The sequence below is a fragment of the Myxocyprinus asiaticus genome, chromosome 47 (genome assembly GCF_019703515.2).
Source record: "Myxocyprinus asiaticus isolate MX2 ecotype Aquarium Trade chromosome 47, UBuf_Myxa_2, whole genome shotgun sequence".
Taxonomy (NCBI): Eukaryota; Metazoa; Chordata; class Actinopteri; order Cypriniformes; family Catostomidae; genus Myxocyprinus; species Myxocyprinus asiaticus.
In genome coordinates, this window is record NC_059390.1 from 4870401 (window position 1) to 5131708 (window position 261308).

Here is a 261308-nt window from a genome sequence, read left to right on the forward strand (position 1 = left end):
GCAAAAAATGATCAACACCAATTTCGCATTCCGCGTAAACACCTTTACTAGCGTTCTTACCGGCTTATGCAATGTGCGCAAGTGTTGTGTGCATGCCTGTTTGTGTTTTGACGTCAAAAGCAGAGAATAATCAGATGATTTCAAATGTCATGCAAACATGATCTTCTTGCTTTGTCAGATTTTTTGAATAAGCACATTTTGGTAGCTGTCAGTCATGTGGCTATGCTTTTGAAATGGTGAGTATTTTAATGTTTACGGATTGGTCCCTTTCACTGTCATTGTAAGTGCCTCACTGGAACCCAGATTTTTGCTTTTTTTAAATAAAAGCAAGGACAATTCAAAATAAATTTTTGTGGTAATCAACATTATGCCACAAATGCTGTCAATTGAGCTTAACTTGTATTGAACCCAGAATATTCTGTTAATTAAATTATTGAGAATTCTGTTCTGTCACTGGAACAAAAAAAAAACTGAAGTTGATCTGTTTTGCCACTGTATGCTCTTACAAAAGTGTGTCTCCGCTTTCTCCACAGATCTTACAGGTGAATCTAGTGATGTCCATCTTGCTGTACGTGATGTTCCTCGCGTACCTCTATGGTATCTCAGCTTCTACGATGGACAAGCAGCGGCCAACGCAGGATCCCATCAACATGCTTATCATAAAGCTTCTACAGGCCGACATCAGCCGCAGCCGACAGAAACAGGATGAGGGAACCCTGGACGCACTTCCATCCATCACTTTAAACACACCTGCAGTGACCGACTACAAGGGGAAACTTAGCTCACCTGCCTACCAGCCTGTGACAGACATCTCCTCGGAACTGCTACGTCAACACAAACGTTACAACTCACCACGTGTTCTACTAAGCGACCGACCACCTCTGCAACCCCCGCCGCACTACCTCATGGACGACTTTGTAAGCAGCCAGGATGCTAGCGGCAGCAACAAAACACGGCAAAAACGCTACGCTGAGCACAAGAGCTACAGAGCAGAGTACTCGGTGTGTGACAGTATAAGCGAATGGGTGGTGGACCGAACCACGGCTGTGGATATTCGCGGACAGCAGGTCACCGTTTTGGGGAACATCAATGCGGGACGCACTGACCTCAAACAGTACTTTTTCGAGACAAAGTGTCGGACGGCCAAGCCCTTCAAGGGAGGCTGCCGGGGTATTGATGAAAAGCACTGGAATTCACAGTGCAAAACTTCGCAGACTTACGTGCGCGCCCTCACTCAGGATAAATCGTCGGTGGGTTGGCGCTGGATACGGATAGACACCTCGTGCGTCTGCGCGCTCTCACGTAAACACCGCAGGACGTGAAAAACGTGCAACCACTCCACTGTCATTTTATTATTTCCTGGGGGGCTGTAAATATATAAATTATTATTTAAATTATATGGAATGCATATCGTTTATTCATGTCTATGTATAATGTATAAATATTCTTGTTATTTATTTAAAACGTCTGCAAATTAAAATCTTAAAAAAGAGAGAGACTTACTGTATCATGCAATGCCACTAAGCTACAGGAGCATTACATGGTGAATCTATGTGCCTTGCTCAAGTATCAGAGTCAGAGGACAGTGGGAACAGTTGTAATTGCAAATGGTCAATATCATATTAACTTCAGTATTGTTCACGAAAACCAGTTTTTCTACTGATACAGGCTGCCAGTATACAGTGTCCTCTTCATTTCTGGGGAAACCAATTACAGTCAAGATGTTGTCATATTTTGTATGGAAATAATATGTAAACATACAGTATATGCATATGAAAACTGCATGAAATACCTAAGAAATATAAATTTTTCTATCACTCATATTGTACACCATGATGTTAGTGGTTCATACAGGATACAAAGACTAATGGACAAAACCGTAATACCAAAAGCAACACAAACAACTTTGTATCACTGGAATATTAGTCACAAGTCACAATCCCAGCAGAAAAATTAGCTCAGCATCTTAAAAAAAAAGAAAAGAAAGAAAAATGGACCAAAAGGTGATATGAAAGATCTTTTAGAGTTCTACTAATTCTTGTGAGACTGGATAGTATTTGTTTCTAGTGTTGATGGTCGACTAAGACATGGCCTTTTGAAAGTGTTAGAGTTAGGGTTAGGGTTAGGTTCACCCAAAAATTAGCATTCTGTCATAATTTACTCACCTCATATTGTTCTAAACCTGTATGACTTCTTCCAACATGAGGGTGAGTAAATGATGACAGAGTTTTAAGTTTTGGTGAACTATCCATTTAAGCAAGCACAGTGTTGGTCGGATCATTCACAATGCACCAATTATAAGCTTTTTTTACAGCTCAAAGCATGTCCATAATTTTTTTAAATGTTACCACCTTTAATAAGTATGGCACTTGCTTACATAGCTTAGCAGCAATGATGTGAACTACTCCCCAGTAATGCAGAGAAGGGAAAAGTGGAGTCGAAAGCAGCCCTCATGACCACTAGTTTACCATTGAGCAGCTTAGTATTTTTGAAGAAAGATCCTTAACAGATGGAGGAAAGACTCCTCCCACTAGTCGTGCCCCTCTCAAAAGCTCCACCCAGGGTTAGAAAGCCTACCAGAGACCAATCTGACCACCACGCCCACATTCTAGCAGGTCAGACACGTCTCTTTTCAAGTGTCCACCACAAACGACTGTAAATTTATTGTTATTAAGAGTAAACCACCCTAAGGATTTATAAGAGAAGCAGGTAAACAAAAAGACAACAAAATGGGCCATTGCTAATGACACTGTAGTCTTACACAGAGGTAAAGCTGCCTTAAGACGATGTACATATGTGCAGAGCTGGGATTTTAACATGTAATCTCCCCCTTAAGAGGGTTTCTCTCTTGTCAGACTCATCTTAGGAGATAAGCATTTCGCCGGTGCATTGAGGCTATAAAAAGGCCTGCCATCTTTTCCCACTGTAAGTTTATATAAGGAGACCCACTCAAGCGTTAGCACGCTAGCAAGTCATGAGACGAAGGATTTCTGTGCATTAGATTTTAAGTACTGGGAGGATCCATCTGGAGTAAGCCAAGAGACATGACCAAGGATACAAAATGTTAAATCTTAAACCAGGGAATCAACTTAAGATATGTCAGAGGACATGAGTATAAAAGAACGTGTGTTTTTTTTGTACTGGTGCTCAATAAATATTATATACCCAAGAAAACACGTTTGTGAGATGCATAGAGAAAAAGAGTTCCCTATCTGTCACTCACTCGACATTGTGTCGATGTAGTGACACTAAGGGTTTGCTATTATTAGCCCCAGTCACCTCTGAATTATTCAGAAAAGGCCAATGAGAATTGGCGAGTGGAATTTGCATGCTGGATTTAAGGCGCAGATCACTGATGTCAGATGTCTCGTTCGGGGCTCGCGATGGGGATGAGTTATCAGTTGCAGCATCGGAGGATGGGCTGCTGCTTTCGGAAGCGGAAGAGTCTACTGAGCTCCCGCTTTCCTCCTGTGGCATCGGCCCTGGCTCCACCACCATCGGAGCCCGTATGCCAGCCTCAGAGAAGAAGATCCTCCCGCAGGAGGGCGGCACCGCCTGCTTGTCAGCCGGCCGCTAAGAACCCCAGACGGGCTTCGAAGCGGCCCCGAGACAGGCGACCCAGGGATGAGGTTGCTAGCACCGACCGGCCTGACCCAGGTGAGCGCACAAGCTCCACTCCCGCCACTGGGCCAGCACCTCGCGTTCCCTCATTCTCCGTCAGAGGGAAGCCGGCAAAGAGGTAAGTTCGGCGGTTCTCGGGGCTGCTTGCCCGCCCCAACCGCTGCCCACCATTGCGGGCCGGTGGGGTGTCGGCTCTGCCTCGCCATGAACCACCCACCCCGGGCATGAAAAAAACCGGTCGTCCCTCTGGTGCCATTAGCACGGAGGCTGGGAGCATGGTTAGCGCTCTCCAGCCCGTCACGATGGCTTATCAGAACGATCCATCTCGGCTACATGATCCAGTTCGCCAGATGCCCGGCCAGGTTCAGTGGCATCCTCTTCACCTCGGTACGAAGCGAGGATGCCTCGGTCCTTCGGGCAGAGTTTGCTACCCTTCTGGTGAAGGTAGCGATAGAGCCCGTCCCTCTAGCCAAGATGCACAAGGGCTTCTACAGCCCTTATTTTATCGTGCACAAGAGAGGGGGTGGGCTGCGCCCAATTCTGGATCTGCGTACCTTGAACAGGGCCTTACACAGGCTTCCGTTCAAGATGCTAACGCAGAAGCACATCCTGTAATCAGTGCGACATCAGGATTGGTTCGCGGCCATCGACCTGAAGGATGCGTACTTCCATGTTTGATCCTTCCTCGACACAGACCGTTTCTTCGGTTTGCTTTCGGGGGGCAAGCATACCAGTACAAGGTCCTCCCCTTTGTTCTGTCCCTGTCCCCTTGCGTCTTTACCAAAGTCGCAGAGGCTGCCCTGGCCCCGCAAAGGGTGAAGGGCATTCCCATCCTCAATTATCTCGACGACTAGCTAATCCTAGCCTACTCGCGAGATCTATTGTGTACGCACAGGGACCTTGTGCTTCAGCACCTCGACCGACTGGGGCTTCAGGTCAACTGGGAAAAGAGCAAGCTCTCCCTAGTACAGAGCATTCCTTTTCTCAGCATGGAGCTGGACTTGGTCACCATGATGGCACGCCTCATGAATGAGCATGCACAGTCAGTGCTGGCCTGCCTGAAAATCTTCAGTCGGAGGACAATGGTGCCACTGAAACATATTCAGAGGCTCCTGGGGCATATGGCATCCTCAGCGGCGTTACTTCCCCTCATGTTGATGCATATGAGACCGCTCCAGCACTGGCTACAGAATTGAGTCCCAAGGTGGGCATGGCGCCACGGCACCCAGCATGTGATAATCATGCCAGGGTGCTGCCACACCTAAAGCCCTTGGTCAAACCTAGCATTTCTACGGGCAGGGGTTCCTTTAGAGCGGGCCTCGAGGCGTGTCATTGTCATGACAGATGCCTCGAATTCAGGCTGGGGCACTGTGTGCAACAGGCAGGCAATGTCGGGGCTCTGGACGGGGCCCCGCATGCAAAGGCATATCAACAGCCTAGAGTTGCTGGCAGTATCGGCCGTTGATTCTGGGCAAGCATGTGTTGGTCTGGACGGACAACACAGCAACTGTGGCATACATAAACCGCCAGGACAGCGTACGCTCACGTCGCATGTTGCAACTTGCCTGCTGCCTCCTCCTTTGGAGTCAGCAGATGTTGAAGTCTCTGCGAACCACTCACGTCCCGGGCGACCTCAATCACACAGCGGATGTGGTCTTGCAACAGGTAACGCTCCGTGGAGAGTGGAGACTCTACCCCCACATAGTCCAGCTGATTTGGGAGAGATTCGGGGACGGGCAGGTGGACCTGTTCGCATCCCGAGAGTCCTCTCATTGCCCCCTTTGGTACTCCCAGTCCGAGGCTCCCCTCGGCACAGATGCCTTGGCACACAGCTGGCCTCGGGGTCTGTGCAAGTACGCATTTCCCCCAGTGAGCCTCGTTGCACAGACATTGTGCAAAGTCAGGGAGGATGTGAGCAAGTCCTGATGGTTGCGCCGTACTGGCCCAACTAGACTTGGTTCTCAGACCTGAATTTTGACAAATGTGTAGTTACTGTGTTTTGCTATTGGACAGCAATCTGGTTCAAACCCTTTACTACATTAAGTGAAGTGCCATGACAGAACGCTTCATTCTATAGAATTCCAAATGAAACATTAAGAGTTATTAGCATCTAATTGTCAATTGTAATGTGGCAATGAAAAATTAATCATTGTTTTGTTTGTTTTAATGTTTTACAAGAGACATAATGGTGCATTTGAAAGTAAAAGTGGTGTTGGACTAACATAAGGCACTAACTAAAGCACATCTGTGACTGACAGATTCAGTTTGAGACCAAATGTTGGGTGTGAAGTTTTGAGACAATCAAGGTGTCGGGTACGATTTGAAACAGAACCACAGACCACCAAGGAAACAACACACCTTCTTTGTATTCAGTCCTCTGGCTGCTTCTCACTTCTTTAATTTAGCCCTCCATGGAGAAATTGGATAAAAGCTTGGATAAAACACATGAACTCAACATATCCCACATCTCCCAATTGGATTCTGCTGGGAATGGCCCACACAGTTGTTCAAATGTATTGCCTTTCCTGAAAAACACATTCATACACTGGATCCCTACATGATTTTGACTTGGCTCATTCCTGAATGATGTTCACTGAAACATTCCCATGTATTTTATGCTGTCTGGTGATGTATTTATGACCTGCTGGTGTCATGCATACTTGCTGCTTTAAACCATTGCAACCAAACTTTATGATGACCAACGGCCAATGACATGTTCTCTGTTTATACTGAAAACAGTGCCAAAAACACATAAAATTCTATTTAAGGACTAAACACCTCTTAACATTCTGACACGAAAGTTCCTCTTCTTCGATATGTCAAAACTGACAAAAATGCGAGAAAAGACGAATTCTAATTTAGGAAAAAAGAAAGAAAGACTTGATTGTTTGATGGTCATTGTTTAGTGAAGTAGTTTATTTTGGCTGTACCATAACCCATTGTTTGTACTTTTTATTTGTTTGTTTGCTTGTTTTAGAGAGAGAGAGAGAGAGAGAGAGAGTGAATTGCTTATCCCATAATGGTAATGTCTCTTGAAATTTCTGTTTTCTCATGCTAATACTTGAAGGAAGGAAGGCCTTGCTTGCAGTCTGTGTGAGATTTGTCTAAATAAAGTGTTTTTTTGTTTTTTGTTTTTTTTTTGTTTTTTTGTTTTTTAATCTTCTTGCTGATTACGTCCTTTTGGGAATGCATGGGAATATATCCCTCTTTTTATTTTAAACATTTCAATCAATCACAAATTGAAAGAAATTAGCCACAATCTTGACCTAGAACATTTCTTTAGTTCTCATGAGATAATCTGTGTATTTCTAATAAAACCCAAATAAGTATAGATGGGTGCTTTTCAAAGACCAAGGAACCTTGGGAAGGCACATATACAACCAGCCTATAAATACAGCGAGTCATTTGCCAGCGGGAAGAAAATAGCTCTGGCTGATGGTTAATTTGCATTTAATCCTCTTGCGATGTGTTCTTAAGATCAAAGGCTCTCTCCTGAGACAGGGTGATCTTGAACAATTGTTGGTGAAAAAGAGTTAAATGAGGTGAAGTGAAAGCTAAACCAGGATAACAAATCCAAACAGACGTTCTGTTTACGACAATATGAGAGCAATGACCACGAGTCAATGTTGTGACAGTAACTGTAATTGTAAAAGATATAAATAGAACCCCAACTAAATACTATATTTTGTACTGAATAACTGCTACTATTTTATTAGCATGCTCAGGTAAATAATGCAATTTTCAATCAATACCTTAAACTGATAAAACAAACAATAATTACCAAATGACCCTCATAACAATAACAATATCATTTAAGAAAGTGAAATATATGGTAACACTTTACAGTTAGATTCCATTAGTTAACATAAGTTAACTACATTAGTTAACATTGAACAATGCTTTTACATTACTTATTAATTTCAACACTGGGTACAACAGGGCAAAAGGCTCCTTTGATTTTATTTTCACCCAAAACACTAAATAGCATCAAAAACTACCACAATACTTTCCAAAATAACTGTGTGTCAGTATGAACTGCAACTTTTTCTTAAAGGTTGTCTAAAGGTTAATTTTGAGGCAATTTGGTCTAATATTTAAAAAAAACAAATTAATGTTGTAAATTTATGTAGCTAATGAATATCCTGGAAATTATCACATTTATTTTGAAACAAAATACTTATATATATATATATATATATATATATATATATATATATATATATATATATATATATATAAAATAACTGTCCAATAATTGGAAGGATAGCATTTGGGGTAAAAAGCCCCCTGTTGCTAAAGGCCCCTATGAAACACACTGTTTTTCTTAAGAGGGGGGAATAGATTTGTTATGAACATTTTTCAAAGTAGGCTCACATTGACTGCTCCAGTCACAATGGAGATTAATTTGTTTATAGAATACTTAATATGTAATGAGATAAGTGTGAATGAAATGAACAAGTAATTATGCACCGTTTTCTGAAATGATTATTTTGAGTAAGCATTATCTTAATTTGTTTCTATAAAAAAAAAGCATCATCTTGTCTCAAAAGTATGTGCATAAGTTGACAAATTGTGCCCTATAACTATTGTGCCTATATAACTATAGTATGTACACTATTACTATATTTTTAAAATTAAAAGTAGTATATGTTATCATTAGTTATAATTATGAACAATTTTCAGACATTAACAGTAGCCAAGGTAAATAAATGCTCTAAAAATATATTGTCTATTGTTAGTTCATGATACCTACTGCTTTTACCAATGTTAAAAAATACAATCTTATTGTAAAGTGTAAACAAAACTCTCAGGTATTTATTTTGAGAATCAACTTTGTCTCAGATGTTCCTCATAAAATTTGTTAAAAAAAAAAATATAGAAACAAGAGAGACAATTACTGATGTACAGTTAGAGATAATTGGGTAATATGGTAATTCAGATAATTTGTTTGAGTTCATAAAAATCTCTTGCATTTGATTGGAAACTATGGTATCTTCTTAAATCTGCGCACAGTTTGAGACATTAATTTATGGGGTCTGTTTCTGAGGAGAAATATCTGAAAAGCAGGAAACTCAAGCAAAAGTCTCCAGTTCTCGAGTCCAGGCTGTCATTAAAACAAAAAGGGATATATTGTAAAAGGGATATTTTTTCATCTTTCATACATTTTATTATTAAATAGAAATAGAAACATTTTTACAAGTGGTCTTAGACCATGTCCACATGTTTTCACTGAAAAAGCATTAATTTTACTATGTTTACGCCTCTCATCCAAACTAAAACAGCATTTTCCTCCAAAGCAAATGGAGTGTTTCAGTAACGCTCTCCATAACTGCATACTATGGAAAACGATAAGGTTAAGAAGCTGAAAACGAAAACGGATTATTGTGGATGTGGCCTGTATGTCAAATCCATGTTTTGAACCCTATATGTGTAACGGTGGCCAGCTGGTACGTGCTGCCTCCCATGCAGGTCAAGCAGGAATGGTTACAGTGGTCCCATGACCCAGATGGGAGTGAGGTTTAGGGGGGTGAGTGTAACAGGTGGCCAGCTGGTACCTGCTGTGCAGAGCGTGTAAACCTCACTTCCCTGGCCTCAAGTGTCGCACTAGTGACTGACACTAGAGGCTTTAGCCTCTTCTTTAGCATGCCCGCCCATGCCAGAGACCTGGGTTCAAATCCCGCTTGGAGCGACCAGTTACATATGCATTCCAAAGATTCTAAGACATCACTGATAACAACTATGACCTCTGTGTTTTGCTGCAGATATCACAGCATGATTGAACTTGTGAAAGGGAGATGTTAAGTACTCAACCCGATCTCATGAAAATTTGTACATATTTTACGAATTGGCTATTTCGTATGATTTCGTACGATCTCATCATGTGCAAATATCCGGAAGTGTAATGCAGAAGTAAACGCGAGTTCTGCGTGTGAGGTGTTAAGGACATGCTTATTAATATTATGCCCTTTCCTAAACCCTTTATCTAAACCTAACTGATCAGTTGAGTGTGTAAACATGACAGGAAGCTGTTGTGTGTGACAGAAGCAAGTAACTGTCACGTATTAGATGAAAACGATGTCCAGCGACATCATTGGCTGTACTGAAGTACTGTACGAGTGCAGTCATAACATATCATATGAATTAGCCAAATTTAGAAAAGTCTATTATCAGTCTTATGTTTTTCACATTAAAGTTTGAGTCAGGGAAGCTGACCATCGATCACTATAAAAAGAAGACCTCTTTCAGAAGTGTCAAGGAAACATACTGACAGTGGATGATTTAATTAATCAAAGGTGAAGGGACAATGGTTTTTATTAGCACCACAGTGGTTGTTTTAGCAGCCCTGTGTAGAAATAGCTATGATGCCTTTTGTACTTCATCAGGGTATATTACTATATATGCAAGGTTTACCACCCCAGAATATTAGAGCAGAAACCAAATGAGAGGAGAACACAAAGACATTGGAAGCTTCTAGGACAGGGGTGTCAAACTCGGTTCCTGGAGGGCCACAGTCCAGCAGAATTTAGCTCCAACCCTAATTAAACACACCTGAAGCAGCTAATCAAGGTCTTCAGGATTACAAGGAGGCATTTTGGAGCAGGGCTGGAACTAAACTCTGCAGGGCTGTGGCCCTCCAGGAACTGAGTTTGACACGCCTGTTCTAGGACACCTTCAGTCTAGGTGAGCTAGCCGAATTATTCTCTATAGAAACACAAACATACTCAAACATGAGACGGCATTTAGCATTAAATTATGCAACTTATGTTTTTGCAGCAATGCTGATTTAGATGGAGCAGATTAAGACTGATGCTCTAATCACTTAAAGTCTGTGATGAATCACCCAAATCAACACTTATTTTCTGTGAAAATGAGTTGTTATTTTTGTATCTTTTCTACATCTTTAAGATGGCCAAAGTTTTGCTTATATTCCCATGTCTAAGGTAAACTTGGAGGTGGGGTGTATTTTATTATATCTTTATCTTATATCTTTTCCATGCATGTTTTGTCAGGGAGGATACAATTGACCTAACCATTATTTGAAAGAGAATAATAGCTGTCACCTGTAACAAAACTCAAGAAGGCTTTAACTGCAAAATTAGCTTTAAAAAATAGTTGTCTATGACACTGGATGTAATATCTATCATGTAAACAGTTAGAAAAGGCTTCATTACTGTAGTATTGCATCTTGTACTTTTTCATACTATCCATTGTGCAGTGCATGCAAGACCTTTGTAAAGAGGAATACTATCCTTTCTTAAATAGCCTGAGGAAACAGGACAAGAGTCCAGAGGAGAACACGGTCCAGGAGAGTGAATGGCAGGACAAGAAATAGAAAGGCTAAATTTCCCTCTCACTTCCTACCTTTTTCTATACATTCTTCTGTCCCGGCTTAATATGCAGAAGCAAGTAAGCCATTTGTAAGCTGATTCTCCTAAAAAGTGTAAAAATTGTGGATGTGTTGCATCAAAACAATACATGGCAGTCAGATGGGGGGATTGTTCGGGAAACCAGTTTAAAAATAGTCATTGTTTTTTGCAATTCCGTTTGCTGCCATTAGTGGCACAGAATTACACACATCACCTCTACATCAAGTTTGTATGCCGACTGAATTTTATTCCACCATTTAGTTGTTCTGTGTGTTCCAACAATCAGTTAGGTTTGCCGTCGGCAGGAGCGAGAGCAGCTGGAACAAGAGTGGCAATGTGAGATAGAGGAACAGCGGAAGCTATGCTGACTTTACAAAGTCAAAACGTCACTGCGGGCTGTCTGTTGTGATAACATGAATCATATCTGTCTCCACCAAAAGCAGCCTGAATCTGTCCAGGGAAGACAGAGCCACCTCATCAGACTTACACTGTCACGCTAATTTTGCTTGATTGTATTACGTCTGCATTGTTCCAAACTTTGGTTGAACATGCAATAACATCTGCTTTGCAAGGCCAGGTTATGCAGGTAGCCCACCTTTTCACTGTTCGAAATTATAGCTACAGTTCAAATTAGAGCTCTAACTGGAAAGTGTGTGCAGACTTTGTGATCAGAATTTCTGTCCTTTCAAAACTAAAAAGCACTGATTATTTCTGTTCACAGACACAAAAAAGCGAAATATTCAGTTAGATATCAAATATACTGCTTGTGGATATCTTCTGTTGCTTGCTTGCTTGCTTCTGTAAGGACTCGTTCAGACAGGCAGCAAAAATCTGATTTTAAAATATCTGTTTTTGTAGTCTGAACAGGAAAAAAACACATGAAATCCTATCTTCACAAGCCCGATCTAAACCACCATTGAAGGTGGTTTGAAATACGATTAAAAACAGATTTTTTGTTAATGCCTCTTAAGTCTGAACAGTCAGAACGGATTTCATGTGCTTTTTCCGATTGGATTTGAGAAGAAAATAAAAAAACATCTTTGAAAAAAAGATTTTCCAAAGATGTGGAGCCACAAACTTAGCAAACTTTGGCAAATTAATTTATTAGTTCTTACTCCAGGCTAAACTCATGTGGCAGTCGCAAGGTGAAATGCCCACTGTGTGGTGCTAAATGTGAGTTAAACGTTCTCCCAAATAGATGAGGTTATAAAGGTTCATGTGTAAATCGCCAAAACCGACCATCCTACCCTAAACCTAAACTTAACCGATAGTGTCATAAAAAGCAATTTTGAAATGAAAAACACAACTGCTGAAGCCTCCACATCAATTTGTGTTGCTTCTATGACACTTTCGGCTCACAAGTCGACTCGCATGCTCTTTAGGACTCGTACCCCATCCTTAGCAAATGCAACACTATCAGCTGAGCTACCACACAATTTGACTGTACAAACAAGCTTGTATATGCAGTTGTTTATGCAATGCTTTAACATTAAATGTATCACTTTATAAATCATATACTATGTTAAAAGTGTTTAGATATCATAAGATAGCTTTGGGTGAGGTACAGGGCAAAAAGTAAGTGTTTATGAACAAATAATTTGCCATTTTATTCATGATTTTTTGAAGTGAATAAAAGTAGTTGTTGTAGTGTCTCTAGTGTTCATTTCACCAGGAAACTGGCACGATATGTACAACGAGTCACGTAAATGTTTTTATAGTAACATGAGACCAGGATGTTTTCCTCAAGAGCTCATAATATTAACTAAGCACTGTGACGAGGAGGAGGGCGTGGCTGGGCCGTGAGGATGCAAGCCCGGCGCTGAATCATCCTAATCAGCTGGGAGGAGGATAAGGATGAGCCGGAGACGCCAGTGAGAGAGAGAGAGAGAGAGAGAGAGAGAGAGAGAGAGAGAGAGAGAGAGAGAGAGAAAAAGTGTTTCGCTGGTCCCCGGACATGCTGTCGCCTGGTCCTCAGCCAAACCTCCACCCCCTGGCAGACGACAGCCGGTCCTCCCCTGGCAGATGGCAGCGGGTCCTCTGTCCCCTGGTGGACGGCAACAGCTCCCCTGCTTCGTCACAAGCACCTTTAAACATTTATTTGTTTTGCAGCGGACTGATAAAAACCTGCGCACCCTGACTCCTGTAAGTTAAGTTACTGTCATACAATATATTTGGTGCTGTGTTTGTGTGTAAACATGATGAAGCTCCCAGCTGCACATGGTCTACTGCCAGCAAAGCATGAACCGAACAGCCTATTGTGAGGTCACGGAAGGACAGTCATGATGTTGTTGTCCACTTGGCAATTTTCATAAATTCAACAGCCTGAGGAATTCCTGCAATGCCTTTTTTAACTCTTGCTCACTATGAGGAAACCCCAGTGGGATTGGGCTGAAAAAACCAAACATCTAATTGCTCTTCCACTCTCGAGCAAGTCAGTCGAATAACCTTGGATTCTGCCCTGCTAATTCCTTAAAGCTACAATCAGACAGTTCACCACTCTCTCTTCCTTCCTCTCCAGCTGTTCGGAGTCTCCCAGCGAGTTTCCAAGTTTGCGGCGTGTCTGTCCACTGATTAATGTACGTCAAGGTCAGGGGAGAGGTGCTTACCCTTGTTTCCCATGTGCATCCTATTGGATCCTGTTATCATTCATAACCTACATCCCCCAAATCACATACATAAGGCAAATCTCAGCAGACATCCCCTCCCTATGTGTGTCTGTGAGTGTGTGTAACCGGGAGAGAACAGTCTGTGACTGTTTTAATCCTCAAAGGGTCGAGGTGTTGAAGTTCAATGTTTTCCATATGCTACAGCTAGGTTTAGTGCCTAGCCAATAGGATCAATTATTGCATTAGATACAGGAAGTAGCACCCTCTGAAGATCTGGCTGAAGCCTGGAATATTGAAAAGTTCAGCGGTCAAGCCAAGCCTCATTCCTTCACCATTACTTAAAGCACTGCCTCACTGAATCAGCCTGACAAGGATAGACAGGCATATCTCTAGGCAATACAAGAAGAACTTAAAAAAAAAAAAAAAACATCAGATTGGAGGGGAGAGGCCTCTGGTCTTTGCTATGGAAGCTTCTCTTGGGGGAAGAGACTAAAATGAATAACCGTGTGATTTCAGCTGAATACATCTAACCTTTCCTTCACTTTCTGAAATCACTAGCTTAACTTTGCAGATCTGTTGTTATGTAATATGAAAGGGTTTTATAGAGTGCAACAGTTTGATTCCAGAAGTAAAAATCCCATTCATTTTTTCCAAAGGGAAAATTGATAATTAACAATAAATTCTAAACCTTTAAAGACAGACCCACCGTAAGCTCTTATGTCATTAGTCAATGACATATGCTTCTATTGAAGCTACCAGACCTTGTTGTTTCAACTTAATTTTTAAAAAATCTTGTTTTATAGCAGAATTTCTACCCATGAATCCTGAAGAGAAAGATACACCAACCAGAGAACTGCAGCAAACAAACCACAGTAAAAGAGCTCTGCAGCGACCGCCCACTTCCAAGACGAACTGCAAATGATGTAATCAATGGGGCTCCCTTCATGCTCAAACTACTTATATTTATATATATAAAAATACTGAATATTTAAGGGATAGTTGTTCCCAGTGGTTCAATCTATATCTTTAAAAGATTTCACATTCTGGAAATTGGAAATTTATAGTAAAAAAGGACTTAATTATTGTTCATTTTCTCAACCACACCTATCATATCGCATTTGAAGATATAGATTTAACACCTGGAGTCCTACGGATTACTTTTATGTGGCCTTAATGTGATTTTTGTAGCTTCAAAAGGTCTAGTCATCATTCACTTGCACTGTAAGGACCAACAGAGCTGAGAAATCTTCATTTGTGTTCAGCAGAAGAAAGAAATTCATACACATCTAGTATGGTATGAGGGTAAATGATGAGAGAGTTTTTTATTTTAGGTGAACCCTTTAAATATATTGATTATATACTTATAAAAAACACCTTTAAATCAATAGTTTTATATTATTCCATTGTTCTTATTTCAGTTATGTCATTCACAATGCTTTATGGGATTGTACTTAATTCCCTTTTCATGAAAAACACAGTCTTGTATCTTTGCATTTTTGTCCAATTGTTTTAAAACTTTTTATCTTCAAATCAGTTTGGTAATGTTGTGATCACAGCTGGTTGGTTTGGTTCATGGCTTAGAACTCTTTTATAATTTGATGAAATCCCTATAGAAGAAAATGAATGGGAAAAAGTGGGCGGGCGCTGTACAATTAAATTATCCATTAAAGGACTCATATTATGAAAAGCATATCATGATTCTGAAAAACAAGAGTTAGATTATAGATATTATTTTACGTTTTACTGGCATATTCACAATGCAAACTCCACCTAGACATTTCATGAAAACTGCAAAAGAAGCTGCAAAAACAGGTAATTTAGAAATTGTCATGGTATTGATGTCACGAGCACATGAACAAATGACCACCCAAGGTAAACATATCAATGCCTATTCAGTCTTTAGCAAGTTAACATCTTAGCAGTAATTTGCACATGCGACGAGCTTAGCTAATCAAAACCCACTTGTGTGTTGTATCTTTAACAGAAGGAAGAGAATTGTAAAAGTCATGTAGCCAGCGGTGCAATGCGAGGCCATCCATGCAAAACTGCACCGACTACGAGAATTCAGGGTGAGCTAGTTCGACTAGACACACACATACACAAAAATCCTACCATTGTTCCCAGGAACAGATGTGAGGCCCAAAAGTATGACTGAATGTGACCAGATGTCAAATGTATCTAATGCGAGTATGCTAACCAATACCATACCTACTTGACTTGCAGCAAATGACATGCACAGATTACATCTACAGACACCAAAAATGCGTTGTTTTCATATTAGCTATAGTAGTTATTCAAATTGTTGGTAAAAAGAAAAAACAGTAGAAAAAAAGTGTCAAGTAGGGCTTTGGTGCAGGACAAAAAAATGTAACGCCCGTCAAAAAAGAGGTAGATGTCCGCACACTGAAATTTAAGCTCCAAATTTTATTACAAAAAGGCTGGGTTGATTGAACTGTCATGAATTGTATAAATGTCAAAATAAATAAATAAATGAAATGAAATAAATGAAAGGAAAAGGCAACGTTTTTTCAGGCACGAAAAAAACAAAAGACACCAATAAAAAGAAAAAACACCAATACTGATATATTGATTAAAGGATAAACTAGGTTATGTCCACTTGAAGTAGAGTAAGGTCTATGATATTCAGCTGTTTTTGCTTTAGCACAGACCTGAAAATATGCCTGAAGATATCTTGATATATCATCTCGGACATTAATGCACCACTCTCACCCTTTTCAGGACTTTCAGAAGAAAGTTCTGCTGCAGGATTGGGGTCTGGATCCTGGTTCAACAAACGAAACAATCAACCACCTCCTAATGAGACTGTAACTGTGTTAATTACTAAAGGTGCTGTAAGCTATTTTATTTCTTTTAAATAACATATTGTCCCAACTACCTGACAGATATCACTAAAATAGGTGTCCTCATTTTGCATGTTTGGGATTCCTCACATCGGATTGACTAATTTATTTTGGAGGGCGGGTTTTGGAGAAAGGTTGTGTGGTTGAAGCATAATTGCAAAAGTTACAAAAACTGCTTAAATTAATTACAGCACCTTTAAATAATAATAATAATAAAAAAACTATCAAACTGTCCCCACTCACTTTATACAAATATTTATAATGCTAACAGAGCAGCTTTAAATGATATAATGCAGGTATGGACTGGGTCAAATATCTTCTAAAGTTGACTTAGTATAAGCTAGACTGTTTAAATAGTGGTGAAAAGAACGTTTGAGAATAACTTGAGTGAAATCTGGTCTCTACCTCTTCAAAGATGCTAACTGGAGTGAAACCCTTTATCAAACTACAATAGAGTGAGTTATGGCTCATTAAATGTGCAAAATAATTAAATAACAAACTCACTGACCATGTGGCAATAAATCACAGCTATTAATATAATCTGTGTCACATGTCTGATATTATACTGCAATACTGTAGCATGTATCAATGGACTATTAATCACATTGGTAGTGGGGCACCATATGTAAAGAATGTGAGTGCAAGGAGAAAAGATAAAAAAAAAAAAATCTATACTTATTGTGTCTTTGATGATTTCCAGCACAAAAGGTGGTGATGGAGACTGATATATGAAAAAAAGAGAACCTACAGAAAGGAAGATTATAAAAGAATGGAAGGAATAGAAAGAAACAGGTGGTTCCGGTGGTACAGGTCTAGCATTAAAGGAGAACACTGGAGAATCAAGTTACAGCGCGTCTAACCCTTGAGGGCAGGAAAATGCCATAGTCTCCAGTGTCATACATCACCTCTATCTACTCTGCTCTATTTCATGACAAAAACACTACATGGACTATGTGTACCTGAGCAATACATGATTTATCCCATACTCTAAATGCACACTGCAAAACATATTTAAATGAAATGCTACTTGTTGAAATGCTATGTTAAGGTTGGTTTGTGCTAGAGTATTTTCCAAAACAAGTATTCCCAGCAGTTCGTCCCTCAAAACTACTGCATTCCATTTGAAATGAAACATGCATTCAAGAACAATTTTCCATTTTGCATTCCCTGCCAGCTTTACCACACATAAATGTAATGCTTCTAAGCAGTTCTTGCTCATTAAACTCTCATTTTGCACACATTGTGGCATGATGGATAAGTGTTTCTTGGTCGTGACCCTACAAAACATTATTTAAAGGGAAAGTTCACCCAAAAATGAAAAATCTTTCCCTATTTACTCACCCTCATACCATCCCAGATGTGTATGACTTTCTTTCTTCTACTGAACTCAAATTGTGATTTTTAGAAGAATATTTCAGCTCTGTAGGTCCAGACAATGCAAGTGAATGGGTACCAAAAGTTTGACGCTCCAAAAATCACATAAGTCAGCATAAAAGTAATCCATAAGACTCCAGTGGTTAAATGAATGCCTTCAGAAGCGATATGATAGGTGTGGGTGAGAAAAAGATCAATATTTAAGTCCTTTTCTTACTATAAATCTCCACCTTTGACCATTCCCGACCAGTAGGTGGTGATATGCACAAAGAATGTGAATCGGCAAAAAAAAAAAAAAAAAAAAAAAAAAAAGATAGTGGAAGTGAAAGTGAACGTTTATAGTAAAAAAGGACTTAAATATTTATCTGTTTCTCACCCACATCTATCATATCACTTCAGAAGACATGGATTTAACCACTGGAGTCGGATGGATTACTTTTATGCAGCCTTCAGGGGTGGACTGGCCATAGGGAGAACCAGGCCTAACGGGCCGCAAAATGGTGCCACGATTTTCCGAAGGGGGCCGCGATATGCAGAAGTGGATAGGGATATCCATGCACCCCCTGTTCATCTTCATGTGCAGATGTTTAGAAACCAGAATTTCTGACTTCACACTCCCAGCATGCTTCAGTGCAGCATTGCATGTCTTCAATATCCCTGATGAAACTTATACTAGCTTGTATCACACACTAGCCAAAGCTTCTGCGTAGGCGTGATGGATGTTAGGCATAACAAAGATGAAGAACGCTGGTTTAACAATCTGTAATACAACGGCTTTGTTATTAAAATCAGAGAGAAAGAGAACAAATCTTAATTACTGAGTAAATCTGTATCACTGCTCTGTGATGAAGAGAGGCTTTGGGGAAGATTACGCATGTCATCAACAAGACACTTCCGTCTGTGGCAGGTGGGATTGCTATTGTGCAAGAGAAAGAGTTTTTGAGGACACTTTGAAGACAAGATAACGCTTCTTAAACATTACACAAGCACTTCCTGTCTGAAACTGCCATCAGGAGCTTAATTTAATTTGTTTTGTGTGTGCGTGTGTAATGAAGCCATGTCAGTTGCATCACTTTTGATTTGAGTTTTACAGATATATGGTAGTTATAACACATACTTTTATATTGGTTCACAGAGTGCACAGAGTGGTTAAAAGGCTGATTAAACAAATACCCTTGTTCTTTTAAAATATCTCAAAACTATAATTGGCTATTGTTACTGCATTTTAGGTGGTTTACTTACAGTAAATACAGTGGGGTCCAAAAGCCTGAAGCCACATTGTTAATCTGGGATTAAAAATCGACATTTAAAACTGCAAATAAAAGTTTTAGGATTTTGACAAATTTAAAACAAACGTTACTGAGTAAAATGAAAAAGAAATATATGATTCTGCACTATTTCTAGGTCAATGATCAAATAAGCAAATTTATGACCTTGAAATTCATGTTAATTTTTTTATTTAAAATTTTTATTTGTAATGAGAAATCTTTATTAAATTAGACAAATGCAAAATAGAAGCATTTCACTTGTGGTCTCAGACTTGACCTCACTGTATATAGTGCTAAGGAATTATGAAATATCTGATGTTGCAAAATTGCTAAATGTTTTGAGCGCTTAAAATGATGGTTCACCCAAAAAAATGAAAACGCTCTCATTTACTCATCTTCATGCCATTCCAGATGTGTATGACTTTCTTTCTTTTGCAGAACACAAATATTTAACAAGAACATTTCAGCTCTGTAGGTCATCACAATGCAAGTTAATGGTCCCAAATGTTGAAGCTACAAAAATCACATGAAGGCAGCTTAAAAGTAATCCATACGACTCCAGTGGTTGAATCTACAGTATATCTTCTGAAGTTAAATGGCAGGTGTGGGTGAGAAACAGATCAATATTTAAGTCCTTTTTTACTATAAATTCTCCTCCCTGCCCAGTAGGGGGCGATATGCAGGAAGAATGCAAATCACCAAAAAAGAATGTGAAAGTGAAAGTGGAGATTGATAGTAAAAAATGACTTGTATATTGATCTGTTTCAAGGGTTGGGGAGTAACGGAATACATGTAATGGGATTATGTATTTAAAATACAAAATATAAGTAACTGTATTCCACTACAGTTACAGTTTAAATCATTAGTAATTAGAATACAGTTACATTCAAAAAGTATTTTTATTACTTAAGAGATTACTTTGCATTTTATTGTCATTTGTTTCATTTAATATTTAGTCCTTTCAGATGGAAAACATTTATACATATAAATGATGCGATCCAAAGTGCATTTGAACAGCAGTGAAACACTTTCTTATGATGTGTTACATTCATACGAGCAGACAGAGAAGTAAGTTTGAAGTAAGTTTGGAGCAGAAGAAATAGAAATAAACCTTGTGTAAATTGTCAGCTTTACACTAAGCTAAAATGCTATTTCTTGCCATTTTACATGCACATGTTACCAAGCACGATCATATTTTTTTATCAAGAAAATTCACACTGGATTTCTTTTTTTCTAGTAAGACCTTTGATATTAGGGCAAAAATCGTACTCTTGATAATAATTTTTGAATTGTTTTCCTGTAAAAATGTCTAAAAATCCTTAAAACAAGATCAATTTGATTTATCTTGTTTTAGAAACAACACTGCATAAGATATTCAGGTTTTTCAGAGAATGTATTTTTAACGTGTATTTTGTCTTACTGTACTGGCAGAGTTTTTATAGTCAAAACAAGTGAAAAAATCTACCAGTGCTGAAGAAGTAATCCAAAGTATTTAGAATACGTTACTGACCTTGAGTAATCTAACGGAATACGTTATAAATTACATTTTACAGCATGTATTCTGTAATCTGTAGTGGAATACATTTCAACAGTAACCCTCCCAACCCTGTCTGTTTCTCACACACATCTATCATATCGCTTCTAAAGATATAGATTTAACCACTGGAGTTGTATGGATTACTTTTATGCTGTTTGGCTTTATGTGCTTTTAGAGCTTTAAAAATTGATACACTTTCACTTGAAATATTCTTCTAAAAATATTTGTGTTAAGCTAAAAAAAGACAGTCATACACATCTGGGATGGCATGAGGGGGAGTAAATGATCAGAGAATTTTCATTTTTTGGTTAACTATTCTTTTAAGCAAGAGATCTACAGAGCTGCTTACATAACCTCAGTAGTAAAGGTCTGCTACCTGACTTGTAGCATATCGGACAATGTTTCGGGCTGGGTTCAGGTTTGTAAATACGTGGAAAGATTTTATAATTTATATAATTTTAAATATTTATATATATTTATATATATATATATATATATATATATATATATATATATATATATATATATATATATATATATATATATAATACATTATAATACATGATATAGCCTATATTTTGTATTTTAACTTCACTTGTTTCGCACACGTGCTTTCACTCACAGACAGGTGCGAACAGATGATTTCACATCGAATGTGTTTTTTCCTGAGTCTGCACTGTTTTTCTATGTAAACAGGCACTGGACGGATGTCTCTGTCCGTTGCACCACTTCTCACTGTTTTTTCAGCATCTCGCGTAGGAGCGGCGCATAACCGTGTTAAGTTAAAAAGAAATTCAGTTTTTAAAAAAGCATCTGGAGACATCTGCATTCTCGTTCATTTGTTGCACTGAAGAAGTTCAGGCTTCTAATAGAACTTCATGAGATTGTTACACAGAATTCCAGATTCTGTTTCTCTGCTTGATAAACTGTAAGCCAGTGTTTTTTCCTCTGTTTATGCTCTGGTGTGCTGAGGGGCTGCCGTGCCTTGTTTAAACTGTGTTTACTGTTAAATCATAAAGAGAGTGAGCGACTTCAAGCTTAAAATTGGACGGTTACACTCGGGTCAAATGGTCTCAGGTACAGGCTGTGTTTGGCCTTCTAATGCCCGTGCTGACCTCCAGTGCTCAAGATCTGCAAAGTTACATACATCACCTCATAGGGGCCAAAGGGGGTAACAAAATACTCTGAAACCTTACAGAACCTGCTCGCACAGGGGGCAAAATGACATTCTAGCTTGCCAGTTAAGTTGCATGCCAGCAATTATCTGGATTTGAGCTGCTTAACTTTTGCCCACATCTGATGCTGTTTAAGCTGCTGAAAAATACAAATATTTATGTGATTTGTTTTAACCCCCATTCATTCTGGTTGCGTAATGAAACTAAACATACAGGATAGAATTCATGGTATTTGCCCATATCTTAATCCCCTTGAACTGTACAGTCCAGAGCCCAGGGATAAATCAAATGTGGCTCATGGGTAAAAACACAAAAAGATCAAAGTGGAGCAATCCATACTGGGTAAAAGCAACCTTTGTAAGCATGTATGCCAATCTGCTGGGCATTACAGGTTTGCCGTTGGGGGCGTTCACACTGGCAGCGATAAGCAGCAACAAAGCGACCTGAAATCTTTCAGTTTCAACAAGAGTTGGCAATTTCCAGCAACACAAGTAACTGTTAGCGATGCAACAAACTTGTGTAGAGCAAATAAAAGCGAAAACGAACACAATTGAAAAAACTAAACTAAATAAAATACATTATCATGACACCAATACTAACTTGAAATAGAAATGACCAAGAATCAATGTTTTAGTTTTTAATTCACAGTATAATATAACATTTGAAAATTTAACCTGCCTTCTTTAAAGGAATATTCTGTGTTCGATATAAATTGAGCTCAACTGATAGAATTTGTGGCATAATGTTGATTACCACAAAAATTTATTTCCACCCATTCCTCCTTTTCTTTAAAAGAAAAAAGCAAAAAAAAAAATCGAGATTACAGTGAGGCACTTACAATGGAAGAGAATGGGGCCATTTTTGGGAGGGTTTAAAGTAGAGGTCGACCGATTGTGGATTGTGCCGATACGATAACTAAGGTGGTAGAAAAGGCTGATAAAAAAATATACAATATCTATCTATCGGCATATATTTTTTACAGATAACTGATAGTTCCAAAAAGCAACTATCGGCACAAATTAACTGGTAAAACCGATATATCGGTCTACCTCTAGTTTAAAGGCAGAAATGTGAAGCAAATAATTTTTTAAAAGCACTTACATGAATTCTTATGTTAAAATGCATGTATTATTTGAGAGGTTGTTTAAATAGTTGTTTTTACGGTCGTTTTAGGGTTTTATATCATCATGACTATGAAGCTGTAAAATTAGATGTAGATATAGAGATTATATCACACTAAAATCATGTTAACATGCCTATTTTAAACGTCTTGTAGCTATTGTATACTTTTGAAATGGTGAGTATTTTGACATTTACAAACTGGCCCCATTCACATCCATTGAAAGTGCCTTACTGTAACCCAGATTTTTTTTGTTTTGTTTGTTTGTTTTTTTTAAAAGAAAAAGGAGGCCAAGTCGAATGTTTTATTTTTATTTTATTTTTTTATTTTTTTTGTGGTAATCAGCATTATGCCACAAATGCTGTCGACTGAGCTGAACTTGTCTTGAACTCTGAATATTCATTTTAAATATGTAAATATCACTTGATGGTGATCACATACATTTTTTTTTTTTTAATTTAGAAATGTAACATTACACATATTTTAATTATTTCAGTTAAAATTTTTACTGAATAAAAACTAAATGAAACTAGAAAACACTGAAAAAACAAACTAACAATCATATAGTGAAAACTAGGGATGGGCATTTAGAGAAATTTTGTAACACTTAAAAAAGAAATAAATAAATAAAAATAAAAATAATCCATTATTAATACATTACTGGAAATTTAGAATTTAATTTCAGCCCTAAACCTTTGAACTGGTTTTTCTTAGGAAAAAACTGAGCACTGTGCATAAACAACAACATGTAGTTTTGCACTCACACACAGAAACATACATTCCAAGTCTTCAGAAGCAATTCAATCATTTTAAATAATGACACAATGTTCTTACTGAGTGAACTATTCCTTTAACAATGTTATGCATCCACAGCACCAATCAGTGCATTAAGTTGTAAAGGCTTCATTCAGAAGCATTCATTCAGCATAGGCGAAAGCACAAAATAAAATAAAATTGCAATATTCAACTAGTTTTTCCTAGTAGATACTTGAATATTCAAAGCTGAACGAGTACTCGATTACCCATGCACATCCCTAGAGAAAACTAAAACAAATGATACAAAATTGAAATGGACAAATTCAATTTAAAATGGAAAAAGAACAACATTAAAAATAAAAATAAAAGATAATAACACTAGCAACCAATGATTGAATTGCTGATGGTGTGAATGCCCATTTAGTCTAACATACAAGTCAGGAACACACATGAATTGACCCCAAGGGACTCCTAGACCAAAACCTTGAGGACAAGAAAGAAAATCCACTTGCGCATAATTGGGATTAAATATTTATTCTTCTGCATGAGAATTACATCCTATGAGGCATTGAAAATGATGACTTGATGGCCAGATGTTGGCACACAACATCCATCCCTGCTTCCCCGTTTCCTCCATGGATGACAGTTACCCCACACCCTCCCACACTGGTGATGGCAAACTCACGAGAGGATTACAGTTGACCTGGCACAAAAAGACCAGCTGCTCCACAATCAAATACAGCTAATGCTGTGTGATCTAAATCTACAGTAGCAGCCCTGTATATCATCAGAAGGAGGCATAGCATAAATATATGGATTGACAAAACATGAGTTTAATTACATATTGCCTTAATTGTTTGTGCTTGTACATTGAAATTCAGTTCATGTGTTACATTACGAGAGGGCTGGATCTTTCAAAAGACAAAACAGTACATTTCCACCACACGTTTGATATCACAGAATACATTGAAGTATCATTGCACGTTAAGTTTGTGTTCTTTGAACCTTAGTTAAATTAACATATATCATACTCTTTAGTAAACCAAGAACGGTCATATTAATGAGAACAAATACAGCCTACAGTGATGCTTACCTGAGAAAATGAAAGGTTATTATTTGCCGTTATATGCTACATCTCATGAACAATGTGCAAAGCAGTTTGTTTTTTGGACAGCATGAACAGATTATGCATTGTCTGTATGTAACTGACATACAGTTTTGGTGACAAACACCCTCATTTAAGACCGTTCAAGAATAAATCAGTGAAAAAATAACATTCCAAGGACTTCAAGAGGCCCCTTGGAAGTGGGACCATCAGCTTCCAGCATCCGTTCGCATTTCAGTGCTCGTCAAATGGGAATGCGTATGGAGTGATTGCATCTGCAAGCGGTCCTATTGAAGCTCAGCTCTGTGGCAATGTTAATGTCAGATGTCCCTCAAAACGGACATCTGAGGGTTTGAAACCAGACATGGAGCCTGCAGACAGACATTAAAACACAGTTCTGTAACCAAAACATGAGCGACCTCTCTTATTCCACGGAAAAGAGGTCACCGTATTCCCAAAACTCCAAACTCAGAGCTTTAAACTTCCCTTCCACTTTGAATCCTCAAAATCCAGTGCTCAGGCACTCTTAAAGATATTCCACTGGTACACTCGCATCCGTCCTCTCACCCTGACCTCCGTCACACAGCTGTATGCTGGGTGATGTCACTGCGGGGAGACATGGACGTTTGAGGGGTGAATTGGCTGAAGCTTGCCGCTCGGGGGCGGGTGCGAGGGGCCGTAGAGGACAGGGGTGGGGCCGGGGCCAGGGCAGGTGTGGGCAGGGACGGGCCGGGGTGGGTTTGCTGGAGGAGCCGAGAGGTTTGATCTGAGACCTGCAGCTCCTCCTGTTGTTCTTGGGTCAGGTCTTTGGAGAACAAGCTCTGGATGAGCTGAAGCTTCTCCTTTTCCTCATTCAAGAAGACATCCACTAGAAGGGTCTTCTCCTTCTTCAGCTGCTCGCTGATGTTCTTGGGCACGTCTGGGATCACCCAGGCCACCAGCATGCTCATGGTTATCACAAGGTTCTGGAAGTGTGGAAACACATCAACTACAGATGTGCATAGATAAATATACTGGATATACACCTACATAAACACACATACATTCGTTCAGGGTGTGACACAGGAAATCATACAGATCAGTGGCCATGAAGCTTCCCTGGTGTGAATCTATATATTTCCATTTATTAATTGGAAAGAACTTTTACTCACCAGATGTATAAAAAAACAAGTATACAACCTCAAGCTAACTAATTAGCACTAAAGGATGCTCTTGAAAAAAAGTCTTGCAGACTTTAACTATATAATCACAATGACCAGTATATTTGGTTTAGTTTAATTGCCTTCTCATAGAATTAATTTCCACCAACAGCTGCTGACAGCAACATTTCTACTGAATTACAGCATTTATTTTGACCAGGATATATGCAGTTCCCAACGTGCAAAAGCTTAAAGCATGCAGCACCATTTATGTGTGGTTGAACCGCTTGCAGTATATTGCTGAGGAAGCTATTCCAATGGCTTTGCCATTTCTCATTGTTTTTTTTAAAGTAATGCTCCAGGTTGAATACAAGTTAATCTTGTGGTTTAGCATTCGTGGCATAATATTGATTACCACAGAAATATTTTGACTCTTACATCCTGTGGTTATACATTAAAAACAATGTGAATTTGTACTGTACTACACATTTTTTTTACGTTTACTGTGCCTTCCTTAACTGAGTTTTTTACTTATTCTTTAAATAAAGGAGGACGAGTCAAAATTATTTTTGTGTAAATTAACATTATGTCCCAAATGCTGTCGATTGAGCTTAACTTAAACTCAGAATGCTTAAATTGAAAAAGGAGGAACATTTTTGTTCCTCCATTTACCCTGAAAAGTTTCTATTGTAGATTTCTCACATTCATTATAAGGGGTAAAACTATTTTGCATGGATCTTTCAGGAGGTTTAGATTTAGGGGTTGTAAAATAAGTTTTTCTACCTGAAACAAGATGACGAAGCCTAACCGAGCCGCTAGAACCGACCAGTACTGTTTGGAGAACTGGTAAGGCTCGGACGACCATGGAGGTTCTCTGTAGTCCTTGTACCTAAAATGAACAATATGAAAAGACTCTAAACATCCCAGAGTCATTCATGGCAACTTGGTTTCCAGCGAGGATCCATGTGCTGGTTGGCAATAAAAAGAAAAAGAAAATGTAAAACACATGCTCAACACATTCTTGTAGAGGGCTACAAAGGGCGAGACAACAAAACAGCATTATTAATCATGACATTTTTAAAGTGTAAAAGAGGAAAAGTATCTTTGTCTTGTCACTCAACAATCACTTTGTCTTCGAAAAAGGAACGTTTTCCTGTTTGGGATGCACTGATTGGGTGCAAGTAATAAAGGCTTTCAAATTGTTTCAAACCATCACCAAAAATGTTAAAGTACAGTGGCCCCAAAAAATATTTGGACATTTTTGGACACAAGTTAAAAGTATCTAAATCTGATGGCTAATTAGAGGTCCGATTCGTTCAGTTGTTTCAAGTATAATTTTGGATTCCGGTTTGTAATTAATGGAAAATAGAGTTAGCCGTTAGTCACACCGAGTGCATTTTTACATGCACCTGCGCTGTTTTTCTGCGCTGTCATGCACTGGATGAATGACTGAAGCAGCGTCTCTCGCTGTTTTTTCAGTGTCCCGCGCAGGACAGCCGCATTTTTTAGATACTGTGTCAAGTTCACAACATCTGCGTTTTGTTTCATTCATTGCACTGCATCTAAATTGTTTTTTCTTTTAGTGTAGATGTCAATTCGATGTTCTGAGAAAGTTTGGGTTGCAACTTGTGACTGTTGCACATGATTTCAAGTTTCAGTGCTTGATAAATGGTGATCCAATGTTTTTATCCCTTTTACTTAGTGTGCTGAGGGGCCTTCATGCCTTATTAAAATATATACTGATACTGATATACTAATAATCAAAACTGTAGTGCATATTTAGACTATTCATGCAAGGTCAAACTGCATTAGCCTCAGTTAGACCTGAAAGTTTCCCCAAGTTTTAATTTCCTCTATTAAATTATGAAAGGTAAACATGAAGTCTTCAATAATGGCCAAAGGACTTTGATTTCATGGCCATATACAGTATAGGTGGAATGTGTTTGGCTGGTTTTGATTTCTGTAGACAGTCAGCTATCTTCATCTGAAGACTTGGGCTGAAGTCCTTGTTTGGTTAAAGTTGTACAGAAAGGGCAAATATGGTGCAGTAAAATATGGGCTTGATTAGTTTCTTCAACCCTATTTTAGAACGCAGACAAGCTCGCTTTCTTGCACTCTCTCTCTCTCTCCACGAAAAGGACAGCGTTCTGAGTTCTGAAGGCCGCTCAAGATAATCATAGCAGTGGTGAGATATCACATTTGAGGGTGATGGATTCCCACATAGAGCAGTGATTCTTAACCGGGGATACGCAAAAAGAATTGGATGTTGATTTTAAGACTTAAAAATGATAGGGGTAAAAATATAGATTTTCTGATTTAACACAATCTTAATGAACAGTCTCGATATCCATTCTTAAAATCCCAAGATCAATCTTTTATGAAGTTCAGCAGTGAAGTCCTTTCACTGCATGTTGAGAGTAAAAGATTTGATTTGACTCATTCTATTTTTTGAATGTCAAAAGACGAGATCCACACAATCAGTTTTTCTTGTACAATGTCTCTTTTAATATCCTTTCAGTTCTCTACAGTCAGTTGTTGATCAAAAACAACAAAAATAAACATTTATCCATAATAAAGAAGCTGTGCCACTCCAATCTCATTTATATTCGCCAACTAAAACAAAACACAGAAATGCCGGTTTTCTTAAAGACACAGAACCGTTTTAGCACTTGTTATTTATGTAATATAAATAACAAGTGCTTGTAATATAAATAACAAATATTGCTCCTGTCTACCAAAATGATGAAAAACTAATGATAGAATAGAATGTTTTTAATTAATATGTCCCAGTTTAAGTTAATATCCACAGCCCTGTTTAATTAACAGCATTAGTCTGTTCTAATTGAATATTTCATGCTTACTTGGCCTGATTTTGTTTTTGTTGCGGCTGATCAATAAATGCCATAAATTATACTTATATATGATATTATTAAGCCTTTGGCACACATCTTTTGTTTATCTCTCTGTTTCTGAGATTTGGATGTTCTCAGTCCTACTACAGCTGTCTACATGATTCGGATGTGCTTAAGTGCAGTTTGCTTTCGTGCAAATTAACAAAAGAGTATTCTTTCCGGAGAAATGATAAACACAATTACTATCACCGTCATCAACAACAGGAACAACAGTGCTGCTTCACTGGAAAGCATTTTTAAAAAGAACACACAAGTGCATTTACAAAACAAACTAGGCCCACACAGAATCTGTGCACGTTTTTCACTTTTTCTGTGCTGATTGTGGAGAAAAATCTGGTGAATTCTGTGGAATGGATTACAATATCATAAAATTTGTTAGAAAAAAATCAAAACATTGCGAGTGCTACAACCTTATAGGTAGCTGAAAGCATTATGAAATTGGACAATACATCAATTAAAAACACTTAATGGGGATGTGAAACCATTAAAATTCTGCAGAAGCGTAGTCATTATTACCAGGCCGATACACAATTTATAAAATTCTTCATCTGCATGGTTGTTTATTAGGCCTAAATATTTGAGCTAATTTTATTAAACTTTCAGTTACCAATAAAACTGCAGTACTCTAAACCCTACTGAATTCATTTAACCATGTTTAAGGCCACATTCACACATTCATTTTTGTTTGACAGCTCCACTCTCAGTTTCCTACTCATTTACCAAAGTACGCAGTAATGCAGAGTGTTTTCAGATCACTCTGTTTTCGGTGTAGGAAACGCTGCAGCAAAATCAAAACTGAGGCTGTCATTCTGCCTAACATCTCCTTTTGTGTTCCATGGAAGGAAGAAAAACATATGGTTTTAGAAAAATGATTAAATGATGTCAGATTACTCATTCTTGGTCCTTTAGTCCAGTTCAACTGTACTAAAGGCATGTAGCTGAACTGGACAGCATGACTGGTTGATTGTTTCTATGGTTTCAGACTGCAAATGCTTTGCCCTCTTATCTGAGTTCACATGGCAGTGTGGAAAAAGCTGATGTGGAATACATGATCTCTCTCCAGGCACCGTCCAAGAGGATCAGTATGTTGAGGCCATTATAGCTTCGACACATGTTTATTTCAGATAGGATTTAAGAGGAGCAAATGAGGGGCTGGCTTATGAACCCTACAGCTGTTTACTGCCTGTGTGCTTTACTACAAAACTCCACATCAGTGTGAAAAAACAGTTCTTGTTTAGTTTGCTTACAATTTTGCAATTAATATTTTGATTTGCTCGGATGTGTTTGTGGTCGTCTTTAATTAAAGCAAAAAGCTATGAGAGGGTGGGCATTACAGTGATTTTACCATGGGTAAGAGGTGCAATGTGGTCAAATACACAAATAATCAATAAACAGTTAAATTTACTACAATAATAATCAGAATAAAACACTCTTTTGACAAGTATTACAGTTCATTAGCATAACTAGGCTGTTTAAAGAAACATAATAACCGGGTGCAATAGTATAGAATGTGCGGTAATAGGTGTGCATTTAAGATTACAATTATTACAAGGATCTTACCTGCAGACTGTGATGTCTTTGCCGAGACTGGAGATGGTTGGCACAGTTCCTGCTTTAAAGTTGCTGACATTGAAGTAAGAGAGTGTGTGGTTGATGAAGCCATGCATGGTGCCCGTCTCACTGTACATGTACTGGTAGACCAGGCGAGGGATAAAATCTGACGTGAAGGAGATGACAAAGGCCTGAAACAATAACACAAGTTTCAAAGAGAGTGTAATGGAAAAACTACCATTAACTGTATCAAAATAATAAGGTCATTGATGGAGTCCAGACCACTGAGAAACACACAAAACTCAAGGTAAGCCTCACAGTGTGTGGTGCCATTGATAATGGGTAGCATTTAATTGGATTAGAATGGCAATTTGGAGCTCCCACATTAAACAAATTCTTGACTTGCGAAGAAAAACAACTGGAGTCAATCAGATTTCAGGCTGCTGAGTAAATGTGGCTTCCTTAATGAAAGTGAGGCAAAATCTAAATACTCTTCTCATATTGGGAACATCACGTCTATTAAAGTAAACCTACAGGGGCTTTATCGTTCAATTTAGAGTATGAGAGCCAAGCACGAATCATGTCTGCAGAGGAACTACCTGAAATAATCTTACAAAACACATTTTGCCCTGTAAAGAGCAGTCAAACGTGCAGGTAAAACAGAAAATTGTTAAATGAAGTGATTTACTATAGTTTAATTATGTAAAAAAAAAAAAAAAAAAAAAAATCATGAAAACACAGGCTACGCCACACTAGAAGTTTAGCCTAAGTTAGTAGAAATCGTATGCACCCTACAGGCGTATGAAAATAAAAACATCTCCTCTTGAACACTGACACACCATGGGGTCTTCTTTTTTTTTTTCTCTTTTTTAAAGGACTTATATGACTAGTGCATCTGAATTAGGAGAGTTATCTAGCAGAGACTTACATTGATGATGACTGAGAATTTGCCCATACCACTCAGGATGTTGTACCAGATACCTATGCAATGAAACATGATTTCAGGGGTTACAATAAAAGATATAGGGGTGAATCTTATATAACTGACAGTAATACTGAATTGCTATTGTGTAATTATCATTAGAATTGAAGATGTTCACCAATATCTTTGGCCCTCACGGCATCCGGCCTGCGAAGCTCTGTGACAAACTTCTTGGCGTCAAGACGGATCTCAATGACGTTGTTTAGGAGGGCAAAAAGTGGAGCCAGCGGGAATGAGGCCACAAATAGTGAAACGAAACCAAACTGAATGACTGCAGAACCAAAAACAAACAAGATTAAGTTTATTTTATGTTTATTTGGTCAAAAAACAAGAAAGCAGCAGCACATGAACATACTTTCTGAGACAAAACCTGAAGGGACATACCTCTATACTCATACATTGACAGGGCAGTTGCAATCCTGATTTGGACTCTTACAAATGTTTATGTTCACGTTGCACTACTACTGTTGTTCTGGCAAGCTTTAAGTTGATTTGCTGCCAAAACGTGTTGTTGCAATTAGGGCAGGGAATTGCCACATACCTCCCTATTCGATATTACAATGATATTTCCTAGCAGATTCGATAGGTATTGTGATATTGCAATTCTGTAAGTATTGCGATTTGGTGTTTTGATATAAAAACTTTAAGTCCTTTTTCTCAGAAAGAAATGTCTATTGAAGAACAGTTGTCTGAAATGTTTTCACTCTGTAATAAATAATTTGCAGGTGAAAAGGTAGAGATGTGCAAAACTACCAATTTAAAACTACCAATTGACCAGTCAGTGTGTTGTCTGAGCTAGGCGACTAGTTAGTGCAAAGGAACCCATGTATAAGGCTGCATTATGTCCATTTGTATTCAGCAAATAAATATCTACAATGTATCATTTTAATTTAAAGTAATTTAGTTATTTCAGAATATAAAATATAAAACATATATTAGGCTACCATTGGCTATTACTGTTATCATAATGATAATTTTGCAACATACAAATGGAGGCTAAAGAGTAAACTTGTTCAAGAAACATTTATGGGGCTGAATTATGACACACATGACAATTCAACTGTAGTCCCAATGGTTGCATGTTATTTGCATATGCATCCTGAGATAGTCTGAGATTCTATGCAGCGTTCTCATAGACAAAACTATTTGTGCCAAAGCGCAAATGAACTTCTGAACAAAAAAGCAAATCAGACACCTGTATCGCCGGCATTTCTTTCGTCTGTTCTTCAAAATATAATCAGGTGTGTTTCCTCAAGCACACATCTTTGTGTCCAGTGGCATTTCTTGTCGACAGTGGCAGGGAAAATTTGCGAAATGACCTGCCACTGAGCATGCATACCCTGAATGTCAGATTATTGCGTGGTCACGACATGTAGTTTATTCCATCCAACAGTTTGATAAGCCTTTTTACAGGTAAACTTTTTATTAAAGCAGAGTCAGACAGAATCTGCAGAATGACTCCTGACAAATACTCTCCACAACACCTCTCAAATTAACATTTAGATGATGCATAATAACAGGAACATTGATCACAAGAGGATTTTGAGGTCCGACAGTGAACTGAACTGCGGTGCATTAAAGGACTAAATGTAAAGAATTAAAGAGACAAAATTTCTCAGAGAGAAAACCTGTTAGTGTGGAACTCTGCACAGTTACAGCTTCCCATATTTATCTATTACTCATTGTATCATTAAGATAAACATGTTTTTTGTATTATTATTAAATAAAAATCGATTTTACATCAGGGAGACCATTTTAAAATAATTTGCCTCAAGAATCGCGATTTGTAACAGAATCTATTTTTTTCCCCAACCCTAGTTGCAATATGTGATGGAGTTGGAAAGACATGTCACAAGTAGTAATTTAATCTGCCAAAGTGTGGCAGGCCTTTGACACAAAAAGGTTGAGACAGTCTGCCATTATTGAGTTGTTTTGAGTCACTTAGTGAGACGGCAGCTTTAGAGACCTATATACTTTGATTAAATATGGACTTTGTCTTTTGTTGAAATGGGAAGCAGTTTGTGCTTGTATGCAGACAATATAGCATCTCCAGAAGTTTCACAAAGCATCAGTATAATGGGAAAGCCACTACTAATTTGATGCAGTGATTGTGTCACTTGTGCCTTTCTTTCTAGTCATTACCCAGAATGGGTGTCAAGCACAAAGACGATTATTTGTCAATCATCAACACATGGAATATAATCCTTGTGGGAAACAACATTTCCTTATTTGGCTTGATTGAAACATTGTTTTTTTTTTCTTTGCAACAGTCCAACAATGTCTTAGAGAGATCATGCTGGAGGGTAACCTACAAAAACATCCAACGCAGAGTATAATTGACCGGGTGGACTCATTTTCTCATTTCTTTAACAGTATGTAGGTGGTGGTCTCCCTCCAGAGCTCTCACTGTGGGTCTTCAGTTCTTCTGCAATTCCTCCCAAATAATTTCTTTGTTTCTGAAGAGTTTTGTGACTGCATCTTCAATGGGGGAAAATAATTTACAAGCTATTTTATTGGCAGTAGATCAAAGCATCCATATATTTTCCAGAAAAGACTCACAGGCACAGGTTTTCTCACACTCAGGTTTCTGAAAGACAATTACGCAACTCGCTGACACTCTAGAAACTCAACTGTAAACAAGAGTCCCACATCAAACCAATCTCAACCTCAAGATAGCGCGAACCACAATCAACTTGTCAGATCGTTGAATGAAAGAAAAGCCCTTACATAAAACATTTTGCACTATCCAAACGGTCTACAAAAGAAAAACTAAAGAACTTGAAAATTGTCATCATTTACTTACCCTGATGTCATTCCAACCCCATGTTATTTCCTTTTTGGTGAAACATAGATGTTAGCCAGAATATCCACAGAGGGAAATTGGGTGGTGATTTAAACAGCCAAGCTCCAAAAAGGACAATTGCGCATCAAAAAAGTAGTCCACACAACCTGTGCACTATATCCCAAGAACTTGTGTGCTATATTCCAAGTCTTCTGATTAGGGCTGGGTATTGATATAGATTTCCCAATTCAATTAGATTCTGATTTTTAAGAATCACCTAGGCCCACCTGGGGCTATGCCAGTGTATGGAAGAGGGAAAGAAAATCAGTGAAAAACAGCTTAAATTTCACTTTATTCCACTACACATTGTTATCATATTCAGAAGACTTGGTATAAAACATGGAGTCATATAGACTACTTTTGTGATACTTTTTATGGAAAACAGAATCTTGGACATTCTGCCCAACATTTCATTTAGTGTTTTATGGAAGAAGGAAGAGAAAATGATAAGGGGTCAGAACTTTTGTTTTGCAAAAGTTTCAGAAAGCATTTTGAGAAATCCATATGGTCTCCATTTGGGCTTTTAATGTTCTCAACATACTTAGGATGAATAATAGTAATTTAAGTTTGCATTGGTGTTCAGATGTTTAACAGATGCCTTCACGTCAACTTACATAAACACTGAGTCAGTTGTGTATCACTGTATGCCACATGCTAGTGAATGAAGCCCCTTTCCCGATTGTAAACACAGCTGGACAACAAATGGCGGACTATTGGTCTCATTCATAGACTCATTCATAAGTTTTACCTCAAATATTTGTGAACTCTAATAACTGTGCTTTAGCATCTTTCGTAAAACAACAACACTGGGATGTGTCAAATGTAGAGACGTATGCATTCCTACAAGCCGCCGCAAGGGATGCGTTAGATTAACCAGATGTGTTCACCCTGGGGAGGCTCTACTTTAACACAGATTCAAGTGTCACTCACTCATCTCCATGTATTCAGGTGTAAGACCGTCAAATGGCTCTAGGTCGTAGTCTAGGTGCCACTGTTGGCAGCGACCTGGCTGCTCCACAATCTCTTTGGGGGCACGTTCCTTGTCCTTCAGCATGCGGCACAGCTTCTTCAGCTTTCTAAAGCAAGGTGTTGAGAAAAAAGACAGGGAAACAGACTGTAAACAAAACAAATTGTTGCGGTAAACTGGATATTGTGTCCAAAATGGCCCAGATTTTATTGTGAGTCAAGTGTCATACTTATTTCTGAAAACTGGATGTGAATCTTACACAAACGCACAGTTCATCTACATGATGTGTGCTTTGTTTATATTTACTGGTGCTTGCTTAGGCAAGCATGACTATTATGATTCCTCATACTTACGATTGGCAGTTTTTCAAAACCCCACCCCAAGAATTAAACTTCAGTGTGTAAATCATCCTGCACTTGTCTTCTCCTGTTTGTGTTATGGACATCAATGACCCTGCAACTGCATAGCAAAGTGCTAACAATTGCTCAGAAACATAGATACGTTTGCATACATAAATGCTGCATTAGCACTTGTTCCTATGGACCATGATATGTCGGCAAGTCCTCATAAATTGCATTAAGTTAGCATTTCTGATAAGTACAACCATTGAAAGTGTTTTCAAATCTGAGTTTTAAAATAATTAGTACTGTAAATAAATCCTACTTAATGATAGGGCTGCCCCCGACCAAAGATTTTCCTAGTCGACTAGTAGTCGTTAGTTTAAGCCATTAGTCGACTAGTTGTCGCACATTTATGATATTAATTGAATTACTTAAATATATATTTTTTGGGGGGCATCAGAAAATGGTTTGAGTTCCAGGGCTGAGAAGGAATGTTATAAGTAACATTGCAAACACTGTTCTACATTACAGAGAAATACTAAACCATAATAATGAGCCTTTTAAATATACATTTTACAAGCGCACACAAGAAGCGAGCTGCAGCAACACCAGCAAAAGCGGTAATGATCAACCCGATCTCAAAGTCGTAAATAATTTACAAGGTGGCTATTTCATGTGATGTCGCATGATTTTGTTCGCATAAACTCATACGACTTTATCACATGCAAATTCCCGGATGTCTAACGCAGAAGAAAGTGCAAATTTCCCGCACGAGGCGTTAAGGACATGCTTATTAATATTATGCCCTTACCCAAACCCCTTATCTAAACTTAACCAATCAGTAGAGTGCCACGACGTCATTGGCTGTAGTGAAAGTCGTAGGAATTCAAATGAATGCAGTCACATGAACAGAACAGTATTGTCTATGAGTGCTGCAAATGACCTCAGACATCTCAGCTCAGGAGCTGCTTTATTTCCACAGAGCAGTTCATTGTGACCACAACTGTGCAGCCTGTGATTAAAACATAAAATAATACAAAAACACATTCATATTTTATTGATTATTATCATCATTATTATTTTACATTTATAATTGTTTTTATGTCTTCATTTGTGTAAGTAGTTTTCTGCCTGCATGTTTAGACGGATACATGCCTGACGGTAAATGGAAAGGTGGTTACTTATATATATTTTGATCACTTCGTTATTTTAATTGCTTTTTCATTTTGTATCGAGTACAATTTGAATTTAGAATTGTATTTGATTTAAGTTTTTAGTTTTTTAAATAAATTAATTTAATTTTCAATGCAAAATCACTAAAGCAAGAATATTCACCAATCCCTCAGCCCGGGGGTTGCCGATGCAATTACATATTGCGATATATACACTGCATGCCCAATTATTAGGCAAGTGAGTATTCTGATCTTATCATTATTTCCATGCACATTTTCCAACTCCAAACCATATAAACTTAAGCATGGACCAGCTGTTTAAATGATCATGCCTGTCCATCACTGACTGCGTGACTTCACCACTTCCTGTGGAGTTTTTTTTTCTTTCTGCGACCAACCGACTCTTCTCATTGACTAACGTTTGGTCGACTATTAGGGGGCAGCCCTACTTTACGCAAAACTCTGATGACTTCTCTTCTATAACAGCAATATTTTTCATAGTAAACTCCCAAATATACTTCTCTACAAATGAATGTATCATGGAAAACATTGAAGATTAGCACCTAAGCAGTCAATTTATTATATAATGGTTTTCACACTAAAAAGCTTTTGCAGTGCTTTGAGGCATCTCCTCCATTGACTTACATTCAAACAGGTCTGCTTATTAATTGTACCAAGATGGCAGCACAGTTGACATATCCTGACTAGCCAAATGCGGGATGTACTTTTATATACACTACTGTTCAAAAGTTTGGGGTCACTTGCCTGAAAAGTTTCTCATGATCTTAAAAATTTTTTGATCTGAAGGCATTTGCTTAAATGTTTGAAATTAGTTTTGTAGACAAAAATATAATTGTGCCAACATAATATATTTAATTACAAAACTTTTTTTAAATGGACTTGGACCGAATAATTAAGAAAAGCAGGCACTAAGTGCCCAGCATATAGATGGGAACTCCTTCAATACTGTTTAAAAAGCATACCAGGGTGATACCTCCAGAAGTTGGTTGAGAAAATGTCAAGAGTACATTTCTGCAAAATCGCAGCGAAGTGTGGCCACTTTGAAGATGCTAAAATATAACACAGTATTGATTTATTTTGGATATTTTTAGTCACAACATAATTCCCATAGTTCCATTTATGTTATTCCATAGTTGTGATGACTTTACTATTATTCTAAAATGTGAAAAAAATAAAAAAATAAAGAATGAGTAAGTGACCCTAAACTTTTGAACGGTAGTGTATCTGTGTCAGCAACTGCAGAGCAATGCGCTAACAACCACTCAGATCACCTTAACATTGTGATGACGAGTTTTGCATGGTCAAACACCACTCACATTATCTTCAGAAAATGCAAAAATCTAGTTTGCGCATTGTTCTAATGTCACAAAAACAAACAAACAAACAAACAAACAAAAAACTTGTTTCTGGCTTCTGAGCTTCAGCTTAATTGACATTTCTTTGTGTGGTTCAATTCAGTCATGTGAACTGGCATGTGAATGAACTTGAAATGGCAAGAATCTTGGGCAGACATTTCATTATTTTGAATTGGCATATCCACATACAACAGCGTGGAGGAGCCTGATACTAAACAACTTGCTGGAAATCTCATTATTGTATGACACATCTGACTACACGCAATGTTTATGGTGGCAAATCAATGGCAATAATCTGCACGTTATTGACAATGTGTTGCTGCGCGTTGTTTACGTGTGAAAAATCACAGTGTAAACACATGATCTCAGACGTCAGTTTCACATACTTCTGAGCCATTTGGCCACTTGTCCAGTTTGAACAGATGAGTGTCGTAAGTTCCCATTGGCTGCTGAGAACTAGGGTTAAACCATTTCTGTAAGCCTAGGGGGGGTTGCCTTCCCACTCATAGACTCTATGCTACCACTATTTAACATGCTAGGGATCCTCTTATTTCTTTGTCCTTTTCTTCCTTTTTTGTGTAACCTATAAAAATTTAATATTTGGATTGCAGTTTTATGACTTAATTATTTTGAGTTCCAGAACAGGCTTTTTACATTTTTGTTTTCTTGCTATGTTCTGTATTACAAAGGAGAAAAGGAAAAGTCCTCCATAAATAAAGTGAAAAACAATCTGCCTGGCATCTCAACCAGTTAGACACACCTGCTTCAATTACTAGACAGCAGACGCAAAGTGGCTTACATATCATCTCAACGCTCATAACTAGGCTTTGTAGTTGTTTTATAAAACATTTACAAAAAAACATTCCTGCAGCTATTCTTGACTTATTTTAATTTTAATCATAGATGTTTGAAATATATAATGGCAGTGGTTATTTAGAGAAACTTAACAAACTTAAAGTTAGTTAATAAGTTAAACTGAAGTTAACAGATTGATAGCCAGACCCATGATTTTACTGTAAAATAATGAGAGAAGTCTACTGCTATTAAGGAGCCATCAGACCGTGTTGTAGCCATTATTATTATTATTATTATAAAAATAAAAAAAACATAGGCCTACAGTTCAGTGGTGTAATATTGTAATATTCAGTTTAATTGAACGTGTTATGTTTATTTTATTATTTTTATTGTTATATGGAAGTAGACCGTGGGTGGGATTTCCTGCGCAAGGTAGATCCATCGTAAGAATAAGAGGCCAGCAATTTGAGTAGAGTATGGCAAATGTCGGGAGACGTGGAGTGGGTCAGACACGATTTTTGACCACTTCATTTGACGTTATTTTGTTGAAAAAAAAAATTATTATGTAGATTTCGTTTTGTATTATTTTGAGTTTAATTTCAATCTATGTTTCATTCATCATTTTCACTGGAGTTAGCATTTGAAAACTAACCCACCACAGCCATGCTTCCATGCACGGCCTTTTGGAAGGCCGATACAGACCATTGCATGATCTTGGGCAAGGGTGCAATTACAACTGTTGAACCATTTACATTTATGCATTTGGCAGACGCTTTTAACCAAAGCAAATTACATGGGACTTATTACAGGGACAATCCCCCTGGAGCAACCTGGAGTTAAGTCCTTGTTCAAGGACACAGTGGTGATGGCTGTGGAGATTGAACCAGCAACCTTCTGATTACCAGTAATGTGCTTTAGCCCACTACGCCACCACCACTCTATATAACTGTGAACCACATTAATACATTTTAATACAACGTGCTGTATCCTATATGTGCATAAAATACAAAATAGGCCTAATGAATGAATATGTCTGTCCTGCATAATCTGCATATAGCCTTTTTCAAGTCTATAGCTAAACATCCAGAACCAGCACCTCAACTAAGCCTTTAAACAGATATATTATTATTATTGTAATGTATAATAATAGTCACTCATTCATTCATTTATAAAATTCAGCTGTCTGTGATTTGTTTTCAGTCATGGAGGCTTGAGCTAGGAGTGGTTAATATGGCCAAAATCTCATGATACGAGTAATTTTATATCGCGATAACGATATCACAATATAGTTATTTTTGCGGGAAATAAGGTTTTTACGATTCCAAAATTTTAGATACCACTGAAATTTAACAATGCTTGATACCAATTTTGATACCACAGCAAAAACGAATATTAGCCTAACTAATGTAAGAAGTTCTCAAGGAATTATTAAATTAAAACAGTAAGTAATAAAACTGAACAAAGAAACAAATGACAAGCAATAGGACAAATAACACAATATAACAAAGATACAAATGACATAAACAGTGCTGGAAGTGTTTCAAACTTCAAGCAAGCATTGAGAAAATGAATAACACCTCATAGTCTTCACTGTATTCATTAAATATACATTGATCCATATTAAAGCTACAAAAGTCAAGTGTAGTGAGTGATTTTCTCTTTTTCTTCTGTTGTTAATGACACAGCAGGTACAGTATTAGGCTGCATTCACACTTTAAGCACAGATCCAATATACTGACACACATCTGATTTTTCTCCAACTGTTTACATTCACTTAAGACATAACCGATTGTGTTTGCTTGAATACTTGCCAAGATCTGCGATCTACAGCGGTGCGAGTACCAAATTAAGTTATCTTTCGCAGCTTATTGCGCTTATAATAACTCTTTTATTATATCAAGTGCTTTCTGCTTTGTATTTTCTCATTCATCCATGTTTCTTCATCGCTCTAACACGTCAATAACAGTCCTGCCCACTGAAAGCCGCATGGATATTTTTACATAACACGACAACAATAGTAAAATCTCTATCGGTTGACACTTTATATATCGTCACCACGATATATATCGTCATATCGCCCAGCCCTAGCTTGAACAATTTGCAGTGGAATCACATCAGTCCCATCTTCAGTCCTAGCCTTTTCATACTGTCAGTAAGCCATTTCAAGCCTGTCACATTGCTAAACCAGTAGGCTATATAAACTGTCACAAAAGCAGTCATAAAATTCATTCGGAATGTTATGAAGTGTACAATAGGCTACTCAATAACAATCTATATTACTTGTTGCTGTGATCATTGTGGAGCATCTGTAATGCACAGTTGAGTGTTCTTGTTCCTTATTTTCTGCATGACTATTTCCAGGTATTGTAGATATAGACTACTGTATGTGTGTGGTTCTAGAAAGAAACAGTAAGCCACTTTTCTTTGTATCTTTGTGTTTACTTCAGTGTTATAAAGTGTTTTAACTAATTTGATAAACACTTCTCCGGTAAATGGTTTTAATAAGAACTTTCAGGGTGGCCTAGGACTTTGGCACAGTATCGTACATCTGCTGTCAAGAAAGCCAAATCGAATTATTACCCGACCTAATTACAAACTCTCATTGTAATCGAAAAGGAGGCAATTTTATCTAGATGAAAATAATTTAAGTCATAAAACTACATTCCAAATATTTTATTTTTATAGGCTACACAAAAAAGGAAGAAAAGAACAAAGAAATAAGAGGATCCCTAGCATGTTAAATAGTGGTAGCATAGACTATGAGTGGGTAGGCAATCCCCCCTAGGCTTACAGAAATGGTTTAACCCTAGTGCTCAGCAGCCAGTGGGAATTTACGACACTCATCCGTTCAAACTGGACAAGTGGCCAAATGGCAAGAAGTATGTGAAATTGATGTCTGAGATCACGCAATGTGTTGTTTGTGCGTCGTCTACGCGTTGTTTACACAGTGATTTTTCATACATAAACAACATGTAGACAACGCGCAGACAACGTGCAGAAAACACATTGTTTACGTATTAAAATTTGCGCATTTTTGAACTGCCTGGCATTCCATATTAAACCCTTGCATGCATTATTGTCACTCGTGTGTGGTAGTTCACTGCTGCACGAGGAAACGGGAAGAAACCACGCGCTCGTTTTAAATCTCCTGCGTATGCAATACAAGCTCTTGCGCGTGAAGAAACCTCTGCCGCGTGAGCAAAATAATTCTCCAAATGCGAACACTTTTTAATTTTGTCAATTGTGGGGCGGGCTCTTGCTGTTTTGTGTGTAACCTCAAATATCATTGGTTAGTCCCTTTTCCAGGAAGTTGTGATTGGCTCCCTTTTATTACGAAGAACCATAGCAAACTCACCTGTTCTTTGTGAGAGACAAGGCTTAATCAAGGGAGTCATTATTACTTCAATTTATGCTAATTCTTCATATAATAACAGGGCTGATTTAATGTTATATAATGTATGTACGGTGTATCTTTGCCAGACACTTTAAAAACAGGAAGTTGACTAGCTAATTGTTGCATTTTTGTGATGTTACTATAGAACTTTAAGAATTTATTTAAATATAATATAATATAATATACAATCTGAATTTTGTCACTGCAGTTGTAAGACACTTTATAATTAACTGAATGGTTGTAAGCCCAGGGAAATAAATCATAGAAGTAACAGAAGGCTGCAAATAATGCGTCTACATTAGTGACTTTAAACCATTGATTTCAAAGTTGCTATAAGGTGACTATCTTTAGTTTGCATACTGTGTGTCACTTTAGATAAAGTAAATTCGTGTACATATAAATAAGCATGCAATATAAACATTTTAGAGAAAGCATTTTTTGTTATCAGCCTAGATATTGCTGTCTTGTCAATATGAGTGGTTGATTGTGTTTTATTATGCTTTCCATCCCTTGTACAAGGGTTCCTACCTACACGTCACCCATAGCTATGCTTTTAGGCCTAAATTGTGCCTAATATGTGATTAATAGCTGTATTTTATTGCACCAGGGGCATAGACTTCTTCACAGGATACTTTTCAGAGATGACTCTTTTTAGATCATTGCTGTCATACAAATGTAGATAGATGATTTAACTCTAAATATGAGAGAACATAAACCACCTCAGAAGATGACCTAGCAGGATCTTGCAACTCGGCCAAATATGCATATAAAGAGAAACCATTATTAGGCCCAACATAGAAAACTAAGTGGCAAATACACAGCATGTACAGTGATGTGAAGAATTATTTTCCCCATCCTGATTTCTTCTGTTTTTGTGTATCTCATACTGAATTGTTTCAAAAATTCAAACAGAATCTAACATAAAACAAAGGCAATCTGAGTAAACACAAAATACAGTTTTTAAATGATAATGTTATTTATTGAAGCAAAAAAGTTATACAATACCATCTGGGCCTGTGTGAAAAAGTATTTGCCCCTTAGTTATTAAATCCCCAAATCAATGAAACTGCATTCATAATGGGGTTCAGCTGAACTAGACACACCCTGATTACTGCCAGCCCTGTTCAATCAAATAAACACATAATTAGAACTTTTTCAGCAGCATGAAGTTGGCAAAAAGGTGAATTCCAGAAATGATGAGGAAAAAGGTGATTGAAATACATCAGTCTGGGAAGGGTTACAAAGCTATTTCAAAGGCTCTGGGACTCCATAGAACCACAATGAGAGCCATTATCTCAAACGTGGCACAGAATTGAACCTTCCCAGAAGTGGCTAACCTTCCAAAATTCCTCCAAGAGCACAGCAATGACTCATTCAGGAAGTCACAAAAAAGCAAAGGACAACATCCAAGGAACTGCAGGCCTCTCTCGCATCAATAAAGGTCACTATTCATGACTCCACTATCAGAAAGACACTGGACAAAAATGCCATCCATGGAAGAGTGGTGAGGCAAAAACCACTGCTAACCCAGAAGAACATTAAGGCTCATCTGAATTTTGCCCAAATACACCTTGATGATCCACAAACCTTTTGGGAGAATGTTCTGTGGACTGATGAGTCGAAAGTGGAACTGTTTGGAAGACAGGGGTCCAGTTACATCTGGTGTAAATCAAACACCAAATTCCACAAAAAGGACATCATACCTATAGTCAAGCATGGTGGTGGTAGTGTCATGGTGTGGGGATGCTTTGCTGCTTCAGGGCAAGGGCGACTTGCAATAATTGAGGGAAACTCAATTATTTTAAGGAAAATCCTAAAGGAGAACGTCTGGTCATGAGTCCGTGAGTTGAAGCTCAAGTGCAACTGGATTATGCAGCAAGACAATGATCCAAAGCATAGGAGTAAGTCCACCTCTGAATGGCTCAAAAGGAGCAAAATTAAAGTTTTGGAGTGGCCTAGTCAAGTCAAGTCATTTTTATTTATATAGCGCATTTCACAACACACATCGTTTCAAAGTAGCTTTACAGGAAATCATGCATTAAAAAAAAAAATGAAACTGTAATATCTATAATGTCTTACAGTGATCGTTATGTAGTTTGATTAAATATGATTGTAAAATTTGTATAGAAATTAAATAAATAAATAATAATTGTATTTAGAACCCCTTTGACCAAGCTGACGTCAACTGTGGCAAGGAACACAAAACTCCATAAGATGTTGGTTAATGGAGAAAAATAACCTTGGGAGAAACCAGGCTCACTGTGGGGGAAGTCATGGTTCTAAATTTGTAAATTAAGCGTTACGGTCCAACTATTTTTTTATGAAATTTAAGATTAATGACTAATGTCTTTGATGTCCATCCTGGATTAATTTACATAGATGATTTGTCCTTTGTTAGTTAGCTGATGAAGGATTTTGTTGGCAATTAAATGATAGTCTATGTATTCCATTTCAAGAGTGTAGTCCATCAATAGACAAAGGTGATGCAGGCAGAGATCAATGAGGTGCATCGCAGTTTAACCTGCAGGTCATTTCGTTGAGGTTCGGTGGGGTCCATCCTAAATCCAAGGTTCAGGCAGTGGCATATGAAGTATCCGATGTCTTACAGTTGGAGTTGGCATCAGTTCATCCTCTGAAGTCAAAAAACTGAAGTGATGTCTGGCTAGCACAGGCTGTAGTTTGTCGTCATTTCTCAGCAACACGTAGTAGTGGAGTCCGACACCAAGCTGGAATGGAGCTGGATCTGGCAGGCTCTGGTAACCTCAGGATATGAAAAAAATAGAATAATATTAGCGTTGATGCCATTAAATTTTATGCAGAGTTATAGATCATGGTGGATGTTTCTGGTTTTGGCAGACCTAACTAAAGCAGCCTAATTGTGAGTTGAAGGATAAATTAGGTGTATGCCTGGTTAAATAGATGAGTCTTTAGTCTAGACTTAAACTGAGTGAGTGTGTCTGCATCCCGAACAGTGTTAGGGAGACTATTCCATAGTTTAGGTGCCAAGTATGAAAAGGATCTACCTCCTTTTGTGGATTTTGATATTCTTGGGATTATTAACAAGCAAAATATGATTTTGTGATCATAATGAACATGACAGAATATAGCATGTCAGAAGGTCACTTAAGTACTGTGGAGCTAGATCATTCAACACTTTGTATGCAGTTAACAGAATTTTAAAATGAATATGATATTTAACAGGTAGCAAATGTAACAACGATAAAATGGGGCTAATATGATCATATTTCTTGATTCTAGTCAGCACTCTGGCAGCTGCATTTTGAACCAATTTAAGTTTATTTATTGAACTTGCTGGACATCCTCCCAGTAATGCATTACAATAATCTAGTCTTGAGGTCATGAACACATTAATACATTTTTTGGCATCAGCAACAGAGAGCACGTGTTGTAATTTAGCAGTATTTTTCAGGTGGGAGAATGCTGTTCTACAAACATTGGAAATTTGATTTTCAAAGGACAGATTGGTATTAATATAACACCTAATTTCTTTGCAGAAGACGATGTCGTAACAGTACATCCATCAAGAGTCAAATTATATTTTAGCGGCTTATATTTAGAGGTTTTTGGTCCAATCATTAGTACCTCTATTTTGTTCAATTGTGTAGAAGGACATTTCTGGCCATTCAGTCTTTGATTTCACTGATACATTATGCTAATTTGGAGAATTGTGAATTTTTGTTGGGTTTAGAAGAAATATAAAGTTGGGTATCATTGGCATAACAGTGGAAACTTATTTCATGATTCCTGGTAATATCATACATGTTGTGGCTTTTGATTTTTTGCCAAGTTTTGTTAGCTTTTCATGACCTATGTCAGTGAAGGGTTGAAGTTGCTCATGAGCAAAATTATGAGACACTGTTTTCTGAAGTGCTGTGACAGTTAATTGCATAGTTAAAATTTTATTTCTGATTATTTCAATTTTATCAGTAAAGAAATTAATGAAGTAATTACTATTCTGCTGCGACGGAATATCTAGTTCAGTTAAGGCTTTATTCCTAACCAATTTAGCCACAGTACTGAATAAACACCTAGGATTGATGTATATTGATTGTATAATATGCTGACCTGGCAGCTTTTAGTGCATGTCTGTAGCTATCATTCCATGCACCGTGAAATACCTCTAATTTTGTATTCTTCCACTTAAACTCCATTTTCCTAGCTGCTCTCTTGAAAGCATGAGTGCGATCATTGTACCAGGGCTTTTTTCTTACATTTTCTTTACTCAAAAGGGGGTGACAATATCAAGAGTGCTAGAGAAGACTGTATTTATATTTTCTGTTATTTCATCAAGTTCTTCTAGACTTTTTGGCTTACTGAATATGTGAGACAATTCTGGAAGATTATTAGTGAATCTATCTTTAGCGGTTGAAGGAATAGTTCTACCTGAATGATAGCGTGGTGTAGATTGAGTGACATTAGCTGACTGCAACAAACAAGAGTCAAGGTAATGATCTGAGATGTCACCGCTCTACGGTAGAATTTCTTTTGTATCAACATCAACTCCATATGACTATACCCCTGGTGCAATAAAATACAGCTATTAATTACATATTAGGCACAATTTAGGCCTAAAATCTAGCGTATGATTATGGCGATGAGTTGGTCCTGTCACACTCCAAGAGAGTTGAGAATATCAATAAATGCTAATCCAAATGTGTCATTTTCATTATCTATGTGAATGTTGAAGTCACCAACAATTAAAGATCTATCTACATTAACTACTAGATCAGATAGAAAATTTGCAAATTCACCAAGGAAACCAGAGTAAGGCCCAGGTGATCTATATACTGTAGCAAGGGCAAAAGAAGACAGAGATTTTTTATTAAATCTGACGGTGTCATATTAAGCATTATTAGTTAAAAAAAAAACCATACATTTATATCGTGTCCTCTGAGTAACACCAAAAACGTCACTGTAAATTGTAGCAACACTTCCTCCTCGACCCTTCAGACGAGGCTCTTGTTTATAACAATAACCTGAGGGAGTAGATTCATTTAACCTAATATATTCATCTGGTTTAAGCCGGGTTTCAGTCAAACAGAGCGCATACAAAATATGATCTGTAATACATTCATTTACAATTAGTGCCTTGGTAGAAAGAGATCTAATGTTCAGTAGCCCTACCTTTATATGATGTTTATCTTCAAAAAACATTTTTTACATTTTCTAAATGATTTAGTGAGAGTTTTGTGTTTGGTAGTTCGGGGAATAGACACAGTATCTATATGATATCTAGGTGATACAGTCTCTATGTTTTGTAGTTTATGTGACCTGTGTGACATCTCAAGGCATCTAGCAGACGTTAGGATTAACCAGTTTGTCTGCTTCCTGACCTGGGCCCCAGTTAGTCAAATACCATCATTATTAAGACTATGAGCCAAATTACTAGAGAGGAGAGCGGCACCTTCCCTGGAGGGATGGAGTCCGTCTCTCTTTAGCAGGTCAGGTCTACTCCAAAACTCTTCCAATTGTCTATAAATCCTATGCTATTCTCCAGACACCACTCAGACATCCAGCCGGTCAGTGACACTAATCTACTATAAATCTCGTCACCATGACGAGTAGGGAGGGGGCCCAAGCATATTACAGTGTCTCAAATCGTTTTTGCAAGATCACACACCTCTTTAACATTATCTCTTGTGATCTCTGACTGGCGAAGCCGGACATCATTAGTGCCGACATGAACAACAATTTTAGAAAATCTACGTTTAGCATTAGCCAGCACTTGTAAATTTGATCTGATGTCAGACATCCGAGCCCCCGAAATGCATTTAACAATGTTGGCTGGAGTCTCTATTTCCACATTCCTTACAATAGAATCACCAATTATTTGGGCTCTTTCAACATGATTCTCAGTGGGTGCATCACTGAGTGGGGAGAATCGATTGGAAACCCTAACAGGAACGGGAGAGTGGTGTCACTTTGCTGAGTATGCCGCCGAGACGTCACCCAATCGCCCTGCTGCAGGGGCTCTAGAGCCGGAACCAAAGTGTGTGTGTTGCTCGCTGTTCTACCCGCATCCAAAACAGTATCTACTGGCTTCTCTTTCTCACTGACCTCCACTAGTGTTTGGATGCATGCCTCTAACTCATTAATCTTCTCCGTCAGCCTGACTAATTCCTTATATTTATCACATGTGAATCCCTCACTGCTGACGGAAGAAGCTATAGTAAACATGTGGCATGCAATGCAGGAAGAAATAACATGAGCAGATGCCATGACTTACCGCAATTGTTTGTTGTTGTTGTTATGGTTGTTCTTGAGCGATGAGGCTTTGAGATCGATGTGGTTCCTAATCAGCAGATGTCTGAGATTGATGCAATAATCCATATAAAACACAGTGGAGAAAACAAATGCACGCAGTCGAGACGCGAGATGTAGACAAGTGGAAAAAAGCGGGAAAAAGAAAAAACAAGAGAAACGGGTGCGCGCGGTATAATACACAGTAGAAAAGCAGAAAAACCCAAAGCACATTATAATATGGCAAAGGATAAAACGATGAACGTATAAGAATAAGCAATGCTAAGCAGGCTAGCAAGCTACAAACTCTCGTGCAGTGTGCCGTCAGCAACAGGAACAAGAAGTGACATCACACCTAATCAAAGTCCTGACTTGAACCCGATCCTCAAAAACCATCCAATGTGGCTGAACTAAAGCAGTTCTGCAAAGAGTGGGCCAAAATTCCACCACAGCATTGTGAAAGACTAATCTCCAGTTATCGGAAGCGGAATACTTTTTCACAGCACTGTACAGTATATGGTATAAAATGCACTAACCACAAAATATTTTTTCTCCCCAATTTGGAATGCCCAATTCCCAGTGCGCTTAAATCCTCGTGGTGGCGTAGTGACTCGCTTCAATCCGGGTGGCAGAGGACAAATCTCAGTTGCCTCCGCATCTGAGACAGTCAATCAACGCATCTTCTCACGTGGCTTGTTGAGCGCGTTACCGCGGAGACATATCATGTTTGGAGGCTTCACGCTATTCTCCGCGGCATCCACGCACAACTCACCATACGCCCCACCGAGAGCGAACCACATTATAGTGACCACGAGGAGGTTACCCCATGAGACTCTACCCTCACTAGCAACTGGGCCAATTTGGTTGCTTAGGAGACCTGGCTACATCACTCAGCACGCCCTGGATTTGAACTCGTGACTACAAGGATGGTAGTCAGCGTCTTTACTCGCTGAGCTACCCAGGCCCCGGTGATGCAATGTATTAAAGAAGAGGTAGGATATGTTAAAAAATATAAATGAAATATAAAATGGTAAGATAAATTAATAGTAAATATTGGCTTATTGAAATACAGTATATGCCTAAGACAAACATGAGCCAAGATACTACAGTGCATGTAACAATGTGTTTTAGGATCAAAGGACAGGATCAAGCAGATGACCATACAAAACAAATAATGGTAAACAAAAATGTTGAATAACCAGAAGCCTACTGTATGTTCTCTGCACGTACCTCCCCTGTTGATCAGCCATCTTGCTGAATCAACTGTCTCGATTTGCCAGTTATTACTGGAGTCTTATTACTCGAGTAATACAATTTATAAAAGATAAATTGTTCTATATAGTTCTACCTAATATCACAAGAATGCAACAGCTAGCTAATAAACTTACTGTTTTTAAAGTGTCTGGCAAAGATAAACATTATATAGTATGAAATCAGACCTGTGAAATGAAAAATAAATAAATAAATAGCAACAAATAAAGTAATAATGACTCGCATGCAGAGGGTCCCTTGATGAAGTCATGTCTCACGAAGAACAGGTGAGTTTGTTATGGTTCTTCGTAATAAAAGGGAGCCAATCACAAATGATTTCCGGGAAAAGGGAATAACCAATGATATTCGATCAAGATCAAGAGGTGGTCACCATAATAACTCCCAGAGTGTTTGGAGCTATTCCACATTTAAAAGACAAACCTCTCATTAAAGAGTCTGATATTTCAAAGACACAAAGGAAAGGCTTACATATGCAGCCAAATGCCTGGGTTTAGAAAAAACAAGGAAATTAGAAATAATGACTCAAGTCGTAAAACTCGATACCTTGATGTACAGTAACAGGATCTATTTGACCATAGATGCATGCCAGCGAACATGTTCGTAATTTTGCTAATTAGTGCCATGCTATCCGGACCACAGAATACAATTTGACCCAATTTAATGGGTTTAATTCCACTTTACTAAAACAGGATGGAATGTGCACAAGCTTTGCTATGGGTTAAAGCTTTCAAAGTCCTTAAAAAAATAGTTCACCCAAAAATTAAAATTCTTTCATAATTTACTCACCCTCATACTATTCCAAAACTGCATGACATTGAGCATCAGCATCATTTAAAAGTTCACCTCTTGTGTTCCTTAAAAGTCATACAAATCTGGAATGATATGAGGGTGAGTAAACAATAACAGAATATTCATTTTACTGTGACCTACAGTAACTCTTTAAACAAAAGAAGCAGAAAGTGTGATTTTGAGTGTATGACGGCTCATGTTAGTTTGGGAATCCTTTGAAGACCAAATAAAGTGGAGAAAATGGTCCATACCTTTATAGCCTATTAACATTCTCAATAAAAACCCCCAAATGCATCTGCTGCATTATTTAGTCTCCAAAACTACAGCTCTTTCCAGCACATTACTTTTTAATGCATGCCTTTGTACCATAAGTGCTTTCCTCCATCTATGATAAAGCTCTCGTTTAGCAGCAGTTGAAACGAATTTGCATTCGGGAATGCGCGTTAAGACACAAGCAGACCCCCACTGACGGACAAGGACTGATCAATGACAACTCAAACAGACATTAAAATGGACACAGCCCCCTTTTAAACATCTACGGCTCTATTTTTTGCATGCACATTATTATAATGTGGAAGGATGGCATGATACGGCGGTCTGTGGGGAGATTAGATCAGTAATGTAGGTCAGGTCTCTGTGTGGAGGGATAGCAAGAGCTCCTCTCCCCTCTGGCCTCAATCATGGTATATTTGCATCAAGCTCAAAGTGCTTTCCCCCGAAAAAAAAATCAAGGTGAGTATTTATAGAACTGGACAGAAGAATAGGTTTGACTTTGTTCTCTTTTCATTGGCTGTACAGTTTTTTTTAATTTGCATTCTTAAAATGAACTAATTTTTGGCTGGCACTTATTGCTCCTGGACTTTATAAAGACACTCAGAACCACCCAGAGCAGGACAAAGACTTCAGAGAGGTCAAACAAGAAAGAAGAAGAGGTAGGATATGTTTAAAAATATAAATGAAATATAGATACAAGTAGGAATTGATGGACTGAATATTGCACATAGTTGTATTGACAAAAAGGAAAGTTTTATTTTTTTTATTTATTTTTTCTCCCCTTTTCTCCCCAATTTGGAATGCCCAATTCCCAATGCGCTCTTAAGTCCTGATGGTGGCGTAGTAACTCGCCTCAATCTAGGTGGCGGAGGACGAATCTCAGTTGCCTCCGCATCTGAGACCGACAATTCGTGCATCTTATCACGTGGCTTGTTGAGCGTTACCGCGGAGACATAGCGCGTGTGGAGGCTTCATGCTATTCTCTGCGGCATCCACGTACAACTCACCACGCACCCCACTGAGAGTGAGAACCACATTATAGCAACCACGAGGAGGTTACCCCATGTGACTCTACCCTCCCTAGCATCCGGGCCAATTTGGTTGCTTAGGGGACCTGGCTGGAGTCACTCAGCACACCCTGGATTCAAACTTGCGACTCCAGGGGTGGTAGTCTGGGTCTTTACTCGCTGAGCTACCCAGGCCCCTTGGGGGCAGTTTTAACTGTTAATGAGGTGGATGACCTGAGGGAAAAAACTGTTCTTGTGCCTGGCTGCTCTGGTGTTCAGTGCACCAGAACGGTGCCAGTGCTGATTGTACATGTGCTGGAGGTGAATTTCCCCATTCTCACCAGCTGCTGCCTGTCTGTCAGAAAGCTGGTGATCCACTGACAGGTTGAGGCAGGAACAGAGAGCTGGGTTAATTTAGTCCATTGGAGAGTGGGGTTGATGGTGTTAAAAGCCAAACTGAAGTCAACAAACAGTATCCTCGCATATGTCCTGGTCTGTCTAGATGTTGAAGTATGTGATGCAGTCCCATATTGACTGCATCATCCACAGACCTGTTAGCTCGATAAGCAAACTGCAGGGGATCCAGAAAAGATCCAGTGATGTCCTTCAGGTGTGCCAACACCAGTCTCTCAAATGACTTCATGACCACAAATGTCAGAGCAACAGGTCTGTAGTCTTTAAGTCCTGTGATTTTGGGTTTCTTTGGGATGGGGATGATGATGGAGTTGTTGTTGGTAATGTCATTTAGGTCTCTCCACACTGATGCAGGGTCGTTAGCTGAGAACTTGTTTTTCAGCTTTTCGTGATTTTATTTTCATGATTCATGATTTTATACTTTTTGTAACATTTAATTACTTATTTAAATTATTTAACTTCTGTACAATAATTTAAAAGAAACAACAATACAAAAATAAAATAAAAAAAATCCCAAGTTTTTGTGTGTGTGTGTGTGTGTGTGTGTGTTTCTATACAAAATTGTTTTACAATAATTTATAGAAAATAATGTAATATTTAGCCAAAAGCTGCTGTTCATCATTATATTTTCGACTCAATTCATAAATTATGCTGTTTTCTAGGTGGTATTTAGTATAAATTCATCCGCTCAAATGCTATTTAATGCAGTCAATGCAGTTAAGATCCTCATTGTTTTTGTGGCAGATAAACACAGCTCTGATTGCACAAAATAAATACATAACTAAAAAGATATCGCCCCCTTAATAAGCTCCAATTATTGCCCCACCCAGCTGACCCATAAATAGCTTCAATGTAGTAAGCTATGCAAGCTACTTTTTGTTTGTAGCTTGTGGTGTTGCTGAACATCTTAAAATAATAAGTAGTATGTAGCTTGGCAAACCACAGTCTGAGTAACAGTATCTGTTAGTAATTGACTGAAGTCAGTTACTCTTGCAGCTCGCAATCGAAAAGAGGTGTTTTGGGGCTACACACTATAGGATGTTATTTGAGCCACAGGGAACAAAAGACAGGTGCCCAGAGCGATTCCACACACCCATCCCAAGGGGGGTGAGCTCAGTTTACTGTGGTCACAGAATTTTGTGTTAGTTAATTAATTTGAGCAAACCGTATGACAAAGATGTGAAGATAAACCAAGCTGTAGCTTTCTAAGCCAAATTATGAATCATAAATGAAAGCGTTCTGCTGTTATCAGATAACAGATCTGTCACTTAGTATTCACGCATCAACGAGATTTGTGAATTCTTGCTAAGAATAGAGTCAGGTTATGATTTTTAAGAAAATACAGTAGATAAGTTGAAAGAACCAGGAAGGTTGTTCCTGGTGTTCTTCTGAAGGACGAGAGGAAATAGGTTAAAAAGGGATTTCCAGAGAACAGGAGTCCACGACTCAGAGGTCCATTCAGCAACTCGAGGGAAATCACGTCCTAGATTCTTTTTTTTTCATCATTTAGTATAGCATACTCAAGCATTAGTGTGGGCGTACCGAACACACAACGCAATATATATAGGCATATGACACAACACCCAACCTTCTCTCACTCTCTTATGATATAGATTTGTCTGTATGTGTTTATATGCAATACAGGTACAGCCGGTATTCCATAAACAGCATAAACTTCAGTAACCCTGATTTGCATTTTATCATATTTAGTGCTGACGTGATGCAGCACTTGTGCAAACATGTGAAATGTTATCCGGCCTATTAGACAACAAGAGGAGGCATGGAGAGAAAGTCTGTGTGCAGATAAAAAGAGTACAAGTGCAAGGAAGTGGAGAAAGGCAGGAATGGGGAGAAAAAGCAGACAAAGTGATGCAAATCTAAGGATTTCTTGTCACTATTAACCTTCATTAGCTGGAGTAGGATGTAAAATATCTACCGTTTATCTGAAGTACTGATCTTTCTAAGGTTTCCTGGTAGAAAAGCTTTTGGATTCATGTAATGGAGCAAGAATTTGCGGGACTTACGGAATGCCGATCTCGAAAATGTTATTCTGAATAAGCTGCTTCCCCAGCATGATGATACTGAGCTGAATGCAGAGTTCAATCAGGCAGCCACCAGGAGCACACTGTAAGAGATGTTTTCACAGTTTCATACTACCGAAATCTATGTCACAACATTTTCACTGGAGTAAATGTAATAAGAATGAAATGGGATGTAGCTGGCATTTAAAAGGGACACAGGCAAACCCAAACTCACCTCTTCCATACGGTAGTCATTGAAGACATAAACATAGTCACCAGGGCGGCCTGCAAACCTGTAAATAACCCAAAAGTAAGGTTCAACGATCACAAAGGATTTCCCCAAGAAGTCTTTTTTGAGGCCAGATGTGTATGCTGCAGTCAAAGACTTGCAAGAGGCCAAATGTGTGTGTGCTTTCAACCATTATAGGAAAGCTCCAGCTCTATTTCGGTCATTTCTGACCGCATACACTTAATGCACCTGCCTTTATAGTACAGCATTTGTCCCTCACAATTAACCACAAAGTTGTTGAACCAATCATATTGTGAGGGGGTGTGTATTTGTAACATTTGATGTAGCCCTTAATATTCTATTCTAGGCCTAGTTATACATACAGTATTAAGGCATAAAGATATGAGTTGATGTTGACTTAATTTCATGGGTTAGAAGTTATAAACTCTCAATCTAATTATTCAGATAGCGATGCCCCTGAAAATCAATTCTGTGGGGTAATTACTGCCCCTTAATGGAAAAGTTAAATTCTGACTCTGCTCTCCACCTACCTTCCTTTGAAGAAGGCCACATAGAAGATGGGTGCATAAGCATTCATGAACTTCAGGAGGAAAGCCTTCAGAATCAGACGCTCCTCAAAGTTTGTCTCTGTTTTCGGGATCTCTGAAGGTACATGAATGCAAATGCATTTGGGGTTAAGACATTTCAAACTGAGACAGATTAAATATTCATAAGCCTCCTTTGATGTTCAGAAATATAATAAAAAGGGACTGCTTGGATATTTCTTTCCGACACTTCACAACATCTGTTTCTATAGCTATTTCACTTTGGTGCGATTGAAGGTTGTGAAATGGAGCTCTTCAGAAGTGGTTTGTTTAATTTTGGGCTGCAAGGCATAAACTGAGCTGGGATTACATAGTTTTTCATGCTAAACCTTCATCTGCCAGGGTAGATTACTGGCTGTGCCACAATAACGTTGGCAATAAATTCACCATATTTCCATGAAACTGTACATTCATTCATTCATAGGGCTAACTAGGGAAAGCAATATATTCAGCTCTGAATTAGGGGTTTGGAAGTAGGTTAAAGTACCAGGGTGAGCCATACTCAGACTGACTGTATGTGGTCAGACTTTAAGAGTGAAAATCTATGTCTTATTCAGAAGGTGAAAACACATGCTTCCTTCTTTTCCTTCCTTCCCTACACATCCACAGAGACTCTCATTTATTAAAACATCTCAGTGATGGTTAACTGACAAGCAGAGTTTTCTCCAGTGCCCCTGCAGTAGCAGAGATGAGATCAATCAAACATTCATGTCATGTTAGTGTGGACAGGGTAAGAAGGGACATTGACAGTTGACAGTTTAAAAAGTTGACCAAAAGTGGCCTTTGAGATCTAGCTTTTTCACTGAATGTATGGCATTGAATGAGGCGGCGTATATTGCCATAAAAAGCAACAATGCAGTAACTATGCCAGAATTGAAATTGAGAAAAATGGCTTCAAATATGTATGATAGTCCAGCAAAATGTAAATTATAAAATAGTCTCACTTCGCATTCTCTGAATCAGGGTTGAGCCAAACCAGACTGTCACAGGATAGATCGTAGTCTAAAGTAGGGCTGGGTATTGATACAGATTTCCCAATTCCATTACCATTCACAAGCTCTCGATTATGATTTTGATTCAATTGTAATTGATCTGGCTATATTTTAGATATAATGTCCATTTTGCTTACATATGAAAGAAATTCTCTCTCTGCTGTTAATTATACAGGAGACTTTCTAACTAGGTACATTAAGAAAATATTAATTTTACAAATTATATTTTACCATATTTTTTTTATAATGTTGGTCATATTTTAGCTTTTTAAAAATGTACAAATTCATGTATTCCCATCAATAAATATGATGTGTTAAATTTCAAGTATTTACAAGTATATACATTGATTTGTAGAACACGTGCCAAAAATGGTACTTTCTCTTAAAGAGGCCCTATTATGCTTTTTGAGATTTTACCTTTCCTTTAGTGTGTAACATAGCTTTTACATGTGCATGTAAAAGGTCTGCAAAGTTACAAAGCACAAAGTCCATGCAAAAGGGAGTTATTCTCTCCCACAGACAGCACTGCTCAAGAACTACAAGAAATGGCTGGTTTGTAGTCCAGCCATTTCTTCCGTAAAGTATCTACGTCACTATGTAACACATTTGCATAATGCCCGCCTAAGGGCTGCTTTGGCCCACCCTCAAACAAACGTAGTTACAGCAGTGGCCAGGATGAGTTGGGTTCGTTTTGTTGCCATGTCGAGAAGACGCTGTTTTCTTCACTGCAAAAGCAAAACCTCTTTGTTTGGACTTTCAAAGGCAGTCAAATTGAAGTATCAGTGGTTAAAATTTATTTTATTATTTAGCAGTACAACCACAACCAATGCCGGATTTTCAAGTCAGTTACTCCTGAAAGATGGTGCAGTTCCCACTTTGTTGGGACAATCTGGCGCTTCAGGATCACAACCTGATTATTTGTGGATTTATCTGCTACCAAGAGTTCAAATGCGGAGTTTTGTGTTGTAGCTACGGTGTACACCCAGTGCACAGCTGTAGGCCTCTGCTAGCTAGTGTTATTGTGTTGAAATAGTTTTGCTAATCAGCTGCGGGCCCACTTTTACCTATAATTGTGTAGAATTATGCAGATTGTTTGTCATTCTTACTATCATGAACAGTGATCAAGTGTGGAGATGGATTTATTTTTACAAATGGTAATTTTACATCTGCAATCCACGATAGTACTCGGCTTACTTGCTATGTAATGTTATTGTTTTGGTAAGGGTTACCTATTCAGTGTAGGCCAGCTTTTACCTAAAACTGTGTAACAAAATGGTCGATCTCAAGAGTCTTTATCAGTGGTAAAGTGTGAAGGTTTACTCGTAATTATAAGCTGTAATGTTATGGCCACTATCCACGGTAGTCCACGGCTATCTTGCTCACTAACTCTCTAATACCCCCAGTAATGTCCAACCGGGAGTAAGCCTCTGTTCTCCTTTCATATCTCGGGTGAAAAAAGTTCGGCTACACCCATTCCAGAAAAAGATGACTAACTTAGATGCACTACGTGTCTTTTACTTGAAGCTTTGCTAGGTTCACAATAATCAACAGTGTACTTGTAAGAAAGCTACAAAATTAAAACGTATCATTGTGAAACGTCCTGCTCAAGTCGTGCTTGCGAAGGTGGTTTGGGTCGATCAGCTTGTTCTTCCAAACTTTCATTATTGGACTCATACTGGTACGGCAAAACCCGATGCCACTGTTACCATAGTTACAATAGTGTTTACAGAGCTGCTCACAAAGCCTCGGGAGCTGAAACTCCGTTATGGTAAGGGGCGTTACATTTCCAACACACACTCTACGTAGTTGACCAATCACAACAGACTAGGCCAGCTGACCAAACAGAGCAGACTGGGCTTTTCGAGGGGGGCTTTAAAGAGACAGGAGGTAAATCAGAGCGTTTGAGCCAGAGGAAGAAGAGCGGGAAAAGAAATGTACAGTATGAGAAAAATAATGCTAATTAAAGCATGTAAACCTGTTCCAGCAGACCCCCAAAATAAAATTATGAACCTGTAAATTAGCATAATATGGACTCTTTAAGATTACTGACTGAGTGTCTCTGTTTAGGTTGAGCGCATTTTAACGAGTAGTCGAATGGCTTATTTTCATATCCGTGCTATGCGTGATTAAATAGCATGTTTATTTTTATGTTGTTTTTGCTCAACAAGTTACTGTAAAGAACAGAAAGGATTTGAAGAGAGACATTATTCTATGACAAATGGATTGCTTAGATCGGTGGACACACATTACACGGAATGCTGCAAACCAAACTTTTACTCTCAATGTGCAGTGAAAGGATCTCAGTGCTGAACTTCTTCGCCAATATGCTACACAATAACTGGTAAGTGAAATCTGAAAACGTACCAGTTAGTGGCTAATCACAGACATATGCAAGTGATTTTATGCTCATTGTAGAGAGTTGCGCATAAAGGACAAGATCGATCTTGCAGTTTGAGAATCGATCTCAACATAGCGAAAGTGTTGTTTCTTTATCAGAAAATAAATATTTGTTCCTAGTCTAAAGCCTAGAAAATGCTTTGTTTAAATAATCTATAGATGATCCATATATTTATTTCGATGATGGTGGAAAAAAATACTCACCCAGTTCGGTGAGCCAGACAGCCACCATGCCGTAGATCTCATCTAGAATGAGAATGGCCACCAGATTAATGATGACAGCAGTGGCTGTGACAGTCACCCGCACGTTAGACTTGACCTCTGGATCTGGGCTCATTGCCATGAGAGCGGAGATAGTGATGCGGTAAATGATGACACTGAACACGGCAGAGCATGTCACACCAAACTAATGTGAGAGAGAGACCAGTAGCAGTGGAGGGGAAGTGAAAGAAAAGATTTTGGTGAAGCATAAACTTGAGCAAATGGTCTGATTTGTTAATAATTGTCCTTGTAAGCATGAATCCATTCCATCAAACAGGCGATCCACTGCTCACCATGAAGAGAATGGAGGAAATGTTGATTAGATACCCAGGCAGCCTGTCCCTCCATGTTAGCGTCTCATGTCCATGCTGTGAAGAGAAACAACAATTATACATTTGGTGAACTGGTTAGATGAGTGCTGTGTTAATATATTCCCTGTTGAAACAGGAAGTTTGGGTGGAACATATCGAAGGGCTCAACCCTTTTTCTAGGCTTTAGTTGCATCAGTATTTTTAATCTATTTTTCAGGAATAAAAAGACTTTACATTTTAAATCCATAGATCTGCTAAAAAAAAAAAGTTGTCAACTTTTAGATGTACACTAGCATATAGATGGTCTCAAAGCTAACACACGTGGACTAAAAGCCACAAAATATGTGTTGTTTTTGTTTTTATGGAAGCTTCTCTGCTCTAGTTTACTTTAGGTACTTTTCCAGTTACTTTTTTAGAATTAGCATGCGAGGAGGAGAAATTCGGCTGTCCTCTTGTAAAAACAAGTCAAGTCATTTTTATTTGTATAGCGCCTTTCACAACACACATCAAAGCAGCTTTACAGCGAATCATGCATTAAGAGAAAATGAAACCGTAATATCTATAAAGTCTTTGAGTCATCATTGTGTAGTTTGGTTAAATACAATTATGAAGTGTGTATAAAAATAAGTAATTAAATAATTAAGTAATTAAATGTATTTAGAAACCCAGTGAGCAAGCCGAAGGCGACTGTGGCAAGGAACACAAAACTCCATAAGGAATTTTGTGTTCCTTATTGGTTAATGGAGAAAAATAACCTTGGGAGAAACCAAGCTCACTGTGGGGGCCAACTACCCTCTGGCTAACAGCATGAATATAATGGCAATATTACTTATGTATAGTGCAAGTCATGGTTTAAAATTATTAAACTAAGAAAGTGTTAAGGGCCAGTGTTTAAACAAAGATTTTGTAAGAACTGTAAGATTAATGACTAATGTCTTTGAAGTTCATCCTGGATTAACTGCAGAAGTTCATATAGAAAAACACAACAACAATAAGGCCATTAACCCTGGCCTTCCACTAGTGTGAGTCCATTCCATACATTCACGTGATCATACCTTCAAAACATCCAGCCAACACTGAGAACCTGTCTGAGTGACCAAAATAACACGAATATTGCTCTTAATCCTTTCTCCCTCCTTTGCATTAGTATCAAACCACATCAAGCCAAAAACAACAACAATGGCCTGTACAACAGCAGCAGTGGAGTGAGGGTGGTCAGTTCCCATAGGGGAGAATCTTTCTTCATTGTGATGCTTAGGACAACTGACCAAGACATATGCTCCTCTGAAGAATACACCTTACATTACTGTCATGACAAACAAAAGAGGTTCAAATTCTTTTCTCAGGAAATTGCAAGGAAACGAATTAGCAGGCCACAGGAATGTTAAGATCTAGTGTGTATGCCTGTCAGGTTGTAAAAATATAATTACAAAAATATCATTACAAATCAAAAGTGTGTCCGAAATGCTGTGTGAGAACTTTTTTCTCAGAAGCAAGTACAAATAGTTTTAAATTCCATGGCTGCCTCTAAGGCAGCATCCTAACCGAAAAGGAACCGCATAACAAGTGACTGTTTTGAACCCTTTATAAGGAGCAACTCTGTTAACAGTCATTCATGTAACACACAAAAAAAGTCCTGGCAATATGATACATTCATTGCAATATAGAAGACTTGTTGAAAGTCTCGGTGTGCTTGGGATGCTCGGAAACAAGAAGGTAAAATGTCATGAATAAAAAGAAATTGAGATATTTAATATCTCTAAATAGTGTTTTAAATATTTCTTGTTTCTTTGTACTATAAAAGACATCATTACTGAGGCAAAAAAGCATGTGTGAAAAATCACAAACTTGGAGCAAATTTGGACCTGTCATTACAAAGACAGACTTTGCAGGCATCATGCAAATTGTCTGTTAATCATTGGCTAATGCTTCGAAAGGTCATCAGCAACAAAGTTTAAATAATTTTGAACTTTTAACACCGCTTTCAACTCTAGATGGAAGCATAACACTGACACTTCACTCCACAGACTTTAATGTATTTGGAAACGCTGATGCAAGTCATGTGGAAGCCCCTCAAAACAGTTGATTCTAGAAGAGTCTGAGGTTAGCATATTAAATATGCCAATATTGCTTGAAATACTTTGTGCTTAACTGACATTAAATATGGCATCTTCCTTTATGCTGTCTTCCATTAAAAACTTTATTGCAATGCGTTCTGAGGTTTATCTGCTTAATTAGAGTTTGGCCATTATTTGGCAGTTTGGAACAGCCTTTGCGTTGGGAGCACTGCATACTGTCTAGTTAGACTGCTCAGAGTTTAGAACAGAGCCCGTCTCTTAAATGTTTGATGAATAAAGATTTTGATGGTTTTGCAAGGCCCTGGTATGAAATGCTGTCAGTATATCAACACAAAAGTTCGAAAATATCCTACTTATGTAATTGGACTCAATAGGAGGCAAACACCACGACCTAGCACTCAGTAATACAGTGCATGACTAAACATATGCACCCACAAACTTGGAATGGCACAACACCCAGACTGTAACTAGGCACAGCCCTCAAGATGCTACAGCTTTAGGCTCTCCAGAATAACGAATGTCGGTCACGCAATGGTGTGCTAATCATGATCCACAGGCTTCGTTCACAAGCCCTCACCATATAATGAGAGCAGTTACTATGGGCCTGTGGTCTCACCAGTCGCCTACTCTTCATTTATATACATGACGTTATTTGGTGACAGGTTGTGTTACCCACTTAAATTGCAAACTGAGAGCAATCATGCTATGTGTGACAGTAACGCTGCAGCACAAATGTCAAAAGAGGCCAAGTTCACTGAAAGTCTCGCAGTACTTGGCACAGGGACAAGCTGTGACACCTGTACAAACAAATGGCACAGATATGCACACATGTAGTAAGTAGGCCAAAACGTAATGTGCATAATTTTTCACATTTTGTGTGCCGAATGTGGTGGAAAAATCTGTGATATTCTGTGAAATAAGTGTAGCTGAGAGTACTACACTCTTATTGGTAGCTTCAAGTGTTATTCAATATTCTGGCTAATTTCATAAACATGCAAGGGGTGGGAGGATATGTAAAATTTTATGAATGATGGGGGGGTTGAATTCTGCAGAAATCTGCAAAGCTTTCTGTGTATTTCTGTTCTGCACTGTAAACCCTAAAGTTGTCATTACTTTAAAAAATCAAGTTGTCTTAATTATTACTTGAAATGTCAGGTTTTGGACTCATAACTCAAATATTTAAGTTCATTGAACTTATTTTTCTTAAAAATCCATAGACTTAAGATTTGAAGTGTTAATATCTCAAACTACTGAGTACAAAATTGAGGCTATGGGGAATACCCACAATCCCTTGCTGCTTGAATTATGTTGCCTTTGTCAGAGGGAACAGATTGGGGAATTTAAATAATTGTTATTAAGGATTCATAGATGTTTTAGCTCTTTTATTGTATTATTTATGCTTTGTTGCAAATAGTTGTTTGGTGTAATGTCACCAGTAGGGTGATCTGTGTCTCTTTGGTCAAGTTGGACCCTGGTCACACTATCTCAGTTCTCTTTGTGCATGTGCAGCTAAAGTGCATACAAGCATTTCTGTAAAGAATTATTTAATAACTGACCTAGAATCAGTTTCATCTTTATTTTAGCTGCACTGTTGTTTGATCTAAAATTGAATCAATTCAATTAAAATGTACAACAGTAGAAACAATAATATTTAAATTCAAATCTGAGTTAAGTCTACTTGCATGTAGTTATCTCAACTTAAATAGTTAAGTTCCCTCTACTTGAAAACCAAGTTAATTGAACTTAAATACTCAAGTTTTGGGAGACCCCATTACTCAATGGAATTGAAGGAACGAGTTTACTCAATCAAATGAGTGCAATGAACTTATTAGGGTTTTCAGTGTGTGCATGCCTAGTAAGAAATAACTATAACAAAAGATGCCTGACAAAAGAATGCAGAGGAATGGCATTAACTATTTATGTAATCAACCACTAAATGAAAACTGTAAAACAGAAAGAGAGAGAGATAGAGAGCACAGTCGATTTTAAGTTTTAAATTATTTACCCTTTTTTAAATTGCAGACTCACTGTCAAAAATGCACATTAGTTCTGGTCAAACAAACACAAAAAGAAATAAGTGATCAAATTGGAGCATATAAAATATGCAAATTCATCTTATTCTTATAAGATACAAATAGGCCCAAGAGTAGTTTCTGCTAATAAATTTCTTTTTTCTCTCCTTGTATCATATCACTTAATTTATCTCACTTTAACAAAGTTGTAAGCGCCACACCTCAAAGTCCCTAAAGAGAAACTGCAATAGAGCGCAACCGTGCCCACCCACTTTTTTGGAAATTGTGAAATGTTGGCCCTGATTTTGAAAATATGACTGATCATGCAAAAAAACTGTCTTTTATTTAAGGTTAGTGATCATATGAAGCCATTTATTATCACATAGTTGTTTGGCTCCTTTTTAAATCATAATGACAACAGAAATCACCCAAATGGCACTGATCAAAAGTTTACATACCCTTGAATGTTTGGCCTTGTTACAGACACACAAGGTGATGCACACAGGTTTAAATGGCAATTAAAGGTTAATTTCCCACACCTGTGGCTTTTTAAATTGCAATTAATGTCTGTGTATAAATAGTCAATGAGTTTGTTAGCTCTCACGTGGATGCACTGAGCAGGCTAGATACTGAGCCATGGGGAGCAGAAAAGAACTGTCAAAAGACCTGCATAACAAGGTAATGGAACTTTATAAAGATGGAAAAGGGTATAAAAAGATATCCAAAGCCTTGAAAATGCCAGTCAGTACTGTTCAATCACTTATTAAGAAGTGGAAAATTCAGGGAGCTCTTGATACCAAGCCAAGGTCAGGTAGACCAAGAAAGATTTCAGCCACAACTGCCAGAAGAATTGTTCGGGATACAAAGAAAAACCCACAGGTAAACTCAGGAGAAATACAGGCTGCTCTGGAAAAAGATGGTGTGGTTGTTTCAAGGACCACAATATGACAATACTTGAACAAAAATTAGCTGCATGGTCAAGTTGCCAGAAAGAAGCCTTTACTGTGGCATTGCCACAAAAAAGCCCGGTTACAATATGCCCGACAACATCTTAACATGCCTCACAGCTTCTGGCACACTGTAATTTGGAGTGACAAGACCAAAATAGAGCTTTATGGTCACAACCATAAGCGCTATGTTTGGAGAGGGGTCAACAAGGCCTATAGTGAAAAGAATACCATCCCCACTGTGAAGCATGGTGGTGGCTCACTGATGTTTTGGGGGTGTGTGAGCTCTAAAGGCATGGGGAATCTTGTGAAAATTGATGGCAAGATGAATGCAGCATGTTATCAGAAAATACTGGCAGACAATTTGCATTCTTCTGCACGAAAGCTGCGCATGGGACGCTCTTGGACTTTCCAGCACGACAATGACCCTAAGCACAAGGCCAAGTTGACCTTCCAGTGGTTAAGGCAGAAAAAGGTGAAGGTTCTGGAGTGGCCATCACAGTCTCCTGACCTTAATATCATCGAGCCACTCTGGGGAGATCTCAAACGTGCGGTTCATGCAAGACGACCAAAGACTTTGCATGACCTGGAGGCATTTCGCCAAGACGAATGGGCAGCTATACCACCTGCAAGAATTTGGGGCCTCATAGACAACTATTACAAAAGACTGCACGCTGTCATTGATGCTAAAGGGGGCAATGTACAGTATTAAGAACTAAGGGTATGCAGACTTTTGAACAGGGGTCATTTAATTTTTTCATTGTTGCCATGTTTTGATTTATGATTGTGCCATTCTGTTATAACCTACAGTTGAATATGAATCCCATAAGAAATAAAATAAATGTGTTTTGCCTGCTCACTCATGTTTTCTTTAAAAATGGTACATATATTACCAATCCTCCAAGGGTATGCAAACTTTTGCACACAACTGTGTATATACATACACTATATTGCCAAAAGTATTCGCTCACCCATCCAAATAATTGAATTCAGGTGTTCCAATCACTTCCATGGCCACAGGTGTATAAAATGAAGCACCTAGGCATGCAGACTGCTTCTACAAACATTTGTGAAAGAATGGGCCACTCTCAGGAGCTCAGTGAATTCCAGCATGGTACTGTGATAGGATGCCACCTGTGCAACAAGTCCAGTCGTGAAATTTCCTCGCTACTAAATATTCCACAGTCAACTGTCAGTGGTATTATAACAAAGTGGAAGTGATTGGGAATGACAGCAACTCAGCCACGAAGCGGTAGGCCACGTAAAATGACAGAGCGGGGTCAGCGGATGCTGAGGCGCATAGTGCGCAGAGGTCGCCAACTTTCTGCAGAGTCAATCGCTACAGACCTCCAAAGTTCATGTGGCCTTCAGATTAGCTCAAGAACAGTGCGTAGAGAGCTTCATGGAATGGGTTTCCATGGCCGAGCAGCTGCATCCAAGCCATAAATCACCAAGTGCAATGCAAAGCGTTGGATGCAGTGGTGTAAAGCACGCCGCCACTGGACTCTAGAGCAGTGGAGACGTGTTCTCTGGAACGAATCACGCTTCTCCATCTGGCAATCTGATGGACGAGTCTGGGTTTGGCAGTTGCCAGGAGAACGGTACTTGTCTGACTGCATTGTGCCAACTGTGAAATTTGGTGGAGGGGGGATTATGGTGTGGGGTTGTTTTTCAGGAGCTGGGCTTGTCCCCTTAGTTCCAGTGAAAGGAACTCTGAATGCTTCAGCATACCAAGAGATTTTGGACAATTCCATGCTCCCAACTTTGTGGGAACAGTTTGGGGATGGCCCCTTCCTGTTCCAACATGACTGCACACCAGTGCACAAAGCAAGGTCCATAAAGACATGGATGAGCGAGTTTGGTGTGGAAGAACTTGACTGGCCTGCACAGAGTCCTGACCTCAACCCGACAGAGCACCTTTGTGATGAATTAGAGCGAAGACTGCGAGCCAGACCTTCTCGTCCAACATCAGTGTCTGACCTCACAAATGCGCTTCTGGAAGAATGGTCAAAAATTCCCAAAAACACACTCCTAAACCTTGTGGAAAGCCTTCCCAGAAGAGTTGAAGCTGTTATAGCTGCAAAGGGTGGGCCGACGTCATATTAAACCCTATGGATTAAGAATGGGATGTCACTTAAGTTCATATGCATCTAAAGGCAGATGAGCGAATACTTTTGCCAATATAGTGTATATGTGTGTGTGTGTATATATATATATATATATATACATATATACACACACATATACACACACACACACAGTGTATACACACACACACACACACACACACTATATATATAAATACAGGGCTGGCCCGTGGGGTTTTGGGGCCCTACGAGAGATCATGCATATGGGCCCCACTCCCCACTGGTGTAAAAACGTCATAGCACTGTAATTTGACGAGTGAAGAGAAAACTCACAAAAAATGACATTTTCCATAACTATAGTGTATAAATATTTATTAAGTGCAACATATTCAAATGTAATAACACATTTGTAGCTGAACTATATGTACAAATATTTAAACAGATTTAAACAAAGAAGAGTGCAAGTGAATGTCAATACAGTAATATGATAAACATTTTTTAAATATAACTAAACTAAAACTGAATAGATTAACATAAAACACAACCCCTCAATAAAATAACAAATATAATATAAAATAAAAAATATAAGTACTATTTACATAGACAACAGATCTTTTCAGAAAGGCTACAGATTGTTTCGATTTTTACTTTGCATGACTTCTTTGCTGCAAAGATGTCAATCACCTCATCATATGATACTGTCTCACATTTCATGGTTTACACTCAGAACAGCAAGTCCAGTTAAGCGCTCCTGGGCCATGGTGGATCTCAAGTATGTTTTGATTCATTTGAGCTTTGAAAAGCTTCTTTCTGCACTGGCTTTTGTAACAGGTAAGGTCAATGCAATTCGAAGAGCCGTCCAGAGATTGGGGTAAACATCTGTCAAGTGCTGGGAATAAATGACAGGATGCTTAGTAGGGTCATATTGGTTGAAGGCAGTTGTGGCAAGTTTGTCAACTCAAGATTAAGTTCCCTGTCTCTGATGTCAGCATCATTGTTTGTCGATAGAGCTTTACTAAGTGCCTCACACTGAGCTTCCAATTCACTGAGTGTCAGACTCTTAAAGTTGAGAAGCACACTGAACTTGTCACTGAGACTGACAAATCTTTCCTCAACAGATGATTTGGCAGAATCTACAATAGTGTAAAAGAATGTCACTTCTAACTTCTTTAATGCATCCATGAAGGCTTCATCATGAGCTTAATAGGCAAAGTGCCGTTTTGTGCTCCGCAGCCTTTTCTGATTTAGTGTGGCTTCCACATTTATGGCATCACAGATGTCTTTGGCTGTTGCTTGAGCTGCTGCAAAACCAGTGACTCTGTAGTCAGTGAGGTACCTCTGTGTTTTATTGAGCAGATCAACAGCTATGTCTAACTGCATATCAGGTGACTGCATAAGCTTGCTTACATGCTGGACAGATGAAAGAATGGCGTACCACACCACAGAGCAAATGGAGAAGCGGAATGAGCCCACTTCCTCTGCCAATGACTGAGCTTCAATTCTGATGTTTCCATCAGTGGACTTGTCCCTCACTTCCAAGAGAGCTTCCCTTTACCTCTGGGGCCTGATAACATAGAGCCTCTACACTTTTAATCCTACACTCCCACCTTGTTTCTGTCCAGCCCTTTACACTGATCTCAACATGTTTTTTTTTAAATATTGTCCACCTTTGAGGAGCTGCTGAAAAGAGACAGTGGATCTTTTGGAGGTATCCAAAATAACTAATTGTGTCTGAAGAGGCTTTGGCTGCATCAGCCAGAACTAAATTTATTGTGTGTTCACCACACAGCACAAAAAAAAGAGCACAAGGATTCTTCTCCAGCAGCCTTGCATGGACACCTTTGTGTTTCTCTTTCATATTTGCTCCATTGTCATAAGCTTGACCTCTGCAGTCATCAAATAGCAGATTGTGTTCTTCCATCTTTTCAAGTATGAGCTTTGACAAACTTTCCCCAGTGGTTGCTTCAGCCGCAAGGAAACCAATGAAATGCCCCTTGATCTCCGGCATGTCATTGAAAATTACTGTTCGTATGATAACAGACATTTGTTCCTGGTGACTTACATAAGGGTTGCAATCCAGTATGATGGAAAAGTATTTGGCAGCTTTTATGTCTGTCACTATTGTTTCTATTACTTTGCCACTCATTGCTGCAGTTAGCTCATTCTGAATGGTCTTCCCCAAGTAATGTGGCTGGTTGCCAGCAGCAATTTCTACCCTTGCAATATGTTGTTGCATTACAGGATCGAATTTAGCAAGGAGTTCCACCTCTTTTAAAAAGTGACCATTGTTCGGCTGATTCAGTATGTCACTTGATCCTCTCAATGCCAGGTTTCTGCATGCAAGAGTCTGGATGATGGCCACTAAGCAGGTTAGAACCTCCCTCCAACACCTCTTCTCAAACTCTAGTAGTGACATTTCCTGCATGTCTATAGTTTTCCCCTTTTGAGCTATTCTAACTCCTTCCATGCTGCCAAATGTTTAGTGTGTTCAAGAGAGTTCTCATGGATCTTTAAGATTGTGCATTTTTCCAGTCATCTACTCCTCTTCTGACTAGGTTGTACTCTTTTACAGAAAACCGTTTACAGCAAAAGCAAAAGAGTGCATTGCTTTTTGAGGAATAGCTTAACCAGCTTCTCCTAATTTTCTCACCATTCACCAAGGTCCTGTAAAAGTAGTGGTGGTGGCATGATCTGCCATCTTCTCTTTTGGGAAATATATAGTCAGAATTTGGTTGCATTTGGACCTCTGTTTACTAAATCAGTTCTAATTGCATCTGATAAAACAGAGGGCCAGTCAGCTGGGTCAAGTGGTGGAGCTTGCATGACTTGAGCTGAAACAAATGCAGCAGGTGGCTCAGTTGGAATAGTCTTTGTAACTTGGGAATCTGATGGATGGGATTCTGAAGACTGAGGTTCTGCCACAGGATCAGTAGATGGCCCTTAAATGTTAAATATAAATTAACAGAATTAATTAACCATTAATTTGTGCCATATAAAATAATACAACCAGTGTTTTATATCAAAGTGCAAACTAAATAACATTATATCCCTCACCAGCAGCACTATGAGAAAATTCAGATGTAAACTTAGAGGGAGATGGACATCATTGTCATTTACCAAAACAGAAGTACTAATTCTTCACCATACCTTTACTTTGAGCTTGCTCTTCTTCCTCTGCTTTTCTCTTCTTCCTTTTTTCAGCTCCAGAAAGATACCGTTTGGATGCCATATCTACCACAACTTCACTAGAATCTCTCATTCTTTCTTTTTTCTATTCAGTTAATTAAAATTAATTGCATCTTTCGATGTAAGGTGTAACGAGACGTTATGATGTTATGAGATACTACACTACCCACAATCCTGAGGGACAATATCCAAATCAGCGAAGTTGATATTACCATAGAGATGAGAATATAGGGAACTTTCCAAGCAAGCAACAGACTTACATTTTTGACAGAACACTTTTTCTGTCATTCAAAAATGCTACATAGGCATTAGCTAAGATGATAAAATATTATTTGATTTTTCACTTTTCTGTCGAACGAGAGCATTTTAGAAAAATAGTGTGGAATCTGTAGATGCGAATATTGTGAAAATTACGGTATTCGAGTTCTCAGCAATACATTGCAGTATGAATAAATTATGAAAAGTGCTGTGCTACTGTGTATTTTTCTAATGTTTTCTTATTTTATTTATACTGTTTTGTATTAACTGTCATTTTCATGAATTGTCATGTGTTCGTTATTCAGAGCTCATCGTTTTATATAATGAGGGTGGGTTATTTAGTTCTCACCGTTTTTGTGATTTGCATGTTAAATAATCAGGTCCATGTGTGCCTATTGATAAATTTACCACACACGATTTCACACTCAACGCTCTACTGCATCAATGATTTGGTCTCGCGGGGCCCTATCTGGCAAGACTGGGCCCCAGGCGACTGCCTGTATCGCCTATAGGACTATAATTTGTCATTTACTTAATTTTGCATAATATGGACTATTTAAAGTATTTACATTGATTTGTAGAATATTGGCAAAAGTGGTACTGTTGCTTTAAGAATAGTGGCAGTTCAGCGAGCGTCACGGAAGTGTTTTGGTTGAGCGCAATTTAACAATAGCTTCTTTACCTCATTCGTGCTGTGTGATTAGAATGAAATGTTTATTTTTAAATGTGTATTTTTTGTTTTTGATCAACAACTGACTAAAGAACATTAAGGATAGTACAAGAGACATTATTCAATGACAAGTAGATTGCGTGGATGTTGCCTTTGGACACTGTATACGAAACAAGTCAAACCAAACATTTACCTTCAACATGCAGTGAAGGGATCTCATTGCTTAACTTCTTTGCCACTATACTGCTTAATCACTGGTGAGTAAAATCTGAAGATTTACCAGCCAGTGGCTAATCACAGATATTTTTAGTCATATAGCGCAAAGTTTGTTCACATATATGAGTTATATATGCGCATTGTAAAGAGTTGTCGCACAGAGTAAAAATTATTGTGATTCAAGAATCGAAATGAAGAAATGAAAAAAATCCATAGTTTTTACCCAGGCGTACACACGGTTGGATGACACACAACCCCTCCAATGGGCCCACGCTAAGTCCTTTGGGAAATTAGTGACAAGATCACCAATGTGGGGATTTCCTCCACGGCCATATGTCGCTCTGGAGAGATGCCGTTTACACATTGACATCACTGTATACTCCCCGTTCTCTGACGCTAACCACTACACTGTAAGCCATGAGGAACCGGAACCATGTCAGCGCCCACACTAGCCACCCAGAACATGTAGCTGTGTTCCTGCGTGTCACATACAAAGCTTTATCCAATGCAAAAACAGTACAGGAAGGATTGCATTTGTTTTCAATATACACACAGTCTCCTGGTGAATTTCTCAAGCTGGTGAACTGCCAAAACAACTTATGTGGTCTTTATGAGTGAAGAAAGAGCCAGAGATCTTTTACGAGTGGCTTGACAGAAGATTTTCTTTTGGCCGTCGGGTACAGAAGGGAATAATCTGATGTGAGCCCCATCTGACAGATTTTAAATCCCTTTAAAACACTCTCATCTCCTTCCAACTCCAAGAGACCACCAAACCAGGATTAAACACAATGAAATGCACACATTTCGATCAGTGGTGATATTTCTAATAAATGGTCTGTGGAGGAGTACAGAGGGCTGTAGATTAAGTATTGAATGGATGACATTTAAAGACAAATGACAAATTCAATTATGTAACATCATGTATTAAAGCTCTCAGACTTCCTGCTCAGACCTTGATATGATCATGATGATCAGATAATAATAAAATCAAAAATCCTCCATCATGACGGTCACAAGGCCACACAGAGAGCTTTAAACTTTTGAGTCCAGAGTTCAAAACAGCCAGTTACGATCATGATAAACATTGAGATTATGCACTAATGTATATGAAACTACAATAAACCTTTAGCAGAGAAGATGCACACTTGTTTTGCCAGTCAGACTAGAGTATATCTGCGTCAGACAACCACTGTGTATCAAATGATCCAATTCGGGATAGTGTACAGTAATCACAGCTAGTTATATTATGTCTTGTTCAGGACAGGGGGGTCTAAATCTGAAAACTGAAATTGGAAAAACGCAAGGGTTTGCGATAGTGACACCATTGTGCAACCAAAAGTTGAGAAAATAGTCACAAAGCAACAAGTGTTCCTTTTTTTCATTTTTTATTTATTATAATATCGTTTTTGGATGAAAATGTCTGTATTTCATCATTTGTTCAATTTTACTCTGACTAAAATGGCATATAATTTTAGTCTAAAACAAATAACATTTTAGGTGACAATATGCAAAATGACAAAAGCATGTCAAACTGTAACAGACCCAGCTTTAATCAATGGACCCTTTTCACAGACTGTGATGATGCATTTCTGCCTTATTTAGCACCCTGGATGGAATTAGTTAAAAAAAAAAACAAAAAAAAACAAGTTACCACAAATGCGATGAGGTTTCTAACAGCTGCTGAAAGTATCCATCGCTCTCAATTTTTTTTTTTTCTTCATTTGGAAAGTTATGGAAAAATATATAGTGCCATTTTTCTTTTGAATTTGGAGCAAATGTATACCATTCACTTCCATTCACTGCTATCAAAGTTTCCCCTATAATCATTTACTTCCGTGTTCCAAACCCCGAAAGTGTAAAAAAACGGTCCATTCAAACATTTTTGAAATATGCATAAACATTTAATTATTTAAACTCCTATCAAACATTTTAAAATTCTGTCATCATTTACTCACTCTCATGCCATCCCAGATGTGAATGACTTTCTTTCATCTGCTGAACACAAGTGAAAAGTTTTAGAAAAATATCTCATCTCTGTAGGTCCATAAGTGAAGCAAGTGAATGGTGACCAGAACTATGAAGGTCCAAAAGGTACATAAAGTAAGCATAAAAATAATCCATACGACTCCAGTGGTTAAATCTATATCTTTAGAAGCGATATGATAAGTGTGAGTGAGAAACAGATATTATACGATATTTAAGTACTTTTTTCCTATAAATCTCCAACTTTGACAAGCCCCAATCAACAGGTGCCTGAATGTGAAATTGAATGTAACTTTCACACCAGAATTTGGAAGAGAAAGTGTAGATTATCAGTAAAAAAGTGCTCAAATATTGATCTATTTCTCACCCACACCTATCATATCGCTTCTGAAGGCATTGATTTAAACACTGGAGTCATTTGGATTACTTTTATGCAGACTTTATGTACCTTTTGGACCTTCGAAGTTCTGGTCACCATTCACTTGCTTCACTTATGGAGCTACAGAGATTAAATATTCTTAAAATATGAATTTGTGTTCTGCTGAAGAAAGAAAATCATACACACATGGGATGGAACGAGGGTGAGTAATAATTTATTATTAAAATTAGAATTTTAAATTTTAGGTGAACTATGCCTTTAACACTGGCTGCAACACACACTGACACAAGTGTCAATTGACCAAAGGAAATTTTGGAGAGGCGAGTCCAATTGTGTTTTTGGAAATCTGATTTGCTGTATTGATTTCAAACTGACCTGGCTTTTTCTACACCTTCAAAACCCATTTTACACATCTATAACACACTCCGTCAGAGTGTTCTCTGGCATGCAAGCGCCTTTAAAACCTGACCATAGAAAAAAGTTTTTTAATACAAATTCTGAAGTAGAAAACAAAACATATTAATAAGTTGGTTTATTGGTGAAACACTTTATATTTCCCTCATAGGACAGATCCACACTTTCACAGAGGAGAAAGCAGTCACCCTCCAAATCAAACTCTCTTTTCCTTACATTGATTCTAGAGGCGATGAAAATATTAAGCTGTCTAAAATTAGCCATGCAGGGGTGTGTTGCATTTCATTAACAAACGTATCTAATGTGTCCTAAAGATAGTTGCCAAGATGACATAGTTTTGTGATAAAGGCTTTTAAAGAGGCAAAGATAAGAGCAAACCCAACCGAGCGTACAAGGGAAGGGGGTTTGAGTGTCCCATGTCTCCATGGAGATGTGAGGACTAGGTTAATTCAAAGGTTTGGCACTCAGCCCAGCATGGAAGAACATTTACATTCACTCCCTTGCCTGGAGTCTAGTGCTCTCTGCTGGCCATCCTGTGTAACTCAAGCAAACAAAAAGGTTAGATGTGCAGAGAAGAGTTAAGAAAACTGCACAGAATCAAATTGCCATCTTCTAAAATTGGCACGGCAAGTATTCATCTGGTCTGTCTCTTTTAATCTCTCACAGAAACCGTCACAACCAAAAAAGTAAACGTTCCACTTGGAGCATTGGATAAACATATTCAACAGCTCTTGTGTTAAGAGAAATAAGCAGTCACATTCTTAAAAATCCATATAACTCCCTGACCTCTATAACTTTCATCAGCCACAGGCTTTGCAGTCATCCTGAACCACACAAACAAACACACAGAATGTGGTCCTCATGTGCATCTCTTAAATGAGTGCCTCTCATAATAATACTGCCTCTATGCTAATTATTAGTTTATTCAGATGGTTTTGGGGTCTTTTGGCAATACAAATGAGCAGTGTGAAATTGAGAGAGGTCTGACTGTGGGCCTTGGGTCTTCCAACTGCATCTACTACAACATTGCTTCCAGAAAGTGGTCAGAAACACATCAGAATCAAATCGCACCCGATGACTCTTCCTTATTTGGTTGATGGTGATATTCTCGATTAAAGACTGAACAACAGTGGCATGGTTTAATAGGTTATTGCCTGTTTATCCTGTAGGGTATATTACCCACATAAGAATCGCCTTGTTTACAGCTTCTGAGGGTGACAAGAAATGCAATTATCTAGCTTTTAATATCTGACATATTTAAGACCAAGCTTAGAATATATAGTTTTGATTTAAGATTCTTTATAACATCTAGGTCAGGACTGACCATGGGCCATCTAGGACAGAGTTGCTAAACCTAATAATGAGAAACAGCCCCATATTGCAGGAGACAGATAAATCTGCGACTTTTGGACAGAAAGACAAAAAAGGCCCAATATAGGCTACAAATTAGGTCAGGGGTTACTAAAATCTGACCTCAGAAAGTATCCAACATCAAGCCTTTTTCTGTATAAGTGTTAATAAGGGATATAAATAAATGATGAAAACAGACAAAATTAATGTTAACCACTAATATCAGCAAAATCAAATAGATCCAATTCAATGGCACGCAATTGAAAGATACTAAGACAAAACACCTTTTTTAACCATTCACTCAATATGGTATTCTGTAGGTCATTATTAAACAAAATAACTTCCTTTTTAATGCTATACCAAACTGAAATCCTTGCCAAGCGAGACTACTGACTATTGGTTTTGACTGTCTACTTCAGAGTTTATTTTGGCCCAAAGTAACCCAATTAGAACATCTGACTGCAATGTAAACACTGTTATTTTTCATGGCGTTTAGGGCAAGCACATCTAAAATTGGATATAACGTATGCACAAAACAGGTGTGCTCAATAATATTTTGTTCACTTGCTACTGAATGCCACTAAAAAACTGAATATCTTTTGATGCCATTAACCATGCAATCTTTGGCAAATCCAGTGACTATTTCTTTTGTGTAATGTAATATTCATTGTAGCAGCCTAGTGCCTTAAAAACAGCTTTATTTCCCAGAGGATGGATAAAAAAAATAAAAAAGAAACAGTGTATCCTGACTCTGGAAATTGCAAAAAAACCACCCAATCAGATTGGAGCTTGCAATTTTGAGAAAAAGGACTAAGACTACTCTAAACCTAATACAAAATCACCTTCAAAAGTCTCTTTTAAACCATTAATAATTAATGTCCACATTAAAGTCATGTTCAAACACAGTGTTGTCAGTTTAACCACATATAAGGCTGTGAAAACCCTCTGTCAATCCAGACCTGATTTTAAACCAGGATTAATGTTCTCCAGACTGTGGGTCACCATGAGAGGTTTAAGAAGCTTTTACCACTAACACAGTTAGTCTAGTAACAACACACAAACATACACACAGAAACGAGGCTATAGATTCCAGTGTATCTGTTACCTGCCATGTCATGTTGCAGCTAATTAGTTTTAATTCACTGGGCTAATTTGCCCAATTACACTTCATGCATGCAAGTACCCTAGGCCAGTGTTTCCCAACCACTGTGCCGCGATTGTCAGATGTGCCGTGGAAAATTATCAAATTACACAAAATATATCAGGGCTACAGGCTGCGACTAAATAACAATTTTTTCCTAACAGTGCAATTCAACTTTGCAAGAGGTTGCACTGATGCGACTACAATGTTGGCCAACTCTCTGATTGTGCATTGTCGTTTTTTTGTTGCATATGAGAAATGTCAAACGGCAAACGTTCCAAACACGAAAGGAAACAGCTCTACCTGGATCAGTCAGCGCGGCTCAAGGCTCAATGGACAAATAAGCACAGAGCATGTGTGTTTACACGTAGACCATTCTCGAGCTCTCATCCGTGCAGATCGTGGATTCTGTATTGATTATTAGTTTAAACCCATAATGTGTCAATGATTAAACTTTTTTCTTTCAATCCACGCATCACAAATATTAAACAATATTTACTATGAACTTATATCAATATATTGGGGTAGTGAGGGAATATCCCCCCCAATGTCTTGAAAAGGAAAACTATCAACAATGGTTATGTGGGATAGTGGGATACAGGTGTGACGTGGGATTTTTTATTAATTAAAAGTGTGCCATGGCAGAAAAAAGGTTGGGAAACACTGCCCTAGTCAAAAGGATGGCAATCATGAAGCCAGGTCCTGCATTTGGCAAACTAAACGCTAAATATCTGAGATTCACGTCTCACCTACTGTATGTGCAGAAGGAACAAATGAGAACTTCTGGAAAAAACATACTTATTTACTGTGAAGAATCTTTTTATAGAAAGTAATCTGATACAGTGGGAACCAAATGTCTGACACTGCTTCTACAATGCCTCGTTATAATTAATAATAAGAGCTGAACAATTTGACAGGAAAGTTTAATTGAAAAATTGACATGAATTTCAAGATTTCTTATTGTTTGGTATGTCCTCTTTTGGCTTAAAGGAATGTTCTGGGTTCAATACAAGTCAAGCTTAATAGAAAGCATTTGTGGCAAAATGTTAATTCCCATAAAAAAAATATTATTTCGACTTGTCCCTCATTTATTTGAAAAAAACAAAAACAATTGCAGTTACAGTTAGCGGCTTACAGTGTAAGTGAATGGGGCCAGTCCATAAATGTTAAAATACACATTGTTTCAAAAGTATAGCCACAAGACAAACATTATACAAGTTAATATGATTTTAGTGTAATAAAATCGCTTACAAACCTCATCTATGCAAAGTTACATCCAAAATTACAACTTCATTGCCATGATGATATAACGCTGGTCAGCCCTGTAAGTGATTTTATCACACTAAAATCATGTTCACATGTATAATATTTACATTTTGTGGTGATATTTTTTAAACTGAGAGTATTTTGATGTTTATGTACTGGCCCCATTCACTTCCATTGTAAGTGCCTTACTTTAACTGTGATTTATTTATTTATTTTTTAAATAAACAAAGAAAGATCATAAAATATTTTCTGGGGTCAATCAACATTATTTTAAAAATGCTAACATGATCAATGTTGACATGATCATGATTAATATTAATATGATCAATGTTTCAAATTTGCTAATTTTATTAGTGACCAAGAAATTTGCATTTATTTGTTTGAATTTAAAAAAAATCCTAAAACTCTGTTTATTTTCATGTTTAAATTAAATTTTGAATCCCAGATTTTCAAAGTGGACATTTGGCCTGGACTGTCTTTACTATTAGGACATAGTACATGGGATGAGTGTCTTGACCTTAGGTAAAAAATGGATGGTAACTTGACATTAGCCAAAATGTTTAATGTACTGTTATCAACACAGACACCTGAACTGGGGGGGAGCAAACTGGGCTGGTTGTGACATCATCACAACAAAATTCCACAGTCAATATGGCCAATTTATACTAGACCAGCTTCCAACATTGTCAAATCACGGTGACTGACTACACTGTAAAAAGAATCCTGTTGTTTTTACAAAAAAAAAAAAAAAAAAAAAAAAACTGGCAGCTGTGGTTGCCAGATTATGTAAAAAATACAGTATAAATTTAAACAACTTTACAGAACAACCTGTATATTTTACAGTTTAAAAGTGTTGTAATTTACATGACCACGATGGCACTGTAAAAAAAAAAAGTATATTAAATTTACTGTAAAAAGAAAAACGTCATAAACTTGATATTAACCTTCTGAAACTGTAAAAACCTGCTTTTTACTTTATAAGGTATTGTTAATCACCGTACAAACTAAGAAGAGTACACGATGACATGAAGTTCTCCAATAATGGCTCTTCCAGGAGCAATGACCAATAAACATGTAGAGATAGTGTTCAGTGTCACTCACACAAACACAACACCATCAGTGTAACACATGTGAAATTAAAATAATGCAGTAAACATTAAATAAACTACTGACTGAAGAGTTAAGGGTTAAAGTTATTTTCTCATCCCCAATAATAGGATAAAAAAGCAATATTGTTCATTATCCTACTTCGTCTAATTCTGCTGACTTTAAGACTGATCTTCGATATCAATCTTGTCTTACTGTGAATTAAGTCAAATCTTCCTCTTGAAAGAAGAATAACCCACATAGGTTTTAAAACCTGTTATTTAACTTGATAACATTGTGAAAACAGTAAATGGGCATTCTACGACATATAAGTTATATAATGCAAGTTATAACTACTTACATTAACATCTGGACTTGTGTATACCGGAACATCTCCTTATGGTTCAACACGCGTCTACAAACAACATAGAATTGCAGTGACAGCTAGCCAGCACGCCTTCATCCAGTTTCATTCATTTCTGGCTTTTTTTATTCAGGTTCCGGGGCTGTAGATCAGTGGTTAGCTGAATCGATCAGATCTGCATTTTTTTACTTTTCTTGGTGCGAAGGGCAAAATGGCAAGTTTACCTATTTAAATTAATATCAGATGCTAAAACTACATCGAATTATAGTCCTTACCAGGATTATACTTTAACGTCTGTTGTTGTTAATGCTTGAGGACTTGATATTAGCTGTTGTCATTGCATAATTAATTAGGTACATCTCTGCAGGTTATGGGGCCTGTTTGGGGGTGTTATTAATTAACATTTAAAAGTTATTGGGGGTTATAGCTATGTTTTAAGTTCCGTTTAATGTTAATTATGTTGTTTTATGTTATGACGTGTTTATTTTTTCGTTACCCTGGGTGAGATTAGAGTTCCTTTGAGTTAGGTGTGATACTGTTTGAGACAATGATGGACATTGTAAAGCATTTTGGAGCTTTGACAAATGATTCAATTGTTTTGGTAAATGAAAAGGTTCTGGCTCCCTGGTCATCAGCTTTAAAAGTCAGGTGAATGTGAAACCAACATGCCAAACTCTGCCAAACTGAGGTGCGGACAAAACCATCAAATTGTATAAGCCTGAAATGCTCCGTCTTGTCCCAAGAGGATTACAGCAGTGAGAGAAGGGCGTATGGCTCATGACTATGACCTCAAAGTGACCACCCCACACCAGCATCCACCCAGCTGAGCCCCACTGACAGACACATGGGCCATTTACAAATTAAAGAAGGCTCAAATACTCTCACCAAAGGTGTGTGTCCACGTGTGCACGTGTGTGAATGGGCTGCAAGTCAAACTTTCTAAGTTATTGACAGGAAATGGTAATGGGATAGCAGAAGGAAGCATAGACAGCGATATCACAGTGACATCATTTCGACATCGCTTTTGGTCAAAAATCTCACGTAAAAAGAATTTTCAAAGTGAAGGCAGAGCTGGTTTACTAGGTCATCTCATCTTTCAGGGGTCACATTGCAGTTCAAAGGGATAGTTCACTCGAAAATTAAAAATCTGTCATTTACTCACCCTCATGTATGCTGTTAATTTTGTGGGCGAAATAATACGGTTGAGGCTGTCTACACTGGAAGCGTCAAAGTACACATTCTAAATGACATGCAGAACGCATAGACCAATCAGCTGTGAGCTTGAAGATTTCAGCAATGGTTTAATGGGTGAATAACCTGTGTCCTACTTTATTTTCAATTGAAATCCATTGGCGTAAACATTAACTTGTTATATCAGCCTAATTATTGTTGTAATGTTACTGTTGATAAAACTGCATATACATGCTGTTAGAAACAAAAGGTTAGTAGACCAGAGACTGGCAACATCATTAGTTGGCTTTAATAGTCAGACGTTTTTAAGTATTAAACAAACAAAAATAATTGCAGAAAGATTCACACATGATATTTGTTAAGTAAAATCATTTTTATTTCAGATGGACGGGATAATAAAGTGGCTGGAGTAGATTTGCAGCACGTGTACAAAAGAACATTCTTCAACATTGCTTCTTTTGTTTTCCATGGGGAAAATAAACAACATGAGGGCGAGTAAATAATGACAGATTTGTCACTTTTGGCTGAAATTTTTCTTTAACAAAGACAAGAAATTATATAGGAGAGCATGTAGGAAAGAGGCGACACAAGCAGGTGGAAACAAGACTCTGGAGAAATAAGAGGTGTGAGAGAGAGAGAGAGAGAGAGAGAGAGAGAGAGAGAGAGAGAAGCATTTACCGGATTCCCAGCAGCCATGGCTGAAAGTAACCTCTGTCTCCATTTGTCCTTGCCCAGCTCCCCGCTCTCTTCCACACCTCTCTCAGACTGGAACACACAGATCCTAACCATCAAACAATCGCTAACAACACTAACATCCTCTAGCCAGCAATGCAAATCAGACAGAACTATAAAGTTTTTTTTCCTAAATCACACCACCCTCCCCTCTCCATCACCGCATCTTTTGCTTCGACATTACCATGCAAAGCGCAGCCAACATGCCCCCAAAGCACTGGTGCCAAATGCTTAAGGACAGAGCGATGCATGATGGGAAGGCTATGCAAAAGGCCTACAGCATTTGGCAGCCCCTTCAGTGTACCCACAACCATGGCAGTTTCCATTTTTGCTCTTTTCAATAAAACACAAAGAATATGTGCATATATGCAGCAGTGCTCCAAAGCTGGAAAAAATATATTTAGATCTGTTCAAGTCAGCCATTAAAAAAAATGCTAAATCTGACTAAATAAAAATGAACATAAAGGTGATTACTACATGCATTATGAATAAACCAAGTAGAAAATCACTGGCATGAAACACTTTTTCCCTTCAAGCACACTGCAAAAAACATATTTTCGACTCAGTATTTTTGTCTTTTGTTCCAGTAAAATGCTTAAAACAAGATAAATTTACTTCAGAAGAAAAATGACATAATATTAAGATTTTATGCCAGTGGGGTAAGAAAAATAAACTTATTTCAAAGGGAAACAATTGTATTTTTTTTTTTTTATCCCATTGGCAAATAGTTTTAGTAAAAGTGTTTTGATTTTCATGAAAATGTCCTTGACATATTTAATCCCAAATCAAAAATATGAAATGTTCCCATTGATTTCAATAATGGTTTTCATTACTGTAACACAGTATTTTTTTTTTAATGTATTATGGTTGTTGTACAATGATTTTTTTTTGTCATAGTTATTATTATGATATACAGTATAAATACTTAATTTCAATATTATATCATCTTTTTCATAATGCTGTAATGAGAACAGCATAATGACCTTCTTTTTTGCATTGCAGTATGAGATTTGGGGGTAAACATAATTTTCATGAAAATAATGACAATGATGGTCCTAAAAATTTTACTTCATTGTCTACATGCAAAATATAATTTCTCATTTGCTTCTTTTGATTTTGGAGTAAAATAGGACCAGGAAATTTTTTTGACAGGTTTCATGAGAATCACCCACCCTGTTTTAAGGATGTTTAAATATTTTACTGGAAAACTAGAGAAAAGGACTGATTAACAAATTTATTTTTTGCACTGCACTCGAAAACAACTTGCCCACCTCATTTTTGCTCATCTTATTTTTCTTCTTCCTCTGCCTCTTCTGAAGGAGTATCGTTTCGTATTTGGGTCTGGGATGTTCCTAGAAAAACAAAGAGCAAATTGCTTTTCTCCTCCGTGCAAGACCCAGTGGACAGCCGGTGATAAAGCAGTTTCAAACCATTCAAAACGGTGAAAAATCCAGGGCAACACAAGGACACAACGCAAGGGCAGACTCAACATCTCAAAGACCAATATGTAAATCTCAGAAGAGAGTTTTGAATTTCAAAAACTAAAACCTTCGCTTTTTCCTGACAGGAGAGATTGCATTTAGAGAAACAACAAGTTGAGACAACAAATGGGTGATTCCATTGTTTGTCAAGACCACAGAAGGGTACATTCGCAGACAGTGTTTGGAGATAAACATTAATTCTAGCGGATAGAGATGTCACCATTGCGTCACACCATATAACAGTCAGCATTAGTCATTTTCAGTTTTGTGATGGTCAGTGTGGAGGAAACATTGTGTCACTGAAAATGGCCCTGTGATTCAGACTTGCATCTAAACACACTGCTGCCTTTTCTCTGGTTAGAGCTTTGATGTAATGTGACTGTGTACATGTGTGAACATACCTCCTCGTCCTCCATGCCCGTCAAATCCCAGCTATAGTTCAGACTGATCTGTCTGCGCTTCCAGTGCTCTAAAAACATTGCAGCTAAAAGAGAGTGAGATAGAGACATACAGTAAATGAGTGCTGACAACAAATAATGCACAACTGAATTTGTCAGAGATGAGCTCGCAAGAGAAACAAAAGATTATTTATATTGGGCCAAGTTTAAAATCCTAATGGAGGACAAATCACATCTACAAAACCATTAAATGGTTAGTTCACCCAAAAATTAAAATTAATTAAAATTCTCACCCTCATTTTAATTAAAACCCATATGACTTACTTTCTTCAATGGAACACAAAAGGTGATTTTAGGCTAAATGTTCACACTGCTCTTTTCCATACAATGAATCTGTTAATCTGTTATATGGTATATAACAGATTTGCATTTGTATCTGTACATATATAGAGAGAGAGAGAGAGAGAGATTTTTTTTTTTTTTGTCTTATTGTGTATTTCTATATATACTTATTTTTATTTTAAAAAATCATTATTGTCTCTGTCTTGTTGTTGTATTGCTTGTGCACTGGAAGCTTCTGTCACCAAGACAAATTCCTTGTACGTGTAAGCATACTTAGCAATAAAGCTCATTCTGATTCTGAAAGCATATAGTGACCAAGGGCTGTTAAGCCCCAAAAAGTATAAAAACAAGGGATGTAAATCGATTAATATTTTTAATCAAATGAATTACATAATATGCAGATTCATTAATTGAATTAATCACAATTAATCATATAATTGCTGAAAAAGACCCCCCAAAAGATAATTCAATATATAATCATCAAAATAATTATAAATATAATTGTATAATAAATACAATAATTGAGATAATTCAAAGAAAGAAAAAAAAAAAACAGCTGTGTGTTGCCTATACAGCTGTAGCTGCACTTGCTGCCCCCTGCTGACTGAGACTCACAAAAACATGAAGTGAATTGCTTTGTTTGTAGGACAATTACCGTGGCAATTAATTGCATTGATTTTTTTAATGTTTTATTTTTCTATTCATAATTTATCGTATTAACAAAATAAATCTACGGTCATAAAAAAACCATTATGTAAAAGGATACACAACTGCTTTATGTAAAAAACAGACTGAAATTATTCATGATAGAATTTTCATTTTTGGGTGAATTATTCCTTTAAATCCTCATCAGGCCAAAGAGCAAAGACCCAGACAATGTCATTGGATGACTAATTAATACATAATATCTCAATACCTACATACAAACAGATACATTCTCTCTGCACACTGCTGGAGGTCTCTGTATAAGTAAAAATGTATAGCTTCTGCTACCCCATGCAGGTGTGAAAGACAGGGCAGTGTCAGGGATTGAGTGGCTTCACAATGCCACCATCAGCTAGGCCCAGGAACAGAGACAGTGACACGAAGAGGTAATATTACTCTCTGGCCATTCAACATCTCTTCATCTCCATCACTATGGAGACTGCAGCACTTCTGTTCATTAATACTACCCCCTGCTCGAGCTATTCTCAAATTTAACAAGGCAGAATAACACATATGAGCCAGCACTGCAAGTCAATAAATATAGTACTAAACTGGGTAGTATCTAAACATTTTTACACACCTGTTCACTGTTTATTATTACTGATTTCTACATTTTAGAATAATCCAGCCTGATCTCATGAAAATGATGCAACTGTGCCTTTTAAAGGTTAATGCTCTATAGAGTTTTGTTTAGATTACAGCTCTGCACACTCTGGGCATTCTCTCATCCAACTTCATGAGATGCATAATGAGATGCTTTTTAAACAGTATTAAAGTAGTTCCTATGTATCTTGGGCATTTATTTTCTGCTCATCCATTACAAAATAATACAAATTTTAATAGTTTTGTAAAGCAATTTATACCATTTTCACTGGTAGTGTTTGTGAAAAGAATTGCACATCAGATATTTTGCTTGGCAACTATGAAATAAGACAATGCACGGGCTTTCAGGCCGTACCCCAGAGGGACATGAAGATGGCAAAGAACACGGTGGCTGGGTTGTCAAAGAGATGGCTGGCACGTGCTGTGCCACATGCTGTGCTCAGATGCCAGTAGTCACATGCCCGATCGCAGAGAGGACACATGGTGAAGTTCTGATCTTCATCACACATCTCCTGGCTGGCAGAAACACATACAAAACACACACACATGCTCAGACATGGCTGTGCCACAACCAAACTGAATTAATTAATTGTGCCCTTGATATGGCGCATCATGTTCATCTATCAACATGCCCCAATGTCTAAAGTATCAATTAAAAATGCAACACTATTTTATCTTGCCATGCTGGAAAACTGCACTGACAGAACAGTTCATCGCAGTCTCAAAAATAAAATCATCTGGCTCACCATGTACTTAAACCAGTACTCCTGACATAAAACACCACACAATATTCGCCTGGGTTTCTTCTGGGGCGTTCTCAGTTAAAACTTATGCTGAATGCATTTTTTGAACACGTTCAATTGTGGAATACATGAATCAGATGCAAACTATAAGAAAAATAAACACTATACCAATGTTGCTTGTTTCTAATTATCATTTATCAGTCAACTATTCTAATCGGCAGGGTTAAGCACCATTCATAATTAAATTGCCTTTTGAATTCCAATTCAATTCCTGGATTTGACTTGAGGTTGCAAACAGGATACAAACTTGAATTAAGGAAGCAGAATACAAATCAAATGAAATCTGTGTGCTGTATGGCAAAATAAATAAAATAAATTGATGGCTGTGTTAATGGTTTGACAGAACTGTTTATAGAAACATCTAATCAGTTGAGAAAAAAGCATATTCTATATGTCAGGGATATATGTATGATATATGCATAATTTGTCAAAATGTTAAGTTTTGTCACGAAACTTCCTCTGTTGAATTTCTCTGAATTGCAATTCTGCAATTCCCTGCCATTGCCATTCAAATTCCTATTCAACATCCTGTGAGGTGTAGCCAATTTGATTAAAATTCCAGTTCATGAATTAAAAGGGAGTCAATTCTTAAATTCATAATTTTGCCAAACCCTTCTAATCACATTCCGGTGCCACTCTAAACCTGTGTATTATGTCCACCCACAGTAGTGGTACCTACCTGGGTATGTTTGTTTCCACAGTTGCCCAACCATAGAAAAACACAATGATGCCCACCACAGATGCAGGGATCAGCAGTTGAGTATAGAGACCAAGCCAGGCAAAGTAGAGGCCAATCTTCTCCCCAAAGTACTTCCTAAAATGAAAGATCAATGCATAAGGAAAACATGGAAGTGTCTAGGTATGTACTGCATGCTTCAGTTAATCAAATGTTAAAGGTGCAATATGTAACAATTTTCATGTAATATTTGCCTTTTTTTTTTTGACAATGTGTGAACGGCTTGTAACGCAACTTAAAAAATGAGCCCTTCCCGGACTTCCCAGGTTGCCTATTAAAGCCTGTAGACTGAATTTCATGTGAAGGGAGCGGGTCGCTTTTGCCAGGAAAATCCAAAGGATGTGACGTTTATGCGCGCTCCCGAGAGATTTGCCTCAGTGCTTCTCTTCCGCGTCAACAGACAGTCTGCAACACTAGGTAACGTTATCTTAGAGATGGAATCCAGCAAACGTCCGGCTCCCACACAAACTCAGAGTAAGCCAAAAAAAAAAAAAAAAAAAAAACATTTATCTACTGAATCCCGTCTGGCTAAGCAGAAACTAGTGTGAACATCGGCAGGGCATTTGATTCCTGGAGGGATCTTTGTTCGATTTTGGGGATCAAAACCGACCCTGAATTGGCATCCTTCTTATTGGACAGGTAAGCTTACATAACTGCAAAGCATGTGAAATATAGTGCAATAAGGATTGATCTGTGTAATTTTAGCTAACTTGATCTTGCCAGTAACTGTCATAAACAATGTTAATCTGTAATTATTCAGCAAGGTAAACTACAATAACACATGAAATGAATGCTAGACAATGTTCAAGATAATGCAAAAAGCTCCATTCATTAGTTTAACGTAACTTGGTTATACAGAAAATATATACATTCTATTATTATAAAACAGCGCATCGATATATCAAAATTACAGTTGTGATGGAATCATATCAATACTGAATTGTGTCAATATGTAAAGTCTATTTTATAAACAGCTACTGTCATCATCCACCAAATTTAGCTAACAGCTATTGATAAAGCTGGCTAGCTAGCTAATGCCGACATAGGCTATCATATAAATGCAGTCAATGTATCATGCAAAGAAAAGTGATTACTTCAAACTACAGTCTCGCATATTCAGACCTATATCCACACTTTGTTTTAGCCCCATTTCAGCACTGGAGAGTCAAATATAATATACAGTCTCAAAGTTTGTAGTAAAACAATCATAACTGTGTAATTTTAATTATGCTACCTCATCTGTCAGCATGATGCCAGTGAATCACGTTGTCTCTTTGTACGTTACGTCATTGTTTTGGCCGATGCTCGCTCGCATCCCTATGGAGTGTGTGCACGAGCACGAGCACCAAGTAGCTGGCTGCAGTTCACTTAACGGCCACAGGTGTCATTAATAACAAGGGTTTCTGAATCTTACATACTGCACCTTTAATGTGTCAAAGTGATTTGAGGGTTACCTGATAAGATCAACAGGCTGATACTTGTAAAAAGCACCATATCTTGCCCATTCATCATGTAACAACTGAAACAATCAACAATAGACAGAATTTAATAATACACTACCTTGTGATTCATAATATTAAGCAAGCGGAAACATAATAGCAACGTACCTGTCTGTCATTCTTTCTCTCAGCTTGTCCAATGGGTCGAAAGTCACCCTGTATTCACACAAAACAGGTAAAATACAGGTATTTGGCTCAGAAAAAAAGGGGAGGTAAAGGAATCCAGAAAAATAACTCACATCATGCAATGGGAACGCTGAATCATAAACACCATTAGCTATTAGCATGGTGATACCTAGAAGGCAAAAAAGAGAGCACCTTAAAATACTCCACCACATAATTGGGAATAATGATTGACTGCTATGACTTTACAGTGACCCGACTTCGTTGCTTTTGGAAAACCAGCAGACCGAGTCCTCGAGGCGGAAGACAGCTGATATGTGGAACATAGGCTTTAATCAAAGTAATTAATCAGTCCTCAAAGGAACAACATGTGACTCTGGTGATTAGCCCTCAATTAATAAAGTAGCTCCACAGCAACAAGCTGGAAAGACCACTAGTAGCCATCACAACCTCCCCCCCCCCAATCTCCAAGTAGCCCCTGGCGGTCTGTCTGCCTGGTGGTACGGTCCAAGAGAGCATATCACCATGCCATCATCTGAAGACTATTTTCAGGATTCCCTCAACACTTCTCTGTGCTTACTAACCCATGGTTTGGCAGGTCCGTGTGCAGGCCGTGCGTCTGAGGATTTCATACACCTGGGAGAGAAAGAGAGAGAGAAAGAGTGAGAGAGATACAAGCAAAAAATAAAGCTGAAAATTGTTCCTGGAAACCTCTACGAGGAATTGGTTTCCTAGAGCATCGCCTAGTGAAGGCTATCTCCTGCTGGTAGCAAATAACTTTTGTTCCCTCTTGTATACCGTGTTCTCTGCAGAACAACCAAAGAACATGTATTACATTGTACCAGGCCATGAATCACATTTGCACCAGGCAAAACACACTCACTATTCGACTCCTTGTGGCATTGTCGAAGAACGTGTCCTTTGAATTGATGTTGTACCTAAAAAAAAAAAAAAAAGCCCAAAGTCCATGAGTCAGAAATAGTAGTTACAGAAATTCCTTTGGAAATGAATAACAAAATCTTCTTTTATCCTTTAAGGACAGGAAATCCCAAATGGCCCCTGGTGACATTTAACCCCAAATCACCCCAACTAAGCAAGGTTCTCACAGGTGGAGCTTGTCCCGGGAGAAGCAGTGTGAGAGAAACTTGGTCCGGCTGTGCTCTTGCTCCTGGTGGGGGACGTTTGGTTGAAATGGTTGATTTATCTTCCGCCACACTTCATTCATGGTGGCAGCCAGACCGTTATCTTCTCTCAACTCAAAACTCTGATTGAGACACAATACCATATTTCACTGTAAAAATAATCAACAGGGACTTTAGCACAACAAACAGAACCAACAATTAGCATTGTACATTTCCCTCTCTCCCTTAAATACATCACAGACACACTAAATAATGCATGCAGGGACTTCTGAGGGCTTGTGGAGAAAGCACACAAGGATATCCCAAGAGAGTCAGGTCTGTCTTGAGACTAGCAGAGGGCTCTGTAGAGCCTGCTTCATCTCACCTTCTTTGTGGGCACCTTGATCTTGAGAAACTCTGCTTCTCTGCTCAACACCTGCCAAGGCGCATGAAGCCGGATGAAGGCATGACCATGGATCTTGTTCTGGGGGAAAGAATTTAGGAAAAATGTCTTCAAAAGTCAAAATCCTGCACCCATGTAGGGTTGGCATCATTTTATGAATAAAAAGCACAGTTATGCTACCTGTCAACTTATCAATATTACAATCAAAAGCAACAGACATACTTAACCTCAACACATACCAACTTTGGTTGAGTTCAATAAAGACAAGATAAAGTTTTAACCACCCATATTGCAAACAACTCGCATGACAATCAGTAAGATTAAAAAGCATACCTAAAATAAGTTATTTCTCATCTCTCTGTGTGTAAAAGGGCATTTATTCTGTGGATTTCTAAAAAGTAAAGTCTTGTTAAAACATTTTTAACACTCTCATAATTTTTTTTATTTGTCTACAGTGTCCACTACAGTGAAATTTCCACCACGACTTAAATTCTGTGTTTTTGTTTAATAGAATTCCATAGTGGAAGTGATGGAAATTACATTTTAGCATTTTTTTTTTTTTAATAAAATGACTACTTAGGATAGATAAAATGCAAGATATGAAAGCAGCCTTAGCAAGACAAATAACGCACAATTAAATAATATTTTCATACTTTTTGCGTAATTTGTCAAAATTACAACTAGATTGGAAATGACACCCAAAATAATTTTCTGCTCAAAAGTTATATCTACCTTGAATTTTCTTTGTTTTCTTCAAATATAATTTGTCTCATATTTCATCTTAAGCATGCTCTTCACAGACACTTTTGTCAACTTGGTTAACATGTACACTTACTTTTGAAAAAAACTTTAAGAGGGCCAAAATTGTTCGGTGTGGTGGAAATGATGCCACAACTCTGGGACAATCATAATTAAAAAAAAATAAAGACAAATAATTTTCACACAATAAATATTTAAATGCTTTCATTATCATAGTTTTAAACATGTAATAATTTGTATTTTTATAATGGATTGTCATAGTTTAATATTTAAAGGTCTGGGTCTGGGAAAACCGTAAAATCTATAAATAAAAGTCATTTGAAAAGTACTAAAATAAACAATGAAGGCCTGGTAAAAAAAGTTTCCAATTCAGTTTTAATGAGACTTTCATAAAAAACAAACAAATAAATAAAAAGTTACAACTGGTTAATTTGAATGAAAATCAAACCCCTGGAACATCAAAATGCCAGAAGTTTAAGAAACATTAAAAAACAAATGGGAAACACGCTTACAGTAATAAACGAACAATGGAAACCTATCAAAAAGCTGGGCTTTTTCTGATGCTGGTTTAGATTTAGCACCCAGACTTTATTTTTAAGATCAAGTGGCGACCCACAAAGAGAACCAAAATTGTTTATCAGAAAGAAAATAAAAATGTCAAACAAGCTGTCCATGTTGGCATCTGCCTAATTTGGGTAGATTCTACCAATTGACGGATAGATTTATTCCAAAATACTGCAGAGTTTGATTGAAAGCACAACCTCTGACACAAACCACAAAAGACATGAAGTGTTTTCTTCTCCCTTTCAATAGATGATAAGCACATTCATTTTGCAGTCCTAACTATACACGGTTATATGGTAAGTTGCAAATTTATTTATTTATTTTGCATTTAGCATTGTTGGAAAAGACCACCAGTTGAGAACCACTGACAAATCATCCTTTTGAGGTTGGACAATTAATGTATGTGTGTAATGATTATACTTGCATATTTATTTTAAACCTTTACACAATGCTAGGCTTGCATTGCATTACTAAAAAATGTTTGTTTTTGTTTATAAACACTGTGGGATGAGTCTAAATAATGGTCTGTGGTAATGGAAAGCATGCCACAAATGCTCATAAACGCTGGTTTGACAATAACCAAGAAAATTCCTTTAAGACAGTATCAATGTCTATAGAGTGGCAGATCGTCATCAAGCCCATCAGAGAGTCCCTAAAGAGGTACTATATATATTACATCAACTTGGAGGGTATGGTAATAATCTCTTTCTGCAAGTTGTAGCAATGAAGCCGATCACCGAAGCTCCATCCAGCACATAGAGAGATGGCAGTAACTGTATCTGTTTGACAGTGGTCAGCCAGGCCATCTAGAGAAGCATGTGTTAAGAAAAGGAAGATGAAACTGAAAGAGAGAGAGATGAGATGAGAGTGATGAGACAGAAAGAGATGATGGAAACATGAGGACATCCACAACATGTGCCCCCTCTACACACACACACACACACACAAACACACACACTCACAAAGGAGAGATAAAAATAACATGTGGATCTGAGATTGTAATTAGTATTTCATCTCAGCAGGGTAAGGCAATTAGGTCGATTTGAGCACAGTCTGAGCGGGAGCCATTGCTACAGAAATCGGCCGAGACTGACATTTAAGGGCATTTGAGACCAGTGTTAGGTGTAATGCATTACTAAGTAATTAATTACAATAATTAAATTACTTTTTCATTGAAAAAAGTAAAGTAAGGGATTACTCTTAATTTTTCAGTAATTTAATTACAGTTTCTTCTGATGTAATAGTGTTAAATACTCTACAGACTATAGAACAATTCTTTATAAAACAACAGTGAATTTAAAATAGAAATTTAACATCTAATGTTAAAATGTATGTTTTCTAATTTAATGCAGCCCCCTTAAATTCTTTGGCCAGTTCATGAATAATTTATTTGATTTGATATGATTTATTTGAAAGAATTAAAAGAACAATTTCATGCCTATTCTTTTTCATCTGGTCGAGGTTGATCAGGGTTTTAGAAAGTAATTAGTAATAAGTAATGCAATTACTTTTCATACAGAGTAATTAATACAGTAATCTAATTACACTGTAGATAATGTAATTAGTAGTTAGTAATTAATTACTTTTATTTTTATTTTTATTTTTATTTTATTTTTTTAGAGTAACTAACTGTGATGAGGAGGGCTTGGCCGGACCGTGAGGGTGCACGGCCAGCGCTGAGTCACCTAATCAGTGGGAGAGAGTGATAAAGGGAAGCCAGAGATGCCAGTTAGAGAGAGAGAGAGAGAGAGAGACACGTGGCCACTGTGAGTGTGCGTCTATGTGATTTATGTTCAGTTATTTTATGTCATTAAAGTTATTTTGTCTGTTCTGCTGGTTCCTGCCTCCTCCATGCCCATCCCTTACCCGTTACATTTACCAAACACTGTTTGAGACCCCTGAGTGGCCTCCTCGTGTCAGGGTGAACCCTGTATTTGACATTTGGCATAATTAAGTAAAGCAAACAGCTGAGAAATAATATCTCAGTGTGGCAGCAATCTCAAGATGTGGATCTGGATTTGGACATCCTGAGAGGTAATGATGATTCTGATTGTTTGTATTGACAGCAGTGATGCAAAAAAAAAAAAAAAAAAAAAAAAAAGAAAACGTCTACACAAACCATGCACACTTTTTTTTTTATACAAAAAAGGTGTTTCTTCCCTAGTAATGCATGGCACTTACAACGGCAAGTTTGTGGATTCAATTCCCAGTAAACATACTGATAAAATGTATCCCATGAATGTACTTTAAGTTGCTTTGGATAGATGCATCTGCTAAATATATTAAAAGAACTAGACACTAGTTAAACTAGTTGTTGACAAATACGTTTGTCCAAAATTATAAAAATAAGAAATCTTCAAAAAATTGGTTGGTAACACCACCCAAGTTTGAATTGGTGGCCGAATTTTTTTTCAAATATTAATAATATTTCAAAACAAAATTGTTTCACTTGTTATTTTTAAGAAAAAACTAGGGCTGTTGATTTAACACGTTCATTTATTGTGATGAATTATATAAAAAATAACGTGTTAAAAAATGAACGCCAATTAATCATGCCCTCTGATGCATACATGAATTCCGTAATAAAAGCACATGTAAACAGTACATCTGTTTTAACAAGCCACGTCAATAGGTGGCAGCACCCCTCAACAAAGCAGCACAGCCACAGAATGGGAACCACTCACTTAAAAGGATAGTTCACCCAAAATTTTAATTCTCACATGATTTACTTACCCTCCTAGCATTCCTGATGTGTATGACTTTATTTCTTCTGCAGAACACAAATTAACATTTTTTAAATAATATTTCAGCTCTGTAGGTCCTCACAATGGAAGTCAAAGGGTGCCATTTTTTAAGCTCCAAAATCCACATAAATGGAACATAAAAGTAATCCATATGACTCCAGTGGTTAAATCCATTTGTTCAGACACGATATGATAGGTGTGGGTGAGAAAAAATGTCATTTTAATCATAAATTCTCCTCTCTGCCCAGTAGGGGGCAATATGCATTAAGACTGTGAATAACCAAAAACAGAAGAAGAAGAAGAATGGGAAAGTGAAATTGAAGTGGAGATTGACTGAGCAGGGAGGAAAAAAAAAAAAAAGGACTTAAATATTGATCTGTTTCTCACCCACACCTATCATATCGCTTCAGAAGATCGTCTGGAGTAATTACATGTTGCTCTTATGTGGATTTTGGAGCTTCAAAATGTTGGCACCCATCCACATGCATTGTATGGGCCTACAGAGCTGAAATATTCTTCTAAAAATATTCATTTGTGTTTAGCAGATGAAAGAAAGTCATACACATTTGGGATGGCATTAGGGTGAGTAAATGATGAGAAAATTTTCATTTGTGGGTGAACTATTCCTTTAAGAGGAAGCACAACAGAATACAGGAATCTTGAGATGTGATTTTCAAAGTTTCCACTCCTTTTAACCTAAAAATGCAGTGTTTATGATGCTGAATACCAGTGAGAAGCTCCAAATGTGTCTGTCTGAGGCACGCACATGTATTGTACATAAAGCGACAATTAAAAATAGTGCAGACGGAATGCAAGAATCTGATACATTGACAAACTCAATGCAAAACAGATTGCCAACAACTTGTAGGCTTGTTCAATGATACGAGAATAAAACAAACAATATATTGAGTTCTTAAGCCACTTTTTGTATAGTATAATCAATGCTTTATTCATCTGCCACAATAATGCAATTTATTTTAAACTGAATTACAATCCTTATTAAATATTTACTATAGGCCCAACATATTATTTGTAAAAATCTTTGAATAATTATGCATTTTTATATTAATAATTTTTATTTGCGGGGCCTTTCTCAGCAAATAATGATGTACTTATATGTGATTCATTGCAATTATTCGATTAATTAGTCGGCATGCCATTTAATTAATTCGAATAACATTTTTTATTGATTGACAGCGTTAGAAAAAAAAAAACTTCTCATGCCAACATTTCTTTTTTTTTTTTTAAAGAATTTTAGCTTTTAATGAGACTTATTTTCTACTGTCTCCGGACAGTTACACCATTTAAATAAAAAATACTTTAACCTCCAGAAAAATATGAAAATTATTTTGGACTCATATTAGAGGTGTATTCAAGTAATTGTTTAGTTTGAATTGCATTTTTCATGTATTTTTAAATAACTTATTAGATCTGGGCAAAAAAAAAAAAAAAAAAAAAAAAAAAAAAAAACCTCATTGACCTTAAACTTTGCAAATTAATGGCAAATGACCCTAAACTGTAGGACTTCGAACCACATATTCTCACCGGTTTTTGTTTTTATTTTTATCATCTCCATAGAAAAGCACTGTTATCCATCAGACTGGGCTGTTAAGACAAAAAACATTGCTAGCACTGCCACTGAAACATGATGCCAGCGGCATAGAGTGTCCCCTTGAGCGTTAAGTATTTTCAAAACAAAACTTCACTCCCTATAAAATTAATCCTCCAAGCAGCTCAGGCATAAGACACCAACATGAGTCAAAGCCTATTCCACAAAGGCTGAATGCAACCAAAGTTATTTGTGACCGTGTATCTGTCTGGGTGACAGTAAACTGCAACAATGTGCTGAGATAAGATTGTGAAGACTGCCAGGTGAGACGTGCTTCGAAGGTGTGACTTGACCCCGTGTCCCTGTTCAGACTGTCTGCAATCAAACTTCACTTACCAGCTCAATAATTCACAGAGTCTGAACACAGGTATTTGTAGCAGTCACAGAGCACACCTCAAAGGTACCACCCCAGGCAAAAGATTACAGTTGAAGTCAGAAGTTTACATACACTTAGGTTGAAGTCATTAAAACTCAGTTTCATATGAGCAAACTAGTTTTGGCAAGTCGTTTAGGACATCTACTTTGTGCATGACACGAGTCATTTTTCCAACAATTGTTTATAGACAGATTGTTTCACATTTAATTGACTATATCACAATTCCAGTGGGTCAGAAGTTTACATACATTAAGTTAACTGTGCCTTTAAGCAGCTTGGAAAATTCCAGAAAATGATGTCAAGCCTTTAGGCAATTAGCCAATTAGCTTCTGATAGCCTAATTGGAGTCAATTGGAGGTGTACTTGTGGATGTATTTTAAGGCCTACCTTCAAACTCAGACCTCAGAAAACATTTGTGGACCTCCGCAAGCTGGTTCATCCTTGGGAGCAATTTCCAAATGCCTGAAGGTACCACGTTCATCTGTACAAACAACAGTACGCAAGTATAAACACCATGAGACCACACAGCCATCATACCGCTCAGGAAGGAGACGCATTCTGTCGGAGATGAACGTAGTTTGGTGCGAAAAGTGCAAATCAATCCAGAACAACAGCAAATTACCTTGTGAAGAAGCTGGAGGAAACAGGTAGACAAGTATCTATATCCTCAGTAAAATGAGTCCTATATCGACATAACCTGAAAGGCTGCTCAGCATGGAAGAAGCCACTGCTCCAAAACCACCATAAAAAAGCCAGACTACAGTTTGCAAGTGCACATGGGGACAAAGAACTTACTTTTTAGAGATATGTCCTCTGGTCTGATGAAACAAAAATTTAACCGTTTGGCCATAATGACCATCGTTATGTTTGTCGGAAAAAGGGTGAGGCTTACAAGCCGAAGAACACCATCCTAAGCATGAAGCATGGGGGTGGCAGCATCATGTTGTGGGGGTGCTTTGCTGCAGGAGGGACTGGTGCACTTCACAAAATAAATGGCATTATGAGGAAGGAAAATTATGTGGATACACTGAAGCAACATCAGCCAGGAAGTTAAAGCTCGGTCACAAATGGGTCTTCCAAATGGACAATGACCCCAAGCATACCTCCAAAGTTGTGGCAAAATGGCTTAAGAACAACAAAGTCAAGGTATTGAGTGGCCAACACAAAGCTCTGACCTCAATCCGATAAAGAATTTGTGGGCAGAACTGAAAAAGCGTGTGCAAGCAAGGAGGCCTACAAACCTGACTCGGTTACACAACTTCTGTCTGGAGGAATGGTCCAAAATTCCTGCAACTTATTCTGAGAAGCTTGTGGAAGGCTACCCAGAATGTTTGACCCAAGTTAAACAATTTAGAGGCAATGCTACAAAATACTAACAAAGTGTATGTAAACTTCTGACCCACTGGGAATGTGATGAAAGAAATAAAAGCTGAAATAAATCACTCTCTACTATTATTCTGACATTTCACATTCTTAAAATAGTGATCCTAAATGACCTAAGACAGGGAATGTCTTCTACAACTAAATGTCAGGAACTGTAAAAAACTGAGGTTAAATATATTTGCTAAGGTGTATGTAAACTTCTGACTTCAACCGTATGTAATGACACCAATGAGTTCAACAGTTTATTTAGGCTTGTGAATGTGATTTTAAAAATATCAGCTATGCATTGGCATTCAGACAAGACAGATGAAGATATGAAGTGCTTTTTTGCAGTGATGATAATTATAGAACAGGCGAGTAGTTACAAAACTACAAGTTCATCTTGTCGCACAGGGGAAAAGATGCTGCAGAGTACATTATCGAACTGTAATAACTCCAACCATTTAACTCAGCATTAGAAAAGTGGGAATAAATCATTTAAAACAATGCCAAATAGACAATTGTAGACAGTTATATTTAGAGCAGAGATTTGCTCCCGTCTACGCTAGGTTACAGTTAATTCAGTGTGCTGTCAAAGGCCGATTCTCAGCTCCTCGGTGAGAGTAGACAATCACTACTATTACCAGCCTGATAATCTTACTTGGCTTCACACCACAAGTGTTAGATTCAAATCACCCTACAGATACTCAGTGCAAAACAAAACGCAACAAAGTAACTTTAACCCCAAACACAAACCTAAACCTAAAGTCTAACCCCTTACACAAACCTTAAACCTTACCATTATTTTAATAGGAAAGTATCTTTTAGGTACCACGGAAAAAACATCAGGGTTTGAAACGAGATGAAGGAAGCCTACTACAGGTTATTGACTTACAGTGGTGCTTGAAAGTTTGTGAACCCTTTCAAATTTTCTATATTTCTGCATAAATATGACCTAAAACATCATAAGTCCTAAAAGTAGATGAAAAGAACCCAATTAAACCGAGACAAAAATATTATACTTGGTCATTTATTTATTGAGGAAAATGGTCCAATATTATATATTGCATACTGTAAGTAAATATGGAATGAGTAAGCAAATTTGTTCACAGACATTTCCTTTCTAAAAAAATAAAGATTTGGATAGGAGGCTAGCCAAAATTTAATGCTTTATTGTATCAATTTGAAATTCGGTTTGTTGATTCGTTGGTCTCTATATGAATAAAAGTCAAACATTTTCATGTCTGTCAATTTCGCCATCTCGTACAATTATTACAAGATGTCATGAGACCAAAAATGGGTTGCAGGTCTGTTCTGATGCTAAATAATATCAAATGCAAATAATAAAGTGCAACTAACCAACTAGTCATGGATAGTTAGGATAGCAAAACAAATAGGCTCAATGACTTTTAAAAGGGAAAAGAAAACACTTCCCTTTGTTGCTGACGTCAAAGGCTGTACATCAAATCTAAACTCTGTATATCACATTCATTCATCTGTCACTTGGTATTATGGCTAATACTAATACAACATTCTACCCAGTATTTGTTCAATGTGTTAGGCTTTTAAATCACTTCTGCTGTTGTGTATTTTCAAATTTGCCTTTTATTTCAGCCTGTCATGTTAGTACTTTTGCATCTCGTTGAAAATACATTTCATGTTTGATTTTGAGGACATTTTTGGTAGTTCTTGTTCAATAAACCATTTTGGTACTGTGTTCGTCACTTGATATTCAATGTAAAATCAGGATACAGAAGTGTTTTAGATTAGACAGTAATGAATGTCAATTACTGTAGCTTTAAGGAGTTTGAGAGTTCACCTGATTCCCCAGATGGAAGATAAAAACAAGTTCACTAGCAACAGATGAAGAGTTCATTTGGGACTATTAATCTGTACAAATACACTACAATTACTTAATAATGGGCCATATTTAAGAGTAATGGCTTACATAAGAAAATAATGATACTTAGATGAATACCCAGTTGGTCTGATGCCCTGTGAAATGGTAACACTATCCAATAAAAGAATGCACAGTGGAACCTGGAAAGACTCCTGGATCACACAAAGAAGAGTAGCCCACACACACATCCACAAAGTCGACTTTGATACAGTGACTAGTGATCGACCGATATGAGTTTTTTAACGGCCGATGCCGATATCCAGAGAGCAGGGTGGCCGATAGGCCGATACAATGCCGATATATCACACAATTCAAATGTAGAAAATAACAAACATAAAATTAATAAGAAATTAATAAACTCTCATTTAGCACTATATTTACTCAATTTCACACTAAACTAAAACTTAGTAAAATAAATAATTAAAATATGTTTATATATATATATATATATATATTGTATTTTTTGTGTTGCATTCTGTTTAGTCATCAAATTTTAGTAATTTATTTGCGCATGAAGAAATTGTTAATATATTAGGAAGAAGGAAATAACAGTACACACAGTAGTCCAGCAAACATGGATGGCATGTCCACGTTAGCAATCGCATTTTCTAAAAAAATACTGAATCAAACCATTTGTACATACAGTGCATAGTAAATAAGAGATTTACTTATAGTGCACATGAAGCGGTTTTAATTTGAAATAGCGCGAGCAGCAGTCTCCTGACAGTTTAAATGGCCTGGGTCGCCTGCTTGGATTGTCACGGACTGACCGTCATGATTTGTGAATCAGAGGAACTTTTGATCCTGTTCCTGAAGGTTTTGATTCTGGCTGATAGAATACACGCTTAAGAGGAAGATATTAGATGAGCGCTCGATGGGAAGAAAACGCTGGATTTTCGTGAAGTTCGTGAATTACATCTGTTTAAATGAGATATCTGAATATTTGTAGATGCTACATAATAGAAGTTTTATTGATATTTGCCTTTTATCATTAGAAAAGTTACAGGGAACAGTTGAGGAGAGACTGTTAGAATATGTGCTTCAGAGGAAGATTAATGAGCGTTCCACAGGATGCTGGATCTGCCTAAGTTGTGTGAGTTTGGTTTATTACATCTGTTTAAATGAGATATTCGCATATTTGCAGACAGTATATGGTATTAGTTTTATTGATATTTGCCTTTTTATCATTAGACAAGACAGTTAAAAGTTACAGGGAACTGTTGAGGAGAGAGAGAGAGGGAGAATGAAATAGGCAAGTACTTTAACATTATGAGCTCAAACGCGTCTGCCGCGGCTCTGATATGCAGACCGTTTAAATGACACTGTGTTGCACACTGGTCTATTATTGTAGTAACACAATGGCACGTAACAACAAAACGAACCATGACTGGTTGTTCACATGTCTCTGTCGCTTCACATGCAAGCAGGCGATTCTCAGCGCCCTCAAGAAATAAATCAGCCAAAGGGGAAAATGTATCTACTGATAATTACAAATGTCAGAATATCGGCCAATTTATCGCCCTCTGCGATATATCGGTCGACCACTAACAGTGACACACAGATGTAAATAAGAAATCAACCTTGAATTGCTCTGATAAACGAAATAATATTTACAAAACCAGAATGCAGTCATTTTGCACTATCACAATCCTTCTTTCCTAAGATTCCTTGGCTAAGGGTAATAACAATCACACTTAAAGATCACGATTGATATCGTTTTTGACAGGGCTTCAATCATCTGATCTAAAGTGACAGCTTTGTGTACAATCTAAAACAGATGTGAACCTTACAAGGATCAACAAACCAAATTAGATGCATGTGTCAAAAGCAAAGTCCAATATGCATCAAAACACCATTAAAAGCAGATCAACAGAAATACTCCACTAAAAGCGCAAATAAGACATGCTAATGTTCCACTTACCTCTTTATCACGCTCTACTTCCAGCCCTGCGTCCTTTAAATTGCCCTCAAACTCCTCTCGGATCATGATCTTCTCCCCATCAGCAGGGTCTGGGGGTCCAATGTCTACTACCACCACCTCCACGGGTTCATCCTTCCCTCCCTCTAATTTTTTGTCCTCCACTCCTAAAGGGTAACTACCATTGGAGATAATGGACAGTCTATGTTGACTAGGGGACCCCCTGATGGAGGAACGTTTTCGGTAGTGGTAGACCAGCACATAGTCCACTTTCCTTCGCCCGTCAGTAAAGTAGAGCCGTTTGCGAGGGTCCTGGTCCATGTCCATGAGGTTATGTGCCACCTGTGCAGGTGAGAGGATAATACAATGTACCCAGGCTCAGTCTTCATCAGCAGTGTGTGTGCATATCAAATTCAACTCATGGGCGGGGGGTATGGTGAGAATAGATGTAGGTCAGACTATTGCTTCTTAACTTGGCTGTTCTCAATACACTTAAATTTAGATCGAAAGTGTGCAGCTTATAGACACTTTGCATTGATAGATGTTACTTCTGGGTTATTCTTGTTTTAGTCACTGGCTGTAAAACTAATACTAACATGCCTGTGTATTACTACTAGTTGTAGTAGTAGCTACAACTGTTGATCATTCTTGAGAAATCAGATGTATACTTACGTGCACCTTGTTGTCACTTGTTTGGAGCATTCTGTCACTCTGAAGGAAAAACACAAACACGCGATGAAACAGCAACAGTTCCTCTGCGTTTCCAGCAAAGTGTGTGTTTTACTGGTGGCATGCCCGTTTCTAGTGCCATCCTACGTAGACGCCAGCATCCATCTTTCACAATGTTTATCCATCGATCTCGCAAAGCATGAAATCCATCCGTCTGTCTGATCTTGGCACCGTTGGCTTTGATTCACGCACAACAGAACGCATCTCCACAGAAACTTCTCATTCGTCTCTTCTAATTGTCCCTAGTGGGATACCTGCACGTCTCGAAGCTTAAGAGCGCTTCATTAACACGCCGGAGGGGCGTGCATGCGTGCGTAAAGATGGGCTCGCCAACAGGTTCAAGAGCCAGAGAGATACAAATACACTGGACTACACTGGAGCTTTTCTACCAAACAGCGTTTGTCTTTTCTTTTTTTTTTTTTTTTTTTTTTTTTTTTTTTTTATTATTTTATTTTTATGTAATGTTGAGTCATATATGAAACGAAAACATGTCCGGATCACAGTTTACCCTGAAATTAAAATAATAATAATAATATATTATTATTATTATTATTATTATTATACATATTAAGAATAATAATAAGAAACAAGAAATTCTATTTTGCAAAAAGAGAATGAAGCTTGTTTTTAGGAGCATTAAGATTTGTGAAATAATTTCCATGACAAATTTTTATAACCGTAAGTGCGTCTGCGTCCCTAAATGCATCAATAGTGATTATTTTGTTCTGTATCACAGTAAAGATTTACTCATTTCAGTTACATAACCTAATTTCATCTAATTGAATTGTGTAATTTTTAATTTTTAAAATTAATGAAGCCTAATATAGATAGATAGATAGATAGATAGATAGATAGATAGATTACTCAATTTGATAGAATTTTGCTATAAAATTGAGATGCGTATATAATAATTATGAATGCATTACCTACAATATAAATATAGTTATTTTTAATCGCAATACAGTTCAGTAATGAGAAGGAGGTTGTTAATAATTTATTTATTTGCGTAAAGAGAGCGGGCGGTGCTTAATTGTCATCATTAAAGAAAAATACCACAATCACTGAAAATAGGCTTCATTTTCTTAAAGCTAAATGTATTACTTTGTACTTTTGATTTTGGGGTAAAAATGACCGGAACATGTTCTTGAATTTTTTTTTTAGATTCACCCTTTGCAGTATCAAGTTGTGTGTGCACTAGTTATCTGACCCCTTCACCGTATAATTAACATTTGAGGTATTATAATAGGCTAGTTTATTAAAACTATTTATATTTGTCAGAGAAGCTAGCTACACATAGCTACAATTCATGAAGAATGAATACAGGCTTACGAGTTGTTTGACACATGGACAGGTTCAACAGGCTATTTACATGATGCAAGGACTCTTCAGTGAAGTTAAATGGATCATGAATGCAGCTGATGGAGTCACTGTCCATTTGCTCTCCATTTGTGTAAGATTCTAAATATTTATACAAGTATATAAATATAAACAAATAATCTTTGGTAGGCTAATTGTAGTACAATTTTGTGATGTCAACAGCCAGTTGGTATTCGGACTGTTTATAGCCCATGGATACAGGTTGTGATGACATACCGGTATACGAAGGGGATCTATACACGGCCACGTGCGCAATCAGGTATGGGAAGATTGCGGACTGAGAAGGCGTAAAATCCTCTCCAGGATTTGGCCAGGCTTAATTTAATACCATGACTGGTTAAGAGAGAGAGAAGGCTTATGATTGTGCCAAACTTTGACTAATTTCCACGGTTGAATAAAGCCCACCATAACCATCCAGGTGCACCAGAGGAGATGATTCTCCAATTTATTGATAAAGTAGCATCCATCCATCCATCCATCCATCTATCTTAGTGCAATCATGTTGCACACTACTTGGGCCCATCAGCCTTTAATGTAATGCTGTTTCATATACAGAACATCAGAAGCCCACCGAAATACATTTGAACGCACAATTACCATGCTTTTTATACATTTCCAAGCTGCAGATGGTTCTTCGTCACATATGGGAAACCTAAACGTTCTGATCAGTGAAGACAGGAATTTCCTCCATTCAGAAACATCACATATAGCCCTCACGAGCCCACCCACAGAGCTGCTCTCGATTTGCTTGATTTCTTACTGTAAACAAGAATGGGGGGATCATGAAAATCTGAGTGAAACCAGTAGCTGAATATTATTGACCCATGTTTAAACCAACATGTTTGCTTTAACTTTGTGTAATTGTGGAGACTATTGTAAAAGCTACCATCTAAGTCATTAGCGCCCTCGTGTGGTGATACAAAAACAACTCGTGCGATAAATTCATTCGCATTTTAGCAGTGTGTGCCCTCATGTGGCCAACAACCAACATTGTATCCTTAAATATCAAAATTATTATTTTATTTTTTTTACTTGCAACTATCTATTCCGTTTGTGTTATATTATTGTAATATAGCTTAATAAAATTAGTATGCCTAAAGTTTGAGAATATATATCTACCAACATTTCATTTATGGGAAATAATTTAGTCTGAGAACCACAAGAGGGCGCTAATGCTGCATCCTGACCCAAAAAACAACAACAACAGCAAAAACCCTTTTTCAAAACTGTCTTGGTGCCAGGATGAAACATAGTGTTGTTTTGAAGAGAGAGGTACATTACATCTTTTCAAATCGATCTTTATTTTTCCTTCTCTCTATTTTTGGGAATAAACCAGTTTAAGTTGAGCCATATAAATATATAGACGTTACTAAACAAAGTTTTAAAATATTAATCAAATATATTATAAAAAGAATAAATCACTTTGTTAGAAGCTGGGATTTTGTTGCTGTGGAGGAAGTGGAACTTTTTGCTACATTCGGCATGTTTTAAGGACTGTTTTAGGACACTTGTCTCACTTCAAGCACTGTGATTTGTAGGAGTGTAAGAAGTTATGGTCAATGTGTTTCCAGCATATCTTTTGTTACTCCAGTGTATGACTAAAAGGGATACAATAGGTTTCTTTACCAACGTACAAGAGGATGTTTCATTATCTGGTGCAGACATGATATATGTTGTCAAATTTTTGCTCAATATCTCCTGGTTTACTTATGATAAAAAATGTGCACACATTCCAGTGTGTGCACGTGTACCAAACATGACCCAGAAAACTGATTTCATTTAGTTGTTTACAAAATCAGACGTTTACTCAGTAACCTCACTCAAAATTAAATTACTGGTGAGATGTCACTCTGAGGTCTTGGGAATTAATTGTGTGGAATTTAATACCTTAATGATTTGGCTCTATTTATGTGCAGAGAGGCCATTGAATTTAATGAGCATCTGAGATGCTGAGGTGAGAAATATGCACTGTAAAATTGTTCCTGAGTTGTGACTCAATTCACAACCATCTGCCTCAGATCTGTCCTTCAGTCATTTAGTCTGTATTTCTCTCATTCACCACTTTGCCATTTGCACAGTGAGCAAGAGACAGTCAAACAGTCCCACATTTGTCAAAGTTTTGAACAAAACAATGGTCATAGATCATACATAGATCGACTTGTATGATCAACGGCTTCATAAAGTATATAGACATTCAGTTTCTCTTCATTCCATATAACTGTAACTCAGATGTTTGAATGTGTCTCTGGAAGTGTGATCGACAGGCATTGTGTTCTTGTAACTTAGGGTGACATACATCACGGACAGAGATGGATGAATGTCAAAACACTGGGGGTTGAAGGAGTGCACTGCTCCGACTTTGACAATGGGCTTGATTCTTCTGCACCAAATAGTGATGCTCCAAATGAGACTGTCATTATCACTGTACTCACCTCACCAGCTTTAGGAGAAATCAATCAAAGGAAAGAACTTCTATAATTAGACAGAGGACAGTTTGACAGAGGCTTTGCAAACAGAGCTACAAATGCTGCAGTGATTAATAGACTTCATAAGGTAGTGGTGGCCGCAAATGCCACATGTGGTGTGTGATATATTAATAAATATGACTTACACCTATGCAAGTTTTAAGGATTTAGTACCTAGACATTATACCCAGTTATTGACAAAGAAACAGCAATAATGACTAGATGTTGCAACTGTTTGGGCCTGAAATGACTAGCTGATGTGTCACTGTGGGATGTAGACATCCTGGAATTTTTCAATAATTTCTGGGAGAGGAAAGAATTGTAGGTGGGGTCTGCTGTGCTTCACGAGACACGTAGTCTGTGTTGGTTTTGACAAAGTGTAAGCATTTATCTTACACTAAACCTTTGATGGATGAATTATAAAATCACAAAGAAAAAGAATATATAAAAGGAACATTCTGGGTTCAAGATAAGTTCATTCGTGTCTTTCTTTGTAAGATTTTAAGTTTAGATGTGCTTAAAAATGTCATTCCTAGGGCAAAATGTATTAAAGGATCATTCCAGGTTCAAAGGTTAAGCTCAATTGACTGCATTTGAGGCATAATGTTGATTACCATAAAAAAAAAAAGAAGAGGCAAAAGGTTACAGTGAGGCACAATGGAAGTGAATGGGGGCAAATATATTTTGAAAAGCAAAAAAAAAAAAAAAAAAAAAATGGCCTTGATTCCATTAACTGTAATCAAATAATATATATATATAATTTTAAATAATACCAATGCAAAATATGATATAATTGAAAAACCTTTTGAACTTTTTTCTTGGTGCGTGAGCACGTTATGGAATTGCAAGTAACTGAATGGCCCGCACATAATTTTGTAAATACTCAAATGGCCCTTAATAGGAAAAAGGTTCCCCATCCCTGTTTTGCGGTTTTAGGGTTTATGGCATTATGTCATCATGGTAACAAGGTTGTAAAATAAGGTTTATTTTTACACAGAAAAAACTAGTAAAAGATTTTATCACACTAAAATCAATCATGTTAACACGCGTATTAAGGAGGCCCTAAACCGCACGGTGAAAAAAAAAACGGTGTCTCAGTTCCTTCCTGAGTCTAAATCTTACATTTTCTTTCTCTCTTCAAAAAAATTATATATATATATATATTTTTTTTTTTTTTTTTTTTTTTTTTTTTTTGAAGAGAAAAAAAATTAAGACTTAGGCTCTGGAAGGAACTGAGACACCGTTTTTTTACCCCCAACCGTGCGGTTCAGAGCCTCCGTACATACTGTTTACATCAGAGAGAAAGGGAGAGGTGCGACTTTCCTCTTATAAACTGCCACAGCCCTTCAGGGCAGCAGCAACAGTGAGTCACAAGCGAGCAAGAAGGACACGCACACACAGAGTTTTGGGAATTTAAACATTTACAGTCTAAATTTAAATCATGACATCGCTGTCAAGTGGAGAGCAGTGCATCAAAAACGTCTTGTTCTTCTTTAATTTCGTGTTTTGGGTGAGTTTAATACTTTGCGCCTGCGTGTTTAGTCTGCGAATGTCGTGCAAATATGCTTATTCAGTGCCTAATAATGGAGAGCGACATTTTCTAAAAATGATGTTCCTTTGAAATCAAAGTGGTCGTTCTACCTTAAAGTGTAGGCTGATATCTGCTTGTGTCGAAAGTATTACATTTTATTGATCCTTTTGGTGTTTCAAAAGAAAAACAGTTATTTCTCGGAAAATAAATTGGCTATTTGGCTAGTAGGCCCACTTGACTGGCTGAGAGGAAGACATTTGCATGTCCGCGTTTATCAGTAGGCGAATTGACTCATGACTATTAATTATATTACGTGACTATTGGCAGAATGGTCTAATTAATATTCATGAGATAAGTCCAGGCGAATATCTAGTTTGTGTCCGTGCTAGCACCAGTAAGCGGGGTCCAAGCTAAACAGTACAACAACAACAACAACACCGATGATGTAAATAATAATAATAATAATAATAAACATCATCATCATCATCATTAAATAAGAACCTAAAGACAGAAATGTAAACTAACTTTCTATTAAGATAACTCTGCCATTGTTGTATTTTTATTTCTTCGCAGTTTAGAGACATTTATTTCCAAAGAGCATTGATGACAAATTTCTGCGTAAAGGGAAGTTCATTACCCAAGATAACGGGACATCCACACAAATACGTCATGATGTTTCATGAGAAGAGGAACAAGTGGAAGTTTGATAATAAAAAAAAAACTAAAAAAAAAAAACCTCTACCAAGTGGAGCCTTCAATGTTAGGCAAACATTTGGGTTACAATGAGGCACTTACAACGCAAGTGAATAGGCCAATTTTTGGAGAGTTTAAAGGCAGAATGTGAATCTTATAATTTTATCAAAGCATTATGTGTTATTTGAGCTGGATTGTAGGGTTTACAATGTTACGTTGTCATGGCAACAAAGTTGCACAATTCAATATAAGTTTACACAGAAAAGGTTAGTAACCAATTTTATCAGACTAAAACCATGTTAACACAAATTGTTTACATCTTATGGCTATAATTTTGAAACAGAGAGTATTTTTGTTTACAAATTGGCCCCATTCACTTCCATTGTAAGTGCCTCACTGTAAACCAGATTTTTGGTTTTTTTTTTTTTTTTTTTTTTTTTTTTAAACAAAAAGAAAAGTACATTTTGTGGTAATCAACCTTCTAATTGAGCTTAACTTGTGTTGAACTGGAATATTCCTTTAATAAATAATGCCCTAAGAATGAAATTTGATAGCACATATAAACTTTATATCTCATAAAGAACGAAAAGCATGAAATATGGAAAGAAAATAGCATGCTATCTGTTAAGTGCAACGATCATTTTGAGTAGAGGATGCAAATCCCCTGCTTCCCCTTTGGAACTTTTAAACAAGTGTTTACTTTGATTCAAGCAACCTGATCTCCAGTGTGCATCTCAGACACTATTGGCTCTTCTGGACAGTCTAGGCTGAGATTCTAAACCATATCCGTCCTCAACGTGCTTTCTTCTGCCTGACCTCAGTCTCTAAAACCTGTCTCTTCCCTTCTTAATACAGAAAGGGTGTCAAGCAATGGGACAATTGCTGTGTTCTGACTTCCCAGTGGTCCTGAGGGACAGCTTGAGTTACACAAACAAGAGAAGTTATCTCTTGATCATAAAGCTGTTGGTGCTGGTTTGGCAACTGAAGAGCAAAAATCTCTAAAAAGCTCAGATTCATGTGGATCTTTTATACTCATTCTTTCCATGTATACTCTCTGTGCTTATATACTCCTGGTTTGACTATGAATTGTGATCTGTGCTTTTTCACCAGACCAGTTATTTTACTAAGCGGTTTGTAAGCTCTCATCTGTGTCCTGCCTCAACACTTCCCACTAAAATAAATCCACCTCCCCTCGCTTTTGCCCCTCCTTCTCGTTGGTGTGTCCTATTGGAATTTTTTTGTCCACTCGCCTTGTTTTTATGGTGGGAAAGAAGCACACTTAATTTCTCTATACTGCACTGAATTGTACAATTTAGCCATGGCCGGAGGTGGACTTCAGTTTATCAAATACCTGCTCTTTGTCTTCAATTTTATCTTCTGGGTAAGTGTTTTTCCACCATTACCTCAACACATGTTGATTCATGTATGTTTGAGGAATAAGAGTGAGCCTAATGTCGAAACTAAAGTGACTCCACCTAAAAATGTGTAAAGCCTGCTAAAGATGCTTGTTTGGAGGTTTTATGTACTCTCTTTTTTTGTCCCTTGCCTGATGGTTTGTTTTGTTTTCAAACTCCATATATCCAAATCGGATGCAGTGTATATCAAACTTTGCTCTTTGAAAGTTACTCAAGGTACTCTGCTATCTTGGTGCCCTAATTGTCTTCAATTATCACTCTGAATTAGGGCAGAAAATATGGCTTCCTTGTTCACTGTGCTAATGGACATATATATAAAACTAGACTGAGAGAAGCTGTGGTCCAAGGGTTTATTTCTAGTTTTTAGTTAAATCAAATACAGAATTATGTAGGGCCTATTTGTCATTAAGAAACCTTTGAATACCCAACGACTGAAGAGTTTTAGTAGACTGCTTTGTTGGGAACTGTTGAACCTGACCGGCTGAAAATGTTCAAGTCTCCTAAAAGCTTTTAATTTTGAATGTAAGACACTCTGACATGGGGCAGGAAAACAGCTGAATGATTGAATGGATTGAAGACAGTTCATACTAAATCCACACATGTAAAACAGAATATAAAATAGCAAGCTGAGAACTGCGTTTATCATTTTACCACTAGGTATTTTGGGTTAAACAGAGATAGAAAACTGCCCAATGGACATAGCAACAACTGACTTTATATGGTTTTGTCTTACAAGTAATTTGACATGATTCAAAGACATTTTGGTGTTACAACTTGGCTTGCGTAAGCATTGTGGTGAGTGAGCAAACTTGTTAACACTAAATCCACCCATTACAACTAGCTTCCATTCTGTGTGAATGGAAAAAGGTGGGATTAGTTTGGGAGTCTTTGGGACAAGCCTCCACACCTCTGACAGTGACTCACAGTGAACTCATGTCTGTGATGCATTTTCCACAACAGAAAAAGTTTCGCAGTGGAGGATTGCAACCCTGTTTGTCAAGTGCCAAAGATGCCTGTGGGGTGGGGTGGGGTGGGGTGGCTGAATGAGAATGAAAAGCTGAGGTACTTTTTCATGTGCACAACAATGGAGTGTGAATAAAGGGACATAGTGGTCTCTGACCTGATAAATGAAATACCCTCATTTACTGTACATAAATTGAAAAAAAAAATTAACTATAATTTTGAGTTATTTATTAAATCATTTAAAGTTATTTAATAAAGCTGTAAGCTGTGGTGTGCAATACAGTGATTTTACCCTGAATATAAAACCCACTTAATCAACCTCGAGAAGCATATTGCTTATTTAAAATAAAATCAATATGATAAAAGACATGGAATGAGAATGGAATAAACTGTTCTTCCATGAAGTAATGTAGTTTTTATGGACACATCTACACAAATCTGTTTTCGTTGAAGATAATTTTTCAGTTTCCTAAATCCTAATATCTCCGTTTCCAAAGTATGCGGTAATTGAAAGTGTTTTCTAAATGCTTAGTTTTCGGTGGAGGAAAACACCGATCCAGTTTGGATGAGAAGCGTAAGCATAGGGAAATATATGCATTTTCAAACAAAAATGTATTAGGCCACGTCCACGCTAATCATTTTAAGTATGAAACCTTAGTTTTCAGTTTCCTAACGTCATTGTTTTCTAAAGTATGCGGTAATGGAGATCGCTTTCGTTGTCGTTCTAGTGTGGATGAGAGGCGTAAACATAGTGAAATTTATAGGTTTTCAAAAGAAAGCGTATCATTGTGGACATGGCCTAAACTGGAGTTGGAAATATTATAAGTTACGAGCACTTGAATGACCAAGCGAAGTCGTATTTTCTAGGGGGAAACTCTGAATTCTAGATTTTACCCGAATCGCTGACTTATGATGTTGGAAGCAGCTTGTCGACATGAAAGATGATGGAAAGCAATGATTTAGCAAAATCATTTTATTTCAGTGCTTTATTTCAATAATGTTAATTTGTTTTGTATAGATTATCCAACCATCTTCTATAGCCGCTTGTCTAATGTAGGGTCACAGGTAGTGCTGGAGCCTACCCCAGCTATCTCAGGCCAAAGACAGGTGGCCAGTCCATCACAGGGCAACACACACAGACATACACATTCACACTCTCTCTCTCTCACTAACGGGCAATTTAGGGTCTCCAATTAACTTAACCTGCATGTCTTTTTGGACTGTGGGGGAAACCGGAGCACCCAGAGGAAACCCACATGAACATGGGGAGAACATGCAAACACCACAAAGGCCCCATAGAGCTGGGAATCAAACATGGGACCTTCTTGCTGTGAGGTACAATGCTACTCACTGAGCCATCGTGCCATGTAATTCATGTAAATTGTAATTCAAGTTCATGTAAATTAATTAATAATTTGCTAGATGCCATGATTTTATAAATCATATAGATTGCATAAAAGTGATTATCCACCAGTACATCAGAAAACAGACTTTTGCCGTCGTTCATTATGTATTTCATTTAGTTTGGCTTTTTCCGAATTTTGTTTCTGACTTAAAAGTGTGGCATGTTGTAATAATGAATTCAGACTTTGGAGCTTCTTAGGTGCACTTATAGACAATTTAGTTTAACTGTTGGCCATTTATGATTACCAAGTAATATTGTAATTTGGCACATTAAGAGACAATGTGCAGTCAAAGGTGTGCGTTTATCTGTATTTAAAATCTGATTGTACAACAGCTTCAAACATAGTTGACCTAGTCAGAATTTAGAGTTGGAACTATCCATTTTATTATACACCTATTTTAGCAGGAATGGATTATAAAGGGTGCTCTTCAATGATATGCAGTGTGTGTTAGATGTGGGCTGTTGATTAACTTTAGGCTGTGAGAGCATGTAGGATCACAATGATTACAATCTAGTATAAATGTTACTCGTTCGTGTAAGTCACATTGCCATGTTCGGGGTATTAATGGAGTTGGGCAAGATTAATTCTAGTTTATTCATGGTGTATTTTTGCGTATCTCTTCTTCTCTCAATGTTTGCTTTGTGGAAGTGAGACCCTGCATTTGGCAGCGGGCAATCACATTGGTCCGCTCCTGTGGTTTCACAGTTGTTTCATGGCATGAATGCCTTTGTTGCATAAGGCCTGTTGGACTTCATTCTGTCAGAATGAAAGTGAAATGTTTGGTTCTGTGCCTCACTTCCTGTATGTTCGGCCCTTGTAAATAATGCCATGCTTGGCCTGCGGCTATGTTTCTTTTATGTGAGTGTTCAGTTTGTGGATGTCTGTTATCAGATGTTAACATGCATTCAGTTCAAACCTGACATTATTTTCTTTGTTTGTTCCTTTTATCAGCTTGCAGGAACAGGTGTTTTGGCTGTTGGTCTCTGGCTGCGTTTCGATGAAAGAACTAAAGGACTTTTCAATGTAGAAGGTTCTCCGTCTGTGTTCTTCACAGGTGAGATCTGGCCCAGCGCCCTCAGAACTACATTTCTATATTTATGCTCCACATCCTGAGTCCTGAATGTTTGGTTTTTGTTTTGTTTGTTATCAGTGCGTCAGAAATCAACACAACTCCAGTCCCAACACATCACACACCTACCCTTTTCGCCTGCATGATCATGTCTTTTTTAGCTAGTGTTTGGGTATGATGGTAGTCATGGGAACAGGCCACTCCCATTTACAGATCAGACTGTGTCATTTGAATAGTGCACCATCAACACCTTGATATAAGAAAATGTGAAATAAAAATAAATGTAAAGACCATTTTGGAGTGTGAAACAGAGAGACAAGAGAGTTGTTTAAGGCTTATCTTCAGAATATCAGAGATAAGATCCACTACCAGTTAAATGTTTTTATGTCTCCCATGATATTACCATTTCGATCTAAAGGCTTATGCTAAAAGTCTTATATAAATGTGTCTTTACAAAACTAAAATTTATATATAGACAATTTATATTAAACCAAATAGCTTACTGCACTAGACATGTTTTTTCCAGTCATATATAAAACATGTCCAACAGGATAGCATGAAAGGCCATTCTATTCTTCTGTAGGGTGTGTTTGTTTTTATGAAAGACTGAATTCCTTCCCAGCTTTGGAGGTTTGCAGAGAAAGACCACAAAATGGCACCCAGCAAAATAAAGTTTAAAATTAAAATCAACCCTCTAATAAAACACAGATCACTGTAAGAGAGTAAAGAAGGGCTTGGGCAGGTCTGTTCGAGTTATAATGGCAGTGCTGGTTTGGATGAGGCTGTGTTTGGCCCACATGATGCCAGCTCTCTGCCCCTTTCCATCATCCCTCACTGAGCTGCCTTTCTCCTCTTTGCCAACAGAACCCACATTGTTTTTTTACTTCCCCAAATTCTTTTGTTTTGCCTTGGTTTATTTTCCTTTCTCAATGATTACTAGGAGGATGCCTGCCCCTCACCATCCCAGAAACACGATAAATTTAGTTGGCAAATGCTTGTCTGAATAATAGATTGAGTGACCGTGGGACGTCCTGCAATGCCAGACATCCTAGAGACAGAACAGCGGCTGTTGTCGCAATGTTTCTATGGATACAGCACTACAGTTTTTGCATATTTTGCATACTTTGGTCTTACTTAAACCAATAGAAATTTTAACAGAAGCTTTAGGGACAAAATGTTATTTTATGTAGCATTCTCTTTTCTCAAAGCAGAATGTGTAGCTTTAGGCCACATCCACATTAATATATTTTTGGTTTGAAAACTCTGTTTTCAGTTTCCTAATGTCATCATTTTCCAAAGTATGTGGTAACAGAGAACAGTTTCAAAATGCTCCATTTTCGGTGGAGGAAAACGGCATTCTAGGGTAAGAGGTGTAAATGTTGTGAAATCAATGTGTTTTAAAATAATCTGTGTGGATGTGGCCTTAAAGGAATATTCCGGGTTCAATAAAAGTTAAGCTCAACCAACAGCATTTGTGGCATTATGTTAATAAAAAAAAATAGACTCATCGCTTACAACGCAAGTGTATGGGGTGTATTAAAAGCAGAAATGTAAAGTTTATAATTGTAAGCACTTGCATTGAAAAATGTTTTTTTTTTGCATATTATTTGAGCTGTAAAGTTGTTTAAATCCAAATTTTTGCAGTGTTACATCGTTATTTCAACAAAGTTGTAAAATTGGATATTAGTAAGCGATTTTATCATACTAAAAATATGTTAACAGGCATATTGTTTACGTATTGTTTACACTGTAAAGTACTTGAAACAGCAAGTATCTTAATGTTTATGGATTTGCCCCAATCGCTTCCATTGGAGTGCCTCACTGCAGCAATCCAGATTTTTCCTTTTTTTTAATTTTTTTTTGTTTTTTTTTTTAAAGAAAAGCAGGAACAGGTTGAAATAAATTTTTATGGTAATCAGCACTATGCTACAAATGCTGTCGATTTAGCTTAACTTGTATTGAATCTGGAATATTCCTTTATTGAATTCCAATATGTCCCAAAACCTGGGAAAAAGAGAACTAACCGCCCCTGATTTCCAATATACCTGTTCTTCTTTGGGTTAGACACCCAAATAGCAGATATGAGGATAAAAGGTAATGTAATAAAACAGAAGTATGGTGTTTTTATGTAATGTTTTATATAATGAACAGTCTCTCTCTTTCCTACTTTAGGGGTTTACATCCTCATTGTGGCAGGTGCCATCATGATGGTGGTTGGGTTCCTCGGCTGCTGTGGAGCAATAAGAGAGTCAGCATGCATGCTGGGGCTGGTAATTAACATATCATTTTGCTTCGCATTTGCAAAGTCCTTGCAGACCAACATTGCAGTATTTTTCACTGATGTTCTTTACTATTCTTTGTTTCTTACTGTCTCCAGTTCTTCATGTTCCTGTTGATCATTTTTGCTGCAGAGGTGGCTGCTGGAATCTGGGGATTGTCCAATCAGGACAAGGTGGGTGATGTTCAAACTTTATACTGATGCTCTATGAATTGGGTCTTTTTATCCTTTTACTCTGTGTCTCATGTTCTTTCACTCTTCCTTCTCAGATCATTTCAGACGTCCAACAGTTCTACACGCAGACATTCAACACCTACAAAGGCACTAAGCAGGAAGCATTGAGAGAAACTCTGCGATTGATTCAGTACGGAGTATGTATCAGTGTTGCTATTGTTAATGAAAACTACATTTCCATTAACTGAAATAAAAATGAAAACACACATAATTGGAAAAACTGAAACTAAATTGAAATATTTCTTTCATGATTCAAAATGAACTAAAATGAAAAAAAATAAAACCCAAATTAACCCTTAAATGTATGGTTGCTTTGCCAGACATTATTACATACCTAGGGTCTTAAGCAACCCAGCACGTATATCTATCACAAATGGATTCTCTAGGGGCAGTGGTAGCTCAGAAGGTCGGGGGTTCAAGCCCCAGCACTGCCAAGTTGCCACTGTTGGGCCCTTGAGCAAGGCCCTTGACCCTATCTGCTCCAGGAGTGCCGTATCATGGCTGACCCTGCACTCTGACCCCAGCTTAGCTGGGATATGTGAAAAAAAGAATTTCACTGTATATGTGCAAATGTATAATGTGTGATAAATAAATATAATTATAATTAATTATAATTATTTTTTAAAAAAATACCCAGATAGTAGACAATTAGAAAATAATAGAAGTTTATTTTTCATGTATCAAAGAGATAATGCAACAAATAATAGAAAGGGGATTTATTACTTGCAGGCTTAAATTTATGAGATGCAACTGGCTATAGATTGCGATATCCTGGGTCACTAATGACCCTATACACTTTTGGTAATTAAGCAATTAGAAGAAATATATTTTTTGCAGTTTTCATTGTTACACTATTCAAAAGAGAAATATTAAGGATTACTAAAGAGATGGGTGTGTAACTCCCCAAGGTAAAGGAGGTGGAGCGATGTCCTGGGTCATTAAAGACCCAAGGTATGCATTTAAAAGTTAATTGTATAAAAAAAAAATAATAAAAAATATTTGGTAAGTGTTCTTCTTCATGGTTTATTCAAACTATAACAGTTCAAACATTAAAAATAATAATAATAAAATAAACAACCATTTGCTGTGTCCTTTTAGTTGAAGTGCTGTGGACCAACAGGAACGGCCTTTGATGGAGCTACTGAAACCTGTCCGAAAAAGGAAGGATTTGAATTGCTTGTCACTACGGTACCAGAAACTACATAAATCATGAAATGATAAGCAAAGACTCCTCAGAAAAATTTTGTTATGATAAGTGTCTTTCCATGTACTATAGATAGATACTTTATTGCTGCTTTTTTACCCTAGAGCTGCCCATATGCCATTAAGGAAGTCTTTACCTCAAGGCTTCACATCATTGGAGGAGTCGGGATTGGTATTGGGGTGATCATGGTGAGTATGGATGTAACATCATCAACTGCTCTCTGAATGTTTTAAAGGTGTAATGCCCTGCTCCCCTTATACATTGGAGTAGATTCTGTTCGTTTTGAACTGAGAAGCTTTGATGAAGCGCCAGAGCTCATTCTTGGGGAGGAAGCCGCTGAACTGATTCATTCTTTCTCTCATTGGCAGATCTTCGGTATGATCTTCAGCATGCTGCTGTGCTGTGCTATCCGACGAACTCAGAACATTGTATGAGCTGTCATTACCACAACAGCCTGTTTTCTGCTATGTATTTATCTGTTTGTGAATGTATATGTGAGTCACACTCCTTTTGTCTTCTAACAAAGCCCAACATTAAACAACCATCCTAAAACTGTTACAGGCAGGGCATATACTGGGCAAAAAATGAATTGCTCTTAAATACCTACATGTAAATGGCCTTGTCAAGTCAATTTTAATTTCTTTGGTGTTTCAATTTATACATTTCACATTTATATTTGCCTGTTTGAATGTACGTGCAAGCTTCTGTCATTTTTCTCTTTATTTTTTGTACCATTTTATTATGAAAAAGCTTATTTTATGAATGTGTTTATAATTTTCTCTATGTACCACCGTCAGTGTATGGACAGGGAGTTACACATTGAAATTACAATAAAGTAATCAATAACCAGTTTCTGACTGAATGATGATGAAAAATGCACCAAACTGCTCCATGCTGTTTTTCATTCCAATTAAGTTTGGAAAGTTTTTTTTTTTTTTTTTTTTTTGCAACTATCAGGGTGCACCCCTTAGTTAAATTTAGTTTGTAACACTTTATTGCCAATAAAATTAACAACATAAAACCTTCGAATGATAGTTTTATTTCAGTGTAGCAAAGGGACCATTGCAATGATGCTATCATAAAAATAAGCCATTTAGAATGCATTGGATCATTTAAAAGCAGATTATTGCATGGCAGAGAGTCTTTGTGTCATGCTTTGACTTTCTAAGAAGACATTTCAACAGAACTTCATTAATTTGCATGATAAAAACTAAAATGGTTCCATTTGACAGTTTATAGAACTGAAAAAATTTACTACCGTTTAATCCCACTGTGATTTATTTTTTTGTTTTGTTATACCTACAGTTTTAAGAGGCAAATGTATATGCAAAATTAATATGCACATAAATAAGCTTGATTGGCACAAAACTTTTTTTGTTGTTGTTGCTGCTTTTTTCCTTTCTCCTTGGTGGCTCCAGGCCAGCCAAAGCCTCTGAACTCCAAGCAGTCTATTGCATTATGAGAGATGTAGTAAGCAGACGTTCTACATGACAGCACCTCTGTCTTTGTGGATTTGGCACTGATGGACCTTTTCTTGGAAGATCGCTTCTTTTTGCTTTTGGTGGCAGGTTTGGCACTTTTAGATCTTGTCTTTTTAGAACCTGGAGGCTGTAACATTTACATTATGAGGGGAAAATGTAGGTATATAGAAGATCTTGTGTAACAGAAATCATATCAGATTTTCCACAGATTTTTATCTTTTGGCCTTTTAGCAAAATGTAAAAGTCTAAGAAAGCACGGTAATATGCCATGTGTGATATCACCCCAATCATTCACCCAAACCAATAAATAAATCAAATTTCCTCTCTGAACAGATTAAAGTTGTCTGCCCCATGTGAACATGTGATCACTCTATTGGGCACTCTACATGCATGCTGTAAACTGGCCCTTTGCAGTAGCTACATACAGGATTATGCATTAGGTTTTGCTGGATTTTAAACTTTAGAACATTTTGTTACCAGCTGTAAGACAAATTCTACCCAGAGGTCTGCCGTTCCAGTTCAGTGAGTCTCCCTTAGATCCTCTGTTGTGTTTATTTGGGGTCGTCTTGGTGATCAGTCATGGGAGCATTTCCATGGAACTCACACTGACTTTTCAGGTTGGGCAATGATTATTTTTTTTATTTTTTTCATCCCCACATAATTTAAGCTCTTAAAGCACATACAGAAAAACCCCGATGTAAGTTCACTTGGTATAAATACTTTATACAAAGAATCACGTGGAGCTACTTCCTTTAAGTACTTCCTTGAATACCTTCCTTGAAGAAATTTTGACTAGCTTAAATAATTTTAAATGTTTAATCTATTACACTTTTTTAAAACAATTGTAACTATTATTTAATAAAATGCGGTTCAAAAATATTGCTCGGTAAATTTTGCTAGCTAACAACCAATCGTTTTCAATTGAACATAAATGTATTGTCCACAAGGGGGCGCATGGAGGATCAGAAAGTCAAATCTCAGGACGTTTTTGTCTCATGCTTAAGACATTTATAAACTAACAACTATAATCATTTAAATCTATTTATTCCAAGGATTTTCATCTAAAAAAAATAAAATAAAATAAAAATAAAAAATTTGCAATATGCCTGATTATTCTCTAATACTTAAATTATTAAATAAAACACCCTTCGCAATAATCACAATCGACTGTGATTTGTCCATCCTGATCAGCGCTGAGAACAGCGCAACGTAAACGCTGTCTAGTTCTGGATATTATTTTACACATAAACAATATCAGTGGGAAACACTGAAGAGTTAATATCCGATACTTATTGTTTATTCTTATCGTCAGGTGACCTATATAGCTAAACAGTGACCACCAGCTTTTTCTTCACAAAAAAAATAAATAAACAGTTGTCTTAAATTATTTGGCACTGATTTAAAATGATTTTATAACTCAGTGATTACTTTTTTCCAATGACAATAAAATAAAATAAAATTACAGTTAAAAAAGGAATAAAATAAATAAATACTTACATATTTTTTTTTTTGTAACAAAGTTACCCTTTAAGCCATTTTAGAGCAAATACATAAATATGAAGGTATATGCTGTATTAAACTTTCTTCAAATCCTGTACAATATATCATTTTTCAAGTTAATCTTCCAACTCACACAACTCTGCTTGTAGCTTTCCCCCTGTTTTTTTATTTTAATTATTATTATTTATTTTTTTTAGTATTATTATTATTTATTTTTGCTTTTAATTAGATTTTTTTGTGTGTATGTTTGTCATTGGACAGAGTAATAAGTAAGTTAAAATAATTTTAAATCAATGCAAAATAATTTTATACTAGGGTTTTCTTCTCACTGGAGTTTAAGCCATAGAAACAAGTGGCAGCGCTGTAATTCACAAAAGTCGCCACCAGAGGGCGTGTGTATTGGTGTCTTTCACACTAAGCACCACAGCTATTGTAAGTTCCTCTGACAAATGTTTTTTTTTTTTCGTTAGATAGAGTAAACATTAAGTTAAAAAGTTGACATTAATACAAAATAATAATTTAATAAAAGAGTTTCCTCTGACTGGAGTTTTAGCCATAGAAACAAGTGGCAGTGCTGTAATTCAAACAAATCGCCACCAGAGGGCGATTATATTGGTGTAATTTACACAAAGCACCACAGTTTAGTTCCTCTGACAAAATATTTGACTGTTTTTTGTTTGTTTGTTTGTTTTTTGTAATTATACAGAGTGATAATTAAGTTAAGAAAAACTTGAAATGAATAAAAAATAAATTAATTAATAAAAGAGTTTCCTCTGACTGGAGTTATAAGCCATAGAAATAAGTGGCAGCGCTGTAATTCAAACAAATCGCCACCAGAGGGCGTTTGTAATAGTGTAATTCACACAAAGCACCACTGTTTAGTTTTTAACCTAGACGATGTATCACAATTTAATGAAAAGGCATCTATTTTATTTATTTATTTATTTATTTTTAATTCACTAGGAGAGGTTAAGAAAATAAGTCCCCTGGAAGTGATGGTCTAACATCTGAATTCTATAAATTATTTGCTGAACAGCTTGCTCCTTTCCTCCTAGTCTTTTGTGAAAGTATTTCCAATGCCAGCCTACCATCATCTATGACTCAAGGATTAACTACTTTGATTCCAAAGCCTAAAAAATATCTGTATTTTATTAATAATTGGCGACCTATAACTCTTTTTAACAACTATTATAAGTTACCTGCATCTATATTCGCTAGAAGAAAAATGACACTATTGATGAATCCCTGTCAGGTTTAATGAAAAATATCATATATCAAATAACATAATATTAGTTTTAGACCTATTAGATTACTCCCATTTAATTAATACAAGCAGTTTTTTTTTATTTGTAGATTTTCATAAAGCGTTTGACAGTGTTGAACGTGTTTCTGTTCTCTTTAAAAGTTTTTGGTTTTGGCTTCTTTTCTACAGCAATACAACAATGTAAACAGCTCAATTAAACTTAAACATGAATCCAGTTCTAGATTTGATTTAAAAAGAGGCATTAGGCAAGGTTGTCCCATCTCCCCTTATCTTTTTTTGCATGCAGCTCAGTTATTGTGTGTTTATATAAAAATAAGTCATCTTAAAGGGATTTCAGTTGCAGATAAAGAAGTCATTATTAGTCAGCTAGCTGATGATACAACTCTTTTCTTGAATGATAGTGGTCAATTCCTGTTGCAGTTAATGTTTTCAAGTTCTCTAGTGCATCTGGTCTGTGTCTTACTATTAATAAATGTGAGCTAATGGCTGTCAAAGAATGTGATTCACCGAATATTCATAACATCCCAGTAAAGGATAATGTTACATATTTAGGAATTATTATTTTTAAAGATCAGTTGAAAAGATGCTCCCTCAATTTTAACCCTCTTATTGATAAAACAAAAAGGAAACTGAATCATAGCTTCAAACAGATCTTTCATTAAAAGGCACAATTCTGCTTACAAAGGTAGAGGGCTAGATTAACATATGCTGCGTTAACTTTATATCTTGACAACCAAACTAGCAATGAAGTTATTATAAGTTCCACTGACAATTTTTTTATTTTGTATTTATTTATTTTTGTCATTAGACAGATTCATAATTAAGTTTAAAAAAAAAACTTGACATAAATTTAAAGTTTAGTAAGTTTACTAAAGTTTAGTTCCTCTAACAAAATACTTTATTTTTATTTGTTTTTAGACAGAATAATAATCAAGATACAACAAATTTTTTTTTTATGTTTTTTAAAATTTTTATTTATATATTTTTGTTGTTGGACAGAATAATTGCTGTTAAAAAATCATTTGAAATGAATGAAAAATAATTTTATACTAGGGTTTTCTTCTCACTGGAGTTTAAGCCATAGAAACAAGTGGCAGCGCTGTAATTCACAAAAATCGCCACAAGACGGCGTTTGTATTGGTGTAATTCACACAAAGCACCACCGTTATTGTAAATTCCTCTGACACATTGTTATTTTTGTCGTTAGAAAGATTAATAATAAAGTTAAAAAAACTTAAATATTTTATTTTATTTTTTTTAAATAAGAGTTTCCTCTGACCGGAGTTATAAGCCATAGAAATATGTGACAGTGCTGTAATTCACAAAAATCGCCACCAGAGGGCGTTTGTAATAGTGTAATTCACACAAAGCACCACTGTTAAGTCCCTCCCTCTAATTCAGTTTGAAAAAATAATACATATTGTATTCTTTGTCGTTGAACAGAGTATTTATTTATTTATTTATTTGTCATTGGAAAAAGTAATCATTAAGTAAAAAAAAAAAAAAAAATCTTAAGTGAATGCAAAATTCATTTAAATTATTTTTAAATGATTCCCACACGATTCAGTAAAAAAAGAATCGACGCAAAATAAATAAAAAGGTTATTGAAATATTATTTACACAAATCAACACAGGACTTCATTCAGTCCAAGGGTTTTGAGGTGTCTGTTATTAGCCTATATTGACTGAAAAACACATTGACTGAACTGCGCCCTCCTGTGGTGATTTATGAGAACTACTGCTGCAACCTGCTTAGAAACCTTGTCCTGAATTAATTGAATCATTTGTGCACCACGTGTCATTATTTTGCATACGTTTTGCATTTATGTATCTTTATTTTCACAACAAAAACGTTCTCAGCATGTGTCCTCTATCGTTTAAATGCATCGTTTAGAATACGTTATGTTGGATTAAATGCATTTGCTGCAGTATTATGATCACGCTCACGCGCTTTCATGAACCTCGTCCACAGCTCACACCTGCACTGAACACCTGACGCTCTTCTGGACACTTCTTCACATTCAGAGGCAATGAAAGCTTCTATAAAGTTACAAAAATCATGTTGTTTATCAACTCTGTATGTATAAATGTAGTCATGTCTTCTTAAAGGTATAGAACAAGTTTGTTTACATGCTGGCTCTCTTGCTGAACTCTCTTGTCAGACCTTAAAGGTGCTGCTGAGTGTAATTGTTATTATATTAAAATACTTTCTCCTATCCTAGCTTAATATGCAGAGTTAACTGTAAGTAAGACATTAATTGGGATTTTACTGAAAAAGTGTAAACACTGTGGCTCTGTGTTGCTTTGAGCGTCCCATCCAGCCCAACATAGCAACATTGGCTCATCTAGTTGTGTGAGTTTGTGGTGGGACAGTTGGGTTTGTGTTCAGTTAATTGCGTCAGTCTACCTCATTAGCATGAGCTTAAATGCTTTCATTCTGTACTTTTGTTTTCACGCATTGCTTGTTTAAATGTTTTCAACAAAAAACACATGACATAATATAAGCTTGTTTTGGATATAATTAGAAGCTTTTTTTTTTTAATGGTGACAAACTTTATGATTAAAAAAATTATTTTACAGTGTCTCTTTCTCATTAATCACCGTCATTTAAATAATAGAATATTCGAGTATTCGTTTTTTATGAGCTTAAATATTCGAATACCGAATTATTGATGAGTGCCCATCCCTAGTCTGAATAAAGTCCTTATTTGTGCAATTTTGTTTCGTGATCCTAGTGGCATAGAAATTACACTTTACCTTTAAGAATAATAAACTTTCTTAGTTGTTGGATTGCAGGAACCGAAGCATGCATTTATTAGCTTCATAAGAATAGCCCATTTTTATTCATTTTACAATGTAGAATAGGTAGAAATGGTAATTTTGATGTTGTAGTCTCACTGCAAATAATATTCTACTGTTCTCTGTGGCCAGAGAAAGCAACTGTATATGCCATTATTATTTATCTGTTGCATGGCAATAATTGTCTACAATTTTGATGGATCTTTTCAATCTTATAACAATGATACCAAACTTTAGACTGTTTAGGATTCCTCAAAACAGGGATTGATATAACTCTCTTAATAATTTATTAAAGACTCAATTTTCAACAATCACTTACAGTGCGTTCAGATACAACAAATCAGTGTACATATAAATGTGGTGGTGCTGTATTTGGCATGATTCATCATAGGTAGTTTAATTCAACAGCACCTTAAGTACAAATCAATGATAATAATAATAATAAAAAAAGGAAATTGCACTGCAATACAAACCCATGAGTGAACAATGAAGTGCAGTCTTTATGAATGATCTATATGACACTGTTTTTTTTTTTGTTTGTTTTTGTTTTTTTAAGTAACAGAACAGCTTGTCTCAGCTCTTTAAATTAGTGTTTCACAAAACCTTGCCATATAACCTCAACAGAGAATAAGACACAATAAACAAAAAGATAAAAATGAATTGTTAAAAATCAGCACCATTTAGTGTGACATATTTGTAGTGTGGGTGACGGTAATGTCACCAAGGACACTTTGAATGTGTATTGTGCTGCTCAGGGGTCTTTGTGTGCTGTGAAGTGCTACATGTGGAGTGGACAAAAATGAAGTGACTGGCTCCACTCAACAACACTTACACCCTCTAATTTACAACATGATACCACAGAGAAACAAAATAAGTACATTTCTGACACATCAACTCTGGATAAAATTTGCAACTTAAACTGTGGACAATTATCTTTTCCAGAGAGACCCTGCCTCAAATTTACAGTAACAGGTGGAAGAGGTAACAAACGCATGAACTTCTTTATATTTAAATCATGTATAAGCACAAAATATTAAATATTTTTTCACAGTTCTACACAATGAATGACCATTTAAATAAATCTCGATAATTTCAGGATAGTATATACGTTAGAATACTGTATTTATGCGATTATATTACATAAAGTGTGCTTCAGTTATTGGAGAAGATATCTTTTATTCAATACAAAGGATTTCATATATATTTCAGTTTTTACCCAATGCAGCAATGAACCATGCTCCTTACACAGAATTACCAAAGGAGGGTCACCATTCCATATAGTGTATTCACGTTTATATCTGTATTTACAAGCAGTCATTTACAGAACACGAAAGGAAGGCCCAATGCTTTGAGTACTTGTGTGTTAATTGTGAGCCCACAGTATTAGTGTCAGTTTATTACAGAGTGTCTTTCCCACAAAAACAGTACACAAACAGTACATAATTAAAGGGATAGTTCACCCAACAATGAACATTCTGTCATAATTTACTCACCCTCAGCTCAAACAGGTCATACGGGATTGGACAAACATGAGTAAATGATGATAGAATTTTCATTTTTGAGTACGCAGTCTCTTTAACTCTGTAATAGTCGCAAGTAATCACAGCTGCATCACTGGGCCTGTAGCAGACCTTCCCACTGGATTGGCTGTGAAAACACCTCTCTTTCTAGCCACATCTCGTAGCTGTATTGGAAGTCTTCCGGCAGGTCCACACGCTGACCCAAAACACTTTGGAGGCAGTTGTCTACTGGTGTAAACTGGCTGTTCTGATTCTTATCGTAACGCCGTGTGTTGAATTTCTCTATGCTCTCCCGAAGTGCACACTCCTCTGCCTGGAAGTCCCATGGCCGAGCATCAATGTCTGTGTCAAGAGAATGAAAAATACAGAGATAATAGGTAGGAGCATCTGAAAGCTTTGAAGTCGGTTAATGACTCTTGTGTCACCAAGGCAACGACTGGCTTAACCAAGATGCTAATTTCTTATTTGTCCTTGAGATAATGCTTTTATACAAAGTAAACTACAGTACACTTATTACAGTACCTGAAGCTGACAGACGTGTAATATCATGATAAATGGCACATTGGTAGTTCATGGATCAACACTGCTAAGGATTACACGTCACATCGCCCCCTTATTGATTATGTACGAGTATCAAAGAACCTGATGTTTACCATTCCCATATGCCCAGTCGTCATTGAGCCGATGTCGTACTTTCTGATAAATGGCTGACATTGTTTTCATGTTACTCTTTCTCCACTGGCGGCCCAAATACTTAGTCTGGATCTTTAGGAGTTTGAGAACGTAGAGCTGCATCATAGCTTGTTTGACCTTTAGCGCCCTTTTCAGGATTGGAGCAGACTTGAACACCACAAGCATCTGTAAAGGAAAAGATGATTGCATTAGAAAATAATGACAGATTTATGCTCTCTTGTATGCTCTCTCTATTCACTCTCCTTTACCATAGTTCTGGAGTGTTTCCACTTGGTGATTTTGTTTAGGATCCGAAGTAGGTTGATGCAGGAGAAGAGATTACGCCAGCAGAACTGATTATAGTCACCAGCTTCCTGTTAACACATATACATACACATACCTTCAAAACAATGATTCGAATCTTCTGGTACCTCCTTTACAGATTAACAGAAGGGGAAAGTTTGAGGAAACTACTGACAACATTAGTGTTTTGTAAAACATTTAAGAAGAAATTACCAGGCTTTCAGCTGTGAGTTCAGGCATTTCATGAACCACACAATGTGGGAAATCCAGGGCACATATACTGCCATCAGAAAATATGACATGTTTACAAAAAATCATGTACTGATTCACATGTTGGATTGATTAAGCGCAGATCTCAAATGTCCTCTACCTGTTTTTGGCACTGATGTAAGACATGATGTTCTGGTTGAAGAATTTCAGGATGAGCGGGATGCAGTTAGCAAAAACCAGATGCTGTGCCACATATTCAAACTGTTCCCAACCAAAACAAAACAAAAAACACATTCAATACATCTCATCACTTTTATCCATCTAGCCGGTTATCTAAATCTTTAGTACCGTATAAGAAACAATGGTGAAAACAGTCAATGAAAATGGTTACAAATACCACTTTAATTCAAACCTTTAGATAACGTTAAAGTATATGTAACAAATATGTAACAGATTCGTCCCAAAGGATGAATGGCCCTTTATAGGGATAGTAAATCCTCTGAAAATTCTCGAATCATTTGCTCACCCTCATGCGATCACAGATGTGTATGACTTTCTTCTGCAGAACACACATTACAATTTTTAGAAGAATATTCCAGCTCTATAGGTCCATACAATGCAAGTGAATGGGTGCCAAAATTGTGATGCCCCAAAAAGTACATAAAAGGCATCATAAAAGTAATCCATACGACTCCAGTGTTTTAATCCATATCTTCAGAAGTGATATGATAGGTGTGGTTGAGAAACAGATCAATATTTAAGCTTTTTTGCTAGAAATTCTTATCCCTGCCCAGTAGGGGGTGACATGCATGAAGAATGTGAATCACCAAAAACACAAGAAGAATGTGAAAGTGGAGATTGACTGAGAAGGGAGGAGAATTTATAATAAAAAAGGACTTAAATATTGATCTGTTTCTCACCCATACCTATCATATCACTTCTGAAGACATTGGTTTAACCATGGATTAATTTTAAGCTGACTGTTTTGGCAACAAAAGGCACCCATATTTGGCACCCATTCACTTGCATTGTATGGACCAAAAGAGCTGAGAAATTCTTCTAAAAACCTTCATTTGAGTTCAGCAGATGAAATAAAGTCAGACACATCTAGGATGGCAAAAGAGTGAGCAAATGCTGAGAGAACTTTCATTTTTGGGTGAACTATTCCTTTATGTCCAGTGCAGTTACACAGAGAGAAAGTAAGTTTGGACTGTAAAATCTATAATTAACTGCCAACGTCCTGCTTTCATTTGTATTTTCCTCAAAGCCATTCATCATTTTTCACAGCCGAGTCTGAGACGCACACTCAGGAGTGATTTGCTTCCAGATGTACAGCCAGTGATCGCTGTGTTTTCAGTTTATCACAGCTTTAGATGTTAATGCGCACAGTCTGTCAAAGAATGGTACATCAGCTCAGCAGGACATCTGGAAGCACATCAGCAATACTGACTGCCGTTCTTGTTGTTTAATCTGAGCGATTTGTGGGATTGAGTTATTGAGAGAGAGAGGGAAGAAAAGGAATAGATCTGTGATTGCATTTTAGTAACTGATTTTAGTGATACTTTAAAGCTTTAACTGGAAGAATGAAAACTTCGGTAACACTTTACAATAAGGTTTCATTCCTTAATGCATTAGATATCACAAACAAACAATTAACAATATATTTTTTTAGCATTTATTCTGATTAACACTTTTTGATTCATAAAGTTAACAAAGAAAAGCAAAACATATATACAGAATCAACATTTAATCCCACTACCCCTCCCCCTCCCAATCCCCACCCCGACCCTCAACAAATATATATATATATATTTAAATAATCACACACATTTAAAACTATACTTCTCTCTCCACTGCCCCTCCCCGAGAGCCCTCTAAGAACGCCAAATAGCTGCCCCATTTCCCATTTTTTAGCATTTATTAATCTTTATTAATGTTATTTAATAAAATACAATTGTTTATTGTTAGGTCATGTTAGTTCATAGTGCATTAACTAATGTTAACATATACAACTTGTAATTTTAAAAATGTGTTAGTATATGGTGAAATTAATAAATGCTGTAAACACATTATTCATTATTAGTTCATGTTAACTAATGTTGTTAACTAATGTTAACAAATGGAACCTTATTGTAAAGTGTTACCAAGACTTCCTGTGATCCTTTTTTCCGATGAACACTTTCTATTGATTCACACAAAAGAAACAGAAAAGCAAAATATATATACACAGAATCAACTTTTAACCCCATTATTCCCTTTCCCCCTCCCAATCCCCAAACACCAACCCCACCCTGACCCTCAACAAATATCCCTGTGGTCAAAACTTAAGTATACAAAAAAAAAAAAAAAAATATATATATATATATATATATATATATATATATATATATATATATATATATATATATATATATATATATTTATTAGGGGTGTAACGGTACATGTATTCATCCCGAACCATCACAGTACTGACGTCACGGTTTGGTGCATGCAGTCAGCCTCAGATAGAATACATCTGAGTCAGTCACAGGCAATCCACGCTCCAATCCAGAAGGGGGTGCGCACAGTAATGCAACACTTTTTGCTAACTGCCAAAACAGGAAAAAGAGCAGAAGAAGAAGACACCATCTATGCACCAACCCAAAACAAGAACGGCGAGTTCAGATGACACGCAAGAGCTCGAAGATCCGCCTACTTGTTTTAAATCAGCAGTGTGGTAAAGTATCTGGTTCCCAGTGAACTACGGCAGCAGTGGAGAGCGAGTGGTAGATAGGACGAGGACAGTGTGTCGGCATTGTAAGACAGCTGTACAGTATTTGAGTGGAAATACTTCCAACATGCTAACACATATCAGATGACATCACCCAGATGTGCCAATCACCAGAGCTAGACAGAAAAAGATGACAGGAGTGCAAAAACGTATCCCTGCAGCTTTTAACCAGCCTCTAGATGTGAGAGCAGACAGTGCCAAAGTCATTACCCAGGCAACTGGCATATACACAAACAACATACAGTTTAAGTGGAACAAATTGTAACACTCCTCCTCCTAATGCACAAGTTTTATTTTTCATTATTCTATTTATTTTGTCCTTTTATAACAAAAGAGATGCTTTTCAGTTTTGTAGCTGATTGTGACCAAATACCTTTTGTTTTTTTATCAGCCCTACAAAAAATATGACCTATGCAAGAGTGCATTCTGTTTACTGCTTTGTGCTTAATACACTAAAGGAGGCTGTACTGTACCAACTACCTCAGGGGGGACTAAATGCCGCTAGGTGGAACAAACTGTAATCTGTACTACTGTCTGTTCAAAATATATGAAAAGAAACCTAGCATTTGGGATTTGTTGCTTTTTCCTGTTGTACCGAACTCGTATCGCACCGTGACCCCAAAACCGAGGTACGTACCGTGACTACTGTGTACCGTTACACCCCTAATATATATATTTAAAACTACACATCTCTCTCCACTGCCCCTCCCTGAGAGCCTTCTAAAAAGGCTAAATAGCTGCTCCATTTTGTATTAAATAAATCCAAGTAGCCTAGCCTTCTATATGACATTTCTTTTTTTTTTTCTTTTTCTTTATGTATTTATCCCCTATATTAATGACCAACCCATCGCCTAATATACAGAGTCTGGGGCAAAATGAAATCTGAGTGCCCAATACGTCACACATAAAACTCTGAAACCTCAACCAAAATTCTTGGATCTGTCCCCATCTTCTGATTGGCATTGCCAGCAGATGGGTGTGTCTTTAAGACCAAGCCTATACAATCTAGAGGGGGTCCAATAGAATCAATGTAAAATCTTAAATTGCATAAGGCACACCCTTGCATCTCTATATGTAGACTTGACGTTTTTTTAGAATCCTAGCCCACACTCCCTCTTCCAATACCAAGTTTAAATTTTTCTCCCATAATCTCGAGAAGTTGAAGCCCCGTCCCCCAGACTCTGAATTAGCAGGGAGTAATACACTGATGCCTCATGACCTTTTCCAAAACAGTGACTACCTGTGATCCTTAAGGTCGAGTATGAGAAAAGGGGAAAACATGACAAAAATAAGTCATAGTGCACTCTTATGATCAAGACTGTTGACACTGTTATTTGATCACAGTATGGAGTTCATCCCATTACTAAGGAGAGGTGTTACTTGTAAAGATAATAAACACCTACAGTGATCTTTTCAGCCACTTCCACTCTCCTCCAATTGCGGGTGCTACTATGCCCCACTTAAAACCACAGGCATCAATTTGTCATAATCGTTGTCGCGCACATCATACAGGATTAAGCTGAACTGTGCTGACAAGATGAAGCACATCACACTTCGTAACACTCTGTTCTTCACAATTTGTTCCCACTTTACAATGATTTAATGTTTTCTGTTTCATCATTTGTTCTCTTTAGATTTAATAAAAGCGCATATCGTTTGATGTAAGAGGAGAGGCATCTGAGAGTGGGTTCTACTGACTCAGGTGAATGTTCTCTGCTGTGTGAACTGCACTTGGTACGAAACAACAGGAGGGATTTAGGGTCCAAAAGTCTGAGACCACTGGTGAAAATTTATTTTTCGCAAAGAATTCTTAGACATTTAAATCCTCTCTCCAATTTCAAATATGAGCTATTTGCCTTTCTTTTTGACGTATTCAAGCTATCATGTTGTAAAAGCTTTGCATATCTCATTGTCGTCTCTCTCTGGTTATCTCTCTTTTGGTTAACTTCTAATGAATTGTGTGCTTTGACAGTGAGCCTATCAGCAGAGTTCAGGGGCCGTTGAGTACACAAGATCAGAAAGAGAAGAGAAGAAAGAGGAAAAAGGAAAATTAAGAGAGACAGAGGGATGTTCTGACCTGGTATATGTGGTTGAGTTTGAAGTGTTTGAGCAGCAGTAGCAGAAGAGCAGAAATGGCTTTGACGATAATCTCCTTGTGTCTGTTCACATCAATGCCTAGCTTCATGCTTTGGAGGACAGTGATTCTGTTTCAACACAAACACATGAAAAGGTTGCCTGTATGCCTAAAAAAAAACAACAAACAGCACTGATCTTTTCAAACACCATTTTACACACACACACGCACACATACACACACACACTGACATCAAACACAGATTCCGAGTAGACTTACGGCATCTCCTCAGGCAGAACATCGGCAAGGATGTTGATAGAATCTGTCTTTGCTTTAGAGGTTGGAGCAGCAGCCAGTAGCAGCTTCAAAAGGGCAATCTAAAAAGAGACTAACGTTAATACAACATTCCTACCAGGTTTGTCTGCAACGCTGCACGAAAGTTATAAAAACTTGATACAAAATGTCAAATGAGGGATTTTTTTTATTTTTTATTAATTACATGATACACTGATTAATCAACAGAATTTATTGCAAATAATCACATACTGTATATCAATATTTGTTGAGAACAGTACCTAAATAAAGATAATTCAAAAGACATTACAGAACTGTGGCAGATGAGTAAAGCATTGAAAAAAAGTTGCTTTAGGAGTCAATATATATGGTTGTTTTTTTTCCATATCATTGAATATAAGCCTATTACTGGCCTACAGTCCTCAGCAATCCATTTTGCAATCAAGTTTACCAATCTGTCCGAGGTAGACATAGGGGCTGTTCAAACAGGACACATATATAATGGTGTTTGGGGTAAAGTGTCATGCTCAAGGGCACAATGGGGATGCCTCATGACTCGCAACATTACAAACTTTGATTTGACACAAAAAATGTAATTGAAAATTGGAAATAAATACAAAGGTACAAGACTATGTACTTCACGTCTTTCATAAGGCAATGAACTACAATTCCATGAAGCATGGCAAAGCATGGCGAATGATATAATAAAATTAAAAATAGATGGACAAATATAAAATTATTGATTTAAAGTTGATTAAGAGTATATAAACAACAATTTTTATATTATTATTTAAATATATGCAAAAAATAGTTTGAGAGTGTTGGGAGATTGTGTCATTTACAGTGCTTCATGGGAGTGAGTGGTCGCTGCAATGCACATTTGGTGCGCTATGTTCACTGTGATTCACTGATTGGTAGAAAATTTTCTTCATGATCATGGGTAGTTTAGCTCTTCACCAGAAATTCTGTTATTAAAGAAAATTTTTTAGACCATCTTTTTTTAAGCTTAGACCATCGATCAACAACCTCAGAGCTCATGGTAACTTTTTCTTTAAAAGGTATCATTAATAATCAATTCCCCTATGGAAAAAATAAATGGGATTTTTCTATCTGGAAACAGACTGCTCTGTAATAATTCAATTAACCAGTGCTATAGTCAAGCACCATCTTAGTGCGTAAAAATATATTAAGTGTAGAGGACACTTACTACATACTGAGAGAGGCTGGGCAGCATTCCCAAATATAGAATCTCTGCTGGTGTCTCTTCCACTTCCTCTTCCCCCTAGCCAATCAAAAAAGCAAGTGACGTTTATTGGCATCTGAATGGACTAGTAATAAATGCAAATCAAATTTGAGCCACTTACCATAGTCATGGGGCACTGCTGTAGCTCGTCCTCTCTCTTGATCTGGACTTCTGCTATAGAGACATACTTGTGCTTGAGAGAGTAAGAGAGAGAGAGAATTGCCATGGTGACCGAGGACAGTCTAATCTAGACTTCTCTATGATTCGCTAAAAGAGCCCCGATAGAATATGTGGCAGCACAGCTTGGTAATTCTAACAAATATAATCTGCTTATTCAATAAATATCAATAAATAGGCAAAATATCTGAAGCTCAATTAGTGATGAGAGAATGCAGTAGTATTTTTATTTTATTTTTGTTAACAAAGATGGCAACAATTATTGGTTATGTCTCTGCTGAAAATTAGTCTGTTGGTCAACTACAAAAGAGAAAAAAATAGGTTAAAGATCTCGATTTTTTAAAGGAAATGTGTAATAGAAATGGTTCCATCCTTACCAGTTTAAGAGTCTTCACACTTTCGTGTATGGGCCGGGGCAAACCAACTAGAGTCTCAGTGTCACTGTAAAATAACATCATAAAAAATATATACAGTACAGTCTAATTAAAATATAGTTAACGAGTTAAAAAATTAAGCTAGATGATGATCAAGGTTGATAACTGTCATCAATATTATTCTATGACTCAAGACACAAATGGCATAGTTTAAAGAGACAGAGACTTACTTTCCCAAAGTGAAGCCAATGAATTTATTTCTGCTGCTCTCCAGAAAGTGTTCGATGTCTTTCTCTCTGTGGGAGAAAGTAGGGAATTGCCTGCATGTGTTTGTTCAGCTGTAGACCTTAGTCCGGGCAGATGCCACGTTTAAGTTTTTGCAAATGAAACAAGAACTAAAATACACACATCTGCACCCATCCCTACCCCCCTTCTCTCTTTCTCATCTGCATGCAGCAATGGAGTACAGCATTAGATTCTACATGTAAATGGGCAGAAGCTGAAGAGGTAAATACCGCATGGCTTTTCAAATAATCAAGAACATTCAATAAAATGTTCCACATTCCTCTCTTTTTCCTTCTTCGGTGTGCCTCTCTGTTCATCCGTCTCTTTCCGTTGAAATGCATTATGTATGCGTGAGTTACTGCAGTCTGAAGACCAACTTGTTTCCAACACCGGGGTTGTAGCAGATTTTTTTGTAGGCAGTTATTGAAACTACAGAAATGGATCAATTGCGTGAGCATCTATAGTCATGTATCCCTGGACCAGCCACAGGGAAAAATTAGTCATCTAGATAGCTATTCGAATTCAGATTCAGATTTAGACTCGAATTCATATACAGATTTGCATTCAGATTCAAATAATTCTCATTGAATCAATAGATCTATTTAAGTAAACAGTCAAAGTAAAAAAAGTTTATTGACATTCTGACCATGCTATCGAAAAATTTTCCTCCTGAAAATAATATGGTTATATTTGATGCAGAGGTCTTATGAGCTGCATTAGCCACCTAAGCTTCAGTCTTCAGGCATAAGCTTCTACCTGTCTCACCTGACTTTGGGGGCCCAGGGCAGTCCCTTGGGGAAGGACACTCTCTCAGTTGGGGGCTGCAGTGGTGGCGGCGGGGGCGGCGGTTGGATGATGACGTCTCTGTCAAGGGGGTCCACCTCTCCCTCGATGCCGCTGTCCACATCCTCTGGGTCGTCCTCCTCATCCCGGGCATCATCATTCTTGAAAGGGTCCCGTTCATTGTACGTGTCCAGACTGTCCTGCTTGACCAGGGGCTGCAATAGAAGTAGGAAGTGTTATAAAATATAAATATATGTACATTGCTTTGAAACCTGGGGCCGGATTCATGAAACGTTCTCGAGAAGAAAATTATTCTTTACTACCATCTTCTTCTTAATTTCTAACTTTAAAAAAGTTAAGAATATTTTGAATTCCTGAAAAAAGTTCTTATCTTTTTTCTTAAGACTGTTCTTAATAAAAAAAAATTAAAATAAAATCTTAAAAATGCTCATAAATAACATCTAAAAGTTTGGAAAACCTCACAGTTGTCTAAATCCCAAAAGGTAAAATGTTTAATGAATTTATGGGGTTGTTTCAAACATGACACTTTTTGTGTTTTATGTAATTTTTATTTTCAGCTTTCACACCATGTAATTTTATCACAAAATTCAAACAATAAATGTTCAAACAATAAAAGCTTCTTAATGTGATGACCAATCATGCTAGCCAATTTAAACTGCATTGCGCTCTCTCTCCATGATCTTAGAAACTACGGGCGAGTCCATAGAAATATAATAATTATTAGAAAAGCTGGCACTGTCCGTTTTACTTTAGTGTGTAAAACTATGACAGTTAATGTCACTAAATTAACACATCTCACGCAATTTACATTTAAAAAAAATTATCGCTAAGTGCTTGCTACTTACAAAAAAGGTTAATAGATAGGCCTAGAAAAATTTAGCATTACAATTTGCCAGTGTTGAAGTATTGAATTTGTTGTATTCGACAAGGCAACCTCATAAGCAGGCTATAATAAGTCATACAATGTGAAAGCCTGTCATTTCGTTCTTAAGAAAAAAATTAAGACGATCTTAAGAAAATATTTGAGAACTTAAGAATTTTTAAAGAACTGCACCAAGGAATATTCTTACAAACTTGTCATAATTTATCCTAAGAACTGTCTAATTTTATTCCCAAGATCATTTTCATGTATCCTTCCCCTCATACTGAATTAGGTCAATAAATAATGATATATGAATTTTATGGTGTGAATCGTATTTGTTACATTTGGCACTATTTAATAATACATATATATATATATATATTTTGAAGACTCGTATCAAGGTCCAACAAAATAATTTGTGATGATTCATCTGCTATTTTTAATTTTTCAGTCTGACAATAAGGATCATAACTTTAAACATGTTCACCATCCATTGCTTAAAGCTCATCACTTAAAAGTTACTGTTCCTTAAACCTGTAAAAGATAAGCATCACAAAAACGTAATTATAGGGACTCACACATTCCATATTAAACACTGCAGCTTCTTCAACATTCCTGCTGTGCAAATTCATTTCAACAAAGGCACAAAAAAAACAAATTCTTTACATCGCTAGTGTATGTTCAAACAGATAAATGGCAAGATTCAGAGCAAGCATCAGGCATGAGGTGCATTAGTGGAGCGCCATCGTTTGTTCCAGTGCAGTCAGTGTATGAGTGTGTTTGTGTGCGGTACTGAGGCCATGAGCAAAGGTGACTCAGCTGTGATTGAGAAGAAGCCATTCTGCTAGCTAGTGGGAGCCAGAGTGTGTCTATGTGGATCTCATTGACTGAGAACACGTGGAAATGGAAAGAAAGAACAAGAGCAGAGAGGGAGAAAGGAGGAGAGAGAGAGAAAGATTCTTGCTAATGTTCACCATGTCCTGTAGCCCCCAAGACCATGGCCAGCTGCATCTCTTGGAACCCTTCTCTCCCCCAAATAAAGTATAATAAAAAAATTGGACAAATTGTTGTGAAGGAGAAGAGAGTGGAGGAGTGCAAGGCCAGCCCACAACAAAGAGAATGCACAAAACGGGTTTTGGGTAAAGACCTGTTTCTTGGCATAGGGACTGTCTCCTTCCAAGCTATCAACAAAGGCACTCTGTAGGGACACAAGGAAGAGACGGAATAAGCCAACAGGGAAAAGAAAATCCAGAGAGAGAACGTATGAAAAGGGAAGAAAGGAGAAAGAGTTATAGAGACCTTACAGAGAGACAAAGATAGAAAGGAAGGCGAAAGGTAGAGGATCTGAAGGTCAGAAACCCTGACAACAGGCACATCGTCTTTTTTGCATGTTTCTGCGTTCAGTAGTATTAGTACAGTGTGTAACACAAATTGGACATTTTTGAAAGAATACATGGCTTGTTTTTGAAAATTCTATGTTTTGTGTTTCGAATATTGGCTGAAATAATTTAATCAGCATGAGAGTTTGTGTGTATAGTCTGTGTAGTGACCTCAACTCATACTGGTATCTCCAAGTGGAATATGGCATTCACTTTTCTTTACATTGAAGCACACTGAACCACTGTCTGCTGGTGCAACTGCTTTGAAAAATATTTAAATGTGTATGTGTGTTTCTCATACCCTGCGACTCCTGCGTCCTCTCTTCTGCTGCTGCTGTTGTTCGATGAGTTCCATAGCCGAGGCAGGAGGGGAGGCGGCTCGCATATTTCGCACCACCTTAATGCTGTCCTCAGGGAGCGCCGGCAGATTCAACCGCTCTCTCATTCTCACCTTCATCTCCTGCACCTCCTCGAAACCTCCCAGCGTGAACTAAGGAGCATTGCAACACACACACACACACACATGCAAAAATCAATGGACAGAGCACTATTGGTATGTAAGCAGGTTTGTTGTTAACTAGAGCCACTCCATCTGATTTATAGTGGAAACAGTACATGATTAACAGTGTTCACATTAAGCAAATATACACTTAATGTATATAATGTATATACACTTAATGTATATACACTTATGAAACAGAAAAACAAAAAGAAAAGGTTAGAGTGGACAAAGAAACACAGACATTGAACAACAGATAATTGGAATAGAGTGTTATGGATCTTAACCCCATTGAGCTTTTGTGGGATCAGCTAGACTGTAAGGTGCATGAGAAGTGCCTGACAAGACAGCCACATCTATGGCAAGTGCTACAGGAAGTGTGGGGTGAAATGTCACCTGAGTATCTGGACAAACTGACAGCTAGAATGTCAAGGATCTGCAAAGCTGTCATTGCTGCACGTGGAGGATTTTTTGATGAGAACTCTTTGAAGTATTTTAAGAAGTTCTGAACATTTTTTTCAAATTGTAATAGTAATTTTTCATGTTATTAATGTCCTGACTATACATTGTGATCAGTTGAATGCCACTTTGGTGAATAAAAGTACCAATTTCTTTCCATAAGAGCAAAATCTGTACATTATTCCAAACTTTTGGCCACCAGTGTACATACAAAAAAAAATCTACAAATCTATACAAAAAGATTATCAAGTATTGAGAATAGAATAGAAAAGAATAAGCAGTCATCTGTCTGTGGAATATAATAGAATAGAACAAGCAGGCATCTATTAATGGGATAGTTCACCCAAAAATTTAAATGATCTCATCATTTACTTACCCTCATGATATCCCAGGTGTATATGACTTTCTTTCTTCACCAGAACACATTTGAAGAATATAGAAAAAGATCTTCTCAGTAGGTCCACAAAATGCAAGTGGATAGTGATCAGACTGTTTGAAGCTCCAAAAATCATAGACAGCCTGCATAAATGTCGTCGATATGACTCCAGGTCGATATGATTTGAACTATGAATGTCTTCTAAAGTGATACGATTGCTTTTGGTGTGAAAAAGATCAATATTTAAGTACTTTTTAACTGTAATCCATCATTTTCGGTAAGCCTCATGAAAGGGTGGAGTTCACCGGTCTCTCGCGTGACGTATTTGCATTGGCATGTTACGGACATAATATCATGTTCTCCTCTCGGTTGAGACATCTAGGATGAGGACATAAACGCACCATTATTAGAAAAGAAACAGATACAATACAGATCTAAACCAAAACCAATGAGTTTCTGTACAGCGTTCCTCCTACTCAGTTGTAAACAGCACTGCTCTTTCATGTGCGCTGCACATGCTCATACATCTGCTGATCGGAAGCAATGATTTAGAGTTAAAAAGTAATTAAATATTGATCTTTTTTTTTTTTTTTTTTTTTTTCGCACCAATAGCGATTGTCACTTTTTTGCAGCTTCAAAAAGTCTGATCACCATCCACTTGCATTTTAAGGACCTACTGTGTAAAGATATTTTTCTATTTTTCTTAAAATGTGTTCTGTAGAAAGAAAGTCTTACACACCTGGGATATCATGAGGGTGCGTAAATGAAATAATTTTCATTTTTGGGTGAACTAACCCTTTAATGGAATGAAACAGCATGCAATAAAATAAAATAAGCAGTCATTCATCTATGGAACAAAACTCAATAGAATAGAATAATCAGTCATCTCTCTATGGAATGAAACAGAATAGAATAAGCGGTCATCTTTGGCATTTAATAGAATAAAATATTATTAGGAAACTCTGCCTTCCAAAAGTTAATATCCTGTCCACTTCTGTGTCAGATCTACTGAAGCATTTGAAGGTGTGCTAGCATGTTTTCTTAAATGAACATTGCATATCTAACCAACTCTTGACGAACACATTTTAATTGTTATTTTTATTATCCTGTGTGTCATAGAACCATGTGTCACTATGTATTTGGAAAGGTTTTGTCCATCAAACTTATCAAAATGCCCAAATACATGTAATTTCATTTTTATAATCTAATACACACATAAATGCCGAACCGATTGCAATAAGATGGTAAAGTTAGTTTTAGTTTCACAAATTGCTTTTGCACTCAGCTTCAAAAATTTGCATTAATGTGCTTTTAAAATAACTTTTGAGAGAATTTTTTATTTTTTTTGTGACACTGATTCACAAACATAACTGTTCTGATCTGTAAACCTTACATGGATGGTGTTTGTAATGCCGAAATTGCTGGAATAAGACCACAATTAAATAACCAAGCCCTGGATAACTGGTCAATAATTCTAGAAACTCTCCTAAAAGGAATGCATGTTTTTCCTCTTCTAAATATGTATGTTGTTGAATTATTCTTATCAGTTAAAATGTGTTTTTTGTATTTCATGACCCTTTAAGTACCATTTTATTTCACCCTTTAACAAACAAATAGTGAGTGAAACAAAAAATCATATAAATTCTCATATTTTGATTAATTAATTAAGTTCTTTAATGCATTTAAGCAACATTTTCTGAAAATGGTAAAAGGTTATCCTACTCGTGTGTGTGACATCAAATTAACAAAAGTTGGGTCAGACATAATCCAAAAGTAATCCAAAATTAATCATTACCAAAAAAATAAAATAAAACAGTAATCCAATAGATTGCATTACTAATTACAATTTAAATCATGTAATTTGTATTCAGTACTTGATTACAATTCTGAAGTAATCTACCCAGCACTGTATAAATATGGCAAACAAAAAGAATAGAATAGAACAAGCAATCAGTCATCTATAGAATAGAATAGGCAATCATCTATCTATAGAATAGAATAGAATAGAATAGAATAGAATAGAATAAGCAGTCATCTATGGCATTAAACAAAATAGAAAAGAATAAAAGCAATAATCAATCTATCTATGGAACACAACAGAATAGAATCAACAGTAATTCTGATGTGTGTATAATGAGACTGACCAGTACGGTTTTCCATAGTAAGAGCAGCACTTTCTTCATGGGGAAATGGGGCGCATTCATGCTGCAAAACTTGGTTACCATGGTGAAGAGGAGAAGGGCAAAGGGCTCGCCATTATAAAGGGGTGAACCTGAAAGGGGGAGGGAGGTTAATCACTGTGCAATAGAGAAGGTCAATTGCCAAACACTCCTAATACACACACACACACACACACACACACACACACACACACACACACACACACACACACACACACACAGTCTTTCTATACATAATATAGTCTCTAAGATTTAAAGAAACACAGTCCAGTCTTTCTCACCCAACTCTGTTTTGAAGGCCTGTCTTGCTGCTTTCCTCTCTGGGCTGTCACCCTCCATTTCCACACGAATGGTCTCCACCATCAAATACATGGTGCTCAATAGGACCCTTCAGAACACAATGCAAATGCATTTACTGTTCACTCTGTGTGATTTCGTATGCATGTGTGTGAGTCTTTATGTTTTACTGTGACTAAGAGTGAGTATTATCATAGTCCTTCATGGCAAGTCAGTTCACTTAGCGGTTATATTTGTTAAAGTGCTTTCACAGATTATGTCTCTATCAAAAAGTCAATTGGCCCTGTTATCTGTAGGGTGGGACTACAGTGGTCATGTTTAGCATTAGGATTTCTCCCATTCATATGAAAACAAGTAGGCTGTCTCATCCCTTATAATGTCTCTGCTATTATCACATCTACGATCAGCTAATACAAGCAGCATTACAGGAAAACAACATTTGGATCTCCATTATGTTTCAATTGCCTGCAGAGATTCAGTCTTAGTGAGCAGTTACAGCAAAATGGCAACTAGATATTGAGCCTCAGAGTAAAGCACTCAAAAATATGAAGGCAGGTGAGGCTGCCCGGGGTTTCTCTGCAAGTCTCCCACAAGACGCCTAGAACCCATTTTGATGTAAATGTGAGAAGTGGATTGTGGGTTGGATGAGGTGAGGCTATGGTATGAGAGCGGTATGCGTGTCTGTGAGGAAAAAAATTATCAAAAAGAATCAGTCTTTATGCCCATGAGCATCTTACCTAAGTTCAGTGCTGTCTGCCAGGGATATGGCTGGTTTTCTCACCGCACTGCTGCACGCCTGGTTATTACTGGAAGAAAAAGCAACAATACTAAATCAAAATGTAAATTTGCACATACAAGAGCACTGTACGGACAGCCTTGCATAACAGCTGTGTCAGGGTCATTACAACCAGCTGATCTTATTACAGAGCCACATAATATAATATAAATGGAAAAAAAAATAGTTCTTGAGAGGCAAACAAGCAATGCAATCTAATTCCAGACTAGTGGTCACCAGATATGGGTTTTTCAATGGTCAATGTTTATCACTACCCAAGACCCTAAAAGGATTCATATTTGGGTAGTTGACATGAAATACTTTTGGGAAGTTTTCTTACACATAATTTCACATATATGCATCAACTATTCATTTAAACCCCGCACAAATATCAACTTATTGTATCTAATGAGCTATGAACCAATGTCAAGCATCAATCAGGTGCGCTCGGCTAAATATGAATCAATGCTCAGAGTAGCTGGAGGGCTCAAGATAAATTGTACAAATTATTCTCCATAAACCAGAGAAGAGGCTGAGCCGCTGGAGAGGCAGCAGTATGGTCTTTGTGTGGGCTGATGAGAGGATGTAAAAAGCCATGAAATCCCCCGGGCAGAGGCTTGAGAGAGGAGAGGCATGGTGGCCAGAGTGTCTTTGAAGTGGAGATCACAGACAGACCACACTGCTGCTCTCTTAACACAAGAGACAGGGAGAAAGAGAGGGGTAAAATGACAACAGGTGCAAGAGGATTGGCACATTATATCTGTATGTGCTTGATGTTGCTTTTAAATTATGACCTTTGCCTTTTATGCAGTGGATGAAAAGTGTCTTTCATAATAATGTTTCAAATATTAAATATTATTACATGCAACTAGAGATTAAAGTGGACTAGACTGGTGGTTGCCCATGCAAAATGCTCTGCCACCATGCATGGGTATGGTGGATGATTGCCAGAGAGTTGCTACACAGTTGGTAAGGTGTTCTTGGTGGTTACCAGGGTGTTGCTTACTGAGCCAAGACAAAAAAGGCCACCCCACGTCTCTGTGATATTCTGGTTATGGATGGGAATCGTGGAATTTAATGATTCCAGTTCTGATATCAATTTCTCTTAGCTATCCTGGATATTTAATGGTTCCATTAACGTTTTTTTGTAAAGAACTGTTTATTGGATTTACTGCTCTCAATAACCTGATACCAAATGATTAGATGATTTCATATTTCAACAGAACTTTTTTTTTTCAAAAGGTGGGTTTACCGACTTGTATATATATATAATTTTTTTATTTTATTATTTTATTATTTTTTATAAAATAACACTAATTAGAACAGTACTCATAATGTGTGCATTCCATTCCACATTGTCACATCATCAACCATCCAGTGATTTCTCTCATATAAAAGTCTCACAAGCCTTAAGTACACAGTAACATTTCTTGGTTCATTTAGAGGCTGATGTTACCAAATGAATGACTTGCGATTTAGTACATTTTTCATTCACTAAAAAGAACCGGCTGATAAGTGCCATTCGTTCGGAAGGAAGTGCTTAATGTTTCAAGCTGATGATTAAAAATAAGGCCACCCTGCATGTGCAATTAGACCCCTGCAAATGATCCAGAATGCAGCAGCATGTCTGGTCTTTAATCAACCAAAGAGAGCACATGTTACACCACTCCTTGTCTCTCTTCACTGGCTGCCGGTTGATGCACGTATCAAATTCAAGGCTCTGATGCTGGCATACAGAACAGTCACTGGGTCTGCTCCAGCATACCTAAAATCATTTATGCAGAGCTACGTGCCCACTAGAAGCCTGCGGTCGGCTAAGGAACGTCGCCTTGTTGTACTAACACAAAGAGGCACCAAAACACTTTCCCGGACTTTCAGCTTCATCATACCACGCTGATGGAACGACCTTCCCAACTCCATCCGTGAAGCTGACTCACTCTCTGTCTTCAAAAAACGACTAAAGTTGCACTTTATTCTGTTTTGAATACTATTCTGATGTTAGTGAACCTCTTTTGTAAGTCGCTTTGGATAAAAGCGTCTGCCAAATGAATAAATGTAAATGTAACGTAAATAACTAACTTAAGAGTCATTCATTCAGGAATCACACTAGTCACACCCTATTTTCACGCTGCTGATTCAACAGTGGAATTGCAGTGCCACTGAACGGTGCAGTTTTAGCACGGTGTCCCATCTACATAGCAGAAGAATGCTTGTTTCAAGAACCGTTAACATAATGAAATTCCTTCGTTCTGGTATGTACAACGGAATCGGTTATGAATAAGAACCAGTTCTTGGTTCCAAACCCTAATTCTGGTCCCTATATGTATGTAAGTCAATTGGATTTTTTCACCTAATTCATCAACAGGCAAAAAAGCAATTGCACGACTTTCCTCAACAAGTCGCACAGTTTTAGGTATTATTTAAGTCAGTAGCACATGTATGGGGCAAGTTATGTTTAAATGTTTAATTATTAAGGATTTGAACAAAACTTAAACTAAGTATGAGCCATAGAAAGTAATAATAGTGATGCTTGCCTTAGCAAATTAACACAAAAAGATCTGTTGAAATGGAAGTGTAAGTAATGTGGGTAATTAGAGAAATAGAGAACCAGCTCGCTGTGCCACCCAGGCAGCTTTTACAGTACCCAGCAGGTATTAAGAAACAGAGAAAGATGTATGTCTCATTAGTACAGTGCCCAGGGGATCTCCAGAAATACAGAACCCCTTAAACACTGTTCACACACACACAACTGAGCTGTTTCTAACCTGCTCCCTCAAGAGCAAAAGAATAAAAATAGAAGCGCTGTTAAACACTTCCTCTGGTGTAGATTCACTGTCTGTCTCTTTCAATATCTAACCCTTTGTCTGACAGCCTGTATGTTTGCCCCTACCTTCAGCAAATGGTCAGTCAATGATCTGTACTCAGGGAATAATGCATTCTGGGTACTAAGCACACTCACTCTATCTCCATGCTGAGGAGTTCAAGTAAAGCACAGAAGATGCCCATGTCGAAGAGGAGGAAGACGTTGTGTCGAGACCAGTAGAGAACGTCCGTCTCTGTGTCACACTCATCAAACACACCTATATGGATGGACAAATGGACACACACACACAAGCACAAACACATCCTCTTAATTCCACACAGTGAAAATCACTTGATTAAAAAGAAAAAACGTATATTCATATAAGCTTCGTTATCATATAATATAGTGAGGTCCAAAAGTCTTGCTCCAGTAGAGTCAAAATGCTCCTATTTTGCATTTGTATACATAAATATATACAGTATTTTTTTAATTACAAAGTATATACTCAGCTCAACAATGTGAGTGAAAAGTTGAATTTCAGAATCCCTTAGTATTTGGTATGTCCCCCCTTTGCTTAATGGCAGCATGCCCTTGACCCCACAAGTTTGTGCAAAACCTACAGATCCATGTTCTCCCAGTATGATCTGATGAACTTTTAAAAGAACTTTTCTGTTTTAAAAGGTTGAAAATCCTGAAACTTTGTTTATATGCAATTTTAAATGAATAAATAAATAAATAAATAAAAATGCAGATTTTAAATGTGGTCTCAGAATTTTGGACCCCACTGATTATTATACTATTCTATTCTATTATATTTAGGGCTGTCGATTTAACGCGTTAATTCAGTGTGATTAATTATATAAAAAATAACGTGTTAAAATAGAACGCAATTAATCATGTCCCTGGACCCTGATAAGGAATATTCCTTCCATCTGAGCAATTCAAGCTTGAATTCTACCACCTGTTTTCTCAAGGGGGAAGTGAGCGAAACTTCGGCTGTTTGGGCAACGCACTAATACAGAGAACAAACCACTAGGGATGGGTGATACCACTTATTTTGTTTTCGATCCGATACCAATAAGTCCAATATAGTAGATACCGATACCAATACCGATAATTCTATTAAACAGATTTTTTTTTTTTTTTTGCAATTTCTTGGCATAAAATGGGTAATTTAAAATATACTTTTTAGTCACAATTCAAGTCATTATTTGTATTTATTTTTTTTACATTTGTGAGCCTAAACAGAAAATTATTAGACATCTGTTTTGTTTACCCTTACAAAAATTAACCAATATTTAGTTACCACACAATTAACCATGGTTACTACTATAATATTACTGTAGAAAACCCATGGTTTCGCTCTTGTGACGGCACAAGTGCTTGTCTGCTTGTGTCTTTCAGCATGTATGTTGAGTGGAAGAAGAAATAGGCCTAGTTCCCATCATGCACAAGTATTTGCTAATATAGCTAAATCCTTTTTATTTCACTTTGAAGCTTAAGATTATTTTTCATGTTCATGGTAATCAAATGATAATATCTCTAGTTTAAAAAAAATACTTTTTTAGAATTGATATTTTGGTGTGAGGATCGATATTTTTGATACAACATCAGTATCGGAAGTATGGATACTTTAGGATCGATCCGCACAAATCACACTCACCGACAGCAGACAACCAGGGTATGGAGGGTTACTTTTGAAATGTATTCCACTACAGATTACAGAATACATGCTGTAAAATGTCATTTGTAACGTATTCCATTAGATTACTCAAGGTCAGTAACGTATTCTAAACAGATTACTTGGATTCCTTCTTCAGCACTGGTAGATTTTTTTCACTTGTTTTGACTATAAAATCTCTGCCAGTACAGTAAGACAAAATACACATGTTAAAAATACATTCTCTGAAAAACCGAAATATCTTATGCAGTGTTGTTTCTAAAACAAGATAAATCAAATTGATCTTTTAGATATTTTTACAGGAAAACAATACAAAAATTATTATCAAGAATATGATTTATGCCCTAATATCAAAGGTCTTACTAGAAAAAATTAATTATGATCCAACATGAATTTTCTTGATAAAAAATATGATCGTGCCTGGTAACATGTGCATGTAAAATGGCTAGAAATAGCATTTTAGCTTAGCGTAAAGCTGACAATTTACACAAGGTTTATTTCTATTTCTTCTGCTCCAAACTTACTTCAAACTTACTTCTCTGTCTGCTCGTATGAATGTAACACATCATAAGAAAGTGTTTCACTGCTGTTCAAATGCACTTTGGATCGCATCATTTATATGTATAAATGTTTTCCATCTGAAAGGACTAAATATTAAATGAAACAAATGACAATAAAATGCAAAGTAATCTCTTCAGTAATCAAAATACTTTTTCAATGTAACTGTATTCTAATAACCAATAATTTAAATTTAAACTGTAGGGGAATACAGTTACTTATATTTTGTATTTTAAATATGTATTTCCGTTACATGTATTTCGTTACTCCCCAACCCTGCAGCAACACAAATGAGAACACGTCCTTGCGTTCAAACACAGCTTGATGAAGCACAAATACGAACACAGGGATCTCAAGACATGTTTTTCTAAGTTTCAAACTAAGTTTAGCTTGACACAGCGACCTAAAAACTGTATGTTTATGACAAGACGCAACCGAGACGCTCCAAAAGCATTTGAAGACCAAAGTATGATGCAGGTGTACACTGACACGTCCGTAGACAAGCCCTCATAATAAATCAGACTTATTGACAAACTCAATTGCAAAATGGATTGCTGTGAACTGTAGGCCAATGATAGGCAGATGACATAAGTTCAATATTATGGAAATAAACAATATATTGCATCCTAAAGCCACTTTTTGAATGGTCTTTTTGGTAACACTGTACAATAAGTGTTACAGTCTTTTTTAATGCTTTACTCGTGTGCCACGGTGATGTAATGCATTTTAATTATCTGTATTATTAATCTTTTACTATATAGTAATTATATATATTATATATATTATTTATAATTATTTAAATATAACTATTTATAAGTATTTTATCATTATTTATTGAATTATTGTTATTTGAGGGGCTTTCTTAGCAAATATTTATTTATACGATTAATTGTGTTTAATTTGATTAATTAATCGGAATACCATGTAATTCATTTGATTAAAAATTGTAATCGATTGACAGCCCTAATTATATTATATTATATTATATTATATTATATTGTATTGTATTGTACTGAGTCATGAATGCAATGTTTTTGGTGGACTATACATACTTTGAGTTATTTATTGCTGAATAATTGCATTTTTGATTTTTGTACCTTGGGCCAAATACAGGATGGCTCGGGCCACTTTGAGCCTCTTGTCTCGATCTGTGAACTCCAGAGCATCCAGCAGTCTCATGACATACGCCCTCTGCTCCTCCATACTCAGCTGCTTCCACCTCCTTCCCTTCACTTAGAGGAGAGGTGTTTCAGAGAAGAACTGAATCTCTGTTCTCTAAATGTTATTTCTTAGTCATTAATAACACTCTCATTCTGTCAATGTTAATAATTTCTGGGGGCCTGGGTAGCCCAGTGGTAAAGACACTGGCTACCACCCCTGGAGTTTTCTAGTTCGCTAGTTCAAATCCCAGGGTGTGCTGATTCCAGCCAGGTCTCCTAAGCAACCAAATTGGCCCAGTTGCTAGGAAGGGTAGAGTCACATGGGGTAACCTCCTCATGGTCACTATAAATGTGGTTAGTTCTCGGTGGGCCACATGGTGAGTTGAGCGTTGATGCCGCGGTGGATGGCGTGAACAACACGTTCAACAAGCTACGTGATAAGCTACGCGGAGGTAGCTGGGATTCGTCCTCCGCCATCCAGATTGAGGCGAATCACTACACGACCACAAGGACTTAAAAGCGCATTGGGCCTTCCAAAAATTGGGTGAAAAAGGGGAAAAATCCACAAAAGAAAAGTTAATAATTTCTTTGTCACTCCTCACATTCCATTCTCTCGTTCACATTCTTTCTTTCACAAGTTGTTCAAATACCTATGAGAAAAGCGACATGCATTCAAATACTTGATAATTCTGTGTGACCTCTCTATGTCTTCAGACCAAAGTGTTACTCAACCGCATACACGAGTAAGAGACTTATGAATGCAAATTACTGTACATACCCCAGTCTGAACCTAATATGCTCTTGGCAAGGTATTCGCCAAATGCTTAGACATTTTGTGTGAAGCAGATTTCTGCTGAAAAGCCTCACTGTTCTTTGTGTAAAATTAAATCACTGACTGCAAAGGTTGTTCTTTCGATGTTGACTGGGAAGCGAGACAAGTGCTTTCTCACATTACACACACTGCAATTCCAGCACAAAACACACTGATTTTAAACAACACGACAACAAAATCATATGACTGAGCTCTTCAATTGTTATGTGAAGCCAGTGGCTACATTACCGTGATTCTTGAAGTCTTCCTCAAAATAATCCCTGTTTAGACTGAACTCTGGTTCCTCTGTGTAGCTATACAGCTCTGTGTAAAAGAGAGACGGACAGAGTAAAAGAGAGAGGGCTTTTGAAAGTAAAACAAGCACAACATTGACTTATAGCCAAATAAACTCATTAAACATTCATTGCCATGCTGCATTTTTCATGCAACCATGATGACCCATATCTTTAGCAAACTTTAGAAGACTTATCCTCTAAATACAAGGACAGGGGTTCTTAAACTTTCTCTGGCCAAGGCCCAAATAAAACCATTGACATGTAGACAAATTCTTGTAGAAATCATGATTATTCTTTCAAAGACATTTTAACTGAAATGAAACATTCAACCATGCACTCAAAAAAAATAGTTTAGTCTATTTTTAAGATTTATGCATTAAAATTTCATAACAAAATTCCATCAAATTGAACTGCGTAATCTTTAACAAAATTATGTTTAATTAATTTAATTTTGTTAAAGATTACGCAATTCAATTTGATGGAATTTTGTTATGAATTTTATGAAATTTGTGTATGTTAAAACTGATAAACTCTACATCCAGTATGAACTGGAATAAAATGTCAAATATGATTCTTGGATATTTCTCAAACATCATATTTTGTAACCCCTACAAACATGTACCATGGCAAACATAGTTTTGACCTCCCCCCCCCCCAAAAAAATAACATAGTTAATAGATATTGTTACTACAATAAAATGTAAAAAAAAAAAAAAAAAAAAAAAAAACTGCCAGCTGTGGTTGCCAGAATAATTATGTAAAAAATACAGTAAAAATGTAAACAACTTTACAGGACAAACTGTATATTTTACAGTTTAAAACTATTGTAATTTACATGACCATGCTGGCACTGTAAAAAACAAAAAAAACCTAAAAAAACTAAATCTGTAAAATTTACAGTAAAATAAGTCATAAACTTCATATTAACCTTCTGAAACTGTAAAAATATGCTTTTTACTTTATAATGTATTGTTAATCACCGTATAAATTACAGAAGAGCACATGATGACATGAAGTTCACCTATAGTGGCTCTTCCAGGAGCAATGACCAATAAACATGTAGAGACAGTGTTCAGTGTCACTCACACAAACAATAAACACCATCAGTGTAACACATGTGAAATTAAAATAATGTAAACACAGAACACCCCAATGTACATAACTGATATTAAAAATAAGAAGAAACATAACTATTCCCATAAAATATAATGAAATATGATGGGTCATGCAGGGAACTGTGGGAACACCCGATTATTGTTTTTTACTGTAATTTTAACAATAATTTACTGTAGAAAGTACATGTACTCTTTTGTTAAACAATGTAAATTTTAACCATTAATTATACAGGAAAATCATACTTTTTACATCTAAAATGTGCAAATTAACATTTTATTGTAAAAACTACTGTATTGTCTTTTAAAATATATGTATGTATATTTTACAGTTAATACTCGTTAATCAATTAACGTTTTTTTTTCTGTAGCACTTTTACAGTCTTTTATCGTAAAAATTACAGACATTTTTACAGTGTTGGTATAAGTCAGGAAAAGACAGAAAGATTCTGTAAGCTTCTTAGTTTGAATTATATGAATTTTTGAGTTTGTAGTAGGCCCAGTAACAATAACTACAGTAACCTATCATCTTAATACTGTTATACACTATCCATAATGTATCTGCACTATATAAAAATTAACTGCATTACACACACAAAAGTACAGTGATTGTTTGCTTGCAGTTTTGGAATCCCACTTTGATAGACAGTACTCACATTTCTTCTGTTTTATTTTCAATGTTTCATCAATTCTTGACAATCTTATTTACTTTTCAACTGTTGAATAACTGCGTTTCGTCTTTCTGACAGAATTTCCACAGAGTGGCACGTAATTATGAGCTGGGATATTCTATATAAAATAAATCTGTTGCTGAATTTGTTGTGTTTCTGTATAACTAGTGTACACAGTCACAGTTAAGAGTGACAGTTCGTCCCACACCTGAAAGCGTCCCTGGCTCGGAGCGCGTGTGATAATATTCCCCGGTTAGTCCTATGAGACTGTCGGTAGCGCAGATTAGTGTAAAAGCTAAACAGTGCACATTTGCAATTTCATCTGACTAAGGAAATAATTGCACATTTATTAAAACACATGTCAACCTAACGTTTATGGCTACCCATAGCTTAAGTAATGCTTTCCTAGAGTAAACACATGTAACACACCTAACAGCTGCAAAGCAAGTCATTTTCAGCACCTTTAAACTATTTAAAAGGCTTTCTACTGAATTAACAGGAAGTATTCACATACCGCAAGCAAATTGCATGTGTGCATCTGTGTGTGAGACCCACCTGAGAGTTCTGCTGTGAAGTTATCCGTGTCCCCATATTCAAACTCTAGGTTGGGGGACTCCATGGACCCCTGCAGGACAGAAGCAAGCACTTACTTCACTGGCACAACAGAAAGTGAAAGATCCTGTCAAACATCCTGGAACACTTGCCAACTGCACTTCAGGTCTTTCCACTACCTCTAAAGTAGTCTACTGCAGCACGTGCTTTCCATGTTATTATGCAATTTCAGCTAGGACAAACTACTCTGGTGTTTCAAAGACAACAGTGTGATACCAAAAGAGTGAAAAATGTCAAAGGAATGGGGTGTGGATTGGGTGGGGGTCAAAATGGCCAGCATTTCTGTGTTGGTTAGGCACTTCCACTTACACGCACTGGTCTCGTCCTGTGATTGCCACGTGCCCTGTGGGATAACATTTACACATGCTCAGGCAAACACACTGTATGTCAGGGACCATTTCGATCACCCCAGGATATACCACACATACTGAGAAGGCACACTCATCTAGATATGAATTAGTGTAATGGCATACTGATTAACATTGACACTCGTAACTACACAGACACACACTCTGCATTCCATTGTTCGTACTTTCCATCCTAAACAGTATGGATAGTAGGGTTGCAACAGTATGAGATTTTCACAGTACGATAACGTCTCAGAAAATATCACAGTTTCACGGTATCATGGTATAACACAATTACTATTATCAGTTACAATGACCTTTTTTTTTTTTTTTTTTGGTTGAGCAAACACTTTATTATAATTGAAATTTGAAAAAAAAAAAAAGAATTTTTAAGTATGTGTAAAAAAACAAAAACAAAAACAAAAGTCTCCCTTTTGAAAATAAATAGAATAAAGAATTATAATAATAAACCGAATTATAAACATGATAAAAAATAATAGCATGTAAATATAACATATTATATAACTAAAGCATGTTAGTTTACATGTTAGCATAGCATGTTAAATTAACTACTAAATGAAAAGTAATATCAGCTGTGTGAGCTTTTAAAGTAATGTCCTATGATTATTAACAATTAACATATACTGTAGGTGTGCGACAGCGCAGCCAGACTGCTCCTGTCTGTACCTTTAACTCACTGGTTCTCAACTGGTTTTGCTTCAGGACCCAGATTTTACATTGGAAATCAAGTGGCGACCCACCATAGTAAAAAAGTAACCTGTATTTAATGTATCCTGGGTCGCATTTCCTTTTATGTTGCATAGTTTTGTTCATGGTTTTCAAGTACAAGGACATGCATCAAGTGACATTATTTTTGTTGACGTCAACAACAAAAGCTCCCCCTTTTAAAAACTGAAGGGCATATTTACTTATATGAGCCCATTATTATCCTGTTTGTTTCCTAACTTCAAACATAATTCAAACAGAACATACATATTACACAGGAGGAAAGGCTCCTCATTACCATGGTTAGGTCAGTGTAGCTAGTCTTAAATAATAGTAAAAATAATAACAAATTATAGTATTTATGAAAAAATAAATACTAGCTGAAACACATCTTGCAAAATGCCACTGCTGATATAAAATGAGGTCTAATAGATTCTACCTTTAGATTATTTCATATGAAACTATAACATTTGTCAAAATATAACAGTTACTTTTACTCATGTAAAATCGTGAAACAATTTTGTAAAGGTGATGATGCATAATGAAAAAAAATGTGTGCATAGCACAATGTTGCTCTTTTCCTCCTCAGTGCTGTTTGGCATGTCAGGGCTGCCTACTGTTTGAGAGGTTTGACTTGACTTCCTCCGTAACGCTTTAAACTAGAAAAGTCTCACTAGAACTGAAATTGGTCACATCAGTTTTGAGGTCTGCGCTCCGCAATAATGAGGGAAGCCCGGTTGTTGCACGCGTGCGCCAGAGAGCAGAGCAGATCATGATCGCTTGCTGGTTCCGTTACACTCGTTTGAAAATGCAGATGAGAAGCCTTTAGCTGATTGTGAGATTATCATTAAATCTGCCTTGGCAGTCCTAAATAGGCTATCACCTGTGATATCTTCAATGGGAGAACCATGGCATTGTTCTTTCCTTGCTGTCCACGACCCAGTCTGAATAGACCTGTGACCCACCAGTTGAGAAACACTGCTTTAACTCACATACACACACACACACACACACACACACACACACACTCATGTCAGACCCCCTCGCCTTGCTTCTCTCTGACATTTTCTCCGCTGCATATGTGTGTGTGGCGCAAGTTGACGAGTCTGACAGACAGTCGAGGAGGAAAGGAGATGCGCATGCGCAGGTGAGATTCTCCGTCTGGTTGCATTTTTTTCTCAATACCATAGATAAGCAAATGTACATGGTATGATAACCGGCAATTTTCATACCGTGGTATACCGTGAAACCGGTATACCGCTGCAACCCTAATAGACAGTATGAATCCATGCTAGTAGAATCAGATTTTAATGTGTTAAAAATGCATGAAAGGGTGCTCAATTAGTATACTATTTTAAGATGGACTGTTTGTTTGAGCATCAACATTGGCCCAACCAATGGCATGAGTATGAGGTGGGACGATCTGTGTTGACCAATGGAGGACATGTTTGGGAAACTTTTCTGAAAACAGTAATTATTTTGTGATTTCATTTGGGGACGCTAGTGGCGCATAAATTACACACCACACGGTTTAAGTAATAATGATTTTTACAAGATACTGAATTCACAATTCAATACTCTCATGATACTTAAAGCCTGAATCATGAAAGTTTCAATTGAAAATCATTCAAATCATACAGAATATCTCCATTTCGGCCAAAAACAGAGCATGCCAGCTAATACAAGATAGTTAGCAACTCTCTACTTCCATCACAAATTATTACTGTTATGTTACAGTACATAGAGTAATGATGTATTAGGTCTAGGTTGATTACATTTTTTGTTGTTCAAACAATTTGTTGGTCAAAATTGGGAGAAATGGATAAAACTAACTCTACATGTTATATCACAATACATTTTTTATCTCCACGATGCATATTGTCACATTTGTGTATTGCTATCGTTGCACGATATATAAATGTACACCCCTACTTACAACATATTCAAAAGAATGCATTTTTGATATGCATTTTCAGCTGTGAGATCTTATATTAGACAGATGTGTGCCTTTCCAAGTCATGTCCAATCAATTGAATTTGCCACAGGTGGACTCCAATCAAAGTGTAGAAACATCTCAAAGATGATCCAGGGAAATGGAATGCACCTGAGCTAAATTTCAAGTGTCATAGCAAAGGGTCTGAATCCTTTTGTCAATGTGATATTTCAGTTTTTTCTTTTTAACAAATTTGCAAAGTTATCAAAAATCTGATTTTTGCCTTGTCATTATGGGGTATGGAGTGTACACTGATATGAAAAAAATCATTTAAATCATTTTAGCATAAGGCTGCAACATAACAAAATGTGAAAAAAAAGCTCATTATAGATTAAGCTTTATTCACATAAATCAACCGGTGCAATTTACATCGCGCTATTACCGCCAGATGAAAGCAGGCATTAAAATTAATTTAATTTAATAGAGATGTTTGTGTGTGTGTGTGTGTGTGTACAATTTCTATCGATCATATCAGCACTAATTCATCAAATAATGGCCAAAAGATGGAGAAGAGTGTTATAATCTGGCATATGTTAAAGAGATGATTCAGGTGTCTGGATCACAGTAGTGAAGTGATGCTGTACAGTCCCAGCAGAGTGTGTTAGATCGCAGTCTACTGCATCCTCCTCCTCAGTTTTGGCCTGCAAGATCGGAATTGCACATGCAAATTGCATTCAGCTGTAATTTTGTGGAAGCATTTGCACCATTGCCTGATCTGCATAATTTTTGTAGTGAATCAGCGCTAAACCATGCAACGCAGACAGTGCGTGCAAATAACCGGCACTTTTACTGGCCGCAACTGATTCTTAATGAATTCTTATGCATAATACACAGATTTTAGGCTATGTCTGTGTGCATGCGTACAATAATGATTTCTTCATATTTACACACTTCTCTCTATGTCTCTGATTTCTTTCCCTCCTAACTCATGCACACATTCACAAACAAACAAGGAGCAACTGAACAGCAGTTTCCAACCCCTTCTTCCTTTTGAAACATACTGGAATAATCTGTAAAGCACATCTCAAATGCAGGAAACAACGTGGTGCCCTATGCCAACATGGAGTTAATCAACTGAACATAAAAGGATGCACCCTCCCCCAGTCAGTATTCACTATTAATGCAGCAAAAATATATTTTGCACTAACTCAAACATGTACATCCATATCAGCACATCCCAAAAGACCAAGCAGAAAGAGTCAGATCAACATTATGCTCTGCTTTAATTACAGACCACTTATAGTTATTTATTTGACCTTTGAGAGTCACTGATCTTCAAAAACTCATGCACATCATTTTGAAGAGTTTTGTCTACAGTCAACCCCTCTCCACACCACTGTCCTAGAAAATCTCTGCTGCGAGGAGGCATGAGGAAAACACGCTCTAATTCCTCTAAGAAAAAAAAAAAATCCAATATGCTCAATGATCACGGTCAAGGAATTCATTACCATAACTTCACTAGGCTGGACAAGTTCAAGGCACAAATATGTGTTATTGAAAGCTGAATCTGGGCTGCACTGTGCCAAGAAGACAATCAAATATGAATTTGCTTGCTTTTATTTTTAATGACTGAATAAATAATAAGTTCATATGTTTAGGATGACACGCTGTAGAGAGCAATGAGTATATCCCAAGCAGTCATAGATAGATAGATAGATAGATAGATAGATAGGACATGGTAACATAGGAAGACACTGCACTATACAAATACAGTATACACACACACACACACACACAAACACACACCATAATTAATCTCTGCCCGTTTTAAATAAATGTGTCAACAGTACAATCACTAACAGGACATTACAATTCATTGAAACTCCAAAGTCAACTGACTCCTAAAACCACAATACCACATACTGTATTAGGGTGAATCTCCCTTGTAATATCATTTCAGTTTTTTAAATAACCGTGGATACATATTATAATACATAGGAATTTGATGTGCTCACCGACAGGGACGGGTTACAAATATGAGGGACACACATGTACATAAGGAGCTAAATGCATAAATGCTCAGCGCGCGCACACACGACAGAATGTCATTTAAGAATGTTACATTTTGTGTGAATGCGCATGCACGTCTATATATATATATATATATATATATATATATATATATATATATATATAAACCTTCATGAATTGATATATAAGCAACGCATGTCTAATTCCCCCATTTAACCATCACCCAGTCACATCAGATCAGATTCATAAGGTGAAGGTATTTTTAGCACCATGCACGTCTCCAAAATAACAACTCAAGGCATTTAAAGCCCCCAGCAACAAACCACCTATCGCACATACACACAGGTACATACGCAAACGCACGCACGCACACACCCCTCTACCCCTGCAAACTGTCAGTGCGTCTCGGATTACCTCCGAATCCTTCTGCTGAATGCTGAACCCATCCCTGTCTGGAGCCAAAGACTTCTGTCTGTTACTGTTAGTATCATTAAGTAAAGGTACCTCCATGTCGTCGCCGTTGTGCTGCTGCATCTGTCAGGTTGTGGCACTGGCCGCCGCGCGGAAACACACTGTCACATTGGAACAGATGCAGCTGGATTCCAAGTTCAAGATAATAAACGTCCTCGACGCTCTCATTGGCTGCCGACGCACCAATATGGGCGTGGTTTGACGTACTGGGTGCGTGGAGCCACGCCCACACTGCACATTTGTCGTCGAATGAGCAAGTGCCACTATTACGTTTTGGAGAACTGGCTGCATTTCTCTCATCTGGATTTCAAAAAGTCTTTTGCGTATCAAAATATAAGTAGTCTATTCATTTTAATAAGTGCAATTTAAGCAATTAAATTAATTAGCAGGCTTGCAATTGCAAGTAATGTCAGATTGCTTTGACCAAAAGCAAGGCAACTTCACACACTACCAATTCAAGTTTGGAAAAACTGACTGAATTTATATTTAACCATTTAAAAAAAAAAAAAAAAAAAAAAGTCTGTAAATTGTATGTTAGTTTTGTAAACAAATATAAATTGTCTATATATGTATTTCTTTACAAAACAAACATTACATTTTTATTTTTCAAATAAAATAATTTTGACAACACTTTACAATAAGGTTCTATGTGTTAGCATTAGTTAATGCATTAGGTATTATTATCTTACAATGCTTTTTACAGCATTTATTCATTTTGGTTCATGTTAATTTATCGACATACTATTATTCATTATTTCTTCATGTTAGTTCACAATGCTTTCTTAAGTACAAGTGTATTAGTGCATGTAGAAAATAACATTAACTAATATTATTAAATGCTCTGAAAGTATTGTTCACTTGTTAGCTCATGTTCACTATTGCATTAATGTTAATAAAAAAATGTATATATAATTCAAATATAATTAATAATAAATAATAACAAAAATGACATCCTTATTGTAATTTTCACCATTATTTCTTTAAATAAATTAGTTGGACCGCATATTGAAGGAGCCAAGTGTCTAACATCCATGGGACATTTACTGTTAAGAATTAATACAAAGACATTAAAAGTGGATACCTCATGAATTTGCTTCAGAGAATGACATTTTGCAGCGCTGAAATTTAGGCAAAGGGTAGCTACTTTGAAGCTAAAATGCAAAATAGTTATTTTATTATTATTATTATTATTATTATTCACTACATAGCTAATTTCTATTTATTTTATTTAATAGTTTCAAAGACTTTACTTTTATTCTGAAATTTGGAAAATAGAAATAATAAAGAATAAGTTGGTGTGTCCAAAGTTTTAACTAGTGAATATTGTCAATACTTGTCTTACTTGTGTATGTTTGTAAACTGCAATAATGTACTGTGATATTTTGCCTTTTTATTCAATATGTGTCCAGGTGTGCAATCACTCAACTTTGTAATATAAGTGCAAGACCTTGCATTGGTTAGATGTTGACAAATAAAATATCCACCTGTAATTTAAATAAAGACAAATAACCTTACAGTGCTGTCAAGTTCTATTGTTTTATGGACAAACAGAGTGCTATATTCCCATTAAAGGGAACAGAGAGAACAAATTGGGTTTTACAGCAATAAGACACATTGTGACGTTTTATGTTAGACCATCTTGTGTTACCTCGCTCAGTGAAGACAATGAATTATTGATCGTGGAGAGTAGGGGGATGGCTCTGTCAAAACAGTGTTCACACGGACAGTCAAGCCTAGTGAAGACGACACGTCAACGAACAGTTTGATTTTAAAGTGTGAAAGATGCCCACTAGAAACTAAACAGGCTGTGACAGAAAAGAGGTCATGAGGTCAGTGATTTCAGAAAGTCTAAAGTGATGGCAAGAAACTTTGGGGAAAAAAAAAAAAAAAAAATGGGCCCTTAATTGGGTGACCCAAAAAGAAGAGCAGAGATTTACCTCATTTTAGACAAGGAGATGCAAATGTCTAAACAACTCTACACAAAAGAGGAAATTAATGGTAGACTCTGGTGTGAAACACTAATTAGTAAATATAACACTTATATGTGCTCTTGGTCAGTGCAACTTACCCTCTTTCATTGAAATGCTGATTATGGACCAATGATTACAGGACAACTTCTTGAATGCTGTTAAATTAAGTTCAATTCACCTTTAAACATAGGACAATACTGGAAAACATTAAAGTAGCATTACCAGTGAGTCAGCCTCACAGTCAGAAAAAGAACAACTCTTTGTAAAGTTGACTTAGTAAATGATTATCATCACACGAGGTTATGCATAAAATGTCTTCATTTCATGATCTGCATTTAACAAACAGTGGTCAAATTTCGAGACAGCTAGACAAATGTGTAATGCCATGCTGAATGTATTATGTGGCACAGACACATGCTGACCTGAATTACATTTCTATATTGATTGGATCTTAGTATGCTTGACATTGTTTACCTCGGTTAAAAGAAGTGTAAGTGGCAACAGCAGCTGTTGTCATCTTTACACACATACCCTCAAACCATCATGTGGCCAGAATAAACACACTCTGTTAGTTCACACAACTATAACCCCAATCTATGACCTCAGTAGCAGGGAATATGCAAAGCGGCTCAGCATTCTTTTTATGCATCAACTTCCTGGTCACTAGCATGATTGTTTGAAAATGATCTCTGCATATGTCAAATAATTTTATAATCACAAAGCTGTATTAACCAATAATTTGAGATCATTTCCTAAAGGAATAATAACAGCTTCACCCAGTGCATTCATGTGTTTGCTAGTGGAGCGATATCTGAACTCATAGAAGTATTGGATTTATTAATTTTACTTGTCGCTGGCATGCATAGACATACATCCATTTTGAACACTATCAGGAATTTACAGGCCAACAGAAAAGGCGTACTGAATCAGCTTAAAGGAAAAGTTCACCCAAAAATAAACATGTGTATGACTTTGTTTCTTCTGCAGAACACAAATAAAGATTTTATAAATAATATTTCTGCTCTGTTGGTTCCCACAACGCGAGTGAATGGTGATCAGAACTTTGAAGGCCCAAAAGGCAGTATAAAAGTAATCCATAAACTCCAGTGGTAAAATCTATATCTTCTGAAGTGATATGATAGGTGTGGTTGAGAAACAGATCAATATTTAAGTCCTTTTTTAACTGTAAATTTACACTTTCACCTTCTGGTTCACTTGCATTGTGAGGACCAAAAGAGCCAAGATATTCTTCTAAAAAAACTTAATTTGTGTTCTGCAGAAGAAAGTAAGTCACACACATCTGGGATGTCATGAGGGTGAGTTAATAAGATCATTTTTATTTTTGGGTGAACTATCCCTTTAAGCCGACAACACATCATGCAAACCCATTAAAAAAGGGCTTATCTTTATCAGAGTAACGTCACAAACAAGTTCAGCAAAAATCGATCTGCACACATAGATTTTTGTCTATTACACCAATTTCGTGTCGCATGTAAACACCTTTATTAACAGCTTTATCAGTCAATAGTGAAATATCAAAACCATCAGCCACATTAATAAAGAATTTACTATATAGAAAGTAGAATAGACTTAAAAGATAGATCTTTAATATAGTAACCAAATACAAGTATGTTTGAACTTCAAGGGATATTCCGGGGTCCCTTTCTCTATTGTATAGATAGTATATAGTCTATAGTTATGCAAGCTCAATTATTTCACAAACTCAATACTCTGAAATACACAGAAAATTCGGGAATTATTTGCATAATAAACGTTGTTTTCAAACAGATTTCTGATAAAAAAATAAAATAAAAAAAAAGAAGATAGTCCTGCCCTAAACTCTTGCCATTACTTTGTTGAGCCTGGATGGGTTACTCAAAAGAGCCGGTTTACACTTTTCGGGGAAATCGACCTACTTATTACATACTTATAATTACACACATCATCTAATTTCTGATAGAAAAATGTCTACCAATAATATAACTGTAAAAGCCAAAACTAAATATGTTAACAGAACTGCAAAAACAAAAATACAGCAGTCGGTGATGTCTGCAAAAATAATTTTTACACTTGTGATTTTTATTGTTGTTCATCAAGATTACAGATTATTGCTCATCTACCATCACTTGCAATATTTAAACAGTTTTGACAACTCAGAGATTTTCTTTTTCATAGTGAATATTTAAAACAATAAATACAGACCCATAAAGTTCCTTTATGTCAATGCTCATTCTCAACAAGAGGTGCTGGTGTTGATTCCATGTGCTCGATGTTGTTACAAGACCATCCCGACAAATCCTCAGGAACGCACGGGCCTGAAAGAATTGTCAACTGCGCCACAGCAACGAAGCCCTGGCCTCCAAAGATATCTGGTTTTTGCACTCATGAGCCTCTTTAAAACACACTAACACGGACACACACACATATCCTTGCGGACAAGTATTAAAAAAAAAAAATTAAGACAATGGGTTTAACATTTAAACAAGATGTACACTAACTGATGTGCTTCAGTAGGGAGTGTGTGTTAAAGGTTAGAAGATTGCAGACACGGATTGATGGGAACATGGGGTGTCAATACATTTACATTAATACTAATGTAGACTCCGGACACAAAACTATAGCAGAGCAGCACATACTAACAAAGTAATAGGAACAATAATTTAATTTGCTTTGTGTAAGGAAAGTTTAAAATGCTGTAGACTAAGTTTAGGACACTTCGAGCTGACCAGGTAATCTCATGAAAAAATGCAACACTGTTATATGCCTTTAGGGTTTTAAGTTAAAATAAGCAACCCAGAGTTTAAAAGGGTTCCAGTAACTGTAACAAAATGTGTTGTGCTACAAAGGGACCATAAGTGAGATTACAACTCAAAAGAACTTCACTTTGCGGGCATTCCTTGGACTACTTCACATGTTACCAACACAACATAGAAATTCCTGAGCAAAGGAACATGATACCACATTAAACAGCAATAGGAGAAAGCCATTTTGATTCTCTTTATGACAAGCACAGATGACAAAGAGGAGAGAAATATCTGCCATAAAGGCAGAAATATAGTAAAATAAAGGTCCCAATTTTATTATATTTGAATATCCCAGTCACAAAGGTAGCTTCTGCTCCGCAGGCCTGCATAAAGCAAAACCAAAGCACTTCCTTCAAGATCTTTCCTTCTAACCTCTGAAATGAGTACACAGTTGGTCTTGGCTTTAGTTAACATGCATTTCTCTCCCATTTTGTTCCAGACTCAATCTGCAGAGGACCTGGAAAGAAACCTGGTACCGGATTAACTGTACATTTGGTATCTCATTGATATAAGCTCTACTTCACAGTATATAAAACAAGGGTTTCATTAAATGCAATTTTACACTAGAGAATCATAACATTTAATTGCTTATTTTTATAATGACAGGAGAATGAGTTCATTGAAACAAAAATTAAATGGCAGAAGATAAATCATATTTTTTGTATAAATATCTAAATATACACAGCATTGTTTCAGCAAGAATTGAGTCTTTAAATCTCAAACAAGAATACTGGCATCATTTAAGCAGTTGAAAACAGTGTTAAAAGAGCATGTTGCATTTGGGAGTTTTGTTGCTGATGCCTAAGCCAATAAGGCGATTCGCTTCCAGTCTGAGTGAACGGTGGGGATAAACCCCGCCCCGAATCGTTCACAATCCAGTTAAATGTCAACAGCTTTTATTTAGAACAGAGAGCATTTAGAACGCAAAGTTAAAATTTGTTGTAAAAATTAATACAAGTTTTAAAAAACAATCAGCACAAGAAATCTTTGAATAGAGTGATCAACTAAAAGAAAAGAACGATTTGTACCCCTGCGCCCAACCAAAATTCTGTCCCACCCACCATTTCATATAATTTTTTTTACGAAAATAAAGACAGGACATGTGACGTGTCCATAACTGAATCATTAGGTAAAATCACGCATTTTCTTAAGATGTCTTTTTTTTCTTTCTTTTTTTTTACCACAGCTTAATTTTAGTTAAACAGTAAGAGATCTAATAAATGAATTACAACTAAAACATGAAGCTAAGAAAAGATGAAATGGTGAAATCTCCATGGAAACGTCGCTAGGTTGCACCACTGGCAGTAGCAGCTTGTAAAAGGTTAGCTATGTTATTCTAGTGTAAAATAAATTAACACTGCCGTAGCACTAATTAGCAACGCCCTTCGCCCCCAACCAATCAACTCTGAGCTTCTCCCTCCCTTCCAAGGGCAGACTGTATCACAGGTCTGTCTTGCCTTAGTCTGTATGGATTATGGAGTCTTGGTAAATTCTTTTGTCTTCGTTTCCCATCCGTGAATGGTTTTAGTACCTACAACAAAATATTACAAGCAATTAAAAAAAAATAAAGTCTAAAAACAGACAGGCTGAACAGTTTTTATGGTAATACGTTACACTAAGTATCCATTTGTTAATATTAGTTATTAGATAGGTATCATGAACTAACAATGAACAACATATATTTTTACAGCATTTATTAGTCTTTGCCAATGTTAGTTTACAAAAAGACATTTGTTCGTTGTCAGTTCATAATGCATTAACAAATGCGAACAACTTTTGATTTAAAAAATGTGTCGAAATATGTTGAAATTCGATCAACCAAGATTAATAAATGCTGTAAAAGTATTGTTCATTAGTACATGTTAACTAATGTAGTTAACTAATTTTAACAAGTGGAACCTTATTGTGAAGTGTTGCCGTTATCTTTAAAACAACTTTAACATGATGCCTTATTAATTAGCATCTGACCTGTAGTAGTTTGGCTTAAAGGGTCCGTTCTTGTTCAGGCCGAGGTATTTGGCCTGTTCATCAGTCAGTTCAGTCAAGTGTGCATCAAATGTAGGGAGATGAAGGCTGGCCACATATTCATCTGCAGAAACAACAGTTCAAAATGTATACATTGCTTAGTGGAGAACTACTCTTTTGCAGGGTATTACTACACACCACGCACCAGGAAAAGTCACACCATCTTGAAAAAAAGGTTAAATGTGCACAGAAAGTACAGAATTTGCACTTCTTCATAATTCAAAAGGTCACTCTCAGCAGACAAAAGCTTCCTTAAACAGTGTGCTTGTTTTATCCAATGGTGGGCTACCGGGGCTCAAGCCACAAATGTTTTCAGTAAAGCCCCGAAGGTTATCATCATCATCATGCAGTCATGTCAAAAGCACCAGAGCTTCGAAACAGTTGATCCTAAACACCAAATACCAACTCAATTCATGACCCACGGGCAGCCTTGTTGGCAGCTGCTGTGTATGCAACATTATCACACGGGAAGTCAGGATGTTGTTTCTGAGAGTTCCAGTACCCTAGGATCAGCCACATGACGTCGACTCACTGACAAGCACCATTTCCTATCAGACATTTTTGCATCAGGTCCAGAGGGTTTACCTACTCCTGTGGAGTGACCAGAAGCCCGTTGCGTCAGCAGCGTGGAAGACCCGGGTTCAGATCCACGTTGAAACCAGGAAGTTATCGTTTTCATATAATGAGTGATGAGCGTGATTTGGAGGTTGCATTTTTTACTCTAACATACATTTTTACTCCACTGAAGGTTAGGTTTAAGGTTTGGGTTGGGGGGTACAGTTTATAAAATATGCATTCCTATTCACAGTATTGCAGCCTGTACAGCAAAAAACAACTCACTTTATAGCTCACTTTTGGCACCCCTCTGTGGACATTTGGGGCAGTGTTTCACATTTTGGTAAGCACAAACCGATTTTAGCTAAATTAAAGTCAACCTACTGTTTCCGATTTCACTGTGAGAAGAGTGCCTGTGACTCGTGATTGCGGCTGTTTTGTAAACTGTCAAAATGCCTGTCTTTGTAAGATACAGGAAACTGCTGAGTTCTTCCATCCAGATGCAGCAAGTACCAAATATTTAGATAACCATGAAAGCAGAGTATTATTCAGATGTGCTCAAGGAATTTCGTGATTTTACATCACGAGCCAGGATGTTTGTGTTTCTGCCAAATTTCTTTATTAAAACACGCTACCATAAACCTAGCAAACTTTGGCAAATCTTGCATAAGCACCTACTTCAGCCTATTTACAGCCTGCTTTCTTCTAAACTAACTTAAAGCACATGAAGAATCAATAATAGGCTATAATTCTGTGAACTGTACACAATGCGTGTTGAACTACGGAAAGGGACAAATAGTGTTAAAGTTTTTTAATCATGTTTAAAGTACATACTGAAGTGATCTATGAACATCTGGCGCTGAGACAAAAGTTAGTAGGACCATTTAGTGTTAGTTTCAGTAATATTTAAAGATTTACTACATAAATAACACCTTACAGATGTTACACATATACACTTTTATTATAAAGTTTATTATATTCTGATATTTCAATGAAAGGATGGCCCCATATCTATCCACAAAGGTCTCGGCTAAGCCCCAAATATCCACTGACCCTAAAACCGCCCCAGCTATCTAATGTTAAAATTTTACAAGTAAAAAAAACAAACAACAAACAGAAAAGGATTCTTTGAATAGTGTGATCAACTAAAAGACAAGAACGACTGAGAAACTAAAGAATTTGCACTTTACTGTTCATATAGATGTTATGCATAATTCAGAGGTCACATTTAGAAGACAAACGATATATTAAAGGGATAGTTCAACCAAAAATGAAACCATTTTTCACACTTGTGCCATCCCAGATGTGTATGACTTTCTTTCTTCAGCAGAACACAAACAAAGATTTTTAGGAGAATATCTCAACTCTGTAGGTCCAAACAATGCAAGTGAATGGTGATCAGACCTTTGTAGCTCCAAAAATCACAAAGGAAAAATAAAAGTAATCCATATGACTCCAGTGTTTAAATCCATATCTTCTAAAGTGATATAATAGGTGTGGGTGAGAAAAAGATCAAAATGTAAGTCTATTTTTTACTCTAAATCTCCACTTTCATTTTCACTTTTACATCTGAATGTGAAAGTGGAGATTTAGAGTAAAATATGGACTTACATTTTGATCTTATTCTCACCCACACCTATTACATTGCTTCTGAAGATATGGATTTAAACACTGGAGTCATATGGTATGGATTAATTTTTTTGTTTACTTCATGTGATTCACGTGGTCGCATAGTGATTTGCCTCAGTCCGGGTGGTGGAGTTTTAATTATCACATGGCTTGTTGAGTGTGTTCCCACGGAGACATAGCGCGTGTGGAGGCTTCACGCCATCCACCGCGGCAGTCACGCTCAACTCACCACATGCCCCACCGAGAACGAACCACATTATAGCGATCACGAGGAGGTTACCCCATGTGACTCTACTCTCCCTAGCAACCGGGCCAATTTGGTTGCTTAGGAGACCTGGCTGGAGTCACTCAGCACACCCTGGGATTCGAATTAGCGAACTCCAGGGGTGGTAGCCAGCGTCTTTACCACTGGCCCCCCATATGATGCCTGTTGAGCTTTGGCAGGGATTGTTGTCTGTTTGGTTAGTATTTCTTTTGGCCTTGCAACTCTCACTCCTTTCGCTGGAAAAAATCTACTGGTTTAGCAACGAGAGATGGGTGCTTGGTTTTTAAGTGTTGTAGCATTTTTACAGGCTTTAGGCTTTCATGTGCAAGCACCTCAGTGCACACTACACATTGGGGATGTTGTATTTCATTGACGATGACACGTGAATCCATACTGGATAAATTCCTCTCGATACTTTCGGCACTTGGAGTAAGGCTGATCCGACTGTTGATGGATGTCCTCCTTATGCACACGCTGGTCTCTTCCCGTACCTGAGGTCGATGGCCTTTCTGACGGTGGTGCTTCTCCGCTCTCCTCCGCTGGCCTCTCTGCTTTGTCTTTCGATATTAACCAACATTTCATTTCGACAAAAATAATATCGTAAACTTAAAGCCTAAAAAATGACCTATGTGCACATATCGGAATGTTTATGGGTGCTGTAAATTGACCTGCTGCAACTGATGCTGATGCTAATATGTCGTTAATCTGTCTAATCACCTCCGGGGTCATGAGGGGACAAGGAAAATGTTATTCGCATGGTTTTATTTTGAATTTAATGACTATTTTTATCTTTTGTTAAAATTATGACTAAAATATACTATTTCTAATCGTTTTAAAATTGTATTTGACTTCTGGAAATCATCTCGCGACCCCCCCATGCTGACCCCTACTTTGGGAACCACTGCAATAAGTGTTGGTCTAACTATGACCAACTTCTCATCTCTCTCAACTGCCTGATGAAAACTGAGTTTTACTGACAGGCCCCTACAGAGCTTGCTTTTATTTATTTTTTATGTTTGTGAAGGTGAACCGCAGGTTTGAAAGGAAAGATCAAGAGCTATGGAGATAGAATGAAAACAAAAAGATGAGGTTGGGCGGAAGAAAATTACAGAATGGTGCAGTCAGCAGAGAAAAGTGGCAGACGTTTGTGACAGCATGACCTATTTTCAGCTGTCTCTATCTCACTCCTCAGTGTCCGTGCAGGATCCAATATGGATAAACTCTGTGGCGCAGAAAACACTGAAACATTCAACAGGCTGTAGCCTGCTGAAAACATGCTTTCACGGTATAGACTAAAACAATTACAACGATTACACTCCTGGACAAACAGCTATGAGATAACAACATTTGAGGGTTTGAGTCAGTTACTATGTTTACTGCATGTGACACCCGTCTAGGTGAAAGAGAAGCACTAGAGAACTACAAAAAAAGTTGTCTCAAATTCTTGCATTTAAATTAACACGTTAACTTAAGTTATTGCAATTAATTATATATAAAAAAGATGCATAAAAAAATGAACACATTTAATCATGCCCCCTGACCCATATGTAAACTCCATCATAAGGAATTTTCCTTATTTTCAATTAGGTGGGGTCGGAATTGGCTGGATTTGTATGTGTGTGTGTGTGTGTGCATGAATTTATAAAAATAGGGTCTATATCATACCCATTTTCTTTGGCAGCAGGTACACGTCCTGCTTGTAGCGGCCTTCAGGAGCATTGTACAGCTCAATCAGAGCCAGAGCCTGGGGGACAAGAGCGAAAATCAGTCACCATGACAACAGCAAGTCTGTAAAGGACACACACACACACACACACACACACACACACACACACACACACACACAAAATGCCTGGGGTACATACACACTCACTCAGCAACCAGACAGAGAAAGCGACACAGTCTCTGATAGGACCATAGTGTCAAATTGCACCCACACAAAAATATATATTATAATAATTGTTTTAATAAAAGACTTGTTGTTTCTCTATTTTCTCACCTGGGTAGTAGCAGTGATGGACAGCACAAAGGTAGGAACAGTGGAGCAGCTAAGATTGAGAAGGCGACCCTGGAGAGACGTATGAAGTAAATGGACATAGTCATTTTCATGTATTTGCTCCAATACAATAATACATTGTAATAAAGAACAATATTTACATACATATATTTTTACTAAAACAGTTTAAAATATAAAAATGTCACGCTGAGACTTCCGTGAACTTACTGATGCAAAAAGATCCTTAAATCAGAGTTTTTAACTGATTCACTGATATGGACAGAAATATACACAGAAATTAATCAAACTTACCAACTCTAACACCATTTCTGTGACAGATGTTTTTATAACATTACTGACAGTGCTTGAAGTGGAAGAAAAAAAGTGAGGTACTTTCCTTGTTGGTATTAAATCTGATATTTTTGTTGTTGTTGTTGTTGTTTTGGGGGGCACCAAACTTTTTTTTCCGTATTTATCTTACCTAACACTTTTATTGTAACTAACATGTTAACATGTAAAAACACAACTGTTAATAATGTGTTTATTTACATTTAAATAGTACTTAATTACATTAAAAGTGGTATTTAAAGGTGCAGTATGTAAGATTCAGAAACTCTTGTTATTAATGACACCTGTGGCCGTTAAGTGAACTGCAGCCAGCTACCTGTTGCTTGTGCTCGTGCACACACTCCATAGGGACGCGGGCATCGACCAAAACAATGATGTAAAGTATAAAGAGGCTGAATGTGATTCACTGGCATCATGCTGACAGATGAGGTAGCATAATTAAAATTACACAGTTATTATTGTTTTACTACAAACTTTGAAACTAAACTTAAACTACTTATCAGCTAACATAGCATACTGATACACACATACAGCTACATACTACCAAACTATACCAGACAGTTTACTGTTGCACTGCAGCAGTTTTTTGTGTGTCGTATGTTGTACTACGAATAAGAAACCAGCATATTTGCTTAAATTTATCCTGTATACCTGACTTTTAGTATAAAGAGAAGATCGTTGAAATTATTTGAATGTTACAAAGCAAGGTAGCTTGTAAGTCGTCAGAGTTAGCAGGCAAAAATTACACAGATCAATCCTTATGGCACTATATTTAACACGCTTTGCAGTTATGTAAGCTTACCTGTCCAGTAATAAGAACGGCAATTCAGGGTCGGTTTTGATCCCCAAAACCGAACGAAGGTCCCTCCAGGAAACAAATGCCCTGCCGATGTTCACTCTAGTTTTCATTCGACCACGATCACGTTCCCACTTAGCCAGACTGGATTCAGTAGATAAATGTATTTTTTTTTTTTTTTTTTTTTTGGCTTACTCTGAGTTTGTGTAGGAGTCTGTTTTGTGCTGGGATCCGGACATTTGCTGGATTCCATCTCTAAGATAACGTTACCTAGTGTTGCAGTTTGTTGTCACTGTTGAATAGCGGAAGCACTGAGTCAAGGCTCTCGGGAGCACGCATAAACGTCACATCCTTTTGATTTTCCCAGCAAAAGCGACCTGCTCCCTTCGCATGAAAATCAGTCTACAGGTTTTAATAGGCAACCTAGGAAGTCCGGGAAGGGTTACGTAAAGTTGCGTTACAAGCCGTTCACACATTGGCAAAAAAAAAAAAAAAAGGTGAATATTACATGAAAAATGTTACATATTGCACCTTTAAATAAAATTTTCAAGGTCTGCCCGTAAAAAATGTTTATTATCCTCCCATTCAATGAGGGCAAAATTTGCCTTCCTTGTCCTGCACACATTAATTTGCACACAGGAGCCACATAATTGTGCAGATAATAATCATAAGAAACGGTGAACAAACTGATTTGATGATGTTCGGGATTGGGAACGCTGACACACATCTGTATGTAGAACCAAACACTGTCAGGATATATATGCATAGGGACACCTCACAATCTTTTTACGAGCACTACAGAAAAGAATTTAGATTAAAAGGCAATTTTTCTTGTGTATTTTCTTAAGGTTCGGTTTTCATCATTGATTTGCCTTTTGTGAAAAAAAGTTATGCATATAAGCTGACATCACTTCTATAACAGCTTTGATAATATATCTTTTTTAAGTTTAGTTTTGACCCAGCAGCTAAGCAATTTGCATAAATACATTTGGGAGAATAAGACGCGATAAAATGTGCTCACCCAAAAGTTGTTGGTTCATGTTTTGAAGAAAAGTGTAACTGAACTATAACCAGACAAACTTAAACACGAGTGCTCCTCCGGAACTCTCCCACGGATCGATTGATGACCGCCGATGCTGTTGCACGTGTTGATGGTTGTTAAACTCACCGAGTTTTGCTCAGAGAGCATTCGGATGTTTACCGCGATTTTATCAAAATTATTTGGAAGGTCAGATAAAAGTGATTGGCGGGCCACATCAAATCACTGACTGACATAAAATAAAGACATTACATCATACCGGGAGACTGTGTGAAGTGGTGGTACACAAGAAAAACTGCCAGTTCTCTGTAGACTAAATTAGAGAAGTGCAGATACTGCGTACCGGTGAGTTCCTGCCCACTTCAAGCACTGATTACTGATTTTAAACTTCAGTCTCAACACTCATATACTTGTGAAACCCATCTAATGACATGGTCATTAGGAAACTTAATTGCCACATAAAATTGCACACTCAAATCCTTATCCAATATTCACTATGTTGCTTAATTTTATATTGCCAGAAAATTCATCACAAATATACTGTGAATATTCAAAATATCGGCAAGTCCTATTTATTATCCAAGTTAAAATAACTTCAATTTACCGTTTAAGTTTTTCAATTTTCTTCTTTCCTAATTCATGCATTTATGTATTTTTTTTATTCATATTTATTTTTATACATACACTGGCAGCCAAAAGTTTGGAATAATGTACAGATTTTGCTCTTATGGAAAGAAATTGGTACTTTTATTCACCAAAGTGGCATTCAACTGATCACAATGTATAGTCAGGACATTAATAATGTGGAAAAATTAATAAATTAATAAAACTTCTTAAACTACTTCAAATCCTCCACGTACTGCAATGACAGCTTTGCAGATCTTTGGCATTCTAGCTGTCAGTTTGTCCAGTTACTCAGGTGACATTTCACCCCACGCTTCCTGTAGCACTGGCCATAGATGTGGCTGTCTTGTCAGGCACTTCTCACGCACCTTACATTCTAGCTGATCCCACAAAAGCTCAATGGGGTTAAGATCCATAACACTCTTTTCCAATTATCTGTTGTCCAATGTCTGTGTTTCTTTGCCCACTTTAACCTTTTCTTTTTGTTTTTCTGTTTCAAAAGTGTCTTTTTCTTTGCAATTCTTCCCATAAGGCCTACACCCCTGAGTCTTCTCTTTACTGTTGTACATGAAACTGGTGTTGAGCGGGTAGAATTCAATGAAGCTGTCAGCTGAGGACATGTGAGGCGTCTATTTCTCAAACTAGAGACTCTGATGTACTTATCCTCTTGTTTAGTTGTACATCTGGCCTTACACATCTCTTTCTGTCCTTGTTAGAGCCAATTGTCCTTTGTCTTTGAAGACTGTAGTGTACACCTTTGTATGAAATCTTCAGTTTTCTGGCAATTTCAAGCATTGTATAGCCTTCATTCCTCAAAACAATGATTGACTAATGAGTTTCTAGAGAAAGCGGTTTCTTTTTTTGCCATTTTGACCTAATATTGACCTTAAGACATGCCAGTCTATTGCATACTGTGGCAACTCAAAAACAAACACAAAGACAATGTTAAGCTTCATTTAATGAACCAAATAGCTTTCAACTGTGTTTGATATAATGGCAAGTGATTTTCTAGAACCAAATTAGCAATTTAGCATGATTACGCAAGGATAAGGTGTTGGAGTGATGGCTGCTGGAAATGGGACCTGTCTAGATTTGATCAAAAATGACTTTTTTCAAATACTGATGGTGCTGTTTTTTACATCAGTAATGTCCTGACTATACTTTGTGATCAGCTGAATGCCACTTTGATGAATTAAAGTACCAATTTCCTTCCGAAACAGCAAAATCTGTACATTATTCCAAACTTTTGGCCGCCAGTGTATATTAATTTTGAAGACATTCATATGGATAGCAGAATTTCCAGAACTATCACAGCTCTTTATAAAATCAGCATCTGTCTAATCTCAAACTTGTGAAACTAGTCTAATGACACTGCCTTTAGGAAACTTAATGACCAAATAAAAAATGCATTAAAACCCTTGTAAATTCACAGTGTTGCTTAATTTTATACTGCCAGCAAAATCATCACAAACATATTGTGAATATTCAAAATATTGGCCAGTCCTATTTATTATCCCAAGTAATTTACAACATATTTTTACTTCACTTTAACTGAGTTTCAATTTATGGCTATTTGTGTTTATTTTCATCTTTCATGTATTTATTAATCTTTATATATTAATTACAATGTAAATACAATTGTTACTACATTCACAGACATTAGAATGTACTTCATACAGAAAAATGTCCAGAAGTCACAACTCTGATATTATTTTGTGAAGAGCAATCTCTAACCTCTGCCAGCAGCACTATTCTCTTTCCATCCGGCCAGATCACATGGTCCACCTGCGACCTCACTCGCTCCCAGGTCAGCTCAGGGGTCCGCAGACTAGCCTGAAACATTTGAAGAAGAGTTGAAGAATAAAGACATACAATCCACAAATATATGCACACTCCTATTCAGTAAACATCACTATGTGTACTGTCATGCTCGTATTTACAGATACACTTGAAAACACTTTTTAAAGACTTAAAACTCTTAAAGATTATGAGGTTTGCTCACCACGTCAATCTCAGTGTTGGAGTGGCCCATGTTGCAGACGATACAGCCGTTCTTCATGCGGTCCATGTACTCTCTTACTACCACGTTTTTATTGCCTAAGACCGAAACCACAACCATAAATGAGAACCAGTGCACTGATATCAGTTCTCTAAAAAGCTTCTTGGTTTAGATTGTGAAATAAATATGGGAAAGACATTGCTCTGAAAGTGCTCTGAGAGCACCACAAAATCAGTGAGTCATATCAGTCATTCTCCATTCACTCTGTTTTTTCCAACTTAACAACTAAATAGATCAAATGTCCAAAGAAGTCACTTGCTCATCAGTCAACATGCAATCATCACTGTAAGTACAGTAATTTCATCTGCACCAGCAAATAAACCTGCAAAATAAAATGTGATATATACTTGTCTTCTGGTTCTTTACTGGAGTGGTGAATATTTACTTAACACCATCCTTGTAATATTCAGAAACAATCTTGTCAAACTGCATTTAATTGAAATTCAAGACTGACAGCAGCTAAGGAGAAACTCTGCAACGGGCATAATAACCTGAAGTGTGTCTTCTATGCCAAAATCACTCTACTAATGACAAGTATTTGTATTTTCTGTGCACTAAGCAGGTGTCCTTATTGTGCAATGAGAGTAAACTTTGAATGCTGGTTTGACCAAAACTGCTTACAAACAAAGCCATTAAGTCCAACAGTTTGGTAGGCTTGGTAGGTTTAGTTGAAAACTTTGACAGTATGAAAATTAGACTTGTGTTTTGAAGGTATTTTGTTGCATAAGCCATTGCATATCTAATTTAGGTGGTTACTAGGGTGTTCTGGATGGTTGCTAGAGAATTGCTTTGTGGCTGCTAAGATGCTCCTCGTGTTTACTAGGCAGTTGCTAAGGTATCTGAGGTTGTTACTAGGGTGTTGCTCAGCGACTAGTTTCCTAGTAGCTTTCCAATATGTTGTGCAACAGAATGACAGATAGGTCGATCAATAGACAGACTGAACGACAAAACGTCAGACAGACAGAACGATAGAATGACAGATAGATAGAACATCAGATAGAATGATAGAAAAACAGACAGACAAGATGATAAATAGACAGATAGAGGCAGTGCAGTCAGTCTTGTAAACACTGAGGTAAAATTCACCTGTGCAGGTGATAACGATGTCGACCTGTCGGATGACTTCACTAAGTTTAACCAGCCTGAAGCCGTCCATGCTGTGTGACAATACAAAACACGCATTAGAGAGAGGTCACTTTTTAAAAGGAACAAACTCCTTTTAAACAAGAGCTGCCATTCATGAAAGAAAAAAAAAACAAAACTAAATGGTGTGCCATAAATGATTACAGAACAATTGACAACAGTTATCTGCAGTGACATCATGCTGTTGTAGAGAAAATGCATATTCAGGGAAAGTTCCTGAGGGCTCACCAGGCTTGTAGGGCACAAATAGGGTCAATCTCAGTGACATAGACAATTGAACCCATCGCTTTAAGAGCAGCACAGCAGCCTTTTCCCACCTAATAACACATAACAAATATGTGAGACACATAAGGGTCCAACATGATTACACAGTGTTCCAAAATCCACATTGTTTGTTGTTCCCAGAAAAGCTTTTAATATCAACCAATTAAATACATCCTGAAGTACAGTGCCCTCCAGTGGCTGCCTCTGGTATCTTCCTAATAATGCAGTAATGCAGCAGTGCAGTGGATGTGTGATCACCAAGAGAGACTGACAGTATCTCACTCGTTGTAATACAACAAGCGGGTAGAATGTTAAATAGAATGAAGCAGGTCCTAAAATTGGCAGGGTTTAGCAGCTTGTCATTAATTGGTCAGGTACAATGGGTCTTCACTATGGTGTATTTTCAATTAAGTTCAATCTAAGGCTATTAAAGTTTCTCAGTGTCATTCCAGTGTAAATTAATGTCCAGACTGCTGCAGAACAGCACATTGATGGTGTGTTGCCAGTTATTTTGGCATCTTCGTTCAGGATGGACCAATGAACAGTTTGTGATTACTGCATAAGTAATCATTTAATCCATTTTGCATGGCCAGGTTGCCATTTATATGTCCAACAACTTTGTAATTCTGTGTCTATGTCCAAAATCTTTGTAATTAATACATTTAAACTCCAGTAAGGTCAAGAACATTCTGGCATTTCAACATCAAATGAAGCAGGTCAACATTGCGTACCATTGGAAACAGTAGTTAGAAAGCCACATAATGATCTCACCTCTCCATATCCACACACCACCACCTGCTTCCCTCCAAACATCACATCTGTGGTTCTCTTTAGTCTGAAACACAAGACATGAACACATTCAGTAAAAAAAATAAATAAAAAATAGTCTGACCATTCTCCATTGGCCTCTCTCATCAACAAGGCATTTCCGTCCACAGAACTGCCGCTCACTGGATGTTTTTTGTTTCTGGCACCATTCAGAGTAAATTCTAGAAGACTGTTGTGCGTGAAAATCCCAGGAGATCAGCAGTTACAGAAATACTCAAACCAGCCCATCTGGCACCAACAATCATACCATGGTCCAAATCATTGAGATCAACCGTTTTCCCCATTCGGATGGTTGATGTGAACATTAACTGAAGCTCCTGACACGTATCTACATGATTTTATGCACTGCACTGCTGCCACATGATTGGCTGATAAGATAATCACATGGATGATTGTTGGTGCCAGTTACAGAAATACTCAAACCAGCCCATCTGGCATCAACAATCATCCAGTGCAGTTCTGCAGATGGAAATGCCTTGTTTTGATGAGAGAGGTCTACAGAGAATGGCCAGACTGGTTCAAACTGACAAAGTTTACGGTAACTCAGATAACCACTCTGTACAATTGTGGTGAGAAGAATAGCATCTCAGAATGCTATCAGTTTCAGAACCTGTTGAATTGGACTTGGACTTCATAGTCTATCAACCAACTTGTTTGTTGCTGAAAAAACTATTTAGAGTGTCCAGTTTTCCTATGGATTTATTCAGGAAAAAGCCATTATGATTGACATACCCATCCAAGATGGACTCCCGGCAGCAGTACAGGTTGTCAAATTTCTGCTTGGTCACAGAGTCATTGACGTTCATTGCGGGCACACACAACTTGCCAGCCTTAGACAGTTGGTATAGCCTGGAAAAACAAATTATTATTAACATATATAATTTTACATCAAACAGTACAATTGATCTATACTCACCATAAAAAATATTGAAATAATTTTAAAGGTTACACATGACATTATGTAGCATATTAAACAGAACATGCTTGTCTGAATATTCTCACATGTGCCAATTCCACTACTTGTCACTAGATGGAGACATGCTCATGTGATATGGAGAGATGGGGTCTCTAAATTATTGTCCAGTAATTATAGTCATTAAACACAGAATATTGAACATTTTCAATTAACAGCATGACTATTGAACTAATCTTGACTGATAGAGATATCGAATACAACACTGGTGAAAATCATGAGCTCATTGTTGGGTTTTTCACAGATTTCTCACCTGTGAACTCCAGTCACACTCTCCTCTACGATGCCTTTGATCTTCTTGAACATGTTGGGATATTTCTTATAAATCCAGTGGGTCAAATCTCCTCCATCATCTAAAATCTACAAGACAGAATCTATTGAGACTCTGAACGGTCTTAATATTTCACTTAAATCAAGTCTATCAATGTAAAAGTAGAGGGGGCCTGGGTAGCTCAGCGAGTAAAGACGCTGACTACCACCCCTGGAGTTGCGAGTTCGAATCCAGGGTGTGCTGAGTGACTCCAGCCAGGTCTCCTAAGCAACCAAATTGGCCCGGTTGCTAGGGAGGGTGGAGTCACGTAGGGTAACCTCCTCGTGGTCACTATAATGTGGTTCTCGCTCTCGGTGGGGCGCGTGGTGAGTTGTGCGTGGATGCCGCGGAGAATAGCGTGAAGCCTCCACATGCTCTATGTCTCCTCGGTAACGCACTCAACAAGCCACATGATAAAATGAGCGGATTGACGGTCTCAGACACGGAGGCAACTGAGATTCGTCTTCCGCCACCCAGATTGAGGCGAGTCACTACGCCACCACGAGGATTTAGAGTGCATTGGGAATTGGGCATGCCAAATTGGGGAGGAAAATGGCAGGGGAATAAATTACTCTAAAGTAGAGGATACGGGTCAAGTTTTGTTACCATGTTGGGCTGCCAGCCCTCCACATTAACGCAGCGATCAATACACCACCAGAAATCATCCTCTGACTCGCCCTTCCAGGCGAATACTGAGAAACCTGCCACAGAGATGATAGAGGGGTTACTCAGGCCCAAAATAAGAGACTGAGATGGAATGAACAGATGAGGAAGGGAAAGAGACATACCTCCCTCAGCCAGGGCAGCTGCTACCTCGTTTTGGGTGGAGTAGATGTTACAGGCAGCCCACCTACACTGAGCGCCCAGAGCAGAGAGGGTTTCCATCAACACCTAGTAAAAAAAAAAAAAAAACACAAACTTGACTATGTACTTTGGAAATATAAGGGTTGTGCTTCAACTTCGGGCACTTCAAGCACAGTGGACTTCTATAAAGTGAAGTCCGGTTGACAGTTTTCACACTCTCACTAGTTTGTTTAATTTGTCTCCTAACAATGACAAACAGTGTATGCACATGCATCACAATTGTATCATTTGACATTTTTTTTCTGAAAGTCATTAAAATTCCCACCAGTGTCATTTCCAGCCCATCTCAAATTCTGAATTGTGTTTAATAGAATTCAGTGGTGGAAATGACAGTGATGAAAATGACTTTAACGTTTTTTAAATAAAATGGCTGACTCCTTTGTCTTGCTAAGGCTAATTTCATGGATAACATTTAATGCATGCTTAAACGCACAATGTCCGATAAAAATATTCTGCTCAGAAGTGATATTTACCTTGAATTTTCTTTGTTTAGTCAAACATCACTTGTCTCATATTTCATCTTGAGCATGCTCTACACACACTTTTGTTGACTTGGTTAACAAGTACACTAACTTTTGTTAAAACCTTATTAGAGGCTAAATTGTTTGTTTGGTGTGGTGGAAATGACGCCACAACTCTGGAACAGTCATAATTTTGGAAAAACTGATAAAAGTCATTTTTTTTACATGGCTTCTGCTTATTTCTAGTGATGTCAAAAGTACAGGTATTTCGGTACCAAGTCAATACTAAAATAAAAAAGATGTCACAATACCAGTGTTTCTGCAGCACCGGTAGTACCGAACGCCGACTTAATTCGGTCCAAGCGCGCTGTCTGACTGACACACGGCTGCTGACAAATGCTCAGAGCATATGCTCTGTTACTCATTTCACACTAACTGAAATGGACAATTAATCAAATTAAAATCGTAATATGTCCTAGTGTGATAAGCTATGTGTTTTAAATGAATGTGTGATGCCGACCGCTCATCCACTGGAAAACTCTACAGACATTGAGAATCATTCCTGCTGAATGAGATGACAAAGCAGTAGTGATGGGTCATTCATGAACGATTCGTTCATTTTGAACGAATCTTTTATGTGACTCAGAAGAACGAGTAGTCTCAGAGAGTGATTCGTTCATTTTGTGTTGGCCGCGCATGTGCATTTCGCAACCTCCATTCGTTTGTTACGTGAAAACTGCATAGGTGCTGTACAGGAAACAGAAAACTCTTGAGCCGTATTGTCACGTGACAAAAGAACGAACGACTCGAACAAGAAGATTCCAGAGGTGAACTAATCTTTCTGTTTCTCATAATTTGTCCTTGGCTGCATTATCAGTTTTTCCTTATTGGGACTATAATCAAAGTTTGCGTAAGTAGACGTGTTGGGGGGGATCTGGCTATTGAAAATGTAACATTTTAATTTAATTCTGCTCAAATGAAGAAAATGACTTGAATAAAGATTAGTCAATTTTGTCAGTAAAATGATCCGATCTTCCCATTACTACAAAGCAGAGCACTAATCCATTTCTGTCACAATTTCTTCAATTTCAGGGCTCTAGCTTATAGTTTGAAACTAGCTTTTATTATGACGGGTATTTTTTTGCCTGAATCTTCACTTTCTGAATAAACAGTTTGCAACATGAAGACTTTTAAATCAGGTCTGAAATCTCATCTGTTTACACTGGCCTTTAAATCTGACAAATGAAATGTAGGACACAGTTTTGGAGTGTTTGGGTTTTGTGTTTTAGATTACTGGTGTTTGTGGTAATTTTTAAATGTCTTGTTATAAATGTTATTACTGTGATGCACTTTTGTGAACTCTTGTTTTAAATGCTATATAAATAAAGTTGAGTTGAGATTAAAACAAATGCTGTGATTTAATTATATAAATATATAGTTTACATGTGCTGCGTGGTTCACAGTAGATTAGTGCTCTGCTCTGTCATCTGATACATGTTGTGTATGATTCTCAATGTCTGTGGAGTTTCCACTGTTTGAGCGGTCGGACTTATGCATTCATTTAGACTTATGCATTCATTTAAAGTATGCATCTCTTCCACAATAAGATTGCAGCCTTTAGCGATTTAATAAATCATATTAGGACATGTCACGATTTTAATTTGATTAATTGTCCATTTCAGTGTAAGGAGTAACAAAGCACATGCTCAAAAATAGCATTTTAAACAGTCGTGTGTCAGTCATACTGTGCGCTGGTACTGGATTGAGTCGGTGCTCGGTACTACCGGTACTGCAGAAACACTGGTATCGTTACATCTTTTTTTTTTAGTATCGACTTTGTACCTACTTGTTAAAAGTTTTTTTTAAAGAAATGGTTCAATTTTGCTTGCTAAAAATTTTAAGAATTAATTTGATCAGATAACATTTTGATGATGAAATTAAACGGAATTCTGTAAAAACAAAAAATAAAATGGAAAACACAAGATTTGGGAAAAAATACAATAATTTCAATATAGGGCCCTACTTAAAAACACTTAAGCAATGCATACTTAATTGAGAAACATTTGAAGGAAACATGCATTTCTTTTAATTTATTATTTATATTGAAATTTAACTTAAACAGGGTAAAGCAGTGTGTTCAATGGCAAATTACCAAATTTGCTGTGGTATTGAAAATTGGTATCAAGAACCATGAAATTTCACTGGTATCGGTACAGACCACTGAAATTTTGGTATTGTGACTACTTATTTCATTCTTTTTTCTTAGATTATCATAGTGTGGAGATGGGGGTGTGGTCATGTGTCTGTCTGTGGGAGAGAGAGAGTGATGAGGGATCATCACCTGGCTGGCATAATGACTAAAAGCGGTTTCTTGTTGGGGGAGGGAGACTTTAAAACACCCCAAAAAACACCAGAGAGGAGAGGAGAGAGCGAACTGAGAAGCGGCGTCTTGACTTTATGTTAAAAGAACTGTGTGTTTATGGTAGTGGCCTAGAAGAGGCAATTTTCTGTTATTTTTGTGAGAAAGAGGGAAAATAAAACCCAGCCAGAGACTGTTTCACTGCCTCCCGCCTCCTCCGTTCTTTGAAGGAACCTCTTACCGTATCACACATAGTTTTAAACATGTAATCATTTTTATGTTTTTCATGGAATTTCAACGTTTAATATTGAAATTCTGTGTCTGGGACAAGGCTAAAACAGTAAAGATCAATATATAATAGGCATTTTTTTATTTTTATTATTACCAAAATAAATAATGATGGCCTGGTAAAAAGTCAGATTGAAAGTCAGTTTTCATGTGATCTTCATATAACAAAAAGTTGAAATCTGTTTTAATTAAAAAAAAAAATCAACCCCTAGGACCAGAAATTGACCAAAGTTGAAAAAAATCCCATGACTGTGCTGTCAGAATAAGACATTTGTGTGTTTGTGTGTGTGCTTGTTTTACTACAATTGAAGGGGGGACATTTTCTTCAACATTCCCACAAATATAGTACAGGTAAAATTTATAAAACTGCCTTGTGTGGTCCTGTGGCCAAAGTTCATAAATGGGCCAAATAATGTCTTATTTACAATGTAAAAATGCAATAAGGTGTTGGAATTATAGTGTAATGCAATTAAATGTAATTAACTTAATAAATAGCTTAACAACACATCAAAAGTAGGCACTCACAAGTATATGTATGTTTAAGTGTGTGTGTGTATGTAGGACACTCACAGCGGTCTGTGCAGTGATGTGCGTGCAGCCCACAATTTTGGCTCCAGCCAGTGGCTTCTCTCCCTGAGCTCTCTTTCTCAATGCCATGAGCGCAGGCATCTCTGCAAAGCACACACACACATAGATCATTAACAAGTGGCTGTAATGGGTTAATCTACAGCCCATGAAAGAGTCATAAACCTCATAAACACAAAAAAGCAGGATAACTTTGAGCTAAAAGTGGCATATAGGCAGGCTGACAGTGTGTGTGAGTGCACATTGAATTTATGGCCATTTGGTTCCAAGGGGCTGGAGGGGGTGACCTGCTGTCTCACTGTGCACACTGAACATATGGCCCCTCAGCAGCACAGGAAGAACATCAAAACATGCCTCGCTCAATCTCACACACACTTTTACTTCACACATAAACAAACATAGTGACTTAATGAGTTGACATGCAGACAACACACAAAGAGTGAGCAGCAATGCAAAATCAGCTGACACCTTTGAAAAGCGTTACAGCATGCTGGCAAAACATCAAGGCAACAGGGCTCTTCCCACCTTGCTCTGCAATCTCGATCTCCCTGCGCCCGAAATCGGCCTGTTTGATGTTCTTAATGCAGAAATCTCCGTTGCCCTTTGAGTTCTTCTGCTGCTTGTCACGGGGAGAGGTCTCATCATCGGAGCTGTCAGTGTATGAAGCGGCTGGGGAATGTAATAACATATATATATATATATATATATATATATATGTATAACATGTCAAATAAATAAAAATGGTATGATTAGAGATGTGCAAAACTACAGTAAATTTTTTCAAAAATGACTAGTTGGCTGGTCCCCCTGAAGGACTAGATAACTAACTGATCTTAAGGAAGCACTGTGTAATTATGCTTGTTTTGGGGCAACAGACCTCAATTATATACTTTTCTTAAGGGGCATTCACAAATGACACGTTCTTGTGTACAATAAAATCTAGACTGAGTGGAACAGAATGGAACAGAATGCAGAGTTACAAAAAGTGTAAGTATTTTTAACTGAGCACAATGTCTTGAATGCAACACTTATGGCACAAAGAAGAAATAAAAGAAAGCATGAGATGCACCACAACGGCCAAAGACATCTATCTCAATGGCCTGTGTGACCCCCTACAGGACTGTAGATTTTCTGGCCTTTTCTGCGGTGTCAATGTAATCCTCTTAAAGAGGACTGCCAGCGAACCTGCACACAGGAAACCCTTTGTTCACATGACTCACCTGACCAATCTACATTAGACCCTTGATGTGCTATACTAACCTTGCCCACACATTTACAACCTTTATCACACCAAGCACACCTGACTCATGCTTGATGGGGTGTGTGCGCAATGTTCCCTCTAATGTTTCCTGTTCATTTTTTTCTAAAGAAATTCAAAGCCGTCTAATGCACCTAAGGCTACTATTATTACATTTTTTACTAGCTACTTATCACAATTTTGGTAGAAATGCTATTTGAATGTTTATTGTGGAATGCTTCTATGTAAAAATTAATTAAAACTAAAATCATAAATTACAAAATATGCATACATTGCAAATATTTAGGCTACGTGTGTCAGGATGATAGTTCTTGGTTATTTATCGAAGGCCACACATTACGGTCTTGTATTCTAGAGGAAAAACTCTAGATAGCTTTAGACGAGATAACAGTGGGCTTCCCTATGTATGGAAAGAGTCATTTTTTATAATTCAGTTTGGTGCTACAATGAACTTGAAATCTGTACTGTTAAATCGGTCTCATTTATTTAACTAGCGCTGCATATTTTCGTGCAGAAGGTTTCCAACATCTTCAGTCCCTTCAGAAACATCAATGCAAATGTGGATGGACTGCCCATTCATTCAGTTCTGATTCAAGAAATCAAACTTTTTGAGCACACACTTTTGAGTTTGCTTTGTGCACATTTTTTTTAAATGTTTTTTTTAAAAACATTACTGTATTTAATCACTGTGTTTATTGATGTTCGCAACTGGCGCACATGCAACCACATACCTGAGCTGTAGCTGTCAGTAGAAGACTGTGAGATGGAGCGAGACAGAGATCTGCGGCCGATCTTGGTGGGACGTTTATTAAACTCCTGCTTCTGATCTGCAAACTGGATCTGCACAGAAAAGGGTGGAGAAGAGAGAGTAAAACAACTCAAAAAAGGTATTGTGCAGAGTTGAGATTAGATTACAAAAAAGAGTTTCCATTCCCCCTTTAGAGCTGTAATACTCTGAGATCATGTACAACAGCTTGCCTACTACAAAGTGTCAAAATACCAAGAAGCGAAAAGCCTTTAAGTATGTAAACAATGACCAGCTTGAACACAATGCTTCAATTCACATATTAAACTGAATACAGCAACATATCCAGGAATAAGCCTTCCGATGCATTACTCAGAAAGTGACAAGAAACTCATTTAAAACCAACATCCTGCAGGCCCTAATCTTTAACAAAATTTGAACTGTCAGGTAGGCACTTCCTGTTTCCCACAGATAAGGTGTGGTCAATCTAGACTTTGAGCATGCAAAATTAGTTTGGACGTCGTAACAAATACGGGCAACCAGATATGACAACCTCTGAGGGTTCTGTTAAAAATGTATACAAAATTCAAACTATTAAAAAAAATACAAATCTACTTTTCCATCCCCTTTCCCGCAACACTGTGAAAAATGCAGCTTTGAAGTTCGTTCTCTTTATATTTAACCAAAAGTTAATCAGTGGTGTTTTATGATAGTCAATTAGTCAAACATCTTCGATATACAAATTCGTAAGCTCGGAATTCACCAAACTTACTACTTTTTGATATGCAGTGGGAGACGAAACGTCTACACTTGTGTTTCTGCTCTATTGCGTTAACATGCGTATAAATGGAAGTGAATGAAACGATTGTAATGAAATCTACTGCTACATCAGCACCCTTCGAGCATTGTCACCTACTACAGAGCATCTACACAAACTGAAAGTCTCAATCAGCAGTGGAAGCCATTTAGAGCTTGCTGTGAAGCAATCATAGATGTGCCGGTAAACTGGCGCTACTATTAATGGCCTGGCAGCTTGTTGATAGCAGTGAGAACACGCTGCGTGAACCATGAGAAGATTACAGCATGGTGCGGTCATCCCCTGCTCAAGTTATTATTTGAGTCAACAGCAGGAATCAAATCACCCCGCTCAATCAAGAGATTTTAAAAGTACCACTATTACATAATGCTGTGACATATCGGAGCCCCATCAACCTAATATCGAGTGATCGCAGTGATTAATCTTTGGGCTTTAGATTGAAGCTATAGGAAGTGGTGCTTTCAGGAAGGATGAATGGATGGATTTTAGACAGCATGTAAAACACAGTCATACAGATGAGTGTGAGGTCCTGACTCAGCCTTTCCAAGACCCTGAATCACACAAGGGTGTTGCTGTGCCCCGAGCCTAACGAACTTAAGCGTGATTGTCACTCGGTGAGGATTTGCAACAATAGCGCTACAGAGAGGCCTTGAGTCATTTTGTGGGGGGAAAAAACACTTACGGACTCTGTGAACTTAAATCTGGCACCTCTTTATCTCTTATCGTTTGAAACAAAAGAGACGAAGGTCTACCTACTGGAACATTTCAATGTACAGGAAACGCACAAACACACATTCTCACACCACATATTGTGTGCGCTCACAGGAACAAACGAATGATAAACTGATAAGAGAAACTTTGTGGCACACTTCGAATCAGTGAGAAATGTGGCACATAACCACAATGGCAGGATACACACATCTAACTCTAGTGAACTGCCTTGCTGACTACTGCCTACATAAGGAAGCATTCTAAATATGGCCACATCCACACTTATCTGTTTAAGTTTGAAAACTTTGTTTTCAGTTCAGCAACACAACTGGCCACATCCACACTCACAACTGATACCAACTGAGTTTGGAGTTAGCATGTTGCTAAACTAACAGCACGATAACAGCATGATACTCCACTGGAACACAACGGTGCCCTCTCACTTTTCAGACATCTTGGTTCCAGAAGTGTTTTTCCCCAGTCATTTAACTGGGGTCTCCACAGAGATTTTATATAATCCTTTCTTAAAGAGTTCTAAACTATAAACCAAACCAACTACCTCCGATGTGAATCCCAAGATTACAAGCTTTGATTTGAAGCAAAAAAATATTTGAAAAGTGGATAAAAAGAAAAAGGTACAAGACTGCGTACTTAACAGCTTTAATGAGGGAATGAACTACAACCCCATAAAGCATTGCAAATGGGGTAATCAAAATAAAAAAACTATGTAAATATAGAAATAATATAGTTTATAGTAAATATTCACTTACATGCAGGGTTGGGGTGTAACGAAATACAAGTAATGGGAATACGTATTTAAAATACAAAATATAAGTAACTGTATTCCACTACAGTGACAATTTAAATCATTAGTAATTAGAATACAGTTACATTGAAAAAGTATTTTGATTACTGAAGAGATTACTTTGGAATTTATTGTCAATTGTTTTTAATTTAATATTTAGTCCTTTCAGATGGAAAACATTTATACATATAAATGATGCGATCCAAAGTGCATTTGAACAGCGGTGAAACACTTGTGCTATGATGTGTTACATTCATACGAGCAGACAGAGAAGTAAGTTTGAAGTAAGTTTGGAGCAGAAGAAATGGAAATAAACCTTGTGTAAATTGTCAGCTTTACGCTAAGCTAAAATGCTATTTCTTTCAACACACAACAGTGAGTTTAACAAAACAAAACAGCGAGTTAAACAACACAGCACAAGTTTAATAATGCTCAGCGGTGAGTTTAACAACACATAGAAGTGATTTTAAATGGATAGTTCACCCAAAAATGAAAAATCTCTTATCATTTACTCACCCTCATGCCATCCCAGATGTATATGACTATCTGTCTTCTGCATAACACAACTTATAATTTTTAGAAGAATATCTCAGCTCTATAGGTCCATACAATGCAAGTGAATGGGCGCCAAAATTTTGACGCTACAAAAAGCACATAAAGGCATCATAAAAGCAATCCATATGACTCCAGTGTTTTAATCCATATTTTTAGAAGTGATATGATAGGTGTGGGTGAGAAAAACATCAATATTTGAGTACTATCTGCCCAGTGGGGGTGATATGTGAATCACCAAAAACCCAATAAGAAGAAAGTGAAAGTGATCTCTTTCTCACACACACTTATCATTTTGCTTCTGAAGATACTGATTTAACCAGAGTCGTATGGAATACTTTTATGCTGACTTTTGTGATTTTTGGAGCTTCAAAATTTTGGCACCCATATACTTGCATTGAATGGACCAAAAGACCTGATGTATTCTTCTAAAAATCTTCATTTGTGTTCAGCAGAAGAAAGAAAGGCATACACATCTGGGATGGCTTTAAAAAAGGTAGGCAAACTACTGACCTTCCAGCTAAAATGACATTTTCTGAAGCTAATTTGCCCAAAATGTTTGGTAAGATGTTTTCCTTCGTAAAATGACTTGAAATGGTTACTTTAGCTTAAACACTTAAAAAAGCTTAAAATACAACAAAAAAAAAGCTTTAAATACAACAAACAAATCAACTGAAAATGTACATCTGGAACACCTGCTATGACTTTCTCATCTTTTCACCTCTCATGAGATTGCATCCCTGGAGATAACAGTTAGATCAGAAAATTAACAAAAGCGGATACATACACAAGCACAAGAACATCACGGGTCTTCTTCAGTGTGTTTGATATCACCACAGATGAGAAGCATGAACATCTGATGCGCCTTTAATTTAGGTAATCCACTAAAATGCCAGACAATTCTGCTTGAAATTTGCATTTGTGTTTAGGATTAAATTTCAGCTGCATCTGAGAGAATCACCATGCTGTTTTCTTTTGTGCTTTCTTTGTCTTTTCTGACTGTTTTGTGCTTTAATGTCATACAGTAACAGAGAAACATAGTGCTGTTTATCATTTTTTTAAAGTTGAAATAAAACTGAGTGATGGCTTCACAGGAGCATTTACCATCGATTAACAACCTCAAAGCTCACAGTAGGTCTGTCTTTAAAGGTTTTATAAGTTATCAATAACAATCAATTCGCCTTTGGAAAAAAATAATGGTATTTTTACTTCTGGAACCAGCCTTTTGTGCTATATAAGCATAAACATACATAGCACACACAAATAATACTCGATAAAATAGTCTATTGCAGCATACACTTGCACCTTCCTTACAGATCAGGCCTTACAGAGGTCAGCAATGCTTAAAAGAGATTGTGTTGGAGAATCTGTGGAAGAAGCCCCTCTCTCTTGGTAGCCCCCTGTTAATCCATGCTGAGAGCACAGATGGCTCGTGGCCTATTTTCATTCCAGAAGGTTAAGCATACAGCCCCCTCAGGAGAGCATCACACCAGCCAAGGGCCCGAAGACCACCCCGTCGCTTTGTCCACTCTTTCCTTCTTAACAGAGGGCTCAGCAATCTCTCCATCCCTCTTTTTCTTCAGCATCACAGAGACGGAGGTGACGAGCGGCAAAGAGTGGAACTGAGAGCTAAAAGAGTAGAACCGCCATGGGAAAATTGTCATCTTATACCTATTTACGCGTGGCCAGTTCAAACTTATCCCATGGCCCGTGCAGCACAATGCTGTTTTACTTTGCGACTTTATTGTCCATCTGTCTTTTAATTGTTAAGAGTCTGGCATGCTTCTGGTCAGTGTTGGCAAAATGTGTGTGTATGTGTGAGGCTTTGATTACTGTCTCATACGCAAGATAAAGAAACATGCCAAGGACACAGACACATAGATACACACAGACACACACACACACACACACACACACACACACACACACACACACCAATGGCCCTGACAAAGAGCTCTTTGTGTCTCAGGTCTCAGAATATATGACCAGGAGGGGACAGATCGGATGTTCCAGAAAGACAATTGCTCAGGAGTGTTCTAGAGTTCTTTAACCCCACATTTATGACTTCAAGCTAAACTGCAAGTATGGACTCTCACTAGTAAAATACTAAAACTGCAAATGAAAGGGATCGATTTGAAAATGATAGTAAAACAAAACTACTGATTTAAAGTTTTGATTATAAATATAGAAAAAAATCAGTTTTAGGTTCATTGCAAAATATACAAAGTGTATACAAGTAGTTTGCAAATGTAGGGAGACCATCTTTTACAGTGCATCATTGGATTGAGCGGTCGCAGCAGGGCTCTTTTGCTGCGCTTTGTTTGCCACAATTCTCTGATTGGGGGATCTTTCTCTTTAGGATCACGGGTAGTGTAGTTAATCACCAGCTAGTAAATAATATTTTTAAACAATGAAGTAGAAATAACTTGGACTGATAGCTTCATCAGAGGCATATACAACTGATTAACAACCTCTGAGCTTACGGTAGGTCTGACTTTAAAGGTTAATGAGCTATCGTTAAAATGAATTCACTTATGAATAGGATTTTACTTCCAGAATAACACACTATAAACCTCAGCACTCAAGGGGGCGATAGTTTCCCTCATGTCTGTGCCATTAACAGGATCTTATTCACTTAGCTAGCCATAAACAAATCAACATTAACTAATTTGTTCAGTAAACTTGTGCTCTGCCATAGTAGTAACTGATCTGAAAGAGAAACTTGCTGAGTTCGGAACTGCATACTACCCACCCCATACTACTTGTGTTACTTCTGCAATATCTGTCTATAGCAGAAATAGAAAGAGTAGTATGATAGTATGCAATTCTGAATTCAGCGACTGTCTGTAGGAGATCACAGTTAAAATTAACGATGCTAGAGCACCCCTTGTGGCAAGGCTGAGAATGCAACATGTTGCTTTATAAATTATGGTCTGGCGTATACTGGAAAGCAATGGTGTAAAAAAAAAAAAAAATCAAGCTTACATAGCTAGAAACGTTTATTATTACAAACTTGTATAGACAATGTTTTGGGCATAAAAACACAAGTGCTTGTTGAATGAAGACTACGGTTGGTCAGGTGCAGTCAGGGACAGAAGATTGCAGATCTAGGGTAGCTCTCTCCATCTGGTTGAGGAAATCAGGGACACTTTGTACAAAAAGCACCAGTATTTTTGTCTTTGCAGACAAAGTCCATTGCACAGATGTGGCAGATGTACAACAAACACAAACTCACTTGTACTGTCTTGTAGTACAGTGCACTCATAATCAGAGATGCCTACACTCTCTTAAGTTCACTGTAAGAACAGCAAGCTTATTTAGAGGAAAAAATAAAACTCCATAAATCGCATTATAAGTAGTGTAGTCCCCAGATGTTTTATGAACATCTATAAAAAGCAGCAATGCATCTAGAAAATTATGCAATATGCACTGGTCATCCAAAAAGCACTAGGTTTCAGAAAAGGATAATCATATCCAGGCTGTGACAGAGACATTTGATATTTTGTTTTCTTTCTAGATAACTCTGAATATCGTGTCAAAAGAGAACGAGGTATTTTAATCTTCCAGAGGTAATATGAATGGATTTTTGCATTAAAAAAACATAATAATAAAAACAAAAAAAATAGGCAAAAAGCTCACTTTTCAAGAATAGCAAAAAGGCCCTACTGTATGTTACTGAGGAAAGATTCAGGCCAAAAGAGCAGCACTTACATGAAAAAAGAAAATGCCTTACATAAGAGAGAGACAGACAACTGAAGCACGTTAACGGTGCATTTCAGTGCTACTATTAAGAGCTGCAATGATTACAGAATACAGAAGGGAGAAGCAATCACATTTCCTCTGATCAGACATCTAAGCGTTCACAGTCCTTGCATGTTTTTCACTGCAAGCTTCCGCAATGTGAACACAAGCACATTTCAAGCTGCAGGGTGCAGATGACTTAATCAGTCATTTGTTAAAACGCTGACTCATTTTGTGATGTAACTCATTAGATTGTGGCTCTGTTTCAAACCTTAATGGGATGCCAATCAAGACTATTACTTAACTATAAAAGTGAATTAATGCAGTGATGTAGTAGCAATGTTGTCCTGTCATCAACAACAAAGCTGCACTTGGATCTATTTTGTCACTGAGTAGGGGTGGGTAAAAATATAGTTTTTCCATAATATAGATTAATCGCGATCTTCATTTGAACGATCTCAATATCGATTCTTATATCCCAAGATTGATCTTTCACTCAATGCGCAACCCTTTACTACAATGAGAGGAAATCACTCATTTGCGACCAAATGCGACTAAAGTGAATATATCTGGCAACTGGTTGGTAAATGTTTACATTTCACTCACCAGTAACTGTGTAGTTTAGTTGTGAAGTGTTCTGCAGCGAGATCCTTTCACAGCGTTTTGTGAGTAAAAGTTGATCCGTGTAATGTGTGTCCAAGACAAGATCCACACAACCCATTTGTCATTGAATAATGTCTCTTTTAATACCCTTTCTGTTCTTTACAGTCAGTTGTTGATCAAAAACAACTACAAAAAAATTATTTAATTCTAATCATGCATCGCACAGATGAGATAAAGCCATTTGAGTCCTCTCTAGTTAACATGCGCTCATTTAAAGGAATAGTTCACCCAAAAATGAAAATTTGCTGATAATTTACTCGCCCTCAGGCCATCCAAGATGTATCTGAGTTTCTTTCTTCATCAAAACAGAATTTAAGACTTTTAGGATTTCATTTCAGGCCTCCTCCTCTAAACAATGCAAGTGAATGTACTCCATTTCTTGATGGTCCAAAATGTATATTTAGGGTGCATCAAAGAAATCCCCACGACTCCAGTCGACAAATAAAGTTCTTCTGAACGCAAACGATTGATTATTTTGAGAAACAAAACAATACTTCTATACTTTTTAACTACAAATGTTCGCTTCAGTACATCTCTGTGATGTGTGCTCACGAGAGGGATGACGTAAGCTCGTTGGTAAGGTTACGCGTCACGTGGAGGAGGAGTCAGGAAGCGCGTCATTGTTTACAAGAGAAACTTGTGTCGTTCACAAACCAAAACAGTCCAAAACAATTTCAAAACAATAAAAAATTAAATAAAAAATCATTTCCAAATAATAATAATAAAAAAAACAATGTAAACAATGATGCGCTTCCTGACTCCTCCTCCACGTGACCTTATTTTCATCGTACCTCAGTAAACAGCCCCCACAGGCAGCATGTTCCTGGTTTGGGACGCAGCCTTGAAGTTGCACTCACGCACTCGTGCGGATCCAGTGCGAGCCTCAATCTCCTGACAGTTTAAATGGCCTAGATCGCCTGCTTGGATTGTTACGGAGTAACCGTAATGATTTGTGAATGAGAGGAACTTTTGATACTTATCCTGAAGTTTTTGATTCTGGCTAACAGAATACAAAGTTCAGAGAAAGATACAGTTGTGCTCAAAAGTTTGCATACCCTGGCAGAAATTGTGAAATTTTGGCATTGATTTTGAAAATATGACTGATCATGCAAAAAAAGTATTTTATTTAAGGATAGTGATAATATGAAGCCATTTATTATCACATAGTTGTTTGGCTCCTTTTTAAAATCATAATAACAGAAATCACCCAAATGGCCCTGATCAAAAGTTTACATACCCTTGAATGTTTGGCCTTGTTACAGACACACAAGGTGACACACACACAGGTTTAAATGGCAATTAAAGGTTAATTTCCCACACCTGTGGCTTTTTAAATTGCAGTTAGTGTCTGTGTATAAATAGTCAATGAGTTTGTTAGCTCTCACGTGGATGCACTGAGCAGGCTAGATACTGAGCCATGGGGAGCAGAAAAGAACTGTCAAAAGACCTGCGTAACAAGGTAATGGAAATTTATAAAGATGGCAAAGGATATAAAAAGATATCCAAAGCCTTGAAAATGCCAGTCAGTAATGTTCAATCACTTATTAAGAAGTGGAAAATTCGAGGATCTCTTGATACCAAGCCAAGGTCAGGTAGACCAAGAAAGATTTCAGCCACAACTGCCAGAAGAATTGTTCGGGATTCAAAGAAAAACCCACAGGTAACCTCAGGAGAAATACAGGCTGCTCTGGAAAAAGACGATGTGGTTGTTTCAAGGAGCACAATACGACGATACTTGAACAAAAATGAGCTGCATGGTCGAGTTGCCAGAAAGAAGCCTTTACTGCGCCAATGCCACAAAAAAGCCCGGTTACAATATGCCCGACAACACCTTGACACGCCTCACAGCTTCTGGCACACTGTAATTTGGAGTGACGAGACCAAAATAGAGCTTTATGGTCACAACCATAAGCGCTATGTTTGGAGAGGGTCACAAGGCCTATAGTGAAAAGAATACCATCCCCGCTGTGAAGCACGGTGGTGGCTCACTGATGTTTTGGGGGTGTGTGAGCTCTAAAGGCACGGGGAATCTTGTCAAAATTGATGGCAAGATGAATGCAGCATGTTATCCGAAAATACGACAATTTGCATTCTTCTGCACGAAAGCTGCACAAGGGACACTCTTGGACTTCCCAGCACGACAATGACCCTAAGCACAAGGCCAAGTTGACCCTCCAGTGGTTACAGCAGAAAAAGGTGAAGGTTCTGGAGTGGCCATCACAGTCTCCTGACCTTAATATCATCGAGCCACTCTGGGGAGATCTCAAACGTGCGGTTCATGCAAGACGACCAAAGACTTTGCATGACCTGGAGGCATTTTGCCAAGACGAATGGGCAGCTATACCACCTGCAAGAATTTGGGGCCTCATAGACAACTACTACAAAAGACTGCACGCTGTCATTGATGCTAAAGGGGGCAATACACAGTATTAAGAACTAAGGGTATGCAGCCTTTTGAACAGGGGTCATTTCAGTTTTTTCTTTGTTGCCATGTTTTGACTTATGATTGTGCCATTCTGTTATAACCTACAGTTGAATATGAATCCCATAAGAAATAAAAGAAATGTGTTTTGCCTGCTCACTCATGTTTTCTTTAAAAATGGTACATATATTACCAATCCTCCAAGGGTATGCAAACTTTTGAGCACAACTGTATTAGATGAGTGCTCGACGGTAAGAAAATGCTGGATTTTCATGAGATTCGTGAATTACATCTGTTTAAATGAGATATCTGCACATTTGCAAATGGTATATAATACAAGTTTTATTGATATTTACCTTATCATTAGAAATGTTACAGGGAACTTTTGAGGAGAGGCTGTTAGAATACATGCTTTAGAGAGAAAATAAATGAGCGCGTCACAGGATGCTGGATCTGCTCAAGTTGTGTGAGATTGGTTTATTACATCTGTTTAAACAAGATATTCGCATATTTGCAGATGGTATATGATCTTAATTTTATTGATATTTGCCTTTTTATCATTAGACAAGACAGTTAAAAGTACAGGGAACTGTTGAGGAGAGAGAGGGAGAATGAAATAGGCGAGCACTTTAACATTATGAGCTCAAACGCGTCTGCTGCGGCTCTGATATGTGGACCGTTTAAATTACACTGTTGCACACGGTCTATTTTTGTAGTAACACAATGGCACAAAACAACAAAACGAACCGTGACTGGTCGTTTACATGTCTCGGTCGCTTAACATGCAAGCAGGCGATTCTCAGCACCCTAAAGAAACAAATCAGCCAAACTGGAAAATGTACTGAAGAATCGTTACCCAGCTCTTGCTAAACAATGACTGTTCATGGTAGGGTTGCGCGGTATACCGGTATTAACGAAATACTGCAATACCAAAAAAATCGAAACGGTACAATATTATTTTGTTGCTAATTTTGGTACAATTTTACAGTATGTTGCCATTAGCAAAATGTTATGAGATGTTAAAATTTTGAGATGAAATCATTGACAATAAAATAAATAAATAAATAAATAAATAAATAAATAAAACTCAATATGGCAAAGTGTGATAATTAAACAGCAGATATGTGTCATTTAAATAAACAATATATAGTCCAGTCACTGCGTGCAACAGAATGAACGAGAGGTGCCACTCTGCTCTATCTACTTCACACACATAGACACACGCACGCATGCGCGCACACAAACGCAACAAACACGACTGGTGCTTGATTTTCATGCAATGTGTTTAGTGTATAAAAGGTTGTGAACACTCAAATCTCCTTCTCCAGAGATTTTAGCCTGCGAGTCACGACGGGAGTATTACAGCATTAATGGGAAGCTTGATATAACTAACCCATCAAAAAAAGGAAGAACTCAAACGTCTGTCAGAATAAAAGTCCCGCTAAAATGAAAGCTCTACGTGTGAAAATTGAAGACAGAAAAATATAACTAGTTTATAAAAATATAATATTCAAAAAGTAGCAATAATACTAAAAATAACAGTAGTATACTATTAAACGGGTGTATTATGATCTGTAAGCAATATCACAAAAGTGTACTCAATATCAGCATGTTGTGATTCAGCCATAGCAGCCTTGTGTCTGAGGTAATCAGATTTCTTTCCATTAATGTTTTCATCAATACTGTAAAGCTCTGTTGTGCAGCATTTTACTTTAACAAAAATTTAATTTAAATTTGTTAAAAATTTATTATATTTTCATTTGATTAAAGCTGCATGTGTTAATCATAAGATTTAATTAAAACATTTAACATGGAATCCAGAAAAATGTAAACGAAAAACACAGAATCTGTAAGACTTTATGCAGTTCTTTTAATAAAGTCATTTTCTGTGTAATTTCATCAGGAATCTGAAGTTTTATTTGTTGCCCGTTACCGAGGTACCAGGGCAGGACTGGCCAAAATGTTGGTATCGGAGCAACCCTAGTTCAGGTCTGTGCACAAGAGGTAATGGTATGCTGAAAACTTTGGCCTTAAAAATAACAGCATACGCCTTGCAAGCAACAAAATTTTCATTTTTAGGTGAACTATTCCTTCAACCCTACACAAGTTAATGCAGCTCCGACTGTTTTTTTTTTTTAAGGAGGGTTCTCCATTTCACATCATCTGAACATACGCTGCAGGGTAGAGCTGCACAGCAACTCCAGCAAACAACGATTCAAAAAGCCCCAATCATCCAGCCGAGCTTAGAGACAATAAACAAGGACACTTGTAATGGAAAATTCACAAGATATAATAGTTTGGAATTTACTCCTGGACAAAAGGTTGCACATGCACACAAATCACAGTAAGGAACAAAGAAATGTTTCAGCAGGGATGTTAGAACTAATAGACATAGGAGAGGTGAAACTATTACTGCTGGTTTATAGCAGATGAATGGAGAATAACTGCACAGGAAATAAATAATGCTGAATAAAAACGGGTTCAGAATCGACAAACCATACAAAAAAAAAAAATGGCTTCCTCTGACTAGGCCAAAGCATAGAAAAATGCACCATGTTCTTGTGATGAGAGCCATCACTTCTGTAATGGAGCCACTTGAATGTCAAAAATCCAATAAATTGATAGAAAGCTTTTCCTGCAGAAGTCAGAGGAATAGCTCTCTTGAGAAACAATTAGGGATGCATTCATCAATAATTTGTTATTCGAATATTTAAGCTAATCAAAAAAAGAATACTCAAATATTCTAATATTTAAATGAAGGTAATTAATGAGAAAGAGACGTAAAATTATTTTTTTAGTCATAAAGGTTGCATCACCATTTAAAAAGAAAAAAAAACTTCTAATTACATCCAAAACAAGCTTATATTATGTCCTGTGTTTTTTTTTTTTTTGTGTGAAAACATTTAAACACGCAATGCGTGAAAACAAAAAAGTACAAAATGAAGGGGGCCTGGGTAGCTCTGTGGTAAAAGACGCTGGCTACCACCCCTGGAGTTCGCTAGTTCGAATCCCAGGGCGTGCTGAGTGACTCCAACCAGGTCTCCTAAGCAACCAAATTGGCCCGGTTGCTAGGGAGGGTAGAGTCACACGGGGTAACCTCCTCGTGGTCACTATAATGTGGTTCGTTCTCGGTGGGACGTGTGGTGAGTTGAGCGCGGATGCAACGGTGGATGGCGGTCAACATGCTCTGTTAGCCACGTGATGAGATGCACGGGTTGATGGTCTCAGACGCAGAGGCAAATTGGGTGAAAAAGGGGAAAAATCCAAAAAGAAAAAAAAGGTACAGAATGAAAGCATTTAAGCTCATGCAAAGCGAAGAAAAAGAAACCGCTAATAAAGTAGACTGACGCAGTTAATGTACAGGACGACTATAAACACTCGGCATATAATAGTTATGTTTATATTGTATCTCATGTCATGTTTTTGTTGAGAAAACAAGCATATCCACATGCTCAGTAAACTATACTCATTTATACACACCAGTTTAATTGATGGAAAGTCTTTCTCGGATGCCATGTTTGTTGTTTACAGAAGCGTCACGGGGATTACGTTGCAACAGGGACGCTGCTTTCTGACGAGTTGCACATATACAGGAGTAAAGAGTACACCGCTTATCCAGTACATTTAAACAGGAGCCCAACTTTCTCACAGTAAGCCACATTCTGGCAATAACCCGCTTTTTGGTGTCCATCTAAACGTACTGACAGAACGGTTTGCTCATCAAATGTGATCAACTTGTGTCCACACTCAACAGCGCCACCCAGTGCGTTCTGTTATAACTGAATTTTAGTTTGTGTGTTCAGGATTTATCATGCATCTCACTGCATATATCGCCAGCAAAGAAAAACTTTGCAAAATTCGAACAGTAATTTTACTTTTCGAATACTTATTGCAAAATGAATACTCGAGTATTCAACTACTCGTGCACATCCCTAGAAAAAAAAATTATGCTTTTTCTCACCCTGAGCTTTTTATTTAAGGAGGGCGGTATCGTCAGTCAGTTGGAGGCCCTAAATGTCTCTGGTTGATCATTACATTAATTATTCGAGGAAAAATGTGTGTACAGAGATTCACCGGTCATTTTTTTCATCCAGAGTACCTGCATCGACTGAAGCAGACTAGTCTAGGATATCTGATATTCACGTCACTTTGAATATTCACAATTTATTTGCTGCCAATAAAAAATAAAGTAACATTGAGAATCTTGTTCTGACTTTAATGTGCTTTTTATTTGGCCATTAAGCTTCCATTGACATTGTCATTAGACATTGGACACTGCATTCTACCTTGTGTTCATCTAGTGAAGGAAGAGGGTCTAAAACCAAGTCCTCACAAAACAATGTGTAAAACATGCCTTAATTATCTTTTAATGCACCACTGCATCACAAAAAACAGCTGAATGAACTTGAGTCAATATTCCTTTTGCAGACGTTTCAACTGTTAAAAGCCAATTGCTTAACTTTGACATGCTCTGATATCACTGTGGCCCTGTGCTCTCTCACTCTATGACAGTTTATAGGTTCAAATACTTTTTCAACCTCTCTAATGACATTTTTACCACTAAGCCACAGACTTTACAAGCCATAAAGAGACCCTTACAGCAACAAGACTTTTTACAGTCGGAACAGACAGGGTTTTGGGTACAAGTAGCGTGGGTAATGTGATACAAAACGGCAAACTGCTCTGACTAATGACAGCAACAGTAATAAAAGAGCCTGGTGGAACAGACACCGAAGATCATCTCAGGACGCTTAACCTGAGAAAAAGCTTTCAACCATTCACATGGCTCAGCTAGTAAATCACACATATTAGCACTATACTAGAGTCAAAAGTAGTAAGTAAGGGCATATGGAAATACTAAAAGTTTCATTAAAGACACTAGGTTTAACAATGTATAGGTATTAGGGCTGGTCGGTTGATATAAAGAATATTTATGATTTGCCCTGATTTTGCTGGTGAAATTATGCAACACAATATCAATTATTTTAATGCGCTTTTAATTTTAATAAAGTTTAATAAACACTGTGTCAGCTTGTGAGTATGAGAGCATTAAGACATTAAATGATGGTTTAATACAGTCTTTGACTTCAGTTGCAAAAATGGCGTTATTTGGTAAGCTTGGTTTAATTTTGTCCATCTGTTTAAACCGTCCACTTCAATTAATCAGTTCAAAACTCTGTATCTTCAATTATTGTGTCATCACACAAAACATTCATGGACTACAAGTGTGGCATTTTTCATATATTAAAATGTTTTAGTTAAACTATTTGTATGTAAATTTTGCTGTTTAGGTTTTGTTATCAGAATCAGAATCAGCTTTATTGCCAAGTATGCTTACACATACAAGGAATTTGTCTTGGTGCATATAGGAAATCAAAATAATTAAATACCATCCTGGTGTTCATTTAGTGAAAAATTCTTAGTGTATATGCTATTGTTAATTTATTTACCTTCTTCCGTTAAACTCTCTGAATCTATCTGCCAATCTCTGATTTTATTCCCCAATTCTCATTACCACAACATGAAAAATGTTGGTCATCACGATATTCTTATTACCGCAACGTAATTTTTATTTTTTTTATAAATACGTCATAGTGATCACTTTTTTTCCTTGATACTACCTTCAATTTGACCTGATTTAAATTGTTTTTAAAAAGCTGCACATCAGCATTTTTTTTTTATGGTAATACAGTAAAAAAAATGACTGTTACAGTAATGAGAATTACCACTGAAAACAATGGGAAAAGTAATAGTAAAACGTCCAGAAGCATAACGGTAATGAGAAATGGGTGGTAAAATGTGCTCAAGTGTCCTGAAAATGTCATGGTTATGGTTCTAAATGTAGGCTTAATTTTCCTGATGCAAAATTTAATCATTTTTTGTACTGACTTGGGGTTAAATATGACCAATACATTTCCTTGAAAGGTTTAATGAGAATCACCCAAATGTTTAATTAAATAAAAATAATCAAGGCATGTTTTCCACACTATTTTCACCACATGAACACAGGGAAGTATGGTATTTTATCATTTTCATTTACATGAACCAATACAGACCATTTTAAGATTGTAAACACAAACAAATGAATCAGAACGGTCCAAAAGTATTTCCGGATCCTTTCAACAAAAGTCTCTTTTTCAAGGTAAGTCAACTGTACTAGAGTAGGAAAAATGCAAAAATAAATAAAAAAAAAATAAACTGGCAAACTAGCCGCAACATGCCACAAATTTTCTCTCATTTTCACATGCAAATTAACTTAGCTGCAAATGTTTGCCAGAAGTTTGCAGCTCTTCACCAGTTGTGGTGAATCTGAAGCAAACCTTTGGCACAATGGACAATATGCAACAAGTTTGCGCAAAGCTAATTTGCATGTGAAAATGATCAGTGGCAAATTTGCTTTAAGTTTGCATCAAATTTGCCATGAATTCTTGATTTTTGTAAGATGTACTGCCTCAGTTATGAACTGGTCTCTAAAAATCCCAGCCATGGATGCTGTGGTTGCAATTGTGGATCCAAAAATGTGGATGCAGAGAACACATCCTCACAGAAACTACATTACATTACAATACAAATGAAAACCCCCATAAAGTGGCCAAACGCAGGCTTAGACTCCATACTAAAAGCTAGAGTACATTCAGTAGGCCTTTATGGAAGGCTGTGGATCTGTATGTTTTGTATGAATGCCTTTGGTCTTACAGATGAATGTAGGAGAGCAGACTGCATGCAACAGTCTGGAATAATGAAAGGAGATCACATCAAAAGAACAAGTTGCTCACTTGAAGGGCTCGCATCTAGGCGCAGGCAAGAGAGGCCACCCTCTGGACTTATAATTGAAGCAGTCACAGTCTTACGATCAGTGTTTCCCCACCAGTATGAACCTGTTTCTGCAAGCCCATTCTGGAAATTTCCACGTTCCATGGGAAGTGTCGAGCGGCAATCATTGTCTCGAGGTCTTTGGATAAAAAGCTTCTATTTATGTGCCAGATGGTGGTGTTCTGACTAAGCACAAACACAGAGCGTGAGTGCAATGTTCTCTCCGATCTCTTCATATTTGGGTCTAACACAGATGCCCAACGTGTTCTTTCACAGTGTGCTTATGCTGAGCACATTTGAGGGGAATAGAAATCAACCCACATTTTATCTTCGATAAAAGAACACTGCTTTGAGCTCACGAGGACCCGAGACCCGACCTGAGACCCGATCCCTGTATGGGTACGGATCCACGTTTTATACGGTCAGCCGGGTCCGGGTCTGGTCCCATTCTATTACTGTGGGTCCCGGGTCTGTTTAACATTGTGTGTAATACCCAAGTCAATCCAATAAGACCCGGCCATGATCAGACAGCGCTGATGATGATGGAAGTGCTGTGTGTGTGTGTGTTATAACTTGCAACATTGTGAAATTAGGATGATCAAGTAAGAGCCGGGAAATAAGGTGAAAAAAAACAAAACACTAGAGCGGACTCAGCACAGCGGAGCCATAACAAGCTGAGTGATGTCAGAGGCAGAGCGGCGTTAAGGCGTGCCCGGTAAAGATGGATACCTTCTTCACAGATGTGAAAAAAAAAGCTTAAAAGAAAATGAATATAAAGAGGTCAAACCTAGCAGCACCTCTTCTGTCTGGGCCTCCTTCATGCAGATTATGGACAAAGACGAGAAAAAAGTAAGCACTGTTAAGTGTATTACGTGTGGCGGATTGTTAAAGTTTGACTCGGTAAAGACAGGCACGTTGCATCTTTTAAAGTACATCAGGAGGATGGATTATATGCGTCATGGCCAGGGAGAGGGGGAGAAGGCAACTAACGTTACATTAGGTAAGACACAAAGTTTTGTTTTTACAACTTGTAAATTAACTTGTTAATAGCAAGCTGTGGAATCGGTGCCGATCGGGTCTGTGTCTCCCAGCCGGATGCGGGTCCCAGCTTTCAAATAAAAGACGGGTCGGGTTCGGCATTTCTCGGTTCTGCATGGATCTGGGTCCAAGCTTTCAAATAATAGATGGGTCCAATTTCGGTTCCGGGTAGTACATTTCCGGGTCTCTTTGGGTTCGGGCACAAATTTTTGGACCCGTGAAGACCTCTACTTTAGAGGCAATTAAATTTGTGGTTCATTAACTAAATAGTTGCTGCATTCAGATGATTTGCCAGCCTTGTCTTGTCAATGAATTTATTTTCCTCTGTAGAAACGGACTAATCACTCCTAATAGATCCAAGAAAAACAAACAGCAGTTATTTACTGCAATGTGAATCAGGTCAACATCAAGGCGCTATGAGATGCCTTTGAAAAACATGGGATGTCTAAGTCCATAATGAGAATGTTTGGGTTTTCTCAGTGGCACAAACCATATTATCTAGTATCCCTGAAGTTGATATTGCTGCAGCAAAAAAAAAAAAAAGGTTCGCTCCATTTCTGCATTGTTGGAAACACAAAGAATGTATTACATGCATTTTACCATACAGCCACTATTCCCCTATTGTCATCTGTTATACACAAATAAAGAGCAAGAGTACTGGAAATAGAGTAAAAATTCAATAAGTCTATTAAGCTATGTTCACACAGGCAGAAGTCTTAGTCTGAACATTCAGATCGGATTTCATGTTTTTCTTTGCCATTCATTGTGCGGACGGGTTGTTTCGTCAGGTTTTGTGACTTGAAGACATATACTGCCTTCCACATGGCATAAATGATGCCTTCACAGGGAACTTCGAAGGGAAAACAATAATAGAGGCCACGTTGCAAGATCGTTACAAGAGAATTTTTTTGAATGTTTACACGGAGACTAAACCTGTTTTCCAAAGTTTGCGTTTTCAGGCCCCAAAATGCTGTTGTCGTGTAAACGAACAGTCAAAACGCATAAAAAGTTCAGTTTTTAGTTGAAAACGTTGTTGTGTAAACAGCCCCTTTAAGAGAATTAATCTTAAATGTAAGTGTTTTTTGAATATAAGTGTATTTTTTCACGTTTTTATACTTCTGCGAGTGCAGTAAGGACAAAATATACTTATATTAAAGACCTATTCTCTAAAAGCAAGTCTAAATATAGACAATCTAGACAATTTAAAATATTTGTATTTTTAATATTATATTCAACATTCTCAGATAAAAAAAAATTCTTCTGCAGTACAGCTGCTAAAGAAAATGTACGTTGTTTTAAAAGAGTTTTAGATATTTATATTGAAAAACAAGCCAAAACAAAAACAAATCAAAAGGGTATTTTGTTGCAGTGTATAATGGGGCGAAAACTACCCTCTCTCACCTTTCTGTTCACTTCAATCCATCTTTAATTCACAAAAAAAAAAAAAACTCTTATTAATAAAGCTGCGTACTGCCAATTTTTTTCACAATAAGAAATGCACAGTGACATATATTATGATTCAATAAGTCATGAGCCATCGCGTTATAATCTAGCTGCATTAAGCATGCACGCTCGAAGGATGGTCCCCATGACAGACTGTTCATCAGCTGGGTGCAGTTTCAATCTCTCCCCTTAGATCGGGACATTCACGCAACTCATAGGAGTGGCGCTGACCGCACAGAGAAATGCCAGTTTCTGAGTTTGTATTATTAGAACTTTAATAAAGCTATAATGCATTAAAAACGTAACTTCATTAAAGATGTAACGCCGGGGTGTTTCCTTTAAAGAGATTCATGTTACGTTAAATGACCTTGATCCGTCCGCAAATTGCAACAGTTTGATTTTGGTGAACACAAATACAAATGCACACTTCCACTTTGAACTTTGATATTCTACTCATCCTGTTAAACTTATCCTAAATGGTGTGCATCATTAACTATAGCAGGTTTGGGGAAAACAGTGTTCCAAGATTTATTTTCTACACATGATCTTGCAATTATCTTGAAATGATTTACTGTGTCTACATGGTCAGCATTGTGATTTAAGACTACAAAAACTCAAATATGGCAATCACCTGTATCACAAAGGCTCATATAACAGCTAAGGCCAAACGGGACAGGGCTTGGGTGACTCTTTCCATTAGCACATGGAATATTGGGTGTAGCATATGATAACTGAGATCCTATTGTGAACCCCTTGAGCTCAGCTGCATTTTTTTGGCTGTCAGCTGCAATTTTTCACACCTCAATTTAAAAGCTCACCTTACACACATACGGTGGACTAACTGCAAAATAATGTTCTCATTTTACAACCAAAAAAAAGAAAAACACATATGAACACATATGCTGAACAAAATTTTTTCTCCCGTCTTTGAAAGCCTGTAATTCAGGCTCTGTTTGTGCTGCAAAAAGTGTTATTTCATTCCACTAGAATGCAAGTGCTAGGGGGGAAACAATCCTCTATCACCTTCTGTAACAAAATAGAGACCTATTTTAGTGCCATTTAAATACATTTCTACATCATTACCATATGGTGGTGCTCAACTGCGGCAGGGAGGTGTTCAGGTCTTTAATCTGAACCTTTCGAATGGTACCACATATGACTATTTAGTTATACAGGGAATTAGGGGTGTAATGATTCACTCGTCTCACCATTCGTTCAGTTCACGAAGCCTGAATCAAGAAAAGTTAAGACAGAAAGTTTTTTTGATTATTATCACTTTGAAGACATATGAAAAACAGTTCCTTTCTTTGAAAATTAAGATAAAAGTACTGTTCTCTAAAGTGATAAATGATCCATCAGAGATGTATTGGGACTAAAAATTTGCCCAGAACAGGGCAACGGTAATACCAAATGGAAATATTGGCTAATAATTCTGCTTACTGAAAATACAGAATTATGTTACACTTCTTACACACTGTCTACATACATTTAAAATACTTCAGATTAAAATTGTATTTTTGTAAAATAATATTGTCTCTGATTACATCTAAATATTCTTCAAATATACATATTTAATGGAAGTGCATGTTTATCCAGTTAAATAATAATTTAATGAAGAAATCAAACGAGACATTTGACATTAGGATTATATTCCTACATAGCACTATTATACATAATAGCATTATATATAGTAAATTACTATGGCACTATCATTAAACCTCTATTTACTTAAATTTTATAGGGGAAAAGACGCCCTCTCTTTAAGCATATTTTAAAACCCATTGATATTTTTTTTTGAAAATAATATATCATTATGTGTTCCACATTACAGTAATAAGAATGAGATTTTGTTTTTGTTTTTTTGCATTGTGATAATGAGAATTGGGCAGGAAAATGCACTCATCCCAAAAAGACTATAATGCAAAACATCTCAATAATATAATCTTTTTCTATAAGAAAATGTTTTTAGTTTTTTTATGGGGAGAGATGACCTGGACATGTTCTTGATGGTTTTCATAATAGTAATAACTGCAGTCTAATAGTCACATTGTAGCCTGTATTAAACCTCAAAGCTCTCAGTGCAGGAGCCTCCACCTTGCTAATTTTGGGTTTGACAGCAGATGGTGGAACCCTTTTTAGGATCATCAAAGTGTCTGATGCTTAATCGCTCCTGTTTCTCTATGTGTCAAACTAAAAGCAGCTCGAGAGAGAGAGAGAGAGAGAGAGAGAGAGAGAGAGAGAGAGATGAAAATGAGAAGGATCTTATTACTCCTTACATATTACTCATACTACAGTCCTCAATTCCTAATTCATAAGCGTACAGCAAGACAATCTTCAATACCTGAAAGGCAAGACAATGCTGCTGAACCCTAACAAGGCCCCCATCTCTTCTCTTAAGTTGATTATAGCAACAAAACATCAAAAATAGAAGCCATCTACCATGCAGCTATAAGGGAATCATTTGCTAAACAAAAACACACAGATCTGGAGCTGGAGGTTGACAAAGGCAGAATCCACTTATATGAGATGTATGTACTAGACTTAAGTACGTCAGAGCTCAGAGACATTTTGAAAAATGTTGTCATGCACTTTGTCATGCGAAGGCATGCACTTAAACTGCAAGGTTGCAGTCATTCCAATCCATCCACTGTATTCATCTACTTTAAGTTATACTCTAAAAGAAAGAATGCATTCAATCTGCAGTGATGTGGAGAAGGAATAAACCTCATTTAGCGACTGTTGTAGGTGGGCCAATGGAGCAACTGGGGCACAAGATGAGCGTTAAAGAGGCCCTCGAGCTGAAATACTAGAAAAGCAAAGCCTTGATACACTGATTTATTAACACAGACAAGTGCAGTGGCATATAAGAGCAGTGCATGCAAACTCCATTGTGAGTGCCTCACTTTAACCCAGATTCTTTCTTTTTTTAAAGAAAAGGAGGGAAAAGTCCAAATAAATTTTTGTGCTAATCAACATAATGCCATAAATGCGGTCATTAACTCGTATTGAACCAAGAATATTCCTTTAAGCTTGCTACCTGTACGCAGAGTCAGAGAAGCTGGAAATCTCAATGCAGTGATGGCTTTTCCCTTGATGCACAGTGCCACTGACACATACCCTTAGGAGAAAGGATGACATCATGGCCTGTGATGCTCATTGACAGGCAAGCAAAGGAAATTGACAATCCACTCACAAAGTCAGCTCCGAAATATTGTTCTAGCTAGGTCATTGGTCTGTTCAAATCAATGAAAACACACTATTCTGGTGATGAAACGCTCTTGTCATTACCCACTCAAACGCTTTCAGACCAATAGTCACATGAACACTGTACGATCACACTGGCCACACTGTCCTGAGCTCTTTGATCAGAGTTGTTCGGTAACAAATGTGTGACCTCTTTGAGGGCAGAGTAACAAGCCACAGCAACACCAGAGTACAAAGTATTTTCATCCTTTGTCTAGATCAGAGGCATTAAACACAGCATTTGGGCTCAGCTTCTTTGATCTAGAGGTGGCTGTGGTACAAAAAAAAAATATATACGATGGACTGGAATTTAGGAATCGTAAAGCTTAGGTATGCTCATGCTGGAAATTATAGGTTTGTGTGGACAGACTTCTGCAAATAGATATTTTACTGACCAAAATATATAATTAAGAACACTGCACTGTGCCATAAAGGTCATTTTGTAAGTTTCTCTCATTTCTGGCAAGCTCTTTAACTAATTAAGGTAGAAAATCATTTGTCTGCACTAAAACTGACACATGAAATTGTAACAGTTCTCATAGGCAAAGAAACCATTGGGTCATTCCATGTCAACTCAACCAGGGTCAAAATTGTTTTTAAGAGAAACAAACATAAATGATATAGAAAGCCAAATTATGAAATGCCATAGATGAATATCTACAAAGTAATCCATTAAAGTTTATATAAAGGGGGACAAAATGACAATTTACCTGATGATTTGAGCACAACTACAGGTCAGAAAAATAACCTCAGAAAGTTGGCAGTGTCATTATTTTATTTTTACACAGAGATAGGTAGGTCTATTACTAAAATCAGTTGACTTCAGCACCCCAAGTCACATTATATGACAATGGTAGAGTCCAAAAATGTTGTGTTGTTTTTCCAAAGTTGGAATGCCTTTAATTCCAGAAGTATTAATAACATCTAAATATCCTTTTAGATTATGGTTTAGAACTGTCCAGAATCTAAAGCTAGGGCTGAAATCGCGATATGACCCAGTGCGATTATCAAATCTTGAGAGCTGCGATTAAATCAAATAAATAGTCAGCCCACTGTGCTGCGTTTATGGGCGCAGCTGTTTTGTCTGTGGTATGTAGTGCTTTCTTAAACTTGTAAACGGGGTCAGAATATTAAACATATGGTTTCAGAGTGGTTCTGTGCTCGATACACACAAGATCTATCTATCTGGTGCCCTGAGTAACTGATGTGCTTCCGAGTTCGGCTTGGTGTGCTAAAGTGCACTGGGCGCATTATATTTAAATCACCTCAGAATTACTTTAATTGTACAGTTGTATAATTTCATATACCTCTATGTTTGTGAAATTATAATTTAAACAGTAGACCTATTTGTCTCTGTGCATATATAGTATACCTATAGATTCACTCCAAAATCATAGGCGACAATTTTTATTATGACCCCCATCTACAAAATAATTGATTACTCTAAAAATATTGATCCATGGCATTTAATATTTTGGCTTTAATCATAATTTATGTGTAATTTTTTCTTCTTCTTTATTTTATTTTTTTCAGAGAAAGTATTAACAAAATCAAGAAATTTCAGAAATTTGGTTGATTTGACATGGAATAACCTTATTACATTTAAATATCAACACGAAGACTGCAAAAAACAGAGAAGCCTGCAGATTACAAATAATAATAATAATAATAATAATAATAATAATAATAAAATCCAGATTACAATGGCTAATTTCACAGGTTATGATGACAAATCCAACACTATATATTTTGTGAAGTTTGAGGCTAGCTACAGGTACATCGCTAAAATCAGAGTAATGGTCACAATGAAGCAAATGCTTACAAAAGTTGTTGTCTGACGTTTTTTTGACTGATGTAGAAAGGAAATGGAAGAGTGAAGAGGGTGGCTTTTTCTTGCCCTTTTGTAAGACTTCTTTGTGATGCAGCAGTTTTTGAACACAATGATGGTTCTTTGTGAGGGGCTGGTGCAGGGGGTCCAAGTTGCATTCCTTCATCGTGGATCTTGGATGTGTGTCCATCCGAGGGTTAACTAACTGAAACTGAGTTGTACCTCTGCAAGGAATGTACAGAAGGATTGAGCTACACAATTTCATTCATGCTCCATTTTTCTTCCATTATTTTCATGACTATATAGACAAATGTCATTCCATTTCCATAACTAGATTTAGTCTTGATATACTTGGAATCTTGGAAAGTCAACATAATCACACGTTGCTATCAAATGTTCCAGTACCTTGACATCGACCCCATTCTTACGAATTACTGACTAACATTATCCCCCATCAGACATTTTCAACCTCATAGTGAAAACGTGACTACAGCATATACATTTTTGCAAAACTTGTTATACGTGTCTCCAGGTACAAATCCCTGCAGTTTTTGGATGAAATGAACACTTGAGGCACTACAACTGTGTGTTTTATTCACTTTCACTCAAATCATGACTTTAATGGCTGATTATGACTTTATAAATACTTATTCAGACCATGCTATTTTATAATATTGACACACATTTACTCTAATGCATCTTTTGAAAAACTATACATTTTAATGCTTGTATTATAGACCCACCTACATATATAAAATTATTCCAATATGAATAGCTTGCGCAGTAGCTCACCTGATAGAGCATTGTCAGAATCCAGAACTGTGGTTCAAGACCAGTCATGAACTCAAGCTGACTGTCTTTGAAGCAGCACGAAATAATGTGGTTGCTTCAGAAGATGTGCTTTTTTTTTTTATTTTGCTTCTGCATTTTAAAACACTAATGGTTTGGTTTAGGCAAAAGTTTTACGTTAGGGAGGTATGTTTTAAACACCAATCTAAAATTCACCTTAAAACCTCATCTGAATACGACACCATTTTACTCACTTTTGGCACCCCCAGCTGGAAATTTCACTGGAAACGGGCAGCCAAACATGTTATACAGCACGTACATTTTGAATTGCAAAAATGTTGTCATGTTCACGTAAATTTCATGAGATCAGGCTGGACGCTTTTGCATCAATTCAAATGTGTTTACATTTTCCTGTGGTGCTGCTGACAGCGTGTTGCGTGACCAACCTCAGAGATATAGGCTCTTGGTGCGTTCAAGTCCTCCTGGGAAGTTCATACGTACGAGGTCGGAGATTGTAAATATGTAGTGATGTGCGTTCAAGTGATTTCAGTTGAATAGAATGGGCCCATTTTGCAATTTCATATTTCTTTCTCTCATTTCCACTTACTGGCAAAGACAGGAAGCTGTTTAGCACTAATGCTAAAAAAATGCTCTAGCTTTTTATCAGTAAAGACAATGAAGGGCAAAGTCATGCCTTAGGGGTGTAATTGTTGCTTTATCTATTTTATCACACTTGTTTTGTTGCACAGGCTTTCCGCTTCATAAACCAGCTAATTGGGTCTTATTTTATGGCGAGCTTTTTCGTTATTCTTCATTTACTATACATACAATGCATAAACAAAACTGCACAAAACAAAGTTCGAATTTCGGTAAGCAAAGATCGATTTCAGCCGAAGAACTTTCGATACAACACAATACAAGAGATCAAATATCTTTAAAATTCTGTAAATGACGGAACATTTTCGGTTAACACAACATCTGAATACAAACAGCTTCAGAAATCATTTACACAATTTCAAGGACCACAAATCAATCCAGTCATCATTTGTGAATGGACCGCCAATTTTGTCAATGGAAAAGCTGTGGTCCAATCATTCAGTAGCACATTCCCAGCAAATGCCTGACCGGTGGTTTAATCTTTCACTTGTACTGCTTGCACAATTGATGCAAATTCACTCCTTCACTCAACATCATGCAAATCCAAATGTGTTCAGTAAGCAAATGTATAAACCATGGATTAAAATGTTCTTATAGGGTTTTATTTCACAATCACTCTAAAGCAGAGCTAACGTGCAGCAGCAGGAATAAATAACCAACTGGCAGGCTCACAGCTTGGACCTGGTGTTCTTGCTTCCTACGGTTTAACTAAGCCAGCCATGCAATCAGACAACAGCTGGCTGCCACCAACAGATTTACCTCCCTGATGCATATTTTGACTTGTCTTTAGCCTTGCTATTATGAAGCTTAGTTGTAATAAACCATGACGAGCAAGTCACAGATTGCACTCCAACGACTTATCAAGCCACGTTATGGAAACAGCAATCTCTTGCGCAGGTTCACTGGAAAATGGAAGCAACATATGGCAGCATGCTGCACACTGCACAATCCACTAATGCAGTCTGAGGGAATAGTACAAACAATGCTTTTATGCCAAAAAAAGAACGGGAGACAAATCTATGGGAGAGGTCTGACACAAAAGATCCACATCCTCCTAACAGAAGCAGCAAGTTGGCACATTCGTGTTTGTTTGGTTGGCAATGACTCACGCTCTCCGTTGCCTCTGCAATACATGTAGTCATTAAGGCACTTGAGCAGAGGCTGGGTGATTTCAGGTGAACATGTCTTGTTGTGGAGCGGGTAAGGCTGCCTGAGGGAAAGGGAAATCTCAGCTATGCCCTTTAAAGTGATAGTTGGTCCTGCTGAAGTGCACCATTAGGGTTGCTGCCAAGGACACAGAGATGAGTGTTTGAAAGCAGGAGATGATTATTTAGGGAGTGCACTGTTTTCTGTTAGTTGTCAAGGTACAATATGTGCAGTTCAATGTCCTGATGAAGACAACATCACTCCCTCAAAGCTTCAGTCACCATGACCACTATGTTCATAATTGCTTGATTGCAGTGCTACTTTCCTCTGAGCATCATACAAGTTATGTTTTATATCACGTGTCGTCGTTTTGCTTAAATTCTTCAACAATAAGTGGCACGAACAAAATAGATCGATAGAAGCCTCCATAGTGCATGGTTTCAGACTGCAACAACAACAAAAAACACCGCAACAATAATTCAACATTTAATTACCATTGCTGACAGACGGAAAAACTTTGAGTGGATATGCATTTTTTAAAATCAAATTCATCTGGTGAGGAAATGTTAATGAACACATTTACATACACATTCTTACATCGACGCTCAATAATTAGACAACATGTAAGGTCTTGTAATCCCCTTTAATGGTTTTCCTTTATCAGGGTATGGTTTAAGCAAAAAAAAAAAAAAAAAACAGCACATGCAGAATTTTGTCCATTAACCCGATCTTGTGTTGCATAAACACCTTTACTTTTACTGACTTATCCAATTTGCGCAAGTGTTGTGCGCATTACCGTTTACGGTTTGACATCAAAGCAGATAATAATTAGATGATTTGAAACCTAAATATAAACACAGGTTTCCTACTCTGTGGTTTTTAGTGGAATATGCAGATTTTTGATAGTTCTCGGGTGATCACGAAACCTTAAAGAAAATGCTCTGGTCCTCTTTACTCCAAAATCAGAAGAAACAAAAAGTTTTGCATATAGAAAATGAAATTTTTTAAGGGTGATTAAGATTATAATCAAGATGTTTTACATTATGATATCAGTTTGCACATTTTTCCGCTCAATTCTCATTACCTCAATGCGAAAGAGATGATCATTACGATATACTCATTACCACAACATGAAAAAAGTCAATTATTTAAATAAGTACAAGTAGGGGTGGGCAATATACCAGTAGACATGATAAACCGGTAGAAATTTGCCAACCGGTATACATTTTGGAATATCATCTCTATTGCGGTAATGCAAAATTGCCACACGAGAAATGTGTACAGCACATAACACGTACGCATTACACACTCTGTCGGATAAATGGAGGAAGGCGGAGGGACTGCTCATTCCTCAAATTCATTTGAATGAGAAGATGAGAGGAGATTATGAAGGAAAAATCCTCCATGGTGTGGAATTGGTTAGGCTTTAGAAAACGCAATACCGAGCAGAAAACAACGATTTGCAAGGTTTGTACATTGTGCATGTTGATATATCCATGTGCGCGTATATATCAGTGGTCAGGGCTTCACGTGAGACTGATAGAAATACTGAAACACAGTTTTTCACTGACAGCTGCACGTCATTAGAAATGACACTGAATCCGCTTCTATGGAATGAAATTTCGCTTGAGCAACTATCAAGGCAAATTCAATGACATTCATCCTACGCTCCAAACATGCCTCCAAACCAAGCACGCGCAGCTGTGTTTTGTGCAAGTGTTGCACACGCAGTCTGAAACATGCAAGTGTGCACGAGTATTGAAGTCATTCCAGTCCCTTCCGTGACAGAAAAAGCGCAGATCACACCTGTTACTCATTCTGGTTTCTCTCGATGTCAGGTGTGTTTTTAAATTACAAAACCCTTTCTAAAATTCTGTTCGAATGATGTTTGATATCAGGAAACAAACCAGCCATATTTTCCTTTAGATATTTTATATGTTCTTTATAGAGATTACTAAAAACACAAAAAACCTAATTATGTTTTTTTATTTATGGATATTTTATATATATATATATATATATATATATATATATATATATATATATATATATATATATATATATATATATATATATATATGTTATTTAACTTTTTGCATTGCTTTAAGATGTTAAGTTTCTTGAGGAAAGTTATAACAATAATCATAATAATAACAACAACAACAATAAGAAAATTGGTTCACATCATCAGACTGAAATGTGGCATTTATTTCTTTTTTTTTTTTTTTACTTTTACTATGTTTCTCAAGTTCAAAATAAAGAGAAAATTATATAAGATGAAGTTTCCATTTATAAAATATTTAATTCACTGACTGGATTACTCAAAATTACACATTGCGACATGGCATAACATAATAAAATGTTATTAATTTTTCAGAAAATTTTAACTATCTTGTGATATATATCGTTATCGTGATATAAAATTACTTATATTGTGATACAGGATTTTGGTCATATCGCCCACCCCTAAGTACAAGTATTTCTATATCATAGTAGAACTTCCTTTTTGTCTGGCCTTTCATTTTTGCTGATTTTAATAATAATAAAAAAATGACTGCACAACAGTATCTTTTTAAGAGTAATACAGTAAATAATTATGGTGTTATGGTAAAGAGATCCATCATTGAAAACAATGGGAATAGTAAAACGTCTAGCATCGGTAACTGACAAACCACCTCCTAAATGAGTGAAGATAAACACTGGCAGGCTATCTAGATCTAGCTGTTTCCATTCCACCATTAATCAAAGTCATCAAACTTCACACCATAGTGACAAATATTTCCCTGTCAACTGCTTTCACCGTGTGCAGGCTGAAATCTCAGCAGACATCATGCGAGCAATAAGAAACTTGGTACCGAGCGGACTGCTACATAGACGCACTGATCAAATCACTGTATGTAGCCAACCACATGTCTCAATGATATTGATTTCAAAGCAAAAATTTCAAAACTCTCTAAGAAGAGAAACGGAAGCGTAAACATGGATATGGAGGACAAAAAATGAAGAGTCCAAAACAACTTAGGAGCAAACTCCAATGAAAAAAAGCAAGCTGTATTGGTTTGCCACGTATTGGGTGTATCAGAGCGTTGGCTGTTGACATAATGAAAGAAACATTGGTGTCATACAAGCTCTGACTCATGGAAGGCCTCTCAAACGAAGAGCAACTTAAAAGTTGGGAAACTTGGCAAGTTCTGGCAAACGGAACACCATACTGTATATCAGAATTATCAGCAATATATCTCTAACACACTGTCTCTCCATAGTGATGGATGGATAAAACTGGAAGACATTTAATGCATCCAAAAGAAAAAACAGCAGCTGGTCTCTGCAAGCCCCATCTTGACCATAGGCTATATATGATAAACATGTTTCCATAAAAGGACAGCTCAATTAGGAAATAGTCAATGTTAATATTGCTCTAAAAGAAAGTGTGAAACCAGCAGTTCCCTATCGATTCAGTTCACTCAACACTGCAGTGAAATGCTTTGGGAAATTCCTTTTCCACAACCAAAGCCCTTGTATCATAATGCTAATCTTATGATTGGCAATGGTGTTTGAGCCCCAGCCTTTTAGGCATGCATTTGCCCTATATAAGCGGGCGCTCAATCACTATTTCTTCAGAATTTTCTTCCTTCAAGACCGACATCATCTCGTCTTGACTACAACAAACGACTCTTGATCAGCCCTCTCTTCACAGTCGATGGACACCTTCCAGCAGACGGGATTTCCCTGCAGACACATCTGGACATTCTTCACCTGACTCTCAGCGCCTGCAGCGAAAGATTCACCCGCCCCCTCTAGTGTTCCAGCGAAGAGTTTCTCCGCCTCGCCGCAGGCATCGGGTTCTTTGCTTCAGCGAGACATCTACCCGCTTCCCGCAGCATCCAGGCAGGAGCTGTATCCTTTGATATATTATATATATATATATATATATATATATATATATATATATATACATACACACACACACACACACACACACACACACACACACACACACACACAGGTGGCCAAAAGCTTGAAATAATGTACAGATTTTGCTGTTTCGGAAGGAAAATTGTACTTTAAATCACCAAAGTGGCATTCAACTGATCACAGAGTATAGTCAGGACATTACTGATGTAAAAAACAGCACCATCACTATTTGAAAAAAGTCATTTTTTATCAAATCTTGACAGGCCCCATTTCCAGTAGCCACCACTCCAACACCTTATCCTTGAGTAATCATGCTTAATTGCTAATTTGGTACTAGAAAATCACTTGCCATTATATCAAACACAGCTGACAGCTATTTGGTTCGTTAAATTAAGCTTAACATTGTCTTTGTGTTGGTTTTTGAGTTGCCACAGTATGTAATACTCTACCTCCTGATGCCACTTGCACTGTTATGGTCACCGGCCATATATTTACATATATTATACCTCATTCTGTACAATGCACCTTCAGTATTTACACTTCTTCATTTGCACCTTGTACTGTATTCATAGACACTTGTATTGAGCTGGTCTCTGCTTCTCTACCTCATAACTTTGCACTCCATAAAAAATCTTTAGTGTATATACTCATATACAGTGCATCCAGTAAGTATTCACAGCACTTCACTTTTTCCACATTTTGTTATGTTACAGCCTTATTCCAAAATGGATTAAATTCATTATTTTCCTCAAAATTCTACAAACAATACCCCATAATGACAACGTGAAAGAAGTTTGTTTGAAATCTTTGCAAATGTATTAAAAAAAAAACTCACATGTACATAAGTATTCACAGCCTTTACCATGACACTCAAAATTGAGCTCAGGTGCATCCTGTTTCCACTGATCATCCTTGAGATGTTTCTACAACTTGATTGGAGTCCACCTGTGGTAAATTCAGTTGATTGGACATGATTTGGAAAGGCAAACACCTGTCTATATAAGGTCCCACAGCTAACAGTGCATGTCAGAGCACAAACCAAGCCATGATGTCCAAGGAATTGTCTGTAGACCTCCAAGACAGGATTGTATCGAGGCACAGATCTGGGGAAGGGTACAGAAAATTTCTGCAGCACTGAAGGTCCCAATGAGCACACTGGCCTCCATCATCCGTAAATGGAAGATGTTTGGAACCACCAGGACTCTTCCTAGAGCTGGCCGCCTGGCCAAACTGAGTGATCAGGGGAGAAGGGCCTTACTCAGGGAGGTGACCAAGAACCTGATGGTCACTCTGACAGAGCTTCAGCATTTCTCTGTGGAGAGAGGAGAACCTTCCAGAAGAACAACCATCTCTGCAGCACTCCACCAATCAGGCCTGTATGGTAGAGTGGCCAGATGGAAGCCACTCTTCAATAAAAGGCACATGACAGCCCACCTGGTGTTTGCCAAAAGGCACCTGAAGGACTCTCAGACCATGAGAAACAAAGATTGAACTTTTTGGCCTGAATGGCAAGCGTCATGTCTGGAGGAAACCAGGCACCGCTCATCACCTGGCCAATGGCAGGTGGTGGCAGCACGATGCTGTGGGGATGTTTTTCAGCAGCAGGAACTGGGAGACTAGTCAGGATCGAGGGAAAGATGAATGCAGCAATGTACAGAGACATCCTTGATGAAAACCTGCTCCAGAGCACTCTGGACCTCAGACTGCGGCGAAGGTTCATCTTCCAACAGGACAATGACCCCAAGCACACAGCCAAGATAACAAAGGAATGGCTCCGGGACAACTCTGTGAATGTCCTAGAGTGGCCCAGCTAGAGCCCAGACTTGAACCCGATTGAACATCTCTGGAGAGATCTGAAAATGGCTGTACACCGACGCTCCCCATCCAACCTGATGGAGCTTGAGAGGTCCTGCAAAGAAGAATGGGAGAAACTGCCCAAAAATAGGTGTGCCAAGCTTGTAGCATCATACTCAAAAAGACTTGAGGCTGTAATTGGTGCCAAAGGTGCTTCAACAAAGTATTGAGCAAAGGCTGTGAATACTTATGTACATGTGATTTTTTTTTTTCATTTTTTATTTTTAATACATTTGCAAAGATTTCAAACAAACTTCTTTCACATTGTCATTATGGGGTATTGTTTGTAGAATTTTGAGGAAAATAATGAATTTAATCCATTTTGGAATAAGGCTGTAACATAAAATGTGGAAAAAGTGAAGCGCTGTGAATACTTTCCAGATGCACTGTGTGTATATGTATATATAGCTATTTGCACTTCTGGTTAGCTGCTAACTGCATTTCATTGTGCAGAGTACAGGTACAGAGCCAATGACAATAAAGTTGAATCTAATCTAATCTAACTGACCGGCATGTTGTAAGAAACCGCTTTCTCTAGAAACTCGTTTGAGGAATGAAGGCTATACAATGCTTGAAATTGCCAAAAAATGAAGATTTCATACAAAGGTGTACACTTCTTCAAAGACAAAGGACAACTGGCTCTAACAAGACAGAAAGAGATGTGGAAGGCCCAGATACATCAGAGTCTCTACTTTGAGAAATAGACGCCTCAGCTGTCAGCTTCATTGAATTCTACCCGCTCAACACCAGTTTCATATATAACAGTAAAGAGAAGACTCAGGGGTGCAGGCCTTATGGGAAGAATAGTAAAGAAAAAGCCACTTTTGAAACAGAAAAACAAAAAGAAAATGTTAGAGTGGGCAAAGAGACATTGGACAACAGATAATTGGAAAAGAGTGTTATGGATCTTAACCCCATTGAGCTTTTGTGGGATCAGCTAGACTGTAAGGTGCGTGAGAAGTGCCTGACAAGACAGCCACATCTATGGCCACTGCTACAGTAAGCATAGGGTGAAATGTCACTTGAGTATCTGGACAAACTGACAGCTAGAATGCAAAGCTGTCATTGCTGCACGTGGAGGAATTTTTGATAAGAACTCAGTTGAATGCCACTTTGGTGAATAAAAGTACCAATTTCTTTTTATAAGAGCAAAATCTGTACATTACTCCAAACTTTTGGCCGCCAGTGTGTGTGTGTGTGTGTGTGTGTGTGTACGTACACACACACACCTGTTCAAAAGTTTGGGGTCACTTGACTGAAATGTTTCTCATGATCTTAAAAACCTTTTGATCTGAAGGTGTATTAATAAATGTTTCAAATGAGTTTTGTAGACAAAAATATAATTGTGCCACCAAATTAATTTATTTCATTACAAAACTTTTTGAAATTGATGACTTGGACCAAATAATTAAGAAAAGCAGCCAATAAGTGCCAGGCATAGATGGGAACTCCTTCAATACTGTTTAAAAAGCATCCCAGGGTGATTCCTCAAGAAGTTGGTTGAGAAAATGCCAAGAGTAAATTTCTACAAATTCTAGGCAAAGGGTGGCTACTTTGAAGATGCTAAAATATAACAGTTTTGATTTATTTTGGATTTTTATAGTCACAACATAATTCCCAGTTAAATAATTCCCAGTGTTTAGTCTTGAGGGACCACACGAGGAAGCACGGCGGGGCCACAAGGTAGAGATGGAAGAATCCGAGGAGGATCTCGCAAGACCCACGAGCCCCTTGATCTTCCTGTGCAGCATCTTTGCCAGTGCAGTATGCACGTGACGACCTCCGGCCCTCTATGAATGAGTACGGTGTTGTCGTATTCGGTGGGTCTGATTAGCATAATGATGCCATGTCCCTCTTAGCATCGGACATGGTAGAATGGTCCATGAAGGATGTTGCAGCCCCTCCCCCAGTGAGGGTGAGGAGCGCGCACTGGCCATTTATACGAGTTACTCTGCGTCATTATGCGGGCAGTCGAGGAGCTCGACCTTGAGTAGTCGCTTCTTGTCAAGCCGGAAAACTCTTGTCTGAATGAATGATTCCTGCACACCAACCGCTGTCAAAAGACCATGGTTCGGAAAGCGGTGTCATTCTTCCCTGAGGTTCACACGGTTCTCACTGAGACCTGGCACACACCCTACTCTGCGCACGCCGAGATCAGAGGGGCTGCCATCCTCAGGCATATTTTAGCATCTTTGTACTGTAACGCAAATAGCGCTATCAGTCCCTAGTGGGAAGAATCCCCCTGGAAGTACAGCGTTTATAGGAATCTAGAACTCCTGCCTTTTCTATTATGTTTAGACTCGCCCTTCTCGCCGGGAACGAGTCAGTCTTTATTGCAATGCTGACTTGCCTTGCTTGAATAGCGCGTGTACCTCGTAGCGCCTGCTTGACACCTGCTGAAGGCTAAAATATCTTTTTTCCTCTCCAACCAAACTCACTCGCCATGACAACCATGGTGATTGGTGTCTATTGTTAGCTCACGCAAGCCTTTACACTATTAGCACTGTGCACAGATGTGTGACACGCTCTGAGTGAGAAGCTCCCGTCTGATAAGTGGCAGCCATCGGTGCCCGTTATCCATGCCCACTCATGCATTCTCGATCGCGTGGCGTGCTTCCGAGCATCTCAGCGAAAAATCAACCCATACTCCACACTTATAAAGAGCAGCTCCCCTCAACACAAGCACGAAACTCGGCGCCCACCCGCTCATTACGCTGTCGCGTGGCGCACATTACCGAGCATTTCTCAGTGTGTTAAAAATAACGGTAGTGTATGGTTATACATTCCGGTTCACGACGTGGCCGCCTCGCTTAAACAACGTTCTATCCTCCACGTTACAGTGCAGGACACGCCCACTCTACGCTCTGATGTAGAAAATCTCCTTGTGAGAATAGGGGTCATTCCCTGAACGGTGCACAGAGAGAATCACAGCCTTTATTTTCTCATCAAAACGCCGAAAGATGGTGGCTTCCGGCCTATCTGCATCTGTGACATTTGAATTGAGCCCTCTTTGGGTTCTGTTCATAATGATTACATAAAAGCAATTCTCTCTCTTATGTTTGCACACTCATAAACCATACCTTAGTGTACTAATTAACTTTGGCTCATGCCATTCATTTATTTTTCCTCCCCAATTTGACATGCCCAGTTCCTAATGTGCTCTAGGTCCTCGTGGTGGCATAGTGACTCACCTCAATCCAGGTGGCGGAGGATGAATCTCAGTTGCCTCCGCGTCTGACACAGTCAATCCACGCATCTTATCACATGGCTTGTTGTCCGCGTTACTGCGGAGACCTTGCGTGTGTGGAGGCTTCACACCATTCTCCGTGGCATCCACGCACCCCACCGAGAGCGAGAACCACATTATAGCGACCACGAGGAGGTTAACCCAACGTGACTCTACCCACCCTAGCAACCGGGCCAAAGCCTGACTGGAGTCAGTGTCTTTACTTGATGAGCTACCCAGGCCCAGGCCATTCTTGAGAATTTCCCTTGCTTCCCCATTTCACACACTGTGCACAACCGCTTCCCAATGGTGAGCGGCGCGCTATCACAATTAGTGTCAAATATAAAGCACCCGCTATCCCGTTGTGAACGTGTGGCGGTCGCTCATGGGCATGTCAGATTGGGTGCTAACAATGATCGAACACGGGTATTTGATTCAATTCTCATGTAGACCGCCTCGCTTCAACAGCGTTTTGTCCTCGATGGTTCCGTCACGGTACGTGCCTGTATTACATGCAGAAATTCACAATCTCCGTGCAAAAGATGCGATAGAGGTTGTTCCGAGCTGCCACGCCTGCAATGGGTTTTACAGCTGCTATCTTTTCTTTCTGAAGAAAGGTGGTGGGCTTTGGCCGATTTTAGATCTGAGACACTTGAACCGCGCGCTTGCAAAACGGCAATTCAAAATGTTAACTCAGAAACAGATCTTATCGCACATCCGCACAGAGGACTAGTTTGCATCAATAGATCTAAAGGACACGTACTTTCACATACGAATTGTACCACATCACAGGCTGTTCTAGAGATTCTCGAGGGAACGACATATCAATTCAAAATCCTCCCCTTCGGATTGTCTCTGGCGCCTGCACACGTTCACGGAATGTGTCGATGCGGTGCTCACCCCTTTGAAGATGAATGGCATGCGCATTCTGAATTACCTCAATGATTGGCTATTACTGGCCTGATCAGAGACTCTGCTATGAGAGCACAGGGACTTGTTACTTCACCATTTGAACAGCCTAGGTCTCAATGTCAACTGGGCAAATTTTTTTTTTTATTGTCGATGTTGTCAATAACGCTGACTAATCGTTTCAGCCCTACTTCAGTTACACATGTAACCTCGGTTCCCTGAGGTGAAGGGCAAAACTTGGCCACACTAGGACTTCAGAGTTTTGAGGTATGAGCAATGCATTCTTGTTCTTCATTCCGAAAATTCTGAAGAAATGGTGATTGAGTGCCCACTTATATAGGGCAAATGCGCTACATAGGATGGGGCTCAAACACCATTGCCAATCATAAGATTGGCGTTATGATACAAGGGCTTCAACTAGGTCATGGAAAAGGAATTCCCTGAAGCATTTCACTGCAATGACTCATTCCCTTCATCCCAGGGAACCAAGGTTACATGTGTAACTGGAGAGGTTTTCCTTTGTTAATTGAGAAATCAAACCACCTTATCACCAAACTTTAAATGCACTCTATCTATTGCATTATTATACACAACCAGACAAAAGTTTGAACACATTTGACTTAATTGGATTCTTATGATCTTAACATTTTGACAAATACTTACTTTAGTTTTGTCGACAAATATAAATGAAATGTTTTTTTTTTTTTGTTAAATGGATGAGTCAGACCAGATTTTTTTTTTTTTTTTTTTTTTTTAAAAAGCAGCCAATAAGTGCCCTGCATATTGGGGAAAAATAGTGTTTAAAAACCATCTAAAATATAAAATAGTTTTTATTAGTTACACATTTTGGTCACTAAATAATTCCCATTCCTACATTTCATGGGTTTGATGACTTTACTACTATTCTAATATGTAGTAAATAGTAATATTAAAGAACGAGTAGGTGTGTACAAACATTTCACTGGTGATGTATAAACAATAAAAAATGTAAGAAAACATGGAACATTCCCAGCATTGCAACATGCAAGTCATGTTTGCATCACAACATAAGCCTGTTAGGCATAAGCATCCTGAGAATAATAGCTTAGTGACATAACCTCACAACAGTGCAAGGCATGCGCAAACCTCACATCTGATGCCAAAGTAACAACAGTTTACCCACCGAAACAATGAAAGGGGAGCAGAGTGAACACTTGTCTACTGGCACCCTCATTTCCTCTCTACACCTTTGAAATCTCTCGACTCCACTAAGTGCGAATTATCACACCAATGCCTGGAGTTCACAGAGGTCATAATAATCCTTTAGTCAAACTACAGGTCATACGTACCTACATATAGCTACACTAGGAAAAGACGGTATGGACAGGCATGGATTAGTGACATCCCACTGTGTAACAATTTGCCGCCCTCCCCCCTCTTGTCCACTTCACCGAATCAACATAGGCGTGATGTAACAAACTCTTCCAGAACAACAGTGAACATGCTTTATGGGTGGATAAATAGACTAGAGATGAGATTTTCTTATAAAACAGGATGACAACAATGTGTCACAGTAAAAAAATAATTAAAAATATCAACAAAAACAATTTTTTTTTAAAGGCATTTGCATTGAAAGCATCAATCCTTCAGGACAGTTGAGTGGTACACAACTGTGTCTGTGCCAAGGGCGCATTTGGGATGGTGCCAAATGCCAAACCCACTTCAAGGAATATTCCAGGTTCAATACAAGTCAAATCAAAATCAACAGGATTTGTGGCAAAATGCTGATACCACAAAAAATATTTTCAGCTCACCACTCGTTTATGTTTTGAAAAACAAAAATTGCAGTTAGTAGTAAGGCACTTACAAATGGAAGTGAAGGGGTCAAGTCCATAACAACTTTTTCAAAAGTATAGCCACATGCCATAAATATTATACATGTTTACATGATTTTAGTGTGATAAAAATCACTTACCTTATCAGTGTAAAGTTAAATCCAATATTACAACTTTGTTGCCAAGACAACGCAACAACAGCAAACCCAAAGTCCCTTTTAAGGCAAGTCAGTCCACTTGGCAGCCATCTTTGGAATACTCCCACGCAGGCTGGGCAATTAGGACTGTCACGATTATGAAATCTAGCTGACGTTTAATTGTCAAACAAATAATTGTGATTATGACAATTAATTGTCTTTTTAGGGCTTTCACGATTAACTGTCACATAAATCATCATATTTCTTAAGGTATATGTGTGCTTCATAATAATTTTTACATATTTCACTTCAAATATATAAATCAAATAATAAAATAGGGATATACGATTTCCTTTTAAGTGATTTAAAAAAATATATAAAAATATGCAATCGATACAGCTTCAAAATTCACATTTGAGGTATAAAAGTGTGCAATATATGATGTAGAACAAAACGTCCATGTATCACCAAGTAATGTTTACCACAGACCTTATTTTACTCATAAATCCAAAACCCCCTTTATAAAACCCCATAGGAAACTCCTGATGGAACCCATGGCGAATACTCTTCTGGGTTTGTGGACTACAAACTGAACAGCTCTATTTCTTAGTTTATATTTTTCACGGGAGTTTGGCACGAGCCTCTGCTGACGGCAAGCGTATCAGAGTGTTTAGAAGCGCTTCATGCCCTCTTCAAGACTGGAGCTTCTCTGGTTGATGTGGTGCGGCTCAATGACGCTCGGAGTTCAACTGAATGACACTCAAACATGCCACTGATGGCATTTATATATTCTCTTAAAATTCCCTTATTTGTGCATTAAAATGTGATTGGAATTTAAAGTGCACAATAATCGCGGTTATCTCAAATAACCACGGTTAGATCAAATAACCATGATCAGACGATTATTTAATAATCTTGACAGGCCTATGGGCAACTATGTAATGTAAACAAGTGGCATAAAAGTACAGCTCCTACCTAATTGAATTGGGAAAGACCGAAATCCCCAAAACGGTTGGTCAAGATTACCATCAAAGAACATAATTCATATCAGCAGTACAACCCGACAACAATGGTATCATGAATTGTGCTTCTTTAGCTCAGATTGCACTAATAAAACGCTATTTTTCTGGCTGGTTCAGCTAATGCGCACACACTTTCTCTAGTTCACTGACAGGCGATGTCTGCATCTAAAATGGTGATTGGCTCTACATTTTATTTATATTTGTTGGCCCTTCCAATTTCTCCCATTCATTTTAATACCAGTGATCCATCTCTGCTAAACTGTCTCTGGGAATACACTATTAGCTATTTTATCACACAAAAATCATGTAGAAAAGAGATTTCGTCACATGTAATGTTTACATCTTGTGGCAATACTATTGCAAAAGTGTGTATTTCAACATTTATGGACTGGTCCCATTCACTTCCATTGTAATTGCCTCACTGTAACCACGATTTTTACATAAACATGGGACTAGTCAAAATAATTTTCTGTGGTAATCAACATTATGCTACCAATTAGTGTTGTCAAAAGTACTGTTACTTCAGTACTAAATTGGTACTAAAATAAAAAAGATGTAACGATACCAGTGTTTCTGCAGTATCGCTAGTACCAAGCACCGAATTTATTCGGAAACCGCACACAGTCTTACTGACACATGACAGCTTTAAAATGCTCACACGTTTATTTTGAGGGCTTGTTCTGTGACTCCTTTTACACTGAAATGGACAATTAATCAAATTAAAATCGTGACATGTCCTAGTGTGATTTATTAAACTGCTAAAGGCTGCAGCCTTACTATGGACGAGCTGCATACTTCAAATAAATCCGACCGCTCATCCACTAGAAACTCCACAGTCATTCACGTTGTATGAGATGACAGAGCAGAGCACTAATCTACTGTGAACCACGCAACACATTTAAAATATATATTTATATAATTAAAATCACAGCATTTGCGCTTTAATCTCAGCTCAGCTTTATTTATATCGCATTTAAAACCACAGTGACCACAGTGCTTCAAAGTAGTAACATTTTAAACATAACATTTCAAAATTACCACAAACACCAGTAATCTAAAATACAAACACTCCAAAACTGTGTCCTACATTTCATTTGTCAGACTCAAAGGCCAGTGTAAACAGATGAGATTTCAGCCATGACTTAAATGTCTTCAGTGGTCACACTGGACCATGTGGCAAACTGTTTATCTGGAAGAGTGAAGCTTCCGGCAACATACGTCATAATAAAAGCACGATTCATAATACAATCTAGATGCTAGAAATTGAAGAAATGTAATAAAAACATATTACAACTGTATAGTAAAATGTAATATTCACTGTAATAATAATAATAATCAAAATATCACAAGCAAGACAGCTGTTGAATAAAAGTTTGGCAAAAAATGCCATGACATGTTGAAAAGTTCAAATTTCAATTGTTAAAAAAGTTTTAAGAATTTATTGATTAGACATCATTTTGATGATGAAATTTAATTACATTTTAAAAAATGTTCTGGAAAATAATAATATTTATTAAACAATAATTATTAAATAATAAAAAAATATCTAAACTGGTGTTCAATAGTACATTATAATATTAGCATATTTTTGCTGTGGTATCGGAATTGGTATCGAGAACCATGAAATTTCACTTATCAATACCGACTACTGAAAGTTCGGTACTTTGGCAACACCATTACCAATAACTTTTTTAGGGAGGCACCGATCCGTTACCTGGATCGGTATCGGCTCCAATACTGATGTTTTTAAACGGATCGGGTATCGGTCCGACGAGCCAAATCTGATACTGTGTGTTAGTCATGTTCGTTACTGTCAAGCTCAAAAAATGACATAAAAGAACCATAAAAACACAATTAAAGTAGTTCATATGACTCGTGCATTCATTCAAAGCCACTTGAAGACGTGCAATAGCTCTGTGAATCACAAAAGGCTGTGTTTTATAAGTAAATATATAAAATGCACGCGCAGCTCCAGCGCGTTACTGAATGGCACTGCTCCGTTTACACACACACTCACGGCTATTTTTAGCCTTCACACGTTGCGCAACATTTGAGTGTTACTCATGAACAACATCTCAGATGTAGATGCTCAATAGTTCGGTTCACTTATAATATGCATTTAGAACGACACTGGAGGTGCTTTTTTACCAGAATTTGAATAAGAAGCGAATTAAAGTACTGTGAACTTGCCTACCAACAGACACATACAGGACTTCCAGGAGAGTTTAGAATGTCAAAATGAGGGTTTAAAGTTAAAGGTGCAAGATTGAGATATATTACTATTATAATATATAATTATTATTATTATCATTTGTTTACAAATTATAATAATATTTAAGTTGAATGGGTTCCAAAAAATAACTGTGAGAAGGAAAAGTGAGCTGATATCTTACAACTAAATTGAACAAAAAAAAAAAAGAGATACAAGATACAAGTAGAGAAAATTTTGCAAAATTTTCAGGATGAGCTGAAGGCCACTATCAGAGCAACCTGGGCTCTCATAACACCTGAGCAGTGCCACAGACTGATCGACTCCATGCCACGCCGCATTGCTGCAGTAATTCAGGCAAAAGGAGCCCCAACTAAGTATTGAGTGCTGTACATGCTCATACTTTTCATGTTCATACTTTTCAGTTAGCCAAGATTTCTAAAAATCCTTTCTTTGTATTGGTCTTAAGTAATATTCTAATTTTCTGAGATACTGAATTTGGGATTTTCCTTAGTTGTCAGTTATAATCATCAAAATTAAAAGAAATAAACATTTGAAATATATCAGTCTGTGTGTAATGAATGAATATAATATACAAGTTTCACTTTTTGAATGGAATTAGTGAAATAAATCAACTTTTTGATGATATTCTAATTATATGACCAGCACCTGTATACTGGATTTACTCATAATTTTGCTGCTACATTATCCAGTATACTAGTTAACAATAAAAGTGTTTCTTAATAAGCTATACATTTATATTGAAATAATGTGTAGTTAGAGGTTTGTGTTTCTTTACATATTAAAGAGTACTCCCAATTAGTTCCACACAATAATGTAAAGATATTCTAACTGATTATACAAAAAAAAACAACACTGGTATCGGATCGGCCGATACTGAGATTTCCGATATCGGAATAAGATCAGAAGAGAAAAAGTGGTATAGGTGCATCCCTACTTTTGATTGAGCTCAAAATAATATTTCCAGAATATTCCTCTCAGATAATCTGAGCCACCATAATCATGATCTGACACGGTCCACATGAAAAGTCCAGAATACTGCTAGATTGCACTTTTAGTCAGGCTAAATCATTTCCAATATTCATTTTGTTTATAACAAATCTTAGCTTGTACAACATTGTTTAATTAATCTAATATACAGCATTTATCTCATCAAAATCTTCACCTTGAACTATGGACCATCTTGTATTTGGCTGCCACATTAAGATAGTGAAGATCTTCTTTTATTGAAAAGAGATTAATTCAGAACACAGCCTGTGCCAAGACCTTCCAAGGAACAGTCAGGCCAGCTAAGAGTCAGAGGCCAAGCCAGGAATCACTCCGCGGAGTAATCCGGCACAGTAACAAATTCCCCCAAGCGCCTGATCTATCCCTGTCCACACTGCTTATGATAGAGAGAAGTTTCAAAGGTGTCCGGGTCTTGGCCAAGGTTAAGTATCATGCCAGGCGGCACAATCTGATTTATCCTTACTGACACATCACAGCGGGGTGGAACAGACTCACGTTTTTGAACAGATATCGAAAGTGACAACCTTACAAAACAGCACAGTTATAGAGCAACAAAAATAATTTTACATAGAATCTAAACAAAGTTTGTCTTTTTTCATCACATACATTTTGATATTGCTTTTGAAGAGGGAACCAAAAAATTGACATTTCAAACTGAGAAGATAAATCCATACACAGTACAAGTAGTGTTTCCAATGTCACGCTCTCAATCAGGACACATCGACAAAGCAACCTTAACATAACAGAGAACTGGAAAAATGTTCCAACAGTCTGCAACAACCATATAAATGGCTGTGCCCCAGTACTATCAGCCCAACTGTACTGGCTTTTCTCTTCTATCTCCCAACGGGAGCCCTACATTGCCACCTTTAAATGTGTTAAATGACAAACCGGCCTGCATACACTGAACCAAGAGCTTTTTGATTTTTGAAAGTGAAAAGCAAACCCACAGATATGTGTTTATGTTGTAAACACTTGCACAGGGAGCACTGTCTGCATGGTAACTTAATATCATATACCAACTATAAGATGAGTTGAAGTGGATGCTGGCATGTATGTGGCCACGATGGCAAGCAGAAAAAACACATGAGTATATAAATCATAAGAACCATGATCAACTACAAACATATTATTGCAATGTCCATTCATAGCCCATCACAGACATAAAGACAAATCAACCAGCTGGTGTTTCACATTACCATTTTTCATCTTAAAATTCATACTGCAAATGGCACTGCTGCACACTAAAAAAACCACACATCATAATAACTTTCATTAAGATCAATAACAAACATCTTGACATTATATAATGCGTATATATGACAAATGTACAATGAATTGTCATGAATCTTTATGTATTAGAATGCACATCGACTGCTGAACTGTTATGTTACTGATCTGAAGCATTACATAATGTTGGTTAATGACTTATTGATGAAAGTTATTACAAAGTGCTTATATTGTAATACAGATGTTGGCAAACTGTTTTGCCCCAGATGAGACATGCAGCGCCACGACACAAGCACTGCGGGTCTCTTTCAATCATTAGAAACACAAACAAACGATCAAGATCTGGAGTTTCAAATCAAACATCGGTGAAGCTCTTCAGTATGTCTGTCAGACTTCATCATCTGTTCGTTAGGCGATAAATGACCGTTAATTTACAGTTGTTACGGTGCTGAGGGACGTTTGATAGGCCAGAATAATCGCCACACAATGACACACCGCGGTGGACGGAGGCTACAAAACAAGTTCCATCACGGATCTCACGGACTGGCCTGTGTCGAATCACGTTACCTTTTTCATCCGAGGGGCCTCGGCTACCGTGCCGTCGCAGTTGACGAACGCCTCGCCGCCGTTCTGCTGCGGGTCCGACCGCTTCATCGCGGACGCCTGCGGCATCTTCACGGGGTTCGGTGCGGTGGTCAACGGGCTCGGCTCCCCCGCCGCGGCCACCGAAGTTGATGATGATGAAGAGTTATTTTCACTCTTTTTCTCCTCTACCTTGGGTGTCAGCGGAGAAATAGCTAGGGGAGAGTCTTTACCGGCCACGTCTTTTAATTCGACCTCGGCCATTTTCGCTGCCACAGCCTGGACTGACATCGCTGCGATACGCACGGAGCTTTTTCTTCCAATACAGAAAGAAGCGACACACGAGCGCATACGCACGGTGCGATGACGCTACGCGCAAGGCATTGCGGGACGTGTAGTTCACCGCTAGTAGCGTGATCACGTATCATTGCGTCTTACGTTAAAGGGATAGTTCACCCAAAAAGAAAAATTCTCTCATCATTTACTCACCCTCGTGTATGACTTTATATCTCATGCTGAACACAAACGAAGATTTGGTGACCTGAACTCCGAAGGTGCAAAAAGGACATAAAGGCAGCATAAAAGTAATCCATAGGGGCAGTGGTGGCTCAGCAGTTAAGGCTCTAGATTACTGCTCAGAAGGTCAGGGGCTCAAGCCCCAACACTGCCAAGATGCCACTGTTGGGCCCTTGAGCAAGGCCCTTGACCTTATCTGCTCCAGGGGTGCTGTATCATGGCTGACCCTGCACTCTGACCCCAGCTTAGCTGGGATATGTGAAAAAAAGAATTTCACTGTATATGTGCAAATGTATAATCCATAAAACTCCAGTGGTAAAATTCATGTCATTAGAAGCATTATGATTGGTGAGGGTTAGAAACAGATCAGTCTTTTTATTTTATTTTATAAATCATCTTTGACCAGCCCCAACCAGTCAGTGGCTGAATGTGAACGTGAAAGAGAAAGTATAGGTTTACAGTAAATAAGGACTTAAATATGGATCTGTTTCTCACCCACACATATCATATTGCCTCAGATTATATGGATTTAACCACTGCAGTTTTATGGATTACTTTTATGCTGCCTTTATGTGCTTTTTGGACCTTTTGAGTTCTGGTCACCATTCACTTGCATTGTGAGGACCAACAGAGCTGAGACATTCTTCTAAAAATCTTTGTGTTCTGCAGAAGAAAGTCATACACATCTGGGATGGCATGAGGGTGAGTAAATGATGAGAGTATTTTCATTTTTGAGTGAACTATCCCTTTAAATGCACATGGAGGATTATAATAATATATTTAAAATATGTAATTAAATAATACAAAAAATATTTGTCAAAAATAAATATATTTCATAAGCTTACATTTAATAATAATAAAATTAAGAGTTTAAGTTTATTCCAAATCTTTAATGTAAATTAAGTTTTTCATACATGACAACAACCTTGCCCTTTCAATGAAGTACTGTGGCAAAACTATGGTACAGTAATGGCATTTACTCTGGCACTGAATGCAAAACATATTTATCTTCTAATGCACTTGAGAGTACCATTGTGGTACTACCATGGTACATCTAAAAACAGGGTAGTACCATAATATGTTTAGGTGTTTTCTTGCTATTGAGGCCACTGTTAAATATAGAGAACTTTTTTGAAATCTATTCCAGTTGTAGTACTGTAGAAGCCTAAGAAGAGTCACAGCAGTGAGCTATATATATATATATATATATATATATATATAAATAAAAGGCTTATTTACAATAAATTTACTGCTACCATTAAGATTCCTCTGTAAGGGAACAGCACTACCATCATGTGGTTAAATCTGAGAATGGCGTTCAAGGTTTTATTTGGAGCCAAACACAAGAACACTGTCAGGCATTTCTTAATTTAAAAACCAAAGACAAAAGAGCAGGCTCATTGCATGTCAAGTTTCATTTCAGGCACAATACAACATACAAAAAAACATTTAAAAAAATTTGTTGATCATGTCACTTGGCATTCAAGATCAGAGTCACTGGCTTTCAAACATTAAAGAGATGAAACATGAAAGCCCCTTCTTTTAAACAGAGTAATTATTTCAATGCTTTGTATAAAGTAATTGATACTTTTGTTCTTTATAAGGAGTTACTGTATAATTATGTTTATGGTTGCATGTCTACACTTGTAACAGATGTTCATGTGTACAGCTGCTGAGTGTGGATGGCCTGGTAGAGAACAACAGCAACAGTGCAAACATCTACTGTATTGCATTAAAAATTAAACAAAATCAACGCAGTGTCCACCAAAATTCAGCTAGCCCTATTACAGTGTACTTTTCATCTGTTATTTACATTCATTTCAAAAAGCAAAACTATTTTTATTTTCATTTGAAGTTTTTATGAAAATGAACTAGAAAAACTGTTTATGAAATACAAAATCAAAACTCCATTTTGACACTGTTTCAAGCCATAAATATTTGAGTACTGAAGTTTAAAAATCTTTTTGTACAGATAAAAAGTCTTTTGTGCTCATCTGTATTTGCATTCAGGTTGCAAGTTATGATTATACAGTCCAATGAATCTCAAAACCATGGAACATGATAATGTAAATGGAAGAAAAATCAGTCTTTATCATATACAGAGGTGACTGCAGTGTTATCCTCTCATTTGTGCCATGACAACCTCAGTCTCCAAAGATCCAGAGTATGTTCACTCCTGAAAGACCTAGGTTCACTCTCCTGTTCCAATAAAAAAATAAAATAGGAAACATTTCTTCCATTTGATTTTTCATACTTTAATGCAAGAACACAAACTATCAAGATCCAAAAAAGTGCAGGTAGACTCAAGTAGAAACAGCTTCAAACTAATCAATGAGATAACCACTAAAATAACACTCACCCGAGCATGCCAGATTCCTTGGTTTTGATAATGTAGAGGAACATGAGGATGGTGTGGAACAAGTTATTTCTGCCCTGTGCAAACACAAATCATTAGTTACACGAAGCAGAAGCATTACACAACTGTAATTTTGTTTGGAGAGCATCGAATGTACCTTGGGCAAGCTGTAGATGTGGCCCTGGTAAACCAGCTGATAATGAGGAGGGGTCGTGCAACTTTGATGAATGCAAAAGAGGTTCTCATTGGACACAACTGTTAGAAATTTGTATACATATGTTAATTTCGATGTCAGAATCATATATTAAAGATACTGTGTAATACTCTGGGCCAACTGGTTCTGCTTTAGGACCCAGATCATGTGGCGACCCAACATAGTACCAATATGACAATGGTACGAAAGTAAAAATGTCCTTAAAATCAAACATCAAATGTATTAATATTACAATGAACTGCATAGGGCCACTGCTATATGCAACAGAGTTTCTGAGCATACCTGGTTTGTCTGGTGTCTGAATAAAATGCTGAGATGTAAATGTTTTTCCATCAGGATACTTTGGATGTGGAGGGAGTCTGGAGTCCAGGTATGTACAAAGCACATGCAAAAGGATCTACAACAAAGAGAAAGTGGAGTAATATAGATGAAGTTAACATGACGACACAGCAGGCAACCACACTTCTAAATTCCTAAAAGCAGCAGCTTTTTAATAGTGGATATGGGCAGCGCTGGGGTTTCAGTAATCTGTTTATATGTTAATAAAAGTTATTATAAAGGGATAACTATGTTTTATAGTGAAGACATATATGTCAATTATTTTTGAACTACAACCCCAATTCCAAAAAAGTTGGGACAGTATGAAAAATATTAATAAAAACAAAAAAATGTATTTGTAAATTATATTCACCCTTTGCTATATTGAAAACACTACAACTACAGATTATATGATGTTTTACCTTGTGAATTTCATAGTTTTTTTTGTTTTGTTTTTATGTACAGTCATTTCAAAACAGATGACTGCAACATGCTCCAAAAAAGTTGACAGGGGCAATTTAAGACTAATAACAATCTGACAAGTCAAAATAACAAGGCAATGTGAAGCAGGAGATGTTAAACAGGATACCTCCAAAGTTAAATAAAGAAGTTAAATAAGGAGCCTCCAAAAACAGCCTAGTTCTTCAAGAGCAAGAATCATTTGAGACTTGTCAATTTGCCAACAGATGCTTCAGCAAATAATCCAGTACTTTGAGAACAAAGTTCCCTAAAGACAAATTGGAAAGATTTTGGGCATTTCACCCTCTACACAGTGCACAATATAGTTAAAAGATTCAAGGAATCTGGTCAAATCTCTGTGCGTAAAGGGCAAGACGAAAACCATTTCTGAATGTGCGTGGTGTCTTGGCAAGATGTACAGTGAAAAAAGTTATATCTAGGTCTATTTTCACCCAAAACTGATTTGATCACTTCAGAAGACATGGATTAAACCACTGGAGTCGTAAGAATTACTTTTATGCTACCTTTATGTGCTTTTTAGAGCTTACAAATTTTTGGTCACAATTCACTTGCATTGTATGGACCTAGAGAGCTGAGATATTTTTCTAAATTCTGTGTTCAGCAGAAGAAAGAAAATCATACACATCTGGGTGAGTAAATAATGAGAGAATGTATTTTTGGGTGAGCAATCCCTTTGAAACAGTTACCGTTTTAACTTGATTCAATATGCCTGTATGATTTTGTCAGACATGTAACAGGTTGACGCACATTCTCATATGTTAAACACACTTCTAAAGCCTGAGAAATGTGTCATAAGAATGAAAACTTCCATCTGAAATGCAATTCACATCTTCTTTACTGCTCAAATTGTATTTACACAAAGTGCGAATAATAATTTATATTCAAACTATTCAATATATTAATCCTTAATAACAGCCAGTTTCAATTGTACATGTTATTTACTGCATTCAAAATAAATGCAAAGGCATATTTTAGAAGTCCTACAATATTTTTATACACACGTCCTTTAACAAATAGTATACAATGCGGTGGTGGAGATGGGGTCCTGTTAGATCTTGCATGGTGGTATTAGATCATCGTTAGATCATATTTGGTATCATATCGGTCACAATGGTTGTGCTTAGGAAATGTAAAACAACCATCTGAGTTTGTGCGATTCCTTCACCATCACCAGCTGCGAGGCAAATGGGTTTTATTAGAGTAGAGGCAAAATTAGGGCCAAATCTTCAATAATCTTTTGGAAACGGGGTGTTTCAACTCTACAAAATGGTACTTTTTGAGCATTTTCAGCTCAATTGGCACCAGAGGTTGACAGACAGTGTATTCTGTAGACACTGAAAACTAAGGTGGTGGAAAAGGATGATAACTGATGAATCGCCAGCAGTTTTTAAAACTGATCGCCCACAGATAGTGGTTCCTTTCCAGGGTACCACAAGAACTCGGCAGTGCCGCTGCCCAGCGTTTGCTTGTAAATAGTAACTTCATCTATAGGATTCTTGTGAAATGTAAAAATAAGTGCAATGCATCTATAACCTCAGAACCTATACTCTGCAACAGGTATGCAAATAGCATTCAAATGATGCACATTTTTTGAAGGAACTCACAGCTGAGTCTGTCGGAAGGTCTGTGTCCCATTTCCGATTTTTAAGATCTCCTCCTCCATTCCAGCGGAACGAGCTCATGCAGCCACTGTGGGCCAGTTCTGCAAGACAAAAAACATCAGGACACTGGTCATCAGAAAACTACAATTAACATCATCTCTGAAAGAAAATAAGTGTTCATAAATTAAGACACCATGTTTTGGGAATACAAAATGTGAATTGCGTTCTCCACTCACCCTTGATTCTCTCCACCAGATACTCTTGATTAGGTGTGATGTCCAGATATTGTACAATGGCATTGAGAGTGGGGATTGCAGAGGCTTTGAGCACAGCAGCTTGTTTGAGACTGCTGATACTGGCCTCTTAATGACAAAAGAACAACAACAGTGAGAGCAGCTCAAACAAACACATCGTCAAATATCTTTAGACGAAAAGATAATTACCGCCAATCTGCAGCTCAGGGCAACCCATTCTCCTGAGTTGACTGTTAACAGACTCCATCTCTCTTACCAGATGTTCGAGAATGGTGTCGTTTATCCACTGGAATGGGTATGATGAGTAAAAAGAAATGTACTTTAACGACCTTGTTCTCTTAAAGCAAAATCTTCACAGATTTCTCTTTTATGACATAGAAAATATCATATTGTTGGATGAATGACTGAAAAAACTCTAAATGTAAATCGAAACATTTAATAAATAAGCTGCTCACGTTTCTCAGTTTAGCAGTCCAGCTGTCAATACTATCGGTCACCACACGACTGGTTGTGATTCTCGTCCAGACCTGTAATAAAATGCAAAAAACTTAAACAACAGGATATTTAAAGCATTTATTTTAAAACACATTAAGGACACAAAAGCATAAAAAAAATGTTTTAAAAAAAAAAAAGATGATTTGAAATCTTGCTATTTTTAATCTTTAATTTTATACACACTTCTTCAGCAGCTTGTTTGGAGCCCAGCTCGGTGTCATCTTTAAGGGCAGATGGGGCTTGTGACCGGAAGGCCGGTTGGTATTGGAACTTCCTCAGGCTCTGTGCATAATCCCCCACTGTACGACTGTAGTTCCAGAATGTTGGGCTGCTCCTCTGAGATGTTGATTCTGGACTTCCTAAAAAAGGAACCAAAATGCTTGCAACTTAGGCTAGTCCTTAGGACAGCCAGAGCTTGTTGCAACTTCCTCTCCTCATAAGACTCTTACCTAGTTGACTGTGATGGCTTTTCTCCTCCTCAAGGCATAAAAACTTCTCCAAAGTCTTCAGCTCATCTATGTAGTCCTCCTTACCTCCGGGGGAGCTGAAGATGGATGGGGATGTGCGGTAACGAGCGCGGAGGCTGGTGCCCTCTACCGGTCCGAGGTTGCTTGTGTATGGAGAGGAACTCGGAGATGGACTATAGTTCAACACCTGCACATGTTTAAATGATACATGAGGAAACATTTTGAGTAGGTGCTTGAACAGAACAAGAACAATTAAAGTACAATTTCAAGAAGCATTTCAGAGTCATCAGCAAAACACAAACCTTCCCAAAAGCCATGGAAGGTGAAAAGGGTCCTCCTGCTGAGGAAGGGCTGCTCAGAGACGGACTGTACCCAGACACACAGATGGGGGAAAATTTGGGGCTGGTGCTAGAAGGACTTGCAGGGCTAAAACAAAGCACGTTCTGTCCCTGCAGAGGTGACGACTGGACTGAGACAGGAGCTTCCTTTTTCTCTTGTTTCTGAGGTGGAGAGGCCTGAATCCCTAATAACACAACAATGATGGATCGGTCTAATGGAACAGCTTTTTTAACAGCAAAACTGATTGTTTATTATAAACGTATACAACCATTAACATGATCGGTTACCACTGCCTTCTTTGTAGGTGTCGACTAACTCACCTGAGCTTGTGAGCCCCAGAAGTCGATGCTGCTCTGGACTAACACCGATGGTGGAAGGGGACATGGTGTACTTGAAGTACTTCCAGAAGTCAAAAAGCGCATTAAGGCTGAACAGGGAGGCCAGAGTGAGCTCTGTCCAACAAAATCACAATTTAAAAGATTAGTCATACAATAAAACACCTTCACTGACATCAGACCTGACTCTCCAGTCCATTTACTTACCGATATACCAGATGGGCCAGTAGGTTATGTTGTAGTATCTGCTGAGAAGCTTCCCAGACCTAAACGTCAAAGTTACTTGGTTGCGTTATAATCGAAGCGTAAACCATTGCCGACAAACGCAGCCCAGGACAGTGCCTTGGAAGAGTTGCTTAAAGGCTTCAGAGCCATGCAAATGTGTAACACATACATGTGTGAACTCACATTTCTGTATAGATCATCCCTGCCAATGACACATTCAGCACTGCCCAGGCCAGAACCACCTGCCGTGCCTGTTCCTCCCTCCTCATCCTCATGGTCTTGTCGATGAGAGAAGTCATGCCTTCCTTTGATGGGGTCATATCTGCACTGCTCCTCTACCACCTGGCACACACCATAAGCACTTATGATAAAAAAAAAAAAAAGAAAAAAAGACAACAATAGCATTATTTGAGACACAGTCACACCATGGAAATCAATGCAAATGATCATTCAACAATGTTTAAGTGACTCAAATATGAAGAAAATGCTTTGCTGCAGTGTCTGTCATAACGGGGGGAGATAGCATTTAGTAGTTTCGTAATATTAATAAGAAACGTTAAATTACACTATGAGCCATTCAAACAATGAGCACATGTACAATACTTCCCTAGCAAACTCAACAACCAGACAACTGGATAACGTTCACGATTTTAAACAAAACAAGTTAGCATATATGTATTTGTTAGGTCTAAACCGCACCAAAACTCCATATAAATTTGTTTTTTAAATATAAAACATACTTCCACGTTCTATTCCTCCGTAAACGCGGTAAAGTCAGTTGTGTGAAACCAAACATTAGAGAAACAGAATATCAACAGAATGAAGAGAGCAGCAAATTAGTGACCCTAAGAATGGAATTTCAAAATAAAAGTCTCTCAAGTTTCCATGTCACCATAACCACATCCATGAAAACTTGCTCCGTGGCATAATATACAACTTTTTAAAAAGAGTTTATAATCTTCATAATTTGTTCTTTGTTTAAAGGGATGTTGGAATTTTGGACTTTGAATCTCCAAAAATTACATAAAGTCAGCATAAAAGATATGCATGAGACTAAACTGGTTAAATCTACGTCTTCTGAAGATAGGTGTATGTGCGAAATAGATCAATATTTAAGTCCTTTTTTAGAAGATAGTTGTAGGTAAGTAACAGATCAATATTTAAGTTCTTTTTTCCCATAAATCTCCACCTCTGACCAGCCCCGACCAATATGTGGTGATATGCACGAAGAATGTGAATCACCAAAAAACAAAACAAAAGAAGAACGTGGATGTAAAAGTGAAAGTGAAGATTTAGTCAAGTCATTTTTATTTGTATAGCCCTTTTCACAACACACATTGTTTCAAAACAGCTTTACAGAAAATCATGCATTTTTTATGATTACAATTTTTTATTGATTCATCTATTAAATAAAGAAAATCAAAACATATACAAACAGAATCAATACTTAACAACCACTATTACCCCCACCCCCCAATCCCCAACCCCACCCCGACCCCCAACAACACCCCAGTGGTGAACAAAAATATATATAATCACATACATAACCACTACACCTCTCTCTCCACTGTCCCTCCAAAAATGCCAGATACTTGCCCCATTTCCCCACAAACAAGTCCCCAGTCTTCTGGATAACCCCTCTTCAAAAGCTGCCACCCTGCCAATCTCCAAGCACCACTTCTGAAATGGAGGTGCTCCAGCCGACTTCCATCCCCTTAAAACTATCTGTCTGGCGATCATAACACTAGTTAGGACCCAATTTTTTATGTGCTTATTCTCTATATTGATGACCGCCACATTGCCTAAAATACAGAGTCTGGAACAAAATAAAATCTGAGTGCCCAATACCTCACACATAAAACTCTGAATCTTCAACCAAAATTCTTGGATCTTCACACACCCCCAAAAGACATGTGTTGTGTCTCCATCTTCTTATTGACATTGCCAGCAGGTGGTTGTGTCTTTAAGACCAAGCCTATACAATCTAGAGGGGGTCCAATAGAATCTATGTAAAATCTTGAATTGCATAAGATGCACCCTTGCATCTCTAGATGCACACTTTATGCTATTTAGTATCCTAGCCCACACTCCCTCCTCCAATAACAAGTTTAAATCTTTCTCCCATACTCTCTTTATAGAAGTTAAAGCTCTGTCCCCCAGACTCTGAATTAGCAGGGAGTAATACACTGATGCCTCATGACCTTTTCCAAAAGCAGTAATCACCACTCCCAGAGTATCTGCCGCTTTAGGGGGGTGTAAACTACTCCCAAAAACAGTACAGTGCAGGTGGAGTAGCTGTAAATACTTATAGAACTGAGATCTGGGAATCCCAAAATGCTGAACCAAATTTTCAAAGGATCTCAACATTCCACTCTCATATAGGTCACTGAGTGTAATAACCCCCCTCACGATCCACTCTGACCAGCAAAAAGGGAACTTATTAATACATTATTTGCGGTTCAGCCATATGCTTGAGGCAACATTTAAATAAATGTCCGAATTAAACACTCTGGACGCTTTTGTCCACACCGAGTGCAAATGAGAGATAACGGGGTGCAACTTAACTTCTCTGGTTAGTTTTATAGAAAGGCTTTGCAATGGAGAAATAGGGGCAATAACTTCCTGTGCAATACAAAACCAGGGAGGGGCTCTCTCAGGTGGAAGCAACCAATGAGCAAAATGTCTGAGACTGAATGCACAATAATAAAACAAAATCTTGGGTAGGCCTACCCACCTTTGTCAATCGGCATATGTAACTTACTGAAATGTAATCTGGGACACTTACCATTCCAAACGCAGGACTTCGCTATGTTATCAAATTGCTTGAAATAAGAGAGGGGGACATCTACAGGGAGAGACTGCAACAGGTAGTTAAATTTTGGAATACAATTCATTTTAATAACATTAACCTTCCCAATCAGAGATAAATGTAATGAAGCCCACCTGTCCACATCGCTCGAAAACCTTTTTATTAAGGGGTCAAAGTTAATTCTAACTAAATCAGACGAATTTGCCGGGAATAAAATGCCCAAATACTTAATGCCTTGCTTGGGCCACTGGAAGGTGCCCGGCTGAAAAGCCGTTACTGGGCAGTGTGCTGTCAGAGCCAAAGTTTCAGGTTTAGACCAACTGACACTGTATCCTGAGAACTTAGAAAAGGAATTAATAATTCTGTGGAGGCAAGGCATAGATTTACTGGGGTCAGAGATGAATAATAAAATATCATCTGCATAAAGCAAAAGCTTACATATGCGCCATACCGCCCGCCACCACCCCTGGAAAATAATCTTCCTTTCTTATTGCGGCTGCTAATGGTTCCAGGGCAAGACAGAACAATAATAGGGAAAGAGGGCAACCCTGCCGGGTGCCCCTATCCAGAGTAAAATAATCTGAAATTAATCCATTTGTTTGTACCGCCACTACCGGGTGTCTATAAAGTAACTTAATCCATCCAATAAAAGTATTCCTGAACCTGTATATTTCCAAAATCTTAAAAAGATAATCCCATTCTACCATATCAAACGCCTTTTCAGTGTCAAGTGAGATGGCAGCGACTGGAGTCTGATCATTTGCCACTGACCACATGATATTAATGAAACGCCTAATGTTATCAGAAGAGCTGCGGCCTCAAATAAACCCCACCTGATTTATATGTATAAGAAATGTCATAACTTTACTCAATCGGTTAGCCAGAATTTTTGACAATATTTTAATGTCTAGCTGGATCAGGGAAATTGGATGGTAACTCTTACACTCGCTTGGATCTTTGTCCTTTTTAAGTATCAGACTGATCCGGGCTTGTGTCATGGTTGGCAGAAGCTTTCCATTCTTTAATGATTCTGTATAAACTTCTAACAAAAGTGGAGCCAGTTCTGTAGCATAAGATCTAAAAAAATTCAGCGGCAAAACCTTAATTACCTCGTCAAGCTCCTCCAAGTTTATCTCAGAATCAAGAGAATTTGTTTGCTCTGTCGTCAGTTTAGGGAGTTCTAATGGTTCCACAAAGTTTATAATACCTTCATCAGTAGACGAAGATGTGGAACTATAAAGATCAAGATAGAGTTCTTTAAAAGCATTATTAATATCAATGGCTGAGGTAAAAATTTCACCACCTGCAGATTTCACTGAGGGAATGGTAGAAAAAGACACTCTCTGCTTTATATATCTAGCCAAAAGCTTCCCTGCTTTGTCCCCTGACTCAAAGTACGACTGTCTTGCCCTGAATAGCCAAAACTCCTCAGCACTTTTAATATTCCTTTCCAACTCCACAAGTTCTCGTGCTTTGGACATTTTGATGAATGAGTCATACTGTATGAGCCGACCCCTAAGAACCACTTTAAGTGTCTCCCAAGCCACGGCCACAGAGGATATTGAGGACCAGTTGGTCTCCATATAAATATTGATTTCAGTAACATTTGTTGGAATTCAGGATTTTTCAAAAGGGATACATTAAAGCGCCAACTATATGATTTCTTTTTCTGCATATTTGGCAACACCTCTAAACTCACCAGGGTGTGATCTGAGACTAAGATGTTTCCAATTGAGCAATCCACAACAGATGAAATGAGGAACTTAGATATAACAAAATATCTATTCTAGAATAAATCTTATGGACTGATGAAAAAAATATTATAGTCCCTACCAGATGGGTTCAAAAGTCTCCAAATATCTGTAAGACGAAGATTTTTGGGGGTGCCTGGGTAGCTCAGCGAGTAAAGACACTAACTACCACCCCTGGAGATGCAATTTTGAATCCAGGGTGTGCTGAGTGACTGAGTGTCAGGTCTTCTAAACAACCGACTGCTTGCTAGGGAGGGTAGAGTCACATGGGGTCGTTATAATGTGGTTCACTCTCAGTGGAGCGCATGGTGAGTTGTGCGTGGATGCCGCAGAGAATAGCATGAAACCTCCACACACATTATGTCTCTGCGGTAACACGCTCAACAAGCCATGTAATAAGATGTGCAGGTTGACGGTCTCAAACGCAGAGGCAACTGAGGTTTGTCCTCCGCCACCCGGATCCACCGAGTCACTACACCACCACAAGGACTTAGAGTGCATTGGGAATTGGGCATTCCAAATTGGGGAGAAAAAAAAAAGACCACGTTTTTTACACATCCTGTGAAGCATCAATGCTGCTCTAGGGGGCTTACACACTTTTGCTTCACTATGCACAAGGACTGAGTCCATCAAAAGATGAATGTCTCCTCCCAATATTATATCATGAGGGGTGCCAGCGGCTTGCAACATCCCTACAAGATCTACAAGAAAGCCCTGATCATCAGCATTAGGTGCATAAATATTAGCCAAAATCAACCTTTGCCCCTGAATTTCTGCTAAAACAATAATGACTCTTCCTAATTTATCTTTAATCTGTTTGAGACATTTGAATTGTAGATGTTTACTTGTAATGACTCCCCTGCTCTTACTTGAGCCAGCTTTAAAGAAAATGTCCACCCCATAGCTTCCCAACTTTTTCAGCTTCCTGCATGGAAAGATGCGTTTCTCGAAGAAACACTATACCATATTTCTTAAGTTTTTATGGGGTGCCCCAACCCATTCACATTCCACATGGAGAGAGACAATCCACTCATACTAACATTTGACATTTTTACATAATAAAAAAATTGATTGTGCGTCAAAAATAAAATTATAAAGACCACATACCAACATTAGTGCAACAATCAAACCTCGAACTTCCCCCAGAACCAAACAGACAGAAAAAGAAAAAAATGTGCGCATTAACCCTGCGCACGACAGTGCCAACCGGCGTCCATCCCTCTAAACTCAAACAGTCCATGTACGCCTATGAGAGTCCCCGCGACAACTTTACGATCGGATTGCTCAAGTCTGGTGCTTCTATACAAATTTTGTGAGACAGAATTACACAACAGAAAATAATCTATAAAACAAACTCCAGCCAATAGGCGGAATAAGCACAAAGAATGTGTAGATTCATCCACATAACTGTCCTGAAGGTGTGTTCCTCCACAAAACAAACTTCAGCCGCTAGGCAGAACCAGCACAAAAAGAAACAAAATAGGAACTCAGTTTCCTCAGACAGTCAAGTGAATGTTCAGTGAGTCAGGCTCACTCAGCTGCATAGAGAGCATCACACAATGGCTCACTCATTCCATTGACTTTATGAAGGACATTGCTTGCTGTGGGCATGTAAATATTTTGCAGCCATCCTTAGTATCTATTCTCAATTTACATTTATGCATTTGGCAGACACTTTTATCCAAAGCAACTTACAGTGTACTTATTACAGGGACAATCCCCCTGGAGCAACCTGGAGTTAAATGCCTTGCTCAAGGACACAATGGTGGTGGCTGTGGGGATTGAACCGGCAGCCTTCTGATGATCAGTTATGTGGTTTAGTCCACTACACCACAATTTGGCTGGGATCATCAGTACAAAAGCAACCTTCCACTGATGTAAGAGTTTCTTGCATTCCTTGAATCAATCATGGTTCTCTCTTGTCGAATTCACAAAGTCTGGGAACAAGAAAATGCTGTTGTTCTTCCAAGAAAATCTTCCTTTACTCCTCGCCTCACATAACACGAGATCTTTATCGGATGATCTCTGAAATTTGGCCAGAATTATTCAGGGCCTGTCTCCCTTAGCGGATCTCCGAGCCGGAACTCTGTGAGCTCACTCGATTTCCAGCTTATGGTCTGTATTGTTGAGCAGACTCGGGAAGAGCTCACCTAGGAATTTCACCATATCTCAGCCTTCTTTGTTCTCAGGAATTCCAACAATTCGGACGTTGTTTCACCGATTACGGTTCTCAAGGTCTTCCAGTTTTTCACAAACACACTCCAAGTCTGCCTTGATCGCTAGCGGGTTAGCAGCTAATTCCCTCTCCAATGACTCCAGATAATCGATACGTTTCTCGACGTCCTTCATTCTTGTAACCAACTCAGTTAATTTTGTCTCCATGGCAGTGATCGATCGATGTATTACAGCAAGATCCTCCAAGTCAGCAACGACCTTTGTCAGCATTGTCGTCATGTTCAACAGTTGATGCTGTATCTCTTCCACTGCATCGGTCTGTTGTTCAGGGGCATCAGCTTGAGTATGTAAGTGTCTTTTAATGTCTCCAGAGCCCGAGGAATTTGAATTCTTTGACATATTGTCTTCATAGAACAGTTATAAACCGGGTGTATTGAATCGGATTATGACACAACAAGTATTAAAACTAGCAAAGTGCGCAGAGCTCGCCGTTCACATATCCGAACCTCGCATGGCACCATGATTATGTCCCAGAAAATCATGCATTATAAAAAATGAAACTGTAATATCTATAAAGTCTTAAAGTGATCATTGTGTAGTTTGATTAAATATGATTTTAAATTGTGTATAAAAATATAATTAAATAATAATTGTATTTAGAACCCCTGTGAGCAAGCTCAAAGCGAATGTGGCAAGGAACACAAAACTCCATAAGATATTGGTTAATAGAGAAAAATAACCTTGGGAGAAACCAGGCTCACTGTGGAGGCCAGTTCCCCTCTGGCTAACCAGCATCAATATAATGCCAGTATTAGTTATTAATATGCAGTGCAGGTCATGGTTTAAGATTAGTAAACTAAGTAAGTGTTAAGGGCCAGTGTTTAAAAAAAATATTTTTTTATGAACTGTAAGATTAATGACTAATGTCTTTGAAGTCAGTCCTGGATTAACTGCAGAAGTTCCCATAGATGCATTGTCCTTTATTAGTTGGCTGATGAAGACTTTTGTTTTCAATTAAATGATAGTCTATGTATTCCATTTCAAGAGTGTAGTCCATCAATAGACAAAGGTGATGCAGGCAGAGATCAATGAGGTGCATCGCAGTTCAACCGTTAAGTCATTTAGTTGAGGTTCGGTGGGGTCCATCCTAAATCCAAGGTTCAGGCAGTGGCATATGAATTATCCGATGTCTTACAGTTGGAGTTGCCATCAGTTCATCCTCTGAAGTCCATCGTAAAAGACTGAAGTGATGTCTGGCTAGCACAGGCTGCATTTAGTCGTCATCACTCAGAGACACATAGCAGTGGAGTCCGACACCAAGCAGAAACGGAGCTGGATCTGGCCGGCTCTGGTAACCACGGGATATGAATCACGAGGTTGAGACATGGAAACAAATAGAACAATATTAGCGTAGATGTCATTCAATTTTATGCAGAGTTTAGATCATAATAGATGTTTCTGGTTCTGGCAGACCTAACTAAAGCAGCCAAACTGTGAGCTGATGGATAAATTAGGTGTATTCCTGGCTAAATAGATGAGTCTTTAGTCTAGACTTAAATTGAGTGTGTGTCTGCATCCCTGCAAACTCTTTCAGAGCACCAGAGGTCAGTAAAACACAGTGCAACCCCTTTTTATAGTACTACTGTAAGAATAAGAGCAACAGAGATGCTGATTATTTTTTATTATGCAATAAACATCAACATTATATTTTTTGTAAAATTACAAATATTTAACATTATACAGAAAAATATATATATAAAACTTATACGACACAAAAACTTAGAATAAAGGAAATAACAGAAAAGTGCCAGGGGGAAGTAATATATATATATATATATATATATATATATATATATATATATATATATATATATATATATATATATATATACACACAGTATAAAACAAAATAATGGTACAAAAAAGTAAATATAAAATTCAGATTAATACTTAATAAAGCTCACAAATATGAAAGTCTTAATAGCTTTTTTTATTTTTAAAATATTTTGTCAATGTACAGCCTTGCTTCACTCAATGAAAACATAAAGTTGGGCGGTTAGCCTAAATTTGCATTTATGAATATGAATTCGGTCAGAATTATAATAAGATTATTTAAACAATATTTTTCATCTTGTTTCGGATAATCAGTGTAGTTAAAAAGTACATTTTCCCACAACAGCATAAAAGGTCCTGAACACTGAATACATTTCTGTGCTGTACTTTACACCACAATGTAACTGAATTAAAGCAATGCCAAAATAAATGTAGTTTTATAGTAGTCACTGCAGAAAACACAGTTTACAGTATATTTAAATATTTTTTTACATTTCTGTTACTAATGACTTGCTGGACAGACAAGACACCTCTTTAACCTCCTTTCCATTCCTTTTTTAACATATCACTTTTCCATATAAAAAAGAGCTCAAAAGAGGGAAATTCGGGAGAACAGTATTCACAAACACCTTCAAACAACATGTGAGTAACGTGAGGGGATTGACTGTTACGTTTTTTGGTCTCTCAAAGACTCAAAGACGAAGACACACCAGGTTACTCAACACAGCTTTCCACTTCTACATTTAATGACAAATAGGTACTCTACCCCGTGAGAAATGCCATGGTACCCCGGCTGTGCCAAAGATGGAGACCATTAGAATAGGTAATTTTAGGAAGTGCATGGATTTGAATCTAAACATTTCACAATGTATTGAATGACAGCACCAAATCTTCAGTGAAGTATCAAATTGTATCCTTGATATATGTTCTCTATAGTTTATAAGCCTATCAATGTTCTTTGATTCAGTATGTGCTTCCTGCAAGAGTAATGACTTCCAGATTGCATCTGTCATGGTATAGCTTGGTCTCTCTTAACATCTCTCAATCTATCATTTGTGTGCCTGTGGCCTAAATATGGCACTTGAGATCTTCAGTTTTGCACTAACACACCACAAAACCCATGTTTCTGGATAGACAGAAAAACACACCACAGCCATATTTGCCCACCGTGCTTAGTGTGTTATGGTTGATTATGATTAATTTAATTTAGCTTGATGTAATAGCTTTTGTAAGAATAGGTCAAACTTGTTTTGTGTCATCTGGCTAAAAATAATTTAGAGCTGTAAGTGTGGTGTGTTCCTGTGTCTATGTGTTAGTTTGTTGAAGGGATGAAGTGATAAGAAACACCATTGTATCTCCAGACTTTGACATGGCATGTAAGAGTTTAAATACACAATGAAATCAAAATGGAAGTTTTATGGTTTTAGTCCATGTCGGTTAAATAAAATGCCTTCTATATGCTGCTGTTAGAGTTGCCAACTTTTCAGCACATGGATACGGGACGCTTAAGTATTTTGAGCACTCTAGTACAGGTCTTTGGTCCTCCTTGAGCACTTCGCCACTAAAATAAGGGACAATATAAAAATCTGGCCAAAATAAGGGACATCCCGGCTAATATGGTACAGTCGGCAATGCTAACTAATGTACTTACAGTTAAAAAAAATAGCTGTTAGAAGATATACTCATTTAAAATGCACAGTATTTACAAGGAAAACAAATCTAAAATATTGATGACTCATCCTGCAAACAGGTGTGTTTACAAATTTTTGTCCAATGAAATGCTCTCTAACATGAGAATGTCCCTTCCCTCTAATACCAACAAATATAAAATCAGTATGCAAACCATGGATCATGTGATCAGCCTAATGACTTTTTAAAAAAATAAAGAAGCTGTTTCAACTTCCTGTTTCATGGGCTCTTCAAAAAATGAGAAGCATGCAGAGAGCACCTTCATCTGAGAAATAGGCCTTAAGGAAGTAAATAGTTGCAGTCTGTAACCCAGCACCCTTGCAGAACATTTTCCTCTACATCCCTTTGATATCCGATAACGTGCTTGCATGCTATTACTCACTGCCTCAATGAGTTCTGCATGCATATGACTGATAAAAAGGACTAATCTCTGTGGAAGTTGGGGCGTGATTTAGCGCCAGCTTGTGAATGGAGAGCAAGATCAGGAGATCAGGATCAGAATCAGAATGAGCTTTATTGCCAAATATGCTTACACATACAAGGAATTTATCTTGGTGACAGAAGCTTCCAGTGTACAACAATACAAAAACAGCAACAAGACTTTTAAAAAATAATTAAAATTGAATGAAAAATAGATAAATATTGAAAAGAAAAAGTATATATAGAATACACAATAGACAATATATATATATATATATATATATAAATACACACACATACATACACATACTACATACACACATACATATACATATACATACATATACACACATATACATATATATGAATATATATACATACATATACATACATACATACATACACACACACATATACACATACGTAGTGCAAATCTAAGTACAGATGAGAACAGTAAGGATCATTGCCTGTCAATGATTGTCTCTAACAGCTGTTTGTCATTGCAGTGAGGGTTGGAGACTGAGATGCCAGTGAGGGGAGAGAGAGCTACCACGCACCCACAGAGACTTGTGTGCATATGAATATAGCAAAGTTTTGTTTTGTTGAAAAATAAATACCTTTTTGTGTTGGAACTCGCCGACTCCCGCTTCCTCCTTGCACCCCCATCATGAACTTGTTACACTGGTGCCGTAACCCGGATTGAAGGAGGAAAAATGACGCCATGGAGGCCTCACCTCTGAAGGAAATGTTTAAGACCCTCGCCAGCATCCACCAGTCGCAGCATCAGGCTCTCCTCAAGCTGCGCACCGATCGCAAGTCATGGACATGGCCCAGTTGCAAAGAGAATTCTCGGATGTGTTCTCACATCTTCCCGGTTGTACAAACCTCATAGAACACCATATCGAAACCCCAGGGGTAGTGGTACGCAGTCGTCTCTACCGATTACCCGAGCACAAAAAAAGTGGTTTGAGAAGAGTTAAAGGCCATGCTTGATATGGGGGTAATAGAAGAATCCCACAGAGACTGGGCCAGCCCGGTGGTGCTGGTTCCAAAGAGCGATGGTTCGGTCCGGTTATGTGTGCATTATAGGAAAGTCAATGCGGTGTCTAAATTTGATGCAAATCCAATGCCTCGTATTGATGAACTGCTCGATCGGTTGGGTGCAGCTCGCTTTTACTCGACACTGGATTTGACAAAGGGTTATTGGCAGATCCAATTAACAACAATGTCCCGCAATAAAATTGCTTTTTCCACACCATTTGGTTTACACCAATTCGTGACCCTCCCATTCAGTTTATTCGGGGCCCTGGCTAAGTTTCAGAGCCTGATGAACAGAGTCTTCAGACCACACTCTGCTTATGCCCCTGCCTATCTGGATGACATCATTATATACAGTAATGATTGGAAATGGCATATGCAGCATCTGCGGGCTGTCTGTGGTTGCTGTGATAGGCGGGACTCACAGAAAACCCTAAGAAGTGCGCAGTTGGACAGGTGGAAGTATGGTATCTGGGGTTCCACTTGGGCCATAGGTAGGTGCGTCCCCAAATTGTTAAGACCGCAGCGATTGCAGCCTGCCTGAGACCTAAGACCAAAATGAGGTGAGACAGTTCCTGGGGCTGGCTGGCTACTATAGAAGGTTTGTGCCTAATTATTCGGACATCACCAGCCCGCTGATTGATCTCACTAGAAAGGGAGATCCAGACCAGGTCCAGTGGACGGAGCTGTGCCAACAGGCTTTTATGCAGGTGAAAGCTGCGCTTTGTGGGGGGCTGTTGTTACATCTCCTGATTTCTCTCTCCTTTTTGTGTTACAGACTGACGCATCGGACAGAGGGTCGAGAGCTGTGTTGTCCCAGCTGGTACATCAGTTGGAAGCTCTCGGCGAGAGAGGCAAGGTACAGCACCACTAAAAAAAGAGTGTCTGGCCATCAAATGGGCAGTCCTCACCCTTCGCTACTACCTCCTGGGACGGGCTTTCACCCTCTATTCAGACCACGCCTTGCTCCAGTGGTTCCATCACATGAAGGATACCAATGCGTGGATCAACCGTTGGTATCTGGTGCTTCAGCCGTTAAAGTTTGAGGTGGTCCACAGACAGGGGGCGTAGATGGCTGTTGCGGACTTCCTCTCCAGAAATGAGGGGGGGAGTACTGGGCAGGCCAGATGACTCCCCGGCCTGAGTCGGGCGATGGGGGTATGTGGAAGTGGGGGCGTGGTTTAGCGCTGGCTTGTGAAATTGAGATCAGAAGATGAGAACGATAAGGATCATCACCTGTCAGTTATTGCCTCTAACAGCTGTATGTCATTGCGGTGAGAGTTGGAGACAGATTAAAGGGTGAGCCAGACGCCAGTAAAGGGAGAGAGAGCTACCATGCATCTACAGAGACTTGTGTGCATATGAATAGAGTGAAGTTTTATTTTATTGGAAAATAAATAACTTTTTATATTGGAACTCGCCGACTCCCGCTTCCTTGCACCCCCATCACGAACTTGTTATAATCTCTTAATGCGATATTCATGCAATGACTTTTTAAATTGTGAACACAATGCTTTTTTGTGTGTGTACCAAACTTTTATTTGCCAATCTTCAATTTTGTTGTGTCACCAATTCACTGCAGATACTGTGCTCTCTCCCCCTGTGAGGCACTCGGTCTCATCTGTAGTCTGTTATAGTGCAGTTAGGAGGGTGTGTGTGTGTGGGATGACATCATATGCGTCTAAATCCTCCGTAATTGGCCTGTTTCCTCCACCGGCGCGGAACACACAAGTGGAGCCAGACACATGCTCGCAGGGATTTTCCAGAAAGACGAGGGGCCCTGTTTTAGGGATGCCGAGGGGCCAGGCTGAAACGACTGTAAATGTCACAAATGAATGAAGGGTTTCAACCCAAAATGCAATCTGATCCAGAGTGCCTCTGGGCAGCACCGTTTGATCTGCATCGCATTCCACCTCTGCTGCCTGAATCAGCCAAGACAACAGACATTACACAATCTCCATGTTATGACATTATCACAACTATCTTCACATGTTCCTCTATGTTGTTAAAAACTTTGTTTTGTTTTGGTGCTTTTTTCAGGTTTGGCTGGTGCTTCCCAATAGTTATTTCAACTGATCTGCAGGCAAATGCTAATTCCACATTCATAAGCTGATGCTTTTAAAATAGGTCTTTAGAGTTAACAAAAACACTCTTAAGATCGTTGGCATGATGAGTAGAGCCTTTAGGTGGGTGTGCTTTCAGAAATCTTTTGCAGACTATAAAGACTTGCATGATGGATTTCTGAGGTCTAAACTGCATTTTGATAATCCGTTGTCTTTACAGAGCTGTCAGACTATAATTGAAAGGCATGTGGCTAATCTATAGACATTTTCCTACAGATTAGTCTTGCATGCCAAGACTGTGATGAGACCAATCAAACATAGCTCTCACTATTCACTTTAATTCTTGTGCCAATAGAGCTGCACATGCGCTCACATGCGTGTTATCACAGCACAGCACATTACCTCACTGAGGCAACATTTGCCAGTGTCTCTATCTGCATCTGTTGGTTTTTTAGCAGATGGACACCGCATGGGCGGCAGTCACTGCAGTGATGTAATGCAGCTGACCATGGGAAAGAGCCGTCTCAACTTTGCAAGTTTACTCCTAACCACTGTTAGAACTAAACACGCATGTTCTTGGAGAGAAATGTCTAGACAGGTGCAGTGTAGCTGCAGCTGCTGATATTAGATAACCAACATAACAAAGAAAAGAAAAAAATCATGATATGGTGGCATATAACAAACATAATGTTATTGTGTGAATGTGCAATAAAATTTAGATTATAATCTAAAACTCTTATCATACAAAAGATGTCTGATGAACAAAATCTGAATGGGACTGAATCTGCTGACACATCTCAGATGTAATGCAAGTATGCATAACTTGCTGTTTACCCAAACATCTGGGCCCGTGTTGTCAGCTAAATTTTAAGCATGTGTGTTTATACTGTACATTAAACTTGTTCTTGACCCAATTTGGATATGAATGAGTGTGTCATTCTGTGTGACTGGTTCACACAGTTCTTCTTCAAAATGCCCTGATTCATCACCTGATTCATCAACTCTCTTCTGTTTTATATCTAGCTGGACTCTCAGTGCATTGAGGTAGACAGAATTCCCTCCACTTTCAATTCATACAATAGTGGGATTGCTCTTCAGACATAAAACGAAAGCCTCCCAACTTCCTCTAACTGATGCTTATGCTGAGTAGCTCCCACTGCGTTATGGAGTGTAATACACAAAGCCTGGTGTCCACCCATGCTGATGGAGAACTGGAGGGTGTTCAGGAAACAAGCAAGTCCAAACCATTATAATTTTGCAATTCTGTTCGGTGCAACTAGTGGTGTAAAAATTCACCTTTATCGAAGCATCTATAAGTGTAAAGACTAACACAATTGCTCTTAAGCCTTCAGTTTGTACTATCATTTTTGGGTGTTCCTTCAAATTCAGGCCTGTATAAAAGGCTCCCAATAAGAGACTTTATACTGTAGGACTTTTATTTTGATCAGATTTAGTGGAAGTTGCAATTCTTTATACTTCCTGTAGAAGGCAGTATATTGTTAGTTCGCAGCCTGCTGAGTCATTGTGCTATAAGGAGAGAACTTAAGTGGTGTGGATGAAAAGTTTTCCTGCCTGTTATTCAGATGTTTGTTGGTGATTTGGTGTTCAACGTGTTAGTACATGACCATAAATTAAGTGTTATTGGTTTTCTTTATGTTTTAACTGTATTTGTGTTTTATTTAACTTTTATGCACTTGCCCGAGCATGCACGGACATGCCGCGATTCACGTGTGATCGCATGATAGATAACTATTAATCTGGTCTTGAAGGAAGAAATTCTGAGGAAATGGTGTTTGTTCACCTGTTTTTATAGCAGACAATTTTTGCGGCAAAACAGGCGGGACTCAAACACCATAGCCAATATTAGAATATTGTTGTTATTGTAGAGAGGTTTCAATTAGGTTGTGTAAGAAGGCACTCCCATATGCATTACTACGCAATGTCGAGTGTACTGAGTCGTAAGGGAACAATTAATCTGGTGGGTTTGTTTTTGTTTTTGAATTTTCTCCCCTTTTTCTCCCCAATTTGGCATGCCCACTTCCCACTGCTTACTAGGTCCTTGTGGTGGCGTGGTTACTCACCTCAATCCGGGTGGCGAGGACAAGTCTCAGTTGCCTCTGCTTTTGAGACTGTCAGTCCATGCATCTTATAATGTGGCTCACTGTGCACGACAGCGCAGAGACTCACAGCATGTGGAGGCTCATGCTACTCTCCCCGATCCACACACAACTTACCACGTGCCCCATTGAGACCGAGAACCACTAATCGCGACCACGAGGAGGTTACCCCATGTGACTCTACCCTCCCTAGCAACCGGGCCAATTTGGTTGCTTAGCAGACCTGGCTGGAGTCTCTCAGCACACCGTGGATTCGAACTCGCGACTCCAGGGGTGGTAGTCAGCGTCAATACTCGCTGAGCTACCCAGGCCCCCGGTAATTATTTATGTTGTGTAACTTAGTCTGTGATAAATACTGAGCTAAATATTACAGTTTACTTTGTAATCTGCCTATAACCTGTAAATTAATGATACCACAGAAGGGTTAATCTGTATTATTTTCATTTGATTACATTCATTTGGATCATTAGAATGTTTGTACATTGATTTGGATTTATTGATAATAACCTATCAATATTGAAGTCATTTCTGTTGACCTTAATTGCACATTCTGTATATATATGGAGCTTTTGACTGTTATTTAAATGTGGAAATGAATATGTTTGTATTCTGGATTGAGCAGTGACAGTTAATGGAAAATATGTACACATTCATTATGTATTTTAATATGTCTGAATGTTGTTTTTCAGACTGTGAATCAAACTGTGATTCAATACACTTTGGAAAAGAAGCTCCAGTCTCCTCATTATTCGTGTCTTGACTGACACACTGGATTGTTTACTGCTTATATGAGCAGAGTCAGAACCTAACAGTCCATCTGCCTCTCCAACAAGGCCATTTCACTTCCCAGGGGATTATTTTAATCAAAATGAACATATGTAAACTTTTTATTTTATTTTTTTATATGAGGGTCTCATTAAAATTTAATTGGAAACTAGTTTTTACCATGCCTTCATCACTTATTTTTGTTACTTTTCAAATGCCTTATACTGTATGTACACTATAGATTTGACTGTTTTAGCCATGTCCCAGACTATCAATAGTAATCACTGAAAATCCTATCAAGATTGGTTCAATTCACTTTAAGTTTAAATTACTTCATTCGCAAGTACTCAAATTCAAAATCACAATCGACTCTTGAATTTGAGTGCTTGCCAGTTCGATCTAAGCTATGTATATACCAGAGGATGCTGGTCAATGCAATGATATATTTCCTGATGTGGAGCTTGTGTCCGGAACTGGAGAGACAATTTGATCCCACAGGGGCCACCACAGTCCTGGGAAGAGCTGCCCAAAGATCAGTGAGAGCATGACAGCAAAAACCATCTTTGTCTCTTTTCTGCTAATCTTCCTTCATTCCCTCTTTTATATGAGTAGGTCTAGGTCAATGAAGACTTTTTTTCACAGACTTTAAGCAGTGATATAATTATTAATGGAAGAACATCTCTGCATCTCTTCACCAAATCAGTTGGTGGGAAGGGTCAAAAACCTTCTCTAGCTTCACCCTTTGGAGAGGTCAAACAAGAGTTTCCAAGGGGCATCAGTTATTATTAGACTAGCTGTGAAGATAAACACAAGCAATCTGTGAAACTGTGTGGGAATGGATTATTTGGGTTTGACGAGTCTTAGTCTGAACACTCGCCAATTTTGTTGTAACTTCTTATGTTGAATTTCTTTAGATCAGGATGTGATACTTAATGTGAATGAATATGGCATGGAGAGTTTCTCTGTGAATATTTCCAAAGTTATTTTTTATCTCTATGCCAAAAACATCAGTATTTTTAATTGAACCATGGGAAAATCAAAACTGCCCATTTTGGTATGGGAAACCTTATTCTGAGAGTGTGGGTCGGGCGTTGTAAAACCACAATCACTCCCACTTTGAGCATAAAGTTATTTTTCTGAATGATGTGTTTTTGATTTTCTTAGTGAGACAGAAGCAAAACCAGTAACTACACCAAGAAAGAAACTGCAAAAATGGCTTCAAAATTGTTTGCTTTACTTTAAGTGTGGAATTTGTATCTGCTGCAATTTTCAAAAGTTTTCTCTAAATATGAACTGTTGAGCCAAACATTTGTTTGCATCCTGATCTCACAGAATCATATTGCTATACCTACATTTTTGCAAAATGATTTTTATGTGCCTCGTACATATCGCAGCAGTTTCCTAGGGAAATTAACACTATTCATGGGCAGATTATCAGTTCACACTGATGTGCCCAGAACGGGGGCAGCTGGGGCGCGTGCCCTTTTCGTTCACAAATCTAAAGGTGCCCTTTTGGTCATTTAGAAAAAGGGGAGACATTTTTAATAATTAAATTAAAATTGTTCAAACAAAATTAAGGTCTCATCATAATATCACAATAACAGTAATAATGTGTTATTATGGGATTTCTTTGTAAATCGTGGGTGTGTTAAAGAAAATTAAGCGGAGTTTCCTTTAAGAGTGTGCGCTACAGCAGATCGGGGGCAGATTCCAATTGCAAGTGATCCTCCCTATGCCCTATACTCACTCCGAACTGCAGAGCCCTTGAAGTAGGTACTCTGAAGGAAACATGGCATTACTGTATGAATGTACCCTTCGCAAACAGTCTTGTGGAAGGGCCCTGCAAGAAAAGATTCATTTTCACTTTTTCGTTTTGAAACATTGCCCTGGAACATTGAAGTACTGTTACCGCAAGTCCATGTATTGTGTTGTAAGTTCATCAAAAGAATAATACTCAATTGCTACCACATTTCCAACATCGCGTACCACTAGTGTAGACAGATTTATTAATTATAATGGGAGCGGTTGCGTCACTTTCAGTGATATAAATTAAATTCGACATTTATAGAATATTCACATAAACTGAAGGAGCTGTCAGGTTCTGCAAAGCCAGTTTGGTTTTGCTGAAACTAATAAGCCATTAAACTAATCACTTTCAGAAAAATAACATTAGGCTTCCACAGTACCGCAGCTCCCTATACACATATTACACAGTCTGCATAGGGCACCAACTCCCTAGGGGGGCACCGTCATACCCTAGCGAGGCACCAGAAACACCACCGGCTGCCCTTACTCGCATGTTATACATTATTCAAGGACCCTGTAGCATTAGCGGAACACAGTCGATCGCCTTGCGCTCGCACTTTCTCATTGCGCCTTCGCACCGTGCCCCATGTTACCAGGATAATGCCATGGTACTGAATGATTGATCAAGTTCATATTTCATGAGACTCTCATGGTACGCCAAGGTACTTTTAAAAATACCATGGTTTTACTATGAAACATCATAAACATGGGGTTATCACAGACCATGTCTGAAAATAAACAAGTGTATTACCATGGGGCTTTTTGTGAGAAATATAACAGAATAGGCTATTATTTGTGATGAAGGAAAAATGGAAAAATAATATGTACAGTATATACTGTATATACAAGAAAATGGTTAAATACTCAAAAAGCAAAGAAATTAGTTAAGTATTTATAATTACTACTCATTCAAAAATATATACACATTTTTAAATCAGTGCCCTTTTTTTTATCCTTCCGCCCCTGTCCTTGCTAAGGTCTGTGTACGTCACTGTCAGTTCATAAACACTTTTTTTGCCCTGTTCCTCACACAATGCTATCACATCAAAACACTTTAATTACAGTGCATGACTTTTTAGGTGATACATTTTAACATTTGCATTCATGATCAACTACTGCAAGTTTGTTCAAGTTTGATCAATTTACGCAGTTGCTCAACTGATCTAGCATTGCACTTGCGATGCAAAGGACCATGGAGTCCATGTGAGCGGAAAGTGTTATAGAATCACCATAAAATTATGTGGTTGCTTAAACAGTCATGTCACATTTCCTTTTTAAGAAACTATCGGTTCGGTTAAGGTGTAGGGTAGGGAGGTAGGTTTTGATGATTTTAAACTCGACTGAGCATTAACGTTAAAAACCTCATCTGTTTGGGAGTGAATTTACATGCATGGAAACATTATAATATCAATTTTCAAAAATGTCGCCACAGTCATGTAATTTATAACAGATCATAGTCTAAGAGACATGATTTCATGCATTTATTCACTCAATTTGAACAAAAACATGTAGTTACAGTGACTTGCATGACAGTATGGCACACACTTTTGAGACTCCTGTGTTGTTTCAGGCCTGGAGTTCATTGGTCCGTACTTTTCTAGTATGCGCTTACCAATGAATCTGATCTTCACAGTGGAAAACATGAATCCTCCAGTTTCTTGCTAAATAAAGATCAAAACCCTGTGGACATGGTCGCCAACATCTCATCTCTGCTGATTTTGTTCTTGTACCATTTCCTGTTGATAAGGCTGGAATGTTTGAATAGAATGAATGATTATGTAATACCCAAGAACAAAGCCCAATACCTACAGCAATGTGAATTCAAATTAACATGTGGCAAGTAATAAAGCCAAACACAGTTGAATAAAAGTTACAGGGAGTGTTCTTAATGTCAGAGGGGAAGTGTTAGGGAAACCTGTTTGAAAACAAGTTATTATTTTACCAGTTCCAATTAGTGTTCCTACTGGCACAGAAAACTGTTTTAATGAGGGATCCAGGTGTCACTGAAGGCCAAAGTATACTTGGTGTGTCTGCGTTGCTGATCGCTCCGTGCACAGTATGCGTGATGTAAATTTAATCATAATCCAGTCCGCACAGCCTGTCGGCGTGCCGGTGTTGTGTCGAATCACAGTCACAGTGTACAAAGCCAATTCCGAACTACGGATTATGCCAATATGAAGAACCTAAAGAAATTTTCCATACGAATTCAATACAAGTTAAGATCAATCAACAGCATTTGTTGCAAGAAGTTGATTACCACAAAGATAACTTTCAACTTCACTAAAAATGCTAAAATCGTGGGGCCTGGGTAGCTCAGTGGTAAAATACGCTGGCTACCACCCCTGGAGTTCGCTAGTTCGAATCCCAGGGCGTGCTGAGTGACTCCAGCCAGGTCTCCTAAGCAACCAAATTGGCCCGGTTGCTAGGGAGGGTAGAGTCACATGGGGTAACCTCCTCGTGGTCGCTATAAAGTGGTTTGTTCTCGGTGGGGCACATGGTGAATTGAGCGTGGTTGCCGCAGTGGATGGCGTGAAGCCTCCACACGCGCTATGTCTCCATGGCAACGCGCTCAACAAGCCAATGTTGCAAGAAGTTGATTACCACAAAGATAACTTTGTGGTAACATAAGATAAGTTAACTCTTCCATAAGATAACATAAGATTCGCGGGTTGACTGTCTCAGATGCGGAGGCAACTGGGATTCGTCCTCCGCCACCCGGACTGAGGCGTATTGGGAATTTGGCATTCCAAATTGGGAGAAAAAGGGGAATAAATCCCCCCCAAAAAAAAAAAAAAAAAAAATCAGGGCTAATCTATAAACGGTAAAAACTCACTGTTTCAAAATTTTATTCATAATATTTAAACAATATGTGTGTTGACATGATTTTAGTGTTATAAAATCACTTACTAACCTTTTATATGTAAACTTATTTCAAATGTTCAACTTCGTTGCCATGACAACGTAATGCAGTAAACCCTAAAAAGAATTAATGTGAGTGCTTTAATAAAATTATAAGCTACAGATTTCTGCTTTTAAAACATCAAATTGATTTTTGCTTTTTTTTTATTTTTTATTTATTTATTTTTTTTTAGAGGGACAAGTTTAAATAAAAAATAATAAAAAAATGTAATCAGCATGCTGCCACAAATACTGTCGCTTGAGTTTAACTTATATTGAACCCAAACTATTCCTTTTAAAAAGTAGCAGTCTTCTTCCATATTTGGTTTAAATAGCACATAATTCTGAAAATGCTCTACTATGCCTTTTTCTAACTGTTCTCTTTCAACTGGGAGTGGTGACTGGCCTCTCCTGGTTTGTGGTTGTTGTCAACACAGTCCTCTGGAATTCAATTAAGCAATAAGCCAGTCAGGAGAATTAGAAGCTAATAGCTGTAACTCGTTCACAGAGGGCGCATTATGCTGACAGAAGAATCGGTAGACCTCATTACCATCACACACAGGCTGAGAAACTTGTACCCTCTGCTTCAACCTATTGACCAATTTGATGTCTGTGACCAAGGGCGTAGATTTGGCTTGGGGGGTTGCAACGTGAAGCATTTACATGTTTCCATTGATCATGGTATAAATATTGGGGGGGCTGTACTTGCTTGTTTTGATTATTGTCTGTGACTAATCAGAGTTCTGCTTTGATCTGTGGCTGTTTAGAAGAGTCAGTGATTGGTGTTTTTTGTCTCTGTGTTTTAAGGTCAGACTATGTTCCTGGTCACTTCCTTCTGTCATTGAGACAACTTCTGCTTACTGTGAGACTAAATTCCAAAGTGCTGCATATGACCAATCAGCTTCTTTGCTACAATGGGACAACACCCACATAGAAGTCTGTGACTAATCAAATCTTCCAGCTGTACAGTATCCTTCACATCCAGAGGGGCTTCTGCTCAGAGCACAGAAACTGAACTTTACATGAGCGCAATCTAGAGACACTAGTTTTATATTTGTTTGGTCTGGATGGAGAGTGAATGCTTATGTGGTCTAAACGGCATTAAAAAATGACCAAAACACATACAGATGGCAAATACACATACTAGGGCTCTCTGATACACACTCTGCTGTTTCATCAGAAGATGTCTATATGTTTGTGTGCGTTTCTACTGATGAGATGTTCATCTGTTTGGAGATATGAGGATGTGATCTCACTCTCCAGAAATCCAGCCTATGTAACGCTTTGGTTATGACAGAAGCCATGCTTCCCTTTTATACTAGACACCCCACCTTTCTTTTTCTCTCTTCCTCTCTCTCTTCCATATCTCAATCAGTGTAATATGCATCTATACTCCAGGTGGCTTTCCATTGTGGTCCTATCCCATTAATACCTGGTATAATATTAACAATTGTAAGTGTATATTAAAAAGTGTAAATTTTCGTTTTATGACTTGTTTTAAAACTTTAAAAAAATCTTTGGGCACAATGCAAAAGGCATCAACTTTACTTTAAAACTATATAATATACCATATATCATAATTAAATAATTGTGAGCACTTATAAAATACTGATTTCTTAGAAAACGTTTCTGAAACCTTTACAGAGTGTTTACTGCTCTTTAGCCTTGTACTAGCAATATACAGGACATCTAATTCTTTTGTAGGCATGAATGGCAATGATTTCTTGGCATTCATTGATTGTGTTTAACAATTGTTTGTAAAAAAAAATAGTAATAGTAAAATAGTATATAACTATTATTGTACACTTAGTATTTCCCAGCACATGATGGTTTATTGTGCAAAAAAGAAAGAAAAATGCATTTAGTGTCACAAGCTTTCCATATTTTTCCATCTCTATGTCATGTCATGTCATGTTTTTAAATATTCTCAATGCTTAGGCAACCAGGTCTACACAAGTTTTTGAATGAAGACTTTAAAATGTTCTAAAAATATTAGAACTCTGAAATATTAGAACATAATACAATGTTATAACACAATACAAACAAGAAACTAATAGCATACTAAAAGAGCAGTATCTCAGTGCTTCATTTATCTCCCATTCTCTCTCTCTCTATGGTCTAATGGCATGCAGGTATGCAGCAACAGGAATCTTTGGATCAAGGTGATTTCATGCTTCTACTCATTTTCCCAGGCGGCTGAGCATTCCTTTACCTTTGTGCCACTTTTGAGTGTGATGTGGGTTGACATGTTGTCGTAAGACAAACACACACACACACACACACACACAACCAAGTAAATTCACATTCATACCTTATGTCTCTGAAAGTGGCCCAAATCAGAATCGAAAAGATCAGATTCCATGTGGTTTGTGCTGTGAAAAAAGCAGATCTGAGTCACATATGAGTAAAAAAATCTGATTTGGGCCACTTTTGCCTGGAGTCTGAACATAGCCAAAGAGTCCATTCTGAAGTGGGTCATTAAAAGAAAAGACAAATGTGTGTGTGTGTGTGCATACTGTATATACACATACATACATATACACTATATTGCCAAAAGTATTCGCTCACCTGCCTTTAGACACATATGAACTTAAGTGACATCCCATTCTTAATCCATAGGGTTTAATATGACGTCGGCCCACCCTTTGCAGCTATAACAGCTTCAACTATTCTGGGAAGGCTTTCCACAAGGTTTAGGAGTGTGTTTATGGGAATTTTTGACCATTCTTCCAGAAGCGCATTTGTGAGGTCAGACACTGATGTTGGACGAGAAGGCCTGGCTCGCAGTCTTCGCTCTAATTCATCCCAAAGGTGCTCTATCGGGTTGAGGTCAGGACTCTGTGCAGGCCAGTCAAGTTCTTCCACACCAAACTCGCTCATCCATGTCTTTATGGACCTTGCTTTGTGCACTGGTGCGCAGTCATGTTGGAACAGGAAGGGGCCATCCCCAAACTGTTCCCACAAAGTTGGGAGCATGGAATTGTCCAAAATCTCTTGGTATGCTGAAGCATTCAGAGTTCCTTTCACTGGAACTAAGGGGCCATGCCCAGCTCCTGAAAAACAACCCCACACCATAATCCCCCCTCCACCAAACTTCACAGTCGGCACAATGCGGTCAGACAAGTACCGTTCTCCTGGCAACTGCCAAACCCAGACTCGTCCATCAGATTGCCAGATGGAGAAGCGTGATTCGTAACTCCAGAGAACGCGTCTCCACTGCTCTAGAGTCCAGTGGTGGCGTGCTTTACACCACTACATCCGACACTTTGCATTGCACTTGGTGATGTATGGCTTGGATGCAGCTGCTCGGCCATGGAAACCCATTCCATGAAGCTCTCTACGCACTGTTCTTGAGCTAATCTGAAGGCCACATGAACTTTGGAGGTCTGTAGCGATTGACTCTGCAGAAAGTTGGCGACCTCTGCGCACTATGCGCCTCAGCATCCGCTGACCCCGCTCTGTCATTTTACGTGGCCTACCACTTCGTGGCTGAGTTGCTGTCATTCCCAATCGCTTCCACTTTGTTATAATACCACTGACAGTTGACTGTGGAATATTTAGTAGTGAGGAAATTTCACGACTGGACTTGTTGCACAGGTGGCATCCTATCACAGCACCACGCTGGAATTCACTGAGCTCCTGAGAGTGGCCCATTCTTTCACAAATGTTTGTAGAAGCAGTCTGCATGCCTAGGTGCTTCATTTTATACACCTGTGGCCATGGAAGTGATTGGAACACCTGAATTCAATTATTTGGATGGGTGAGCGAATACTTTTGGCAATATAGTGTACATACATATATAGATATATATATATATATATATATATATATATATATATATATATATATATATATATATATATATATATATAATATCTATATATATACAGTGCCTTGCAAAAGTATTCAGACCCCTGACCAATTCTCTCATATTACTGAATTACAAATGGTGTAATGAAATTTCATTCTGTTTAATATTTTATTTTAAAACACTGGAACTCAAAATCAATTATTGTTAGGTGACATTGGTTTTATGTTGGGAAATATATAAAAACAAAACAAGAAACAAACTGAAATATCTTGCTTCACCCTCTGCTGTGGAAGCTGCCAGGTTACACCGATGAAAGAAATTGCCCAAACGAGGACACAATTACTTTACCATTGGCATCCACCTTTGAAAAAAAAAAAACATTGTTGAAGGATCATTGGTCAGGCTGTGAATCTGAGACCAAAGCGCATTACACAGAAGTTAGAGATAAAGTAATACAAATGCATAGATTTGGGAAAGGGTACAAAATAATATCCAAATGTTTGGATATCCCAGTGAGCACAGTTGGATCAATAATCAGGAAGTGGAAGCTGCACCACACCACCCAGGCACTGCCAAGAAAAGGCCGTCCCTCAAAACTCAGTGCTCTAACAAGAAGGAGACTTGAGAGAAGCCACAGAGAGGCCAATAATCACTTTGAAGGAGCTACAGAGTTCAGTGGCTGGGAGTGGAGTAATGATGCACCAGTCGACCATATCAAGAGCACTGCATAACGCTGGCCTGTATGGGAGGGTGGAAAGAAAGAAGCCGTTACTCAAAAAGTACCATCTGAAAGCACGTCTGGAGTTTGCCAGAAAGCATGTGAGTGATCCAGCTGCGATATGGGAGAACATTTTTGAGAGACAGGTTCTTCATGAATTAGTATCTGCTGCTGTTTTATGGTTACTCTTTTTAAAGGGATAGTTCACCCAATGATGAAAATTCTCTCATCATTTACTACCGTGAATGCATGTACGGCTGCTGACCAGAAGCGATGCTTTATACTTAAAAAGTACTTAAATATTGATCTTTTTTGCACCAAAAGTAAGAAGACATTAATTTAACTGCTGGAGTCATATGAATGACGTTTGTGCTGACTGTCTGTTCTTTTAGGAGCTTCATCATCCACTTGCATTTTAAGGACTTTCTGAGCTGGGATTTTATTTTATTTTTTTCAAATGTGTTCTGCTGAATAAAGAATCAGTCATACACACCTGGGATGGCATGAGGGTGAGAAAACGATGAGAGAATTTTCATTTTTGGGTGAACTATCCCTTTAATGTGGCTGAACTCCTTTTTTGATGCATGTCTGAGAAAAATTACAGAAATGTCCAGGAATCTCCCTTTTTATGGGTCAGAATGATAGTTAAAGTCCATCACGTCCTGTGGAATGCTGCTGAATTAGTTCTGCAAGTTAATTCACAAGATGGATGCTGTCTTTGGTTTGAATGAAATTCCATTATGTGGAATTAAGTAGAAATCCTGCTAGGCCAAAGCAACTTGTGACTCATTCAATTATCATGCTACTTCCTGTCGGATGAATATTTAGATTTCAACTGCATGTCCATTTGAGCCATTTGTGGTCATATGAGTTTTAAATACATTTGATTTGTGTTCGTTAGTTTCAGTTCATCTATAACTTCCGAATAGTGGAACTTAATGATGTTTCCAGATTCACAGTTTAAACCCACTGATTATACACAGCCACAGACAATATCAAGCTGTGTATATCTCACTTAATGAGGGGAATTTGTGAATGAACTGTGTCAGACAAGCGAACAATCCCTGTTATCTCAGCTTCTCTGAGTTCTTTCTATTCACAGAGACGGGCAGTTCTGCTTCAATTACAGCATTTGCTTCATATTCTTTTTTTAAAAAAGAAACATCAACTGTTGACATAATCATACAACACAAAATTCACCTTTTCATCTGAGAACAAGGAACAATTGAAGTTTAAAGGTGAAAGTCATTTCACAATGGACTTTCACCATCATCTGTCACAGACTGTTGCAAATAAATATTTTATTAAATGTTTGTATGCATTGGTGTTCTGATTAGAGGCTATCATTTTAGCATAGTTTAATCTCTCTGGGCTGTAACATATTCAATTTGTCAGTTATTTCTCACTCATCAACATCTGCTATAGAGAGAACGACAGACAGACAGACAGGTGCAGGAGCACTGGAGGACATGTTTTTATCACAAAGCACAACCTAGCATATAAGTGAAGTCTTTTATATCCTGTAAAAGTTGTCCATTCAAGATATTTTCTTGCAGTCTTATTGGAAATTCATATTTCACTGTTATGTAACCCAACAAGCCCAACCTGTCACTTCCCCTTTCAAAAGACCTATACTTTTTGTGTGCCCTATTTTGAAATTGTTGTCTGCTACCAGAGGTATTTAGAGTTCTTGCAATTTTTTTGTGTGTGATTTTGCCAAATAATTGTCAGTGTAGTCTACTTACTATGGGAATTTCCAGACCATATCACAAGACATTAAATGCATTTAATTCATTTACAGTAGGATATTACCAGTTTCAACAATGCATAGATTGTGCAAACACAGTTGTATTTGCACAATCTATGCATTGTTGAATCTGGTAATATTTATTAATATTTGAATTGTGCATTGAATGGTACAGCACTTAAATACAGATCACATGTTAAAAAAAACGTAAGCA

At 37.7% G+C, this 261308-nt stretch overlaps 6 protein-coding genes across 12 annotated transcripts in view; 2 read left to right on the forward strand and 4 right to left on the reverse strand.

Moving 5' to 3' along the window:
- The window catches only part of LOC127436482 (neurotrophin-3-like), a 25842-nt gene extending 19113 nt beyond the window's left edge, over nucleotides 1–6729 (forward strand). Inside the window, exon 2 of the mRNA XM_051690671.1 lies at nucleotides 534–6729. Within this exon, the coding sequence (XP_051546631.1) occupies nucleotides 534–1322 (789 nt within the window). The 3' untranslated portion in view covers nucleotides 1323–6729. The remainder of the gene's footprint in view (nucleotides 1–533) is intronic.
- Nucleotides 6730–22537: 15808 nt separating this feature from the next.
- LOC127436478 (anoctamin-1-like) lies at nucleotides 22538–100688 on the reverse strand. Its single transcript, XM_051690663.1, has 25 exons — nucleotides 100572–100688; nucleotides 99903–100241; nucleotides 88650–88748; nucleotides 88250–88407; nucleotides 88027–88081; nucleotides 87728–87779; nucleotides 87260–87315; nucleotides 87129–87176; nucleotides 86976–87040; nucleotides 85465–85599; nucleotides 84338–84498; nucleotides 82336–82418; nucleotides 81725–81805; nucleotides 80400–80486; nucleotides 59076–59150; nucleotides 58726–58927; nucleotides 55079–55190; nucleotides 54534–54591; nucleotides 54302–54402; nucleotides 35147–35292; nucleotides 31493–31645; nucleotides 31321–31373; nucleotides 30402–30583; nucleotides 26713–26818; nucleotides 22538–25755 (listed from the first exon to the last, which is right to left on the reverse strand). Exons 1-25 carry the CDS (start codon nucleotides 100599–100601, stop codon nucleotides 25369–25371), a joined length of 3024 nt encoding a protein of 1007 aa, XP_051546623.1. The 5' UTR covers nucleotides 100602–100688; the 3' UTR covers nucleotides 22538–25368.
- Nucleotides 100689–105803: 5115 nt separating this feature from the next.
- On the forward strand, nucleotides 105804–116113 carry LOC127436483 (CD9 antigen-like). 3 transcript variants are annotated; one of them, XM_051690672.1, is made up of 8 exons: nucleotides 105804–105980; nucleotides 111430–111532; nucleotides 113720–113817; nucleotides 113925–113999; nucleotides 114095–114196; nucleotides 115158–115247; nucleotides 115368–115451; nucleotides 115632–116113. In XM_051690672.1, exons 1-8 carry the CDS (start codon nucleotides 105912–105914, stop codon nucleotides 115695–115697), a joined length of 687 nt encoding a protein of 228 aa, XP_051546632.1. In that variant the 5' UTR covers nucleotides 105804–105911; the 3' UTR covers nucleotides 115698–116113. The 3 variants fall into 3 exon arrangements, with proteins under 3 accessions (XP_051546632.1, XP_051546633.1, XP_051546634.1); XM_051690673.1 differs by lacking the exon at nucleotides 105804–105980 and adding an exon at nucleotides 107172–108075; XM_051690674.1 differs by lacking the exon at nucleotides 105804–105980 and adding an exon at nucleotides 109193–110407.
- Nucleotides 116114–122577: 6464 nt separating this feature from the next.
- On the reverse strand, nucleotides 122578–155187 carry LOC127436479 (striatin-interacting protein 1 homolog). 3 transcript variants are annotated; one of them, XM_051690666.1, is made up of 22 exons: nucleotides 155015–155173; nucleotides 149507–149576; nucleotides 147123–147197; nucleotides 146000–146134; nucleotides 142820–142940; nucleotides 139823–139891; nucleotides 139070–139176; nucleotides 138753–138880; nucleotides 135576–135764; nucleotides 135043–135093; nucleotides 132995–133227; nucleotides 132175–132240; nucleotides 131948–132011; nucleotides 131515–131586; nucleotides 131358–131432; nucleotides 130136–130233; nucleotides 129860–129986; nucleotides 125173–125273; nucleotides 125016–125082; nucleotides 124769–124873; nucleotides 124481–124685; nucleotides 122578–124169 (listed from the first exon to the last, which is right to left on the reverse strand). In XM_051690666.1, exons 1-22 carry the CDS (start codon nucleotides 155132–155134, stop codon nucleotides 123919–123921), a joined length of 2529 nt encoding a protein of 842 aa, XP_051546626.1. In that variant the 5' UTR covers nucleotides 155135–155173; the 3' UTR covers nucleotides 122578–123918. The 3 variants fall into 3 exon arrangements, with proteins under 3 accessions (XP_051546626.1, XP_051546625.1, XP_051546624.1); XM_051690665.1 differs by lacking the exon at nucleotides 135043–135093 and having other exon boundaries at nucleotides 155105–155187; XM_051690664.1 differs by lacking the exon at nucleotides 135043–135093.
- Nucleotides 155188–159099: 3912 nt separating this feature from the next.
- ahcyl2b (adenosylhomocysteinase like 2b) lies at nucleotides 159100–226216 on the reverse strand. The gene is made up of 17 exons (XM_051690670.1): nucleotides 225840–226216; nucleotides 181246–181354; nucleotides 179782–179925; nucleotides 179242–179342; nucleotides 175488–175590; nucleotides 175306–175400; nucleotides 174643–174749; nucleotides 174149–174265; nucleotides 173360–173423; nucleotides 172553–172641; nucleotides 172268–172338; nucleotides 171125–171219; nucleotides 170857–170955; nucleotides 166319–166387; nucleotides 165985–166063; nucleotides 161814–161934; nucleotides 159100–161376 (listed from the first exon to the last, which is right to left on the reverse strand). Exons 1-17 carry the CDS (start codon nucleotides 226203–226205, stop codon nucleotides 161370–161372), a joined length of 1836 nt encoding a protein of 611 aa, XP_051546630.1. The 5' UTR covers nucleotides 226206–226216; the 3' UTR covers nucleotides 159100–161369.
- Nucleotides 226217–227279: 1063 nt separating this feature from the next.
- Nucleotides 227280–234297, reverse strand: LOC127436934 (transmembrane protein 209-like). 3 transcript variants are annotated; one of them, XM_051691469.1, is made up of 15 exons: nucleotides 234195–234297; nucleotides 233638–233815; nucleotides 233437–233495; nucleotides 233215–233346; nucleotides 232858–233078; nucleotides 232538–232742; nucleotides 232272–232447; nucleotides 232049–232120; nucleotides 231783–231879; nucleotides 231576–231701; nucleotides 231343–231440; nucleotides 229223–229337; nucleotides 228884–228981; nucleotides 228730–228803; nucleotides 227280–228569 (listed from the first exon to the last, which is right to left on the reverse strand). In XM_051691469.1, the coding sequence occupies exons 2-15, from the start codon at nucleotides 233772–233774 to the stop codon at nucleotides 228515–228517; spliced, it is 1665 nt and encodes a 554-aa protein (XP_051547429.1). In that variant the 5' UTR covers nucleotides 233775–233815; nucleotides 234195–234297; the 3' UTR covers nucleotides 227280–228514. The 3 variants fall into 3 exon arrangements, 2 of the variants coding, with proteins under 2 accessions (XP_051547429.1, XP_051547430.1); XM_051691470.1 differs by having other exon boundaries at nucleotides 233638–233796; nucleotides 234195–234265; XR_007896486.1 differs by having other exon boundaries at nucleotides 228493–228569; nucleotides 228730–228798.
- Nucleotides 234298–261308: the final 27011 nt, after the last annotated feature.

Bases quoted from the DNA above. Each gene is read 5' to 3' on its own strand.
- LOC127436478 (XM_051690663.1), bottom strand. From the start codon at position 100,601: ATGCTCCAAACAAGTGACAACAAGGTGCAC. The intron at 54,592-55,078 runs GTAGGTGGAGAG...GGTTATTTACAG, and splicing joins GTGGCCTTCTTCAAAGGAAG to GTTTGCAGGCCGCCCTGGTG. The intron at 31,646-35,146 runs GTGAGTGACACT...TTGGTTCTGCAG, and splicing joins ACCTGAATACATGGAGATGA to TCATTCAGTTTGGTTTCGTT.
- LOC127436483 (XM_051690672.1), top strand. From the start codon at position 105,912: ATGACATCGCTGTCAAGTGGAGAGCAGTGCATCAAAAACGTCTTGTTC. The intron at 111,533-113,719 runs GTGAGATCTGGC...TTCCTACTTTAG, and splicing joins TCCGTCTGTGTTCTTCACAG to GGGTTTACATCCTCATTGTG. The intron at 114,197-115,157 runs GTATGTATCAGT...GTGTCCTTTTAG, and splicing joins TGCGATTGATTCAGTACGGA to TTGAAGTGCTGTGGACCAAC.
- LOC127436479 (XM_051690666.1), bottom strand. From the start codon at position 155,134: ATGCAGCAGCACAACGGCGACGACATGGAGGTACCTTTACTTAATGAT. The intron at 142,941-145,999 runs GTACAAAAATCA...CCATCCATATAG, and splicing joins CATCCTGTATTTGGCCCAAG to GTGTGTTTGATGAGTGTGAC. The intron at 133,228-135,042 runs GTCTTTACCCAA...CTTCTATTGCAG, and splicing joins GTCCCTATGCCAAGAAACAG to CCCCTGGTCAAGCAGGACAG.
- ahcyl2b (XM_051690670.1), bottom strand. From the start codon at position 226,205: ATGCGCTCGTGTGTCGCTTCTTTCTGTATTGGAAGAAAAAGCTCCGTG. The intron at 174,750-175,305 runs GTAACAAAACTT...TCTGTCTTGTAG, and splicing joins AGGGCTGGCAGCCCAACATG to ATTTTAGATGATGGAGGAGA. The intron at 173,424-174,148 runs GTATGTCAATCA...CTTGTGTTTCAG, and splicing joins CGGGAGTCCATCTTGGATGG to ACTAAAGAGAACCACAGATG.
- LOC127436934 (XM_051691469.1), bottom strand. From the start codon at position 233,774: ATGACCCCATCAAAGGAAGGCATGACTTCTCTCATCGACAAGACCATG. The intron at 231,880-232,048 runs GTGAGCAGCTTA...TACCCATTCCAG, and splicing joins GGACTGCTAAACTGAGAAAC to TGGATAAACGACACCATTCT. The intron at 231,441-231,575 runs GTGAGTGGAGAA...TTTGTCTTGCAG, and splicing joins TCTGGTGGAGAGAATCAAGG to AACTGGCCCACAGTGGCTGC.